This window comes from Felis catus, chromosome A2, assembly GCF_018350175.1.
Source record: "Felis catus isolate Fca126 chromosome A2, F.catus_Fca126_mat1.0, whole genome shotgun sequence".
Classification (NCBI taxonomy): domain Eukaryota; kingdom Metazoa; phylum Chordata; class Mammalia; order Carnivora; family Felidae; genus Felis; species Felis catus.
This window is the reverse complement of record NC_058369.1, coordinates 112,219,821-112,508,178: the sequence shown is the minus strand read 5'-3', so window position 1 is coordinate 112,508,178 and position 288,358 is coordinate 112,219,821. Positions and strand designations below refer to the sequence as shown.

General features: G+C 36.3%; 2 protein-coding genes and 1 long non-coding RNA gene across 8 annotated transcripts; 2 read left to right on the top strand and 1 right to left on the bottom strand.

Annotated features, from left to right (window-relative positions):
- Positions 1–117,065: 117,065 nt before the first annotated feature.
- On the top strand, positions 117,066–170,057 carry TMEM196 (transmembrane protein 196). Of its 5 annotated transcripts, none has more exons than XM_019825584.3 (5): positions 117,079–118,350; positions 158,528–158,584; positions 162,646–162,900; positions 164,082–164,155; positions 167,306–170,057. In XM_019825584.3, the coding sequence occupies exons 1-5, from the start codon at positions 118,204–118,206 to the stop codon at positions 167,310–167,312; spliced, it is 540 nt and encodes a 179-aa protein (XP_019681143.1). In that variant the 5' UTR covers positions 117,079–118,203; the 3' UTR covers positions 167,313–170,057. The 5 variants fall into 5 exon arrangements, with proteins under 5 accessions (XP_003982881.1, XP_019681144.1, XP_019681143.1 ...); XM_019825583.3 differs by having other exon boundaries at positions 117,079–118,368; XM_045052458.1 differs by having other exon boundaries at positions 117,093–118,125.
- Positions 170,058–181,527: 11,470 nt separating this feature from the next.
- On the top strand, positions 181,528–213,459 carry POLR1F (RNA polymerase I subunit F). Its single transcript, XM_003982831.5, has 4 exons — positions 181,528–181,825; positions 207,187–207,328; positions 210,494–210,702; positions 211,588–213,459. The coding sequence occupies exons 1-4, from the start codon at positions 181,572–181,574 to the stop codon at positions 211,982–211,984; spliced, it is 1,002 nt and encodes a 333-aa protein (XP_003982880.1). The 5' UTR covers positions 181,528–181,571; the 3' UTR covers positions 211,985–213,459.
- On the bottom strand, positions 184,068–285,522 carry LOC109497479. 2 transcript variants are annotated; one of them, XR_006594261.1, is made up of 4 exons: positions 284,059–285,522; positions 283,020–283,086; positions 186,170–186,247; positions 184,068–185,243 (listed from the first exon to the last, which is right to left on the bottom strand). It is a non-coding gene; the product is annotated as an uncharacterized LOC109497479 (long non-coding RNA). The 2 variants fall into 2 exon arrangements; XR_006594260.1 differs by having other exon boundaries at positions 184,068–184,958; positions 284,059–285,503.
- Positions 285,523–288,358: the final 2,836 nt, after the last annotated feature.

The window sequence follows — 288,358 nt, the reverse complement described above, 5'->3', positions numbered from 1 at the left end:
AACACCCTTAGGATGACATTAGATGTCAGACCTCATGTCATACCATCTGCATCCCCTAAAACAAGCAAGCCCAGATCTGCATCCTACAGTTGGAAGTTGGAACATTAGAAATTCACTAGGAGACCCTATGTGGAGGGAAGTAGTAAACCATGCTTTGGCAAATGAACAAGCTTTCATTTTTGTTATCTCATTTAAAACCTCTTATTGAAACATACTGACTGACAGTCTTCCAACCAAACTGAAATAAGATAGAATTTGCAAAAAACATTGAGTGGTGTGTGAGCTCTCTGAGATTTCTCCAAGGACCCCAGTCTAAGAAACCCTGCTGTCTCTAATAGTTATAACAAGTTGCTAAATTCCCTCACCTGGGACTTTATAGATACCAGCATTAATTTGTAAAATCATTGCTGTTATTGGGCTTGAAAATGAATTATTAAGTACAAAATCAGTTTATTTACTGCTCAACATGTCTTGCAAATAGCAGGTGCTCAGTTTATATTTGTTGACTCTATGAACAGCCAAAAATATTGCTGCTACAGAGGACATCAATAATCAGCTAATGAGGAAGGGACAGTCTAAAACACAGGCAGAGAATTCTGGTGAATAACTTCATTTTTGAACAAAAGGAAGTATTGTCATATGAAGCTGTAAAGATACAAAACATTTGGACATTATGTTTTGTGACTTGATTTCTTCATTTAACTTGGGGGGAAGCAATGGCAGTAGTCATTTAATTCTTTGTCATCGTCCCATTTTCTGCTTGCACAAAGTAAAGTGTCATTTCAAAATCATCAATCCATTGTCACTGTCCTTTGGGCTTTGTAAGTGTGAGCAAAGCTAATTTAGGAAAGAAACCACTATTCTCCTGAGGGGTTGATTTTAACAAATGATAGATAAGTTTCTTTAATCATCGTCTCCTGCCCAGACTTTTGGCTTCAGACCTGTGTGGTTGTTCACCTTCAAACCTCCATTTCAGCACTGCTGACTTGGCATTGGACTGTGCTGAGAAATAAGCTGCTTTGACATTTAGCAGCCTAAGGCTTCTTTTCTCTTTGAAATAATTAGGTAAGTTAGCTACATGTGGTTTTGTCTGCTCATAGGGCTTTAAAGCAGATGGAGAATTCTCACCTCAGCTGGATGAAAGGGCCCTCAAAACATTTAGCAGTATTTACCAGTTGAATTTTAACTGTTTGTGCTCTGGCGCCCTGGGAATATGTGATTTACAATCACAGATCCCCAAATCTAGGTAGTGGACGGTATTGATTTGAAAACTAAAGCAAACTAAGAACTCACTGTTCTGTTCTTGGTGTAAATCAAAGCCAGGCTATTTATCCTAAAGAGATAAAAGAAAAGCTCATTTACTTGAAATTTATCAACCAGGAGATCCCTAGGATCCCCTTTCTCTGAGATCGTTTTGTATCTGACACTTTGGCAAGCTGTGGTAATGTGATTTCGCTCTGCTTGTATTCACCAAGGTTATCCCAACTTTGGCTTTTTTATTGCTTATATTCTATTAGAAATTAGTTTAGTGTGGAGGTAATAGCTGCCATGTACTTTTTAGGTCCTTCCATTCGTAAGATTTGTATTTTTTTATCCATGTCCTGACAATACCATTTTACAACTCCTAGGGCACAATGATGGCTTTTCTGTGCTATAATGCAATCTGGGGTGTGTGAGCATTTCTATAGTAAATGTGCACCTGAACACCACCGCTGCTTGTACCATCACTCTTCTTAGTGAGCAAAGAATATGTTGCAACCCTGCCACTTCTTCCCTCTATTCTTAATGTAATAGGCACTAATGAGATGTGTTATACATTTAATGAGTCTCCAGTGAAGTCACCAATGAGATTTTTATTGAGGTTTTGTTTTAGTATCTTGACACTTACCTTGAAGTGAATGAGAAACACGTGGTGCCTACCTTGGTCTGCAGTCACACCTGTGTTCCTTTTTTTCTTTTCTTTTTTAATGATGATATGAATCAGTTTTAAATGAGAGTATGTTCATGGCTGGAATTAGTGAAGTCTATTTTTGTGTCTTTAGAGTGTCACAGATTTATGTGCTCAAAGATTATCTTCTAAGGGTAACAGCGAAGTGGATATAGAAGGAATAGGCTGAGAGTTCAGGAAGTGAACTGTGACCACTCTCAAAAAACATCTGCCTTAGTATGCCTTAGGTCTTCCACACAAAGTTTTGTAGGTAGGCTCTTGTAGAATTATTTTTTTAAATAAGATTTAATATTTTAAAAACTTATCCCCATTAAAGGCAAAGATTAAGGAGGGAAATAGGATTTGTTTCACAAATGGAAAGTTTTTTTTATTTCTCATCTCAACCGTCTTATTATAATTATTCGACACAATTGGCCATTCTCATTTTCAACATAACTTCTTCAGTTTTCTGATATATCACTATGCTCGTTTTCTCCTATGTTAATGGTTACTTCCTAGTCTTCTTTACCTCTCCTTTCCTTCCTAATTTCTGTAAATTGAAACATCCAAGGATTCAATCCTTGGGTATTTCTTTCCCATCTATACTTACTCGTTTTGTGATCACCATTAACAAGTTTTGAGTATTATATGTGCACTGGTAGCATTCACACTGGTATCATAAACTCCAACCTCTTTTCTGACCTTCAGGCTTTTATATTCAATTACTTACTGCAAATTTCGTGTTCAGTGTTCAATGAATATTTCATATTAAACATAGACCACACTCATTGATTACCATACTCATCTCCAATCTGCTTGTTTCCCAGACTCCTTAATCTCAATAATGTCACATTGCCATTTACTCAGTAGTTGAAACAAAATTTTGGAATCCCTCTTGACTCCTCCTTTTATTTTACAGCATACATTCAAATAAGCAGTTAACTATGTCAGTTCTGTGGCTTCCGTATATCTTTTCTTTTTTTTTTTTAATTTTTTAAAGTTGATTTGTTTTGAGACAGAGAAAGAGAGAGAGGAGAGAGAGAGACAAAAGAGAGCCAGTGGGCTAGGGGCAGAGAAAGGGGAGAGAGAATACCAAGCAGGCTCCTCACTGCCAGTGCAGAGCCCAATATAGGACTCCAACTCCAGAACTGTGAGATCATGACCAGAGCCAAAACCAAGAGTTAGATGCTTAACTGACTGAGCCACCCAGCACCCCCCACCCCGCCTTTTTTATTTTTTAAGTTCATTTATTTTGAGAGAGAGAGAGAGAGAAGAGTGTATTTTTCAAGTTGAATAACTTATCCCCTTCAGTGCTAATGCTCTGGTCTAAGCCACCATCATTTCCTAACCAATTTACAACACTGGATTATTAAATGGTCATACTGCTTCCACTTGCACACTGGTTCTACATACATCGGCAAGAGGAACTCTTAAATAATGTCAATTGGGGGCAGCTGGGTGGCTCAGTCAGTTAAGCAACCAACTTCTGTTTAGGTCATGATCTCAAAGTGTGTGAGTTCGAGCCCTACATCAGGCTCACTGCTCTCAGTGCGGAGCTCTGCACTGAGAGCAGTCAGCCTGATTCAGGTCCTCTGTCTCCCTCTCTCTCTGCCCCTCCCCCTCTTGTGCTCGCTCTCTCTCTCTCTCTCTCTCTCTCTCTCTCTGTCAAAAACAAATAAATATTTTAAAAAATAAGTTATTTCAATTGGATCATGTTGTTTCACTGCTCAAACCCTAAAAGAGGCTTCCAGTCTTTTTTAGAACAAAATTCAAATCTTTCCCATGGCTTTTAATACACATGTGATCTGGCCATTGCCTATAACCAACCTCATTTCATACTGTTCTTCATTACCCTCCAGCCATGCTGGCCTCCTTGGGCTTTCTTGACGCTATGAAGAAGGCTCCCACCTGAGAGCCTTTGCTTTCCTATTTCGTATGCATTGCCCCTGGTTATTATCATGGGTCACTCCTCACTGCTTTCAGGTCTCTGTTCAAGTTACACTTCCTCAGAGGAGTCTTTCTTGCCAGCTCTACTTGAAATAGCACCTACCGCCCCTCACTTTATCCCCTTACATTCCCTTACATTTTTTTTCTTTTTTTTTAATTTTTTTTCAACGTTTATTTATTTTTGGGACAGAGAGAGACAGAGCATGAACGGGCGAGGGGCAGAGAGAGAGGGAGACACAGAATCGGAAACAGGCTCCAGGCTCCGAGCCATCAGCCCAGAGCCCGACGCGGGGCTCGAACTCACGGACCGCGAGATCGTGACCTGGCTGAAGTCGGACGCTTAACCGACTGCGCCACCCAGGCGCCCCATCCCTTACATTTTTTTCTTAACGGTGGTCATTTACTGACTGTATATTTTCTGTATGGGTATATATGTCTTTATGTAGGTACGTTATTTATGGACTTTCACGTTAGACTTTAATCTCCATGAAGACCTGGACATTATCAGTTTTGTTCATTTTTATTCCTAATGCAAATATTATGCCTAACCTATACTAGATATTAAATAAGTAATTATTGGGTGAATTAAATGAAAATGAAGTGAGACTTCTACAATTATTGCGCCCCTAGGTGGAGCATTCAAGTGACCATGCAGGGGCACTGTACATGCTCAGAAAGGTGCTCTCTGGCCTTTCACAGTGTCCTCACATCGTTAACAGTTGAATCCACTTAACTGGAGGAGTGTTGTCTAGTGGAACTTCCTTTGGTAATGGAAATGTTCTTTATCTTCACTACCCAGTATAGTAGCCACTGCCACTATTTTAATGCCTCAAATGTGGCTAATGCACCTAAAAAATTGAATTTTTAATTAATTTTAATTTTAATTTAAAAAATTGGGGGCGCCTGGGTGGCGCAGTCGTTTGAGCGTCCGACTTCAGCCAGGTCACGATCTCGCGGTCCGGGAGTTCGAGCCCCGCGTCAGGCTCTGGGCTGATGGCTTGGAGCCTGGAGCCTGTTTCCAATTCTGTGTCTCCCTCTCTCTCTGCCCCTCCCCCGTTCATTCTCTGTCTCTCTCTGTCCCAAAAATAAATAAAAAACGTTGAAAAAAAATTAAAAAAAAAATTGAATAGCCACCTTTGACTACCAAATTAGGTAGCATAGGTCTAGATTATGGAAGCCAAGCAAATGCCTTCTTTAAACAACCTTGAGCCGGATCTTTTCTAGTAAATATTAAATGAGCCTAAATTTCCTGGTTACATTGTCTTATTTTTTTCACCTTATCTGTGTTTAGCTCATGCCAGCAATACAAAATGAAAAAATATAAAACATCTCTTTTTAAATGTGTTCAATGCAGATGGCCAAATCCCCAGCGCGAGAAAGATGGTACTGGCAAAACACTGCCTTGCCAATGGGGATTCAGCAAGAAACACAGGGTGCAATTGCTTTCAGTAAAGCCAGTCAGCAAAGCCATGGGTGTTTGTAGATTCCCACTTAATTATACATTGTTTTCTTTCCCTACAGCCAGTGCTGATTTGAATCTGTGGATATGCATACATTTACTGAGCAACCAGAAAAAGGATACACAAAAATGACTTTAACATCTCTCTTACAATGGTACACAATTTCTGAAATTTGACACAATGTAATTTAAAATATACAACCCTTGCCACTAAAGGGACTGATGATTATATCACAAATAGCTGCACTCCATTCTCTGATAAGAAGTAAATTAAAAAAAAAAAAACAGTATTTTTTAAGCCTATACAATGGGAAAGGAGAAGCCAATATCTATATAACTTATTTTCATACAGCATAAACACAGGGTAGAAAACAGAATTGACACATGCTTCTCTTTAAGTCCTTTCTCCATGCAAGCTACTCTAGCCTTATCTACCATCTGAGAAAACAAACCAGAAGGTATCCCAGAAAGGTGGAAGGAATGTTCAACATCATACTTTTCTCCCTTGAAATCAAGCTGATCTACAACTTACCACATGACTACCCTAAGTAAACTAGGGTTTCTCAACCTCAGCCCTATTGACAGGTTGGGCCAAATAATTCTTTGTTGAGGGAGGCTGTCCTGTGCACTGAAGGACATCTAGCGGTATCCCTGGCCTCTCTACTTAAGAGATGCCAATAAGAGCCTCCCTCTCACTCCCAGTTGCAATAAGCAAAAATACTTCTGGCTACTGCCAGTTGTCCCAAAGGGGTCAAAATCATGCCAGGTTGAGAACCAATGAAGAAGATAGTCAAGGGAAGCACAGCCTACTCTTTTCCTGCATTTATGTGGATTTTGACCTTTTAAATTTCATCTGTTTTTTAACTCTATGTTACTCTCTTGGATGTGAAAACATCTTTTCCTTTAATTATTTGACCTTGGCATTCTCTTAGACTCATTTTTGGACTTGTTTGCTGATGTGTCTGATTGAACACTTTTGCCTCAATATTTAACCAGTCCGTAGATTCAGGACCTATCCTCAGGGTGGACTTTGCTGATTTGATTCTCCATCAGATCTGCTTGAGTTATCAAAGGCAGATTATATAGCCCTCGGGGAAGGAAACTGTCTAATTTCTGGTGACCTCCGTTCTAGTTTCATGAAGGCTTGATTGTTACCTTGCCTTTTTCTATATCACCTTCTATCAGTTAAATAGATTCGTTGGGCCTCAACTTGCTTATCTTCAATATGGAAGTACTGATTTCTGTCCTAATTGCTTTAAAGGTTTGCAAAGGTTAAGTAAGATAATTGATACTAAAGTGCTTTGAAAAGATAAGAAGAAAACTTTGTTTCTACAGATATAAGTGGTATAATAGTGAGTGTTCCTTATTCCATGGATACCTACAGCAAGTTACAGATAGGCTGGTAGCTCTCAAACATCCTGCCCTAGCAATATACATTTAAAGTGGACATGAAGCATGCTCTTACTTTTTCTCACATATTGAAAGTGTGCTGGAATTTTATAGAATGGGCATGGCGGGGAGCATCTCTTTTATTGCTCTGGCAGCACCAAACCGGTCTGCCAACATTCAATTTATCAACCAACATACTAATGTCAAATGGGGTTTGTGCATTGCTTCAGGAGGAAAAATATTTTGGGTACTCACATAGTTCTCCAAAAGAACTATGAGCTCCATACTCAGTGCTGAACTTTAAATAACTGCAAACCTCTGTCTTCTATCATCAACACTCTCAGCCCCTAAACATGAAGGGACACTCCTATTTCCTCTCCTAGCGGTGGAATAAAAAATGACGAATGTTCAGTAAAGGTACCACGGGGCATACTCCAATGTATAATTCTATAATGGTTTTCTAGGCAGGTAATATGTTTTCCTCTTGAGGTAGCTGCCATGTTCTCATCCCTCACATTTAAAGCAGCTCCACTAGACCCTTGTGCATGGTGTATGTGTGCTTGTGTGTGTATTGATACATGTGGACACTCACAATCAAGCATTTGGGAAATGCACAAAGCAGAACAACAAACATCCCTAGAATGCATTTGTGATTTTATGAAGAACAAAGAGGAGGAGATGACTTTTCTTTAACAGTCTCTTTCCTTGTGAATATTTGAGAAGCATCACCTAGAAACACTGCACATATAAAACAGGACTAGGGGTGCCTGGGTGGCTCAGTTGGTTAAGTGTGCAATTTTTTATCTCAGCTCAGGTCATGATATCACAGTTCGTGAGTTTCAGCCCCATGTCGGACTCTGTGCTGACAGCACAGAGACTGCTTGAGAGTTTCTCTCTCCCTCTCTCTGCCCCTTCCCTCTTGCATTCTCTCTCTCAAAATAAATAAGCTTAAAAAATCCAAAATCCTTTAAAAAAATAAAAATAAATAAAATAGGACTAGACTTGTCCAGTCAAGAGGCTGAATAGATACCACTAGCAAAGTGGAAAAGTGAACTTGATAGGCCATGTCAGCTTGTCAAAAGCCAGCCTCTATTTCAAGGTCAGAACCCCACCTTCTTTTGTCGAACCTGGAAATGAGGAATATATGTGCATAGTATTCAGATGTGTCATCCTTCAGAATGTGAACTTTGGAGATAGCCAAGCAAGGGGAAATAGGTCAAAAGATACTGCACAAAGTTAAAAATAGCCACCACAGAAAATGTGTTTCTATTTGGCATCCTGCCTTTTCACATTCACTTTAATTGGCCATTTGGCTCACTGTATAAAGCAGACAGCTTTTCACACCTCAGGGACATGGGGGTTATGATACTCTGCTGACTGTCCCAAACCACACAAATTAGAGACTAAGGCAGTTATTTCTACAATTAAAGCTAAAATTGCTTTCCTTTTTAGGAAGACTCCAATGAAGAGTCTATTTCCGATGCAAAAACATCCCCCCCTCCCCCCGCCTCTCACTGTCTGCAGAGGAGCTCTTCTATGTTGAGTGCCCCACCACCACTGCCCTGACCCTTATTGTATGATGCCAGATGATGTCACATGCCTAACCTTGCATTACACTCTGGCTGAGCCGACACAGCTGGATTCTCAGCCAACTATGAAGTTTAAATTGGTAACTCCAAAACTGTTCTATAAATTCCAGCAACCGCTGATTTGGCCAGAATTTTAATGTTATCTTCATGCCTGAGTTCAAAAAAAAGGAAGAAAGAGAACTAACCAGTCTCTAATGATTTACCTAAGGGAATGTATGAACCATCACATTGAACTCTTTTTTCTTAAAAAAAGAAAAAAAGGTTGCCATATTTTTTTGGTCCCTCTCACATACTTTGCAATTTATTATGACTATGGAGCCACGAACGTTGTCAGTGGCTTTGGAAACTGCAACCGTATATGACTAGACAATGAACACACTGCTTTTAAAAATGGGTGGTAGATGGGCTAAATGGGTGATGGGCGATAAAGAGGGCATTTTTGGGGATGAGCATTGGGTGTTATATGTAAGGGATGAATCACTAAATTCTACTCCTGAAACCATTGTTACACTATATGTTAACTAATGTGGATTTAAATGCAGTTTAAAAAATGATTTTATATAGAAGTATTAGAGCTCAAGGAATAAAATACTGTATTTTGCTTGTAATAAAGCTTCAAATCAGCATCTGAGTAATCTGCAGGAAACAGCACTGTTTGCAGGGAATGATCTATCTACAATAACTAGTAAACAGAACTTAGTAGGAACTAGGAGTTTGGGGGCTTTATAAAAAACACTTTAGAGAGCATTCTGCCATTTGTCCAAAAGGATATGACTGTTCTAAGGAGAACTATGGGGTGTCAGATGTTTTAAATTACTGAGCTTTGCCTCTGGACTGCTTCTCTACTTTTCTGGAGAAAAGCATTAGGCTATACCCCATATCTTTGAAATCCCATTTCATAGTTATAACGGGGTTGCTAATGAACCCTGCCAGGTTACCTGAATATTAAGGGATCCATGGAATCAGGTGGTGTGATCCAGTCATAAGCAATTACTAAAGGATTCTGAAAAGCAATAATTTCAAAAACTATAGAGTTGAGGATTATCTGAGGAGAGCTATTGTAAAATTGGGAATCAAAGAGCAAAATAAGAGAAACAAGTCAGTTGCTGGTCCTGTTAATTTCCTTGCTTGGAAACAAGGAATACCTTGAGGATTTGTTTAAAACTAGAACTTTTATTTTTAAGGAACAAAGATAATGTATGAAGATAATATTTTGTTCCTCATGATTGAAACAGATATCTTGTAAAAATGAAGTCTAAGTCACTAGACATCCTGAAAATGGATGGCTTTTTTTTTTCCACTTTTCTCAGTCATTTCACACATTCTCAGATGATAAGTACTTAAATTTACTTAGTTGTTCTTGAGTACCCTAAAAACACTTTTGACCTATTTTTCTATCATAGTGACTGAGTTTTCCAGCATTAAATTAAAACTGACATTTTATTCATATAGTAAGCATAAAGTGAAATAAGTCAGAACAGATTAAGGAAATATAAAACAGAAGGTTACCCAGAGCGTTAAAGGAGGCCAAACTTTCGAGTAGAAGGTAATGGAGCTAATTTTTCAAAGAGAAGAGATTGAAAAGTTTCTATAGATAATGCATCTTTGTATAAGTTTTGAGTCATAAACTAATTGTATAAAAGCAGTCACCTCAGGATAATCCATTAGTAGTTTGGGAAGACTGTTCTGTCAGAGATGCTGTTTAGGATTGACTGTATCATATTGGATTAGAATATAACAGATTTTGGCTTGATTGGACACTGCTTAAGCTGGAGGATTGAAAGCAAGGAGAAAGAATTGCTCTGGATGAGAAAATAGGGTATCACAGATGAAGTAGGAGTCGGAATCAAAAAGCAACTAGGAATAATAGTGTTGATATCAATAATAACAATATAACTAACTGCTTTATCTCTGCTGGGCACTGTGCTAGGTTATGTTATCTTCCCTCTACTTTCTATGAAATAGGAACTTTTAATATCTCAATTTTACAGATAAAGGAACTAAGTTATAGAATGTATTTAGTTTTGAACTTGTGGGGCTTGAGCTTCTCTAAGGCATCCAAATGGAAGTGTCCAGTAGGCATTTGAAATATGACACACAACTTCAGGAGAAAAAAATCTGGTCTGGAGCTTAAAATAGTGGGAACTATGTTTCAGATTCTATGTCTTCCTCTCTCTCTGCCCCTCCCCTGCTCATACTCTTTCTCAAAAATAAATAAACATTAAAAAATAAAATAAAAAAACAGTGGGAGCTATTGGATTATAATGATAATTTAGGTCACAGAAATATATGAGGTAAAGTTTCATGCAACTAGAGGATAAAATAAAACAGAATGGGAAATTATCTTTTGATTTGGTTATTGGTGATCATAATAAAAACTATTTTTAGAGTGAAGGAGTCAAAGGCCATATTGTACTGGACTAAAGCATGAAGTGTACTCTTCTAAGGTGTTTACCTATTAATAAAAGGAGAGAAATAGGTTAATGATTCTTTTGTTTTAGTAACGTATTTGGCAGTGGAAAAGAGATTTCAAATAGACACTTATAATGATACTGTGAATTTCAAGTGCCAACATCTCAAGTTTTATTAACCAAAGGTCTTCATTAACTTCTGAAAGCAGTGGAAATACAGCATTAAAGAACAGTTAATTAAAATTTTAGTTCCTTCTTACACCTCTCTCAATGTTGGTTTAAGAAATGTGTATTGAAAAATACCATGATAAAATGAATTATTAACAGACTTTAGGATATATTCTCTTGGATTCTAGCCAACACAGTTATAAATTCCCCAAATCAGATGGTAACAATGAGTAGTGACAGATGGGAATTTGAGGAACTATGTTTATTGGATGAAGATCATCACTAGAAAATCTCATTACTTATGAGAAATAACTTTTTTGTTAGCTTTTGTTGAGTCTTACAGCATTCTCAATTTTAGTTATTTTGAGATTCAAGTAACTAAGCCATACTGTAATCATATTAGAAAACAGTAATTCTCTGTCATCTAAAAGACAATAGCAATGAAAAAAAATAAATAGCAATTCAAAAAACCAATAAGCATTCTTGTATCTCTCACAGAATAAAAATAGAGACTTCTAAAATTACATTTTTGTCATCACTGGTAATAGAACTGTAAAGATATGGAATTGCATGGAAGTGTTATGGTCCAAGCATACTTTGTAATGGGCACTGTCATCTGTTTAGCACAATCAGTTCTTTTATGGTTCTCTCTCGTAAAGGAAAGTAGTACAAATTACTCTTCAAAGAATATACAGGGAACAATATGATGTCCTGAATGGGGAAAATAAAAAATAATGAGATCATATTAAATCCAGTAACCCAAGATTATTTCCTTGTATATTTAAAATTCTTAGTCCTATAACTTTTCTTAAGAAAGCTTCATAAAATTTGTTGAAAATCCCATAAAAAATAGTTTCCATCATCAAACCTGTATCTGATACCCATTTAAAATTGTAGGAATAGCTTTTCTTTGTAATCCTTTGATCTTTTTATACCCACTACTTCTATAAGAAAACCATTTGAAAGAAATAAAACTGTATGTTGTTTTGACCAGTACCCTTCACATTTAAAAAAAAAAAAAGCTGTTTCATTCCTATCTAGCAATGCCAACTCATTTGATGCACTGCACATAAAGACCATCAATTGGAGCTGTTAGCTGTGTGCAGAATGTAATATGTCAGCCAGGTTAAGTCTGATTTTAGAAATGAACCATAGACCAGAGATGAATGGCTATTTTTCCTTTCCTTAAATGTCAATCCACAATTTCAATCATATCACTACTCACAGATTCTACTTTTCGCCTTAGTTTTGGGTACGAGTAGAAACCCCAGACCCTACCCTACCGCATGGAGTCTTCTTTCCTGACCACTTAATGTCATCTGTTTCCTTCTGAAAATGCCAATGGCACTTTGAAATTTTTTTACCCTGCTTCAAAAGTTTACGATATATCATTCTTATTCATGTAACACATATTTACTGGGTTTCTTCTAATTTGGAAGCGATAGTAGTGAATAAAACAAACAAGGCCATGCCTTCGCACTGCTTACGGTCTAGTGGAGAAGGCAGACAAAAAGCAACAAATTGAAGTAAAAGCAATGGTGAAAAGGAAAGCGCAGGATGCTGTTGACTGGCTGGCTACTCCAAGGTGGTCTCTGGGATCGGGAAAAATTCTTGGAAGAAATTGAAGTTTAAGTAGAATCTGAAAGGAAAGGAGTCAGCTAGAAAGAGGCAGGTGGAGGAATATGGACAGTATTGGAGAAAGGCAGATGGAGAAAATAGCATGTACAAAATACCAAAAGTTGAACTTTTTTTTCTCTTCTCAAATTAAGGTTTTGTGGGCAAGAGGGGAAGGACTCTTTCATGCTTCTTGTGTCTCCCGCACATTTTAAAATAATACCTCACACTTGGTAAACCTCATATTTATAATGTAATTTATAGAGCTGTTCCAGATACAGTTTCCCAAAATTCCATAATAAAATATAAACTTTGAAAATAAATTTGAAATATTAGAACATCAAAGATATGAACTATATAGGTTACTCTAATGGCATAATCTGATATAGAAGTATTCTCACTATAACACTGATTGAGATCATTTGAAATATCAATCAGTATCTTGTGTAACTAAAGATGCAAAATAAGCCAACAAAACTAGAAATAAGGAGATGTCTATGACATATTCTACTTTTTTATCCTTCCTCAGAGAATCATTTTTACTTGGAATTTTAGCTTGCATTCAGATAAACCTGATGTATCAGATATTATCATTACTTAAAAAATAAAGTTGTTTTCTACAGGTAAATAAAAAAAAACATTTGGTAAAATTAATAGTTGATTACTAATTGATGCAGAATAAGAAAACACACAATTGCAAAGGTATATGACAGTCATGACTATTTATTTAAAAAAAATTTAATGTTTTATTACTTATTTTTGAGATAGAGACGGAGAGCAAGTGGGGGAGGGGTAGAGAGAGGGAGGGAAACACAGAATTCAAAGCAGGCTCCAGCCTCTGAGCTGTGAGCAAAGAGCCTGACCTGATGCTCAACTCACAAGCTGTGAGATCATGACCTGAATCGAAGTCTAACGTTAACTGACTGACCCACCTAGGCACCCGGACAGTCGTAACTATTTAAAGAATGTATGGGGCGCCTGGGTGGCTCAGTCTGTTAGGCATCTGACTTCGGTTCAGGTCATGATCTCGCAGTCCGTGAGTTCAAGCCCCGCGTCAGGCTCTGTGCTGACAGCTCAGAGCCTGGAGCCTGTTTCAGATTCTGTGTCTCCCTCTCTCTCTGACCCTCCCCCGTTCATGCTGTCTCTCCCTGTCTCAAATAAATAAATAAATAAATAAACAAACAAACAAACAAACAAACAAACAAACGTTAAAAAAAAAGAATGCAGATTGAGCTAATGTGTCAACATTAGATTTAGTGCTCTTGGGAGCATAGAACACAGGGTTATAAGAAGGAAAAACATTAACTATTGTGTCAGATTTGATGTAAGATTATTCGGAGGGCCTAATCTTTTGGCCCATTCAAATTCTTTATTTCTGAAATGATTGACTCTATGGTCATCCTAGGTAGGGCAGGAGAATGAAGGGAAAGTGACAAAAAAAGGCCACTAGGAACAGGTAACCAGGTACCCACTTAAAAAAACTAGAGGAGATTGTATGTGTATATTTATTTAAACGTTTAAAGGTGCCTGGGTGGCTCAGTTGGTTGAGCATCTGACTTCGGCTCAGGTCATGATATCACAGTTTGTGGGTTCGAGCCCCTCATCTGGCTCTTTGCTGACAGCTTAGAGCCCAGAGCCTGCTTCAGATTCTGTGTCTCCCTCTTTATCTGCCCCTCCCCCACTCACGCTCTACCTCTCAAAAATAAATAAACATTAAAAAGAAATCTCTAAAATAATATTTCAGCGATTGCCAATACATAGACATTCTAATTGCAAATGTATATAAAACTAATCTTCATGGATATAAAAACAGCAAAACAACCTTATCTCTTCTAGTTCATGGTGGGAATACATCTATATTTTTTTAAAAGTCCAGGAAATACTGAAAATCTAGTATCATAAAGAAAAATAAGCAAGTTGATAGAAAACAAAAATCATTATTGAAGAGATGTAGTATATGCTAACAAATAGAGATATAGCCTGAGCTATTGTAAGTAAGGCAGAATTTAAGGTACTAAAACAGCTTCCACAACTTTTTCCTGGCATCTCAGTACAGATCTATTGACAGAGCCTCTTGTACATGTAGCTGCTCATAAGGGACCAACTTGTTGGCAATGCTTAGCAACAGGTCTTTACAAATACCTTCTGCTTGACAATGCCATCTGGCCCAGAATGTGTTGCCAGCAAAACCTGTTAATCAGTGTTCATTGATTCTCTGTCTCCTTTGATCCTTTCACTCAAATTTTAACTAAAGTTAGAGTTCAGAGGAAAAATTAATTGATATACATCAACACACTGCATATCAGAAATAAGTCTTTCTTAAATTATTTTATTTTCTCAATGTTAAGTAAACCTTTGAGTTTTTTCTATTTTTGACTCTGTATTAGTTGTTCAACGATCTGTATATTTTAAAAGCAGATATGCCCACATAAAATATTTCATTTTGGGTTAACTCCATGAAAATAGGGACCATTGAACTGGCATAGTAATGGACAAATTCTTAATAAAAGTAATAGTAAAATACAGTGTTTCAGTTCACTTATCATTGGTTACTTTTGTTAATATATCCATCTAAAATTAAGGAACCATATTTAATCCATCCAAAATTCTATTACATATTCACTGTTATACATATTGTAAGGATATGAAATTAAGGTCTCAGAGAAATAGTGAACATCATGCCCAACATCATACAGACATAAATAAAGGATTAGGACTCAATCTATGGACTTTCTGACTCTTTTTGGCTTATTTAGTAGTTGTTATGACCTTGTAGGACAAGAACAGAATTCTTTTATTTGGGTCTAATAAAAACTGGAATGCATTTGAAGCAATATGTGTTCCTTCAAAAACAATTTGTCTTACCACAAAGGTTTTGGTAGAAAGTTGTATTATCAACACTAACTACTGTAGTAAACAATCCCTCAAAATCTAAATGGTGTAACACATAAAAGTCTTATTTCTCCTTCATTTTACAGTATAGTATGGATTTTTGTCAGCAAGTGCTTGTTTCACACAGACGTTAAGGTAACCTGGCTTATTTGACCTAGAAACTCCACTCAGACCTTTCTCCAACCTTCAAGACTGCAAGTGGATTCTCTAAACCCAGAAGGAATGTTTTGAAATTCACACTCCCCCCAACTGTATTTTTATCCACTTAAAAAATAAAAATAAGAGAATACTGTAGGAATATATCCAAATATAGTCATAATTACAAAATAGTGTTGGCTTAAATTAATTATGTGTACTTTATGAGAAACATATATAAAAAATATGAGGCCATGGAAAGTTTGAAACCATAAGGATGAAAAAATAGGAAGCTGATATAGTTATAATAATATCAAAGTACTTTTCAGTATACAAAGCATTATTAGAAATAGGATATTTTACAAAGAAGAGAGTTTAATTCAATAGGAAGGTAGCATAATTCTAAATTTGTTGAGAGATAGAAATATGTCCTTACAATATATAAAGCAAAAGTTTTCAGGGATATAAGGATAGACATACCCCATCATAGTGAAATATTTTCATATGCCCTTTTTAGTAACAAACAAGACAAAATATTTAGAAGGATATAGAAGATTTGAACAAGATTAACAAACCATATGGTTTATTTAGGACAGAGCAAACAAAAATCAACTGAAGAATATGCATACTTATTCAAGTATGCAAACATGCTTCACAATAACACTGAGCATATTCTAGCTCATAATACAAATTTCAGTAATTTTAAAGGATTGTTGTCATAGAAAAATTTTTCTCTAATCAAGCAAGGAAATCTCCAGGGGGCAGGCAACAAATTCTAGTTGGAAATAAAGACAGTTATAAGTAATGCATGGGTCAGAAATGAAATATTTGAAATGAGGAAAGATTCTAAACTGAGAAATAATGAAAATAATACATGCCAAAAAATGTTAATACAATGAAAGCATTTCTTTGATGAAAGTGTTTAAGTGTAAATGCTTTTAATAAGAACATTTGATTATTAGTAATCTCAGTATCTATCTTAAGAAGTTAAAAAAACAGCACCAAAACCTAAGAAAAAAAGAAGAAAATAACAGATTGAGTTATCATCGAAATTTGTTTAAACACTAAAATAATTAGGACAAAACAATATATTGAAGAGAAAAATCATATGATCATCTTATGATGGAAAAAACATTTGCTGTAATTCAGCAGCAATACATCATAAAAGCTTTATAAAACATATTTGCAAACTCTGTATAATGAACATCAAAGTAAATGGCAAAATTACAGTTTTTTCCCTTAAGATCAGGATCAAATCAATGATACTATTGATCATCACTTCTATTCAAAATTTTACTGGAGACTATAGCTAACAAAGTACGACAAAGAGTCTAAACTATGGAAAGAAATAGATAAAACTATTATTAACAATAACATAATTATGTTTATAGAAATTGTTATATTTAACAAAAGGGTTTAGCAATTTTCTAGATAAAATTAATATATAAAATTAGTTTGTACATGAGTATATTTATACAAAATATTTTATTAAAAATTTAAAAATATTTCAAAAGATATAACATTTACAAAAAAGCATAAAAATAGAAGGTGCAATTTATGACCAAGACCTTTAGGAACAAAATTAAAGAACTTTATTGAAGACATTAGAGAAGATGTAAATAAATGGAGAGAAAAAGTGTTTATGTATTGACACCTCAGTAATATAAAGGTGCCAGTTTTCCTCAATAATATTTTATGTATGTGTGTGTGAGTGTTCAAACTGAGAAGAGATACCATTTAAGTCTTCTAAGGTTGTTTACTGTACAAACATTCTTGAAAAGATAGTGTATATCAAAAGCTTCAGAACAGATGCAGAAACATAAGAGGCCTATTAAGGAATGTCTCCCAACAAAGGGTAATGAATGGTTCTTGAACAACTCACTACATATGTAGAGAAATAGGATTGGACTTCAACTCACAAAAAAATATAATTATAAGAACTTAAATCCCTAAATATGACAAGTAAAATTATAAAACTTTAGACAAAATGTAGTATCATTATGAAAATGTCAAGGATATCTTAAACAAGACACAAGATTTTCAAATTATTATGTTGAACTATAGGAAATTACAGACATGCAACAGTTTTTATAAAACAGAAATGAAAATCTGTGATGCCTAAAAACAAAAAAATATATAATTTTGAATTTAAACTAATATAAATAAAAAGATTGAGGGGCACCTGGGTGGCTCAGTCTGTTAAGCATACAACTCTTAATTTCGGCTCAGGTCATGATCTCGTGGTTTGTGCGATCAAGCCCCACATCAGGCTCTATGCTGACAGCAGAACCTGTTTGGGATTCTCTCTCTCTCCATCTCTGCCCCTTCCCGGCTCTCTCTCTTACTCTCTCAAACTAAACATTAAAAAAAGAAAAAGATTGCTAAATTTGACTACAGTAAAATGAATAATTTTTGTTCCTCAATATTTACCATATAAAGAAAAAAACAAACTACAAACTGTGAATAAATACTTGTATATATATGAACAAAACTTATAGGTATCCAGAATGTATAAAGAATTGCTACAAATAATTAAAGGATAAATTTTTAGTAGAAAAATGAGCAATGACAAAAAGAAAAGGGAAACCTGGTGGTTAATCCCATATGAAAAGATACTCAACCCATTAATAACCATGGGATTGTGTGTTTAAATAATGCTGTTTTACACCTACTAGATTGATTAAAATGAAAAAGTCTGACTATATGGAAGATTGGCCAATATGTGAAATAATAGGAGTTCCCATATATTGGTTAGTAGAAGTCTAAGTCAATGCAACTACCCTAATTATCACTATTAGAATAGAAAAAAATATTATATTGATACAATGAAATACTATATAGTTAAGAAAAAACTTTTACTTTCATGCCCTCAAAATGGATGGAACTCAAAAACTCATGTTGTGCCAAAGAAATAAGTCTCAGTGAAATAATAAAGTCTCATTTCACTTACATAAAACTGGAAAGCAATCAAGATAATACATTGTCTAAGGGAACAGCTTCAGTAGTGAAGCTATTCACTTTTCTAAAAAGCAGGGAAATGATTAACACAAACTTCTGGAAGTCCTTGGTTGTTAGGGAGAGAGGAAGGTGTATATAATGAAGGAATTACTCTTGGGGACCCCTCACCTTATAGGGCATCTCAAGTTCATCACTTGGCTATCGGATGCACAGATGTATGTTTTTATTCGGTCAGTTTTTGTATGTTTTACATGTTCTTCGGAGTATGTATTTCATTGAAAAAAATTTTAAAGTTGAACTACTAGTTTAAATGTTCATCATTGAAGATCTCATGAAAGCCTAAGTAATCCCATCATTGACCTATGAACATTTCAGAATATGATGAGGTAGTAAACATTTATTTTTGTAAATCTTGACTATGAAGGCTCTTGAAGATAAATTAAGAACTAAGAAGCAGCACAGTAACAGAAATTACGAAGACCTCTGCAAACATTTCCATGTTTCAGTAACTCAGTTTCTGCTCATCCCAGGACTCCCTGACTCAGGATATCCGTGACTTTCTCCTCTATTTTTCTTTTTTATTTCTACTGTTTGTCTCAAATAGAATCTATGTTTTAGTGAACTAAGTGGTCAAGTTAGTGTCTCAGGCCATGGTTGCCATGGCAGTGGTTCCTGTGTTTTGGACTGAGGACAAGTAAATGGTCAGTACTCCAAACTAACCATCCACCCCCTCTTCCTCTCATGAGACTATTAAGGTAGGCCTACTCCTACTCCTCTGGATTCTTGAGAAGTTACCAGAAGCAAAAGAAGGAGAGCAAAAATAAAAGTCCACAGACTTGGTCTTCATTCAAGAATTACTCATGACTTGGTTTGAGAAGCCATTCACATTATCTGGCTTTCAATGTCCTTATCAGTTAAAAAAGAAGTATATATTACGTAAATGGTCTCTTTCAATGCCTCTAGGATTTTGAAATCATTTTCTGAAGTTTTAGCCAATCTCATAGGGCTTCTGGAGTGGGTGTGGAAGGATTTAACATCATGTAGGTAAAACTCCCTTGAGACATCCTTGAAACCATTGGATCCAAAAGTGTTCAGGCATCTTGCTTAATACAAAGGCTTAAAGCCATAGTTATGTTTTGACTAAATCCCTCCTTGTGTGTTCTATCCCATTTGAAAATTTAAAACCATGTTTATTTATTGCTTTCCCCTTCTGGGAGGGGCAGGCTTTATGAGAGCATAAGACCTACTGTTCTATTGCTGTGTGGCTAATCCTTACACTATTTGCTGTTTCTGAGTAAATCTTTACTGTTCCAAATAAGGGGATCTGAAGGACAGTATACATTGTGTAGCCTTGCATTTTATACTTCACACATGCCCCTAAGGATGTATTCAGACCCAAAGATTCAACATATACCCCCTTGGTGAAAGACATAGCAAGATCTTTTGACTTACTCTCTTGAGAGAAGGAGGCTTACTGGAACAATATTGGTATATGATTATAAGGAAATGAGGAGCTTTAAAAAAAATAATAATATCCTCAAACTGAAATCAGTGATTTACTTTAAAACGTAACTGAAAGTTTTGTTAGTAAGGTTTGTTCCCTTATTAACACCACATCATTGAGTCAGAGGTTTGTCAAATTTCCATCAAGACATTCTTTTCTTGAGAAAGACCCAGAAACTGGGGATGCAGGAAAACAGCTGACAGTCATGAACTACAAGTGTGCAAGTCTCTGCAACCCTAAATTATAGAACAAACTGGAGTTTATATAATGGATCAGGACCAATTTCCATTTTATCCCTGACTTGCTTTCTCAAAGCACGATTTGACTTACATAAGCATTCTATGATTTGTAATCAAACTCACATAAGTTTGGAATAAAAGCCAAATCTAATTATTGAGAGACAGAAAATAAATAATCTGTTACCCAACTTTTCCCCATATCATTACAGCACAGGATACATTTCCCAGCCAATGAGCAATGATCTGTACCTCTTGTCACCCTGTTAGTAATTTCTGTTTCCACAATGCAGTAAGGACCATAGCAAAGGGGGATACTCTGTGCCTTTAAAATGCCCTGCTCCATAACAGTCAAGAAAGAAAAAAAAAAAAAAAACTCACGTCTTCATACACGTGATATGCAACAGAGGCCAAGATATTTTTGGTATGATCAATTAAGTTAAAATAGGTAGCAGGACATACAAGAAAATTTAAGATAGGAAATCTAATAGCAATACGATCAGACCTTAAGTTCAGACTAGTGTCTCTTAAGACACTAGAAAAGAAGATTTCACATTTTTTCCCTCTTTGGGGAAAATTTTGACATAGAATTTTATTTTAATGAAAGCACCGGAAGTCATATATGTTGTATATGACTTAAAGTAAAACATTTTAAATATATTTTCAGAAGTATGTCTCAGGGGTCAAAGTTGCCTTATATTTAAGTCCTTTTGAAGTCATCTACATTATGCAGTGCACTTTCACTGAATTTAGTTTGAGCACCAAAATTCTATACGGATTCTGTACTAATTTCAATCCTGAGCCTGATTGGATTCAATGCTAATGTAAAAACAAAACAAAACAACAACAACAACAACAACAACAACAAAAACAAAAAAAAACCAAACCAGTGGGTGGGGAGGGGAAGGCATTTTAACAAAGATTGAGTAATGATTCCTTATTCCTGAAGGTTAACCTTACAATTGCATGTGTTGAATGTCCCTGTAAACCAACCTTTTAGAAGATCATTTTCAAAAACAATAAAAGAAATACTTTGGTTAATAAGAGCATAGATAATGTAGGTACAAACCCAGCTGATATTCCATCTTCTTTTTTTTTTTAATTTTTTTTTTCAACATTTATTTATTTTTGGGACAGAGAGAGACAGAGCATGAACGGGGGAGGGGCAGAGAGAGAGGGAGACACAGAATCGGAAACAGGCTCCAGGCTCTGAGCCATCAGCCCAGAGCCCGACGCGGGGCTCGAACTCACGGACCGTGAGATCGTGACCTGGCTGAAGTCAGACGCTTAACCGACTGCGCCACCCAGGTGCCCCTATATCCCATCTTCTTGTACCACTATAGCTGAAGCAGTGTCCAGAATATGGAAATACTATAATCCATAAATACCTATTCCTCAAGAGTCCGGCTCCTGCTCTGGCTCCTCCGCTAGAACCCTTGTACCACCACAAGATTCAGAAACAAAGGAAAGGATAATGCTGGGCCAGAGGGGGGACCACAGAACTCTTCAGCACTGTGGTCATTTCTGTCCTGAGGGACCATGAAATACCAGTTGCTAAATATTTTGAATACAGTTTTTAACCATAGACAGATGAAATAAACAAAAAGGATGATGATGATGATGATAATGATGATGGTAATGGTGTATTTTGGCACTTAAAATATGCAGGGAGAGCATCAAGTGTGAATTTAAAAGCTTCTGAATCTTAAACAACTTAGAACAAGCACAATAGCTTTAAAAAGGTGTTAGACGAACCACAAACAGCTCCATGGATTACTAATATTCCAAAGTTAAAGATGCCTAAAATAGCTTGGAGGGAGGTTGACTTATAAATGTAAGCATAAAATATTGATATTTTAAAAATTAATATGTCTCTTATCCCTTATCCCAAATCTTTGAGATGAGTGCTATTTCGGAATTCAGACTTTAGGAAGTGTATATACTTTTTATTATTTAACACCCTGAATCTAATAATCAAACTTAATGGAAGTATATTGATGAATAGTCATATCAAATGAGTTGTAAAAAATCTTAGTTCTCATATCCTTGGAGAATTTGGATAGACATATAAGTTTTTGTGAAGTTATGTGCTATATAATTAATATGTTTTTTTAAAAATGTTTGTTTATTTATTTTGAGAGAGACAGAATACAAGAGAGAGAAGAAAGAGAGAGAATCCCAAGCAGGCTCCACACCATCAGTGCAGAGTCCAACATGGGGCTCTATCCCACAAACCATGAGAATATGACCAGAGTTGAAATCAAAAGTCGGACTCTTAGCCGACTAAGCCACCAAGGTGCCCCTAATTAATGTTGTAAAATATGTATATATAGGTGTATAAACTAATTAAATATTATAAATAAACATTTGAGTATGTCATTTTAATTTCTAATAATTTTTATATTTTTTGGCCATCATTATTTGGTAGTTTTTTTTTTTTCATCAGGAAATTAGGATGTTGCCTTACATTCTTAGATACATTTATTGCATATATTATTGAAGAAACTTCTATGTGCAGTGTTACAAAGTGCGATACTAGACATGCGTAAGGAATGGTGATATGTTAATAAGTTACTGAGGCAGGGAGCCAGTGCAATGCCATGTGATAAGACTGTAAGAACCGAGCCCCCAACTACATTAGTGCATATGTTTCTAGCATTTTATATATTTTCATTCACACAATGGGAATACAAATATTCAATGATTTCATTTAAATACAAGGGACATATGCAAAATACTGGGAGGACTCCAGAAATAGGAATTACTCATTCTACTATGGAGGAGGTAATATTTGAACTGCATCTAAAAACACTGAATAGGAGCCCATTTCAGAAAAAATAAAATGACATTCTAGGAAGGGGAACAGCATGTACAAAGACAGGATATTTATGGTCAGCTGTACTTTGCTAATTTGCAATAAGTGTGCCTGGAATACTTGGGAAGACAGAGCTGGAGGACTATAAGAAGAGTTAGGGAGACAAAGAAGAACTTTTTTTTTTTTCTGAATCTTCAGACCTTATTCATCTTACAGGTGAAAGTATGTACCCTTTTACCAATCTCTCACTATTTCCCACACCCTCTAGCCCCTGGGAACCACTTTTCTCCTCTATTCCTGTGAGTTTGACAGTTTTTGTTTTTGTTTTTGTTTATAGATTGACATATAAGTGATACTTGCACAGCATTTGTCTTTTTCTGTCAGGCTAATGTGACTTAGGATAATGCTCTAAAGGTCCATCCATGTGGTAGTTCTATTTTTAATTCTTTGAGTAACATTGATTTTCCATAGCAGCTACACCAATTTACATTCCCACTAACAGTGCACAAGGGTTCCCTTTTCTCTGCATCCTCACCAGTATTTGCTATCTCTTATCTTTTTGATGACTGTCATTCTAGTAGGTGTGAGGTGATATGTTATTGCAGTTTGGATTTTCATTTGTCTGATTAGTGATGTTGCACACCTTTGCATGAATCTGTTTGTCATTTGTATGTCTTTGGAAACGTCTTTTCAGTTTTTCTGCCCATTTTTTTAATCAAAAATTTTTTGCTTGTTTGCTATTGAATTATATGAATTACCTATATGTTTTGTATTATTAACCCCTTTATCAGCCATATGATTTGGAAATATTTTCTTCTATTTGGTACATCGACTTTTCATTTTTTTGGTGGTTCCTTTGCTGTACAAAAGCTTTTTAGTTTGATGTAGACTCACTTACTTATTTTTGCCTTTGTTGCCTTCGCTGTTGGTGACAAATCCAAAAAGAAGTTACCAAGACCAATGTTAAGGGCTTTTCCCCTATGTTTTACTCTAGGAGTTTAATGATTTCCAGTCTTAAATTCAAGTCTTTAATATACTTTGAGTTGATTTTTGTGTATGGTATAAGGTCCAGTTTCATTCTTTTGCATGTGGTTGTCCCGTTTCCCCAACACCATTTATTGAACAGACCATCTTTCCTCATTACATATTCTTGGCTCCTGGACAAAATTAATTGACTTTGAGCCTCCTGGTTTTAGACTTTACCCTTTAAGATCTTTATATACATAGGTTGGGGGGAGTAATGACTTACCATTCAACATATTTTTGCTATCATATATTTCAAAGAAAGAATTAATGGTATTGTAAATAAATCCAGTACAGTTTCATGTTATTTTTATCAATTGAAATTCTCATGGGCTATATAAGGACGATTTCTCCAAATAACTCTCCAAGTACTTTTGGCATGATGTTATATCCTATTTTAGTCTCTGACATACATACACACACACACACACACACACACATATATATACATATATATATGTATATATATATATATACACTACACACACATATACACACACACACATACACACACACACACACACACACACATATATATATATATATATATATATATATATATATATATATATATGGTTTGGCAAGCAGTCCCTAATTGCTTTTGTCACATATGTTAACTCAATTCCTAATTGCCTAAAAGGTTTCAATGATGGAAAAACACATTTTAAAGGGAAGCATTATGGATAAGCAGATTGTTTATAGTTCCTAGTTTGTGCTTGGCAGAAACAAAAATAAATCACACACACACAACCCAAACAATTTTTTTGCAGTACATTTGAATGCTGAAACTGTTTTATAAATCAAAATAGTAAAATTACAATTTGGCTGAAGTGTAGCAATTTAAATACATTGTTATTTAAATGCGTGTATCCATAAATTACCCCCCAAATAATTTAGGGCTGTCTTCATAGATATTTTTTCTGAGTGCTGTACAATGTGAACACTAAAGAGGTTATTACTAGGAAGCCATATGGACATGAAACACTACATTTGATCATTGTCAATAGCAACTATCAGCTGTTACTGTGTTCTCTACAGTGCCAAACGCTGGTATTGGTGGCAATTTAATTGTGGGATTAGAAACCAAAATAATTACTGAAGCTAAGTTTTGGGAAATCAGAACACCAAAAATCAAGGAAAATACCACAGCAAAAGGGAAATTTCTATCCTTGCTTTTCTTAATGTACCTTCACTGGAGAAGAGAATTTGTTAAAAGGCCTGATAACAAAAAAAAAAACTCATTTATGTTTGTGAAAACATTGTGCTTTCATGATATTTGCTTTTTTTCTCTAATTCAAAGATAATAGTATACAAAAGAAGCTTGGGATTAATTTATAACAGTAGTCCTTTGTGTTATTTCATTTAAAATTTTAATTGAAGAGATGTTATCAGCAATAATGGAGTTGTTGATAACCAGAGAGAGAGAGAGAGAGAGAGAGAAAGAAAGAGAGAGAGAGTGAGAAGATTTTTGTATCACACAAAGAGAAAATACAAGAGATAGCCATATCTAGTATTTTTTTTAATGAGCCAGCTTCAGTATAGAAAATGTAAGGGAGAATAAAGTGGGTAGACTAATATAAAAACTGAATAATTGTATCAAATAGATCCTTAAGGCAATAAGAAAGCTTTGACTTAAGTTATCAGCGTCCAACTTTGTGTATTTCACAATATATAATATCATATTTTTAGAATACACTGGCCATGAAGAACATTCAGTAAAATAGCTATTGGCTGGTAACCAGAAGATGGCTCTGTGGTGGTGATCTCCAATATTATATCTATAAAAGATGTGTGTCTAAGAAAATCCTAATGCCTATAGATCTATAAAGCAAACTCCTAGGTATCCATAGTGTCTTTCTTCTCTCTCTCTCTCTCTCTGTGTCTCCCTCCCTCTCTCTCTCTCTCTCTTTCATCTGCTTTTAGTTTATATGGAACAAACACTGTTGCTCATTTACCACTGAGACTTTTGCCAGATCACCTTCCAGAGCTCAGTTCCAAAAGATTACAATGTAGAATGGCTGACAGTTTCCATGGTAACCTTTCTGTTTCCATGTGACTACACCATGGCCACAGACCCTCAATCATCTGTCAGCTGATTCACAAGACCCATAGCTTCCAAGAAGTTCTACTTCCTTGGAACCGAAGTACTAGATAAAAGTATGCAAAAGACAAGTGCTAGAACAGAAACTATAAAGACAGCACTTAAACTCCCAAGAAAAGTGACTTTTTCATTTGTGGATAACTATTTGCTGTGTACCATGAAGAACCCTTGAAGACAGATGCTGTATCAGGTTCTTATCCAGGGAGTGGCCAGCAGCATAGAGTTTGGTGCCTATGGTGTTCAGAGTAGATGTATCTCTCTTGTAGCCAGCACAGGGCTGCCACATCGTTATGCACTGAGGGGCTTTATTTAAACCTTAAAAGAATTATGGGTAGAGCAAAGTGACTCTAAGACTCATAAAAATATTAGAGATCATTTTAGACCATTACTTGATTATTAGTTGCCTAAACATGTTAGTGAAGCTTCTTAACTTCTGAAAATATGCTGGATGGAAATATAAGCATCAGTATATAACATATGTATACATAAGAGCAGAGGAGTTTATTGTAATTTTATAGTTGGAGGGAGAAAAAACAAAGTACCTTGAATATCCATCAATACAGAAATAGTTGAAAAAATATGGTACATCAAAATATGGAATATCATGCCCTTATAAGAAATAATAAGCTATACCTGTATCTGTTGAATTAGGGCACTATTAGCTTTGTTAATGAAGAAAAGCACACTGCAGAATATATTGGGATAAGCATGGAGAAAGATATAGATGATTGGCATGAGGCAATTAATATTTATTTCCTCCCTGAATGGTGAGAATAGGAAACCAGGGAATTAGGGTGGTAAAAAAATTAAGAGCACATTGGAAAAATATGCATGGTACAATATTAAGTTCAAATATAGAAGAGAATGGCATTTAACATTACTATAACTATGTTAAAAAGTGAATTTAGACAAATAATTAAAAATAACACAGACATAAAAACACTGATTTGAGTTAATGATGGTATTTGGGGCACATTTTTGCTTAAATTTCTCTTGTTATGTTAGTACAATCTTTAAAATAAAGAAAGTATTTTGATCCCTGGATCTAGTGTTACAGTCTGGGAATCTATATATTGTAGAGCCCCCTGGTTTGGGAAACACTTTCCAATACAAATTAACCAAATATTGGAATTGTTAGAATCCTTAGCGATAAGTGAACCAAGAGACTTCAATATAACTTGAAGACATGGCCTTGCTTGAAATGGTACCCGAGTACACAGGACTCATATATATAATCAATATTTCCATATTTCCTTCTTATGGTTATTATAAGCCCAAAGCCTTAGTTTTAGATTTGTTCCATTAGTCAGCAAAACCTTTATTGAGTTTAGCAGAATTATATGAATTCAATAGATGGACAAAAAGAGCTTGGCCCACTAAACACAATGATTACTTTGCTTGAATTGTATGCTGAAGACTGTCATAGGAAAACCATGAAGGGGAAAACCCCCCATTCTTCTCTCCCCACTTCTTGTGATCTTTTTTAGAGCCTTGCTTATTCCCAAGAAAGACTAATATCTTAACAGTTACTCCTTTCTCCTTTTCATAAAATCCAGTTCCCTAAAACAATATGCACCTATTACACCAAAAAGTAAATGACTTATAGCCTTATTTCTTTCTTCTCCCTAACTTTCAAGAATTTATAACTCGGTAGTCTTTTCTGAATGCCTAATTTATTGCCCTCCTTATTAGCTGGTTGTGAAATATTCGTAAGAAACATTCTAAGCTTCTGTACTTCAGTAACTTCCAAGACAAGTGACTCCCTGCTGTGGAAAGAGGTTGTTCCTTTTGAGTGCAAAGTTAGCTTAGAAATTCCCAACATTTGAAGCCATAAAACTTTACTTACCATTTTTATATGTGGTAGAAAAAAAGAGGCAGGTGAGAATATTAAAAAGGAACATAGGACTGAGTGTTGGACCAAGAAATCCTTCCCCAGAAATTCTTTTGGAATCTTTTGCTTTTACAAAATCCCAACTTGTAGAAACTTTCAGGTACTGTTCCCCATAGTCCTATGTTGTTTTGCTTTTTGCTTTTGTCACTGTTTTTCAGTTGGCTATGTCTTGGTTTACTTATGCCATCAAAATTCTGGTGTCCAGAATGGGCAGCCAAGGCAAACATCCCACCTAGCAAAATGTTGCCTTATACCTTTTAGCTCTCAGTGAGTTCCTCACTACAGATACATAAAGCAACAGAAGTTTAATTTTGGAGTATCAAGGAGCAGTGAGGAAGCAAGGAGCTACAGGGTTTCCTGGGAGAACCGTTCACTCCTCTGCCACAGAATAAAAAAATTATCAATCTGTATGCTCCAATTTCAACACTCTTAGTTAATTAAATAGAGTACTTATTTCCCCTCATGAGAAACATAAAAAAGACATAAAAACAAATAGACAAATTCAACCTTAGGTTTACAGAATATACTTTTAGTCAGGACTTTGGTTGCAATTGAAAGTTAACTCAAACTAAATCAGAGAAATAGGCAAATGTACTGGTTCTTACAATGAAACTGCAGAAATTGCTGGTTAGACTATCTCCAAAGTCAGTAGAAATCGGGGCCTAGTATCCAAAAGGACTCCCTCTGTAGCCCTGCTTCTTTATGTGTGTTGTTTTTACTTTCTTCAACTTTTCCCACACAGTTGGAACAGGCACCAACACCTCCAGATTCATATATTCTCCACAGAGAAAAAATGAACTCACTCTGCATGTTCCCAGGTTTTAAAATACCTTGGAAAGGTAGATTAATCTAACTTCAGACAGTTGTCCCATCCTGGATCAATCAACTGTGGCCATAGCCACAGTGTGTGACAACACACACTTGAACCATATTGTCAGCACATTTTTCAGAAGGAGGGTCAGAAAGCTATAATGTCCACTACAGGTTATGATGTTCTATACATGGACAATGTCTCATACATTAAAAAGTACTTTTTAAAAAGTTATAAAAAAAACTAACAAACCAAGAATTGAAAATGAAAAATTCTGTCTAGATGGATGGTAAGTGTGTGTGTGTGTGTGTGTGTGTGTGTGTGTGTGTGTGTGTGACAGAGAGAGAGAGAGAGAGAGAGAGAGAGAGAGAGAGAAGACAAGGGAAAGGAAGAGAAGAGAAGAGAAGAGAAGAGAAGAGAAGAGAAGAGAAGAGAAGAGAAGAGAAGGAAATGGAAGGGGGTAGGAGAGGAGAGGAGAGACAAATTCACTAATGGCCTTGGAGACAGTTCATACTCAGCACAGCCTAGCATCACAAATGTTTAGGAATCATATGTATGAGATTTACTCACTGAGAAACAAGATCATTAAGTAGATGGAGTTGAAGCAAATTACTCTAGTAAATGCAATAAGTTCCATTATGAGATAATGAAATATAAGAAATGCAGACTTCAGTTTCTCTCTTGTAGAAATAAGGCACAGTTGAAAATGAAAATATTTTAACATGAATGCATTCATGTTTGCTTTTGCTTTTGACTTTTTATTTCTCAAGTAGCATGTCAGAGTGACAGATCATGGCTTAGAGGGCACTGTTTTATATTTGTAGAAGAAATGGATTCTGAATCTTGCTATCTCAGTTAAAAAATTGTACATTTCTGATCGTATGGCTACTGCTCCTCTACACCCCTACCAAAGCACAAAGGAGTTAAAATATAGTTTTCTGCCAGGTAGTCATTGTCTAATTATCCTCAGTATGCAAAACATTGTATCAGGTATTGTGTATATTTCCTGCCCTGGAGATTTATAAACTACCTGGGTAAAAAGGACAAGCATAATATTCTCCTTTATTTCCATTCCTATTGTCAAGTCTAGATGTAGAGATTTGATATCTATGAGCAGTTGGTATCAGTAAAGAGATATCAAAGGAGATTTTGTAGAGTGGGAAGAGAAGAGCAAAAACAGAAATCGGAAAAGTTAACCCACCTAGAGAACTCTCTTCCCCTGAGAAGAGGAAGCCATAGAGATGGAAGGGACTCCACAAGAGAGGTAAGTCAGAAAATACAGTGAGGGAAGTTTCTTATAGCCAAGAGTGGTGCATTATGCACAATGCTACAGAGAAGGCTAATGAGGACAAAACTGTGTCTGTTAGATTTAGCAAACCAGAGGCAAGTGATATCTTAGAAGAGAAGGACAGTGACAGTGGAAGAATAAGGAGAGGTGGGATGGCATTTCAATTTCAGAGGGTTGAACAAAGCTAAAGCAGTGAATGTAAACTATGCTTTTTCCAGCGTCTTGATTATGAAGAGAAGAGAAATAAGAAGGCAGACATAAGACTGCCTTCTGTGAGCATGAAAGGGGTGCATCTTAAAACATGAGGACGTATGGGAGAATACAGAGGATGATGACATTGCAGATGACCCTGAGGAGGTGGAAAGGGTGACTCAGAGAGGACAGTGGAGAGAACCTAGACATGAAAAGGAGAAGGGAAACTTCTTTTCCAGAGAAGGAATAAAAGAAAGTAGGAACGAAGGCAGAGTATAAATCTTGAGTACTTGACAGGAAGTTAAATAATATCATATATAGGTTTCTCAAATTTTAGGGAAGAAAAAAATAAAGTCACCTGATTAGCTCATAGAGAAGAGAGGAATTGAGTATCAAATTGGAGTTGTGTACATTTCAGATCATTATGGACAATTACAGAAGAATCTATTTATCTGGCTTCCTGTATGTCTTTCTACAGATCTATGAATTTCCCTGAGTACTCAGCTGACATTGTTTGGGAATAGAGGATCAAAAGTATTAGTTATGATTAAGTGGTACTCTTACCCTATAAACACTAGGTTTGAAATGGAAGAAAGTGAATAATAGTAATGAAGGAAGAAAGGGGAAACAAACTGGAGGGTTTGTTAATTTTGAAAAGCTATAAGACAGGAACTAAATAGTCATCATTAAAATATAAAACATTAGAAATAGCCCAGTTCATAATGACATCAAGGTTGAAGATGTTGCTATTATGAGAATGGTTGAAATTCAGCAAAGGTAAAAATAGTTGGAGTCAAGGATGTTAAGAAGCTTTGAGGCTAAGGCTTCAGATGGGTCAAGCACATGGATATTGAGGTGACCTAAGACAACCTACAGAAGAATGTGCAAAATGGATGTAAGTCAGATATAAAAGTCCTCAAGGATTAGGGAGAGAGTGAGATACTGATGGATGGCAATGATGAGGAAGAGCAGAGAGAGAGATGGTGGTACTGCTTAGGAGGTTGGTTTCTCAAAGAGGAAAGGTTTTTGCGCGAAGGATAAATAGTATTGAGCTAGAAGTGGTATCGAAATGGAGTGGGAGCTGAAAGACTAATGACACGACATCTGGGCTCTGTAGGAAATGTATAGGCTCTGAGAGGGGCCGTAGGGGCCCAAGGATGGGCCAGGTTTCAACAAGGCAAGGAAATGGAAAGTGCAAAGAGATTGAGAATAAAGTTATTAGTTTGATTTTTTTGGTTTCTTTTTCCCAGTTTTTGTAGTGGTATGAGACTACCCAAGGTGTAAAGGGTTGGAAGAGAAATTAGCACACACATACACTCTCACCTTTTTTTTTCTTTTGGTGAGAATGGAATTTCTCCCATGCATATTTTATCTAATAGCTCTACCAATTACTATCTTTTCTTACCTAGTTATATCATAACATTTTGTTGGAGCCTCTTTTATCAATTAAACATGACTAGAGCTCAGGCAGATATTACCAATCATGAGGTAATACATATAAACTATGAGAAGCCAAGTAGAAGCAACATTTTGTGGAATTATCACACTATTCCACTCTCAGGACTTTTCTTACATGATAAAAAAAAATGTATGTTGTTAAGCCATTTTACTTGATTTGAATTTTATGGTATTTGCAGCCAAATGCTGTCCTGATTGATATTATGGATATCTTTGAGTTTATCTACCTTAAGTGTAGTTTTAATTTAAAAAATCAAATTGTAGGGGAACCTGTACAACTTTTCACCAAATTTCAATACACAACTTTGTTTCTTTTGTAACATCTATGGAAAATTGTTCCCCTCTTCCTGATGTTAAAAAGTACCTTGAATTTTTTTCTCCAATAGGTTTCCAAGTTAAACTCTTCTATTAGAAATTATTTGTAGCAAAGTTAAAATTAAGAATCAACTGCAAAGTCTTATTCCAATTTAAGCTCTGGGAAGCTAATTAAAAAGAAAAAAAGCAATAGAAAGGAGAATTTTTTTTTTAAGGAAAGAAATCCCTGTGAGTATTGTGCCCCTGATGATGAAACTTACTTCTTTCATGTTGAATTTGCTCTTTAAATATCAACATTGGTTTTACAAAATCTTTACCTATTTCTCTCTAACATTTGTACACTTTTTTAATATTTTCAAACATATTAAACAAGCAATTTTTTTTAACTCTCGTGATATGCCTTTGGAGTAGGTAAACGTTTTTCTCTGATTTTCAAAAGGTCTGTCTGGAGAGGTCACACTAATTCCTTGGGGGAGTTCAAGTGATCACTAAGAGTCAGGCCTGAGGCCTGTATATCTTAGTCGTCAATTGTTGCAGAACAACCGCTTTGAAACTTGGCACTTAAAACTGCAGTCTTCTTATTACTTCTCATTATTTGTGGGTCAGGGATCAGAGAGGGTACTGCAGGCATAAATCTCTGCACACTATGTCTACTGGGACTATAACACCCAAGATGGCTTCTTGACTCACAAGTCTGATGCCTCTGTTTGAATGGTTCAAATGTTTGGGGGCAGGGCGGAGTGATTCATCTGGGGTCATACCCCTGAGGCCTCAGTTCCTGGTGTAAGACTACTTCCATGTAGTCTTACCAGGGTAGCTGGGCTTCTTAAATGATGGCTTAACATCCACAAAACATAAAAGCAGAAGCTTTCGGGTCTCTATAAGGATTAGAGCTGAAACTAACAATATATCACTTCTTCTAACACATTCTTTTAGTTTCTACAATCCATAGAACCGGCCCAGATATTAAGGATGAGGGCTATACAAGTTATGAGTATGAGAAGATGTGTTACATTAGGCAGCAATGCTGGGGTTCCCAAGTGAAAAATAAGGTATACAGTGAACTCTGAAACTCAGATAAACAATGAAAGTTGTTTTAGTATAAATATGTTCCATGTAATATATGGGGCATGCTTGTACTGAACATTATTCCTTGTTAATCCACAATTTCAAATTTAACTGATTACCCTGCATTTTTATTGGCCAGCTCTCACAATCCTAGAATCTACCAGTGTAACAGACTACCAATAAGTAGAAACTGATATTCTCCTTCAACTCTGTAGCAACACATCAGTAACATACAGTTTAATGAAAATATTCATCGGCACTTGCTTTATCTCCTAGTTCATGCAGTGTACATTTATATTCTTAGCTACATCTCTGAGTTGAGTAAAAGTGACCACAGTAGTCAGATGAATTAATCAGTGAAATGGGATTGAGTTACTGGGAAGAAAGGCTTTGCACTTGTAAAAATGTAAGGAAACTGGAGAGATGATTTAATATAGTCTTCACACCTAGATTCTTCTGAAAACCCTGCTTATGTGTACAAGTTATTTTTCTGGAAGTTTTTGTGTAGGTATTAGGTAGTATTTCAAGACAATAGTTGTTGCTCTTCCATTTAAAATGAATGATTTATGTAGGAAAGTAGTAGCATCTACTGCGTGAAGCTGTTAGAATCCTTTCGATATATTTATATAAACAGTTTAGTGCCTTTGTTGCTATTATTCAGGAATAATCCTGAGAGCTTATTTTTTATCATACTTTTAATAAATCCTGACATAGAAATCCTGCTGTTACAGGTCTCCAGAAAAGAATAATGTGCCAGTAATTTGATCTAACCAACACTATTTAAATCACCAGTGATCGTTAGAAATCCATCTCCCTCTGCCAGGAGCCTCTTCTCCATGTGATGTTACAAGGTCAGATGCCCTAAAAATTATGTAGGAGATGGCATACAACTTTATGGACCTGCATACATCTCATTAGCTATCTGACTTTTTTCTATTTAAAATATAATTGCCACGTATTAGGTTAACACTTGTTTATCTAATACTTTTCAGGCATCCACCAAATTGGACCTAAATTTTAGAACTACATTTTTCAAAAGAAAGTTATAGTTTTATATAAAAATAAATAAATACAGAGGGAATTTGAGCCAGCCTAAAACCTTTCCTAGGCCAAAACTGCCCTCTCTAAATCTTTTCTTCTTCCCACATCTTCCGTCCTTCCTTCTGTAAGTTGCTAATTTGAGGCTTGGTATTTACGAATACTGAAGATTGGCCATAGGGCCTATGTACAGGGAATGACCCACTATTCAGAGTGTGCAGTAGAATTTCACTAATAAACATGGAGGCTACCCGTTGCTCAGAGGATTTGGGAGGAAGAACATACTGTTGTATAGTATTTGATTCTGCAGGAATTCTTTCTACATTTTTCTCAGCTTGTTAAAGACATGATCTCTTGAAGATAGTAATGAAACAGATTAGGTTACAATGCCATAAAAGGTTGTAGAATGCTTGATAGGTTCAGAGATTATCTGATACAGTGGCAGGATTTGGAAAATGAGGAAAATGTCACTCAAAAAACTTCAAGGATTTGTCCACAATCATGGCAACACTGAAACCAGAATGCAGGCCGCCTTCAGCCCAGTGCTTTTCTCACTAATGCGTGTCCCACCATCATAATACTGTATCCACACACAGAAGTCAATGACTTCTAAAAGTCCTTTTGGCTTAATGTCTACATGCCTTGTGCCTTCAAGGAAAATAAATATCTGAGAAATATTCCCAAAACTCTTGTGTCAACAACTTTCCATTCCTTTAATGTACTTTGTCACAAGGCTGAGGTTTGAAGCTTGTGGCTTTAGTTAAAATTTCTGACCAAAGAATTTAATAATATGAGCATACAGTGATCTGTTTCCACAGCGGTGTTTCATTATAAACAAGTGCTAATTATTTAACTAAGCTCCTATTGATGGTCATTTAGATTTTTCCAACCTTTTGCTATTAAATATATGGTTTAACATATGAGGAAGTCTATCTAATGGATACATTCTGAGAAAGGAGTTTACTCTAAGTTAATTAATAATGAATTTAACCTGCTGAGCTTGATTTTTTGGAATATTATCATCAATTAATAACTTTAAGTTATGATGATGATCATTAATTACCAATTTGAAAAGTGAAATGATCAATTATCTTCATTTTTTCTCCCTGGAGAGACGGTTAATATTTAAACTTATTTCTTGTTTGAATTACCATCTCCATTTGGTTCTAATTGTTCAACTGGTAAGCCATTTTTATATGGAAACAGAACTGTGAATTTTCATAGCTCATGAAATATGGAAAAAGGACCATCAGTGACTATACAAAGACACATTGGTTTCAGAACTGATTTTAGATAGAAACTCATTCAGTTCTCAGCTCAAATTAATGGACTTTTATGTGACATAGCAGTAAAAATCAATTTAAGAGCTTCCTGGAATACCATTTACAGCAAATATGCAGATGTCTTCTTATTTAAAACCTGGAACACTGACAAACTGTAGCAGATTGGGTCTCATAGGCATTCAAACTGTGGGAACATGCACAGTAGCAGTAGGTCTGCTTTTCATTTTCTAGATTCTCAATGACTTAACCATGAATACGAAGCAGCTATGTGCTTAGTTGAATCTATTGGTTAGGATAAAGCTTTGAATTAACTGGGGATTTCAGTTAACTGTTCTGTTCCTACTTCTTTAATTAAAAATCTAATTTGTCTTGATTATAACCATATCTGCCAAATATTTTTCAAAATGAGGAATATAATAAAAGGGGACAAGTCAGCATATATTGTTGGTATATTTTAGGAATTTAAAGTTATTTAACCACGAGATAAAATTTTTTGAAAAACCAGATTTCAACATTAGTTACTTTAAAGAATTAATCCATCCATTCAGTATAAGTGTATTTATTTTTGAAAGAAAGAGACAGCCTTGTCCCTTCATGTGCTTTTTAATTGTATGCATTTTGTTTGATGACAGAAAAGGAAATATCATGAGGCATTATTTTGAACTGCATCCCACTTCAAGCAGCATGCTCTAAAGCTGTGTTTTATTAAGAGTATTTCATAGAATATTAGCCTGAAGAGATGCTTATATGAAAAAAGTTTTTGTGACTAAATATGCTTAGGAATCTGCTCATATTGTGATCTTAGAAATTCACCCTGAACTTTTAACAATTTCCCAGGTGATGCTTATGTTGCTCATCAATGGACCATAATTTGAGGACCACTATCTATAGGCTGCCCTCCCAAAAAGGTACTAGACTCCTAGAAACTCCATGGAAACAGTCACCAATTAAGTACACAAGATGAGTAATCCTGGTAGAGTGCAGAGGTGGTACATCAGCAAAATGGCTCCTGGTACCCTGTGCCATACAGTTGCTATCTGTAGCGTCAGACCTCGTTACTTCCATACTGCTAAAGGAAAGTCTGTTTTTCTCTATTCATAAATACCAAGTGACAAAACTGAAGGCAAAGTTTTCATTATGTCAGGCAGCCGTATTCCCAAGGCTTGGGTCCTAGTCTCTGATATATTAGAGGAGGGGCAAGTTGTTTTCAAACCAAGAAATTCCGAGGTGGAAAAAGGTTAGAGGCCATGCTTTCTTTACTTCATGCTTTCATCAGCTCCTGGGTGATGTCCCATAGCCATAGTCCAAGTCTCTTGCTCAGCCTGATACCCAGTCCTGCTAAATGATGCCTCTCATGGTACTTCAACCCTGTTTCTTAGAAAAAAGAGGACATAGGAATTTTCACCCTATAACCACCAAAGAGATGCATATAATCAGATTGTACCTAAAATAAAGAGAATATTAAAGGACATATTATCAAAAGTTGAAGGCAAGGACAGGTCTAAAATGTTATGCCTTCACTGTGAAATTAGATAGTTAGCAAGTCAGGTGGGGTGGCTGCCAGAGTACTTGAAAGTCCAGAGCCATTTGATAATTCAGATTATAAATTTAAGATATCATTTTTCCAAAGGCAGATATCTCTCACATAATTCAAACATAAAATACATGACTTCATTTACTCTTGGCATATATTATCCAAATAGAAGATTGAATTTACTATGCAATTCTGTGTTAATGTAAGCAGATGTGTTTCACATAACCAATGTATCCTATAGAATATGAGTTAACCAAAGTGGCTGAGTAATTGTTTCTTGCATGAAATACAGGCAATATAGTTTTCCAAGGCTGTAGGTCTTGTTTTTGCTCTCTTTATCCTACTTAGTTATAGTAACTACCCTTTAGCATTACTGATGTAATATTAGCAGCTATAATCTCAGCTCCTATATGCTGAAATGGTACAAGTTGCTCAAGAAGTAAGATACAGTGGGTTTATACTGAGAGGGAAGAGTTAATTTGACTGATTCATTGCAAATAGGGCTCTCAGAATGAGTAACTTTTGCATTAAAATCCATAGAGCTATATACAAATAAATGTTCGTTTTAGTTTATGATAATTTATTAGGGAGAGTTTTACCTTTTTCCTCCTGATTTGTATGTGTTTTATTTCTTTTTCTTTCCTTAATACAATGGCTAGAACCTCCAATATAATGTTGAATAGAAGTAGTAGAAGTGGACATAATTGCATTTTTCTTGAACCCAGGGGGAAAGAATTCAGTCTTTCATCACTAAGTTCAGTATTAGCTTTGGGTTTTTTTGTTAGAGGTGACTTATCACATTGAGAATGTTTTCTACTATTCTTAGTTTATTATATATTGGTGTTGTACTTTACCAAACATTTTAATCCATCCATTAAAATTACCCAATGGTATTACTCCTTTTATTTTTTTCCAGTTAGTTTTCTGAATTACACTTATTGATTTTCAAATAATCAGCCAACCTTAAATTTCTGGAATAAATGCAACGTGGGTTCATGATTCCTTTTATATATTATTAGGTTTGATACACTAATATTGTGCCAAATATATATTTATAAAGTAATATTATGTGTTTTATATTAATGAGGGATATTTGTTCATATTCCTAATGTCTTCTTGTGGTTTTCTTGCAGTAAACTTTACATATGGTAAAATGAACAGATTTTAAGGCCTTAATTAAATGAGTATTGAAAAATGATTATATCCATGTAGCCTATATGGCAGTAAAGATTTAGAACAATTCTATAGCCTCATAAAATTTCCTTATGCTCTTATACAATTAATCTCTACTCCCCATAGTCAAAAACTCTCAAAATCTATTTCTATTAAGCTAGATTTGTTGGCTTTTCTTGATGTTCATATAAATAATATAGCATTCTTATGGACCTGGCTTCTTTTGCCCAACATATGATACTTATCCATGTTGTTACATACATCAGGAGTTCACTTATTTTTATGGTTGAGAGTATTTTATTGAATCAATATGTCACATGTTTTTTTTAAATTAAGTTTATTTTATTTATTTTTTAAAAATTTATTTATTGTTTAATTTACATCAAAGCATATGTTGGAACAATAATTTCAGGAGTGGATTCCTTAATGCCCCTTACCCTTTTAGACCATCCCCCCTCTCACAGCCCCACCAGAAATCCTCTGTTTGTTCTCTGTATTTGAGTCTTTTATGTTTTGTCCCCTCCTCCATTTTTATATTATATTTGCTTCCTTTCCCTTATGTTCCTCTGTTTTGTATCTTAAATTGCTCATCTGAGTGAAGTCATATGATATTTGTTTTTGTCTGATTAATTTCACTTAGCATAGTAACCTCCAATTCCATCCACATAGTTGCAAACGGCAAGATTTCATTCTTTCTGATTGCCGATGAATATGTATACCACATCTTCTTTATCCATTCATCTGTTGATGACATTTGGGCTCATTCCATACTTTGCCTATTGTCGATAGTGCTGCTATAAACATTGGGATGCATGTGCCCCTTCAAAACAGCACACCTGTACCCCTTTGGTAAATACCTAGTAGTGCAATTGCTGGGTTGTAGGGTAGTTCTATTTTTGATTTTTTGAAGAACCTCCATACTGTTTTCCAGAGTGGCTGCACCAGTTTGCATTCCCACCAGCAGTGCAAAAGAGATCCTCTTTCCCTACCTCCTTGCCAACATCTGTTGTTGCCTGAGTTGTTAATGTTAGCCATTCTGAAAGGTGTGAGGTGGTATCTCATTGTGGTTTTGATTTGTATTTCCCTGATGATGAGTGATGTTGAGCATTTTTTTATGTGTCAGTTGGCCATCTGGATGTCTTCTTTAGAAAATGTCTAGGGGCGCCTGGGTGGCTCAGTCGGTTGAGCGGCCGACTTGGGCTCAGGTCATGATCTCGCAGTCCGTGAGTTCAAGCCCCGCGTTGGGCTCTGTGCTGACAGCTCGGAGCCTGGAGCCCGTTTCGGATTCTGTGTCTCCCTCTCTCTGACCCTCCCCCGTTCATGCTCTGTCTCTCTCTGTCTCAAAAATAAATAAACGTTAAAAAAAAATTTAAAAAAAAGAAAGTGTCTATTCATGTCTTTTGCCCATTTCTTCACTGGATTATTTGTTTTTGGGTGTTGAGTTTGATAAGTTCTTTATAGATTTTGGATACTAACCCTTTATCTGATATGTCATTTGCAAATATCTTCTCCCATTCCATCAGTTGCCTTTAGTTTTGTTGATTTTTTTCCTTCACTGTGCAGAATCTTTTTATTTTGATGAGGTCCCAATAGTTCATTTTTGCTTTTGTTTCCCTTGCCTCTGGAGACGTGTTGAATAAGAAGTTGCTGTGGCCAAGGTCAAAGAGGTTTTTGCCTGCTTTCTCCTCGAGGATTTTGATGGCTTCCTGTCTTACATTTAGGTCTTTCATCCATTTTGAGTTTATTTTTGTGTAGGGTATAAGAAAGTGGTCCAGGTTCATTTTTTTGCCTATCGCTGTCCAGTTTTCCCACCACCACTTGCTGAAGAGACTGTCTTTATTCCATTGGATATTCTTTCCTGCTTTGTCAATGACCAGTTGGCCATATGTTTGTGGGTCCATTTCTGGGTTCTCTATTTTGTTACATTGATCTGAGTGTCTGTTTTTGTGTCAGTACCATACTGCCTTGATGATTACAGCTTTGTAATATAACTTGAGGTCTAGGAGTGTGATGTCTCCTGCTTTGGTTTTCTTTTTCAAGATTGCTTTGGCTATTCAGGGTCTTTTCTGGTTCCATACAAATTTTAGGATTGTTTGCTCTAGCTTTGTGAACAATGCTGGTGTTGTTTTGATAGGCACTGCATTGAATATGTAGATTGCTTTGGATAGTAGCATGGACATTAACATTAACATTAACAATGTTTGTTCTTCCAGTCCAGAAGCATGGAATATTTTTCCACTTTTTGTGTGTCACAATGCTTTCTAAATCTTATATCTCAGTGGACATTTGTATCATTTTTAGTTTGATGCTATTGTCAATAAATGTGACATACATTTTTATGTTAAATCTTCTTTGGATAAATTGTTTCATTCTAAATACTTATGTTTTTTTTAATTATTTTAATGTTTATTTATTTTTGAGACAGAGAAAGAGACAGAGTGTGAGTTGGGGAGGTGCAGAGAAAGAGGGAGACACAGAATCCAAAGCAGGCTCCAGGCTCTGAGCTATCAGCACAGAGCCTGACATGGGGCTTGAACCCATGGAGCCCAAAATCATGACCTGAGCTGAAGTCAGCTGCTTAACCAACTGAGCCACCCAGGCACCCCTCATTCTAAAAATTAGAAGAGAATTTCTGAATTATAGGTTAGGCTTATGTTTAACTTCATAAGGAAATATCAAAAGGGACTAACAGAGATCAAGTCTGCTGAACAAAATTAAAAGATTCCAATGAAAGTTAACCCATCATCTGATAGAGGTGTGTTAAAGTGGAAAGTTTGGACAAATACAGCCCATGTACTAAATCTGATGATGTACCTATTTTTGGATGGCATGTGAGTTGAGAATGTTTTCTACCTGTTAAAATATAAAATGTAAAAGGACTATTAGGCTTTTGGCAAGAACAATGGCTTAATTTTGCTCATTGGATTCCATGAGGCTTTTACCATGTGAAAGGACATAAACATTTACCATGTGGCTCTTAGAGAAAAAATTTGCTGACCCTTAGGCATAGTTGCAGTAGTAATACAATTGAGTATATAAAGAACGTTCTAATAATGATGATATAGATTGTCCAAGATAAACAATACAATTCTGAAGCAAAGAAAAATATTATTAGAATTAGATTACTAATACAGAAATAATAAATGCGAAAATTGTTTCCAAAGGTCTTTCTGAAATACCTATTAGATAGAAATACCCCAAAGACAAATAGATGGACTACCATCACCAAGTATCCCATAATTATTAACCATTATGGAAAGTTAAACATAGGAAATGGTAAATAAAAATAATTGGAAAGAAGACAGTGAAACAGGGAAACTATACCCAATAAAAAATATTATATTCAAGGTAACACTGGAAAAGCAAATAAAGAAGCATTTAGACAAATAATAATGATGATAATGAAGAAGAGAGGTGGAAAATGAGGATTCCTTAGAATAAAAATAATCAGGATCTCAAATGAAAACCACTCAAACCATAGGAATAAGGCAGGCCCCCGATGGTAGCCATGTCAGGGGACATTTGTAACTACCATAGTGACCATTTGTATCTAAACACTTAACTATAGTAACTAAATCCTCAAATGTATTGAATCAATAGATACAAGATGTCAAGTGATCATAATCATAGGTGAATTTAGTCATTGGGAAAAATTTCATGAATACAAGAGAAGAAGTTTGGGAGAATCTTTAACAAAAAAGAGCATCTAAAATATTTATTAGATTTAACCAAGATCATTAACAGCCTAATAATAGTATATTATCTATGTAAATAAAATGTTAATAATTTTAATTAGGGTTTACTATAATATATGATACATATGTATATGATTTCATGATTATGAGAAAAATAATTTTGCAAATTAAAGAATGGTTATTATCTCAAGAAAAAGTATAATAGGCTGAAATCTCAACTCATTTCTTACAAATAATAATGGAAATAGCCAGCCCAAAGGTAAAAACCAAGTTTGAAACTGTGCCTTCTGTTTGTTATTGTAAGAATCATTTCTTGCTTGGGGTTCTTATATAAGACAGCAAGAAAATCCCAAGGTTTTAAATGGATACAAAGAGATAAAAGAATAATTCTCAAAGTCAAATATATTTTATAATATCCTATGCCTGTGATCCCTACACCAAAGTATTCTGACTTTAAAGTAGAGTAAGTTACCTTAAATAACTATGGCTCCTGGTCTTTGCAGTTGAGACCATAAGGATACAGATTTGAACCATATCAGCCAATTAGGTTTGGAATCAGAAAGGTTGCTAACTCAAGAGCTTGATACTCTTTGTTAGGAAACATAGGATAGGCCATTCATAATGCCTAAAAAGGCCCTGAGTTCTTAAGTAGCTCTACCTCTGTTAACATTAGAATTCAGGTACCAGTCATATAGTAGTTCAAATTAGCCCCATAACAAATATAAAAACTGGCTTAGTAGAGTACTCATGGAAAATGAAATGGGTACATCTTAGAATGAGACGAATCCAACACGTTGCATGTCACCTTTGCATCATGAAATTGCTACTGTTGAGATGCCTTTGTCAAATTCAGATTAGATCTAAAAGCTTCACCCTGCTCTGAGCTCACAAAGGACCAAGATAAAAAATCTAGTTCTTGGATAGAGAAGCTTTGCTTATAGCAGAAAGCACAATGGCAAAGCCAATTCCTTAACCAATGGGTAAAAAAAAAAAGAATTCTGATAGATAATCAGATTAAAAATGTATTACAAATCATTATTTTTTTCAATGAGGCCAAAATTCCAAAACACAGTAGAAGCAGATACTTCTTATAGAAATTATAACCCAGTACCAAAAATTCAAGGTGATTGCCTTGAACTTACATCATATGTGTGAGGAAACTTGCAGATACTTCTTCAGAAGTAGTGATAGTTTACCACTCCTATAGGATTCATGCTGATCATAGTAAGTGAAAAAATAAACAAATTAAAGACTTACTCTGTAGAAAAAAATTTATTGATGGCAGGTCAAAAAACCCATTTTAATTCCAAGAGAAATGTGGTAACCCAAATGAGAAAATATGAAAATTTCACCTCTTACGTATTTCCACTGAAGTAAGTGTCACTGAGAGATGGACTGGGTTCATAAAATGCAGACAAAGAAAAGCTAAATATAAAGAAAATACTAGAAATTTCATGGTGTATTAATCAAGTCAATGAGACAACAGAATAGAAGCAAAAAATAATGCAAATGGACATTTTGTAACCATGCTCTATGATAAAAATCTCTGAGGTAACTTCAAAACAAGAACCACCCCCTACAAGAAAGGTAAACTCTGGGTTAAGACAAAAGAGAATACCTAATTTCAGGAGAGATTATAGATAACGGTAATCCTAACATTCATTGCATCAAAATAGAAGAAAGCAATCTGATACAAATAAAAATATTGTTACTTTTGTTTTGAAAAGTTCATGAAGATGTATGAAAATATCAATTATTGTCCTCCCCTTAGTAGTATTTTCTAGTCTAAGGTATGTGTTTTTTCACTACCTGTAGTACTTTTATGACTGTTGCTAGCACTTTTACTCTTACTGTTATTTCTACTCTCTGGTTACCAAATCAGTTTTCAAAATACACATTATAGAAATTCAGAAGAAAAATGTGTATTTCTGGAGAAAAATGCCAATTTTAAGATGATCTGATGGCATTCTTTTTGGATGATTTACCCAATTTATCAGGAGATAGAAAGACAGAAAGTACTACTGATTCACCCCAAGGACAAGTAGATTGCTGATTATTGGTAGTTAGACTATTGTATTGTTCTAAGGATGGCCATTTGTAAGACAATGCCCCCCTCCAACCCCAGCTGATGGATCCAAACATAAGAATCCCTAAGAATGACTTCCATTATAATATGCAATTATACTAAAGGAGCCATACTCACAGCCTTAAAAGAACTCTAGAGAAGCATCCACTGTCACTACTTTGATAAAAATCTGTGACTTAATATGTAGAGAAGATAAGGGTATTTTTAAAATGAGTATGAATCATAACATAAGAGACAGATAAAAAACCTGGAAATAAATAGAAGGGTGAGACAGCCTTAGCATGGATTGTGTTTTATAGTCTTGAAAAGAATGTTTCAAAGAATAATTCTTTGTGTGTATAATTACATTGTCATATAAGACTCCAACTTAGCTGTCTGGAGAGAGACTGACCTTAAAGTAATGGGCAAAATGGCAGAGAACTGTGGGTGACTTCTATGAGCTGACGGTCTCAGTCATACAATTGCTAAGAAGGTTTTGTCCATAATCTCAATGAGTTTGGGAGTGGATCCTTTCCTGTTTGAGCTGTGAGATGGCCCAGCCAACAACTTGATCAGAATCTGTGAGAAGACCTGAAACAGAAGATCCAGCTAGGTCATGCCTAGACTCCTGCCCATGGAAACAGTGATATAATAAATGTATTGTTTTAAATTGCTAAGTTTGTGGCAATTTGTTATATAGCAGTAGAAAAATGCAACTATCTTCATGAACTAGCTCATCTGAAAAGAAAGGAATCTGCCTGCCATGTGCTTAAGATTTAAACAACCTGATAGATAAGAAATAGGTTAAAGGCACTGATTAAAAACAATAACCTTAAACAAATAGAATATTAGGCATGCTGAAAACATCCAGGGTCCCAAAGAGCATAAATCTCAGAGCGCCACTGCCACAGGAACAACCAGCTAACAAGTTCCAAGTATGTCTGGTGGGATAATTCAAGTAGGCTGTGAAGTTTTTTATACAAGCCATAAGGTAATTCCAATCTCTTTGTGTGTTGAGCAAAGGGATCCAAGAGCAAGTAGATAATCCAACTGATAACTGATGGTGGCTAAAGCAGAGAGATGAAGACTGACCAAATTTTGAGAATAAAGTAATGTGTGTGTTCCTGCTTTGCTAGGTCTCACTGCCATTAAATTGCTTAACTGAATGATTGCTTATCAATTTATTGAATGAGTATAAATGTATATGTGATGGGCTGTAAGTGATTCACTTTTCTTGATCACCACTTCTTATTAGCATATTCCAACACATTCTTTGTAGTAAAGCAAGCCAAAATCTAAATTCAAAGCACATTCTCAAATAATTGGGATCTGGCTCAAATGCAATATACATATCTTCCTAATTTTATTTCCAAGTATTTTATTTGTTTTGATGCTATTGTAAACAGAAATTTTGAATTTTGTCTTCTAATTTTTTTTAAATTCTTGTTTATTTTGGGGGAGGGAGACAGAGAGCGTGCAAGCATGAGCAGGGGAGGGGCAGAGAGAGGGAGGGAGAGAGAGAGAGAGAGAGAGAAAGAATCCCAGAGAATCCATGCTGTCAGTGCAGAGCCTGACGTGGGGCTTCATCTCATGACCATGAGATCATGACCTGAGACAAAGTGAAGAGTAAGATGCTTAACTGACTGAGCCACCCAGCCTCCCCTATTTTTTAATTTTTTGATGATAGTATAGAGTATAAGTAAATTTTGTATCTTGACCCTGTATCAAGCAATGCTCCTGTGTTTACTTTTTAATTCTTAAAGTAGATTTCTTAGGATTTTTAAAGAAACAATCATGCCATATATGAATAAAGAGAACTTTACTTTCTCCTATCTAATTTGTATGGATTTTTAACATTTTTTTCTGTTTCCTTTTATTATTTTTGTTTTATTGTGGTAACTAGAGCCATCAGAACAATGTTGAACAAAGACACCAAAATGAGTAATATTTTCATGTTCCCAAGTTCATTCTTGTTCCCAAGTTTCACTATGAAATAAGGTACTGGTCACAGTTTTTTTTTCATAAAGATGCTCTTCATAATAGGGAAGTTCTTTCCTGTTACTAGTTGGCTGAGAGTTCTGAAATTTGTTCCATGCTTTCTTCGTATTCATTGAAAGGATTGTGGTTTTTCTCTTTATTCCATTAATTTATTTATTCCATTAATATGGTAAATTGTCCAATGTTAAGTCAAACTTGCACTGCTGTAATAAAACTCATTTGCATATAGTATATTATCTTCTTTATAAACTGCTGGATCCAATTTTTTGGTATTTTGTTTCTCAAATGTTTTTATTCTATTATCCTTTCTTTCCTTTTTTTGCTTTATCAAATATTTTTGGAATTTTATTTTAATTCCTATAATAACTTGTTTAGCCAAACGTCCTTACAGTTTGGGTGTTTTTCTCTAAGAATTGTGTTTTAACTTACCAAAGTCCAATACTTCCAAAATGCCATATGTATATATGTATACATATACATATTGCTTTAAGTGATTATACTCTTTAAAAATTAATGGAAAAAAGCATTGTGTTTTGTGCTTACCAAAGCTTATTGTTCCATTCCTTTCCATTTCGCCCTGCAAATCTGTGTTGTCATTTGGTTTTAGTTCACTTGATCTGAAGAACTTCCTTTAGCAATTCTTGTGGCTTAGTTTTCCTCAGACAAATTTTCTAGCTTTTGTTTATCTGAAAAGTTCCTTAAATTTGTTTTCATTTTTAACGAATATATTTGCTGGATATGGAATTCTGGGTTGATAGTTGTTTTTCTCCTCTGTTTCCCCCTCCTCCTCTTCTTCCTCCCCCTGCCCCCCCTCCTCTTCCTCCTCCTACTTCTTCTTCTTCTCTTTCTCATTCTTGGTTATTGTTGGTCTTCCATTATTTTTGACAAAGGGGCAGCATGATTTTTATTCTTGCAAATAAGATGTCATTTTTCTTTGGCTGCTTTCAGACTTTCACTTTATATTTGACTTTGAGTTGTCTGACAACAGTGTGTCTTTAGATTTCTCTGTATGTATGTGGCTTGTGATTTGCTGAGCTTCTTAGATCTGTTAATGTCTTCCATAGCTTTTGAATGTTCTCAGTCATTATACCTCCAAAGTTTTCTTGTACCTCATTATCTTTTCCTCACCTCTGGGACCTCAAATGAGCAAACAATAGGCTATTGGTATTTCCCCACAAATCAATGAGGCTTCACTGATTCTTTTTATGTTCATTATATTCCCTTTATCATTCACATGGATAATTTATAGTAATCTGTCTCTGAATTTACTGACCCTTTAATTTGTCATTGTCAATCTGCTCTTAAGTCCATCCACTGAATTTTTCATTTAAGATATTGTATATTTCAGGGTTTTTTTAATAGTTTTACTTCTTGCTGAGCCTTTACACATGATTAATCATTTTGACCATGATCATGGTCTTTATATCCTCAAACGTATTTGTGGTAATTGCTTTAGAACGGCTGCCAATTAAGCGCCTGGATCATCTGCATATTTCCTTCTGTACATTGCTTTTCTCTAACTACAAGTAACAAGTTCCTATTTCTTTGCAAGTCTAGTCATATTTTTATTGAATGTTAGACTACTAATGTTAGACTACTGGTTTGATGCTAGAAAGCAAAAAAAAAATTATTACTGACTAATATTACTTTGATCATGCAGAACTTTAAGTTTTACATTTTTTTAAACATAGGTCTTTTTTCATTTTGTCCTTAATCTAAAAATGGGTTTTTAGTTTTGTTTATGGTTTTTAATGTGAAGTTACGGCTTTCTGTAATTTCTGTGGAAATCCCAAAGTGTATAAAACAAGACTCAGATGCTGTATTATATCTCTTCTGCAGTTGACAGTAGCTAAGATATCTGCTCAGCTTTTTCAAATTTCCAGCTGTTGTTTTCCACTAGACTTCTTGGGGTTTTCTTGTGCATTCAAAGGTCAGCCAAGAACTGGAGGAAAATTTATATGCTGATTTGGGGACTCTTTCCCTGTGGTTCTTTCCTTCTCAGGAATTTCCCTTTCAATTTACAGCTCATCTGGTAGTCTAAACTCTGTTCTCTGACACCCCAACCTGATAAAACAGCAGATTTCTGCTTGAATTATAGCAGCCCTCTGCCATATGAATTGAAAAATGCCTATGGGGAAAAGTCAAACCAATGTGGATCTGACACAATGCCATTTAATTCTTTCAAGGGTTGAAATCTACCATAATTGCTGCCTGCCTTTGGTTGTTCTAAAGTGCTCCAAATTGGTTTATACATTATTTTGTTATCATAATTACTTGCAGGAGACTTAGCCTTATTTGAGCTACTCTGCCTTTACTAAAATCTGAACTCATATTTATATGCATCTGTCTTTTACCTTCCAGCATTAAAAGTTCCTTTGAATTTGAGTCCATGTTGACTTCATCCCCCCTCCTAGTTAACTTGATCTTTTTGCCTGACTTCAAAAGGATTCTGTCTTTATTCTCCAGGAAATTGACTAGGATATCTCTTGGCACATACTGCCACATATCAGTTCATTCATTCTACCCTATTTGTCACCTAGCAAATTAAAAAAATGTTGGGAATACAGTGGTAAATAAAACAACAAAATTATATTCTAGTAGGAGATCTATATTTATAGTGAGGAGAGATACATATAAACAAAAAGATGTAAATGATCTTAGAAATAATAAAATATAAGGAGATAAGTGCCATGGAGAAAAATAAAGTGGAGAAGGTTATCTTGGAATTATACTGTTGCCATATATATGAAATTATATCACCTTTTCTCTAATTATCACTATTACTTCATAAGTACATCATAATTGATATTAATTCACAATAGCATGCCATTTTCTTTCCTATGTTTGTCCAAAAGTGTCTTAATTTACCAATAACATAAATACATCTGTCATTTACCCTGTGATGTTAGAAGTATTTTTGTTTTTGTTTTTTGAAGGTTATTGTTGTTGTGTTTTTTGTTTTGTTTTGTTTTGGAGTGCCTTCCAAAGATATTTTTATTCCCTAACTTTTAGGAAAGATTCAAAATATTTCATATTTTATATTCTTCAACCCATGTGTGAATATTCATCAATATTTCTTGAGTAAAATTCCCATACTTTAATCTATAATTTTCACTGTGTTAAAAAAAAAAGGTATGCCTTTCAGGAAGAGAAATACAATGTTTTTGTTCCATGCTTACAATAAAGCAAGGTGGAATTTCTGACTAAGTAGAAATAACTACTTCTAATGTTACCAGGACTGATGAATGAATATAAATAGTGACGTATCAGTGGTAAAAGAATGCTATAAAGAAATTTTCCTTGGCTTTGGAACAGATTGTGTGTTTGTGTGTGTTTGTGTGTGTTTGTGTGTGTGTGTGTGTGTGTGTGTGTGTGTGTGTGTGTGTATGTGTGTGAGAGAGAGAGATAGGGACACATTTCCCAACAACTCAGCTTTCTTTTTGCTTTATGTTAAAAGTTAGTATTGATGTTATAACACACAAAACTTAACAGGATCAAAATGAATTTTCATAGTAACAACTAAGATTATCTTACTCTGAGTGAAGAATAGTGTATTAATTGCTGCAGTTTTCACTCTTTAGTCTTAAATTACCCTTTCCCGCCATCTGCCTCATATCATCTCTGTTCAACATTTCTTTATTCTAAAATAACTTTTAAAGTAGAAGGGAGTTTCCTTGAAATCAAGTATTGTGCCTACTCATGAGTAGGCTATTGATTGCTCCCCTACTGATTGTTCTACTCATCATATTCTTGCATTATACCTGTCTATTGCTTCTTTTGCTTTTTCTCTAGAGTAGGAAGAGTCAAAGTCCTCTCAAGCTTTCTCTAACTCTCAGGCTATATCCACATTACTAGAAACAGTTCAGTCAATTCAGCCAAACAGTTGGTCAGTTCAGTCACACCATGCACTTACAAGATGTCTGTTCTAACTCATTCATTGGTAGCTTAAGATGAAGCTGTCAGTGTGATAACATGGAATAAATAAATACAAACTCAGTCTGACTCAGTCTGGGCTCCGGTTCTGTCCTCTTGCTCATTGTTCTGTTTCAGTTTTACCTGGTTTACCTCTACCACAATGTCCTGAAACTAACAGGGAATCTTTAATCCTATTCTTTTCATTTAGTTGTCTCAGTTTTTAAAAAGCAATGGGTGGAAATAGAATATAGGGTTTTGTAAACCTTAATATTATAATTTTATGGAACATTAAATCTGGAGTAGAACCCAGGGATCATCTTTTCCATTTTCAAAATTGGGATCAGTGGATCTCTAGCATTCTCTCAGAGTTGGCTAATAGGTTTATGTGCATGGTCAAAGTGGGTGGGGGTAGGAGGTAAGCAGTGTGACTCAAATGATGCTTGATGGACTGTATTTTCTGCCTCTCTGGAGGGGCACAGCCCCCCACTCCCATACAGAGACATGTAGACACATTTCCTATACCAGTTCTAGTTATATCAGTTCTATATAATGGAGCTCCATCAGTGGTTACTTTTGAGAAAAAGTCTCTTCTAAGAAAATATTTTAACACAATAATTTTGTCTAATTCTGTAATTTTACAGACTAGGATATTTAAAACCACAGAGAATGAGACTCTCCTAGGGTCATGCCGCCATTTGGTATTCACAGTACACCTTCCAACACTGAAGAAAAACTCAGTCTCTGAGCAAAAGCACAACATTGTGGGGGCATAGATCTCTTTGTTGAAGGAACATGCTGGGGCACCTGGGTGGCTCAGTCGGTTGGGCGTCTGACTTGGGCTCAGGTCATGATCTCGTGGTTTGTGAGTTCGAGCCCCACACCGGGCTCTATGCTGACAGGTCAGAGCCTGGAGCCTGTTTCAGATTCTGTGTCTCCCTCTCTCTCTGACCCTCCCCCGTTCATGGTCTGTCTCTGTCTTAAAAATAAATAAACGTTAAAAAAGATTTTTTTTATATAAAAAAAAAAAGAGCCACGTGCTGACTGCAGTCAGAAATTGCTCTTGTGAGCTGTTCAACTTCCCTTAAATACTCACTTCATAGGTCTAAATATCCATTCATCCATTTTTTTATAAAAAGGTTGATGATGTAAAAACCATTGAGGAAATAAATATGGGTGAAAAAATTGACATACTCTCACTGTTAAAGAACTTACATTTTATTGGTAAATTGATAAGTAAAAATACACGTATATGTACATTACAGCCTAAAAATTTTGTATTGTAATTTGAACGGTAATAAAAATAGCTACTATTTATTGAAATCTAGGGACTGTATCATATATATGATATAATATGTATTTATCATATATATGATATATATATGTATATATATATATATTATCATGCTATATACTTATTATTATTTCCATTTTACAGGCAGATACGTTGAGGCACTTCGAGGGTTAAGTAACGTTTCTAAGACCATAGAGCTAATTAAATGCTACATCTAGGAGTGAAATTCAGATGGGTCCAGTTCTAAAAGCTCAGCTTGGTATAAGGAGTTTTCTGTCTTTAGGAATCCCTAATAAATTCCCTACAAGGGGGACACTTTGTTCTTTAATTAATAAACTGGAGAACTGAAGGAGAAGGCATATTGGTTGCAGTGTTATGTCTGGATTTGAACATTTAAAAAGATGACACAAATGTTCGAGATGCCTGGGTGGCTTAGTCAGTTAGGCGTTACAACTTTGGCTCAGGTCATGATCTCATCGTTCATGGGTTTGAGCCCCACATCGGGCTCTGTGCTGACAGCTCAAAGCCTGGAGCTTCTTCAGGTTCTGTGTCTCCTTCTCTCTCTGCCCCTCCCCTGCTCGTGCTTGCTCTCTCTCTCTCTCTCAAAAATTAATGTTAAAAAAATTTTTAATAACTAAATTAATTAAAAGATAACAGAAATGTCAGAAACATATAATATTTTACCTAATTCATATTTCTACCAGAAAATTGTGTCTTAAAAAAGAAAGGTCTGATTAATAATTAAATTATATATCCTGAATATGATAAAATATATAAATTTGTTAAACTGTAATGAACCAAGCCCCTGATTTTGACTTTCGGAAATTCTTTTTTTTTTAATGTTTATTTATTTTTGAGAGAGAGACAGACAGTGTGAACGGGGGAAGGGTAGAGAGAGAAGGAGACACAGGGTCTGAAACAGGCTCCAGGCTCTGAACTATTGGCACAGAGCCCGATGTGGGGCTCGAACTCACAAACAGTGAGATCATGACCTGAGCCAAAGTCAGACGCTTAACCGACTGAGCCACCCAGGCACCCCTGGAAATTAATTCTTAATACAAAATCTTTGTTGCACAAGTGCATTAAATCCTCTGGTAATGGTGCACACATTTGAAAGCTGTAGTTTAATCATGGCCCTTTGAACACACACTTGTATTTTCCTTTGGCATCAATTCTTGGTGTTCAATAATTTTAACAGGAAATAATTATGGATGAATTTAGTTAAACATATATCCTCAGGCCCCTAGAATAACCCCATGGTGATAAAGACAAAGACTCTAGCAGGCTGCTAGAAAAAAAATATATATGTATTTTAAGGACCGTTGAAAAATTTTCTAGCTTTTTTTTTTCTTAACCTTGATGTGAGAACAGTTTAATGTTAAGATGCCACTAATCTAGTCCCTACATTTTCTTACTAACTTTGCTTTTATAAGGGCTAATAGTCTATATAACCTTAATTTCTTTACTATGATGACTAGCAATTTGTATTTTATAATTATACAGTTTTGCTCATATTTTCATTAGAATTGACATATTATTTAAATGAAGACCTCAATTATAACATTTGCAATGCTTTGTTTCATCAGATCTAAGATAGTATTGACTGTAAGGCAAACTTTTTTATATACCACTAAAAAAAGAAAAACACTGCTGCTTCAAATATCATTCAGTTTTATCTTTTACAAGTTTTTTTTTTCAACGTTTTTAATTTATTTTTGGGACAGAGAGAGAGAGAAAGCATGAACGGGAGAGGGGCAGAGAGAGAGGGAGACACAGAATCGGAAACAGGCTCCCGGCTCCGAGCCATCAGCCCAGAGCCCGACGCGGGGCTCGAACTCACGGACCGCGAGATCGTGACCTGGCTGAAGTCGGACGCTTAACCGACTGCGCCACCCAGGCGCCCCCAGTTTTATCTTTTAGTATCTTATCCTTAAAAAAAGAACTATGTTGGATAGACATGATTTTTAAATGATACATTACTGTTATGCCTACAGGAAGAGATAAATAAGTATGAGCAAAATATGTTTAAAGTATTTCTAAAATTTCTTCCCAATAAATATTGATTCTTCTGAGTCACTTTTTAACTCAGTCATTAGTGTCCAATTTTTTCTCCAAATGTCATCTTGTCTGCAATGAGAAGCAATAGTGATGTAGCATTTCTTAAAATAATGACATTTATTCCAAGCCAAGAATCATACATTCTACCAATTTCTTAATTGGTAGAATTAATTTCTTAATAATTTCTCAATTATTTAACCCACATATTAAATAATTTCACTGACTTTTTTTTTTCTTTAATGTTTATTTGTTTTAAGAGAGGCGGAGCATGTGCAAGGGAGGGGCAGAGAGAGCTGGAGAGAGAGAATAGCAAGCAGGCTCCACTCTCAGCACAGGCCTGACACAGGGCTCAATCTCATGAGCTATGAGTTCATGACCTGAGCTGAAATCAGGGGTCAGACACTTAACCAACTGAGACACCCAGGCGCCCCTTCACTGACATTGACTTATTCAATTACATTTTAGCATGATGGCAAGAAAAGGGTAAATGGAAAAATAAATTAATAATGATTCCCTTGGCTTAGCATTCCTGAATGGGAAACTAGATTTTGAAGTATTTTGCAAAGACATGTGCAACATGACATGAGCTCAGCCATCCAGTCCTGTAACCTAAAGTGTGGTTGTCACAGCAGGGTAATAATTTGACACTTTTTCAGAACTATCATGAGGGAAACTGCTGATGATTCACCAAATTCCATTCTTCCTTTTCCCACACAACAGAGCTGTGGTCACACAGTTGACCAACTAACTACATTTCCCTGCCTCTGTCGAAGTTAGGGGTGGTCTAGTGATGAAAGCTTCATCAGTGGAATGTAAATAGAAGTCTTGGACCTCCAGGATTTAAAACATTAGATGCACCTCATCCACACCCTCTCCTTCCTCACTCCCTATTGGAAACTGGACACAGCAGCAAGACAGCAGCCACCATACCAACGATGACCATGTTGCCCAGGCTGCAGGTGTTGGAAAACTACAGCCCACAGGCAATCTAGCCCATGGCCTTTTTTGTGTGTGGTTACCAGCTAAGTTTTATTTTATATTTTTAAAGCATTTATAACAAAAGAGAAAATGAGACAATATATGCCACAAAGACGTATGTGGCTTATAAAGCCTAAGTATTTATAATGTGGCATTTTACAAAAAGTTTGCAGACATATGCCCTAGGGTATAACAGACCAACAGTTTAGAAGAAATCTAAATCTCTAAATGACAACAAAAGCAAAGCTCTCCAGGGCATCTAGTTTGTAATAGTCTGCAACATAAAGTAGAAATAAACTGAGAGAGTGGTGACATTACATAAGAAAGAACAATGAGTGATAGCTGACTTCTGACAAGAAACAGGACAAACAACTGGGTGTCCTGTGTAAGTGATGAGTCACTTAACTTCTATTCCTGAAACCAATATTGCGCTGTATGTTAACTGAGTAGAATTTAAATAAAAATCTGAAAAGAAAAAAAAAGAAACAGTGCAAACAAGAAGACAGTGAGACATCTTTAACTTTAATGTGATGAAAGAGAAATGTTAACCTAGATTTATCTATCCAGTGAAAATACCTTTCACAAATGAAGGTTAAATACATATTCAGAAAAACAATAGCTGAGAGAATTTATCTCCAGCAAAACTGTATTAAGTGGTCTTAAAGCAAGGGAAGTGATACCAGATAAAACACTGAATGGGCAGGAAAACATGAAGATTCTTAGTCATGAAGTTTTGGGGTGATGGTGGGGTGGTTTGGAGCCGATGACCAAGAAAAAATTCTTGGAGACATCTTTGGTACAAAAAGTTGATTTTATTAATGCATGGGGACAAGACCCATGGGCAGGAAGAGCTGCCCCAGGACTATGATCATGGAGAGACTGGGTATATACTATGGAGTTGGGGGAGGTGAAGTCCAGGGGAAGTTTCCAATGAGATTTCATATGCTAAAGAAGACTCACAGGATACTGGAGGCCTAGCTCTTGTCAAGCTAAGCTTGTTTTTGCCTCTAGCAAATCACTAGCATTAAGATAGTGGGGAGTTTCTTGAGAAACATGTTGTTCTGCCTGCCTCAAATATTTGTCAATGGGCTGCAGGTTATAAGGAAATTTAATTTTATCTGCCTTTTCCTTCTGCTTTTGTTTCCCACATCACTTAGGAAGGACAATATTTAGATAAACATAAAATATATTTTTGTTATAATTGTGTGTGTGTGGTTTTAAATCTCTTTACAAAAATTATGGGCTGCTAAAAGAAAAACAGTAATGTAGGGTTAATGGCATACATTGAAGAAAAACATACTAAGAATAAAAAAAAAAACGACAGGTGATGAATGGAGTTGGTTGCAAGACTTTAAAAATGTTTGTGAATATATGAATTGAGACTGAAATTATGTGAAGATTCATATTGTATTCATATTTTCTAGAGAGAGAAGCTACTAAAAATAACACATAAGGTTGTAGGTTAAAAAACAACACAAAATAAAGCACACTATATTAAAAAAATACAGTATTTATTCAAAAGGAGAAAAGGTTGTAACAAAGATAAATGAAATGAATGAAAACCAAACTTCTAAATGGAAGACTTAAATCTTTCAATAGCAACATTATATTAAATAGTAATTAATATACATTCTAGCTCAGTTAAAAGACTGATTATGCGACTAAGTAAACAAGAAAGATTTGTGTACATATGGTTTACATGAAATACACTTTAACGGGAAATAAACAAATAGGTTGAAAGTGAGAGTTAAAATAGGGTATATCTTGGAAGCACTAAACATAAGGTTAATATGGATCTATTTCTACCAAAATAGAATGCGAAATAAAAAGTTTTATTAATGAATGAAAACAAGATATTTCATAATGATAAAAATACCAATTAATATATAACAAACTCAAATTATATGTGCGTTTAATAACAGAGCCTCAAAATATAAGATGCAAAGGAGGAAATGGACAAGTTCACAATTATAGTTGATAGAAGAGTAGACAAAGAAATAAGGGAAAATATGAAAGACTAAACGATACAAACAGCCAGCGTATGGGTATCTTCATAGAACATAAAAAGGAAAAACAAAAACAAACAAACAATGAACTCGGAGACGAGGGAGAATTGCTTAAAATTTTTTTCTTGAGTTGAGTAAGCTGGACTGTCATATATAAGCTTTTCCATAACCTTACAGGCGCCTTCGTGCATATTACTCACTGTAGTGTTGTAGGAAGCAGAGGCCGTATGTAATGCTTTCCTATAATTCTGGTATTTCCTGATTTCTTATATATTAACAGAAGTTTCTTAAACTTCACTCTGCCTGTCTTTTCAAATCCCTGTACTGAATTCTTTTCTTCTTGAAATACCTAAAGCAATTTTTGTTTCTGTGACTGTATATCATCATGTGTGGTTACAGAGACTGTAAATGGTTGAATTTATCATTTTGAATTGTTGAATTTGTGAGTCTGTGGAGGTTCTTTTCTAATTGTTTATATCTTCTCAGTGAAGGAGAAAGTAAGGTCACCAGCTGAGAGTAGGTGGAAGGAAGGAAGTGAAAGAGGAAAAGATTTGAAAAAGTTCCTTAGGAATCTGGTTAAAGCATGGACTCTGATGGCTGGGCCACATAAAGGGTGCTTCTTTATGGTTCTGGTAAATGTGAATTTGTGGATTTCCTCAACCACATTTATAGGCTATAGGTAAAAATTTTAAGATAATTGACTGGAAGTTCCAAACATTGAGAAGTTCTCAGCCTTGTCTGGACATTAGACTTCCTTGAGGAACTTTTAAAGAATACAAATAAATGTCTGCTCCTTTCCCCAGCAATTCTGATTTAATTGTCTTAGGGTAGAGTCTGATCATCAAAATAATTTACCTATCTGGTAAATTTGCCCACCTCCTACCTGGAGGATCCCAATGTGAGAACAAACTTGAGTCCCTTTTTTAGACTATGAAAATTCCTGAGTTTGTGATCTGTGTCCTTTTAATATTTTTTATTATCATTGCTTACACAAAGTAGGTAAGCAAAAACTGTTAATGGAACTGAAGAATAAATCTATGAAAAGTCAGGCTTTGGCAACTGATTTAACCTCCTATCCCCTCCTTTTAATGATTTCTCACAACATTACCCTGTAGTAGTTTAGGGTCTGTGTTTAGATTGGATTTAAAGGTAGCCATGCAATTCCTATACCTCTTTTAGAGAATGAGCTATTAAAATGCTAAGAATGAATATTTCTTCTTGGCACCGGATCTCACAGATTGGTGTCAGAGATAATCTACTGCTTCAAACATAAATGCCTGAGATAGAGTTGGTTTGTTGGACAGCAAACCTATTTCCTCTTCTTTATCACACAGCTAGACCACACCTCCTGATCTCACTCCTAGGAAGATATGGCCAAGAGACAGAATTCTAACCAATGAAATGGGAGTTGAGGTGATACTGATACGTATCTCCCTAAACTATAAAATTGCCCCCATTGCTCTTGCCCTGTCCACTGTCCCAGAGAAGATGATCAGCATGAACTTGGAAGTCACACGATGAAAGTGGTAGAGCCCAAAATGGAAGGATCCTGGATCTCTGAATTGTCACTGAAAGGAAAGTTGCTCTGAGATCAGGAGCATCTGTTTTGAACTTTGAGTGAGAGGTAAACTTCTATGGTAAGCCACTATACATTTGATTACATTTATGCAGGGTTGAAAGTGATATTTGTTATGCCATCTTGGTAAAGTATCTTCCTATAATTAAATATTTTATCTACTTGCTAGCCTGACAAAAACATTATTTTATTTCAAGTGTATTTTGTAGCTAGAAAAGACAGGAAAAATCATAAATGACGTCCTTGTGGCATCAGCCAATAGAATTATGTATCTAATAAAGTTCTGGACTGTGGGCCCTACAACATGATTCTCAAACTAAATGTGTACATTTGAATCACAGACAAATTTTGTTGCTGTCAAATTTTGATCCAGTAGGTTTGGGATAAAACCTGAAATTCTGCATTGCTAAGTTCTTAGGTGTTGCCCACATTACTGGTCTGCAAACCACACTATATATAAAGAGCAAGGCCATACACTTAAGGCATTAACTTTCCCTCACTAGATCTGAAATCTCTAGTCTTCTATACATGTTTAACTCTTCTTATCAATTCTTCCCTTTTGTTATGGTTCAGTTATGCCCCCCCCCAAACATATGTTGCTGCCCTAACTCCTGATACCTGTAAACGTGACCATATATGGAGATAGGGTCCTTGCAGATATAATCAAGTTAAGATAATCAAGTTAAGATTAGGGTACACCCTAATCCCTATCACTAGTATCCTTATAAGAAGAGATAAATTTAAACATAGAAACCCACAGCAAACATCATGTGAAGACAGAGGCAGAGATTAGAGTGATGCATCTACAAACCAAGGAATACCAGGATTGTAGTTGCTCCCAGAAGCTGAGAGAGAGGCATGGGACAGATTGTCTCTCAGAGCACTCAAATGGAGCCAACTCTGCTGACACACTGATTTAGGACTTCTAGCTTTCACAACTGTGAGAAAATAAATTTCTGTGGTTTTAAACCATCTAATTCTGAAATATTTTGTTATGATGGCCCTAGGAAACTAATACACCCTTGTATGCCATAATGTCAAGTTGCTATGTGGTTTTTTTTTTTGAATATTATTTATCAATGAGAGAATAAAAGCAAATCTTTTCCCCCTTTTCTTTGCAAACAGTAAGAAATAAGAAATTAGTTGTATCTTATCAGCACTCACACCAAAACGGTTTTCTCATCATTGAATCATTGATTACCTAGGATGTCAAGAATGTTTAACTTCTTTATGAAGGTGAGGATGAGAAGTCTTTGATTGTTTTATTTTTTCTCTGAAGCACAGTTTACTTAAGTGCATTTTTTTTTCAACGTTTTTTATTTATTTTTGGGACAGAGAGAGACAGAGCATGAACGGGGGAGGGGCAGAGAGAGAGGGAGACACAGAATCGGAAACAGGCTCCAGGCTCTGAGCCATCAGCCCAGAGCCTGACGCGGGGCTCGAACTCACAGACCGCGAGATCGTGACCTGGCTGAAGTCTGATGCTCAACCGACTGCGCCACCCAGGCTCCCCTTAAGTGCATTTTCTACCTGATTACCTCCTTTGCGTGGAAGAGAGAAAAATGACCTAAAACTGCCCCCAGGGGCTTCAGAACTGCTGACACAGTTTTGCTTCCAAGAAACTGGGCCCTCAAACTAATTTTTCTCAGGTTCCCAAAGGATAAAAATATTAAGTATGAGCCACAATGAATGTTAATTTCCTGACCCTTTTTATTCCTATTCTACTCCTGCTCTTTTCTAGAGCTCTCCACACAGATAAAGCTAAGTAAAGAAGGGTGTAGACCATTTTCCCTCTGTCAATTGTATGATAGAAAATTACTGTTCACTTCTTTAGAGAAGTGGAATTAAATAATAATAATCATAAGAATATTTTCCATTTATTATCCAAAATCCATCCTGGAAGGAAGATGATAACACTTTTTCATAACTTAAATACAGATGAGTAATTGCAACATTGAAAGTGATATTTGTTCTTTTCTTAGTAAAGTATCTGTCATTATCTAATTAAACACATTAGCACTAGTAAGAGACATCAGTTTATTTCAAGTGTCACTTTACAGCTAGGAAAAAAAAAGGAAAAACCACAAATGGTGTGCCTGTGGGGATAGATTATGCCAAGGAAGAACAAGAAACTAAGCTCAACTAAATTTATGCATATCGGGTCCTATTGCTCTTTGATGAATATATTTAACTCAGAGTGGTTTCTCCTGGATTTTCCTACAATGAAGAATAAAGACATAAAGTATGGCATAAAATATTGTTCCAGAATTGGCTTAGTTTGTATTGTGGATGCTTTTCAGAATCCTTTCAGAATGGAGACACTCATACCCCCAGGTAATAGGAATGTTGCTTACTGAAGGCTCTCAGCTGAATCCCTTTGCCATGCCAACTCTGGAGAGGGGAGGAGAAGCAACCAGTTTCCAGGGACTGGTTGATGCAGAGACATCAAGGTCTAAGGTCCCTGCCTCAAGGTGATACAACTCTGAAGGACCATACCAACTTCTCAGCTTTCCATGGGATTGTCTAAGACCTTTGAGTGATTTCATTACAGTTCAACTTCTATCCTGTGTTATTCACTCACTGACTAGTGTGATCCTAGGAATACTCTCTCCAAAATCTCAGAATCTAAATCTGTTTTTCAGGTAACCAATTTTTAACAGTTTATAAAATCAAGAAACACAAGACAAATAGCAAAGGATAAGGAACAGTAATAGTAAATACTGGTACTGGTAGTGAATACTGATGGTGCTACTGAATACTAATAGTGAAGGGCACCGATACCTGACCTAGTATATGTGTTAGATAAAATAACAACTCCCCAAAAATATCTATGCCCTAATCCCTGGAACCTGTGTCAAAAGAGACTTTAGAGATGTGATTGTTATTAGGATCTTGAGAATCAGAAATTATACTGGATTATTTAAATGGGCTCAATGTAATCATAAGGTTCTTTGAAAGTAGACAAAGGAGGAAGAAGAGATCAGGGAAAGGTATGTGACAATGGAAACAAGGTCAGACTGATATGATATGAAAAGCCCACTGCTGCTGGCTTTGAAGATGCAGAAAGGAGTCTACAAGCCAGGGGATGCCACTAGCCTCTAGAACCATACGATCCTTTCAATAGATGCAGAAAAGGCGTTTGGCAAAGTAGAACATCCATTCGTGATTAAAAACAAAAACAAAAACAGCTCAACAAATTGCAGAGGCAGAAAAACTAATTCTCCCCTAGAACCACCAGAAAGAAAGGCAGCCCTGCCAACACTTGGATTTTGGGACTTGAAGAACAGTAAGATAATAAATTTGGGTTGTTTTAAGCCATGAAGTTTGTGGTATTTGTTACCACAAGCAATAGAAAAACAATACAGCATATTTCTTGTGCATGTTCAATTATGTGAGCTATATAGTAAAATCAGTGTCATCATTTCATGATCTTTAACATTGGATAAATGGTCTTCCTGAGTACTGAATTTGCTCTGAGTCAGTTCTTCACTGCCTATACCATTTTGGTGACCAAATTGCATTCTCAACCACATATGCTTCATCATGAGCTACAGTTATCTGGACCATACCTGGATGTGTTTTGACATGCAATCACAGGTTCAGAACACCGTGGTGTTAGGACAATGTCAGGTGTCTTCATAGGATAGTCTTTGTAGTTCTTTGGACCTAGATCCAAATCCCACACCATAATTTACTACCTATGTAGCCCTAAGTCTATTACCCAACTTGTCTCCAACTCCTTTCCTCATATCAAATTGGGATAATATATAACTTGTGCAAAAAACCAAACCTCAACAAATTCAAGAAGATCCAAATAATTCCATGCATATTTTCTGACCACAATACTATGGAACTAGAAGTCAGCCACTAGAAAAAAATCTGGAAAGACCACAAATACATGGAAGTTAAATAAGATGCCACTAAACAATGGATGGGTCAACCAGGAAATCAAAGAAGAAATTTAAAAGAACAGGGAAGCAAATTATAATTAAAGCTCCAAAATATATGGGATGCAGCAACAATCCCATTTACAGTTGCACCAAAAACAATTAGATACTTAGGAATAAACCTAACCAAAGAGGTGAAAGATCTGTACTCCCAAAACTATAAAATACTGATGAAAGAAATTCAAGATGACACAAAGAAGTGGAAAGACACTTCATGCTCATGGATTGGAAGAAAAATATTGTTAAAATGTGTATACTACCCAAAGCAATTTACACATTTAATACAATCTGTATCAAAATGCCAACAGCATTTTTCACGTAATGAAAACAAATAATCCCCAAATTTTTATGAAGCCACAGAAGACCCTAAGTAGCTAAAACAGTCGTGAAAAGGCAAAGTAAAGCTGAAGGTATCACAATTCTGGACTTCAAAGCTACAGTAATCAAAACAGTATGGTACTTGCACAAAATTTTACACATAAATCAATGGAACAGAATAGAAAACCCAGAAATAAACCCAAAATTATATGGTCAATTAATCTTTGACAAAGCAGGAAAAAATATGCAATGAAGATATGAAGATAGTCTCTTCAACAAATGGTGTTGGAAAAATTGGACAACATGCAAAAGAATGAAACTGAACCACATTCTTACACCATACAGAATAATATATTCATAAAGGATTAAAGACCTAAATGTGAGTCCTGAAACCACCAAAATCCTAGAGGTCAACACAGGCAGTAACCTCTTTGACATCAGTGGTAGCAATTTCTTTCAAGATATGTCTCCTGAGGCAAGCAAAACAAAAAAAAAAACTTTTGGGACTACATCAAAATAAAATGCTTCTGCACAGCAAAGGTAACAATCAACAAAACTAAAAGTCAATCTATGGGATGGGAGAAGATATTTGCAAGTGACATATCCAATATATGGCTAATATACAAAATATATAAAGAACTTGTATAACTCAACACCCCAAAAACAACCCACTTAAAAAATAGGCAGAAGAGATGAACATACATTTCTCCAAAGAAAGACATCCAGGTGACCAACAGACACACATGAAAAATGCTCATCATCACTTATCAGAGAAATGCAAATCAAAATTACAATCATGTCACACCTGTCAGAATGGCTAACATCAATAACACAAGAAACAACAGGTGTTGGTGAGGATTCAGAGAAAGGGGAACCCTCTTGCATGGTTGGTGTGAATTCCAACTGGTGCTGCCACTCTTGAAAACAGTTTGGAGGTTCCTCAGAAAGTTAGAAGTACCTTATGATCTAGCAATTGCACTAAAGGGTATTTACCCAAAGAATACAAGAACACTAATCCAAAGGGATATATGCACCCTATGTTCATAGCAGCATGAATAGCCAAGATATAGAAGCAGCCCACGTGTCCATCAATTGATGAATGGATAAAGAAAATGTGGTATATACATACAATGGAATACTATTCACCCATTAAAAAGAATGAATTCTTGCCATTTGCGATGACATAGATGGAGCTAGAGAGTATAATGCTAAGTGAAATAAGTCAGAGAATGACAAATACTATATGATTTGGGCCAAATGTGGAATTTAAGAAACAAAACAAACAAGCAAAGGAGAGAAATGGGAGAGAAAGAGACAAAGGAAAAAAACAGGCTCTTAACTGTAGAGAATGAAGTGATGGTTACCAGAAGGGAGAGGAGGGGGAAATGGGTGAAATAGTTGTTGGGGATTAAGGAGTGCACTTTTGATGAGAACAGGGTGATGTACAGAAGTGCTGAACCACTAAATTGTAGACCTGAAACTAATATGACACTATATCTTAACTAGAGTTAAATAAAAACTTTAAAAAATATATAATTCATGCAAACTTGTTATACATATCAAATTATATCATGTTATTATAGGGTCTGGCATAGGACAGGCACTTAATAAACATTAGTTGTTTCTATTATTACAACATAGTTCAATGGTTCATTTATTCAACAAATATTTTGTGAGATCCTACTCTGTTCTAAGAATTGTTTTTCCAACTTGCTTAATTATCACTTTGAGATAGAACTGACGTTTATTTTTAAGATTGGAGAATCTTAAATCATAGGTAAAATGCCTGTTACTATGCCCAGAATCAATGCTTATTTAATGTTTAATAAATAAATTTATTCATTAACAAATGGCTTTAATCATTTTTATTCAGTGTGGACAGGCTTTGTGTTATCCATTAGAGGCCATATGAAAATACTTTGCACCAGCCAAAAACACATACACCATATACAGAGTATCTGAAGAATACAGCATTTTTCCTAGAGTCCTTGAAAAAAAAAAAACATGATGGTAGGAGAGTTCATTGAAAATGGAAGGGAAAACTTCAGAGCATTTGAGGTTATGACTGAATATGTATTTTCACCCTTAGGTTATTTGACTAAAACAGCATATGCACACTCAGTGTTTTATTAAAAAGCACATTCCTGCTCAGAGACATAACAGATACATTTGCAGTGGAAGAATTTTATTTATTTTCCTATTGCAAACTCTGCCAGAACCACATGGAAAAAGACCAAAAGATTTATTACCTTTATAAATCTATTCACTAGCTTTGAAAGATTTTCTCTAAATACCAATTAAAACAATTTTATTATTTTTCAGTTCTTATTGAAGTGTTTGTAGTTAATGTCATTGGATGAACACTTATCAAAATGTAAGAAAATAGTATAACTAGGCTCACTAAATCAAATGCAAAGAAATATCTTTTATTAATCAAAATAGTTGAAAAAAACAAAAGGGAAAGTGAAGGAACTGTTTCATGAAATCAAAAGGGTCTTCATAGGGATGAATAAGTATAGTGTGGGAGTATGTAAACTTTTATTTTATTTACAAAGAGAGGGCCCAGTGATACCACACAAAAAGGAAAGAAAAAACAGGAAATGTGCCTTAGTGGGCTTGTCTTATGATGGTTAAAGTCTCTATTCCTAGTGTGAATAGTACCATCAATGGATTCGAACATGGCTAAAATATAATTCTTTAGGTATTTCTGCAGATTCCAAAACCAATTCCACAATCTTATAACATTAAGGGTAAAGGGCAGTTATTTACAATTATAAGAGGGCTTAAGAAGTCTTCAAAATAGGTTAGTAAGAACTTCTAATTTTATAGAAAAAGAAATTTTCTAACGAGATGTACTAAAATCCAATTTATGAGTCACACAAAATTAGAAGATTCAATATTTAGTTGCTAAACTTTGTTTTTGATTCCTCATGTGTTATCCACTTTTATCACCACCTCATTTAACAGGCTTACTTCAAAATGACTTTTGACTGTTTTCCAAGATCTGGTCCACATTCAAGTGAAATTTGCTTCTAAAGTTTTCCCAGGAATGTGCCCCAGGGCTTTGAAAGTAATTCTAAATAAGAGCAATAAAATGTTTCCAAGGCAAGTTAGTATTGTCTAGAGCAGTACTGTCCAATAAAAATATTTTTGGACAGATATATTAAAAAAGTAAAAAGAAACAAGAATAAATTTTAGTAATATATGTTAACTCTGCATATCAAACATATGATCATTTCATCATGTAAAAAATGTTAAAAATTTTAATTAGATATTTCATATTATTTTCATACTCAGTCTACAAAATCAATATAAACTTTACATTTACAGTACATCTCAGTTTGCTTTTTAAATTTTTTTTAATGTTTATTAATTTCTAAGAGAGACAGAGCATGAGCAGGGGAGGGGCAGAGACAGAGGGAGACACAGAATCCAAAGCAGGCTCCAGACTCTGAGCTGTCAGTACAGAGCCTGACATGGGCTCGAACTGGTGAACTGTGAGATCATGACCTGAGCCTAAGTCAGAGGCCAAACTGACTGAGCTACCTACACGTCCCAGTACATCTCAGTTTGTATTAGATGTATTTCAAGTGCTCAATACTTGTACGTGGCTACCATGTTGGATAATACAGATCTAGAATGACAGTCACTATTCAAATTCTGTATTAAAATTAAACTTCTTGAGTTTAATTATAAGCATAAATAACTTGGATAAATATTCAGTTGGCAATTTTGGATTGCCTAAATAGTAGAAACTACTCTGTTTTCATGTTCTGCATTTCATATTACATGTATTTTGAGTCCCTCAAGTTTTTTATTTCTTTTTTCTTTAATTTATCTCTTTCCCCTTTTCTGCTGTGTTCTGGGAGAATTCTTTTAACTGTCCTTCTAATTCATTGGCTTAATTTTCATAGTATCTTATCAGTTTTTCCAGGTCTCCATTGCACATTTAAATTCAATAATTTTATTTTTTTAGTTAGGCACTGTTTCTTGATCTCAAGGTATGCACTCTGATAGATTTAATGTACCCTTGAGTATCCCTGATATTGTATGTTGCAAATTATTAATTTCTCCCTTCTTTTGATTTATTTCATTTGATTACTCAGAATAAGTTTCCTTTCTTCTGTACTGTAAAAATTTTTGCATAAATATTACATTGGTAACTTATTTTAAAGACCTGTGGCAAAAAAGTAGAATAATGTGTGGATTAACTAACTTTAGTTCACGCTTAAGGCATGGGTAGTGTTTGAAGCAGCTAAGCCCATGACTTCACCATCAAGGGGTTTTAAATAACTGTTTGTACACCAGAGGGAACATTAACGTAAAGATGGTTGGAAATTAGTTTGGTGAATTTTATTTATTTATTTATTTATTTATTTATTTATTTATTTATTTTTAAATTTTTGTTAATGTTTTTATTTATTTTTGAAGGAGAGAGAGAGAGACAGAGCATGAGCAGGGGAGGGGCAGAGAGAGAGGGAGAAACAGAATTGGAAGCAGGCTCCAGGCTCTAAGCTTTCAGCACAGAGCCCAATGTAGGGCTCCAACCCACAAACTGTGAGATCATGACCTGAGCCAAAGTCGGACGCTCAACCGAATGAGCCACCCAGGTGCCCCAGTTTGATGAATTTTAGTGACACTCAAGATATGCGGTTCACCAGAATGGTAGCACATCTCTGGCATGGACAACATGTAAATATCCAGTATGCCCAGGTGCTGAACACCTTTGGAGTAACACACAATATCCCAAACTCTACATGGTCCGTGGTCTATGTTACAAAGAGGACTGTGTGGTCAAATTCAACTACAAACCAGACTGATTTTGCTGTCAGGTGTGTTTGCATTTACCTTTGAGTGAATTTCTCAGGCAAGGTCCTCATCGATGTGCTTGAGGACAGAGAATACATTCACCTCCAAGTTTACAAGAACATGTCATATGACTATTTTTGTATCTTTCTGATAGGACATGTGGTTCATTTGGCAAATTTTGTGTAAACTTACTTTCATTTTAGCAGACCACCTGATAACCAGATATCATACAGTATACTCAACTCCAATCTCCAGAGGCTATCAACTGTTGAATGGCCAGCTGGATCAGGTCCATTTAAATTTGTTTTTAATGTTTATTTATTTTTGAAGAAGAGAGAGAGACAGAGTATGAGTGGGGGAGGCGCAGAGAGAGAGGGAGACAGAATCTGAAGTGGGCTCCAGGCTCTGAGTTGTCAGCACAGAGCCTGAGGCAGGGCTCTCTAACCCATGAACTGTGAGATCATGTCCTGAGCCGAAGTCAGATGCTTAACTGACTGAGCCACCCAGGCACCCCAGATCCATTTAAAATGATGAGTTTAATCTTTTTTTCCCATTCCTTTTGTAATTTTCACAAAGAAAATTCTGCAATCCTGTTACTGTCATGTAAGTACCCATTAAATATTATGTGGGTTTCTGTGGAAGGGTTGTTCTTGCCAAAAGGGATAAAGGAAAGTTTATCCTTTCTCTAGTTTCACTTGGTGGTTTGTATTGCTTGTGAGGTGCAGAGACAGAGTAGCTAGTTGGGGAAACTAAGAAGTAGGAGGATACTTGTTATGGTAGACTGAAGAATCCTGCCTTCTCTGACTAGCATTCCTGACTATCCAGTTAATGTAGATGGGCATTCCTCTTCTAGGACCTAGACAATCCCCATGATATTAGGTGGGGTTAAGATCATCTCCATGAAACCTTGGCAATAATTGCTCACAATTTCTGTCTCTCATTTTTTTTTCTCTTGTCTGTCTCAAGGTCATCTCCCATGTAGCCATGACTGCTTGGAGTTGAATGACATTGTACACCAGAAAAGGTCAAGGAGGTTTGAAGACTCGTAAGAGTTTTCATTGACTACATGGTAATTTCTATTCCATGAAGGAAAGGCAGGAAAACATTTTTAAAGCCTTGATATTACAAAATCTCTCCAGTGTCATTTCACTATTGCCTCTTCCTATCACACTTCAGCCCAGTCAATTCCATTAAATAATGGAGTCAAAGATAAAACTCTCTTCTGTTATCTTTGTAATCCTTAGCCTACAAGCACAGCATTATATTTGAGGTGATCCAGAATTATATCAATTCTATGGATCCTAGAGCATGGGTCTCTACAGATACCCACAAAAAATTAAAAAATAAAATTAAAAAGCCATATTAAAAAACTAAAATCTGTAACTCTACTCCTATTATTTTCTGAGAGAGCAGAAGTATTCTAAAATGTTTACTAGTGTCCAGTAAAAGAAAATCATTACACCAATATAGGGCCATTAAGAGCAAATCTTAAAAACATAATGCCAGACTAGATAAATCCTTTGCAAGAAAAGAGATTCATATTTTGTATCTATATTCACAATTTTCTAGTTCATTGCAATTATATTTTAATATTAATCATCCTTATAACTAATATTTTATCTTATTCCAGGCATTCAAAATTTAAATTAATAGTCTTTTACATTTTCAAATATAATAGTTATTCTTTTATTTCATATTTATATAATCAGCCATTGAAGATTTAGGAAGGAGGAAAGTTGAGTGTGAAATAAAATTAAAATCTCAGCTTGAAAACCACACCAGAGACCACTTAAAATTCTTGACATTTTCATCAACTCTAACTTCAAACATTTGTTGGTTAATGACTTGACTTTTTTCTTTCTGTGCCCTGGGTGAAAAGTTGGAAATGATTTAGTACTATAAAGTCTTAGATTCATTCTTCTGATGAACTCTCAGAAAATGTATGCACAGTCTTGCTGTATACCCAACGCACAGTATTCTTTCGAGGTGTTGTTTTCTTTCAAGCATGAATTAACACTATGAAAACTGCTTGATTACATGATTACTGACTAGGCTCAGAAAGGAAACTGATTTCATCTTCTCATGTCTATGGTTTCATTCACAAAAGGCTTGCAATATGTACTTCTTATGCAGGAAAAATCGCCTTTACTCAGGATGGGCTTCCCTATTTTCAATATGTAGATTTTAACAGGATCAGATTGTTTCCCCCTTGTGATGATCTTGTAATAAGGAGACTGCATAATTGGAAAAATAATTGATTGAAAAGAACTGGAAGTCTCTGAAAACATATATTAAAAAACCTAAAACCCAACAAACAAACAAGCAAAACCTGGAACTATTTACCCTAAATGACTTCAAAAAATATATTTTATATTCTAGTGAAAATAAAAGCAAAACATGATGCCCTTTTTGCTCAAAATATTTTGAAGAATCATATTTGAGGCCTGGTGAAAGATGGATTGTTTTAAAGCTATTTGTGAGGATTGCAGCAACAGAAGCAAAAGCATGTAGTTCAGGTGAAATGAACGTGGATGTCAAAAAGGCATCTGTCAGGAGGAAAATTCTAAACCCTGTTAGTTCTCACTTCCAATTATAGCAGCAGGCACAGTATAAAAAATGTTGCAATGAAACCAAGGGCTATACTCAGCTGACAGTTTTTCTTGGGCTGCTTTCTCTTTCAGCAAATTAGTCCTTCTAGGAGCTATCTTTTGTGTAAAAGTTTTGCATTTATGCACATGGATTTTCCCTTATCTACAGCATAGTATGTTATTATATGTGACCAGCTAGTTTCTCCTTGAGTCTTTTCAATATGACAAGGCAAAACTCTGGACATTCAAAATCAAGTAGGCAACATTTCTGATAACTTCAGAAAAGGCTTGAAATACAGAAACTACTGGTAACACTACCTGAAGGGTGATGAACCTTGATAATGGATGGTAAAAATAACACAGAAATAGGTCAACAAATCTCCTTAATATTCCATCATAGTAAAGCAAAGAAACAGTCATTAAGATAAAACTCAGTAGAAGAAGAGCAGACATTTTCCCATTAATCCAAGTATGTAATCTCTCTGGAACTATAGACATACAAAGTATATACTATTATTTCATTTGCAGACATACATGCAATGTCTTCAAACTCAATGACCAAAGAATTTTATCACAATGTTTTGTTTTTTTTTTTTTACTTTTAATTTTAGGTCAAAGGGACAAAAGTAAAAGGACAAGAGTTTCAGAAAAGAAATGCAGGTTTATATAGATGGAATGACAGTTTACCTGTCCCTTTCTTGCGTCATCTTCATTTACACATATGGAGAGCTATACTATGAAAGTAACTACATAAAGCTATAACATAGTGACACTATGAAGTCCTTAATTAGTTAAGAAACTTACTTATGTTTAATATTTTCTCTTTCTTACTATGACAAGAAAGCAATATATCTGCTGGTAACTTAAATCACAAGGTTTGAGACCAAAGGGTGGCACGGGATTAATCAGCAAAATTAAACTAAACACTCTATTCAAGTGAAGTTTAAAATCATACTGAATTTTGAGACTTATTTTATTATCACACAGGTTTATTTTTAATAAACTATGTGAAGATAACTATATATATTTGAGAATGTGAAAAAATGTTCCACCGAAATTTTCTGAAGGAAAAACACATGGGCTCATAGCTGATAAGTACAATAATATTTTTTTCTCTTAACCTTTTCTATTTTATCGAACCTGATCATCTATTTGAGGAAAAGCTCTTGAAAAGCTTTTTAATAAGAAATAAAGTATTCCTTTCTAAAAGGCACAGTCCTGAGGATTTAGAAATATGGTCCTGAGGATTAGAAAGAATTTACTTAGGAAATTATATAGTGATTAGAGCACACTACTGTTACAAATTGTATCAGGGATTTTATGGTGGGTTTCCATTTAATTCCTTAAATACTGCATCTTTAAAGCTTAGAGTATGATGTTACCAAAGAGATTATATTATTAAAAAGATTGGTGAAACCCAGTTACCAGTATGAGAGGATTACACTGATGTTTTAAAGGATAGCCAGTTTGTTCAGTATTATTAAAGTCCAAGGTAAATGGAATAGAAAGTAAGCAAAGGAATATGTTTACCTTGTAAAACTGGAAAAATGTAATTATGTTTTGAATTCCCAAGTTATGGAATTTGCACAGACACAGACACACACACACCCTTTTATTAACTCATCCACAGAGAGTTAAATAATGACTGAAAACTAACACTAGGTCCAGTGTCAATAACTGAGCACTTCTGAATTTTAATCCTAGAACAGAGAGGTATCATTTCCAGAGAAATAAAATATTTAAAATTAACATTCCTTGTAGTTCCAAAATGTGATAAGCCAATAAGGCCAAATTTAGCTTGCAGATAAATCCAAACCTTTTTAAGAAACTGATTTTAATCTAAGAACCAGCCTAAACAAGTTTTGACCTTTATATCTGAGACTCATTACACCAGTCTTATTTATAGAAAATAAGCAAAGTATAAAAAAAAGTACTTGAAAATAGGACATTATTATAAAAAGAACAAAACTGTAGTTAGCCTAATGGAGTTGCTTATCAAAACAATTAACATGTAATACATGAAATCATTTTTATTATAAAATTTTCAAATAATACAAAGCTTAATATTCCATAAAGAGCACACTCTACCAAACCTGTTTTTAGGCTTATGTCTTACAGTTTCCACATTGGAAAAATCATCTCTATAATTATAGGCTTGGCCTTTCATAAGATATAAAAGTAAATGTACAATATATTCATCTATGCAACTTAGAGAAAAGAGTGCTTTGACTCTGAAATAGTGAGATAATCAAAAAATCAGGAATTCTGCACATGCCAGAGACATAACTCTGCTTTCTTGTTAGATGCCATAGATTTGAAAAAGTTTCTGACAAGAATGTGGATGTCAAGGTAATAGGCTACTTATTTTCATTTCCATGCTAATTGATAACAAGGTGTGAGATGAGTCATATTTACCAAGTAACATAGACTCCTTTTTGACCTTCCTTTTCTTCAGTCCAGTGCCTAGAGCTTGGCTGCAGGCACTTTAGGAATCTTTATTTAGATAAGAAAAGGTAGAAAGAGTATCTGTCTCTCATTAATCTAGAGTAATAATGCAACTTAAAAAAAGCTGCCTCTGGAGGCATCTTGTTTCACCCAAGATCATGATGATGATGCCTTCCTAAGATCAGAAGCCATTACTTACCTTGGCCTGGTTTATATTTGAGAATATTCTACATGTTCCTTATGACACTACAAACACACACACACACACACACACACACACACACACACACACACAAAATCTTCCAAGGAGGTGTAAAAATGTACTTGAATGTGATTATTATACCTGACTCCATCATCACAATTTCTATCTGTCTTCAGCTTTAATACTGTTGATGAGAGCAGGAATTCTGGCTTATCTTTTGAATTTTCATACCATAGATGACTCTCAAGTCAATATAGCTAACTCTACTTTTCCTTTTAAACCAATAGTTGGATTTTCTGTTGGACATTTTTACACCTGACTGATATTGATTGTATATTCCTTAAGATCAACAGTATACCATATTCAATATATTCAAAAGTAAACACATTAACTCCCCTTCCCTATCTCTATCTCACACCTCATTTTCTGTTAGTATACATTTCTTGTTGGTTACAAGGTACTCATAAAAAAGTAATTGTTTATCTAATATCTACTTTTTGGTTAGTAACCCAACATTAAGTATTCAGAGTGGCAAAGTGTTCAGATAAAATACAACACTTCCCAATCACCCTTCCTGTGAGATGTGACCATGTTCCTAAGTTTTGGCTAAAGAGAAATATGTAGAAGTTGTTAGGTGGAGATTCTATAGACTTTTTAAAAAGGAGAGAAAAGGCTGAGTTGTGCTCATTTTGGTTCTTTCACTTCCTGCTCCTGCCTGGATATGATAACAGTGTTCACCTGAAGCAACTATCTTGGACAGCGTAAATTCTAATGAAGAAGAAAAACAGATGGTGCAGCAGCAGATCAAAGGAGCCTAGGTCTCCATTAACCTGTGTTGCTATCATCTTGTCCTACAGTGCTCACCTTCACACTTGCCTCACTGAAGAGAGAAAGTGATACTTATTTTAACCACTGTTAATTCTGGTATTTGTTAATAGCAGTTGAAGGCAATTCCTTACAGTACACAAAGTCCCTGAGAGTCCTTTCTCCTTCGTTTGTAATCCACCCCAATAGCCGATTAATCACCAAGTCCTGTCACTTTAATTTCATAAATTGTTTCAAATTTTCTACTCTCTCCATCTGCACTTTCCTTGCTTTAGTCCAAATACTCGTCGTCTGTCACTTCCCATTGCAGCAGCCACTAACTCATCTGCTTTCAGTCTCACTTGCATAAGGTGTATCATGGACACTGCTGCCAGAGTGTGCTCTCTGAAATGATTATCTGATCCCAATCTGCTCTTCTCCCCCTCAAGTTCACATGCCTTCGGTGACTAATTTCCAGCCAGATAATGTTTTTGTAGTGTGCCAAAAAATATGAATCTTGACATTGACCGTATCTCTGGCCTTGAGTTCTAGAAATATCAAAACACTTGGTAGGTCCCTGAATATCCCTCCTATGCCTTGTCGATGCTGTTTATTCTCTCGCATGCCTATGCTCAGATTGATGGCTATAAAACTCTTATTGTCAAAAACATAGTTAAGTTTTTCTTTGAAGATTTCATGACTTTCTGACTGGCTAAACACAATCTCCACTCTGTAAAATTGATTGCACATAATCTTATTGGTATATATCACCTTGAATTGTTATTATTTATTTTTTTTTACTAGACTGTGGACAGTTTGTTTCCTTTACAGGACTGCAGACAACCTAAGGGAGATAGAACGTAGCACTCATTTTTGTACTTCCAGATCCTGTCTTACCATCTGGGGAATAATTATACAGATCACTCAGTAAATTTGAGGAATTTGGATTGTAGTGTGGCTCCTCTTTGGCATACTGTTAGTTAACAAACCCCCAAGAAACGATGGCATCATGGGTCATTCTAATGAAGCCAAAATCATTCAGGATTATTATTTGCATTAAATGGCCATTGGAATTATCTTGTGCTAAGCTACTGTTATGGTTGGGCTGGTCAGAGAGGGCAAGGGTTTTGGAAAGTTAGAAGAAAAACGTGTGGTTGCAAATGATGTCAAGACCATTTTGGTACTATTAATGATAGCAACACTGAGTCACCTGTGAAAGGGAACAACAATTTGATTATGAATTGATATTTTACTGAAATTCTTCTCTTTCTGTCAAGTTTTGTTACGGAGATTTATCATATGGTCCTGTATTCATACATAGGCTTATTTATTCTCTGTATCATTTGGTTGGGTTATTTTATTATTCAGGCTCAGGCAATAGATAACATTATTTCTATTGTTTAAACTCAGAAATTTAGCTACTGTTCGTACTTAATATGCTTAAATGTCCTAGGTGTTTGAAAAATACTTAATGCTATTCTACTCCTTTGAACTAGTTTTAGTCCCTTTCTTAGACATATATTTTTTATTATCATTTAGAGAGAAAGAAGGTATTTTAAGTACATTTGATAAAACCTTTGTCATTCAATTTCAGAACTTAGTGGTTAATAGAGGATCAATCATTTTCTCCTACCACTTTACTCATTAGAATTTGGTATTTTATTTCCCTTATTCTAATTGATGATAATCACTACCCGATTGGCCCAAGTGTTAGAATAACCTGTTATTTCCACAATATTATTGGTGCTCTGTATCTATGCTGAATCAGAAAACCAAAAATTTCAGTTTGAAAACTTACTCAACAAATAACCTTGCCAATTGATCTACTCATTGTACTGTTCCTGTAGAAACACTACAAGACTACTGTGACTAAGCTCTAATGTAGACAAAGTCAACTAAAATATTATTTCTTTCACATTAAAGGACTTCAGGCTGTCTATGTACTTTTTATTATAAATAAAATCAATTTTTGAAAATTCTTTAGAGATATACATCTTTAAACTCTATGATAAAAGGTTTTTTTTCTCCCTATCTGCTTCAATATGGGCTTTAATAGCACTAAAATTACGGGTAGAGAAGAAAATGAAATTTAAGTAAATACGTGGGAGGATTAAGAGATGTGTGATCCTGCTTTTTAACCGTCTGCCATGACAGTTGCCCTAGCTGAATTTTAAGTAGCTTTCCCAGGGTCATAGAGCAAGTTTGTGTTGGAGATAGGATTCATCTCTAGGTGAGCTGGCACAGAAGTCATCACATTAAACATTTTTTTGTGGTGCTGTCTCCATTAAAAATGATTCAACAAAATTTATTGAGAATCTTCTGTGATCTAGACCTTAGATGCCCAATTCTGTAGAGCTCACATTCAAATGGGGGAAACAATGGACAATTAGCATAATAAATAAATAAATAAATAAATAAATAAATAATCAACCCAGTGTTCTAGAAAATTGTGTAACAGGGAAAAAAAACAAAACCAAACAAAAAGAATAGCAGCTATAAGGGAAACTGGAATATATGGGTTGTTTCTGAATTGTTTCATATTCACTAACCTGTACCCTCCATGGGAAACAACTTTTATATACTTGAGAACAGTGCTTGTACACAGTATATATGGATGATACAAAATGAAGTCTTATAGTCTTCATTCATTTCCAAAGTTGCTTAAGTCATCAACTTTTCTCCTACCCCTTCATTGAGGTTATGTTATATACTGTATAGAATTAGATTTTAAAAATCACATCTGTATGCCATCCTGAGATCCCTTGATATCCTAAATATTATTTAAAACAAATTTTTTTTGCACCAAGGTACACTTTTTTTTTGCCATAAAGTTCTATGAGTTTGACAAATGCACGATGTCATGTAGCCACCACTACAATATTAGACACAGTACATTTTTTTCCAGCAGCTTACTGGCAGTCATCCTGCTGGAATCCACAGTGCAGTCATCTGGAACCACATCCCTTTATTGCATGGGCTCTTCTTGGATCTTGAGCCTACCAACTCTCAGACAGAAACTTATACCAGTGGTTCCCCCAGTTCTTAGGCGTTTGGCTTCAGAATTAAACTTTTACTGTCTTGAGTGTCTAACTTGCCTACTGCAGATCTTGGGACTTCTCAGACTTTATGATCATATGTACCATAATACCTTACAATAAATTATGTAATATATGACTATGTGTCTATGAATTACATATAATAAATCACATATAATTTATTATAAGGAAATATGCTTATATATATACACTATATATGTATGTATACACATATATTTATATTTATGTACCCATACATATTTATCTCCTTTGGTGAGATATTTGTTCATATCTTTAATTGGGTTATTTGTTTTTGGGTTTTAAGAGTTCTTTGTATACTTGGGATACATGTCCTTTATCAGATGTATGATTTACAAATATTTTTGATAAGATATCTATAATGTTATTAACCCACAAAGTGCCTACGGGAGAGTGATTCCAGGTCAAGCAAAGTCAGGTACCTTAGTAGGGGAAGAGGTTATGGTCCAATGGCCCTGAAGGAGAAGAAAATGGCATTTTCTCTTGATTCATGATCTTGTTGTATTCAGATATTGCTAATGATACATAAAGAAGTCATTTGGATGTTATATTAGTGAAATTATGGTAATGGATTATATATGTATCATCTTAAAAACTTCAGGGAGAAAAACGTACAGCTTTGGAGTCTCACTTCAAGCCTTAAATAAATTTTAATTTTTTCCTACTTTCAAGAAATAACGCAGTAAGAATAATTTAGGGAGCTTCAAAACCACTATGAAGAAATACATCTCCAATGAAACAAAGCCTTCTTTACAATCTCCATTCCCTGCTCGTGCAAAAAATAAGAGCCATAACTCACCCCCAGACACACTCACACACAAATCAGTTAGATATATAATAGTCTCAGGGTATGGGGTTTTGCAGTAACCCTGCAGAGAGAGGGCCTAAACCCCTTACTGTCCTAAATGATGTAAGTCATTCTTCCCCCCTCAATACCCTTAAAGCTTGTACATTTTAGCTTATGAGATATAAGATAGAATGGAAAGTGTCTTTGCTCAGTATCTACCCAGAGTTCCAATCCTCTAGAAGTAATGAGGTGATAGTTTGCATACTTAAACTGCCCCATTAGAGAAAACAAGAACATTATTGCTAAGGTATTAAGGAAATGGTAATATAGTTAGAAACTAGAGAGCTGACTTTTCCCTATGAAATGCAAACCAATTGAATGACACCAGTCACTGTCTTATTTAGAAATACGTTTCTGACTTGAAGCTGAAAACTCATGGATAGCAATGACACCTTCGTTTGTGGCTTTCATTTCTCTTTTTTATGGGGTGAGTAGGGTAGAGGCTTTCTATTTTATAACAACAACCGAAAAAAAGGACTTGATGCATTACTTGCATGCTTTCTGTTATAATATACAATTTAATTATTAAGCCCACCAAAACAAACAAAAAAATAACTTAGGAGAAAGTATTGCTTCAACTAAACTACTGTAAGAAACTCAGTATTATGGAAAACAGGTCAGAGATGGCGGCATAGGAGGACACTGGGCTCACCGCGCGTCCTGCTAATCACTTAGATTCCACCTACACCTGCCTAAATAACCCAGAAAACCACCAGAAGACTAGCAGAATGGAGTCTCCAGAGCCAAGCGCAGACGAGAGGCCCACGGAAGAGGGTAGGAAGGACGGCTAGGCGGTGCGCGCTCCACAGACTGGCGGGAGGGAGCCGGGGCGGAGGGGCGGCCCGCTGGCCAAGCTGAGCCCCGAGTCTGGCTTGCAAAAGCGGAGGGGCCGGACAGAGTGTGTTCCGACAGCAAGCAGGACTTAGCATCTGGGAGGTCATAAGTTAACAGCTCTGCTCGGAAAGCAGGAAGGCTGGAGGACAAAGGGAGGGAGAGTTGCTGAGCCCCGGGACAACAGAGCTCAGTTTGGTGGGGAACAAAGGCTCTCACCAGCGCCATCTCCCTGGCCCATCCCCCAGCCAAAATCCCAAAGGGAACCAGTTCCTGCCAGGGAACTTGCTTGCTCCGCGCAAACACCTGACTCTGTGCTTCTGCGGAGCCACCCCTCGGTGGGCAGCGGGTCTGACTCCCTCCCGCCACCACAGGGCCCCTCCTGAAGTGGATCACCCAAGGAGAAGCAAGCTAAGTCTGCCCCTCCTGCCCCTGTGCACCTTGCCTACCCACCCCAGCTAATACGCCAGATCCCCAGCATCACAAGCCTGGCAGTGTGCAAGTAGCCCAGACGGGCCTCGCCACCCCACAGTGAATCCCGCCCCTAGGAGAGGGGAAGAGAAGGCACACACCAGTCTGACTGTGGCCCCAGTCGTGGGCTGGGGGCAGACATCAGATCTGACTGCGGCCCTGCCCACCAACGCAAGTTATTCAAGACAGCACAGGGGAAGTGCCCTGCAGTCCCGCACCACTCCAGGGACTATCCAAAATGAGCAAACGGAAGAATTCCTCTCAAAAGAATCTCCAGGAAATAACGACAGCTAATGAACCAATCAAAAACGATTTAAACAATATAACAGAAAGTGAATTTAGAATAATAGTCATAAAATTAATCGCTGGGCTTGAAAACAGTATAAAGGACAGAAGAGAATCTATTGCTACAGAGATCAAGGGACTAAGGAACAGACAGGAGGAGCTAAAAAATGCTATCAATGAGCTGCAAAATAAAATGGAGACAAACACGGCTCGGATTGAAGAGGCAGAGGAGAGAATAGGTGATCTAGAAGATAAAATTATGGAAAAAGAAGAGGCTGAGAAAAAGAGATAAAAAAAATCCAGGAGTATCAGGGGAAAATTAGAGAACTAAGTGATGCACTAAAGAGAAATAATATACACATAATTGGTATTCCAGATGAGGAAGAGAGAGGGAAAGGTGCTGAAGGTGTACTTGAAGAAATAATAGCTGAGAACTTCCCGGATCTGGGGAAGGAAAAAGGCATTGAAATCCAAGAGGCACAGAAAACTCCCTTCAGACGTAACTTGAATCGATCTTCTGCACGACATATCATAGTAAAACTGGCAAAATACAAGGATAAACAGAAAATTCTGAAAGCAGCTAGAGATTAACGTGCTCTAACATATAAAGGGAGACCTATAAGACTCATGACGGATCTCTCTACTGAAACTTGGCAGGCCAGAAATGAATGGCAGGAGATCTTCAATGTGATGAACAGAAAAAATATGCAGCCGAGAATCCTTTACCCAGCAAGTTTGTCACTTACAATAGAAGGAGAGATAAAGGTCTTCCCAAACAAACAAAAACTGAAGGAATTAGTCACCACTAAACCAGCCCTACAAGAGATCCTAAGGGGGATCCTGTGAGACAAAGTCCCAGAGACATCACTACAAGCATGAAACCTACGGACATCACAATGACTCTAAACCCATATCTTTCTATAATAACACTGAATGTAAATGGACTAAATGTGCCAACCAAAAGACATAGGGTATCAGAATGGATAAAAAAACAAGACCCATCTATTTGCTGTCTACAAGAGACTCATTTTAGACCTGAGGACACCTTCAGATTGAGAGTGAGGGGATGGAGAACTATTTATCATGTCACTGGAAGTCAAAAGAAAGCTGGAGTAGCCATACCTATATCAGACAAACTAGACTTTAAATTAAAGGATGTAACAAGAGATGAAGAAGGGCATTATATAATAATCACAGGGTCTATCCATCAGGAAGAGCTAACAATTATAAATGTCTATGCGTCGAATACGGGAGCCCCCAAATATATAAAACAATTACTCACAAACATAAGCAACCTTATTGATAAGAATGTGGTAATTGCAGGGGACTTTAACACTCTACTTACATAAATGGATAGATCATCTAGACACACGGTCAATAAAGAAACAAGAGCCCTGAATGAGACATTGGATCAGATGGACTTGACAGATATATTTAGAACTCTGCATCCCAAAGCAACAGAATATACTTTCTTCTCGAGTGCACATGGAACATTCTCCAAGATAGACCATATACTGGGTCACAAAACAGCCCTTCATAAGTATACAAGAATTGAAATCATACCATGAATACTTTCAGACCACAATGCTATGAATCTTGAAATCAACCACAGGAAAAAGTCTGGAAAACCTCCAAAAGCATGGAGGTTAAAGAACACCCTATTAACGAATGAGTGGGTCAACCAGGCAATTAGAGAAGAAGTTAAAAAATATATGGAAACAAACGAAAATGAAAATACAACAATCCAAATGCTTTGGGATGCATCGAAGGCAGTCCTGAGAGGAAAATGCATCGCAATACAGGCCTATCTCAAGAAACAAGAAAAATCCCAAATACAAAATCTAACAGCACACCTAAAGGAAATAGAAGCAGAACAGCAAAGACAGCCTAAACCCAGGAGAAGAAGAGAAATAATAAAGATCGGAGCAGAAATAAACAATATAGAATCTAAAAAAACTGTAGAGAAGATCAATGAAACCAAGAGTTGGTTTTTTGAAAAAATAAACAATTGACAAACCTCTAGCCAGGCTTCTCAAAAAGAAAAGGGAGATGACCCAAATAGATAAAACCATGAATGAAAATGGAATTATTACAACCAACCCCTCAGAGAGACAAGCGATTATTAGGGAATACTATGAAAAATTATATGCCAACAAACTGGACAACCTGGAGGAAATGGACAAATTTCTAAACACCCACACACTTCCAAAACTCAATCAGGAGGAAATAGAAAGCTTGAACAGACCCACAACCAGCTACGAAATTGAGTCAGTCATCAAAAATCTCCCAACAAATAAGAGTCCAGGACCAGATGGCTTCCCAGGGGAGTTCTACCAGACGTTTAAAGCAGAGATAATACCTATCCTTCTCAAGTTATTCCAAAAAATAGAAAGGGGAGGAAAACTTCCAGACTCATTCTATGAAGCCAGTATTACTTTGATTCCTGAACCAGAGACCCAGTAAAAAAAGAGAACTACAGGCCAATATCCCTGATGAATATGGATGCAAAAATTCTCAATAAGATACTAGCAAATCGAATTCAACAGCATATAAAAAGAATTATTCACCATGATCAAGTAGGATTCATCCTGGGATGCAGGGCTGGTTCAACATTCGCAAATCAATCAACGTGATACATCACATTAATAAAAGAAAAGATAAGAACCATATGATCCTGTCAATCGATGTAGAAAAGGCCTTTGACAAAATCCAGCACCCTTTCTTAATAAAAACCCTGAGAAAGTCGGGATAGAAGCAACATACTTAAAGATCATAAAAGCCATTTATGAAAAGCCCACAGCTAACATCATCCTCAATGGGGAAAAACTGAGAGCTTTTTCCCTGAGATCAGGAACACGACAGGGATGCCCACTCTCACTGCTGTTGTTTAACATAGTGCTGGAAGTTCTAGCATCAGCAATCAGACAACAAAAGGAAATCAAAGGCATCAAAATTAGCAAATGAAGTCAAGCTTTCACTTTTTGCAGATGACATGATACTATACATGGAAAATCCGATAGACTCCACCAAAAGTCTGGTAGAACTGATACATGAATTCAGCAAAGTTGCAGGATACAAAATCAATGTACAGAAATCAGTTGCATTCTTATACACTAACAATGAAGCAACAGAAAGACAAATAAAGAAACTGATCCCATTCACAATTGCACCAAGAGGCATAAAATACCTAGGAATAAATCTAACCAAAGATGTAAAATATCTGTATGCTGAAAACTATGGAAAGCTTATGAAGGAAATTGAAGCAGATATAAAGAAATAGACAGACATTCCCTGCTCATGGATTGGAAGAATAAATATTGTCAAAATGTCAATACTACCCAAAGCTATCTACACATTCAATGCAATCCCAATCAAAATAGCACCAACATTCTTTTCGCAACTAGAACAAGCAATCCTAAAATTCATATGGAACCACAAAAGTCCCCAAATAGCCAAAGTAATTTTGAAGAAGAAGACCAAAGCAGGAGGCATCACAATCCCAGACTTTAGCCTCTACTACAAAGCTGTCATCATCAAGACAGCATGGTATTGGCACAAAAACAGACACATAGACCAGTGGAATATAATAGAAACCCCAGAACTAGACCCACAAATGTATGGCCAACTCATCTTTGACAAAGCAGGAAAGAACATCCAATGGAAAAAAGACAGTCTCTTTAACAAATGGTGCTGGGAGAACTGGACAGCAACATGCAGAAGGTTGAAACTAGACCACTTGCTCACACCATTCACAAAAATAAACTCAAAATGGATAAAGGACCTGAATGGGAGATAGGAAACCATCAAAACCCTAGAGGAGAAAGCAGGAAAAGACCTCTCTGACCTCAGCCGTAGCAATCTCTTACTCGACACATCCCCAAAGACAAGGGAATTAAAAGCAAAAATGAACTACTGGGACCTTATGAAGATAAAAGTTTCTGCACAGCAAAGGAAACATCCAACAAAACTAAAAGGCAACCAACGGAATGGGAAAAGATATTTGCAAATGACATATCGGACAAAGGGCTAGTATCCAAAATCTATAAAGAGCTCACCAAACTCCACACCCGAAAAACAAATAACCCAGTGAAGAAATGGGCAGAAAACATGAATAGACACTTCTCTAAAGAAGACATCCGGATGGCCAACAGGCACATGAAAAGATGCTCAACGTCGCTCCTCATCAGGGAAATACAAATCAAAACCACACTCAGATATCACCTCACGCCAGTCAGAGTGGCCAAAATGAACAAATCAGGAGACCATAGATGCTGCAGAGGATGTGGGAAACAGGAACCCTCTTGTACTGTTTGTGGGAATGCAAATTGGTGCAGCCACTCTGGAAAACAGTGTGGAGGTTCCTCAGAAAATTAAAAATAGACCTACCCTATGACCCAGCAATAGCACTGCTAGGCATTTACCCAAGGGATACAGGAGTACTGATGCATAGGGGCACTCGTACCCCAATGTTTATAGCAGCACTCTCAACAATACTCAAATATGGAAAGAGCCTAAATGTCCATCAACTGATGAATGGATAAAGAAATTGTGGTTTATATACACAATGGAGTACTACAGGGCAATGAGAAAGAATGAAATATGGCCCTTTGTAGCAACGTGAATGGAACTGGAGAGTGTGATGCTAAGTGAAGTAAGCCATACAGAGAAAGACAGATACCATATGTTTTCACTCTTATGTGGATCCTGAGAAACTTAACAGAAACCCATGGGGGAGGGGAAGAAAAAAAAAAGAGGTTAGAGTGGGAGAGAGCCAAAGCATAAGAGACTGTTAAAAACTGAGAACAAACTGAGGGTTGATGGGGGGTGGGAGAGAGGGGAGGGTGAGTGATGAGTATTGAGGAGGACCCCTTTTGGGATGAGCACTGGGTGTTGTATGGAAACCAATCTGACAATAAATTTTATATATTGAAAAAAAAAGAAACTCAGTATTATGAAGTATGTCTAGAGAAGATTGAAGATCAGTCAATACAAATAGCGATAATACCAAAGACTAAATTGACAACTCTAACTTCTCATTATTAACATGCCCCAAGTTCAGCTAAGTTGGCCAGACCTTGATGAGACACAGGTGATTTCATCCATACTCAGCACACCCAGGGGTGAGAGTTTTCCCCAAGTGTCCAAGTCTAAGCATCTAAGTCCCACTGAGGGAACTTGGAGTCTTCAGCAGACTTGCTCTCTGAGATCTGCTGCCATCTCATTAAGATTTCCATTTATATTGTCCATTCCGTGAATACCATTTACCAACTCTTCTTAAATTAGATGTTAGCAAAGTTTCCTTAGCACAGCATAACTATTTATTGTGCTGAAGAGAAAGGAGTAAATGCAAATATATGGAATTCTGAAACTGATTTTCAGACTGGCTAAGAACATCTCCAATTCCCAGGTAGTAGCAACCATCTCCACACCTGGATGTCATTAAATTTCTTCACTGCTTATGCCAAGATGGAACCTGAGCTGAACTTGGATATTTAAGATTTAGCAGCCACCTGGGAAAATACTGCTATAAAGGTAGTTTTTGAAAATTGTGTTCACTGACTTTTTGCCACTATCTTTTCACATAAGGGGGAGAAACACCTGCCTGTGGCTACTGCTTACGTGACAACACCTTTAATTTAGTAGGAGGAGGTAGATTGTATCATTGTCTTTAATGTCTGAATTCTTTAATAAAATGAAAATTAAATAATCATCTTATAAATTTGATCATAGTAGACATGAAAAATTCTGACTAAACAGCACCTCCCAGGGGCTGGGCAGGAAGAGTGAACCTAATGGGTATTTAAGTTTACTAACAACACTTGCCTGGAAAAAAAAAGTGTATATAAAAATAAGTATTTACTTTCCAGTTTCCCTCCTACATTCTCTGTATGATAATGTTCTCGATTGGGAAAAAATTACTCTCTTCAAGGAAGCATCAGAACATTGAAGGGCAGCATGGGTAGCCTGTTCAGTAAAGTACATTTTAATTAAATTATTATAATTTTGGAAAAAGTAATTCTTGCTCTTTTGAATGCAAACAGTAATGCTCAACAAAACATGTTCTATCACCTTCATAAGGGGATACTTCAAAATCTCTTGGGCGAGAAGCATGGTATTTTTATATTATAATAATATACAGGCAAGGGTTTAAAAAGCCTTAAAATAATTTACTGCAAGGTATGACTATTTTTAAATGGCACCTTTTTAGGGAATGAAAACTGGTGCAACTACTCTGGAAAACAGCATGGAGGTTCCTCAAAAAGTTAAAAGTAGAACTACCCTATGATCCAGCAATTGTACTACTAAGTATTTGCCCAAAGGATATAAAAATACTCATTTGAAGGGGCACATGCACCCACTGTTTATAGTAGCATTATCAACAATAGCCAAGTTATGGGAGGAGACCAAATTTCTATCAGCTGATGAAGGATAAAGAAGATGTGGTATATATACATACATATATACATATACATATATATACATACATATGGCACATCTGAGAAAGACAGATACCATAGGATTTCACTCATATGTGGAATTTAAGAAACAAAACAGAGGAACATAGGAGAAGGAAGGAAAAAAAAGAGAGGGAGACAAAGTGTCAGAGTCTCTTAGCGATAGAGAAAAAAATGAGGGTTGCTGGATGGGAGGTAGGCAGGGTATGGGTTAAATGGGTGATGGGTATAAGGAGCACACTTGTTGTGATGAGCACTGAGCATTATATGTGAATGATGAATCACTAAATTCCACTCCTGAAACCAATACTACACTACATGTTAACTAACTAGAATTTAAATAAAAATTTGAAAGAATAAAATAAATGGCCCATTTTAAAATAGACATATCACATATTATATACTTTCAAAGGTCTTCAAAGTTTTCAATGTCACCATTACAGTGTTTCTCAAAACATTTGGAAATTTTCTTCTGGAAAAGTCTAACGTAGTTGACAAGTAACATGAGAAAATCCATTTCTTTCCTTTATAATCCTATGTATCCCTGGTCCGCATTTGTATAACTGTGCACAGTCACCAGATTTGGCCCCACAGAATTCTGTATGTTTACCAAATCATCTTTTAATACAATGGTTTAATGAAAACATTAAAAACCTGCAAAAATGCAAACCGTGGGCCCTAACCCAAGAAATCCTATTTAACTAGCTATATTAGGTGATTCTGAGGTAGTTTATGGGAAACTATATACTTTAGTAAATATTCCATTAATGGCTGGAAATCTTCTTACATTAGGGAGAGCTAGATGAGTATACCAAAGGTTCTGAAGGCTTTTCCAAAAAAATTCCAAAATAGTCTTGGACAGTCACACCAACATTCCAATAAGTGTATGGTCTCACTCGTTAAGAACCTTCAAAGGCAAAATTTGCTTGCATCTATGAACTGTTACAAGTTTATCTTTCTAAGAAATCCATAGTGTTGTCACTTATGTTATATTCTAGGGTATGCTATTTCTGGCTAGCTTCTGGTTGCCTTTTCCTTCTCTGCCAAAAAACTTCCGCACTTGGCTTGTCATCCCTACATGGACTCTTGTGGTCTGTGATTTTTGCTATCTGCTCTCTGTCCAGCCTTCTTCCTCAGCTCTCCCACCCCTGAATTGGAGTTTCTGAGCTGGTATGAGTTAGATTACTATGAGCATCCATTGAATAACAAGCAGGGGAGCAGCTAAATAATAACCTCTAAGTATGTGTCATCCTCCTGAGGATAGCACATTGCCTGGAGGTAGAAAAAAAAGAAGCAGCTCTAAGGATTTTGTCAGTTAAGCAGTTGCATTAGATGTAGAAAAAAAAATCTTGATACGGAGGATTATAAAACACTGAATGTGTAATAGCTTTCTCTGGAAGTTTCTAGGATGGTTAATATGGAATTCTGTTGGAAGTCAGATAATTTGGGTTGTGAGAGTAATGTTTTCTTCTACTTAATTCCCTTTACTCATCAAGACTGATTCTTTACACCTACTCTCCTCTTGCTTATTCCCAAGGGCTAAACATTTATAGGTTCCTTAGTATGACAGTTAAAGAACAGAGACAGAGAAGGATGAAGGATCTTGGGTTTTTAAATCCAAAATTTTATCAGATATCCCTGTTGATCTTCAAGATTAAAAACCATGTGGTGAACACTCTAAAATGAAAACAGTCCTTCTTTCAAATTGGAAAGTTTATACTTTTTAATGTATTTTTGGGACATGTACTTGTAAAAATGGATAAATTCAATTATCATTTTAAATTATACTATCACTGAAATCAACAAAGTCATAATCTGAAATTGATTTTTAATTATTCCCTCTAAAGAATATTAAGTCAGTGACCTCTAAAAATATTTGTGTGCTTTGTTTACACAGAAAATAAGCATGTTTGTTTATGTCTAGAGGTGTTTTAGAATATCAACTTTGAACATTAAAAAGTTACATCAGCTTATTCCATTCCTTAGTTAAAAAATAAAGCTTTTATATTTCATAGAATTTTATGGCTAACAACAAATCTTGAATTTTTTCCAGCATCCTTTATGCTAATTAACATACTCCTGGTAACAGTTTTGATCTTGATGTTAATAAAGTTTGAAGAGTCACCTCCAGGGTGACTTAGTCAGTTAAGCATCCGACTTCAACTCAGTTCTGATCTCACCATTTGTGAGTTTGAGCCCCACATTGGGCTCTGTCTTGACAGCTCAGAGCCTTGAGCCTGCTTCAGATTCTGTGTCTCCGTCTCTCTGACCCTCCCCCACTCTCACTCTGTGTCTCTCTCAAATATAAATAAACATTAAAAAAAAAAGTTTAAAGAGCCACCTCCAGAGTATTGACTCCTAATTGGTATAATTTAGTCACTAAAAATTACTCCTTGGGTTTGGATTCAAGTAAATCAGTCAGCATACTGTTTATTTAGAAGCATTTTAAAATAAATCATGACATAGACAATATAACACATTCTAAGAACATCTGCTAGCTAAATTTAAATTATGTAACAGTAACTATTTGATTTAAAAATTTAAGGGGCACCTGGGGGGCTCAGTTGGTTAAGCGTCTGACTTCTGCTGAAGTCATGATCTCACAGTTCATGGGTTCAAGCCCTGAGTTGGACTCTGTGCTGACAGCTCAGAGTCTGGAGCCTGCTTTGGATTCTGTGTCTGCCCCTCCCCCACTCAGGCGCGAGCGTGCCGTGCTCTGTCTCAAAAAATGGATAAACATTAAAAAATGTTTTTAATTAAAAAAACTTTAAGTGTCACCATAGTCATCTTCAGATAATTATTAGTTAATAACTGAATATTACTACTTGGATTTTGAAGTGTGCATGATTATCAGTTTTAGTTCACTTATAAAGAGTGTTCATTCTACCTCAAGGGGATAAATGAACGAAAATATGTTTATAAAATTGAAATTATAAAACTTAGTTAAAAATAAAATATCTCTAATCAGACTTAATAATAATATAATGGTATTGATAATAAAAATAATGATAGTAATGTACCATTGTTATAATTACCTATGTTCTTACTGGTAGTAGATTTTAATAAATAAGGTACCACATATAATGTATACCTTGAAGAATGTATTTTATTTAAACTTCAATAATTAACTGATGCCCACTCCATTCTTCTTGAAGTACTTTTTTATCTTTTCTACAATCCCATCATATCCTCTTGGTTTTCCTTTCCTTAAATTCCTGGCTACTATTGCTCAATATTCACCATAGTCCCTGATTTCTCTGCCAGCTCACTGTATATTGCCGCTTCTCTAGATTCTTTTCAGCTAGGGCCTTCTTCTCTCATTGGACATTTCTCCTATTATTAGTCTTCAGTTACCATTGATCTAACTCCCAAACCAAAAGCCCCACACCTTCCCCACCCAGATGTAGGTCTGACTACCTAGCTCTCCATTAATCGAGTTGCTTGAATGTTCCATAGCAACGCAAACTCTGTATGTCCCAAACCAGCCAATCCTGTACTTAAATTTACAGTTATCAAGACACTGACATAGGCATTGTATTTAATTCTTTCTTCTCCTTCATTCCACACTTCAACAGTTTCCAAAATACATTGAGTCTAACTCCTAACCATAAACACCCATTCCCCCCTTCCATTCCCAACAATATTCTCCTCATCCAGGAAACCAATTTCTCTCCCCAGGGTTTCCATAGTATCCTTCTAAATGACCCACTGGCACCCAATATAATCTTTCAAAATTAACTACAATCCCAGCAAATTCTCTAAATGGAAATCTCATCTTGTCACTCTTGCTCTTGAACCACTTTAACCAACTAGAGAGAGTAAGTACTGAGGTCTAAGGGCCTTCATGATCTCACCTCTGTTTACTTCTCTAGTCTTGAGTATCTTTACTTCCTACTTCATTTTTCTTGTATTTAAAAATGTTACCAGGGGCACCTGGGTGGCTCAGTGGGTTAAGCATCCGACTTTGGCTCAGGTCGTGATCTCGCGGTTTGTGAGTTCAAGCCCCGCGTGGGGCTCTGTGCTGACAGCTCAGAGCCTGGAGCCTGCTTCAGATTCTGTGTCTCCCTCTCTCTCTACCCCTCCCCTGCTCATGCTCTGTCTCTCTCCGTCTCAAAAATAAATAAAACATTAAAAAAATAAAAAAGAAAAATGTTTCCAGTCTTATTGATATATAATCGATATATAACATTCTGTTTAAGGTGTACAACATAACGATTTGATATATGTGTATATTGCAAAACGATTAAATAATTTTACATTACATTACATTAATTACATTACATTACATTAATTACATTACATTAAATTACATTACAGCAATAAATTTAGTGAACAATCCATCACCTCACATAATTACAACTTTTTCGTGATGAGAATATCTAAGATGGACCCTCTTAGCAACTTTAAAGTATATAATATTGTTAACTAGGACTACCATACTGTACACTAGATCCCCAGAAATTATTCATCTTGTAGCTGGAAGTTTGTACCCTTTGATCCCTTTCCTCCCCCCACCGCCAGCTCCCAGTAATCACCATTCCGCTCTCTGTTTCTATAAGTGTAGCTTTTTTTTTTTTTTTTTTTTTTTTAGATTCCACATGTAAGTGGGATCATAGAGTGTCTTTCTCTGTCTGACTTACTTCACTTAGCATAATAGCTTCAAGGTTCGTTTATGGCTTGATTGCTCATTTCTTTTCATTGCTGAATAATATCTCATTGTTTGCATATGCTGAAGTTTATGTATCCATTCACCTACTGAAGGACATTTTGGCTGATTTCAAGTGTTGGCAATTATGAATAAAGCTGATATAGGCATCCATATGCAGACTTTTGTGTAGACATAAGTTTTCATCACCGTTGGGTAAATACCAAGAAGCACGATTGCTGGATCATATGGCAAGAGTATATATAATCTTGTAGGCAACCACTAAAGTGCCTTCCGAAGTGCCGGTACCTTTTTCCATTCCTACCAGCAATGAATGGGAGTTCCTGATGCTCCACATTCTTGCCAACATTTGGTATTGTTAGTGTTCTCAATTTGGGCCATTCTGATAGGTGTGTAGTGAAATAGCTCATTTTAAGCATCAGTTTAAATTTTATAAAAGGTGCCTCTTCTCATTTAGTAATAGTGTATAAGTTATGCACCCACCATAAAAATAGCAACAAATACAATTCTGTCTTAAATAAAACAAACTACTATATAAATGAAAATATGTAATATGTAATGTTATTCAATATAAAATATGTGCTAGTATGATTATTTTTATAATCTTCATACATTTTCAGATCAACATATTAAATGTAAAAATGTAAGTTACTTGTATGCGTGTAATTACTAGTCTACTTGAAATATACAAGGATTGGTCTTTAAACAAATTTATAACATATTCAAACATCTTATTTTTATCAAAGAACCCTGAAATATGTGTGAAGAAGAGAAAGCAGTACAGGAAATTTTAACACTTGGATGAAAACAGTCTAAAAGAACTTAGAATTTGCAAAATTATTTGTAAGTTACTTCTTATAATACTGAGAAAAAACTTGCTCCTAACGTTATAAAACAGGAAACCAAATTTGAGAGAACATACGGCAATAGCAAAGTATCAAGGGCTTGAAAATCCCTCAATATCTATTTAACTCAGGTGATAGTTGCAAAGTCAAGATGTCTCTTTAAGATTCTATGGCATAGAAATTGAATAGACTCTCCAAAAGGAGAGTCCACATTTCTTGTATGTCCTGAGGGACACAGGTGACCTCAGAATCCTAAAAATAAAGTTAAAATGGTAATGGATACAGTATATACAATGAAACCTAGATAAATTATTTCTTCCATTTTTTATTTCCTGTATTACATCCAGGCACTGTGTCAGGCATTGTAAGAGTACAAAACTGAATAAGGTACATTTCTTGTCTAGGTACTAATAATGTCTTACAGAGAAGCTAAACATACCTAAATATAATCTAATGAAGAAGGTGACAAATGTCATCAGAGGGATTAAAGGCAAAGTATTAAAATAACTTAGAGCAGGAAGGATTAGTTCTGCTTGCAGGAAGACTTTCCAGATCAGGGTTCTTGAGCAGCGCCTGTCAGTATGGGTAGATACAGACAGAGATTATGAGGAAGTTATGGTAAGGAAAAGCAACAACTTCAAGCAAAAGAATTAAAGTGGGAAAGCATGGGATGTAGATAGAAAAGAGAAAGTAATTCAGTTGATTTAGAGCATAGAATGACTGAAATGCAATAGTAGACAATGTTTGGAAATACAGATTGGGTTCAGTCTTTAGAGGACTTTGAAAAGCATAAGTGCAGTTCTTCTATTCTGGAACATTGACTAAAATTTAAATCATATAATGAATTTGATTGAGAGCTACCTTTAAGAGTGTGCAAGAATACACTAGCTCAAATCAGGAAAAAATTCAGTTCTTGGTTAAAGATGTACCAGTCCTCTTTAAAAGGACTCAAAAGATTAATACTTTGCAAGCCAGCTTTGGAATGGACCTGGGGTATTTGCATAACCCTTTGCTTTCATTTCCTATCTCTTAGTTTACTAAAACAAGAATGTATCACCTTCGATTATTTGACATTTCTTCTCCTGTAAGAGGAATTTGTTTATATGTCCATGCCAAAATTTCTGTCTTTCAAAAAAATAATTTCAACTAGTAATAATATAATAAAAGTATGATTCATTGAGTGTCTGTAATATCCCAGACATTATACAAGCCTATTAAAATATATCATTTAATTCTCATAACAAGTCTACATGTGTAGTATTACTACACTAATTTTACACATGATGAAACTGAGGATCTGAGAGACAAAATCACTCTTTGTCTTATAACTAGCATGTTAAGAGAGATAAGGTTTGAACACAGGATACTTTGACTCCAATATGAGCATAGTCTACTAACGATAATAATTGAAAATGCAGTAAATTCTATCTCTGGTGTTTCTTGCATAAAAGGCCTATAAACTATATTAGTCTATATTATATCTTCCAATCAATTCTTTCATTTGAATTCCCATAAAAGAGATCTCAGACAAAATTTCTCTTTTCTTCTTTTTTTTTCTCTGTATATAACATGACTCTTTTATACATTTACCATGATTAATTGCTCCAGATTCAGTACCTTACATGATATTAATGGTTCCTAGAGGAAACATTCAAAATGCTTAGTAACTATGACATAGCAGCAACCAATAAGAAGAGACCACCAAACATCAATGCTTATGGCATTCTCTTTGCCATAAACAAAGAGAATGGCGGCTCTGATACAAACTGAAATATACCTCTTGTCAGTACCTCACTGGAATTGGTAAACAGTACCTTTATCCAAACAAATTTCCTGGTTGACTGCATCTCTCATCTTTTATGTACTTAATTCTCATAACAGATTCTGACTCTTGAAAGATTCATTCAAGGAATAGTGGGCAGAATTCAAAGAGATCTGTTTCATGCTCCCTGCTTAGAACCACACACCCTCAAGTAATCCCTTACATCTCAGAGTCTGTTTTCTCCTGTGGAAACAGTGATCACAACATCTATTTTTTAGACATTTATCAGGACTAAATTAATATGTGTCTAGGACCTCATAGCTGCTGACACAAAGCAGGTATGATCCTGGATACTATCCATTCCTCATGGCCTCTGCATTGGTTTTCTTCCTTCTGTTTCTTCAGCCTCTTCTTCTCAAATGTACTGATCTAAAGAAATGGTCCAAAGTAAAAAGAAAATCTCAGTTCCAAGATGAATAGAAGAGCAATATATTTTTCTTTGTAATTCTTTTTTATTAACCTATTCTAAATCCTGTTTTCTGCTCCCCTTGTCTAAACGTTGCATTTGTGGCTGATTTTCATCATGCTTATATATCTGAAACTTTGAGGAAAAGTCAGATCAAAATGTCTTTGTATGAGAATCAGGACCCTATGTCTTATAAAATTAAATCTGCAGTGGAATTGCATTGAAAAACCTGCTATTCTCATAATTCCCAGCCTTTATAGTATCATTCTCAAAGGATTTATTCTTAAGTATATTATTTGCTTGCTTCATACTTTTAATTCACACCTGTGACTTTTCCCAAATCTACATCTGTACCATACTATCTTTTGAGATCCATACCTGTGTTTCTCTTTATTGTTTATCTAATCCTGAATGTCTCGATGGCATTATTTCCTCTTCCCTTCCACATTTCCAAAACTGTATATCACCCCTCCCCTAAAGCCTACTGTTAATACCCATCTAGTTGCCAAAATTAGAAATCTGGGAAACCAGGTGAGAAACCACATGAGCTTCCTCTACTTCTCATCACCTCTACCCCCAGATAAATCTGTCATTTTTATCCTTTATTGAATTATTTTATACACATTTATTCATTCAATTATTTGATATGTATACACGGAATAGCCAATATATTCCAAATACATTGAGGGGAACAAGAGAACGATAGACTTTGTTCTTGTTCTTATGAAGGAAAGGAGAGAGAGAGATATCAAGGTAGACACCTGGATTTTGAGGTTCTCTACTGAAATGATTTTTGTAAGGCTCAAACTGGACAGATAAATAAAAATTGTGCAGCACTCTATTCTACCTTATGTTATAATTAATTGTATATATGTCTTTTTTATTCTCCACATTATAAGTGAAAGAACCATGTGTCATTTATCTCAGTAGAGTGCCTTCTGCTTGGTCCATGATTAGTAACTGTTCACTGAATTAAAAGGATGTGATTGAGTGAATGCTGAGGTTAAAGTGACTGGATATGATAAATAATCTCCCTTAGGAAGCATAGACACAAACTTTCCACTTCAGGTGTTTAAAAATAATTTTTAAATTATTAATAATCCATTTTGCTGCATTTTAAAGCATCCATAAATGGAGTGAAACAAAGACTTAATGGCTCATGTTTCATTGAGGAAGAATCAAGAATAGTGAGCTGAAATATACCTTGAACCATCACCTGATTTGAGAAATAGTGAAATACTTCATTTCAATATCCAAATGCTTCCTTAAATGGGTGATTTTTAACGTCTGCTGTCCCCTATGATATGTCCTGGATCTATTCCTGAAATTCATCATAGTCAACAAGTAGCTGAGAGCAAGGCCATGGCCTCTGTAGACCCCAAAATAATAGCCTCCTAGAAATATGGCTTTCCAGACGATGGAAAGAAGTTATATTGTTAATAGTGACAACAGAATAGGATTGTTATCTATCCAAGCATAAGGCTCAAGCCTGTATCCAGGAAAATATCTGAAGAGTGAAAAGAATCATTTTTCCATTCTTTGCACCTGTCAGGATACATTATTATTATGTTTCTAAATATGAAATATCAGTATGGACAAAGAGTTGAAATAATGCCAAGGGAACAAATAATGTGTGTGTTCCATTTCAGATCACTGCTGATTTGTAAACTGTTCAGTAACCTGCTTATTACTTTGTGGACTGTTATAAAAATAGCATGTTCAATGTGTTCTCCCTCCTCAGGATACTGGAGGAGCACAATGAGAGTGAAGGGAATAAAATAAGTGATGAAATGTTTACCATGCAAAGTTCAGCTCAACAAATAATGTGATATTTCTTTGCTTGACTAATTCACATTTTATGAGAGCTATTTTTAAATGTGTGCCTCCTTCTCTGTTGACTTTGCCTATGCTCCAGGGATTCTGCCACACACAGAAAACATTTGTATTGATATTTCTAAAATGAACTTGTTCATTCATTTGGTATAGTATTTATAATTCATCCAAATCTGCTATCTTAATATGTAGTAACATTACTTTGATTAGATATTAATTAACTACTCTTTCTCCTACTACACATAGGAACTCTATGATCACTTATGAAGGAGAAATCATTCTCACCCATGCTTCCTCTAAAAGAATAGCTTAAGCAAAGTTTGTTTTAAAAAATATGTGTAGTAAAATAAGTAAGACAGAGAAAGACAAATACTGCGTGATCTCTCTTATATGTAGACTCTAAAAAAATGAAGCAAAACAAAAACAAAAACCTCACAGATACAGAGAACAGATTGGTGGTTACAAGAGGTGGAGGCTGGAGGGTTGGGGATGGGAAATATGGTGAAGGTGATCAGAAGATACAAATGTCTAGTTATAACGGAAATAAGTCCTGGGATGTAACATACAGTATGATGACTATAGTTAATTAACAATAGTGTATTGTATATTTGAAAGTTGCCAACAAAGTAGATGTTAGAAGTCCTCATCACAGTACAAAAAAGCATTGTTACTATGTGTAGAGATGGATGTTAACTAAACTTATTGTGAAAATCATTTTACAATACATACAAATATCAAATCGCTATGTTGTACAATGTTATATACCAATTATATCACAACTATAAAAAACTCTCTGACCCCATCTACTCTACAAGAATAATAATTATGTATTACATACATATGTATACATAATAATTCATTATGTATAATGAATGTAAATGTGGATGTTTACAATGAAATCCAGATCTAAACCATATTTTTTGGTAGTTTCAGGTTTTTATTTAAATTCCAGTTAGGAGCACCTGGGTGGCTCATTTGGTTGAGCATCTGACTCTGGGCTTTGGCTCAGATCATGATCTCATTTGGGGGTTTGAACCCCACATTGGGCTCAGTGCTGCTGGTGCAGAGCCTTCTTGGTATTTTCTTTCTCTCCTTCTCTCTCTGCCCTTCCCTGCTCTCTCTCTCTCTCAAAAATAAAAAATAAAATAAACTTCTAAAATATTCCAGTTATTTAACATACAGTGTAATATTAGTTTCAGGTGTAGAATTTAGTGATTCATCTCTTACATACAAAACCCAGTGCTCATCACAAGTGCCCTCCTTAACACTCCTCACCCATTAAACCCATCCCTTTCTTATATCCCTTCCAGCAACTCTGTTTGTTCCCCAAAGTTAAGAGTCTGCTTTATGGTTTGCCTCTCTCTTTGTCATCATATGTTCATCTGTTTTGTGTCTTAAATTCAACATATGAGGGAAATCCTATATTTGTATTTATCTGAGTTATTTTGCTTAGCATTGTACACTCTAGCTCCTTCCATGTCATTGCAAGTGGCAAGATTTCATTCTTTTTTATAGCTGAATAACATTCCATTGGTTGTGTGTGTGTGTGTGTGTGTGTGTGTGTGTGTGTGTGTGTGTACACCACATCTGCTTTATCCATTCATTAGTTGATGGACATTTGGGCTTTTTTCATAATTTTTCTATTGTTGATAATGATGCTATAAACATTGGGGTGCAGGTATCACTTTGAATCAGTATTTTTTTTGTGCTTCAGGTAAATACCTAACAGCACAATTGCTAGATCATAGGGTAGTTCTATCTTGAACTTTTTGAGGAAACTCCATACTGTTCTCCAGAGTGACTGCACCAGTTAGCATTCCCACCAGTAGTGTAAGAGGGTTCCCTTTCTCTACATCTTTGCCAACATCTGATGTTTCCTGTGTTGTTGATTTTAGACATACTGACAGGTGTGAGGTGATACTACATTGAAGTTTTGAATTATATTTCCCTGATTATGAGTGATGTTGAGCATCTTCTCATGTGTCTGTTAGCCATCTGTATGTCTTTTTTGGAAAAATGCTATTCATGTCTTCTACCCATTTCTTAACTGGATTATTTGCTTTTTGGGTGTTGAGTTTGATAAGTTCTTTATAGATTTTGGATACTAACCCTTTATCAGATGTGTCATTTACAAGATCTGTACTATGAAAACTATAAAACATTGATGAAAGAAATTGAAGATGACACACAAAAAATGGAAAACATTCCATGCTCATGGATTAGAAGTACAAATATTATTAAAATGTCCATACTACCCAAAGCAATCTACACATTTCATGCAATCTCTATCAAAATACCACCAGCAGTTTTCAGAGAGCTAGAGCAAATAATCCTACAATTTGTATGGAACCACAAAAGAGTCTGAATAGCCAAAGCAATCCTGAAAAAGAAAAGAAAAGCTGGAGGTATCATAGTTCCAGACTTCAAGTTATATTTTAAAGCAGTAGTGATCAAGAAAGTACAGTATTGGCAAAAAACCAGACACATAGATCAATGGAACAGAAGAGAAACCCCAGAAATGGACCCACAACCATATGGTCAACTAATCTTCAACAAAGCAGGAAAGAATATCCAATAGAAAAAATACAGTGTCTTCAACAAATGAGGTTGGGAAAATTGGACAGCAACATGCAAAAGAATAAAACTGGATCAGTTTCTTAAGCTATACACAAAAATAAATTCATAATGTATGAAAGATCTATGTGAGATAGGAAACTATCAAAACCCTAGAGGAGAGCACAGGCAGCAACCTCTTTAACATCAGCCAGAGCTTCTTCTTGATACGTCTCAGGAGGCAAAGGAGACAAAAGCAAAAATAAACTATTGAGACTTAATCAAGGTTAAAATCTTCTGCACAGTGAAGGTAACAATCAACAAATTTAAAGGCAACCTTCAAAATGGGAGAAGATATTTGCCAATGATATATATAAATCATATTCTTAACAATTCAAGAGCCCAAATTTTGTGTAGTCTTTTATAGTTGAATAAGTTAGATCCTCATTATATAAATTGGCTATACTTCCTTCATCTAGACTTCATGCTTTTCAGATTAGCTAATGCTGATTTCTCAAGATTTCTATTGGGAAATTTCTAAAGGCAAATTGTTAGGAAAGGCTGGGTTATGAAATAGAATTAATGATGAGCAGGTAGAAATCTAAGACCATATTTTATAATGATAATTGAACCAAGAATAGAAATCTGCCAAACTAGTTGTTTATTGTCAACCAGCATAGTAACTGCTTTCAGCATTAATTTCTGCTTTATATGGCATCATCAAAATCTCTTTACTATCAAAATGATGCATGATTACATCGTGACTGGATGTCACACTTCATCACTGTAGCAGAGTCTTGCTTGGACCAGTATTAAAAATACCTACTCCATTTCTGGTAACTTCAATTTTCCTTTGGAGAACCAGTCTCCTCTCACTCTCAGTCTGTGTGGTTGTGATGAGACTGACCTCATCCCCTAAGTTCATTGACCAGTTAGAGTAACTGTGACTGGTTCAGAATGGGCACCGGATACAGAAGGGGCTCAAGAGTCCCACCCTAAACTTTCACCACTTGGAAAAGGCTTCAGTTTCTCCTGATATTGCTAAACCCATAGAAAATAAGTGAATTTTCTAAGGTTATTGTTTAGAGAGAGCCAAGATGAGAATAGAGCCAATACAGAAGAACACAGAAGTCAAATGCAGAGAGCCATTTTCCTGAAATCACTGTTGAGTTCATAGATCTACCTGTGATCAGAGTTGCAGAAAACTCTAATAAAAAAAATAATGGATAGGACCGCCTGGGTGGCCCAGTCGGTTCAGCGTCCGACTTCAGCTCAGGTCATGATCTCGCGGTCCGTGAGTTCAAGCCCTGCGTCGGGCTCTGTGCTGACCGCTCAGAGCCTGGAGCCTGTTTCAGATTCTGTGTCTCCCTCTCTCTCTGACCCTCCCCTGTTCATGCTCTGTCTCTCTCTGTCTCAAAAATAAATAAACGTTAAAAAAATAAAAAATAAAAAAAATGGATATAAATAAATGAAAAGATAGTCCATGAACATGGCCTGAAAGCCTCAACTGATTTGAAGATTCAAGTAATTCAGAATCTTATGTCTACACAAAAGCCTGCACATATATGTTTATAACTGTGTTGTTTATGAGTGGCAAAAGATAGATGCAACCTCCAATAGGTGAATAGATAAACAAGCTGGAATATTCATATAACGGAATGTTATTTGGTGATAAAAGAAATCAGCTGTCAAGCCATGAAAAGACATAGTTTAATTTTAAATGCAGACCATGAAATGAAAGAAGCCAGTCTGAGAGGCTTTATCATTATATCATTAAATGATTATAATTATATGATATTCTGGAAAAGGCAAATTATAGAGGCAGTGACTAGATCAGTGTTAGCTATAGGTTTGGGGGGACTAATGAATAAATGAAACGCACAGGTTTGTTGGGAGCAGTAAAGCTATTCTGTATGATACTCTGATGGTAGATACATGATATTGTGAATTGATCAAAACCCACAGAACCTTATTGCAAAGAGAGCTAACTATGTTTGTAAACATTATAAAAATCATTTAGGGTATTGGGGATCCCAGAAAGAAATGCAGTTTGTGACAAGAAAATCTAACTGTGTTACAAATATAGGAAACAACCCCACTTAAGGTAGGGTAGGAGAAGGTGCTGACTTACGTAATTTCAAAGTGAGTGGATTCTCTAAGAATAGGGGGAAAAGGAACTGCACATAAAGTTTGCTTTGATAAAGTTAATTCCCACAGGAGTACTGGTTAATATTTCTGATATTGCTATAGGTATATACTCGAACTGAACAATTAAGTAAATAGATGGTGGATGGTGAGAGTCATGTTTTTCACTGTTGTTATAAGAATTTATGAACGAGGATCGGGAGAATCCTAAAATGATCTACGTGGGAATAGATTAGAATTAAATATCAGTATGCACTGATATTTAGATTAACATAAACATTGAAGGCTATGTACAGAAATATTTATAAATGTGTATATATGCTAGTTTGTATAAATACCATACTTTTTTTGCTGTCAGCCAAAAGGGCCTACAAGTAACAACATCCCAGTAACAACTAAACATCAAGTATCCAGAACTTGGTTTCTAATACCATACCATACTTCATACGTCCCTGGATAAATGGCTGATTTTACGACTAAGGCTGGAATCAGTGAAAGAGTTCTTAATAGCCAAAGGGAGAACAATTTGAGCAAATTAAGTCATATTGTATTATAACTCAAAGTATAAAATAAATATCAATAACTTTAGACTGATATAAACGAATGATTGAATAATGGATAAATAGGGAGAAAAGACAAATTTCTTATGCAGAATAATTTCAAAGAATTTTTGAAGGTATACCACTTTCAAAGAAGAAGACATACTCCAACCTCAAGGAGTATACTGTATTATTGTTGCTATTTATATATAGTGCTTATATATTGCATATGTTTATATTTATATTACATACATTATAAATTATGTATTCTATATATCACATGAATATACATATACATACACACACACACTCACACACACACACATATGTAGTACTTAACACAGTGCCTGGCTCATAATCATAATTCAAGGAATAATAATGGTGATAGTAGGAGTCATAACTGAAGAAATAATCAGTAATAGTGATTATTAAGTAATAATAATAAATGATTGGCACTGGTAGAATCATTTTGGAAGCCTATTGGACAGTATTTACCAAAGTTGAATATTTGTACAACCTGTGTCTCAGCAGTTCTGTTCCCAGGAAGAGTGTGTGTGTATGTATCTGAAATATGTACATATTTCACCAAATGGCATATACTAGAATGCTCATAATAGTACTGTTTATAATACCTAAATGCCTGTGAAAAGTAGAATGGATAAATAAATTGTGGTATACTTATGATTTTTGGAATAGCAAACAGCAATTAGAATAATAATATGGAGCTACATGTGACAATACAGATGGATTTTACAGGCATAATGTTAAGTTAAACCAAATATAAAAGACTATGATATATAATTTCACTGATATAAAATACAAAAGCAGGTAAAAATATGTGTTGTTAGAACTCACGATCCTGGTTAATCTTGGAGTGTGGTAGGGTGGATAGTTACTAAAAGTGGGCATGGAGAGTGTCTAAGGCTCTTGGTCTGGGTGCTGGCTACATGAATGTGTTTGATTTGCAAAACCCCATCAATCTGAACACTTACATGCACTTTTCTGTTTGTATATTACACTTCTCGAAAGGAAAAACCCTGAAGGAGCATTATGTAAACCTGTGTGTGCAGACACTACATGTGGGGTTTTTTGTTTGTTGGTTTGTTTTTCATTTCCTTTTTGCAGCTCTTACCAGTTTATCCACATTCTGTTCTTTTTTTCTACTCAAAAATAAATCCAGGCTGCAATGCAGCTGATCTGTTCACATTCAAAACAAAAACAAAAACAAAATACCCAAACATCATGTAAAGGTCATTGTGTGTAGGGAAGCTGTCAGTAATTAGCTCTAAGAGCCTGAGCTACTTAACTTCTGAAACTGAGTTTACCCAACTACAATATATCACAGAGTTATTGTAAGGATTAAATAAAATCAAAGTATGTAAAACCATCACAAAAGAACTTAATCACCACTGACTGTACTTGTGTAATGGGTTTCGGACCACTGAATTGTCAGTATCACGGATGTGGAGAAATGAGTGATGTGTTACTCATTTTCAATTACTTTGTATATTTTCTAGCTAGAGTAGGATTACCTCAAACTCAGTCATCGGGGGGGGGGGGTCTTCTATCTCTGAACTTGTGTCACATGGCATGACTGCCAAGTAGATGTAAAGTGAAATAAGTTAATATAAAATTTGCTTCCTCACAGTGTCAAAGGATGCCAATAGCTATTTTGGGCAGTGTGCCATGGTGAGAGGATTATTATCACTTTCCATGTGACTGTGTTAAGATTGCACCTGGAAAACTATTTTTTTTTAATGTTTGGCAGCTCAAGAGCCTCCAGCAATAGACCAAGTGGTGGAAGCCTAGGAAGTGGTAAAAGAGCCCATGAAGTTCCATGCCTTTGAGAGAAAGAAAAAAAGAAAGATGATAGGTTAAAAATGCTCATTTTGCTTTGTCAGTGAGAATGAAAATAATAGCTCATAGATATGGGAAATGTATAAATTCTAAAATAAGGACAAATGATCATAGTCTAGTGTAAGAAGGTATATCTATTTTTTAAAATAACAATTTAGGTTAAACACCAGAAAGAAAGGTCTCCTGAGAGTAACAACTATTTGACTATGGGATACTCATTTAAGAGAGGCAATGTGAGCTCCATAACTCAAGACGGTGCAAACAAACGCAGTCTAAGCAGCCAGAGGGTGAGTTATAGGGAGTAATGCTTTGCTGACAAGATGTTGGTTTGGTTTAGCATCCAAAACACAGAAATTAATCTCATTTTAAAATATACTAAGAAGTAACTAACTTCAGGTATATATTTTTCTTTATTTTTAGCTTGTCTTGTTACCAATTATTTGTCTCTTAGTGGGTGGATAAGAAAGATAAAAGGTCTGTTTCATAAAATACATTAATGTGTCTCTGTAATGTCATTAAAACAAATGATACTTTAAAAATTTTGACTGAAAAAAAGAGGTTTTCTGTTCATAAAACAGTGTTTTGCAGGCAGGCAGTAAAGATTTTTTTTGAACAAATGATGAAAAGATTGAACTTAGAGGAAAATGGCCATACCTAAATTAGGCTTAGTATTTAAACATAAAGTGAACAAATCATTATGTCATGCCAAATCCAATTATTGGCACTATAGTGAATTGAGACTCTGATAGAGTATTTAAGTGCTACCGAATAAGTTCAATCCTTGTATATTTGGAAATCAATCATTTTATCTTCCCTGATCCCTTAAAGTTCTTTGAAGTTCAAAACATAGTACAGTGTTAGATTTCCTATGTAGAAATGAAATTACAATGAGAATATCTGATTCTACCAACTCTATTTACCAAATATTTTGTTAGTATCACTGATGATATAGAACAATAAACAAAACCATACTTGATGAAATGGACAAGTTACTATTTTGCTGAGATACCACTTTTCCTCACAGAAGAAATCTGTTTTTCCAGGTTCCTCTCAATTCTCTTCTATAAGTGATAAGAATCTTCGACTAAGTTGTACCTTACAGGATGATTACATTCTCATGAAATTAGCATTTGTTCTCTCTTTTGCTGTCTTCTGGTTTATAATTGTCTATTACATAAAATTGGCATAAACATTCTCCTCAAAAAATATATGTAATAAGAAACATCACATTGTTTTTTTTAAATTCAAATTCTTTAACTTAAATTACTGTTTTCAGAGTTTCTAATAAAAGTCAATATGATGGAGGGTCAGGGAGATATTTTTCCCACCCAAGAATTGTTGTATAAGAGTTCAAGAGATCATACACAATCCAAAAAGTTGGAAAATGATTTTGTCCTTGATCCATCATGGTCTTTCCTGAGAAAGTTATTGTCCAGATCATCCCTTCTCAACCAGGGGTTCCATAAGAGTTAAGCCCTACTGCCCTAAGACATTCATTATATATAATGAATTATCTTTTCTCCTATGTTCCTAAAATGGTACTACCTATAAACCATCCTTGGTAAAATTGGCAAAATATTCATTTCCTGTTAAGCTTAATTGTTGGGGCGCCTGGGTGGCTCAGTCGGTTAAGCGTCCGACTTCAGCTCAAGTCACGATCTCAGGGTCCCTGAGTTTGAGCCCCGCATCGGGCTCTGGGCTGATGGCTCAGAGCCTGGCGCCTGCTTCTCATTCTGTGTCTCCCTCTCTCTCTGCCCCGCCCCCGTTCATGCTCTGTATCTCTCTGTCTCAAAAATAAATAAACGTTTTAAAAAAATTAAAATAAACTCATTTCTTAAAAAAAAATAAGCTTAATTGTTTTGCAGAACCTTGGTTGGGAAAGTGTGGCATAAATCCATGTGATCCATTTTAAGACTATTCTTTGACTACTTAGAGTATCCATTCATCTCCTCTCAGCAACTAGGACTTTTTGATATTTCCAAGGGTTCTTCCTGTACCAGCAATCACATATAACAACTCTACATGTAACAGCTCCACCTCCCAAGGCCCTGCATTAGCATACGGACCAGATTTTATCACTCACAGAGATATTACCTCCTCCACTGTCCCTGAATCCTGGGAAATGCGGTCCTCCCTAACCTTTCCTTCAACTCTACCAAAGGCCTTCCAATTCTTTTCTTCTACTAAAACAAAGCTTTTGGCTTTCTCCTGGAGCAGAGGAAGTCTCAAGATGAATTTGTTCTACTGAAAGAAGAGATATTATCCCTTATGCTTCCTGAAAGATCCTAAAAGCAACAGGACAAGATAAGCTCTTAGTTTATTTAGACATGAGCATCTGAAGTATCTCCATGTTCTTAACTGTTCCTTCCTAGGGTACAGTATTTTCTGAGCTTCCTGACCTTTCTTAAATCATGGCACACAGAGAAGATAATGGAAGATGTATGATCCACTGGGGAAAAAAGGGAGGAAATTTGGGGACATCCCAATGGGGTTTGATTTAAAAAATCATTACATTTTCTTTAGATGGCCTGATTATGATTAAAACCATATAAAATATTAGATAAAATAATACCTTTTTAATTTATATTTTTTCCAAATATATTCTAACAAAAGACTATATTAAAATTTTTCCCATTAATGGGATACATCATCCCTAATCAAAACTTTGCTAAAATGGTCTTTTCAAATTCTTGACAAAAAACTATTTTTGGATCAGTAGTTGATAATAATTTTCAGTCATTACTATAAATTATCATAAATAATATTTAAAACACATTTTAACATTATTTCTTCTGAAATTTCTTATAGTAATGTGAATGTTCCTCAAGTTCAGTAGATGTTTTTATATCAAGTGTTTCCTGATAACCATCTGTAATTGCAAAACTGCTTGCAAGTGGCCTACGTGGCACTAAAAGGGCATAGGTGTCACCAAAAAAAATGTTTCAAATAAGCGTAAAGATACTACTACCTAAGGCTACACTCTCTGGAAGCTTCCATCTGGCCATCTATCCCCCATTCCACTAACTCTGTCACATTGTGCTGCTTCAGTAATCCTTGACACCAGTAATCCTTAGGGTTATTTCATTAGCCACTTTATTCATGGAGTATGTTTGCACCTGACTACTGAAGTAGATGCCCAAAAGATAGAGTACCTCCTTGGCAATACTCAGTATCACATACCATACCCGCAAATACTGGAGGATACTGAGTACTATGCTGCCTGCAGTGATTGCAGATTTCATCCAGCGGTGACACATATCCATTGGTGGGTATGGGAGGTGATGAAGGTAAGGAGCAACAGCACTAAAAGATTACAGTTGAATGCTCTATTTTTTTAAAATTTGATTTTTTAAAGTAATATCTACACCCAACATGGGGCTTGAACTCCCAACCCCGAGATCAAGGGTTGCATATCCCACTGACTGAAACAGCTAAGCACCCCCTTGAATGATCTAGCTTTTTAAATTCAGATTTCTCCTTTGCACAATATTGTCAAAATGTCCATCTCACCAGCTACAGCACTACCTCTCTGGTTCCAGCCTTCATTTTTAGAGCTGTAATAGACTTCTACTTCTTTCATTCCTGCCCCATCCCTCAGTGGATTGCATCTGGAGTTAGCAGATTCAGAAATAGATTTTATTAAAATATAAGTCATTTCATGTCACTTCCCTTCTCAAAAGCTTCTAATCTATCAACTTAGAATTAAATACAAAATATTACCATGGTCAAGCAGCTTTAAATAATCTAGTGACTGGCCACCTCTTCATTCTCATTTCCAATTACTTTCCACCTAACTCACTGGGCTTTAGCCATTCCAGAAACATTCTGCCCTTTGCCTACTGTGCTTTTTTCCCCAGTTCTTCCTCAGGTTCACACACTCCTTCATCCAGGTTTCTCTGATCATGTGTCCCATACTGGACACTGCCTAAAATACCCATTCAGCACTTCATTCCCATACCTTAACAATTTATTTCACTCTCTGAAATTATATAATCATTTGTTGACTTGTTTGTTGTGTGAATCCCCCACAGAGTGTAAACTGGTTAGGGCAGATATTCTGTCTTATTTATGGGCTATTCCCAGCAGCTAAAAGAGTGTCTGATGCACAGTAAGCACTCCATAGATACTAGCTATTATTCCTCTTTAGTATTATCTCATGAATTAGTATTACCCTGCCCTGCTCAGAAAATGTTTTCAGGGTCTGAGCCCACACATAGTCAAGTTCTGGTGTATGGGTGAGAGTAAACTAATTACAGTAATCGAGAAGAATAATTAATATTTTCTAACTTATTTTTGATATTATGTAATAGTTCTCTTCCTAACTCACGCTCTTCAGAATAAAGTTTGACCTACTTCTTTAAATATTCTACTTTTATGGCAATGCAACTGTCCGATCAGTAAACCTAAAATTTTTAACTGCTGTTGGCTGTGTACAGAGTTCCAAACAAAGAACATTCCTAAGTTACCAATAAAATGTAAAAGCTGCTTTTATTCTTCACGATTTACTGATTGAAGATGCAGGAAGTGAAATAAAGTACTAATTTTATTTGTGTCTCAGTGGCCTGAAAAAGTGAACAGAACTTCTGATGTTTCTTATTTATTCCCAACAATTGGCATACAAGTTGAGAGAATATAGAGTTAGCTGAACAAAAAGAGTTTCCCTTGGAATCTCAGAAACCTTATACTTATTCAGCTCCTGTGGCATATAATCTACTACAGTTATGGCCTCTGATCTACTACAGTTATGACCTATCACTGGAGGAATGAGCTCTTCTCATTGGATTTTCCATATTCCCTTATGATTTAAAGGCATAAGAATGTATTTTTTTTAAAGCTTAAAGATTTCTGATTAAAAAATTATTTTTAAATTTATGATTTATTCCCCTGGCTTCTTAAGCTGGGAATATTTAACACAACTTTAATTTCCAAGCATTATCATAACTTAAAATTTTAAATTAAATTTAAATATAATAATACTCTATGGAGGTATTGAGATTCATAGGTGTTTTCCCACCCACATTAAGCAACCTCACACTGCTGTGCTTTTTAGTTTCTGTTTCTCATTGTATAACTTTTTCTGATTAAAAATTAATACAAGATTTTGTTCACAAATTGAAAAGTACAGAAAGTATAAAGGAGAGAATAAAAAACATAATCACCACTTAGAGCACTAATAAAATGTATAATTCCTTACAGTGTTTTTTACATTCATACTTTTAAAGAAAATTAGGATTTTTTTCTTTGCTTATATGATTTTTAAAGTATAATTTCAAGTCATATTTATTGCTAAATAGTATATAATTTTAAAATATAATTTTAATGACTACAGATTATTCTGTTTTATAACTTTACAATTCTTTCTTATAATTTTAGCTTTTAATTGGAGAATTAGGCTGATTTTAACTTTTTTCCTAAAAATTATACTGTTACGAACATTTTTATATGTCATCCTTTTGATCATCAATGAATATTTTATTAGAATAAAAATGCATAAGTTAAATTACTGAGTCAAAATATATTAGCATTTTTAATACTCCTGATAAATATTGCTGGATATCGCTTTAAAATATTGTACCCATAATGCAAATTGGTGCAGCCACTCTGGAAAACAGTGTGGAGGTTCCTCAGAAAATTAAAAATAGACCTACCCTATGACCCAGCAATAGCACTGCTAGGAATTTACCCAAGGGATACAGGAGTGGTGATGCATAGGGGCACTTGTACCCCAATGTTTATAGCAGCACTCTCAACAATAGCCAAATTATGGAAAGAGCCTAAATGTCCATCAACTGATGAATGGATAAAGAAATTGTGGTTTATATACACAATGGAGTACTACAGGGCAATGAGAAAGAATGAAATATGGGCCTTTGTAGCAACGTGGATGGAACTGGAGAGTGTGATGCTAAGTGAAATAAACCATACAGAGAAAGACAGATACCATATGTTTTCACTCTTATGTGGATCCTGAGAAACTTAACAGAAACCCATGGGGGAGGGGAAGGAAAAAAAAAAAAAAGGTTAGAGTGGGAGAGAGCCAAAGCATAAGAGACTGTTAAAAACTGAGAACAAACTGAGGGTTGATGGGGGGTGGGAGGGAGGGGAGGGTGGGTGATGGGTATTGAGGAGGGCCCCTTTTGGGATGAGCACTGGGTGTTGTATGGAAACCAATTTGACAATAAATTTCATATATTGAAAAAAATTAAAAAAATAAAATAAAATAAAATAAAATAAAATAAAATAAAATAAAATAAAATAAAATAAAATAAAATAAAATATTGTACCCATGGAGATTTCCACAGTATTTATGAAAATAAATATTTAACTTCACCCCAATATGAATTATCATTTTTTAAAATAATAACTAGTCATTTGTTATATTTGTTTACATATGAAAATTTCCTGTTAATACATTGTGATCTTTACAATCAAGTTGTTTTCTTTTTAGTTTGAAATAGCTTTGTATATGTTAAGAATAAAACTGTTATTGTTTCACATTTTTCCAGGTTATTATTTGCCTTTTTCATTTTATTTTTAAATAGGTCAGTGAAGGAAACAAGGAGAGGAATCACTATGCTGATTTGATTTTTTTTGTAAATATCAGTTGAAGAAGTTGTGGATAAAGGCTTGGAAAAATAACATCTCTCCATCTTTCATCAGCTCTTTATTTTAATTGCTCATATATTTGTTCAACAGATAATTTCTAAGTGTTTGTTCTGTGAGTTTATAAGTTAGTGTCAATTCAAAATAGGGGAAACAAACATCGACATAGTGAGATATACACCCAAATTTCTACTAAGCCCCTAGCCAAATACTGTAGTTGTAAGATAGCTGAACTGGACAGGAATCTCTTAAAACTAAAATTATTATTATAACAAAAAATCCCCCATTTGAGGGAAAATAAAATGGTAAAAATAATTGAATCTTGTACCTGTCCAAGAATTAATCAGATAAGCATGTATTTTGAGGGAAATAGAAAAAGCTGAAAGTTGGGACATGTACATGATGATAAAACCTTAGAGTAGCAGGAATCTGGAAATACAGAGACAGAAAAGTAAGAAGCATAAATGAGCAGAAGCTTGTTAAAAATGTCAAAGACAATAAAAATGACTTTTTTAGAAATGTTAAGAAGAAGAATGAGGCCAGAATAGGCCCACTGCTTGGGGGCAAATGATGCATAATTCTTTAAGGAATAGATAGTGCAGAGGATGACAGAAAGAACATCCAAAAAGATCTCAGCAGGAAACAATGAGGGGCAAAAGCCAACAAGATGAAATTAGATAGAGATAAATGAATCAACCAGCCCTTAGGTAAAAAAAAAAAAAAAAAAACCTCTATGAGTACAAGACTGGAGACAGAGGACAATCCATAGGACAAGTACTATGCAGTTTTCATTGGTTGAAAACTCAGCCTTGTATCAGGGTTCAGAGTGTGATCAAAAATGGCCAAAATTGGGGCGCCTGGGTGGCGCAGTCGGTTAAGCGTCCGACTTCAACCAGGTCACGATCTCGCGGTCCGTGAGTTCGAGCCCCGCGTCAGGCTCTGGGCTGATGGCTCAGAGCCTGGAGCCTGTTTCCGATTCTGTGTCTCCCTCTCTCTCTGCCCCTCCCCCGTTCATGCTCTCTCTCTCTCTGTCCCAAAAATAAACGTTGAAAAAAAAAATGGCCAAAATTGTTACAGGGTACATTTACAAAAAAATATAGAACCACAGAGAAAATTATCCTCTAGTACATGGTTCTCATTGGAACACACCTGTTGTACTTTACACAGTGTAAGTATTTTTATATTAGAGAAGCAGGGACAAGTTAAGACTCCCTAGTATCAGTGACCTGTACCTGATCTTGAAGGGACTTGGAAATTTCTCCCGTAAATTTTCGATGTGACACAAGGCATGAAAATTGTAAAATATTTGCATGATCATGACAATAAAAATAGTCTTTACTTGTTTTTTGTTAGTCCAGAAGACAGATGTTGATTTATTATGCAGACTTTTTAAAATGCAGTCTGTTCTGGGTCACTGGATGAGTTGAAGAGGTCAGGAATATAGTAGAAAGGATCTAAACATAAGATGAAATCTAACAAGTATTCTCATGGCCCTGCCAATTCTACCATTATGTGCTAATCTACTTTTCATATTTGGTAATGTAACCTAAGAGCTTGTTCTTAACAATTTCTTTGGTTCTGAAGTAATGATGTGAATGATTGTTCAGTTGAGAAATACATAACATTATATCTTAGCACTAATTTTTTAAGTGTACGAGAGGGTCAGAAATTACAAATGCATGTAGTTTGAGAAGAAATAGGTATTAACTCTTCTTTAAATGTTTGGTAGAATTCACCTGTGAGGCCATCTGGCCTTGGATGCTTGTTTCTTGGAGTTTTTTGATTACTGATTCGAATTATTTGCTGGTTATCAGTCTGTTCAGGTTTTGTATTTCTTCCTATTTCAGTTTTGGTAGTTTATATGTTTCTAGGAATTTACGCATTTCTTCCATGTTGTCCAATTTGTTGGCATATAGTTTTTCATATTGTTTTCTTATAACTATTTTTATTTCTCTGGTGCTGGTTGTGATTTCTCCTCTTTCATTTGTGATTTTATTTGGTCCTTTCTCTTTTGATAAGTCTGGCTAGAGGTTTATCAATTTTATTAATTTTTCCAAAGAACTAGCTCCAGGTTTCATTGATCTGTTCTACTGTTTTTTAGTTTCTGTGTCATTTATTTCTGCTCTAATCTTTATTATTTCCTTTCTTCTAGTGGCTTTAGGTTTTGTTCTTCTTTTTCTATCTCCTTTAGGTGTATGGTTAGGTTATTTATTTATAAAGGACTTACAAGACTCAACACCCCAAAAACAAATAATCCAATTTAAAAATGGGCAGAATATATGAACACATATTTCTCCAAAGAAGATTTAAAGATGGGCAGTAGAGGCATGAAAAGATAATCAACATCACTCATCATCAGGGGAATGCAAATCACAGCTACAATGAGATATCACCTCACACCTATCAGAATGGCTAAAATCAACAACACAAGAAACAACAGGTGTTGGTGAGGATGTGGAAAAAAGGGACTCTCTTGCACTATTGATAGAAAGGCCAATTGGCACAGCCACCCTGGAAAATAGTATGGAGTGTCTATAAGAAGTTAAAAATATAAATACCCTACAGTCCAGCAATTGCACTAGTAGGTATTTACCCAGAGGATACAAGAATACTAATTCAAAGGGATACATGCACCCCAATGTTTATAGCGACATTGTCTACAACAGCCAAACTATGGAAACAGCCCAAGTGCCCATTGATAGATGAATGGATAATGAAGAAGTGGTGTTATATACAATGAAATATTACTCAGCCATAAAAAAGGTTTCAAGAATGAAATCTTGCCATTTGCAATAACATGGATGGAGCTAAAGGGCATTATGCTAAGTGAAATAAGTCAGTCAGAGGAAGACAAATACCATATGATTTCAGTCATTTGTGGAATTTAAGAAACAAAACAATTGAGCAAAGAGGAAAAAAAAGAGACAAACCAAGAAACAGACTATTAACTATAGAGAGCAAACTGAGGGTTATCAGAGGGGAAATGAGTTTGGGGGATGGATGAAATTTGGAAGTAAGGGTACATTTGTGATGAGCACCAGGTGTTGTATGGAGGTACTGAATCACTATATTGTACACCTGAAACTAATATTAAACTGTGTTAACTAACTGGACTTTAAATAAAATCTTAACAAAATAAAAATAAAAAAGAAATGGGTATGAAACCTGTGTCTTTCTGGTTGCAAGAATTTTGGCCTTCTCTTTTGTTTTAGCTATTCATCTTCTTGGCTTTGCTAGAATTGCAAACTTTTTACCTTGCATGGCATCTCTGGTCTCAATTGCAGAATCTTTGGCCTCCAAGTCCAAAAACATTGTTTCCAGTTACCAATATATTATGGTCAGTGTTCCTTTTATAGGCCCATATTTTAATTCTGCTTGAAGAATATTTCTTTTCTTTTCTTTTTTTTAAGTTTATTTATTTTGAGAGAGAGAGCACGTGAATGTGCACACACACACATATAGGCACAGTGGGGGAGGGACAGAGACAGGAAGAGTGAGAATCCCAAGCAGGCCCGATTCTAGCAGGGCAGAATGCTACTTAAGACTTGATCTCATGAACTCTGAGATCCTGACATGAGCTGAAACGAAGAACGAGATGCTTAACACACTGAGTCACACAGGCACCCTAAGAATATTTCTTTTAATATTCATTTTGATGAAGATCTTATGTCTAAGTAAATTCTCTTAGTTTTTTGTCTGAAAGAAATCTTTTTCTGTTTGATTTTTAAGGCATTTTTCTGTGCATATGATCCTAGATTAATAGAGTTTTTTGTTTGTTTTTACATTTCATTGCTTCAAAATGTCATTCATTTGTCCTCTGGATTCAGTAATTTTAGGTGAGAAGTCTGAAATTCCTTCTTCTTCTCTTCTGTACGTAATGTGTCATTTTTCCTCTGGCTGCTTTTAATGTTTAATTCTTATCACGGGTTTCCAGCAGTTTGATTGTGATGTACCTTGTGTGTTTATCCTGTTTGCAGTTTATTGAGCTTCTTGGGTATGTGCGTTTGTAGTTTTCACCACATTTGGAAAACAATATGCCATTATTACTTCAAATTTTTTATCTTCCTCTTTTATAATTTATATTATATCCATGCCTCACTTCTTCACTTGTCCTGTAGGTCAGTGAGTCTCTATTTATTTTTCTCTCAGTCTTTTTTTCTCTCTGTGATTTAATTTGTATTGTGGGTTTGGGGTGGGGTTTTTTGTTTTTTGTGTGTGTGGGCTTTTTCTTTTTTCTTTTTTTTTTTTTGCTGTAATTCTAATTTCTATTGTTGCATCTTTTTTTTAACGTTTTTTTTACATTTATTTTTGAGACAGACAGAGACAGAGCATGAACAGGGGAGGGTCAGAGAGAGGGAGACACAGAATCTGAAACAGGCTCCAGGCTCTGAGCTGTCAGCACAGAGCCCGACGCGGGGCTCGAACTCACGGACCGTGAGATCATGACCTGAGCCAAAGTCGGGCGCTTAACCAACTGAGCCACCCAGGCGTCCCTCTATTGTTGCATCTTAATGTTCACTGATCTTTTCTTCTTTAGTGTCTAATCTGCTATTATTCTCAAATTACTGTTTTTGATTTCAGATATACTATTTTCCATCTACAGAAATTATATTTTATTGCCTGTTATGTCTATAATTCATAGAGTTTCACATTGTTTTCCTCTTCACCTTTGAATATATTTCTAATATGTGTAACAGAGGTTTTAAAGTATTATCTAATTCCATCATCTCTGATATCCCAGTTATAGATCACATTTTCCAGTTTTTTTCATATTTAAGATATTAATTGGTTAGTGTATACTGTGATTTTTACACTGTTGAGTAATGGTTGGTAATTTTCATTAAGATGTGTTAGACTTTCTTTTTTAATTTTTTTTAATGTTTATTCATTTTTGAGAGACAGACAGAGCATGAGCAGGGGAGGGGCAGAGAGACAGAGGGAGACACAGAATGTGGAACAGGCTCCAGGCTCTGAGCTGTCAGCACAGAGCCCAATGCAGGGTTTGAACTCCAGAACTGTGAGATCATGACCTGAGCCGAAGTCAGATGCTTAACTGACTGAGCCACCCAGGTGCCCCAAGATGTGTTAGACTTTGTTAAGTTACTTACTGAAGAGACTGATAATTGAGAGGCCTGTTTTGAAGTATTTCAGTATTTCATTCAGATGTAGTTGCCTTTACTCCAGGCATAGGTTAGCCCTCCTACCTATGAGTGCCCCACCTCAGTTTTCCACTGAAGGCTGTGTTCAACAAGGACTCTTTTTTGCTGCTTTTGAACCTTAACCTTCCCAGACATCTTGTAAGCCTCAGATTTTAGTTCTCTCATCATTCTGTTTCTAGTCTTGTGAAGTTGCACCTCATGATTGTGGGGCTAAGAATTTAAGCACACACTCAAGGGATCCCTGTAGAGATCTCTTTCTCCTGAAAAGACCCTCCTCTCTAATATTCTGCCCTGAAAATGTTGTTACCTCAACCTCCCAAAACTCTGTTCTTTGTCCCAGAAACTCAGTAAGACTACCATGCTCTGTTTAGTATTTCTTTTCTTGTAACACAATCTGTTAAGTGCCTATAGTCAAAAGACCAGGAGAGAAAACCTTGCTTTTATTTCTCCTCACCCAGAGATTACAATGGTGCCCTGTCTGTCACACAGTATTGAACAGTTTATTTGAATACATTGTATATAGTAAGAGAGTAAATCCAGTCCCATTTACTCCATAATGGCCAGGAGTAGAAATACCCATACTTTATTAAAGGTAGAAATCACTATAAATGCATCATTTGGGGTTATTTTTATACATGTTTAAAAGTCATTAATAGTCAAGGGATATTTCAGATATAAATGAGAAATTGTGATAAATACAGTACTAAGTACCATACTTTCTCTAATTTTCATAAGCACTAACAATATTATTAGGTAATGACTTCTAAGATCTATCACCAGAAAACAAAACAAACAAACAAAAAAAAAGATAAATTTAGTTTTAATTATCTTCACTTCTTGATATTTAAATTAAAAAATATTCAAAATATTGTTTTCTTTTTTCCCTTTTTACCAGAATCACATTATCAAATCCTCCCTAAGTCTTTAGGTATAATCATTTCTAACCACACTGACATGAGTATTAAGATATTAATTGTACTTGTAACATTTAAAAACTGCCAAATGGTTGGTAATGATTTTGTGATTTTTCTTTTCTTTAATTTTTATACTAAATTAGTCATTCAGTCACCATACAAATTTAGCTTATAGTAGCTTGAACACTTGAAATCAGATTTCAGAATTAATGTTTAAAATTTTGACCTTTTCAATTACTAACCAGTATTGGTGACTGACTTGCTTGTTTCATCAGCTTACTTCATTATACTAAGACAGGTGGTATTTGTTTAACAACTTTTGGATTTTCCTTTGTCCATATTTTAAAATTTCTATGAGTCTTATTTGGGAAGATGGGTGCATGAGTATCTCAGAATTCTTAAATGCTTATTGGCAGAACTTAGGTCCTTAAATAAATCAGTTATGAAGGATTTTTTTCTGATTAGCTGATAAGTTTAATATGAATTATTTCAGGTTACCTATACACTCATATTCATTGTGTCATTTATAAACCAGCAGGTGGCAAACTTGAGATTTTTTTATACTATGACTCTTGTTAAAGATGTACAAGTATTGAGCCATGTATCACTGGATCTCATGAATAGCTCCTTTGTTGTCCATGATTTAAAAATTAAACCCTCTAACTGTAGAGCCACTGGTATTTGGATAGCAATGCACTTTATTTATTTATGTATGTGTTTAGTTTTAATTTGATTTGCAGTTTCATCCTATAATTCTTTCTCTAAAAACAAGTTTTGAAGCATAAAAGATGCCAATTTGAATCCATTTTTGTTATGATTTCTATGATTAAGAATAAATTTTAGTGGTCCTTTTGTTTACTTTGGGGGAACTTTACTTCATTTAAAGGGGCATGTAAAATTACTTTGCTCCCAGAACAGGCAGTATTCTTTTGAAAGTTCTAACAGCATTGATTCTCATGTTTTTAAACATAAAACATAATTTCCTCTATGTATAATTATTGGTTTTATTTTATTCCTCTAAATATTTCTGTATAAGTAAGTGTAATTCATTGGTAGTCACTGATAAGTGAAGATAGATTTAATTTCTTCTGTATACATTTGATTTTTAAAAGTTATGAGTTATGCACCAGTTATCTAGGATCAATCAAGATTGATTATATTCAGGCATATGATTAAGCTGTGGGGGCATTTAAGTGAACATATTTCTAGGCATCGCATTCAGAAATAATACAACCATAATATATGATTTACTTATTTCTTTCTCTTTCTGAAATCTGTCTATTGTTAACACTACTTGTATGTCCTCTACAAAATTAATTTCCCTTCCTTAAGTCACACTCCTTCCTGTATGTCTGCATTGACCAATCTATTTGAACAGTTACTCTAGTTTGTTATTCTCTTTCAAATGGGGGAAGAATTTAAAAAAAAAGAAAAGACAAGAAAAGGAGTGACTAAAGACAAACCAAAGCTAGGCAACCTAGATACTTCATTATTTCTACATATAAATTGGATCATTTAGATGATTTCTACAAGATTTAAATAAAATAAACTGTGCCTCATTAAAACCAAAAAATACTTGAAGGATTCTAACAACTGGCTGTTTGGTGGACTGAGTTTTCAAGACGTGGAAAATGAGTTCACTAATTAATCAACATAAATGTTTGAGTTGTTTTCCAAATATCACAATAACTGAGGACTATTAAAGGCCTAATAACTTATAATTCTTCCTTCCTTCCTGCTTTTATATTTTTTAAGGTGAGAGGACTCAATTCTTTTTAAATGTAGAATATAAACACATCATAAAGAAAGTAAATTATAATCATTTGATAATTTAATAGTTTAGTTTAAACGATTAAATAAGCCCCAAATCAAATTTAAGAGAAAACTGAAATTGACACTTAGGCTATACAATATGTATCACTCAGCTTTAGTGATCTCAGCATTAGAGCTTTAAAAAAAGAAACTTCTAATCAGAGAGATGCCTACATTGCATTAGTCTGCATGTATGCAGAGGACAAGATGCCCTGGTTTGGTCTAGTATATCCTCACTCAATCCTCCTCTTTTTTTTTTTTAATTTTTTAATGCTTATTTATTTTTGAGAGACAGAGAGACAGAATGCAAGTGGGAGAGAGGCAAAGAGAGAGGGAGACACAGATTTTGAAGCAGGCTCCAGGCTCTGACCTGTCAGCACAGAGCATGACATGGAGTTTGGGCCCAGGAACTCTGAGATCATGACCTGAGCCAAAGTCTGATGCTTAACAGACTCAGTCACCCAGAAGCCCCTCTCCTTTCTTTTATTTTCCTCCAATCTATCTCCAACTGTGAAACTCAGTTTTTGAGAAAGATGGCCCACACCCCAAAAACACCTTCTCATCTCCCTGTTTCCTGGGTCTCCCTGATGAGATGCCTTGTGATTTTTCGTGAAGTAAAATCAGAGATATGAAAATGGGAAACAGACACAGTGATTTCCATACTTCTAGAACACCATGTGCATCAGATTATAACACAAAAACACCTAAGCTAGGGTTGGCTCCTGCCCTGATGACTCTGACAACTGTCAGTTGTTCAAAGAGCCAGATTTTTGTTTTTAATAATGCCCTTTCCAACGTAATACTTAAATGTACACATGTCTTGAATTTCAGTGTGAACACAGGGTCCTAGTCATGCTCAAATCTGGCGATGCATCCCAAACGGATAGCAGTGCTACTGGATAAGAGCAAGGGTCTGCTGAAGAAGAAGGACCACCAACATCCCCACTAAAGTGTGTTTGGCCCATTGAGTCTCCACACCTCCACCACCAACACGCAAGGGACTTGTGGAAACAAAGGAGAGTTGACGCTCCCTATGAGCAGGCTTGAGTCTAGCTCTTTAGAGTGTGGAATTCCTGGGTGAAAGTCCATAGGGGTCCTAGTGAATTTAGGAGTCTGGCCTTTCTCCATCCCTTCGGCTCTCTCTGCCTTTCTATTTCTTTGCCCACTGTGCCCCCACCCTACCCCGTGTATACGCAAAAGAAAGTTTTACACAGAATGAGCTCCGCGTTGACGTAGGCATCCCTCCCCTTCCATCTGGATACAAACCCAGAAGGGAGCAAGCAGGGGAGATGCGAAGGCAGGGATCGCGAGGATCATTGTGGTTAGGGTCCCCAGGGGGGGCCGATCAGGAGCCAGCCAAGAGTATTGGTTCTAGACCCACAAATAGATCAGGCTTTTCCCTCCTCCATCAACCTCTCAAATACCAATGAGGTCACTGAAATGAAAGAGAATCAGAGCAAGAGGCAGGGGGAGGAAGAGGACGACGAGGAGGGAGAAGAAACCCAGACGGAAAAAGGCCATCAGACAAGGTCGCTTTTTCTGGCGACACAGCAACTACGAGGAGCGTGGTGCTGAATATATCCGCCCGCTCAGCCTGGAGACCGAGGGACTCGCAGAAGCACTTTGTGTTACCACGAAAACAAAGGAGAGGAGACGAGAGCGAGAGAGAGAGAGAAGCTCTGAACAGTTCCGCTTTGGATCTCTGGGAAGCAAGGCTCATCTCCTTGGCAAGGAAAGAAAGGGAAGCCTGAAGGGTCTGGGAGGCTACGAAGGAAGCAGGTTTCCTGCGGAGACTTGGGACGCGGCAGAACTCTGGACAGCGCCTCTCGAGCAGGGCTCCTTTACTCCTGGCTCCGCCAGGTTTCTGGCTCCTTCCTGAAAGCCCTTCTGCGGGTACACTCTCCTCTCCTGACCCCGACCACCGAACCCGGGAAAATCCGACGATCGCTGTCAGAACGTGCCAGGGGGCGGAGCGACTCTTGCCTCTGGCCCGGTCAGGGAAGAGGGTCTCCGGTTCTGGAAATCTAGTCCCTGTGGAGAATGCTTCGCTGGTGAAGAAAGAAAAGTTTTGGGGTCTGGTAGGGGGCGGAAGGGGTAAGGAGGATAGTGGAAGAAAGAAGGTGGATGGTTGGTTTCCCTCTCTGATCTGGAAGGAATGATGACCGAGGAAGGATGTGCACCAGCGGCCAGATTATTGGGAGCCTCTTGGTGCTCTCTGTGCTGGAGATAGGGCTGGGGGTGTCCAGCGTGGCCGTGGGGGCGGTCAGCTTCAGCCTGGCCCTCCGAGAGCACAAGCCGCAGCTCGGAGACTCGTCCCCGGTATGGAGCGGGGTGTGTGTACGTTGAGCCATTTCACTCTCTCTTTACCTCTTTACGGTGATGGTCAGTGTGCGTGCGTTAGTCACTCCCTCCCTGGGGAAGAAAATCATAAATCTCTGGCTTGCATGTAGGTTCTTGTTGGCAGATTATTCCTCTTTATGTTTGTCCCTTTATTTACTAATTGGCTTTTTCCCCCTCACCTTGCTTAAGACCAAATTAAATGGCTTTGTTTAAAGTGGTGGTGGTGGTTAGGGGGGTTCAGCAGTTTCCCCTGGCTGAATCTGCAAAAGGCTGCCTAATAGTGCTGATTAGGGAGTCACACCTGTCAAGGGCAGACTCACTTAGCCTGTTTCTTTTACAAGGAATATCAAAATGAAAGTGTTACATCATTTCTTGTATCAGGAACAAGCAAGGGTAGATTGATGCATGTATTTCTGGGCAATAGTGTCCGACTAAAGACAACACTGATAAAACAGAAAGAGAAATGTGGTATGCGTGTAAAAGGAATATTTTATCCCAGAAAACACTGCTCTTAATTTTTCTTTGCTAGCTTTCTGATACTTCACATCTAAAAACTCTTCTGTAAGTTCTAGGCAATAAGTTAAACAATAAATGGTAGGATATGTAACTACATTCTAATTGGAGAATAACTCGGCTTAAAGAGTACCTAATGCTCAGAGAGAATGTCATAATTTCCTCTAGGTCAGATGTCAGACCCAATGACCTTCTTGTTTACTGTGGGTGGAATCTCCAGGAAAGCTTTAGAGACTCTTTCCTTCCACCAAAGACTAATAAAATAACTCAGCACTATTCCTAGTGTGGCCCTGATTGTGAAAAATCATTTTTTTTCTTCTCCTTTGAGTATATAGACGCTATATCCTTCTTGGTTTCTAGCTTGATTCCAGTTTTCAAGATAATTTAATAAGATGTTGTTCTGTCACTGATGATCGGTAGGTGTAATTAACAATCATGGCTTGAGTATTTTTGTTTTAAGTCAATGAAGAAGAAAAAGGACTATTTGTTTAAGAAAAATCGTTTCAAAGTAATTCAGATTTGAGAGACCTTCCAGCATTCCTAAAACTAGTACAATTGTGCTGTGGAAAATGAGTTTTTATATTTTAATTTTTCAAAGTGAAGCAAATGTTTTTAAACTGCAGAAGTTAAAAGGAAAAGTAAAAATGGTACTCAATTCTACCACTGAATGTTTCCAAAAATCCTTGTTCTGAATTCAGTAAGTTACTATCATCTCCAAATAATTACTTTTTTCTTTATTATGTAAATTTTATCAATATACATTTTAAATTTAAGTATGAAAGGCTAAAAGGCAAATCTTAAATTTGAGAACTTTACATCTTATATGTAATAGTGATTATTTTGAGAGTTGTAGTTATCACTATTTAAACAGAATTAGTCAGACTTTAAAACTTCTATCAGACAACTATCAAAATTGAATATAATATCAACATTTAAAACAAATGGGGCAAAATGTGACCTTTTGATGACTTATGAAGGAGAATCCTCAAATACTCTTCAAATCACTTCCCGTCTTAATTTTGAGAAATTGGATGAATAAACATAGGTTGTCTCTAAGTAGAATTAAAGTATCTACTTTATCTTTAAGAATTAAAAGAATGGTTACATTTGCTTGGCATCACATAAGGAAAATAGATTATTTTTTTCTCTTCCCAGACAACGTACCATTATCTAAATGAGCCAACCTATGTATTTGTTACCAAAAATTAAAGTTTTGAATCTGCCCAGTAAAAAGCAAATAAAATAATTATTTATATATAATATACATATAGTCATCATAAAGAATTATTTCCATCTTTAACTGGCTCTTTAGAGTAACCAAAATTCACCTAGGGTGCTCAAACAACAGTTCTAAATTCTATTGTCTGATTCAATAAAATTTTTAAAAATTACATGTGATTGAATGAATGGATTGAAACAAGGATGCCCCAACAAGTCCCTTTGGGGATCACTTTTATAAACTCAAGTTAAAAAATCAAATTTATGAAGAAATACTCAGTTTTGATCATTATTTATTAAATTATAGACTTCTTAAATTGATTTTTTAAATTGTTTTTCAGAGGTCATTTGTGATATAATCTCAATTATCTCTTATTTCTGTCAATGATGAATTCATATAACCAGTATTTATAGAGGGCTAACCATGTGCATTTTACTATTTAATACAAAGATTATTCAGATAAGTCAGAATAACTAGTAAATCAGACAAGATGAGTATATCACTAACTTTATCAGTGGTGAGAAATTAAAGTTTGACCTCAGAGAGATATAGGGGCAGATATAAGGGTGAGAGTCTGGGGTGGTCAGTGAAATATCCATGGGATAACAATTACTTTTCTCTTGATCTTGGAAGTTTATTGGGACTTGTGATTTATGTATCACAGTGTTAAGTAATGCATCACAGAGTGGACTCCAAAGTCTGCCTGGGTGCGGATCTGTCATTTATTATCGAGATAACATCCACAGTTCTCATATTCTGTAAAACAGGCCTGTTAAAAGGCATACATGAAATAATGCTCTTAGTAAATACATAGTGTGTAGTGAGCACTGAATAAATGCAAGCCACTAATACTGGGTGCACAAACTGGCAGAAGGGCATAAGAAAGGAAAACCTTTCAGACAGCATGCATGAAGGCACAAACTGGGATGGGATGTGTTATGTTCCAGAAAGAATAGGCTCTTCTACTTTTCTGGGGCTTATGTGTGAAATGAAGATAAGGATGGAAAGAGTGGTTGGGGCCAGACCATGATGCGAGGCTGTGTGCCAGTCTAAGGCAATAGACTTATTGCCTCATATTTTTAATAATAATACTAATAATAATAATACCAATTCATACTTCCCAAAGAGATTCAAGGAGAAGCAGAGAAAAACTAGATTAAAAAAATTATTAATCTCTTTGGTATTTTATGAATTAAAAATATGTGTTAGTTATAAACACTAGCTGGGATTTTACAAAAATTAACCTGTCACAATAACCACAGTCTATAATCAGAGTGTGCTTTGATTGGTGCCATGAAGTTTTTTTCAATACATTATTGTCATTATTACATGATGTCTGAATTAAATTTTAGAAATCAATAGAAATAAAACTGTACTGTGAAGGCATTATTTTTTTATATATGGACTCTGACATAAACTTTTTATCTAGTCAAGTACACTAAGAATTCAGGCAACTATTTTGATCTTTGAACCCAAATATGCAAATTTTGCAAAATGTGATTTAAAAATTAAATAGTAAAATAAAAGTCTTAGAAACCCAGGGGATGGATGCTTATATTTCTAGTCACTGTTTTATAATGAATCATCGGTTTAAAGATGTGGCCAATAAGCAGGAAAAAAATTTATTTCGCTATACAGAAAGAAAGTTATAAATCCCTTATAGGATTTTTGCTTCTTCCTGTTCATTTGTTATAGCTGATATAGTAACCTTGTTGAAAGAAGACATTACTGCTAGATAACAATGAATGAACTCTTGAGTAAACTGCTTTGGAAAAGAAAGTCATGTGAAATATAATTGACGTGTACAATTTATTGACAGAGTTCAATAGACAGAGCTATGTTTCCAAGTTGCTGTATGATAGTTACATTTCCCCATCAATAATGAATCTGTAATGGAAATGGACTGTATTTAGTACTACACAGATTCATGGTTCCAAGAGAATTTTATTTTGCTGCTCTAGGTTGGCACTTGAAAATGTAGGGATTCAGATGGTTGTGTCCAGAACAACATCTAGTGCTAAGTTGTATTTGAGATATAGCATGCTAAATTCTATCCATCTATATCTAATACTCATTCTATAAATCAAAAGTATTAAAAGAAACTTTTCTAAGCCTTGTTTAGCCCACAGTCTTTTAAATATTCAAAAAAATATTTACCTTAAAATAATTAAAAGTTTGAATGACTTTGCTTATTTTTCTGGACAATACTTGATTTGTATATTATAACTTTCTCCAGATAATAAATCTGATACTTTAGGTGGGTGAAATTTATAGCATAATCAAGGCCACCTGTTATGTGGACTCCTGATTTACCATTGCAAAAACTCAGCCAATTGGAAGTTTGTGTTGAAATTAATCCTACATTAGCAATGTAAGGGAGGTGCTATATATAAAATGATATCTGCCTCAAAGTGTTATTTTTAATTTTTAAATCTATCCAATTCATTTAAGGAAAAATAAAACAATAAGGAGAAATAAATCTGAAACATTTGAAGTTACTTCAAATGCACAAAATTTGAAGCTAATGTGTCTCTAATCAGATAATATATCAATTTTCTCCAGCTTCAAAATATATAACATAAGAGATTTGTATATCTGAGCATGAGATGAAAGCTCTGCCCCACCTTCATAAAAATTACAAATATACATTTAAAACCAACTTTGGAATAAATTTTAATTACACAAGTAATTCATACATATTTTCATATCAAAGGGTTAAAAAAAGAATCAAAGCTGATATTGTCTTTCAACTCATCAAAATTAGCCACCATTATAAATTTAGTGTGTAATCTCACAGGCATTGCTCCACATATAAATAGTATTGTTTGAACATGTAGATCAATTTTGATTAAGCTTTGGATGTAGTGAAGCCCATTCATGGACTCTGTAAAACCCAGGCAAAGAATATCTTCCTTATTTGATGTATACGATTATTGTCAAGTGCCACTTTTATCTACTGGGGTTAGGGCCGTTAGATATTGGCAATTAAAGAAGTTGGATAAGTCAAACTACTAGGAAGTGTAGTTATTATTCAAGGAACCATACTATGTGTCAAATGAAACATAAATAAAATTCTATTTCTGGTATTGATTGATAATGGTATAATAGAAGAAAAAGGGTGACTTTTGTCATTATCTGATGAAGTATTTTGCTTTAGTCTATATTTCATCCTCATAAAGTGACATGTGCTTAAATTTTTATCTAGGGCCTGTGACAAATTGTGTCTCAGGATTTTGGCCCTGATCTGAGAGTATAACTATCTTGAAGACTTTGGCATAGGAATATTAGGGGATAATTGATAATAATTGCATCAGTCACCTTTTTGTGGACAGTTTCCTTGATACAAACATGATTTGAATAAAGTCAAACCTTTTCATTTGGATGATTTTGCCTAAAGTGTTCAAGTTGGTTTTCTTGTATTGACATGGTTATTAACCAGATCATCCAATACATGCTTCAAATGTGGCCAAGAGATTTAACTTTCTATATTAGCCCTCAGATAATATTTAATTTTATTGGTTGGTGGCATAACCCACCCATCCAAACTGAAATGCTTGTCTTTAAAATTCTATAAGAACTAGAATAGATTTTGGTGAAAGTGTGTGTACACAACTACTGAAGGGGGAAAAACCCCAAAAATTTTGTTCAAATAATGTTGGGTCATTTACTTATGAAGTAAACAGAGTTTCATTTTACTACTACACTATATATATATATATATATATATATATATATATATATATATATATAAACTTATTCATTCAAATGACATTCTATAAATAAATAAGCTCAGAGTCTTAAATAATATTTGACTTTACTGTCTTAGTAATTTAGTAAAATTACCAGGTGGTCACTCTGCAGGTAGATGTTTATTTCAACATGCTAAATGGACAATTCCAGAATAAGTGGGTGGCAGTATATATTTTCATTGAGTATATTTCTAGGAGACAGAAGAAATTGTATGAGTACTTTTTTCTATTATATCGAAAACCATGCAACTTTTCTTGTGAATGCAGATCCAAGCTATATATACTATAGTCAAATTGAATGACAGGTTGGATTCATATATCCTACTCACTATAACTGTGGCACTGGATAACTTCTGTTTCTTTATGAAGTCAAGGAGAGGAATGCCAGTACCAGTTTCATGGATTACCATCAATACCAACATTGGCATAGAATAAGTGCTCAGTGAGCATAAATTGCTTCTTTCTTCAACTGCCCTTATACTATCCTAGGACTGCCTGGGACCTAGATAACACCAGTACTACACTGGGTCTCAACATTTCTTCAACACCGTTGATCAATTTTAGTTTGACTCACCTTTTGTTTTTTTTCGTATATGGTATGTGTCTAGTTACCTTTTGATTTAATTCACAAGGTACATTATCAACTACAAAAATGTACCAAAATATCTGCATTAGACAGGTCATGTAAAATATTCAGCTTAAAACTGAATGGGGAAACATCAGTAAGGCACTTCTCTCTCCCTCTCTCTCTCTCTCTCTCTCTCTCTCTCTCTCTCTCTCTCTCTCCCTGTTTTTCTTTTGGGGGTAAAGAGAATGGTAAAAATTCTATCATAAAAATATTCAGTAAAAAGATAAATTAGACAATTATCTAAGTCAGACAAGTCAAACAGTGAGGATGTAGGAACCATTATTTATGCCATAAATCAAAGTCCTTGACAACATATAAAACTATATATGTTCTTATCGTTAGTCAAAATAAAAGTACAAATTAATACTTCTAATAAAGACACATAGTATTGGGACACCTGAGTGGCTCAGGTTAAGCATCTGATTTTGGCTCAAGTCATGATCTCATATTTCATGAGTCCGCATCGGCCTCTGCGCTGTCAGAGCAGACCTTGCTTCAGATTCTCTGTCCCCCCTCTTTCTGCCCCTCCCTTGCTTGCACTCTGCCTCTCTCAAAATAAATAAACTTAAAAAAAGATATATAGTATCTTGGAGGTTTTTATGGTTTTGCTTTTGAAGCAATATTTATTACATGTTGTAGTATTAATAGATGCATCAATGAAATACCTAGATTTCAACAATGATTCTTATTAATTAGGGCTCATGGTTTTTAGCACCAGTATCAAGATTCCTGAGAAGAAATTCTAAGCTCCATTAGTTCATGATTTATTATTAAATATTGGACAAAATTATGTGGTCAAGACAGAAAAAGAAAATATTAGTGGCTAAGAAGACCATTTTGGGAGACAGGGTGCCTTGAGCTATTTGTCTTGTAGAAGTAATACAAGATATGATTTATTAATAGTTAACTGTGTTCCAGATGTTTTTATATACATTATTATTTCTAATCTTAACAACGTTGTGAAGAATGTAGTATTATATAAAATTTATGTAGGGAAAAGGACCTAGAATCCACTCTTACTTAATCAGCTGAGTTAGTATTTAAAGATGGAAAGTCTCATTTTAAAATCTGCACTTTTTCTATTGCATTGTGTGGAACATGGGAAATTGTCATGAAAAAGTCATTCACTGAGGTCTGATCTCATTATTTGCTCCCATCCCTGAATATATGAGTCAGGCAGAATGGCATAAAGATCAAGTCCCCATCACTGTTTGTACCTGTTTCCCAGAAGAGACTGACATAGTCAACTGATGAACAAGCACAACTTCCATATTCCCAGAAGAATGTGAAATATTAGACCAAATCATTCTTACCTTTAGAGCTTAGGCTTTAGCCTTAAAAAGTAAACTGAAATTATGCATCTCAAATGATCATTACATATTATGAAAGCAAGTCAGGAATATACAAACCATATTTAAATGTAGTTCAAAATGTGAGTTATCAGTGAGGGATCAGGGTTGACTCACTTGTGGGGGGAGCTCTTTATCCAGGCCTTGGAGATTGGGCAGGTTTCCAGTGGGCAGAGGAGAAAAAGAAGATGTGCTAAGCAGAACTATTAACGTGTAAAGTCACATGTTAAGTCACGTGTAAAGTCACAAGGGACAATAAAATGGAGAGTTTGTGGAGGATTGAGGAGACTAGACTTGTTAAACCAAAGAGATGTTCACATAATAACTGGCAAGTGAAGATAGCTCATCTAGATACGAGGAGACCAGCTTTAAAAGGGTCCTGAAAGAATGGTAAGACTAATCTGCCTTTGATTCCTAACTAAATTTGGTGAGCTTTGCTGGTTAGAACTTGAAGATCATGAGGCCAAAGCAGTTGGACCGGGCATTGGTGCTCATTTCAAGGCAAAACACCAGCTCTTGATTCCAAGACATGTATCCTGTATCAGAAGAAAGATGTGAGGGAACTCTTGAGACTTGAGGGAAGTGTAAATCTACCATCACAAATGTAAACCCACTTCAAGTGGCTTTCCTGTTGATGGTACATTTGTAAGATGTTCAATAATTCTTACAGCTGCCTGACATATAAGAGTTCACTTATTTAATTGGAAACATCAGCATCACATTAAGAAATGAAAATAGATTTGGAGGTAGTAAGACTTGGGTTCACATTCTAGCTCTAACATTTGTTAGCTTAAGTTTGAGTAAGTCACATTATCTCCCTGAGCTATCAGCTAAGTTATCTGTAAAATAGCAATACTAATACCTATCTTATGGAGTTCAAAAAATTAAAATGAATACTTATATAAAGGGCTTGATACATGTTAAGTATTTAATAACTATGATGAGCCCACAACAATGACTGCATGCTATTGCTGTGTGTCTGGAAAATCAATTTTCTGTACGTGGTTTCTATTTTTGTGTTAATAGAAATTTTATTTTTATACATTTCTGAAGGGTAGCTTTTTGTAAGGCCATTGATGAAATTGATCTTGGACTCAATGCTTGGTAACATTTAGGTCATCTACCCTCTCTTAGAAAATATGTGCTTTTCATAACCAATTTCAAACATTAATAGTTGTGATTTAGAGTTCATTTTCCAGGGTCCCAGGAATATTATCTAGGTCAACATTGGGATAATTTTTGTGTGTTCTCCCAAATAGAGATCATGTATTTGAGTTTATCATTATTTTTGGCTAGGCTGTTGGAATTCTTATCTCTTTCTCCACTTGTTTCCTGCTGACTATTTTCCTACATTGTTTGCTCTGAAGAATTAATAATAATAACAGTCACATTAATAATAGTAACACTGACAGCTTATATTTCGAATATGCTGCATTGCCTAAGAATTCCAACTGCTGTGTTAGACCGTTTATCTCAGCAGGATGAGTTTCTTCACCTAAGGAATGAGTACCTAGCAGATTTAGGATTTAGTGATCTAAATCACCTGAAGAGATAATGTGTACATGTGTGTGTGTGTGTGTGCATGTGTGTGTGTGAACACATGCATGTGCTCATATGCGTATGCAGGGGAGATTAAAAGATAAGAAATTCATACAAGGAAGTTGATAATTGTCACTGATATGCACTATATGCTGCGTTTAGGCTGCTAGTAACCCGACTTGGGTACAAGTTCACAATGCTGTGATCCTCTATGAGCTGCAACTTATTTCCATAACTGGCTGGGTTTCAGAAACTGCCAGGCATGTTGGGTGGACATTCTTCTATGGTGTTGACAATTCTTGGGAAGAACATAACTTCTACCCTCTAGTCCCCTGGAGTCCCTGGCTATTTTCAATTCTGTGAGAACAGGTCACAAATCACAGACTCAAAACTGGCACGTACCCAAGGAAGTATTTTTTGTTGTTGTTGTTTCATCTTCACCAAATGTATCTTCTACATTTTAAATTTTGTTGTGTTTTCCACGTGTATCAAGTTATGGACATTATATTTGAGTGTTGTCCAAATACATTACAGCATCTATTTTAATCTTACTCGAAAATGACATGAAGAAATCTTAAACATAAAAATATAAACAAAAATTATGCAAACTAGGATAGCCCACATTAATGTAAAATTACCTTAAGCTATATACAAATACTTACTAAATTGTCATCACGACATAGGTCATAGAGAGGCCCTATATAATATATATATATATATATATATATATATATATATATATAAAGTTTAAAGTTTAAGCTGCTTTAATAAACAGAATGTTGTTGACAATGTTTCCATACCTGGGTGTTCAATGTTGATGACAACTTCTTGTACTTCCCTCCAGAAATAATTATCTTAAATTTTTATGTGTTTGAATTTTGAAATTCATTTATTTGTTGTAATGGCTAAAATAACAAAAATTTGGACTCAGAAGATAAACTCTTCGATTTTGTTACTGCTATATATGAGATAGTTTTATTTTGTTCCATTTTAAGGATTAACATGAGTAATGACTATACCTAACAATTATTTGGGTGATTGACACCTAAATGTGTAGTACTGCAAATTCAGTCCCTGCTACCAAAATTTATAATTTTCTTGCTACTTTTGGAGAAGAAACAGCTCTAACATCAAAAGCCTTATTTACTCAGCATATTCAAAACAGTCAACAGATTATTTTTTAAAAAGAAAAACTATCACAAAGCAGAATTGGAATAGAACACAATGCATAATGCATTAAATACAAGAAAGACTGAGTTCCATGAACACTGAAAGGGAGATGTGAGGGAATGGTGTTGTGAGAATCAAGGCTGATTCTTTCTATACATTGAGGGATTTGGGTCCAGGGGCAGTCAGAAGTTTCTGAGGTTTTTGGACTTGGATTCATCTAGAAAAGTTTGACATGCCAATCAGCTACGTGCTATGTTTGATGATTTCTTCTGAAATTCATTCTTGTGATTGTTGGTTTCATTCAGTTACCTTACAGTCTCTGAAAAAGGTTTACCTCAATGCCTGCTGTGCATCCCTTTTTATCACTGTGGGGGTTTTCTTTCAATGTCTCCCTTGAGTGCTTTTGGTTCAATTTATTTTTTCACTATAGTTGCCTCTTGCCCCATGCTACCTGCTAAGCCACCAAGATGGCCTGATGCTAATGGAGAACTGTTTAGCACAACAACATATCTGTTGTGCATTTTATTCCTTTGGTATTTTATTTTTTGTAAAGGTGATCATATTTGTGAGAGGTCATGACTTTCTTGATAAAAATGTACACTTACCCTTTTCCAGTTGAATTTTTGAAATATTGAAAACTTCATAATTTTCTGGAGTGAAAGAAACATGGTATATGGATCTATGTGCTTTGCTTTTTTTCAGTGCTCTGTTTTGGGGTGGGAAATAAGAAATTAGTTCTAGCTTAAGGGAAAAAATAACACTGCATAATTAGCAGGGTTTTCCATGGACTAAGAAAAGAAAGAAATATAAATAGGAAAGTGGAAAAGTGACTTATTTTAAAGATGAACATTATGCTAAAAATGCAAAAGAATTGGGAGAGGGGAAAGCAGAGGTCATTAAGGGGATTTGTAAATCTAATAAAGGCAGACAAATCCCAGGCAGCTGGGTTGTGGGATAGCATAGCTCAGGGGCAAGGACCCCTAGGGGTTAGGGATATGGAGATGGGGACCATTCCATGTTGAGATCAATGGTAAAGACATTTAATGGGCCTGAGCTCATCCCACTGGGTTGGGATGAGTCAAGAAGAGGAATGACAATGTAGCATGGAGAAAGAGCTAAAACAAATCAGAAGAGTCAGGTTCCCATTCCAATTCTCATGCCAGATGCTTATTCTCCTTAGTTCTCTTTCCTATAAGATTTTGTCAACAAATATTGATTCTACAGCTACAGCATGAGCTGACTGTAGCTCAGCTACAGTCTGAGTTAGGTTCTGAGGATCTAGCAGTGAATACAATAATCATGATTCCTGATCTTCTGAAGCTGATAGATAGATAGATAGATAGATAGATAGAGACATATAGAGATATATTATATATATATATATATATATATATATATATATATATACACACACAATGAACAAATAATGCACAAACATCTAAAACATCTCAAGGAAGCAGTATTTTCTGAAGGATGATGAGGCATTACCCAGATGAAACAGGGGAAGAACACTGTTCCAACTAGAGGGAACAGAATGGATAAAGACCCTCAAATAGGAAAGGTTTGATGTATTTGAAAAACTGAAAGAAGGCCAGGGTGGCTGGATTTATGGCAAATGAGCAGGAGATAGAATGCACTCAGTGAGGTAAAGAGGCAAAAAGGAAAAAATCACTTAAGGCTTTATACACAATTTGCAATGTCTTGATTTTTCCTTAATTATAATAGGAGACTGTTAAAAATAATGGAAAGGTTTTAAACATAAAAGTGACAAGATTATATTTGCATTTAAAGAAGCTTATTTGGGGCTTCAGTTTATAAAATATATTTGAGTCAGACAAGAAGTTACAAGTCTAGTTAGGACGCTACTGACATTTATGATATTATGGTTACATGGATGACAGTGAAATATTGAAATGAAATGGAGGAAGCACAGATATTTGAGATACAGAGTTGACAAGACTTAGTGTTTGATTAGATGTCATTGTTGAATAAAGCATTGAAAATGATGGGGCGCCTGGGTGGCTTAGCCGGTTGAGTGTCTGACTCTTGATTTCAGTTCAGGTCATGATCCCAGGGTTATGAGATCAAGCCCTGTGTGGGGCTCCATGCTGAGCATTGAGCCTGCCTGAGCTCCAATCTCTCTCTTTCTCTCTCTTTGTCTCTCTCCCTCTCCCTCTGCCCGTCTCCCCTGCTTTCACTTTCTCTCTCTTTCTCTATCTAAAATAAAAGAAATAATAGTAATAATTAAAAACAAAAGAACAAGTCTCAGATTTGGGGACTGAGCAACTGGTAGGATCCCATTTACTCTTTTGAGAATTAGATGATTAGAAAAGGGAAAACTGTGTGTGTGTGTGTGTGTGTGTGTGTGTGTGTGTGTCTAGGATATAATTGCATAGGATGTGGACAGATCAAGAATTTATTTGTGATCTGTTAGAGGTACCTGTGAGACAGAGACATGCTGTGGACTATTAGATGGGTCTAGAGTTCATAACATAGGACTGTGGTGAAATCTAAACATGGGAACAGTCTATAAATACATTAAATACATTTAAAGGTATTTAAAGCCATGTTACTGGTTGAAATTACCCAAAACAAAGCCTTTAGTTCCTCTGAAATTCAGAAGCTGGATATTAATATGAAGGTAAGAAAGAGAGACTGAGAAGTTGTGACCAGAGAAATGTATGGAAAACCAAGAAAGTGTGGTGTTAGAGAAGCCCAAAGGAGAGAGCTTCCTTGTAAGATGCGGACTGTAACATGGAAGTCATTGGTGACCTTAGCAAAAGCAGTTGAAGTAAAGGACACATACTCCAGTGTGAAGTATGCTAAAGAAATAATGGGAAGCAAGAATACAGAAATAGTAAGTGTAGTGGTGGTGAAGGGGTCTGTGTAGAGAGAGTGAGCATTTAATGTGAAAGGATTTGGAGTCAAGGAAGGTTTTTGATTTTAAGGGAGATTTTGGAACACTTCTGTGTGCTGAGGTAAATAATGGAGTAGGTAGAAAGGGAGAGAAAGTCTGAGTAGACAAAGGGTGATTTAATATAGAGATGAAGTGCAGGTCTTGTGTTGATACATTGTATTTTTGTGTATTTAAAAAAAAAAGAAGAGCAAGATGAATATGACTGAAGATGCAGTTTATCACACTGAGTGGCAAATGTTGAGAGGAGACTTGATGGCTTCTGTGTTCTCTGTCTCATCTGAGGTCTGTCATGGCTATAGGGATAAAGAAGAGAATGCCATTAAAATATTTCCTCTCCCTATCAGTTGAGAATTATAATTAAGTCACACAACATAAACTGTATAGAGACATAGAAGTAATTTATTCCAAATTCATCCTTTTATAGATAAGTAAACTAAAGCCCTGAGAGTTAACACTGCTGGCTAACTATAGAACCAGGACAAGAGGGCAGTTCATCTAATACTTAGTCTAACCCAGTTTTCATAGATGCCTCAAAATATTGAGTAATCCTTAAGATAAATGCTGAACCGAAAAGAAAATGCAGTTGTTTATTGTCTCAAACTGAACACGAATGATCTCAAATTATTGGCACTGCTAAACTATCACGAAGATGTAAGTATTTTAACACATTTTAGAGGTCTCCCCCCAGTTGGGGGTTTCAAGAAAACAGCTTTTTACAGAAATTATGGCATGTTCTCTGTGGTGCTTTTCCAAAGCAACAGGGAAATTGTAGTGAATTTTTAGAGGTTAGCAAATTTTCCAAACCCACAAGAGCTAGTGATCAATTTAGGTAAGTGAGTGAATTGCTTTCAAGAAGCCTCTAAAAAAGAGATTCCAAAGCTCATTTATCAATCTATACACATTCAAAGAGCTTGGATAGGGAATGTCAAAGTCATATAATTCTGAATATTTTCTGTCTGAGGGTTTTCTTCTTAATTCAAACATAAAGAAATCAAAATTAACAGATTTAGTATACAATTGGCCTAAAGTAGCTAGGAACAAATATGTGTATACGCATTGTGCCTTTATCCAATACTGTCTTAAAAATTGTCAAAATATTTTATAAAGATAGATGACTTTAAAAGGGCCACATTTAAAAAAGGTGCACTTTTTCACAAATGTATCCTTGGCTATAGATACAGCAGAGTGTATTTACTAGTGTTAGGGTAAGCTGAGTTTTCCACTGCAATGTTAATAAATTAAAATATCATTATAAAAGATAATAAGTATTCTTATTTATACCCCAGTCACTTATAAAGTAAATGATTTCCTCAAAGGAATAGGTTTTGTTTTGTATTTGTTTTTGTTTTTGTTTTGGAGAAAGAGGTATAACTTTAACTCATGATTTTGCTGTAGCCAAGGGGTATCACCAAACATCTTACATCTTCAGACCTTCAAAATAGTCTTAGAGGAGTACATAAGGAGTTTAGGAAATATCAAGGGGAAAGTATCTGATAAGTTAAAAAATACAAATTTGGCAGACATCACCCATTGAATTATCAGGGAAACCAGGCCAATAGAAATTAAATTGTCTCTAGAGCTCACACATAACTGAAATGAACTCGTTTTGGAAAGCATCGTATCTCCTGGGTGATATTTGTGGGGGGAACTTTTTTCTTTGGCTTGTGACTGTAATTAAAATCAGGTGTCATCTAGATTTGTACAACTAGAGTAGTCATTAGCCACATATGGCTATTGAACACTTTAAATGTAGCTGATCTGAATTGAGATGTGCTAAAAGTATAAAATACACATTTGGATTTCAAGGACTGAGTATGGCAAAAAGGACTGCAACATATTTCAAACTTTTCAATGTTGACTTCATGTAGAAATGATAGCAGCGTGAATATATTGAGTTGAATAAAACATATTCAACTTTTCATCTTTTTCTTTTTTAATGTGACTATCAGAAAATGCGACATTGTGTATATGACTCAAATCTGTGCCTTATGTTGGATTTCTAATTTCTCTAATCCAGAAACATTTTTCTTATCAAAAGAAGTAATTAGCTCATCAGGAAAATCTTCATACTTTGTTTACCTAAGACGTGAACTATAGATGAGGAAAACCTTTAAGACTATTTGAGCTATTAGTGGACTAGAAGGCTAAATTGACTTAGTTGGCTGGTAGAAACAGTATGCTAAGTGTTCTGGTACAGTATTTCCCAAAATGGACACCCAAGTTACCTTCCCCCATGACATAAGCCTTTCAGCCTTTCTTTTTAAAATGGTGAAATCCAAATCTTTGTCTGACTTTTCATTAAGGGGATTTCAGGTATCATTTGGCAAATACCAAAAGTGTTTTGAGAGAGGAGAGGCTTTTCCCCACCTCTCCTACTAACTGGAAATTCAGTCATTCATTTATCCATTCGCCAATGAGTTTTCATTGAACTTTTTGTAAGTGTGAGGTCCTGTGTTAGTGCCAAAGTTTGAAAGGTAAAAAATATGTAATACCTGACTAGGAGTTCAGAGCCTTTGGGAGTGACAGATATGTAGTGAATAATTACCATAAAATATTATCAGCGCATCAGTGTTATAATAGACTTGAATATAATATATTTTGTTAGGTTCTGACTAGGAGTACATGCAGGGATCGAAAAGACTTCACAAATAAATAATATTTATACTGGATCCTGATGTGTAAGAAAAAAATTTTCCAATTAGAAGGAGAATATAAACATTTATTGGCACCTGCCACATACCATAACAAGGCAAGCACTTTCACTGGATTGTTTCTTTTAATTCCATAATCATGTGATATTAGTATTAGTCTCCTCATTTATATAAAATGAATGAAGAATAACATTTATTATAAATGATATATTCAGTGTCAGAGAGCTGTGATAGTGCCATGGTAGATACTCAAGAAATACCTCATAAATACTGGAGAAATGTCTGCTAAAAATGAGTGGGGTAAAAACAGGGCCACTAAGATTAGGGATCAGAGAATATCAGTGCAGGGAGGAACTCATGAATCCCATACAGTCCAACTCTCTCCTTTTAAAGATCAAGCCCCAGAGAATTCAGTTGACTTGTCTAATATAGTCAAATGACAAAGGAAGACTGAATGGGAGCCTAGGGGTTCTGTTATAAAGTACAGAACATTTTTCTCAATAGTGCATGGTGATAGCCTTTTAGCCCATGACTACAGAAAACAATTCCATCAAAAGTTGCACTTTGGTAACAACACATATCAAACCCTACTGTCATTTCTCATAAGTCTTCAGCTTGTTTGTACAAGATTCCTTTGTGTATTCTCCTGTTTAGAGTTGCAATTACAATATTAATGATAATGTTTTCACATAATTTCCTCCCTTTTAAAAATTCTAATAATTTTCCCTCCCTTTTCCTTGCTTTCCTGAATATTTGCTCCTTCAATAGGACCTTTAACAGGATCTTATTAAAGCAGTTATAGTAATACAAAGCCTTAAGGTATACAGGACCCTAGAACTTTGCAATTAATCAATTTGACAGATAATTACTGGTCTTAGTTTAAATGAAGCACTTTGCTGAGAATTTGGAGAGAGATAATTATCTGTGCTTTGGATCCAAGAGCTTTATAGCTGGTGACACATATGTATGCAAACAATAACAGATATCGAGCACTTGAATTCTTCTAAGTGCTTTGCACCAATTATTTTATCTAATTATTTACAATTAAAGAGAAAGCTGTGGCAAATCATTTAAGTAACTTTCCCAAAGTTGCACAAATTGAAAATGATGAAACCATGATTCAAATTCAGCCATTTGACTCTGGAGAAGACATTCTATCACTAAATTATAGTGCCTCCTCCTAAATCAAATAAACATAGTTAAATACAGAATGTAGTGTATGAACATCCTGTGGATGCAAAAAGGAAAGTAAAGAGGGAGACAGATGACTTCATGGAGGATGTGACTTTGGTGGCAAGTCTGGAAAAATAAAGTAGAGAGGGCTTGATGGGAAGTGAGGAAAGAAGGGCATTTCAAGTTGGCGGAGACATGATGCATGGAAAGCTTGAGAATGGAAAAGAGAACATTGGTTTCAGAACACACAGTGTGCAGAAAAAGAGAGTGTAAAGCGGTAGGTCTGACCTAACTGTGAGGAACTTGAGTAGTATGCTATGGAATTTGAACTATATGTCTTTAAAGAAATGAACAGGTACTGGGCATCTGTGTGGCTCGGTCAGTTAAGTCTCCGACTCAGTCTCAGCTCAGGTCATGGTCTCAAGGTTTCCTAAATTCAAGCCCCACGTCGGCCTCTGTTCTAACTGTGCAGAGCCTGCTTGGGATTCTCTCTCTCCCTCTCTCTCTGCTCCTCCCCCAGGCATGCTGTCTCTGTCTCTCTCAAAATTAAAAAAAAAAAACAAAAAAAAAAACAAAAAAAAAACTTTAAAAAAAATGGACAGGTACTAAGAATGTTTTAAAGGTTTTGAAAGACAGGAGTAACATGAGCCATTGTATTTTAGGAATAATCACCTAGGCAGCGGTGTGAAGAATTAGAGCCATGGGGATTATGTACATCTTTCAGGTTAAAATTTAGAATCAGAAGAAAGCTAACTTGAATGCAAATGGATATTAAAGGGCATATGTGAGAAACTTTATGGAGTCAGATTCAACAAGAATCTGGTGAGAAACAGGCTATGAAAAATGACAGTGGAAGAGATTTGAAATTAAGGCTGACTTTCTGCCCAGGTTAAAGAGAGTAAAAGTATACTGAGCTCAGAAAAGCAAAAACAGAGGCATGTTTGTAGGGCAAGAAAACAAATTAAGTTTAGACAAGTTGTGCCTCTTTGATGCATTTATTCATGAAATATTCATCCATCAACTTATGATACACTCTGTATTATATTCTGGTGATACTATAAAGAACAAGAAGATAATGTTCCTGCCTTCAAGACACAATCTATGGTAGGGATACAAACATTAAACAAATAAATATACAACTAAGCATTTAATTATAACGCTATAAAGGGAAAAGTCAGGATGCTATAAGAGTTTAAAATGGGAACTTAGTCCAGAAAGTTAAGGGGTGGGGTGGGGGGCTTTCATGAGGAAGTAATATTTACGCAATAATATTTAGGTAATATTTAATTCGGGAATAATAGTTAGCCAGTCAGAGAAGAATAGGACTATTTCAGGCTATGGAAATATCAGATGTCAAGTCCCTGAGGGGGAAGGAATTTGATGAGTTCCAAGAAGTTAAGAGAGAAATCAGTGAAGGCTGAGACTGTAGAAGAAGGCAGATTATGAAACACTTTATTGACCATGTCAAGATTTTGATTTTTTTCTTAAAGGCAATGGGATAAAATTGAAAGAGTTAAAATGTGGAGGTAGCAAGTTCAGAGAAGAGTGGGTTTGATGAAGGTAAGGATGGAAAGAACAATTTGGAAGCTTTTGCTCTTACACTGATGAGGTTTGGAATAGAGTGGAAACAATGAGAGTGAACAGAGCAGATATATTTCTGAGGACAAACCGAATACTGTGTGGTTCACTGACATACCTGAGGGTATGAAACAGGTGTCAATAAGGAGTCCCAGATGTCAAGAATGAGAACTCAGTGGATGGCTGTGTTATTTCCAGAAGTGAGAAATTTTGGAGAAGGATATCTCCAGGGGGATGATGACAGGATTCTCAAGAGAATATTTTCACAATATTTTCAGGGAATGATTTGGGCACTCTGAAGGGTAAAGTATTTTTATGAAGCATCTTAGTGTCTATTCTTCTGGTTGAATTCATTCTTTTTTTTTTTTTTTTGAAAGAGAGAGTGAGAGCAAGAGCGAGAGCAAGAGCGAGAGAGAGAGATGAGTGGGGGTGGGGAAGAGAAAGAGGGAGAGAGAGAATCCCAAGCAGACTCCATGCTCAGTGTGGCCTGACACAGGGCTCGATCTCATGACCCTCAGATCATGACTTGAGCCAAAACTAAGAGTTGGAAGCTTAACTGACTGAGGCATACAGGCACCCCTGGTTGATGTCATTCTTAGTTTTTACAGTGTAGCCCCTACTATTTCTCAGGTCATATCATCACCATACATAGGGCAGTGGAAAAGACAGTCTGTTTCTCTGAATGATGAAATAAAATTTCTAGAATTCATTCTTTTCCCTCTGATTGGCCTTACTTGTATCTTGTGGTCATTTCTGAAGCAATCACTATGACAAAGGAGACAGAACATCCTAATTCATTAAAGTTGGTTTACAGAGCTTTGTGGAGTGAGAAACCCATGACTGAGAGTGAGGGATAGATGCCTTCCTCAGCAGAAAAATGAGGTATAATTGCTAGAAGATGGGTAAATAAATTCTGAAGACCAAATAATGGCATTCAACCACCACATAAGATCATTGATACTGTAGAAGTGAATACAGAAAGATAAAAATGTGTAGTTTGAAATTTTGGGAGGGCATCTTTGTAAAAAATATAGTTGGAACTGTTTCAGATAGAGGGCATTCTCAATCTATACATGTGAGAAGTTGTTGGCAGAGAAGTAATAGTTAAAGCTGCAAAGAGTTTAGATGAGAAGAGACTGACACTTCAGGAATACCAGCCTATAGTAAGATAGAGAAAAAAGAACCCAGTAACAGAGACCGAGGACTGATAGAAAAGAATGGGAAAATAAGGAGAGTTGAGTGCCGGCGTGCCTGGGTGGCTCAGTCACTCGAGTGTCTGACTTCTGTTCAGGGCATGTTCTCACAGTTGGGTTTGTGAATTCAAGCTCTCAGCTGGGCCTGCTGCTGTCAGTGAAGAGCCCACTTCGGAATCTCTGTCTCCATCTCTCTCTCTCTATCTGCCCCTCCCAAGTTCATGCCCTCTTTCTCTCTCTCTCAAAAATGAATAAACATTTAAAAAAAGAGAGAGATAGGAGCACCTGAGTGGCTCAGTTAGTTAAGCATCTGACTCTTGATTTTGGCTCAGGCGATGATTCTCACGGTTCCTAAGTTCAGGCCCACACAGGGCTCCGCACTGACAGTGTGGAGCCTGCTTGGGATTCTGGCTCCCTCTCTCTCTGCCTGTCTGCTGCTCACTCTCTATCTCACTCTCAAAAATAAATAAATACCATTTTTAAAAAATAGGGGAGAGCTGAGTCCCGTGGAATCCTGTTAGGAGACTATTTCAAAATAAAGAAATAATCAGTAGGGTGTCATTGATAATCGTTGAGCAATTTTATGAACTATGGGAATAAAAACTGCATGTATTACTTTATACAACAAGTAATTATTGAGAACCTATTGACTGATAAGTACCATGACCAAAGACCTTCCTGTTCCATTCCAACAATTTAATAAGTATGTACTATACATATACCAGGGAGCATTCTAAATATTCTGGTTGGGAGTAGGGTACTGGTGGTAGTTATAAATATGAAAAAATAGTCTCTTCCTTAAAAAGCTTCATGTCTAGTGATACAGGTAATAAACATAAAAATGACTAGAGTCAAAATAAAAAGATGTACATTTGGTACTATGAGAAATCAGAAAAAAAGATGAAATCACATCTGGTCAGAAAACTTAAGATGGACTCTGACGAATAGGTAAGAATAAGAACAAAGTTTTGCAAATAGAGAAGTGGATTTAGGGAAAGATGATAAGCTGAGTGTGTGCAATGATTACTAAGTCCCTTTGGCTGTAGGATATCAGCAGGAGACTAGTTTGCAAATTGGATTGAAACCATCCATTTAGGGTCTGATGGCAGGCCAAGATATTTGTTGAGTCATTAAAAAAAAGGGTATGAAGAAGTGAGGTATTAAAAATCATGCTTAGGATGAATTTCAAATGACATTAGAAAAACAGAAGGCAGAGAGAGACCCTCTCTAGAAAGCTCATAGATAATCCAGGGGAGGGCTGTTGAGGGCTTGGATGAAATAAGAGATTCACTGTGGATGTAGAATTAATGGCTCACAGTAATTGGATTGATAGGAGTGATACAGAAAGGGGAGGGGAATCAAAAGTGCCTCTGAGTTTTAAGAAAATAGTAGTAAGAGTGATAGAAACAGGAAAGTGATGAATGGAAGCAGACTTGAAATTCACTTGTGAGTATAGTACCCTGCTGGATCTCTTTTGTTGACTTCCATGCATCCGGCTGTGAACACACTGAATTGTAAAATGATTGTAGGCTAAGCTAAAAACAGACAAAGCTTTCATGATGACCAACATCCTGTGTTATTCTCTGATCTCTTAGAACATGGACCCACTTTGGAAATGACATTTTGTTTTGAAATATCACATTCAGGGCAAGTATTATTGGCAACACTTAGAAGACTTCATTGGTATCAAGTAGAAATTAATACATTTGATAATTACTTTCTAAAAGGTAATCCACTTATAAGCCTTAAAATCTTGTTAATTGCTGCTCAGCATATCACAGCTGGAAGTTGGAGAGAATAATAGTGTCCACATTCCTGAGTAAATATTGATTTCATATGGGACAATCCACCTCCATGAAGGAGGAAACATGAGCAAATATACACAGTTTTGCCATAATGCAAGATTCTGTGAATGAGGAAAATAAACAATCAATATCTGAAATATTTTGTATAATTCCTCTCAGGAATTCAGACGCTAGTCTGTACTCATCAGATACTAAAAAATATTATATAATTTTGTTAATAACTCCACTTACTTATGGTTTATTGGGTCATAAAAATTATACCAAATACATCATAAATATTGTCTCATCAATCCTTTTAATAGCACGGTAAGATAAGTTTGAGGATATTTGTAGTAGTATGCCCATTTTATAGATGGGGAAGTTCAGATTCGGAGAATTTAAATAGTTGCTATGAGTCCCACTACTTTGTGGCATAGCCAGATTTAAAGCCCATGTTTTCTTTACTCCAAAGTCTGTACTCTTAGTCATTATGCTCTATTCCATCCATTTGTCTTAAGCTCTGGCTGTAAAGAATAGTGCTGATTCTATATTCCAGGCCCTAGTGGACAATACCCATCAACCAAGCTTTTCCCAGAGCAAGAAATGTCCTGACACATACATATAGCTCCTCTAATGATTCAGAGGACCCAGCAGTACAATATGGAAAGCTGTTGCAGATACCTTCTTCCTGTTTATAATCTCATTTGTACGACCATCATGCTATATCTTGTAAGGGCAAAGGGATTATTTTCTCTCCCAATATATGTGTTTCCTCTTCATGTCATTTAATGGTAGAAAAATCATGCCAACCTACTTTCTATTTCTGCATCAAAAAACAATATATCCATGATATCTTCTTCATCTAAGCAGATGCTTTCCTTATTGTTTCCCAAGAAATCAGGGTAAAACTTAAAATTGTATTACAGTTTTGACTATTGTCCTCAGCATGTTCTGACTGTTATAGCTACTCCTCACAGATAACTTTGGAAACAAAACACTATTCGAGGAAATGCACATTGGGAAATTGTAATCTTCAAAAAATTATTTATTTATTTTATTTATTTATTTAATATTAATTAATTAATTAATTAATTTATAGAGTGAGAGCACCCTTGAACGGGGAAGAGGGGCAGAGAGAGAGGCAGAGAGAGAGAGAGAGAGAGAGAGAGAGAGAGAGAGAATCCTAAGCAGGCTCCATGCTCAGTGTAGAGCACCACTTGGGGCTCCATTCTGCACCCTTGAGATCATGACCTGAGCCAAAATCAAGAGTCAGAGTCAGATGCTCAACTCATTGAGCCACTGAGGCACGCCTAAAAAACATATTTTAAAAAGACATAATACAAGGCACCTGGGTCACTCATTCGGTTAAGCATCTGACTCTTGATTTTGGCTCAGATCATGATGTCATGGTTCCTGAGTTCAAGCCCCATGTTGGGCTTTGGGCTGAGAGAGCAGAGCCTGCTTGGGATTCTCTGCCTCCTCCCTTTTCCCCTCTCCTGTTCATGTGTGCTCTCTCTCTCTCTCAAAACAAATAAATAAATATTAAAATCAATTAATTAATTAATTAATTAATTAATTAAAATTAGTAAATAAAAAACAAAAAGATATAAAACATGATTGTTTCTCATTCACAGATTCTAAAGCTGCATTTTGGTTACAAATTGTGCAAGCCTCACTTTATTTCTGAGGGAATGATGTCATTTCTATTGAGTTCCATAAATTATAGAACTATTTGTAAAGGAAAGGAATTGGATAATGTATGGTGTTTGTTTATAGACTTCTAAACATTGTAGAGCCAATATATTTTACTGGCTGTTGTACTTTTTGAGAGTAGAAAATGGCCTGGAATTGACAAAGAACAGCAGGGGGCCACTGCTTAAAACTACCTCCCACCAGACAGAAAATCTCCATAGGTAAAGATAGATATGTGTTAATTCTTGTGAGATACAAATACCTCTAGGGAGGGCAAGTGTTATAAGCCAGACGTAATAATGATTAGGAACATCAATGAACTGGAAATTTACTAGAAAGAAATCTCCTGACTAAAAGAAGAAGGTCTGCCAATTTATTGATTTGCTTACCAGGCAATTCCATGGCTGACTTTTTTTTTTTTTTCCTTAAAGAGACAGAGAGAGAAAGACAACAGAACATTTACGAGAGAGCAATCACGAAGATGACTGAGAAACCAGGGCATGTTTGCCTAGAGAACACACAGGGTTGACGGTGTATTTGTCATAAAATGTGGGCAATGGGTGTATATCACAGGGACAATGGCTTCAGGCTTACTGAAAGAAAGAAATTTGTGGCAATCAGAATTATTTAAAGGTGAAAAAGCCTGCCTCTCTTAATGGAAGAGACTGATCCTAAACTGTAAAGATTATTATCAAGTAAGAAATGCAAATAATATATTGATGTTGGGCACATTATGAATCACTAACATTCTAGTTTCCACAGACTGAGCTTAGCCCCAGTAAGCAGAAGTGTTTGTGAATGTTGTGTATTTGGAAGAAAGACGATTAATGGTAGAGAGGAATCTGGAGGAGCTGTTAATGAATATAAGACTAACTCACAAAAAGCCTTGACCTTCCCTTTCACTGAAACAGTAATTTCCAAGACGTTTAGCATTGCATTGGATTATTATCAAAGGTTCTCACATACACATAAAATAGGAAAATCGTGTTTTTCCCACATAGATATCAATTTTTGTGTGTGTGTAAAAGCCACCCAAGTTAAAGGATGGATTTTAAATGGATGCCTTTTGGGGATTCTGTGACTTAATTCAAATAAAGCATTCACATGGTGGGAATTTAAAAGCCAGCAAGGAAAATATTTTGATGAGCTCTTTCCATAGCATATTTTATGAGTAGGTCTTCCTTCACTTTTAAGAAGGTTGCCTCGGCTGACTTATTTTCCATCTTGTTATATTCATTAACTCTTCTAAATGCTAAAGCCATAGACCAATATGATATGATGTGATGTGATCAGAACAGAGTTATGGAAAGATTAAATGAAACATCCTGTTATTTTATATAAGTTTACCTCAGAGAACTGGGAAAATACAAAATTGCAAAAATGATGTTAAAATGACCAGTGATCCCACCACTCAGAGGTAATCACTATTTACATGGTGATATTATTGCCTTAGCTTTACATGTATGAAAATAGTAATTTTTACAATATAAGAAAAAAATATGCATAGTGCTGTATTCTGCTGATTTGTTAAAATAGTGTTATAAGGATTTCATCATGGCCTAACATATCCTAAAACAAAATGTACATTTAAGTCCTAAATTTTAGTACCTTAATCCTGTCTTTTGCTTTTAGATATTTCCATAGAATTATTTAAGACTGATATTGTCTAAACCTCCCCAAAAAAGATTTGCCTTAGCTCATTTAGTAGATGATTCCAACTTTCTACCTGACTTTAAAACTGAACAAAATGCATTCTGTATCACCATAAACTCATTTCTTCTTTTCTCTACGTTGGAGAGTGGAACATCCTTAGAATTTTGATACTCCCTTTTGAGCCCCAAAATTAGAAGTCTTTTGTGACGGCTTTCTCCTGTAGAATAATAATACCATTGTCAGAAAGGCAACATGAGACAGTGGAGAATGTACATGCTTTTGTGTCAGACTGATCTGGATTTGAATTCTGATTCTGCCATTTGTTAGCTGTGTACTCCATTCAAGTGTAGGCTGGATAAGATCACTTACACTTCTCTGAATCTCACTTTATTCTTCTGTAAAGTGAACTGTACATTAGGACTGAGAAAATATGCTTGAAGTTTCTTTATTATTATGAACACATACTAAGTTAATACTGATTGATTATATGTTCCCTTCTATTTATGGTTTGATAAGACATCCTGTCTGTTATTTCTGAGCTCTGTCATTAGCCTATTTTGGTCAGCTACACAGTGAACACCTCTGAAGCTATAAGGTTGAATGGAGGAAACTGGAAATTTTCTATTTTCATTATGTATGATCTTCATTCTAAAGGGAAATCCAAGGAACTGAATGATGTCCAAGACAATAATTAATAATAATAATAACAATAAATATATTTATTGGAAAATAAATGATTACATGAAAAGGTTAATGAACTGAAAGGAGAAAACTACTCCCAAATAGGAATTAAAGACCACTACTTAAGTTCAATTGAAAAACAACACTGTGAATTAATTGGTAGCTACTGCCACCAAGTGGTAGGAAAATACCTCTTTAGAGACTAGAAACCAGTAGCCTTTGGGGGAAAAGCTCCCTTATCACAATTTAGTAATTACCTGTGGATCTGAATTTATTTCATCCCTTCCCATTTGCATCATAACCATCCAAGATCTGATCGTCATTATGGCAAATTACCTTGGATTTCTATTACCACACTACCAAAATATCCACCTGTCAAAGAGAAAACTTAGGTCTTATTTGGATCTTTGTCCTGGAGCATCCTTTAAAACACAGCACTGGAAATATACAGCACTGAATACTGAAAAAGTTGGGGTAAAATTATTATTGGAAAATACGAAGTTAGTTCATCCTCTAAAGTTTGAAAGGCCAGTGTTTGAATACCAGTTCTGCCAAATGCCAGCTGTGTGGTATGAAAAAATTGTGTGAGGATCAGTTTTCTCAGCTGAAGATGTGAATTAAATTAGGTGATGTATGTAAAATGTTTAGCCCAGAGCCTGGCAAGTGCTCAATAAATGTTATCTCTTATCTTTTTGATAATGGGCTATTCTAACAGGCATGAGGTGATATCTGATTACGGTTTTAATTTGCATTTCCCTCATGACGTGGAGCTTGATCTCAGAAACCAGGGATCATGACCTGAGCCAAAATCAAGGGTCAGTCACTTAGGGGATTGAGCCACCTGGATGCCCCTGGGGTCTTTTTAGATATCAGTTGTAATGTCTCTTCTTTTCATTTATAATTTGTTGGTTTGGGTCCTTTCTCTTTTTTCCTTGGTTAGCCTAGCTAAGGGTTTGTCTATTTTGTTTATCTTTTCAAAGAACCGACACTTAGTTTGGTTCATCTTTTCTATTGCTTTTCTGTTCTCGACTGCATGCACTTCTGTTCTAATCTCTATTACCTCCTTTCTTCCACTAACTTTGGGCTCCATACCTGGTACTGGCTTTGCTCTGGGGTGGTCAGCTCTGCCTGCCCACTCTCTGCTTCAGGGCCCCCGAGCTTTACCAGTGCTCTGTTGTTACCAGCCCTTCTGGTCAGATGGGGCCAGAAGACACTCTCCACAGCAGGCAGTGCTCTGATTCAACTCTTTGCCTGGGCCTGCGCAAACTAGGCTCTCAGGCCAGGAAAACTTCTCGACTGAATGTCTGAATCAGGCATATATGCCCCCTGCTGAGTTCCCCGATCAGAGTGTACCCCTCACTCAGTTCTAGAGACATACAGAGCTGCTGGTTGGGATTACTCCTTGGGCACTGAGGGTGTGAACTCGGTCTGCTGAGATCTATCTGTGTGCTGGTGGTTGCAAGTCCCTACCCTGCCTTCTCTGTCATAGTCGCTTCCCCAGTGTTTGAGTTTTGTAGATTCCCCTGCAGTCACCATGGTGTGAGGCCAGAGTAGGGGCTCCCACAGAATGACCCACAATGCTGGTGGGGGTGGTTGTCCCTCTCGGGTTCTCTTTTCTCATTGGAGGGTCAAGAGGCTCAGGGGAGACCTCACTGCACGATAAGGTGCTGGCCTGGGGGAGGGGCAAGGTGGTCAATGAGTAGCTGCTTCTCTTACTCTTCGAGGGCCGTGTGCCTTGGTCTTTGTGGTACAGGGGGTGCTTCAGTCCCAACCCCACGTTCCAGGGTTTTTTCCAGTGGTGTCCTTGAACAGTTGTTAGTTGTTCTTCTCGTGAGGGCGAACAAAGTAAGGAACAACCTATGGCACCATCTTGATTATGTCACTCCTGAGTTCTAAATCTAGTTCTGGCCATAGTTCCTTCCTGCTGAGGTTCTAGGCGGAGTGATAAAGTCCCCTAACTCCCGCAGTCTCTAAAGAACATAAATTAACTGATGTTTTGGAAAGTCGCCTAAACCAGAAAATCTGTATGTGGATGCCAGTTATAATTTTATACACTAGGAACCATAAAGAGTCATCTATTATTAACCTTAAATAAAAAGAAAGGTAAAAATAGCATGGCTGTTTCTGCAGTTACAGTAAACCGTTAACCAGCATTCTATATTCAGTGGTGTCAATTAACCATACTTTTATACATTGTCTTGGCTAATTTATGGTCACTACGATAAATAGCCCAGGACACAGAGGAGCCTGAAATGTCTTCTGTTTCATCAGAGAGAGAGACTGCATAGAGCCACTTTTGTCCCTGGGTGCCAATTTTTTTTTAAAGTGATCTTGTAGTCATGTGGTAAATTAATCTCATTCAGAATGTCAGTATATTTCATAGAATCCTACTTCAGTCCCTCATCAGACTTGTATCAACTTGTTCTCTGCACCCTAAGAGGTGGTCACTCAGCCACTGTCCATACATTTCCAAAGGGACCTCATTAATGTTGTGAGGAAGTCCAAGCTACTTTGTGGACATGAGAAAAATGTACTTGGTCATGAGTGAAAATCTCACTCCATATAACTCCTATCCTTTATTCTTCATTATAACATTTAAATCCAGAAATAATCAGCAACATTTTAAACTGCCCCCGTTTCCCAGATACATCAATGAAGAGAATTTTGGCTAGTCCTCATTTCACCCTATGAGTACACACGTCCTGCAGACCCAGAAGCACTTATCTTTGAATCAGGTAATCTCATAGACAGGCATTTTTATGGTCTTAGCACTTTAAAATAAATAAAAATAAAGGTTCTCTGAGTTATTTCATCAAAAAAAATCTGGATAGAAAAGAGAATGAAATGCAAAAGAATCACCATTTTTATCAAATCAACTCACATAATACTCAAAAAAGTAATTTTAACTGGGAGCAGAACCCGGAGTGGCCCCTTACACATTGTTTCTTAGGTTTGGCATCCTCTTAGAATCCGCAATCCTGGGTCCTTCAGACGGGATGTGGGATGGCACAGGCATGCATATTAGATGAGATATGCATCAGGAGGGGACCATTGCCCTGCATCTTACAATTTCTCTGTCAGTTTTGCTCTTGTACCTCTTGGTTTTTTATCAAGTCCTTTTGTAAATGTCAGCTTGTTTTAGTTGTCTTGAGGAGATAGAGGTTTACCTTACTTTAGGTTTTATCCACACTGGGCTCGAGATACAGCTGGGAACCTGAGGCCAAATATGATAGTGACTATAGGAAAAAGAGAAAACGGGTACCTGGGTGGCTTAGTTGATTAAGCGTGTGACTTCCGCTCAGGTCATGATTTCGCGGTTTGTGAGTTCGAACCCCGCGTGGGGCTCTGTGCTGACATTTCGAAGCCTGGAGCCTGCTTCAGATTCTGTGTCTCCTTCTCACTCTGCCCCTCCCCACTTGTGCTCTGACTCTATCAAAAATAAATAAATGTAAAAAAAATTTTTTTTAATAAAAACAAGAAAACAGATTCCAGAGGAAAGTTAAAACTAAGGTGATAGTCATTCTTGTATACCTGTCCTTCCCACCAGGGAGATTTCTCTCACAGGCTTTTCATTAGGAACATTTTATGACTTGTGTATTAAAAAGGCTATCTTTGGGGGTGCCTGGGTGGTTCAGTCTGTTAAGCCTCCGACTGGAGTTCAGCTCAGGTCATGATCTCCCAGTTTGTGAGTTTGAGCCCCACATCAGGCGCTGCGCTGGCAGTGTGGAGCCTGCTTGGAACTCTCTCTCTCTGCCACTCCCAGCTCGCTCGCTCTCTCACTCTCTCTCTTTCAAAGTAAATAAACGTAAATAAACTTAAAAAAAGAATATTTTTGACAAGTGTTTCTAATATACTTAGAGCTAACATGAAATGGGGTATAATGCACAATAAGCAATGAATTGGAAACCCCAATGTTCAGCTCTGGTTGAACTCCTGCCACTGACTTGCTGTATGATTTTTTTTGGCTTCTTAATTCTTCTACCCACAGAGTGGAAATATTAAAGACTGTTTTTTTAGACTTCCCAGAAATATTGGAAGAGAGAACCCAAATAGTAAGTGTTGTGAACTCTTGAAAAAGTAAACTTTGGAAATTTGAGAATTTATCCCAACAGAATACTTGAGAAAGTGTTGCCATGTGGGGTCCTTTAACAGGAACCAAACTAAAAGGACTGGAAGATGAGGGTAAAGGTCCATCTGCTAAGATATCTTGTAAACTTTCTTCCAGTAAAGCAAATAATCTTTGTGCTGAAGGATATTGATGGAGAGTGCAGTGTTTAATATTTTCTCCAAAACCCATTACCCAAGTGTGTCTTTTGATGTTCCAAAATTATTTCTTTTTGCTACATTATTATTTCTTCCTGTAATCTTTGTGGGTTTTTCAGTAAAAGCACACCTTAACTCCAGGAAATAGAAAATCTGTCATGCTTCATCTTTTTGCTTAAGAGCCAGCACCTCTTGTCTGGCTCTACCGAATGTTTAACTTATTTTCTATTCACTGTAGTATCACGTTATAATACTACAAAGACAGGTAAGTGTCTATACAACTTCATCAGGATAATATAGTTGCTGAGCAATGAAGAAATGAATCAGTGGGAGGCTGGAAGGAGGGCTCAAAATTATCTTAGGCTAATCTTCTTTATCCAAAGAAAGCTGAAAGCCATCACATTAATAACATAAATCATTGAGACTCAGAAACCACCATTCAGAGCTATTCTGAAACAATTCAGAAACTCGGCATCTTCCCTGGGTCCTTTGTTAACTTAAGTTTATAAATCTTCTACACCGTTATTGCACTTCAATTACAATGATTTCTTCCAGACTTTAGTCCTCAAAAACCTCACTCTCCAGATTCACTTCCCAGAATCTGATAGTCTTAACAGCCTAATTCAAGTTCTTTAAAGACCTTATTTTAGATGTTTTAAGGCAATGAGAAATTTTTGATCAGTTCTCAATTTTGTACATTTGTTAATGATCTCTTTTGAGGATTGACTTACAAGTCTTTTTACCTTGTCAAGGTTTTAGGGCTCTCTGGCAATAAAACTAAACCAAGTTATAGGAAAGATATAATGCACATTTGCCATCATTTGAAACCAGTTTGAAGTTAACTAAATTGGTAAATGGAGACAAAGGATACTTCACCCTTAGTAAATTTCAGGTGTGTTATAAATAGTGCTCCGCAACTTTGATTACCCATGGAGTTTGGAAACATCTTATTCTAGTTTACTCTTTCCAACCTAATGGTTTTCACAGTCCAATTATGTATACTGACAGGCTCTGGCATAAATATATTTAGGAAGAAAACTATAATTTCCTACCTGATCCAAAATATTCATTATGAGAACTGTAGCAGACACAGAAACCTGGCTAAATAATATAAACTGTAATGCTGAACCACAGAGTGGGAGTAAAATTCTTCTCTGTACTTATTTTGCAAGACCCTAATCAGGATTCCAGATTCTCTTAAAAGAGAGTAGACAGAGGGGGCACCTGGGTGGCTCGGTTGGCTGAGCTACCGACTTCAGCTCGGTCATGATCTCGTTGTTTCCGAGTTCGAGCCCCATGTCAGGCTCTCTGCCGACAGCTCCGAGCCTGGAGCCGGTTTCGGATTCTGTGCCTCCCTCTCTCTCTCTGCCCCTTCCCCACTCATGCTCTGTCTTTATCTCTCAAAAATAAACATTAAAATTTTTTTTTAAAAAAGAGAGTAGACAGAAAACAATGAACAGAAAAAGTTGGGCAAGAAAACTTTCCTTTTGTTAATGCCCTTTAAAGGAACAGTTCTGCCATTTCTTAGAGGCTCTATATGGATCACTGATAGCCCCACCTTTGCTTCAGTCTAGGTGTTCTGATCACCAGAAGTGATTTATCATCAAGGGAAAATGGGGGGGGGGGCGCTTGAAGACCTTAACAGCCTCCCTTCTTTGATGGGGGAAATGTACCTGGCAAAGATAAGCCACTTAAAACTTGCCTTGCAAAGGCACAGAATGTCTAAGATAAGATCCCAAGAAAACAACATCAATTTCCTTCCCCACCCCACCCACCATGGTTGATGGAGATATGCCTGAACAAAACCCCTTTACTTCTGCTGTAAGGCTTCTGATAACTGTCTTAATACCTGGGAGTTAAGAGACAAATACTCTCTATTAAATCCTTCAGGAAAGAGAATAAGCTTGGTTCATCATATAAGCCTAGGGAGTCTTTGAAGTCTGATATTAGACATCTGTTGCTGCTCCCTTCAGGGCTACTACTCCCATGCTAAGGTCCCACATCCAGCCAGTTCCTGGCAGGGCCAGCTCACCTAAGTCAAACCAGAGAATTAAATCAGTCCTCGGTTCTATAGCTAAGGTTCTCAAACTATAAGGAGCAAAGCGGTTACCCTGGAATTTATCCAAGATGCAGAGTCTTGGATCCCATGCCACCAAAAATTGATTCAATGGGGGCCCATAACTCTGCATTTATGACAAGTATCCCCATGTCACTCTGTTAAAAATGGTTTACAGATGCCATTGTTTAAAAAATTCTTGTCAGTGTTTATATCTAAGATCATTTGAGCCAAAGTAGGTCAAATCATTAAAGCAGCCAAAAGTGTATTGTCAAAGATTATCCTGGCAGAACAAAAAGGGAGATAGCATGGGTAGCTTTTATTCTCTGCCTAAATCTTAACAGTGTTAGGGCAAATCTTATGACATGAAACTGGATGGATACATATTCAGATGGAATTATCATGTGAAACATATGTCCTCAAATGGGAAGAGATCCCTTCACTTTGAGATCCTACAAAAGATTTCAAGGAGGATCCCTAAGGTCAGGATTGCTATAATTGTGACCTAAGGTCTAAAGTTGGATGAAGTTGTTTTTAGGGATCCTTCTCTGCCTACCATAGTATTCTCTAAGGGAACACACGAAGATGGTATTTACCTACCTCTGATCATAGTCCTTCCAGGACAGGCCATTTCTTCTAATCATAAAATGAGGAACTACTCTCCTTCCTTTAGAATCTCTGTTTTCAGACAGAAAGGCTTGCCAGCTATAGTACCCTGAGGGCCTGAAAGAACTCCAAAGTAACAAACCACCTGATCCCATGGTTAAAAAAATTATATTCTGATTTTTTAATGTCCTGAAGCTTTTCTGTGATACCTGCTGACTGTTTTTTACATTATTTGATCTTGTCTAAATGAAAAGTATCTGATTTCTTCCAGGAGTAAATTTGAGAATCTTACTGGAATAGTGTGTGCATCAAGAGATGCTGTCTGCATAAAGAGTATTTAAAGGTGGCGGGTGAGGGTGGGTGGGAGGATGCCTTGGTGGTTCAGTCACTGGGTGAGGGTGGGTGAGAGGATGCCTTGGTGGTTCAGTCATTTAGCCTCCAACTCTTGGTTTCAGCTCAGGTCATGATCCCACAGTTCCTGAGTTAGAGTCCCACATCAGGCTCACTGCTATCAGTGCAGAGCCTATTTTGGATCCTCAGTCTCCCTCTCTCTGTGACCCTCCCCCATTCTCTCTCTCTCTTTCTCTCTCTCTCTCTCAAAAATAAATTTAAAAAAAAAAACATTAAAAAAAAGGATATTTAAAGGGGAGGTTGCCCTATAATCACTCAGAGTCATTTACAGAACAGACTAGCCAATAGTAGGTAATAACATTCAGCTGCGAGTGTTGACACACTGCTCAATTTCTAGTTTCACCAAGGAGAAATACCTACACTGTGTCTATTGAGAGAAAATAAGTCAACAGCTGGAATATATACTCCTAGGGCCCTTTCCCAAATCGTGTTCTGTCCAACATAATTAAGAGCACAAACTAATATAATGTTATGTGTCAATTATACATCAATACACAATTTAAAAAGAATACAACCCTTTCTAGTTTGGGAAGTTACTTCTCACATTTAAAAAGGATCTACTGGCAATTACCACTCAGTGTCAAGGTAATATCTTTTTCAGTGACTTTTGTGTAGAAAAAAGTCCGCTGATGCTGACATCTCAAGGACATCTGAGGTTTGAGAAGGAAACTTTTGAAACCCACAAAGCTATGATTGTGACATTTAAAAGGTCAACGCCATCCCAATTATTTTCAAATGCCACCATTGAGAAGAGAATTACCCTAATCTGACCAATCATGAGTGTTCCAGAAAAACAAAAAAGAAGTTAATTGGATTTGATTCAGTGAAAAGACTAATTGCACCCAGTTATGTGTCTTGGAATTCGCTAAATTTGATTAATACTGTGATACATTCATCCATCCATCTACTAATTCATTCATTCAGTTTGAAATTCCATCATATTATCCAGAAACTTGATTGCAACAGCAGAGCTTTGTCTGAGGAGTTATGGCAAGGTTGGAAATAAAAATAGACGATTCCCTCACCCCAACAGTACCAGTAATGGCAAATGAAACAGCACATTCAATTCCATTTTTATGTAGCATGCAGTTCAAAACTGTTTCTTTGCTTCATAATTTCTTTTCTTCATTGACTTGCCGATCATGAAGCAAAATTCCCTTTTTCAATACATTTTTTGCTAGAGAATTGAGAGAGTATCAAAATGCTTTGCAGCACAAAAGCTTTATTTCAGCCACTATTATGAATATGTACAAGTAAAAATTTTTTTCTGAGTAAAAATGAAATACGGTGGTCATTGAAGCTGCGTCTATTTTAATATGTGGTGGTTTATGATTCATTATATTTAACTGAGAATAAAACCACTCATCCTGATGGGTCTAGCCAGAGTATCATGTAAGAAAATCACAATCATAGCGTCACAGTATCAGGAAAAATATGCACTCTGTTGGCACACTAGCATTTTGTGTGCTAAATTACAAAATAATCCTTGAAGAACTCCAGTTATCATGCTTTAATAGGTGATTGAAGTAGAATAAAAATATTCAAGAACTGGTGGTAGAAAAGTAAATTATCAAACTTTTGATCCATGTACAAGGAGAAATACACTATTTAACCAGAAATAGATTTCTTTTAAATCCATCCCCCCAACATTTAACATCTGTTTTCCTGGCAATTTTTCTATATATTTTAAAGAAATGTCAATTTTGGCAAAACTGCATAAATCACTAATGGTATCAAAGTATTAAGTTCAATTTTTGGTTCAGCTCATTACCCTAAGGGGGAAAAAGTAGTGTCATTTCTACTTTATAGTATGTATATCTTCTGTAATGGCTAATGAATTTCAGTGAAAATTGTTTCATCTGAGGTGGTTAAGTGTTACGCTGCAAAAACTATAATAAGCTGTCTTAGAACAAGATTGGCCATCTTTCATAATCTCATCACCCAATACTTGCTTGTTCTGGCCATTGTTTTTGTCTGCTTCCATTACAACCATGGTTTCAACATTTTCCATTATGTAGTTTAAAATTGAGAAATTCTACAGTAGACTTTTTTACTCTTAAAAGTAAAATAAACTTTCTTGGACAGAAAGAAATACTAATAAGGAATTCATCAACCAGCATTTAGGTCAATGCTGAGAGAGAAACAGAGACAGAGAAAAGCAGAAGGAATAAAGAAGTTTTCAGTCATTTATTCATTTTAGGGATCTTTGAACAACCCCTTTCCTTCTTTACCTCGTAGACTGTTTTTTCCCTTCTATTTTCCCTCTTATTAGGAAAATTGGACACATTCACATTTAGTCTGATTGCTTACACTATTGAAATTATTTATACCAACTTATTTTATAGTTTCACTTTATTTCCTTTCACTTTTAAAAAAATTTCCCTGACATCTACTGGTTCAATCTTTATTGTCAAATTGTATTTTTCTCTTTATTTTTATTTTCTCAGTCGCTATACTGTAATGCACAAATTTAAAGTTGTACTTATCTGTCAATATCTAAAACTCGTTAGTTCCTCTGTTATTCTGATAAGTGATAAAAGAGTTTTAGAGCCACTACTTACATCTTTACCTCCACCTCACCATCTCTTACACCCAAATCACCTGGGATACTCATTGTAAACAGATATTAATTTTTCCAACCAATACTTTTCAACCTAAAAGATTTAGTGGGTGTTTTTTTGTGTGTGTGTGCTTTTTCTACTACATTCCTTTCTTATCTCATGTCTTTCCCTGTTTGTTTTCCTAAACAACGGCTAGTAATTCTTATAGGATGTCTCACGTGGAATAATGTTTTGGAGCCTGTATTAGTTTCCTAGTGCTGCTGAAAAAATTGCCACAAACTTAGGGGCTTAAAGCAACTGAAATCTATTCTCTTTCAGTTCTGGAGGTCAGAAATCTAAAATAGGTCTATGGGACTAGATTCCTTCTGGAGGCCACTGGGAGAATCGGTTTCCAGCTCACAGAGGCTGCCTACATCCTGGCCTCAGGGCCCTCTTCCTCACCTTTCAAAGCCAGCAGTATGGCCTCTTCAGATCTCTTTCTCTGTGTCTCTTTGTGTCTTCTTCAAGCCTTCTTTCTCTTTTGACCTTCTTGTCTTCCTCCTAAATAACTCTTGGGATTACATTTAGGGCCCACCTGGACAATCCGCAATAATCTCCTCATCTTCAGATTCTTCATTTAATCACATCTGCAAAGGCTTTTTTTTTTTTTTTTTTTTTTTTTTTTTTTTTTTTTTTTTTACCATACAAGGTAACATTCGTGGATTCTGGGGGGTAGGACACACATATCTTTTGAGAGCCATAATTCAGTCCACCACAGTACTTTTGCCCAAATACTCCTGTCTTTTTTCTAATCTCTTGGGGGAATGGAGTTTGACTATACATACAGCTCAAAGTTCAAATGTTCTTTTTTTCAAAATCTTGTATTTTTATCTTAATAGTCTTTTAGGCTGTTAGTTATCTTTGGTGCAGGTATCTTTTTCTACTTTTCCTGTAGTTACAGTTGCCATCCACATTTGCATATACCCTGGAAATGATAGGCTTTGCTACCCCTTTGCCAGGGGCTTAAAGCATTTGCTTCATAAGAAAGAAGGCCTAAGGACAGAACAGAACTTGGCGCCACCAACCTCCCTCTCCCCACACCTACTTACGTGACAATCCATGTCCCCTCCTCCTATCTCTGTAACAAATGGCACAGTTTGTGTATCCAGAGTTTTCTTCGAGGGCCTTCTTCCTCTTTAATTGCAGTTATTCCACTGTCCTGGACCTCGACATTCTGATGGGCTTTCAAAGTTATCAATCTATAGTTTTTCTGCTTTCTCTTATTGTTTAAGTGGAAATGGCATCGTTGTTCTTTCCACATCTTAAGCAAAAGCACAAGCCTCCATGGGCATTCCATTAAGAAAGTCCACTCAAAATATAGGATGCTATTTCCATAATTGCTCCATTTTATCCTACAGTGAGTCACAACTCTAGTTATCTATTAAATGTAATCTAAATTGGAATCAAATGAATTCCCTTTGGAGGGCTAACTGGTTTCATTACATAGTGGCACTTCCTATCAGTAGATCACTTCATTTATGTAACTTCATAGTAAGAGCAAAGCAAATGATTCTCTCTGGATTTAAACAGCCCATCTTCTCAGAAATAAAATTATATTTTCTCATGTAAAATTTCATATCTAATTTAGATATGTTTCCAGCCATCATTTTTACTTTTTTTAATAAAACTGTTTTTTCACTTGTTTCATGTCGGGCAAGTGCTTTGCATTCTTAATAAAGTTCTATTGAGCACAAACAGTATTTTGAAAAATAACAAATTCTCTGTATAATAAGGTACACTTAACTTTGGACTGTAATACAATTGATTCATCTTGCGATCATTTTTATTACACCAAAAATTAACCATGGCAGGGGGAAACAAGCATTATAGATGACCAGATGTTCATTGAACACTTCTGGTTGGACATAATGTACACTGTACTAGCACTGAAAAATCCTTTTGAAAAGCATTCCATTCCATTTTTAGAAATTAACTTAAAGAAGTAAGAATATTACATGTGTGATTTGTGACCTTGATGAGTGACATTGAGCAAGTTGCTAAGCCCGTCTAGACCTCTACTTCCCCGACATGCAAACTGCAAGGGCTGAATTAAGTCATCTTCTAAGATCCTTTCCAGTGCTCTGACTTGGGGTTTAGATAGCCAGTGAAATAAAAGATCATATACTGCTTTTTTTGTGCTTCCTTTATACTTCTTTATAAACTGTGATGGCTAAATTTCAGCTAAAATCCTTTAAATCCTCCTCAGAAATTCCATGATTTTTATATACTGCCCATTACATGGGTTAGTTTTTTTCCTCAGATTCCAGGTTTCCTCCAGGGAATGTGAATTTTGGATACCCTGACAGATGTGACTATTGAGAAGTATTTACACTCCACCCCTGATTGAGAGTGGAAAATATTGTTTGGCTCACCTCATAACTCTACCTTTCCCCTCCCCAGCCCTGAACTTCCTTTTCTTAGTGGATGATAGAAGGAAGCGATTTTATTGCCACCTGGATCCTCTTTAAAAAAATTTTTTTAATGTTTTATTTTTGAGATAGAAAGAGATAGACCAATTGTGAATGTGGGAGGGGCAGAGAGAAAGGGAGACACAGAATCCAAAGCAGGCTCCAGGCTCTGAGCTGTCAGCACAGACCTTGATGCGGGGCTCAAACTCAGGAACTGTGAGATCAGGACCGGAGCCGAAGTCTGACACTTAACCCACTGAACCACCCAGGCACTCGTGCCACCCAGATCTTCTAACCAAGTTGCTGGGATGGAGAGCTCTGCCTAAGCTCCTGAGGTCCCCTCAGGCTTGGCTGTGAATAAATAATGGCAATGTTTACAGATTTCAGAAGAGATCCAAGGAACACAAAACTCCACTGCTTTCAAATTATTTCAAGAATGAGTTCTGGGTGAATGGACTTTCAGGGTGAGTAATGGGTTAGTCAGGCAAGCAAGGAAAAGGGCATGTTGAGGCTTTGACCTGAAGCTTGGAAGCACTGAGAGGTACAGAACTAGTCCAAATCTGGAATGGCTTGAGCCAGCCTTGATAGACGTGAGATGGGGTCATCACTTAGAAAGAGTCCACATGAGGACAAGTTCATCTAGACCCAGGACACAAAGGGGGGTGACAAATGGTTACTCAAAAGTAGCTTTTTAAAATTTCTGAAAAGTATACAAGTATTTAAGTTTTATGAAGTTCTGAGCTTTTATCTTCTCATGATTTGATGGTATTAAAATTATTTTATTAGCTCAATTTATATAGTATATTAACCCTTTGTCTTTCATATGCTTTCTAAATATAATCCCAATCTGTTTTATGCCTTTGAGAGATATGTTATTTTTTTACTATCAAAAATATAATTTTATGTATTAATATTTATAAGTATTTTCCCTTTTTGTCTGTGACTTTGCTGTTATGTTTAGTGAATCATTCCCTCTCCTCCAAAATTATATAAATACTTAACTTTGTTAAATGTTACTATACTTTTTTTATACACTTAAATATTCAAACCATTTCCTAGAAATTTTGGTGTATGATGTTAAGGACAGTTAATGAACTATCCCAATCCCATTGGATCTTGATCTTTTTCCCATTAATTTGAAAGATAATCTATATAAGAAGCAAATTATAGCATATCCTTGTGTTCCCTGATCTGTCTTGCTGCATCATTGCCTGCTTTATAATCATTTTGTTCCCCTATATAGAAAGTTCCCTGAAAAGGGAAACTTCCCTTACTCATTATTTCTTTATCAAATTTTGTTGGTGTTTCTCACAAGCATATGATTGATTTCAGATAATTAGTAGAATACTTTATGTGTACATTTAATAATCTACCCCTGTGTGAAACACTCATTTAAAACCACTTAGGTTATTAGTTCAGGCTTGAGATAGAAAAATGTAAAAGAAAATCAGAAGGAAAACCTTAACAGCATTCAAAGCTTTCTTTGCTAGTCTGAAAGCCCTTAGCAGGCTTATTATTTATTAATGAATGTATTATTTTATTTATATGGTTTTCTTCTAGCCAGATGTATGCATAAATGTACCTTGAAATGGCTCTAAATATTTTTAAACAATTTAAACGATTTGCTGGTTTCCAATAACCAAAATATCTAATAGTGTGTCGCTGGTAGACGATTTCATGCAGCTGCTTTTGCAAAGCAATTATGTCACCAATATGCTCATTTACAAGAAATTACATGCCACCAATATTCTCCTTGAGTTCTTCCAACATACCCACAAGGACAGTGTTTCTGATAGAATGAGGAAGGAAGTTACCATTTTACTGACATAGTTTGAGAGATACAAAGAATGTCTCTAAAGAAAAACATCTCCCTGTCTGATGCCTTATTTTTTGTTTGTGTGAGATTCACTACCTGTAGTAAAGCTCATTGATTTCTAATTGCTTAGAAATCTATTATGAATGAATGTATCATACCACTTCTCTCCCTGAGAAAATAGAAAGGGATAAGAAGGCAGTGAAAGAAAACAGGAATAACAAAACCCTCAATTTATTTACTTCCTAATTTTGCCTAGTGTAAAACTGATTCTGGTTTGCTCAAGTCCCACAATTACTTATATCAACCTTACAAAGAACAAATTTTCATTAAAGTTTGCATTTTTATCTCTTACTATTCTAGAACGAGGCATTTTTCTTTCCAGCTTTTGATGGGAATATAACATTTTCAAGCTTCCCTGGGACAAGTGTCATGAGTGAGCTATAAGCTAAAAACTAGAGGTCTTCTTATCTTTGAATGTGGAATAATTGTTATTCTTTTCCTTTTCAGTTTCTTCTTTGTGGCATATGTGGAATATTGTGCGCCAAAAAAAAATCTGGACTTGTCGTAAGTTTCTGCCTTGTTTGTATTGTGCATTGACGTATTTGAAATGTTGGAACCCAAAAATGGAAATGATGAGAAGCCAACTTTCACATAGTGAATGTTACTCATTTAGGATGAAAAGAAGACTGACAAATAAATACTGGCTTTTTCATTTGCAAAAAAAAAAAAAAAAAAAAACAAAAAAACCCGACAACAAAAAACAAAACAAAACCCATCAAGATTATTACAGACTATGACAAAAGAAAAAGAAAGAAAAGCTTTGATATACTCTTTAAATGCATGAATATGCAACCCATAATGACTGCTGTGGTTGACAATCTCCACTTTTCCAGTTTATAGACTCCCAGACACACATGAATTCTTCAGTAAGCTAAAAAAGACATGGCTTGAGTTCATGGGAAATTTAACTGTTTAAATGTGGAACTGGGCCTACAGATTACTGGCTTTGACTGTGAAGTTAATTTTGCAATGCAGCAAAACAGCTGTGTTGTTATAGTTACAGTTAATTCCCAATGATTTTTTTATTTAATTTTATTTTATTACTGTGAATGTAATTGTAAGTGTTTTCAGATGTTTTACGGTACTATCACGACTTTCCGGGTTGTAAGACATTCACCCAGTTAACTCTGATAATGGCTGGAGTACAATTTCTATAGCTGAAGTGTGGATTCCCCACATCCCTCCATGATGTTTTTTGAGAGTTCAAAAGAAAGAAACAGTGTTGTTTATTTTATCATGTGCAATAGGAAAGATCATAGACCTTTCTAAGTTGGAAAAATTAATACTATGCTTGGACCTTACAAAGCAGGCTTTGAGTCTAAAAAGAGTTTTCCAGGGGGAGGCCAGTTATCTGAGGAGGACAGGGATAGGAGTATTACAGCTATTTTTGTTTAACTACTTTTTCAATCATATCTTTTTTTGTGAAAATATCTACTGTGACAAAAAAAAAACGAAGCACCCATTGCTTTAGACATACGAGGTATAATTTTTTTAAATCATATAAAGGGAAACCTTTACATACAAATTTTTGGAGGCTCTTAATTTTCATCTATGATTCTTCCATCACTTTTTAGACTTGGCCTTCATTCTTTGTATGCTTTTATTTTACTACTGTCTTTATAGCCATATAAGAACAATTTCTTAGAACTTAGAAGGAAGAGAGAGGGAGAGAGAGGGAAAGAGAGGAAGGAAGGAAGGAAGGAAGGGAGGGAGGGAGGGAGGGAGGGAGGGAGGGAGGGAGGGAGGAAAGGCAAGGAAAGAATGAGAGGGAGGGGAAAACAGGGAGAGGCAGAGAAGGAGAAAAGGAAGAGGGGTAAGGGAAGGCAGGGGAGATGTCTTCATCCATTTGGGCTATTAACAAAGAAGGATATACTGGGTGGCTTATCAACAAGAGAAATTCATTTCGCACAGTGCTGGAGGCTGGACCTCGATTAGGGTCCCTGTGTAGTTGGGTTCTGGTAGGGTTCTCTTCCAGGTTGCAAATTTTTGACTGTGATCTCATGTGGCAGAAGGAAAAAGAGAGCTCTCTAAAAGTCTCTCTTATAAAGGCACTGACCCCATTTATGAGGGCTCTATTCTCCTGACCTAACTGTCTTCCAAAAATCCCATCTGCAAATACCATAGTATTGGGGTTTAGGCTTCAACATTTGTATTTAGAGGGACACAAATATTCAGTCATAGGAGAAGGGGAGGGAAGAAATTTTTTTAAAGGCACTAGTGTCTTTTTTCTGTCTTTCTACTTCTCTTAAGAGTTATAAAAGAAACAAATCATAAGTGCTAAACTTTTTAGAAACTACCATTCACTTTAACTTCTTTTACCCTATGATATTCCCATTGATGACATTTAGCTATCAAGGATTCTCACCCTTCAAAGTGCATGGTAATTTCTCCACTCCAAGTATCTCTAGAGTCTAAATTCTGTAGTCTGGTGAAATTCAAACCTCGTATATGGTTTTAAATGTGGGTATAGATTTTAACATTTTAATACCTAGGTGAGAATGTTCTGTTTGCGTATGTTAAATGAAGTAGCAAGACTTTAAAGAATGAATAAGAATAATATTAGGAGAGATACATTGTGTTCTTATGATAGCCAAATAATTTGTCATTAACTTTCTTAATTAATAGTAGTTCATCATTTGAAGGCTAGAATGTCACATCTTTCCATGTTTTCTGAGAATATGTAAACACCAAAGTATTTCCCAAGAAACTGCATGCCATCTGAATATCCTTTAAAAGGTAGTATATTGATTCTATGTGAAACTAGGAGCTACAGGTTCCCACTTTGGATGATTCAGTTATTTGGTAATTGATATTCAGTATTATATTTAATTAACTATAAAAAGATACAGTCACCCATCATTGGATTTTTAGGCTTGGTAATAAATACTGTGAGACGGACACAATTAGGATGCTGAATTAAGTGAGAGAAACAAAACGAACTACTTGGTATTCTTTCTGCCCACCATCCTATTTCATTATGCTATTTCATACATCCATGGTCTTACCCTTTTCCGGGAGTGGCATGCACTTAGTTTAGATGACATGTTATCAGGAAGCCTTGTCTGAAACCCTTGGTTATGCTAAATTCTCCTCCACCCTACTCTAAGGGCAACCAATTCATCCCTCTTTCTTAATATCTGCTATGCCATGTTGAAATGTTGGATCTTCTCTCACACAAGACTGCTGTGTACTCAAGGACAACAACTATGAGCTATTATTTTTTGTAATGCCAACAGCTGCCTCACTCAGGGCCTAACAGATGCCAGGTACTCAATAAATGCTCGCTAAAGTCAACTAATTGTCAACAGCAAACGATTCCTAATAATGTAAAATTAAATGCTAAATTAAGTTAAATAATTGTTTGTCCTATGGAATTATGCCAAAGGAAGTCAGTAAATCCAGGAAGGCTTTCTGAAGAAAGTAAGGCTAGATTTGATTCTTCCATCTAGCAATCCAAGAAAAAAGCAAACTAATTTCCAGGAAATGGGAAATACCACTGAGGCGGGAATGAACAAGCTATATGATTGGCAAGAGAGGCAACTGGAGTAGAGACCGTGTTCTGGACAAAAATGGAAATAAGTTTAGATAATTATATTAGTATCACACGCTAAAGTATAAAGGAAGCCCATAGGGGAACTTAGAGAATACAAATACAAAAAAAAAAAAAAAAAAAAAAACCCACGTTGAAGCTTTTGGAATATTCAATATTCAGTTACATATTTATGTAACATTTAGGTTGAATACCATCCACCCCCACCAGCTCTCTTTATAGAGACCCAAATCAAACCAATAATGAGATCAAAAGTAAAGCCACATCCTGTGTTTCCCCAAAACAACCAGATAGTATTTTTGGAATGTATATTGTGTATTCTTCATTGTGGTGCCACAGATTTAAAAAAGATTTGTAGTATAAAGGACCAGTTCACAGGGAGTCCCTAACCTATCCTATGGGGGAAACAGATACATGATAAAACTCGTATAAATGAAGAAAACAGGTTAACTGTATTCTCTAAGCTCACTTAGCTAGAGCAGTATAAACATTTGAAGTTTGTTGGAACTAATGACAATTCAATGAGAAGATATTTGGATATTTTAGGGGGATTAACATAGTGAAACTGGATTTAGAGTCAGAAAATCTGGATTCAGTCCCTACCTAACCTTGAGTTTTGCCTGTTCACCATTTTCCTAAGTATATATCACGATTTCGCTCAGAGGTTTGCTGGGTGGGTTAATTGAGATGATATCTGCTCAAGTTCCTAGCACATGATAGATAGTAAATATTTAAATCCGAATCTACCTTGAAGACAAATTTTGCTTACTTCAGGGTTTTCAAAAAGATGTATCCCCGGCCTTTACACAGTCAGCTATTAATTCTGAAACACTGGTCTGCACTCTCTTCCCTGAGTTGGGTTGCATGGGAACTTGGTGAAACTATGGCTCTCGTCCTCTAAGACCCAAAGCACTTTATTGTAGCTCAGTCTTCCGGGAGGTGCGGCAGGATGGGGCGCTGTGTTAGGTTGGCTTTGCTTCCTCATCTTTGACACTCTCTTCCTTCTTCCTATCAGATGATCCTTTTTTCTGCCTGCTGCATCTGTGGACTCATTGGGGGCATCCTGAACTTTCAGTTCCTGCGGGCAGTGACGAAGAAGACCTCTTCCCTCTATCCTCTGCATCTCGCCTCCATGTCTCTCGCGTGCATTGGGATTGGTGGCTGCACCCTGTCTTCCTGGCTCACGTGTCGACTAGCCAGCTACGAGCAGAGGAGGATGTTCTCTGAAAGGGAGCATTCGCTGCACCACTCTCATGAAATGGCCGAGAAAGTGAGTTTTGTACCTTTTCTGCTCACTGCGAGCGTGGGATGAAGACTGTCGTCAAACCTTGGTGAACCAATTTGCAGCTTAGATGAGAATTTGAGGAATTGGGATTTTATAAAAGTTTGGCCCTATTGGACTAGGAGTAGAAAATTTTTATTATTTTTTTCTCTGCTATTTTGGGTACACCTATTTTCAATCTCATAGCTATCTATATAAAAACACCATTCCTAAAATAGCATTTCATAAAATATTGAATGCCTTATAAATATGGATTTGTATGTATTGTACTGAGGAAAAGCACATAAACTAAATACACTTGCAACTCAATAATGCCAGTTTCAGAAATCTGATGAATTCCCCTTTCTAGCTCACCTCTTGTGCTTGTAAGTAGATGCATTTAATTATGTAAATTAGATTTTCGAGCATAAAAGGACCTTTTAATAAGGCCACAAAAAGCCTTGCCTATCAGTGCCCATATTACAATCCACATAAAGCTTCACTAAATTCTCATCTAAACTTCATGCATATTTGGGTAGCTTTGCCTGTATTTTAAGTAATATTCTTGCATAATTGTTTCATGAAACCCATTTATACCGGAAACAACACTTACTGCTTAAAGCACAAATAGTGAGCTGTCTGTGTTTCTGTTACATTTTGCACATATTTCTTAATTCAGTTCCTGTTACTCGACCTCTGAAGGAAAAGATAAAAGATCTATAAAATAAACTTGCTAAGATAATGGCCACATCATATTTCACTTGGTATCATGGAAATAAAACTGCATGATCACAGGATAGAAGAAAGAGTAGCAAGAGTTACTACTGCATATTCCTTTATAATGTTATCTTGAAGAAAAAAAAATATTTGTTCTATAGTTTTATGCATTTCCATTTTGTATGCAGTCGATACATTCAAATAAGGGGAGTAGATATTGGATATTCATTCTTAAATTAAATTCTTAAATTCCGTGGAAAAAGCAATTTTAAACAGATGTACACATGTTCTTGAAAAGAATTTTATAGTACAAATAGCAGGACTGGTAATTTAAAGAAATGGGTTGTTAAAAATAGATTATCATTATATATTTGCATAGTGGCTCTTTTGTTCTCTATTTGTATACTAGTGTGCTTTAGTTTGTTTTGTGTATATGTGCAATATTTATTATATGATTGTTATATTTATATTAGAGATTGAGGGCTATTGAAATAACCGACTTGCCCAGCTGCCCGGTGGTGCCCCCGACACCAGAGTTACCTACAAGGTACGCTGATTTTTAGGGAGTTACCATGTTGTAATGTCACTGCAGGAAGCAACGCCTCTTCTAGGAAGCCATGATGTCAGCAGATCAGTCTGCTGTAATGTCTGTTGTTCCTCAAAGTATTGCTTTCATGAGAACTACTTTGAGGACGCAACATGAACCTACATGGCAGAGTCTTGCAGCTTGAAACTTGGTTGAATATTTAAAATATTCAGCCTCCTATAAGCATCCAAACACATTTCTGTTTGGATGATTCATGACTTCTTTATTTTCTGCTACATCATGATTCTGACTCAATACCATCATTCACAGACCAGAGTTTTGTTTTTAATAATAGGTGACTCTGATAAAGACAAACTATATCTCCCTTGTGCCAAAACTACATGAGCAGGTAACCTAAGTTTGACACTAATATAGTAAAAATGCTATATGAAAGCCATCTTTTCATAAAATTATCTGATGTGATACATTTCAAATTTATTTCCTGTATTTTTGGTTGCTAAAAATAACTTAGTCACCCACCATTCTTGCCTTGATTAAGCAATATAATTGGAAATGTAGAAAGCTACACAGATACTTTGGCCCCATTGCAGAAAGTTTATCCATTTGCAAATAGTCCCATTTGATCCTGCCCAAATTTAGAGTATATTCTTTGTGTTAAGTTGGACATGCCTATTTGCAAATAAACTGAAGATGCTAATACATTTAAAACCTAATTTATGCTGTATTCTCTTATCAGTGATTTTACTTTGTCCATACTAGTATGAATTTAGTTAGAAAAAACTCCTTTCTTTTGTAAGATTTTTAAACACTGGATTTTTTCTTCACCCTGAAATAAAATATTATACATTAGATTAATTTTTATGGGTTTTAAGCCAATTTTTTTTAAATTTGATTTATTTTTAGAGAGAGAATGTGCATACCTGAGCAGGGGAGGGGCAGAGAGAGTGGGAGAGAGAGAATTTCAAGCAGGCTCTGTGCTGTCAGCATGGAGTCTGACACAGCACTTGATCTCACAAACCATGAGATCATGACCTGAACCAAAACCAGGATTTGGCCCTTTAACTGACTTAGGCGCCCCTGAAGCAACTTTTTGAATGCAAATTCACTTTAAGAGAACAAGTACCTAAGAATCTTACTTCTATAAATTCATTAGGAAATTGTTTTTGTACTAATAGAAGGAATAGAGAAAGCTGAATGAGTAAATTCTGTTACAGATCATTTTTGAAGAATCATTTCTATCTTATCTCGCCACCCACAGTGAGTTCATGAATGAAGCCTCAAATCAGGCTTCTTATCTATAAACTTAACCTCAGGGCAACAATTCCACCGCATTTCCACACTTACTTGTACCATGTACACATCTAGCAAAGCCAACCACTCAGATAGACTGAACCATCGCCAGGCCACCAAAGCAGGTTGCTGGCACCAAAGGACCTTCACTTTCCCTCAGTCTTTACCTCCAAAGAGTTTGAGTTTCTAGGCTTATTACCTTGTAATTCCCTGACACCTTACTGAGGAGGCATATTGGATACCCAGGTATAAGACAACTCCCTAGGGCCTGGAAGGAGCCAGGCACTTTGCAAAGAGACACAAATCTTGATGTAAGAAGAGGTTAAGTCTCCAATGCATATTGTCTCCTTTCTCAGAATTTTCTTGGAAGGAACTCTACCAAATCTTTAAAAGACAACAAAATTTTCAAAAGCAAAGTTCTAAAAACCAGGTCAATTCCTACCTTCCGGTCCTTCCTGGATCCTCCTAAGTAACTTTCCAAACCACCCAATACAAGAAGCATGAATCTTTATTCTATTTCATCTCCTATATTGAATTTTCAAAGAGAAGAGATTCAGAATAAGGCATGGATACCTTTTTACTTTTCAAATAAATATTTGGAAGAATTTCTTTTTTTTTTTTTTTTTTTTTTTTTTATTTATTTTTGGGACAGAGAGAGACAGAGCATGAACGGGGGAGGGGCAGAGAGAGAGGGAGACACAGAATCAGAAACAGGCTCCAGGCTCCGAGCTATCAGCCCAGAGCCTGACGCGGGGCTCGAACTCACGGACCGCGAGATCGTGACCTGGCTGAAGTCGGACGCTTAACCGACTGCGCCACCCAGGCGCCCCTGGAAGAATTTCTAAAGTTTACAAAAGCAAGTATATTAACTTTTAATGTACTTAAAAGGTGAATTTAAATGGTGAATTTCAATTCGCCCAAATAGCAATTAGATATAAACTGATGGGCTTGAGATAAATGAGCAAATAATTTTGATTTGAATTTTATTTACTATATATTTTGCAAATAGGCTTGTTCAAGTGTAAAATTCTTTTAGATATTTTTTGCCTAAATATTCTTTATAATATGGTGTACTTATATTATAAATGGGAATGGCTTCATATCTCCTCATATTTCTTTAATGTTTAGGGAAGGTTTTTCTGTTCAAGAAACATGAATTCAAAACATCTAAATTTTTTTTAAATTAACATTTTCTAAAATTGCAAATGGAACTTATGTTAGTTCATCCTTTATATCTAAATTTCATTTGCCTTCCATGTAGTTTTCCTTATTAACATCTTAGTAATTGATCCCTTAAAAAACATGTTGAGGTTTTACTGTTTGGTTGGTTGTTTTTTTTTCACTGTAGCATTGATAGTGTCATGAAAACCAGTTATTGTGATTTATTAGTAACCCACCATTACATATAAGCAATGATCGCCTTGTGGGCCTAAAAGGCCACCCATTTTTCTATAGAATAAGGTAACCCCTAGAATATGTTGGCACTTTGTTGATATGCTCAGCAGAGAAGCCTATGCAATATGCAATGTGCATAGGCTTAATCATCTAGTTTCTAGGTGAGGTATTTCCAAAATAAAGTTGAGGAACAAAAGGAGAGACTCAGGGCACTGGGGACAGATTAAACTGTTTTTGTGTGTAGAAGACTTTGGTCTAACAGACTATCATTTCAGCATTTTCATGCGCTCCAAGATGCCATGAAATTTCATTTTCTCAAATGCAAAAACAATATCAATCCTTGTCCTTCCCCAAAACTCAACAAGTTGTTCAGTGGCTTGAAATTTGTTTTGGAAATTCATTAACCAAATCAGTACCTTACTCTGGAAGTAAACTTTAACTAATTCATCTTATTTTTTCTAACAGGAAATGACAGACAACATGAGCAATGGAGGACCACAACTGATATTTAATGGAAGAGTATAATCAATGTTTTAAAGAACTGAACATTTTTTAGGATTTTCATGAGGGAAGGAAATACCAAAGGACTAGGAGATAAAATTAAAACAGTTCTTGCATTTGCTGTTATCTCTCTTGAGCACCCACTGTAATTATTCTCCCACAGTTTTGCCTCATTTATTTCTTCAGCTTTTTTATTGGGTGAAGCCTTCAGTAATGCAGTAATTTTAGCAGAATTCCCAGATTGTTCTAAAGACTTTTCAGGAAAAAAAAAAAAAGAGGAATAAGCAGATTCATATTCTACAAAACCACTATTTGACTAGCATGAGTGTTAGATTTGTAATGATATATTTCATAAAAATAATCGAAAGTACAAATATCAAGAAGTAACAATAACCTACTGATGTCTTTGTTTTGAAAGACAATGGCTTCAAAGAATACCACAATTCAAAACCTCAGCAATGCCTTGTTGTAAAAACATAATTATTTCCAATTTGTGAATGAACTATATTTCATAATTTATTTGTAAATGATAAAAAAACAAAAACATAAACAAGAATTTTTTTAGAGAGAGACAATGCTAATCTGTATGATATTTTTGCATTTTTGCACAAGAGTGAAAAATTATAAATGAACATCATTTAAGGAAAATAAATATGCTTTCATTATACTGTGCAGATTGATCTGCATGTTCATGAATGAGCCTAAGAATAAAATAAAGTGTGTGTGTGTGTACATATACTGTAAATATAGAAAATATATACAGCATATATTTATAGCACTCATGAATGTAAATAGGTAGTCAAAAAGAAATTATAATACTGTTGGGATATTATCAAGATTCTATCCCCAAAGATATGGGAAAGCAATTTTTCAAGGCTTTTATATGCCCACAAAATCACACATTTGATTTCTACTAAATTTGTTCATTTTTATTCTTTTTATTATGTCTGCTGTGTGTAAATTTCATTGTGACTGACATTTATGGAGTTGAGATATCTGAATAGGGTAGTATAAAGATAGATTACTTATTTGGCTATTTTACTTTTAGGGTATTTATGTAATAACAATGATCAATACTGATTTATAAACATAACAACTTTAAATCACATACTTCCACCTTATAAATATAAACATAATGACTTGTGATTATTCATGATACTTCTATTTCAACACTTTACAGCCCTGATGATGTATGCCCAAATGGTAAAGTTATAATTAGCTTTGGTAGAACTTAATTTAGTTTTTTTTAACTTTATAATTTACATGAAACAATACAAACCATTTTTAAAAATACATTTATTCAAAGAACCTGAAAGAGTTCTTTGTAAAAGGAAATAGGCCTACATTTATATAGCTAGATTTAAATCTTCCATAATGGAATGTTAAAATAGAAATCTATGATAAAATGAATAGGCAAGAAAATAGCATAGTCTTTGACATATTTATGAGAATAAAACCTCTGGTAATAGATTTTAAAAATGTAATATTTTAAAATATGTAATTCTCACTGTATTGTATACTTTTATTTTTTCCCCAAAGCTAGTCAGTTTTCAAGTCATTTTTATGAGTTACTTATTGAGCCATAGGTAAATTCAACCTTTAATGTTCAGGATGAGAACATGTTATAATTTAGAAACAAAATATGGGTTTTAATTATAACAAAATAATAATTCCAGTTAATGGAAATCTGAAGGTATTTTAGTTTTAGAGCAACATGATCATCACCTGCCCCATTTAAGTCAACTCATAAGAAAATTCTGGCTGTATATAATCAAAAGAAATAACTGAACTATGGTTGGTGTAGTGTTTGAAGTCTTCTAACTCATATGAATAACTTCTTTATCCAGCACATTACAAAAGTTGCCCATAAATGCAACCTCAATAGTAAATCAACATTATCACTGTTCTATTGATGCCACAAACAGGCATAATCATTGTCACTGAAAATATAAACTATACAATGCAGATATTTTGTATATATCTGGCTCTACTGAATTTACACAAGGATGTAGTTTTGTACTGAGGGAATAACCACTGACTCTAATTTTAGGTGGCATTTCTTTGTAGACGTGTTTGTATAATACAGAGTTATAATACATCAGTAAGATGTTTTAATGCCTTTTGAAATAATCTATGAAATCACCCATCAAAGGACAAAAGTAAGCATCTCATTGCTTTGATATAGAGTTACGAAGAGATGCTATCATTACAATTATCCACATAGTCTACAGTGTATATAACCAAGTATAGATATGTCTTTAAATGTAGTTATTTTAACCCAGTATTTTCAGGGCTCAGTTATTTAGAGGGATTTATTTGTGATTTATAGCGATTCTTTCTGAATTAAACAGGGGAAGTTAGGAAGACATTGTTCAAGTAGCTGAAAATTTAATTTTCACAATAAATTGAGCTATGAACTAGAACATTTTAAGTGACTGCATTACAGTTTTAGTATGAGCCTACCCTTGGGAGAAAGTAAGTTAGGAAAAAAATATGTGAAACTAGTGTGGTGGTGTGCTATAGAGACTAGCTACAAAAAGATGCAGTTATTAGAAGCGTAAAAGAATAAAAGTGGACTCTGGAAAATTTTAAACATATATGTGCATATATGTATAAACACACATACACACATATATATACAATCGTTTAGAAGTGGAACATGGTATGATGACTCTATGGATATGTCTATGTAATAAAATGGTGTGCTTTGAAACTACATATGGTGTGAACTTTCTTTTCATCATGAAAAAGTAGTTTCTCCCAATAGGTTCTGAGATTGGCAGGGGACAGGGTGCTGTGCACGAAGAGGCAGCAAGAGTCCCAGTAGTGGATACGGTATTCAGAAAAGCTATTTTATGAGATAGGAGACACTGAAGTCTGTTGAAGTATAGAGAGGGAGTGGTTGAAGATACAGGACAAGATGCACATAGAAAGTGAGGTCTGGAGGAGGCAGGAGTTAATAAGATACACATTGTAAGAGACAGATTTAGCTATAAATAGGACTGAAGTTGTAGGGGATCTCACAAATGAAACCACAATATTCAGAGAACTCTGCTGACCTGTGTCTGTCAAAAGGTTGCTACTGGCATTTGGGGTAGACAGTAATTCATTGTACAGACTGTCCTTTGCATTTCAGGTCATTAAGCATCTCTGGTCCCCATCCACTAAATGTCAAGAGGATACCCCAGCTGTAATAACCAAAAATGTCCTAACAAATTTTCGCCTCTTTGGCAGGTAATATTGCCCCCTAATTTAGAACCAGTGAGGAAAACCCTTTAATACAATCCAGAGCAGCCAATGTTAATGCTACTTACAAATGTAGACTTGAATTGCTCAGAATCATAAGTTCACTGTTCTAAGGTCTACCTATATTATCTAATAGAGTAGCCACTAATCTAAGCACGTGTGATTAAATATATGTATAAATTAATCAAAACAAAATTAAATGTTCAGTTTCTCAGTTGAAGTAACCACATTCAAAGTGCTTGAATAGCCACATATGAACAACAATTGTAGAATATTTCTCAGAAAGTTCTATTGGACAATGCTAATCAAAAGCACACAGAGGGGAACTGTCCCCAACCCTCGGTCAGCCAATTATCATTACAATAAAATGTGTGAAAAGAATCAGTAAAGTCTCCATGGAATTTGAAGTTGATGGACCAGTTAAATCCATGGACTGAAAAAAACTGCCATATATATACACTATATATGTATGTACGTATGTGTGTGTATATATATATATATATATATACAGTATATATACAGTATACACACACACACACACACACACACACACATATATAGTAGGCCAAACCCATTATAAAGTCTAAAAGTTGCTATAGAGATTTCATGTTTAAATCTGTTCATGAAAGATTCCACTAAATAACTAAATATTTTATGTTTAACAGGTAAAATGAGATGTGTAACTCCCATTTTTGAAGAAATTTATTCAGCCTATTACCATGCGTCAATGAAAAATTCTGCATTTCTTATGCTTGGGAAGGTGAGAAAAATATGCTGCCCTCCACTTTTTTACTGACTTAGCTCAAAAGTGGCATGTTCAGAAACCGTATGTCCAAGGCTACATTTTCAAAGATGATTTAGCAAACACATTCTAGAAATTCAGAGAGAGCATCTTAAGTACCATTTGGTTAGAACACAGTTTCCAAATAAAGTTTCAGAACTTGGCATCACTTCACTCTTGTCTCCCTTAAATCATTTTCTGGAAACATATGTGATATTTTTTAATTCAAAGTATATGACAGCCAAGAAATTCAGTTATTCCAAAACCATAAATCACAGGTTGTGAGTTACTCAGAGCAGAGGAAACCAATTCAGAAATTTCTGGAAATGTGGATGCCTAGTAAAATTATACAAAAGGGTTTTTTTCCCTCTTTTTTCCAGGAAAATTATTTACTGAATACAAAAGGTTTTTTTACCAGGAATGTAAATATACAGGAACATATTGTAAAAAGTCAAACCATAGATCTGAACAAATGTGTTTAAAATTTTAATAGTTTGATATTTTCTACATTAACTAGTTATAGGCATATAGCCTTCATTTAACTGGAAATCTTTAAGAACTAGGATCCATCTTTACTTTCCTTCACATCAACTAGGGACTTTTGATTTCAGAGTTTTTTCTTCATTAACACCCAAGGGCTCTACTCTCTTAGCCACACAATACATTACAAGCCCCACCCCAAAAGCCATTATGTATTTGTTACTGAAAATTGCCAGAGAGACTCTAGAAGTTGTCTGAAGCCCCACAGAAAATCCTAAGATCTTGTCAAATGTGCAAGTGTTTGATTAGCCTCAAGGAATCAGGACTCATGACTTCTCCTTGTATTAATTAATCAAGATATTTGTCCTCACCTACTCACTAAGATAGAGGTCCTCATATGCCATTTCACGGCATCCCGATGGAGGACTGGAAGATGTCCCTTGGGCTCTCCAAGATCATTGCTCTGGAAAGAAAAGCGGCAGATTCCTTTGTGGGGGGTTCTATCATCCCTTGCTCTGTCCCTAATTGTAAACCAGCCAAGGAAGGTTTTATTCATATAAATACACCCTAAGGGCCCTATGCTGTCTAGATGTTCACTCCCCCTCAATACTATCTAAAAAGTCTTTTGAGATCTGGACTTCTGTGTCTTTTCTATTTATTTTATTAACAACTTCTGCATCAGGGGTGCCTGGGTGGCTCAGTCGGTTAAGCGTCCGACTTCAGCTCAGGTCACGATCTCGCGGTCCGCGGGTTCGAGCCCCGCGTCGGGCTCTGGGCTGATGGCTCAGAGCCTGGAGCCTGCTTCCGATTCTGTGTCTCCCTCTCTCTCTGCCCCTTCCCCGTTCATGCTCTGTCTCTCTCTGTCTCAAAAGTGAATAAACGTTAAAAAAAAAATTAAAAAAAAAATAACTTCTGCATCAAATCTGAGACAAAATACATTTTTAAATTTAATTTAATTTTAAAAGGCTCTAGTTCTTTTATAATAAAAAAAAACTGTTGGGGAGGATATTTTTTAAGTCATCGTAAATCATTGTGATATTAGCCTATTGCTATCAAAAGAAAGGATGGTAGGCAGCAGGTGAAAGGTAGCCTTTGGTCAAGTGCTATATAATGTACATTGTCTCTAAATGTGAATATTCCTCTATCGTATTAATATAACTTATTTAATATGAAATATGGATAAAGCGGTAAGACATTTATATTTCACCTGAAAGATAAGGTCATTTCTGGTTGTACCCATGAATCTTAAAGCTATTCAACCAACTAATGCAATTTGTACACCCTTAAGTCCATAAAACAAACCACAACTCCAATCCCTGGGATCCACTGCCCTTTATTTGTTCTGCTTCTTTTGATTTCAGATCCAAATTTCTGGTTTTGTGACAGTGCTTTGATTTCAGTTTTTAGTTCCTGCACTCGGACCTGAAACCTTATCTCTGTAGTTGTCAAGTTTGACTACGAAAGCTACTCGCTTTACTCAAGGCACCCAGGTTTGTTTAACAGGACTCCCTACTTCTGAATCAGCTAGTGAAATCCAGCCAGCAGCAGCTAGTGGTGACAGAAGCGGCTTCAACAAAAATGCTAGTCACCTGGTAAACAGACATGTGCTCCAGTAGGAAACGGAATTCAGAAGAAGGATCCCAGATAAGTAAACAGAAAACGTGAGCTCTCCATACCTTGAATATACAAAGGTTGGAAAATGCATGAGATCGTTGGAGACAGGCAGGGAGCTAGAAGTGAGAAACTGAGGCAAGATTATTCCTTTCCTGAGTTTCATCGGGGGATTAAGTCAGTAAGCTCCAGAGAAAATTAATTTTGTCCTGAACAAAATTTTGCCGTCCCTATATAAGATATGTTCTTTTCTTGCAGTATCTTTTTCTTCTTTTAAATCTCTAGCTTAACCTATTCCCTTGTGCCAAAGAATTGGAAAAAGAGGTTTCATTCAAGGAACACTGTAGGTGTGACTCTAGCGCTGATATGGTGCATGACAGCAGGAATCAAGGGCAAGTGAGACACAAGGGGTTGCTTTCATTAGTCACTGGTCCTTCTCAGCCAGAAATGCCCCTTTCAGTGTGAATCTTGGAGTTAATTTAATTGTGCTATTGGGTATTTACCCAAAAAATACAAAAACACTAATTCAAAGGGATACATGAATCCCATGTTTATAGAAGTATTATTTACAATAGCCAAATGATGGAAGCAACCCAAGTATGCATCAATAGATGAATGGATAAGGGTGCCTTGGTGGCTCAGGCAGCTAAGCCTCAGATTTCACTCAGGTCATGATCACACGGTTCCCGAGTATGAGCCCCACTTCAGGCTCTGTGCTGACAGCTCAGAGCCTAAAGCCTGCTTCACATACAGTGTCTCCCTCTCTCTCTGCCCCTGCCCTGCTTGTGATCTCTCTCTCAAGAATAAATAAATATCTAAAAAAATATCTAAAAATAAATATCTGTAAAAAATAGATGATTGGATAAAGAAGATATGAAATATATATATATATATATATACACACACATACACCATATATATACATATATATATAGTGGGATATTATTCAGCCATAAAAAAGAACGAAGTCTTGTTATTTGCAACAACATGGATGGAGCTAGAAAGTATAATCCTCATTTTACTGTTTAAACCAATCATTTTTAACTAGAATCTTTCATCCAAATGGTATGTAGTTGCCTTCCTGTTAATAATTGATACCTAGATAGATACTTGCAACCTCAGGTAAGTAGAGCTGAAAATTAGTATGATTTTTATCAAAGTCCATATTTTAAATTATATATGTATATATCTAGATCTGTCTATTGAATTATAATACACAAATATAATACATATTCTTAGGTAATAATCAGAGAATCTCAACTACAGCCAAGAGGTAAAATCCAAGCATAAAGATCAGGGAGGATGTTTGAACATTATTGTATGTGGTTACCACACAAGTGAGAAAGACACAAATAATTCCATTGTTAGAGAATGAGAATCTAATGTGATTTACAAATAATCCATTTATTAAAACTGTAAAAATTGTGTTTATGCCTTATGGACAAGAAGACAGGTTGCGTTTAGACTGCAGAAGTTGAATAAACACTGCCTCTTCATGGGAACCAGAAGTTTATGTGTTCGTTGAGAAATTCTGAATTAATGCAAAAATTAATAAAAACATTTTCAGGTAGGAAGGTAATTGAGGCAAAACAGTATTTATAATAAAATTATCACAGTGATAAACAATTTTTGCATAACTTCTCTTATTTACAAATGAAAACGTGGCCTGTGTATGTTTGTAACTAATTAATTAATTTAATTTTGAGAGAGAGAAAGAGAGAGGGAGACAGAGTGGGAGCAGGGGAGGGCAGAGAGAGACGGAAACACAAGATCTGAAGCAGGCTCCAGGCTCTGCACTGTCAGCACATAGCTCCATGCTGGGTTCAAACTCGTGAACCACGAGATCATGACCTGAGCCAAAGTGGGCTGCTTAACCGACCGAACCACCCAGGCAATCCTGTTTGTTTTTAAACTAAATAGTTGCGACTCTTATTGCAGTAACAAAATTGCAGGAAATTAACTATGCTTGAGAGAGCACGGAACATGCACACGTGTTAATACAAATTCCCTTTATAGGTAATTATTTTCCTTCCTTCCTGAAGATTGTTCTCTACTCCTTGGAAATAATCATATTTTGACTTAATTTTGTTAGTTTAGGTAAGTTCCAACACACAATTTACCATAATTTATCCCTTTTAGTACAGTCTAGTAGGGAACATAAATTTTCATTCAGTATAGGAAATGTGTGACAATTAAGCAGCAGCATTCTATGTCTCTGAGTCTATGCAAATTGTGTACTATTTTATGTTCCTTATTTTGCAAACTTTACTGTGTGTGAACACTAAATCACATGGAAGAAATAATCAACTACATTGTTAATTATTACTGCATTTATGTCAATTATATCTGAATAAAAATGATCAGTCCAGAGTCTCTCCCATAATTCAAATTTTGTTCAAGGCACTGATTCTTAAACTTCAGCAGGTATTACAATCACCTGTAGGGCCTGGTAAACAGATTACTGAGCTACATCCCCAGAGCTCTAATTCAGTAACCCTAAGGTGAGGCCTAAGAATTTGTATTTCCAACCACATATCAGGTGATGCTGATGACAGGCAGGGCCACTGGAACCAAACCCAAATCCACCTTCCTGATAGATGCACAGCAATGCACAGCAATGTCACTGAGACATCAGGTGTGTAGCAAGGAAAGGGTTTATTCAAGAGGCAGCCAAACCAGGAGACCAGAGGACAAGTCTCAAATCCACCCCCCTGAAGGGGAAAAGAGCGAGGTTTTTATAATCACGGGGATTGAGATTACATACATATTGATGAAAAGGGCAGGAAAACTTCTGACTATTCATGAAGAAAGATGGGGTATGTGCACTGAGCAGACATATATGTAACATATATCCCATGTTCACTTTTGGGTGGAGACTTGACAGCAAGGAGGCAGGATTCAGCCCCTGATGTCAGGAGATTGTTTTAGGACAAGGAGAAAGGACTATGGGCATGCTCCAAGAGCCAAGAGCCGCTATCAACTGGATGAGGACTTGGACTCCTTACATCAAGGTAAGGAGCCATATCAGTTGACCTTGGGTCCAGGTTTCTGCAGAGACAGCTAATGAATTTGTTAGTAGGGTCTGAAAAAACACAATAGCTTGTTAGGGGAAATTAGTTCTCTGAAAAAACAAGCTTTAAACTGCTAGTTTCAACCTCATTAATCCTCTGGGGTATGGTTTCACTACCAATAAAACAAAACGTTGTTAAAGCAGTTGTGTCTTAACTTACAGACAGACACATCTGAATTACTTCATTTTTATGTATTTTCAGCAATAGCTATAGTTTGCGAAATATAAAATCTAGCAAATTCAATAAAATACAATGTCTTCTTTTTTTCCCTCAGTGTAAGCACAGCGCACAATCCGCCAGTTAAGCAATCTAATAAGCAAATAGGAAGAACTTTCAGAGTTAAAAATTTATGCCAGTTCCTTTTTTAAGGATTGTAGGTTAAAAACAAGCCACCAATAAATATTTGCCTTGATTCTTGCCATTCCTGCAGTACTTTAGGCTAACGCGAAACTTTACAAATTTAAAGCTCACATATGCCATCTGCTGACACATTTTGTGAATTACAAGAATAGCTAATTGGACATCAACCAACAGCTAATTGATCTATTAGTATAGGTTCAGACTTAGGCTTGTTTCATTTCCAAAACCCATTAGGCAAATTTTAAACATGCATTTTCCCCCAAAGTACAGTAGTTTTCAATTTATTTAACTACTAAAAACTTATTTCCCAAAACACATTTTTATTTCAAACAGTGTGTTTGTACTGAAGCTATTTTATTCTTCCTACTGACAAAGGAAATTGCAAATTGGTATCTCAGTAAACATAGTTTGTATCTACAGTGAATTTTATCAGTAAAATATTTTAAGAGGATATTATCTTGAACTCTGTTTTAAGCTGAATCAAATGTTTATGTATATAAATTGTTTAAAGGGGTAAGTACATTGATGAGGAGCTGAAACTAATCATGCCAGTAACACCAAAGCAAAACAAACAAAATTCATTCATGGAGATGGGGCCAAGTTATTCTCCAGTTTATTCATACTGTTACATGAACTTTCCTCTTAGATCCAGGGCTCTGCCTCACTCTTCATCCAAAGAAGTCATAGCTCCTGTTCACAAAGTCAGCTTTACAGCCTTAATCAGGCTGCACCAGGCATATTATACCTGAAGTGTCGCTCATGGACTCCAACATGCCTATATTATTAAGCACTTACTATAGGCCAGTCACCATGTTCAGTATCACACTGTCAGTATCTCATTTACTCCTTGCAGCTTCTCCCTATCATTATACTCCTACACTGCAGACTGGGAAGTTGAAGTTTAAAAAGAGTAGACATGTTGCCCAGGGTGAATGAGGCAGGACTGAGACCCAAACCAGCAGACTCTTGCACCCGGTTCCTACCCTTCCTACCCGCTGTGCCACATTGTCTGAATTACTGTCTGCGAGACGGCTAGCACTCACACTTTGGCCCAAAGTGGTGCTTCTTTGACATCTTGCCAAGCCTGTTAAAAAGGTATTATTTACCAGTTTGATCTGATTCCCACTTTACCGTTTGTTTTTAGGCAGAGGCTAACTAAAATCAGCCACCATTTTCTTGACTCTTAAGATTTCTTCCTTTATCATCTTTGGCCCTGTGTGTAGGAAAAGTGAGGATTTTTAGGATTCAAAGGGTGAGCTTTGCCTGGAATGAGTCATGCCTGGATTAGCTTCCTTGATTAACAGCTGTGTATCCTTGGAAAACTCATTCATTTGCTCACTCAAGAAATATGTGCTAGGCAGTAGGCCTTCAGCTTTTAACAATACAGACAGGATTGCAACCTTCATGGGGCCAACATTTTAAAATCTTCCCTAGATTGTAGTCTCCTCATCTGTAAAAATAGTTAATAATGGTAATAAGTGCATAAAGATCCTGTGTTGGTGATTAGTTTAAGGCACTTACCACAGTGCCTGGCAGTTTTATCATAAAGTTTAGCTGTGGTGATGATGATCATGGTGATGTTGATGAAATCATCATTCATGCTAATAATTTCATAAAATTAATGCATAAGGGAGATGAAACTCTTCTTGTCAGGACTGTTATTACTGTATGACAAGCAGGGGCACTTTTAGGGACTTCCCGTGCACACCTCGTGTATGATAGAAGTTGCCCTGGATCCTTTCTTAGGCAAAGGACAAAGTACTTGAGATCATAAGTATTTCATGCATTGGACTGCATTGTGCAAGAGGCCATATTTTCTCTGGTGCACTCCTTCACTCTCTCTTGCTCCAAAAAGAACACAGCTGCCAGGCAAACAAGGCTACTCTAGCCTGTTGGAGGATGAGACACATGGACCACCCACCGCTGACTACAGACGCTTGAGTGAGTCCAGCTGAGCCCAGCCCAAATTTGTACTCACAGAATGTTGAAGTGAATTAGTGATTGTTATTAAAGCCACCCAATTTGAGGATGGTTTGTTATGCAGCAAAAGCCAACTGATGCAAAGGCATTTTTATCTGAATTGCCCTTTATATGAAACTACCTTATGTAAACCTTTACACATAGTTCAAACTTACTAATTCCATTTCTTCAGTAAAGTCTACTCTAACAATTTCAGATTTTTTATTAAAAAAAACAAACAAAACAAAAAAAACTTGCCCAATGCCACACATCTAGTAAGCGGCAGAGCCAGGACTCAGACTCAGTATAACTTTATCACCCAAGGCTCCTTGCGTTGCATTATATTAAACTGTTTAAAAATTGAGTATATCTTGTAACAACCAAAATCGCCAACAATGGGAACCCTTTCTTGATTTTCTACTTTTTAAAGATATAAAACAATGCACACTCATTACAATAATATGTGAAAATTCACACAATTTTAAAAAGCAATTCACCCTCCAGATAACTAACACAGAATTTATACATCCAGATTCTTTTCTAATCATATAAATGTGCATATTTTCTATAAAAATCAGAGCATATGCCACAAATTACACTGTAATTTATTTCAGTAAACTACCAATTATTGCACATTTATATTGCTCCAGGGATTCACTGATTTTGAGGAATAGAAACTAACATAATATAGAGTGTGTGCGCGTGTTAGAGAAGAAGAGGTCAATGGTAAAAAAGATAGTTGCAGGGACATTTTTCTCTTTTTCTTTGGGGTCAGTGGACATAGAGTCAAAGTCACATCTAACCTTCTCTCTTCTCCTTATAGAAAAGGGGTTTTCTTAGCACATGTTTGATGACTTTGACTTGACAGGGCTTTTCATGAAACAGGGAACACCAATGCCTGACTTCCCATGTCACTTTGATCAAATTTTAGACCAAAGACAAAGGTACAGTCTGTCTATAGGCCCTTGATCAAACGAAGTTTGTGGATTTGTGTGAGATGGGAGATAGGTGGGGGGAATCTCATTGTACTTGTTTCCTTCCTCCCTGCATGGTAGGTGAAACAGGTGGATTTGCTAAAGTAACTCCATAATGGTGAACATTTTTGTGTAGGCTAGATCACCTTCTCCCTCTTTCAAATCATGCAGATTGTGGATAGCAACCAACAATCAAGATAGGGCTTAAAAAAAAAAAAACTAAAAACTAGAAAACAATTTTTTTTATTTTTTTAAATATTTATTTATTTTTGAGAGAGACAGAGACAGAATGCGAGTGGGTTGGGGCAGAGAGAGAGGGAGACGCAGAATCAGAAGCAGGCTCCAGGCTCTGAGCTGTCAGCACAGAGCGCGATGCGGGGCTCGAACCCATGAGCCTCGAGATCATGGCCTGAGCTGAAGTCGGACGCTCAATGGACTGAGCCACACAGGCGCCCCTAGAAAACAATTTTCAAAATCAAACAAGCAAATGTCTTACGAGCATGCAAAGGGCTATAAAACTACCCCATATTTATTTCCTATGCTTTGGCTATTTTGAGTCATAGGGGAGTTGCAGTGGTGAAGAAGACAGTTATCATGGTTCGTGCCTTAGTGAGCTTGGAGTCTTTGAAGGAAGGCCAACAGGCAACTGACATAAAATTAACATAAAAACAAGTGCTTGAAGGTAGTAATTTACAAAGATGGGGGACCTAACTAATCCTTATGTGGGGGGCAGGGAGAGGTAGGGTGGTAGTAAACTGCAGAGGAACAGAATGCAGAATCTAAGCTAGAGTTTTCCCATATGAGAGAAACTACTGTATTCCCACCAGGTAGCAGAAACCGAGAAAAAGAGAGGGAGCAAGCTAAAAGTGAATGAATATGGGTGGTGACTAGCAGATAATGTAAAATGGGAAGTGTGATAAATCTAACTCCTGGGCTGACAGCAGATCCTAATATGGTCTTGTAAGTAACTTGAGAGCCATATTAAGGAATCTGTATTATCCTTAGAAAAATGGGGCATGCATGGGGACAAGTCATGGTTACATTTTCGTTTCGGAGAAGGTGCTCTGAGTGTCCTCTTGACCATCCACAGGCACTTCTGTAGTTTTGGAAGCGAGAGCGGAGAGAAGTATCCCAATAGACTGACGTTTCCACTTTGGACCCCACAAGCCTTGGGGCTGATTTGATATTTGAGGGTACAAGAGAGGCTCCAAGGTTGACAGTTGGACTGAGCCATTTGGAAAATGGTGGTAAGATTTCCTGAGTTAGTTATTACAGAATGAAGAGAGAAGCGGGATGAGAGAGATGATGGTTTTATTTTCAGATGTATTGTATTTGAGGCATCTGGGCTGCTTTTTAGGATTGAGTTTCCTGCAGAAAATATACTCCCTAAATATACTAAAATTTATTACTGTACTGTCCACGCTTGTAAAATTTACCAAACCACGTTACTACGGGAAATTATCAAAGCGTGAATCCCTGTTATACCTACGTACTAACTCTACCCAGGACGTTCGCGAAAACGTAGGTTTGCCAGCCCTGCCTTGGAGCACGTTCCAATTCGCTCAGGCTCCTAGCTACCCAGTCGAAAGAGCGGTTGCCCTCTGCTGGTCAGAAGTGCGTAATGCATCTGAAGGAGAGAAATTTCCTAGGGGCGTGCCAGCTGGCGGATGACGGAGAAACCCGGCGTCCGGAGATAGGCGGTTTTGCCTGCGTCAGCGGCGCGCGCCGCGGGAAACCTGACAGGCCGCATGGCTGCGGGTTGTTCAGAGGCTCCGCCGCCGAAGGCGGCCTCTGAGGGACCAGTGGCGGGACCGGCCGGCGTCCTGCCCTGCCTAGAGCTGCCAACCTACGCTGCCGCGTGTGCGCTGGTGAATAGCCGCTACTCCTGCCTGGTGGCGGGGCCGCACCGAAGACACATCGCGCTTTCGCCGCGCTACCTTAACAGGAAACGCACCGGTATCCGAGAACAGCTCGATGCGGAACTCCTGCGCTACTCCGAGAGGTATCAGTCTCTCCGTCTTTTCCTCCGCGGAGCGGATAACGCCATAACGTAGCTTGCCCCCCTTTCTTTTAGGCGCGGGGAGGGGGGGGGTTGCTGGTGGACGTGCTGATGGCGTCGCAGAAAAGGGGTGAACGGGAGAGAACGCGCCGGCCACCTGGAGCTTATACTCGAGACGTTATGGAGTTTCCAACTAGCCGAAATTTCCAGTGTGTCCCTAGTCGGGATCTGTTCTTACCGTTTCATGGACAAGAAGGGAAGCGTGAAGGTGACGTGAATTGTGCGGGCGGAGCCGGTGGGGAAGCTTGTTTTAGAACTGGCGTGTATGGGTAAGAATAGATCAGGGGTCTGGAGACCCGGTAAGCCAGTTCTGTGTTTTCCCATTTGACAGTGGGAGTTTCGAATGCATTACTTCAACGTATTGTCTCTCATTCTGTAGAAAATTGTACATATTAGTACAGTCTTTTGTTTGTAAACTGTGACGAAGTTTCTGGTTTTTATTTTGGCCCTCGTATTTTCCTTGGGTTCTCTTCTCGTGGGCCTGATCACGGATGAGAGAAGCAATATTTCTGTTTTGTTTTTAAGAGCAGTTTATTAAGTCTTAATTGGAGTGAAAAAAAACTGTGGTGCATTTAAGTTAATATATTCAATAGAAACTTGGAGACTCTTGGAGTTGCGAGAGTGGAGGGTCAGAGGGAGGGGGCATATGTACGTTAATACTACTAAAGACTACTTGGTCTCGAAAGCAAGGGTTGTAAAACTAGGGTGAGTGGAATCCCTAGGGATTCCTTGTTGCTCTTAAGGAATTTCATGACCCTCCCTCCTCCCCTCTGGGAAATTTCCTTTCAGTTTTCTTGGGCAAAGTACCCAAAGTGTTCACTTTCTCAAGGGATCCTGAACAGGTTAAGGAATCAAGCAGGTCTAGAATGTACAGCTTACTCCAAACACCTACACCCACTTTTGTGCCTATTTTGTACGTAAGGGACTTGGGATTAAAAAAAAACAAAAACAAAAAACCAAGATCCCTGTTTGAAGAAACTGTAATCTCTAGTAAAGATACAAATGTAAGCCAGGTAAATCCAATGAAGTGTTAAAATTTGCCAGAAACAAAGTAAGTTATACTGAAAGAGTAGTGAATTTGATATTAGGACCTTTTTGGAGAACAACTTAATAGGAGAAAGGTTCTTTGTGATGGTAGTATTCAAGGGAAAAGGTGTGGCATAAACAAATGGATAGTAGATATAAAATAGACTGGTTCGGTCAGAGATTTATAAGTACTATATAATTGGAGTAAGGTTTATTTTAGGGGAAGGACATTGTGTGCACTTGGAGAGAGGAGGGCAAAGACAGCTTGGGGGACAACTCAGGATGACCATTTTGCTTTTTTCCTCCTGTCTACTAGGTTTTTGTTTTTTAACCTTTTTCTGTTTGCTTAAGCAGACTTAGCACTTCATCCTTTCAGTGTGCCCTCCAACTCTGAAACTTGGTGCAGTCCGGAGAGAGTAGTACGAATCTGTGATCTCCGGGACATAATCAGACACACAGTTCAAGAAACCACACTTGGTAGCATTAGCTGATGGCTTAAGGAAGGTGAGACTGTAGACATGGAGACCAACTAAGAGACTGTTACAGTTGTCCAAGAGAAAAATGATAAGAGAGTATGGGTTTGAGAGACTTAAGGATATAAATATGGTCATAAAATCTGGGAAGAGGCAACTGTTTGATGTATTTTACCACTTACTGTAACCAATCAGTGCCTCCACTTGACAGGCTAGGGGGAAGCCACCTGAAGTGTCTCCTGTCAGAGCCCTTATACCAGAGATACAAGGAACCAGTTGAACGATAATTTTTGTAACCAAGCGATACAGTGTGACTATGTGGAGCAGGTTGCACTCTGAGCAGATCAAGACTGCGCACTCTACACCCTCCTCCCCCACCCCCACCATTACTTGTGGGCTGTGGTTAAGACTCTGGCTTACTCAGTGCTGATAAAGCAGCACACATTAACTGTGTATTTCTAAGTAGGGACAGAACATGGAACATACCAACAATTGTAATGTCAGTCAACCACTTATGTATAGTTAGATTTACAGATTTCGGGGCCATCCTATAGAATCAGGAGGACTTGCTTCTCTTTTTGTAAGAAACAAGGAAAAGAGAGTGTTGGAAGGTGGAGGATGCACAATAAAGTATCCCCTAAACTGAGAAGGCACTTTGAGATTAGAAAACGAAGCAGGTGACTCCATACAGTTTACACAGAGTTTTATTCAGGGTAACTTACTGACCCGGGGGGTTGGGCAGGTGATGATCCAAGTAGCTGCACAGCTGTTCTTCACAAAGTCTAGACCTCAGTCCACAGATTTTATAGGGTGTGAAGGGATGTGCAGAGGGCACTGTGGTGAGGTCACAGGGTTTAACACTTAACAGACCCTGTGGCACCACATGTACTCCAAATGATGGGGGAGGAAAGTACATTACCTCTACTAGTTATCTAAACAACTTTAGGGAAGATCACAACAAGCCTTCCCATATTCTGGTCAGGGCATACCTAGCCTCCAGGGGGCCCGGGACATGTAGCCCTGAGGGAGGTGATGGCCTGGACGTGAACAGGATGGAGGGTGCAACATGGAATCAGTATTGTCAGCATTGGTATGCTTTACCCGCAACATGTTTATGGCCCGTGCAGCCTTTACGTGACATTCTTCCATCATGGCCCAAGAGCAAGATGTTGAGAGTTAGTTGGCTTGCATACCTATGTCACAGCAGTAATATAAATGGCCACATGAGGTTAATATACCTATAAAAGAAAACATTTAGTAGTTCCCCAGTGACTTGGTAAAGAGGTGAGTCATCAAGTGAAGGTATCAGCAGAAGAGATCCTCTCCAAAGACCCAGCCTCAAAGTGATTGTGAATTTGACCTTAAGTTATGGCTCACAAGAGGGAGATGCTTCCTGAGGCAACAGGGACAGAGGGACATCAGCAGTGCCAGGCTGGGGCAGTAGGACAGATGTTTCAAAGTGAGTAGACATGGCAAATCTTCATTTAGCAACAACACAGTAGCTGTTTGGTCTCCATAGCAACCTGACTTTTCATCATTCCTCACTCTTGAGTGACAGGGACGACTCCAGCTACTTCCTGCTGAAAAGGGGCATAGATCAGGATTCAAGGAGTGAAACTGTCTTTCATCCAGTTACAGGTAGCCCCTGGTATTACGTTGAGCCCTCTATCCTTCATAGAGCCATTTTTTTTGGAACTCTAATGTGTAGTCTTCGCTTCTTATTACACATTTCATAATGAAGTAAATCAGGTCAGTTCAGTTAAACAGTTGTCTCATGGCTTTCAGTCAGGCCTATAGTGTGTAAGTAGTCAGGCAGAAAATTATCCAAATAATCAAGGAAATCATTAGAAGTCAGGATCCAGCTAGTATGGTAAACAAGAAACATGCAAGGACAATTACAACTAGAATCTTACACCCATAGAGGTATGTTACTGAAACATAGTTTTTTCTCTCCAAAATCACCCTCATTTCCATCAACAATAGCCAAAATAAGACTAATATGTTTGTAAAACAAGTCCATTTTTCACAAATTTGGCCCAAATATTTTTGTAAGTACAGCAAGAATAGTAACTGGCCTTACATGTTCTCTCAGATCTGCTTTGCTGGAACTTTTTTTTCATAAGGAATTTCAGATCGGGCTTTTCAAAGCCTTTCAAGGCAAAGAGCCAAACCAAATACTTGCCATCAGACTCGCTTGTAATAACTAAAGAAATGAAATACTCCCTCGCTTTTCAGGGTCCCCCAAATATCCTGAGGTTCCTGAGCCTGCCAGGAAGTGACCTTCCTTACTTAACCTCGTAAGGCTCCAGGAACCTTGTAAGCATGGTACCAGCCAGGCCAGTTATTCTAGGGGGCTTCCTTGGCACCATAAAGTCAACCCTAGTTCCTTAGCTTTCTGGTCATATCTGAGTCTATGCATGTCTTTCTCAAATGTGACATTCTAGTCAAAGCCATGGTAATAGAATCAATTTCTCTAATGGTGACCTGTTACAATAAATTCTTACTGAATTTATGCAAATAACTTAAGTGCCATGAGGGTAAGAATACTCACCAAGAGTTTGTGAATTCAGGAGGGATCAGGTAGGGGGGAAAAGATAAAATGTTTTTTAAAATCCCGAAGAGCAAACATCAGATAATCAGTGATGTTTCAAACGAGTCATAAAAACTGTAATAATCTTCCTTGATTCCTTTAGTCATGTTATTAATTCTTGTTCAGTTTGAGTATGGTTGTCCCGTTCCCAGAAATTCTTATTTGGCTTAGTTTTATTATCTTAAGGGTATCACAAACCTGTGTTTGTCGAGAGTCCTCTCTATGAATGTCCTTGAAGATGAAACACATTTGTAGGAGTACAAATCAGAACGGTAACTGTAAATAACAAAGGACTCAAAAATGAGCATGGTTAAAGATGTGATGAGAGTTCATTATAGTGTAATGAACATTATAGTTGATAAGGAAATTTGGTTACTTCTGGGATAGACAAAACTTCAATACTTAGAATTACAAGTAACGATTATTGGGATTTTGGGATTTCATGGCGTTCATTTATGCAGTAGAACCTTAAAAGGTTTCTGACAATGCTTCCCATGTAGTTTAACATACCATAATAAATAAGCCTGATTAGTTAAAAAGACTTAATTTAGAATTTGAATTTTGGGAAATTTGTTAAAAATATCAAAGTTTTAAAGCACATGCTGAATGGTGCGCCTGGGTGGCTCAGTTGGTTAAGTGTCTGACTTTGGCTCAGGTTATGATCTCCGTCAGGTTCCTGAGTTCAAGCCCTGCATCAGGCTCTGTGCTGACAGCTAAGAGCCTGGAGCGTGCTTTGGATTCCGTGTCTCCCTCTCTCTCTACCCCTCCCTTGCCCATGCTCTGTCTCTCTCTCAAAAATAAACAAACAGGGGTGCCGGGTGGCTCAGTTGGTTAAGCGTCCAACTTTGGCTCAGGTCACGGTCTCACGGTTCATGAGGTCTAGCCCTGTGTTGGGCTCTGTTCACAGCTCAGAGCCTGGAGCCTGCTTTGGATTCTGTGTCTCCCTCTCTCTCTGCCCCTCCCCCTCTCATTCTCTCTCTCTCTCTCTCTCTCTCTCTCTCTCTCTCTCAAAAATGAATAAATGATTAAAAATATTTTTTTAAAGCACACTCTTAAGAAGAAACACAAATCATTAAAAACTTAAAACTTATTTAACCTAGGTGGCAATAAGAGATTCTAAAGACATATACAGAAGGTTACATAGTTGTTAGCAAAACTTAGCTCTTTTAGTATTGATGAGATTTAAATTTATTAAGTAAAGACCTGATAGCAAACTTTGTATTTTCAGGGCAGATAAAGGAAAAACCTTGTACTTTTTTCTGTCAAAAACAGACCAATATTCCAGGATAATCCTCATTTCAACAGAGAGAAAAACCAAACTCCAATCATGAACCAGTATATTTTTAAAACTCATTAACTCCAGTCTTTGTCCTGACCACACATTCTTCAGCAAAGATTCCTTTTTCACAGACTTTCTACAACTTTTTTTTTTTTTAACATTCATATTTTCTCCAGTTTTCCCTTTCTAAACCAGTCTCATTTTAGGTCAAATTCCTTTCTTTTCCCTCAACAAAAATGTATTCCCATTTCTCAGAATTTTCTTAACAAAAACACATATCTTATTTTCCTTGCGCACAGGGTGCTTCCTTCATTATTTCCAGTAGTCTTAATGACATTTGTTAGAATTCTTAATGCTTAGAAACTACTTTCTAGTGAAAACTAAATAGTAAGCAGTATTAGTTTCAGATTTACCATAGTGATTTGAGAGGTCTACATATTACTAAATACTCATCCTGATAAGTTCACTCTTAATTCCCTTTATCTATTTCACCCGTCCCCTTCATCTACCTCCCCTGTGGTAACCGTCAGTTCTGAGTAGTTGAGTCTGTTTTTTGGTCTGAATCTTTTCCTCTCTGTTCATTTGTTTCTCAAATTCTGCATATGAGTGAAATCATATGGTATTTGTCTCTCTCTAACTTATTTCACTTACCATTATCCTCTCTAGATCTGTCCATGTTGTTGCAAGTGGCAAGATTTCATTCTTTTTCATGGCTGAATAATACTCCATTGAGTACATATACCACTTCTTTAACAGTTCACCTATTGGTGAACACTCAGACTACTTGCGTAATTTGGCTGTCATCAGTCATGATGCAGTAAACACATGAGTGCATATATCTTTTCACATTACTGTTTTTGTATTCTTTGGGTAAACACCCATTGGTAGAAATACTAAATCATGTGGTAATTCTGTTTTTAAATTTTTAAGCAACTTCCATACTGTTTTCCACAGTGGCTGCACCAGTTTGATTTCCAACAAAGGTGTGTGAGGGTTCCTTTTCTTCCACAACCTTCCCAACACTTGTTTCCTATATTTTTTATTATGGCCGTTGGGATGACAAGTGTGAAGTGATATGCTACTGTTGGTTTGATTTGCATTTCCTTGATGATGAGTGATGTTGAGCATATTTTTATGTGTCTGTTGGCCATCTCTGTATCTTCTTTGGAAAAATGTCTCTTCATACCTTCTTCCCATTTTTTAATTGGATTATTTGTCTTTTTTATGTAAAGTTATATAAATTCTTTATGTATTTTGGATATGAACCCTTCATCTGGTATGCCATTACCAAATAACTTTTCCCATTCCATAGATTGTCTTTTGTTTTGTTGATTGTTTCCCTTGCTCTGCAGAAGCTTTTTTTTTTTTTAATGTATGAAATTTATTGTCAAATTGGTTTCCATACAACACCCAGTGTTCATCCCAAAAGATGCCCTCTTCAATACCCATCACCCACCCACCCCTCCCTCCCACCCCCCATCAGCCCTCAGTTTATTCTCAGTTTTTAAGAGTCTATTATGCTTTGGCTCTCTCCCACTCTAACCTCCTTTTTTTTTTTTTTTTTTCCTTCCCCTCCCCCATGGGTTTCTGTTAACTTTCTCAGGATCCACATAAGAGTGAACACATATGGTATCTGTCTTTCTCTGTATGGCTTATTTCACTTAGCATAACACTCTCCAATTCCATCTATGTTGTACAAAGGGCCATATTTCATTCTTTCTCATTGCCACATAGTATTCATTGTGTATATAAACCACAATTTCTTTATCCATTCATCAGTTGATGGACACTTAAGCTCTTTCCATAATTTGACTATTGTTGAGAGTGCTGCTATAAACATTGGGGTACAAGTGCCCCTATGCATCAGTACTCCTGTATCCCTTGGGTAAATTCTTAGCAGTGCTATTGCTGGGTCATAGGGTAGGTCTATTTTTAAATTTTTGAGGAACCTCCACACTGTTTTCCAGAGTGGCTGCACCAATTTGCATTCCCACCAACAGTGCAAAAGGGTTCCCATTTCTCTACATCCTCTCCAGCATCTATAGTCTCCTGATTTGTTCATTTTGGCCACTCTGACTGGCGTGAGGTGATATCTGAGTGTGGTTTTGATTTGTATTTCCCTGATGAGGAGCGACGTTGAGCATCTTTTCATGTGCCTGTTGGCCATCCGGATGTCTTCTTTAGAGAAGTGTCTATTCATGTTTTCTGCCCATTTCTTTACTGTATTATTTGTTTTTCGGGTGTGAGCTCTTTATCGATTTTGGATACTAGCCCTTTGTCTGATATGTCATTTGCAAATATTTTCCGATTCCGTTGGTTGCCTTTTAGTTTTGTTGATTCTTTCCTTTGCTGTGCAGAAGCTTTTTATCTTCATGAGGTCCCAATAGTTCATTTTTGCTTTTAATTCCCTTGCCTTTGGGGATGTGTCAAGTAAGAAATTGCTATGGCTGAGGTCAGAGAGGTCTTTTCCTGCTTTCTCCTCTAGGGTTTTGATGGTTTCCTGTCTCACATTCAGGTCCTTTATCCATTTTGAGTTTATTTTTGTGAATGGTGTAAGAAAGTGGTCTAGTTTCATTCTTCTGCATGTTGCTGTCCATTTCTCCCAGCACCATTTGTTAAAGAGACTGTCTTTTTTCCATTGGATATTCTTTCCTGCTTTGTCAAAGATTAGTTGGTCATACATTTGTGGGTCTAGTTCTGGGGTTTCTATTCTATTCCCTTGGTCTGTTTGTCTGTTTTTGTGCCAATATCATGCTGTCTTGATGATGACAGCTTTGTAGTAGAGGCTAAAGTCTGGGATTGTGATGCCTTCTGCTTTGGTCTTCTTTTACTTTGGCTATTCGGGGCCTTTTGTGGTTCCATATGAATTTTAAGATTGCTTGTTCTAGTTTCAAGAAGAATGCTGGTGCAATTTTGATTGGGATTGCATTGAATGTGTAGATAGCTTTGGGTAGTATTGACATTTTGACAATATTTATTTTTCCAACCCATGAGCACGGAATGTTTTTCCATTTCTTTATAACTTCTTCAATTTCTTTCATAAGCTTTCTATAGTTTTGAGCATACAGATCTTTTACATCTTTGGTTAGATTTATTCCTAGGTATTTTATGCTTCTTGGTGCAATTGTGAATGGGATCAGTTTCTTTATTTGTCTTTCTGTTGCTTCATTGTTAGTGTATAAGAATGCAACTGATTTCTGTACATTGATTTTGTATCCTGCAACTTTGCTGAATTCATGTATCAGTTCTAGCAGACTTTTGGTGGAGTCTGTCGGGTTTTCCATGTATAATACCATGTCATCTGCAAAAAGTGAAAGCTTGACTTCATCTTTGCCAATTTTGATGCCTTTGATTTCCTTTTGTTGTCTGACTGCTGATGCTAGAACTTGCAACACTATGTTAAACAACAGCGGTGAGAGTGGACATCCCTGTCGTGTTCCTGATCTCAGGGAAAAAGCTCTCAGTTTTTCCCCATTGAGGATGATGTTAGCTGTGGGCTTTTCATAAATGGCTTTTATGATCTTTAAGTATGTTCCTTCTATCCCGACTTTCTTGAGGGTTTTTGTTAAGAAAGTTGCTGAATTTTGTCAAAGGCCTTTTCTGCATCGATTGACAGGATCATATGGTTCTTATCTTTTCTTTTATTAATGTGATGTATCACGTTGATTGATTTGCGAATGTTGAACCAGCCCTGCATCCCAGGAATGAATCCCACTTGATCATGGTGAATAATTCTTTTTATATGCTGTTGAATTCGATTTGCTAGTATCTTATTGAGAATTTTTGCATCCATATTCATCAGGGATATTGGCCTGTAGTTCTCTTTTTTTTTTACTGGGTCTCTGTCTGGTTTAGGAATCAAAGTAATACTGGCTTCATAGAATGAGTCTGGAAGTTTTCCTTCCCTTTCTATTTTTTGGAATAGCTTGAGAAGGATAGGTATTATCTCTGCTTTAAACGTCTGGTAGAACTCCCCTGGGAAGCCATCTGGTCCTGGACTCTTATTTGTTGGGAGATTTTTGATGACTGATTCAATTTCTTCGTTGGTTATGGGTCTGTTCAAGCTTTCTATTTCCTCCTGGTTGAGTTTTGGAAGCGTGTGGGTGTTTAGGAATTTGTCCATTTCTTCCAGGTTGTCCAGTTTGTTAGCATATAATTTTTCATAGTATTCCCTAATAATTGCTTGTATCTCTGAGGGGTTGGTTGTAATAATTCCATTTTCATTCATGATTTTATCTATTTGGGTCATCTTTCTTTTCTTTTTGAGAAGCCTGGCTAGAGGTTTATCAATTCTGTTTATTTTTTCAAAAAACCAACTCTGGTTTCATTGATCTGCTCTACAGTTTTTTAGAGAGGACAGCAGAGAATCTATTGCTACAGAGATCAAGGGACTAAGGAACAGACAGGAGGAGCTAAAAAATGCTATAAGTGAGCTGCAAAATAAAATGGAGACAACCACAGCTCAGATTGAAGAGGCAGAGGAGAGAATAGGTGAACTAGAAGATAAAATTATGGAAAGAGGAAGCTGAGAAAAAGAGAGGTAAAAAAATCCAGTAGTATGAAGGGAAAATTAGAGAACTAAGTGATGCACTAAAGAGAAATAATCTACGCATAATTGGTATTCCAGAGGAGGAAGACAGGGGGAAAGGTGCTGACGGTGTACTTGAAGAAATAATAGCTGAGAACTTCCCTGATCTGGGGGAGGAAAAAGGCACTGAAATCCAAGAGGCACAGAGAACTCCCTTCAGACGTAACTTGAATCGATCTTCTGCATGACATATCATAATGAAACTGGCAAAATGCAAGGATAAAGAGAAAATTCTGAAAGCAGCTAGGGATAAACATGCTCTAACATGTAAGGGGAGACCAATAAGACTCCTGACAGATCTCTCTACTGAAACTTCTTGGCAGGCCAGAAAGGAATGGCAGGAAATCTTCATTGTGATGAACAGAAAAAATATGCAGGGGAGAATCCTTTGTCCAGCAAATGTCATTTAGAATAGAAGGAGAGATAAAGGTCTTCCCAAACAAACAAAAACTAAAGGAATTCTTCACCACTAAACCACCCCTACAAGAGATCCTAAGGGGGATCCTGTGAGACAAAGTACCAGAGACATAACCACAAGTACAAAACCTACAGACATCACAATGACTCTAAACTCATCTCTCTCTATAATAACACTGAATGTAAATGGACTAAATGCACCAACCAAAAGACATAGGGTATCGGAATGGATAAAAAAAACAAGACCCATCTGTTTGCTATCTACAGGAGACTCATTTTAGACCTGAGGACACCTTCAGATTGAGAGTGAGGGGATGGAAAACTATTTATCATGCTACTGGAAGTCAAAAGAGAGCTGGAGTAGCCATACTTATATCAGACAAACTAGACTTTAAATTAAAGGCTGTAACAAGAGATGAAGAAGGTCATTATGTAATAATTACAGGGTCTATCCATCAGGAAGAGCTAACAATTATAAATGTCTATATGCCGAATACGGGAGCCTCCAAATATATAAAACAATTACAAACATAAGCAACCTTATTGATAAGAATGTGGTCATTGCAGGGGACTTTAACACCCCACTTACAACAATGGATAGATCATCTAGACACGCGGTCAATAAAGAAACAAGGGCCCTGAATGATACATTGGAGCAGATGGACTTGACAGATATATTTAGAACTCTGCATCCCAAAGCAACAGACTATACTTTCCTCTCGAGTGCACATGGAACATTCTCCAAGATAGATCGCATACTGGGTCACAAAACAGCCCTTCATAATTATACAAGAATTGAGATCATACCATGCATACTTTAAGACCACAATGCTATGAAGCTTGAAATCAACCAGAGGAAAAAGTCTGGAAAACCTCCAAAAGCATGGAGGTTAAAGAATACCCTACTAAAGAATGAGTGGGTCAACCAGGCAATTAGAGAAGAAATTAAAAAATATATGGAAACAAATGAAAATGAAAATACAACAATCCAAACGCTTTGGGATGCAGCGAAGGCAGTCCTGAGAGGAAAATACATTGCAATCCAGGCCTATCTCAAGAAACAAGAAAAATCCCAAATACTAAATCTAACAGCACACCTAAAGGAAATAGAAGCAGAACAGCAAAGGCAGCCTAAACCCAGCAGAAGAAGAGAAATAATAAAGATCAGAGCAGAAATAAACAATATAGAATGCAGAAGCTTTTGAGTTTGATGTAGTCTCAGTAGTTTATTTTTGCTTTTGTTTGCCTTGCCTTGGGAGACATATTGAGAAAAATGTTGCTAGGGTTGATGCTACAAAAATGACTCCCTGTGCACTTCTCTAGGATTTTTATGGTTTCAAGTCTCACATTTTGGTCCTTAATCCATTTTGAGTTTGTGTGTATGGTTTAAGAAAGTGGACCAATTTCATTGTTTCACATGTAGTTGTCTGGTTTTCCCAACACCATTTGTTGAAGAGACTGTTTTTTTCCCCTATTGTATATTTTTGCCTCCTTTATTTAAGATTAATTGACCATATTATCATGGGTTTGTTTCTAGGGTATCTATTCTGTTCCTTTGATCTTACGGGTGTGTGTTTTTTTGTGCCACTACCATACTGTTTTGATTACTGTAGTTTTGTAGTATAACTTGAAATCTAGGATTGTGGTACCTCCAGTTGTGTTTTTCTTTTTCAAGATTGCTTTGGCTGTTTGGGGTCATTTGTGATTCCATAGAAATTTTAGAATTGTTTGTTATAGTTCTGTAAAAAAATTCTGTTGGGATTTTGATAGGGATTGCATTAAATTTATAGATTGCTTTGGATACTATGGACATTTTAACAATATTGATTCTTTCAGTCTGTGAGCGTGGAATGTCTTTCCACTTGTGTTGGCTTCAATTTCTTTCATCAATGTTTTTATTAAAAAAAAATTTTTTTTTTAATTTTTTTTTTCAACATTTATTTATTTTTAGGACACAGAGAGACAGAGCTTGAACGGGGGAGGGGCAGAGAGAGAGGGGGACACAGAATCGGAAACAGGCTCCAGGCTCCGAGCCATCAGCCCAGAGCCCGACGCGGGGCTCGAACTCACGGACCGCGAGATCGTGACCTGGCTGAAGTCGGACGCTTAACCGACTGCGCCACCCAGGCGCCCCCAAAAAAAAAAAAAAAATTTTTTTTTTAATGTTTATTTTTGATAGAAACAAAGTGCAAGCAGGAGTGGGGCAGAGAGAGAGGGAGACAGAATCCGAAGCAAGGTCCAGGCTCTGAGCTGTCAGCACAGAGCCCAATGCAGGGCTCAAACTCACAAACTGTGAGATTATGACCTGAGCCAAAGTTGGACACTTAACCAATTGAACCACCCAGGCTCCCCTTTCATCAATGTTTTATAGTCTTCAGAGTACAGGTATTTCATCTCCTTGGTTAAGTTTATTCCTAGTTTACTCATTATTTATGGTGCAATCATAAGTGGGATTGTTTTCTTAATGTCTTTATGTTACTTCATTATTAGTGTATGGAAACAAAACATTCTATATATTGATTTTGTATACTGTGACCTTACTGAATTCATTTATCAGTTCTAGTAGGTTTTTGGTGGAGTGTTTCAGGTTTTCTGTATATAGTATCATGTACAAATGGTGAAATTTTTGCCTCTTCCTTACCAATTTGGATGTGTTTTATTTCTTTTCATTGTCTGATTGCTATGGCTAGCACTTCCAGAACAAAGTAGTGATAGCAGACATCTTTGTCTTGTTCCTGATCTTAGTGGGAAAGTTCTTGGTTTTTCACCATTAAGTATGATGTTAGCTGTGGGTTTTTCTTATATGGCCTTTGTTATGTTAAGGTATGTTCCCTCTGACCTACTTTGTTCGGGTTTTTCCTCATGCATGGATGTAGCACTTTGTTAAATGCCTTTTCTGCATTATTTGAAATGATAGCATTTTTATCCTTCCTCTTTTTGATGGGGTTATCACACTGACTTGTAAATACTGAATCTTTTGATCATGGTGAATAAATTTTTTAAAAGTATTGATGTATTCACTTTGCTAATATTTTGTTGAGGGATTTTGCATTTTTGTCTTCTTTAAATGTTTGATAGAATTCACCTGTGAAGCCATTTGGTCCTGGACTTTCATTTGTTGGGAATTTTTTAGATTATTCATTCAGTTTCATTGCTGGTAATCAATCTGTTCAAATTTTCTACTTCTTTGTTGAGTTTTGGGCAGTTATATGTTTCTAGGAGGTTACCTATTTCTTCTAGGTTGTCTAATTTGTTGGCATACAGTTTTAAGTAATCTCTTAAAATCTTTTGTATTTCTGTGATGTTGGTATTTCCCTTTCAATTCTGATTTTGAGTTCTCTTTTTGTCTCTCTGGATGAGTGTGGCTAAAGGTTTATCAATTTTGTTGATTCTGTTAATGAACCAGGTCTCGGTTTCATCTGTTCCATTTTTTTTTTTTTAATTTCTCTTTTGTTTGTTTATGCTCTAAACTTTATTATTTCCTTCCTGCTACCAGTTTGGGGTTTTGTTTGTTTTTTTTTCTAGCTCCTCTGGGTTTAAGATTAGGTTGTTTGAGATTTTTTTCTTGTTTCTTGAGGTAGGCCTGTATTTCTATAAACTTCTCTCTTAGAATACCTTTTACAGCATCCAAAAACATTTTGGACCGTTGTATTTTCATTTTAATTGATCTCCATGTATTTTTTGATTTCTTTGATTTCTTGGCTGACCCATTCACAGTATAGTAGCCTCTTATGTAGTTTCCATGCATTTGTGTTCTTTTTAGGTTTTTTCTTGTGGTTGATTTCTACTTTGCATTAAGGTTGGAAAAGATTCATAATATGACTTCAGTCTTTTTTAATTTGTTGAGTCTTGTGGGCTAACATATCTCTTTTGGAGAACTCTCCGTGTGCATTTGAAAAGAATGTGTATTCCCTGTTACAGGATTGAATGTTCTGAATAGATCCAAAAGATATATCTGTTCTAATGTGTCATTCAGAGCCACTGTTTTCTTGTTGATTTTCTGTTTGGATAATGGAGGTGGGGTGTTAAAGACCTCTACTATTATCGTATTATTATATTACTATTGATTACTTCCTTTATGTTTGTTATTATGTTTAGTGGTGATAAATTTCTTTCACTTAGGTTGGGAAAGTCTCTATCTCTCCTTTTATTCTGAATGATAGCCTTGCTGGATAGAGTATCCTTGTTGCAGGTTTTCTCTTAACAGCACTTTTAATGTATCAAGCCACTCCCTTCTGGTCTAAAGGGTTTCTGCTGAAAAACCCTCTGTTAGCCTTATGAAGTTCCTTGTGTATAACTTTTCTTTTCTCTTGCTGCTTTTTAAATTCTCTCTGTATCATTACTTTTTGCCATTTTAATTACTGCATGTCTTGGTATGGATATCTTTGGTTTGCTTTTGTTACGGGCTCTCTCTGCCTCCTGGATCTGATTGTCTTTTTCCTTCCCCAGATTCAGAAAGTTTTCAGCTATTACTTCCTCTTTTTGCTTCCTGTGTCTCACTTCTCCTTCTGGGATCCTTATAATGCAAATGTTATTATGCTTGATAGTGTCCTGAGTTCCTTTAATCTATTTTCAGTTTTTATTATCCATTTCACTCCTGTTCCATCTTGATGGCTTTCCATCATGCTTTCCTGTAGATCACTGACCCATTCTATTTTCTCTAGCTGTTATTTATTCCCTGTAGTGTATTTTTAATTTTAGTTACTGAGTTCTTCATGTCTAATTGTTTTTTCATGTTTTTTTTGAAATATAATTTATTGTCAAATTGGCTTACATACAACACCCAGTGCTCATCCCAACAAGTGCCCTCCTCAATGCCCATCACCTACTTTCCCCTCTCCCCACCCCCCATCAACCCTCAGTTTATTCTCTGTAATTAAGAGTTTCTTATGGTTTGCCTCCCTCCCTCTCTCTTTGTAACGATTTTTTTCCCCTTCCCTTCCCCATGGTCTTCTGTTGAGTTTCTCAAGATCCACATTTGAATGAAAACATATGGTATCTGTCTTTCTCTGACTTATTTCACTTAGCATAATACTTCCAGTTCCATCCATGTTGCTGCAAATGGCATGATTTCATTCCTTGTCATTGCTAAGTAGTATTCCATTGTGTATATAAACCACATCTTCTTTATCCATTCATCAGTTGATGGACATTTGGGTTCTTTCCATAATTTGGCTATTGTTGAAAGTGCTTCTATAAACATTGGGGTACATGTGCCCTGATACATCAGCACTCCTGTATCCCTTGGGTAAATTCTTAGCAGTGCTATTGCTGGGTCATAGGGTAGTGCTATTTTTATTTTTTTTGAGGAACCTCCACACTGTTTTCCAGAGTGGCTGCACCAGTTTGCATTCCTGCCAACAGTGTAAGAGGGTTCCCATTTCTTCACATCCTCAGCAGCATCTGTAGTTTCCTGATTTGTTGATTTTAGCCACTCTGACCAGTGTGAGGTGGTATCTCAGTGTGGCTTTGATTTGTATTTTCCTGGTGATGAGTGACATTGAGCATCGTTTCATGTGTCTGTTGGCCTTCTGGATGTCTTCTTTGGAAAAGTGTCTATTCATGTCTTCTGCCCACTTCTTCACTGGATTATTTGTTTTTCAGGTGTGGAGTTTGGTGACTTCTTTATAGATTTTGGATACTAGCCCTTTATCCAATATGTCATTTGCAAATATCTTTTCCCATTCTGCCAACTGCCTTTTAGTTTTGTTGTTTTCTTTGCAGTGCAGAAGCTTTTTATCTTGATGAGGTCCCAATAGTTCATTTTTGCTTTTAATTCCCTTGCCTTTGGAGATGTCTTGAGTAAGAAACTGCTGTGACTGAGGTCAGAGAGGTTGTTAGCTGCCTTCTCCTCCAGGGTTTTGATGATTTCCTGTCACATATTTAGGTCTTTGATCCATTTTGAGTTTATTTTTGTGTATGGTGTAAGCAGGTAGTCTAGTTTCATTCTTCTGCATGTTGCTTTCCAGTTCTCCCAGCACTATGTGCTAAAGAGACCGTCTTTTTTCCATTGGATCCTCTTGGCTGCTTTGTCAAAGATTAGTTGGCCATACTTCTGTGGGTCCAATCTGGGTTCTGTATTCTATTCCATTGGTCTCTGTATCTTTTTTTTGTGCCAATACCATACTGTCTTGATGATTACAGCTTCATAGTAGAGGCTAAAGTCTGGGATTATGATGCCTCCTGCTTTGGTTGTCTTCAGGTTTACTTTGGCTATTCGGGGTCTTTTTTGGTTCCATACAAATTTTAGGATTGTTTGTTCTAGCTTTGAGAAGAATACCAGTGCAATTTTTATTGGGATTGCATTGAATGTGTGAATTGCTTTGGGTATTATTGACCTTTTAACAATATTTATTCTTTCAGTCCGTGAGCATGGAATGTTTTTCCATTTCTTTGTGTCTTATTCAGTTTCCTTCATAAGCTTTCTATAGTTTTCAACATACAGATCTTTTACATCTTTGGTTAGGTTTATTCCTAGGTATTTTATGGTTCTTAGTGCAATTGTAAATGGGATCAGTTTCTTGATTTCTCTTTCTGTTGCTTCTTATTGGTGTATAAAAATGCAGCCAATTTCCATATGTTGATTTTGTACCCTGTGACTTTGTTGAATTCCTGTATCAGTTCTAGCAGTCTTTTGGTGGAGTCTTTCGGGTTTTCCATGTAGAGTATCATGTCATCTGTGAAAAGTAAAAGTTTGACTTCTTTGCCAGTTTTGATCCCTTTTATTTCATTTTGTTGTCCGATTGCTGATGCTAGGACTTACAACACTATGTTAAACAACAGCGGTGAGAGTGGACATCCCTGTCGTGTTCCTGATCTCTGGGGGAAAGCTCTTAGTTTTTCACCATTGAGGATGATATTAGCTGTGGGCTTTTCATAAATGGCTTTTATGATGTTTAAGTGTGTTCCTTCTATCCCAACTTTCTTGAAGGTTTTTATTAAGAAAGGATGCTGTGTTTTGTCAAAATGGTTTTTCTGCATCCATTGACATGATCATATGGTTCTTATCCTTTCTTTTATGAATGTGATGTATCACACTGATTTGTGAATATTGAACCAGCCCTGCATCCCAGGAATGAATCCCACTTCATAGTGGTGAATAATCCTTTTTATATGTTGTTGAATTCTATTTGCTAGTATCTTGTTGAGAATTTTTGCATCTGTGTTCATCAGGGATATTGGCCTCTAATTCTCCTTTTTTGTCGTGTCTCTGTCTGGTTTGGGAATCAAGGTAATACTGGCTTCGTAGAATAGGTCCAGAAGTTTTCCTTCCGTTTCTATTTTTTGGAATTCCTTGAGATGGATAGGTATTAACTCTGCTTTAAATGTGGTAGAATTCCCCATGGGAAGCCATCTGGCCCAGGACTCTTCTTTGCTGGGAGATTTTTGATAACTGATTCAATTTCATTACTAGTTATGGGTCTGTTCCAATTTTCTATTTCTTCCCATTTTAGTTTTGGTAGTGTATGAGTATGTAGGAATTTGTCCATTTCTTCCAGGTTGTCCAGTTTGTTGGCATGTAATATTTCATAGTATTCTCTGATAATTTCTTGTATTTCTGAGGGATTGGTTATAATAAATATACTTTCATTCATGATTTTTTCTATTTGGGTCCTCTTTTTTTTTTTTTTTTTTGAGAAGCCTGTCTAGAGGTTTATCAATTTTATTTTTTCAAAAAAAAAAACAAAAAAACTCTTAGTTTCATTGATCTGTTCTGTTTTGTTTTGTTTTATTTTGGGGTTTTTTTTTTTTTGGATTCTATATTTGTTTCTCCTCTGATCTTTATTATTTCTCTTCTTCTGCTGAGTTTGGAGTGTCTTTGCTGTTCTGCTTCTAGTTCCTTAGGTGTGCTGTTAGATTTTGTATTTGGGATATTTCTTGTTTCTCGAAATAGGCCTGGATTGCAATGTGTTTTCCTCTTAGGACTGCCTTTGCTGCATCCCAAAGGGTTTGGATTGTTGTGTTTTCATTTTCATTTGTTTCCACGTATTTTTAAATTTCTTCTTTAATTGCCTGGTTGACCCTTTCATTCCTTAGTAGGATATTCTTTAACCTCCATGCATTTGGAGGTTTTCCAAACTTTTTCCTATGGTTGATTTCAGGTTTCATAGCATTGTGATCTGAAAGTGTGCATGATATGATCTCAGTTCTTTTATATTTATTGAGGGCTGTTTTGTGATTCAAATGTGATCTGTCTTGGAGAATGTTCGATGTGCACTTGAGAAGAATGTATATTCTGCTCCTTTAGGATGAAAATTTCTAAATATATGTCAAGTCCATCTGGTCCAGTGTATTGTTCAGGGCCATTGTTTCTTTATTGATTATCTGCCTAGATGAACTGTCCATTGTTGTAAGTGGAGTATTGAAGTCCCCTGCAGTTACCACATTCTTACCAATAAGATTGTTTATGTTTGTGATCAATTGTTTCATATATTTGGGTGTTTCCAAATCCGGTGCATAGACATTTATAATTGTTAGCTCTTCTTGATGGATAGACCCCATAATTATTACATAATGCCCTTCTTCATCTCTTGTTACAGCCTTTAGTTTAAAATCTAGTTTGTCTAAGTATGGCTACTCCAGCTTTCTTTTGACTTCTAGTAGCATGATAGATGGTTCTCCATCTCCTCACTTTTAATCTGAAGGTGTCCTTGGGTCTTAAATGGGTCTCTAGTAGACAGCAAATAGATGGGTCTTGTTTTTTTAATCTATTCTGATACCTTATGTCTTTTGATTGGACTGTTTAGTCCATTTACATGCAGTGTTATTATTGAAAGATACGGGTTTACAGTCCTTGTGTAGGTTATCTGTAGGTTTCATACTTGTAGTGATGTCTCTTGTCCTTTGTGGTCTTTGCAACATTTCACTCACAGAATCCCCCTTAGGATCTCTTATAGGGCTGGTTTATTGGTGATGAATTCTTTCAGTTTTTATTTGGGAAAATCTTTATCTCTCCTTCTATTCTGAATGACAAGCTTGCTGGATAAAGGATTCTTGGCTGCATATTTTTCCTGTTCATTACATTGAAAATTTCCTGCCACTCCTTTCTGGTCTGCCACGTTTCAGTAGATAGAGCTGCTACTACCTGTATGTGTCTATCCTTGTATGTTGAGGCCCGTGTATCCCTAGCTGCTTTCAGAATTCTCTCTTTATCCTTGTATTTTTCCAGTTTCACTATGATATGTCATTCAGAAGACCAATTCAGGTTACCTCTGAAGGGAGTTCTCTGTGCCTTCCCCAGACTGGGGAGGTTCTTAGCTATGATTTGTTCAAGTATACCTTCGGCCCCTTTCTTTCTCCTTCTTCTGGAACTACTATGATATGGATATTGTTCCGTTTCATGGAATCATTTAGTTCTCTAATTCTCCCCTCGTGATCCAGAATTTTTTAAATCATTTTCTCAGCTTCCTCTTTTTCCATAATTTTATCTTATATTTCACCCATTCTCCCCTCTGCCTCTTCAATCCTCGCTATGACTGCCTCTATTTTATTTTGCACCTCATCTACAGCATTTTTTAATGCATCATTACTAATTTTTAGTTCCTTGATCTCTTGGGCAGTATATTCTCTGCTGTCCTCTATGCTTTTTTCACACCCAGCGATTAATCTTACAACTATTATTCTAAATTCTTGTTCCATTATATTGTTTACAACTCTTTTGATCACTTCTTTAGCTCTTACCTTTCCTGGAATTTCTTTTGTGAATTCTTCTGTTTCATCATTTTGCCTAGTTTTCTGTCTCTTCCGTGTTTTAAAAGCTTGTTATGTGCCCTGCACCTGTGAGCACTACTATATTAAAGAGAGGTCATACACTGTCCAGGACCTGGCCCTTCAGGAAATGTTTTTTGGAGAGTGTTACTTGCTCTCTGTTGTTGTGACTCTGGTTACTTTATCTCCCTACTCATAGTGATGTTTTGGACCCTCCACCAGGTGTGCTTTGATTTGTTTGTTCAAGTAGCCCTGGAAAGGAAAACAAATAAGCAAAAAAATAGAAAACAAAAACAGGCAAACAACCAAAAAAACCCAGAAACACCAGCTACAAGTAAACAGGGTGGGTGCAGTACTGATGGAAGAGGCCTTATCCTGTACAAAGAGAGAAATGACAGGGGCAGGGACAAAGAAAGAATAAAAATTGACCAGAGAAACTATACGGCTTAATCCAGAGAGAAAGAAAGGGAAATAGAGAAGGGGATGGGGAAAAAGAAAAAAGAAAAGAAAGGTATGCAGACAGAGAAACTATAAGGCTTAATGCAGAGAGAATGGAGAATAAAGGAGGTGTGGAACACATATTAAGAGAATGGATTAAATATGTCTGCTTAAACAAACTAACAACCAGAGATAAGAATGAGAAAAGTAAGGAAGAATATCTATAATAAGAATTATCTGAGAATTAATCAGGCAATGCAGCAGTGCCTGTCTGGAGGTAGGGCGTCTGTTTCCTCACTGTCAATCCTTCTCCTGTAGCTATGCAGTAACCAGGTGCAGAGGGACGTGGTTTGGTATAGGCGGATCCTGCCTCCACCGTGGGCCCTGCTGGGCCCTACTGTCCGGTCCTTGAGGCCCCACCTTGGTGGTGGTGGGGAGAAAAATGGCGACCCCCAGTCTCTCGCGGACCTGGTGTCCCAGACCACTCTGTTCGAGCCATCCTCATTGTGCCACGGGTGCAAATGAGGCAGTTTGTCCACTCCACTGACTCTTGTGCCTAGCTCCGCATGCCCCGTACTGGGGAAGAGCGGCTCCACGCCTCCCGATATGTGGTCCCTGGCTGGCAGGCACAGGCATGCTTTGTCCTGTCCCTCAGCACTCCAGGGAGGGAATCGCTTTCTCCTTCTGTGGACTGCACCCCTGACCTAGCCACCGAACCTGGGGCTGGCTCCCCTCCTCCCCAGGTACGTGATCCAGGGGCAGCGGTCCCCAGACCAGAGAAAGTCCACAGTTAGATTGATCTTTATCTCTCCTGGACTGAAGTTTTTCTCTTGTCCAGATACAGGCCTATGCTTCCTTTTCTCGTTTTCTCTTCCTTTTGTCTCCACAAAAGGGGATCCCTCCTCTCTGTTCCTTTTCTCTCTCCCAGTTTGCAGTCACACACCTACGGCCCCTCAGGTTGTCCCAGTGGGTCCCTGGAAGCCGGCTGTCTCTTTTCCTCCCAGACTCTTGGGGTTCAGAGTCCTTCAGCTTCAACACTTCTCTTTTTTATGTTTTTTACCTTTGTTTCTAGCTCCTTTGAGTGTAAGATAAGGACTACGATTAGGACTGATGTTCTCCACTCATTTCAAATCCAGTGATTATCTTTATGATCATTACTTTCTTTATTAGGTATATTACTTATCTCCCTTTTGTTTAGCTCTCTTCTTTTGAATTTGTCCTTTTTTTTTTTTTTTTTTTTCATTTGGGACATATTCCTTCTCATTTTGTCTTTTTCTGAGTGTTAGGGAAGTCACGTGCTCTTGAAAGCAGTGCCTTTATGAACAAGAGGTCTTGTAATGCCCTGCAGTGCAGTGTCTCCTATTTACCATAACCTGGCGCTTCAGGGGTGTCTCCTTTGTGTTTTCCATGTGCCCCAATTTTGTGGCTGAGCCATGTTTTCCTTCATTCCAGTTATCTGCAATGGGTCTCTTTGCTGTTGTGGGCAAGGTTTGGTCCTTGTGTTTTTAGTGGACCGGTCTGGGGCTATCTTGGGTTTAAAGTGAACCAGAACAGGCATTTGCCAGAGCTATGGTAGCTCCAAACTCAAGGGTGCTTTCTGCATGTTGTCACTAGAGAAACTTGTTGGTGGGCTAGGCCTGCAGTTCAGCCAGGTGTCTGACCAGCCTACTGCTGGGGCTGTAGTTGGACTGAGGTGTGCTGTTACTTTCCCTCTCTCAGGGGTAAGAGTCAGTTTGGAGTGGTGCTCGCCCCTATTGGGGCTGCTTGCACACCACAAGGCTTGCCGCACTGCTTGGGATAGGCTCATCCAAGATCTACAGGAGAACATGGGGGCTGGGTGTGCTGCACATCGTGCCCGCAGGGTCTGCACTGGGCTGCTGTGGAATGGAGCTGAAGCAGCCTGGGAAAACTTCTGCCCAGGCAGAGGGTTGAAGGGAGTGTATTCACGGAAGTATGTGGCTGGGGTCCACTTTTCGCAGGTTAGGTGATCATGCAGTGTGCTTGTTCCCACAGGTGTCCGTGTATTTAGGCTGGGGATGGGGAGTGGGGGAGGGAAATAGCACCCATCAGTTCTTTTGTTCTTGGAGAAATCTCTCAGATTTCCCTGCCTCTCCAGCACATGCTCTGAGACCATTAAATCTCTTTCCTGTACACCCGCGGCATTTTTCAAACTGTTGCTTCTGCGCTGTATCTAAGTGGAGCTGTTTGTTGTGCTGTACTTTAAGGCAGAGACTCAGTTTTCTGTTACCCTCCTGCCTCTTAATCTATTGAGCCTGTTGATTTTCAGAGTTCAAGGTGTGAAGCCCTTCTGATTGTGGAGGTGGGGAGGGGACAAAACTGGAGAAGCTTCTGGACCTCTGGTTTTCAAAGCCAAATGTTACAGGGATTTGTCTTCTCAGGGCAACCTCTCAACCTGGAGTGCCTGGGGCAGGGTCCTCTCCTTTCCCCTCTCTGTGCCCGTGGAGGCACTCCCTCTTAAGGTCAGTCCCACTTGATGGTACAGTCTTTCAATAAGCATAAAACATCTTTATGAACAATTCCAAATTTACTTTCTCAAGACAAAAGTAGATAAAACCTGTATTTAGTAATCACTGTTTTAGTATTTTATTTGGAAAACAATTTGATGTCAATAAAGGGTTTCTCGGGTTTGATGGATTTACACAAATCTATGGGTTTAGGGCTCTATGGTTACATTCCCTAGTTACCAATTTTGAACCCTACATAACCCAATACCTCTTTCTTATGGGAAATATTTTGCAGTACTACCTTTACTATCATGAAAACACATCTTTATTGTGAATTGAAACTTAAAGGTAATACAAGCTACTTACACATTTGGAAAAAAACCAAAAATCCGTAAGTGCTGTAATACAGTACAATACAATATACTTCCGTGTGAGAATACTCAAGCATGACTACCTGGGAAGACTGAAATAGTTGGATGACGTATGCACTGATACCTAGAATCATGAATGTGTCTAGAAAGGTAGATTGATGCAGGGGTTTTGAATTGACAACTCAAGAGAACACATACAGTGTCTCCAATGGCAAAATGCTTTTCTGAAGTAAGGAGTACTTCTCAGTAATACTTAATACTTCCATACTTAATAATCTACCCTTGAATTTTAATTTTATTTATTTTGAGTGAGAGAGTGAGCGAGCAGGAAGGAGCAGAGAGAGAATCCCAGGTAGGGTCTACAGCAGTGTAGAGCCCGACTCGTGGCTTGAACTCAAGAACCATAAGATCATGACCTGAGTGAAAACCAAGAGTTGGACGCTTAACCAACAGATTGACCCAGGTGTCCTTCCTGGAAATTTTTATGTATATTGAAACCATGCAAACATGATTTTATGCTGATATGTATGTATTTATGTATGTGTATATGTATACATACATATATTTAGAATGAGATTTTGTGTCCAGCTATTTATAAATAGGTTTGTTCCCTCATTGACAAGTCTGGTGGACTTCTGGGTTTCTGTGATGGTGTAGTTCTTGCTTGGGAAAACACATTTGAGAAATTAACAGTTCAAAAAGGGCTTCCTGGAGTAAATCTCTAAATTTAGGATCTTCTTGATTTGATAGTTACTAAAGTTCCTTTCCAGTGGCTCCTGGCTGTTTTATTAAGCAATAGCTATTGGGGTAAATTCTTTCTCTTATACTATGTGAATACTTTTAGGAATTTAGTAGAGTTCTGCAAAGTGTTCTGTCTTCTCAAGGGTTTTTGAGTAGTGTGTGGAATGCAAACATACACAGAGCTAGAGTCAGTAAACCGAGATCAAGCACACTTAGGATGCGATGCTGTGCCATGGAGTCTTCTAGGAGTGGAGGAGGAGTGATTTAAGCCTTTCCTGGGGAGTCAGTGAAGTTTTCGTGAGTAAGTAGTGGGTGTGCTAGTGAAATCACCAGGTTTGCCTCTTTAGTAGTTAAAATTCCTTAAGTACTTGGAAATGACCTTTTGAAATAGTAGTTGTCCCCTAATCCTTTCATACTATGTAGACTAAGTTGGCAAAATCAGTTTTGTTTTTGAGAGAGAGAGAATGAGTGTGTGCATGCATGCATATACACAAGTGCACAAGCAGAATAGGGACAGAGGGATTGGGAAAGAGAATCTTAAGCAGGCTTCATGCCCAGTGTGAGCCTGATGTGGAGCTTGATTTCTTCACTTTGAGATCATGACCTGAGCCAAAGTCAGGAGTCAGAGCTTTACTGCTTGAGCCACTCAGTTCCTAATAAATGAAATATGTAGTTGTATTTAATAACATTTCTATTTACTATTAACAGTTATAATTTGAGGATTTTTCTCCCATAAGTCATTGGCTTTAATATTCAGGGCCTTCACCTTTAATACTGATCTTGCTATGGGCCGTCTAGTACAGAAATCTGGTAATGGTGGGTAATACCAAAATTGCCTTCATTCAGTTATGCTCAGAAATTAGAGACATTTTTCTCTCATTTTTTTTTTTCTTTCTCTCATTGGAGAATGACTATAATTCCAGTGCATAGCTATTAGAGAAGAAAGGTCAACATGCTCATGCATAATTGGACATTTTGTTTCTGGGTACTTATGTTGAATAATCCTTTTAAATTTAGTATATTGGAAGCTTTTGGTCAAGTTGAATTACTCAAGTCATTATGGACTAATGATAATGCTATTGTATTTTGGCATGTGTGCTTATGTTTAAGAGATAGATATATAATTTTTGGACTCGGCCAGTTTAATCAGGACATTGGACTATTTTGAAAGAGGATAAAACATTTTTTTTTCTTTTTTTTTTTAACAGCCTTTTAGGTGTCCCCATTGCATATGATAACATCAAAGTGGTAGGTGAACTGGGAGATATTTATGATGATCAAGGACACATTCATCTTAACATTGAAGCAGATTTTGTTATTTTCTGCCCTGAACCAGGGCAAAAGCTTATGGTATGTATATATATTTAAAGCTTTCTTTGTATAGTTGTATAATGATATAATTTGTAAGATTTTTAAGACTGTACACCTGGAGAAGTAAATGGCTTGCTATTGTGGGTAGCTAAAAGTTATTTTTTTAAAATGTTTATTTTTGAAAGAGAAAGCAGGGGGCGGGCAGAGGATCTAAAGTAGGCTCTGCGCTGACAGCAGAGAGCCCAACATGGACCTCTAACTGATGAACTGTGAGATCATGCCGTGAGCCCAAGTCAGATACTTAACTGACTAAGCCACCTAGACACCCCTAAAAATTATTTTCAAAGAAAAAAAGTCAATTCAACCTTGGTAAGTTTTTAAACTCCATTCTTCTAGAACTCACCTGTATATGCAGAGTATGTGTGTCATACAATTTATTCTCTTCTTTGTATAGCACCAGAACGATCTTAAGTGATAAAAAAAAAAATCACTAGTTTCTTCTCAATTATATACCAATAGTTTCTTTATAAAGGATTTAAACTGGGGCTAGGGGCTCCTGGATGGCTCTGTCAGTTGAGCTTCCTAATGCAGCTCAGGTCATGATCTCACAGTTTGTGAGTTCGAGTCCCATGTCAGACTGTGCTGACAGGTCAGAGCCTGGGGCCTGCTTCAGATTCTGCTTCTCTCTCTTTCTGCCCCTCCCCCGCTCATGCGCACGCACCCTCTCTCCCTCTCTCTCTCTGTCTCAAATAAACATTAAAAAAATATTTAAAAGATTCAAACCGTGTAGTAGTGTTTCAAATAGGAGTTGAAAATTCAAATAGTTGTGGGACCAGGCAGGTAATGAAAGTGAATGAACAATGAGGTTAGGGCACCCATCAGGTGCCATGGTAATGAAGGCCCTGTTGGGAAGGTTTTTTAAGACAATCTAGATATACAGATGGATGTGAAATTGACTGTCTTCTACCAGCAGTTTTGAGTGTATTTGTTGATGTGTGTGTGTGTGTGTGTATTCATATGTATGTTTTTTTCTTTAAGCACTTCCTATAAAATTTTTTATTAATGGTTCTTATAAGATTAACCTTTATTGTTAATGAATATACTGATCAAATTTCACTGACAAATTCTACAAGGCATTTCTAATTTAAAAAAAATTTTACAGTGTCGGTTAAACTGGTAGAAATAGTATCCTGGGCCTGCCAAAGTTGGGTTATACAGCTAGCCTCCATACTATTAAAGTTGGCAGATTTGTACTTAAAAAAATTCTGACACTTAACTCATCTGCTTTGTGTAAGTTACCATAGATATAAACATGGAAATAATATACTGTACAGAAAGTATGAAACTAAGAATAAAATTATTCCTTTTACTCTATTACCCACAATGAGATCCAGTCTTCAAATACATCTGGGCAGTTTTTTCCAATTTAATTTTAAACATGGTATAATTTACATACAATAAAGAGATCTAAATTATATACAACAAAATGCATAGATGATAGTGTTCAGTTCAATGAATTCTGACAAGTGCATATATACCATTTTATTTGAGAATGACCGTCATGCCCTTTCCTGGTCAATCCTCTCTTCTAGATCCAACCACTATTCTGCTTCTGTTTATCATACATTAGTTTTGCTTAAGCTTCTCATTTTATATTAGTGGAAATTTTCATTATACACTCTTTGATGAAAATCTGACCTCTTTTGTTCAACATGTTTTTACACTTCATCCATGCTGTTTGATGGTGTATTGGTAGTTTTATTCCTTTTTGTTCATAGAATTCGGTTATATGAGTGTATTACAATTTGATCATCTTCATTGATGGACATTTTGGTTTCCAGTCTGGAGCTATTATGAATGAAGCTGTGTGAATGTTTATTTTCATTTCTCCTAGGTAGGAACTGGAAGCTGTATTGCTAAGTCAGAGGGTAGGTGTTTGAGGAATTAGCCTGTTTTTCATAAAAGTAAACATTCAACACTATTAGTTGCTCTGTGTCCTTGCCAGCATCTGGTTTTGTTAGTCTTTTAATTAAACTGATGGATAATACTAGGTTCTCCTTAATTTGCGTTTTCCTTCGTGAGATTCTTCTTGTGTTTCAATAAGAAAGGCCTCTTTAAGTGCTTTGCCCATTTTTAGGTGGACTTTTGTGTTACGGAGGTTTAGTAGTTCTGTTTATAAACTTCATACTTTTTAGCTTTAAAACTTCTTTTTTTTTTAAATTTTTTTTTTTCAGCGTTTATTTATTTTTGGGACAGAGAGAGACAGAGCATGAACGGGGGAGGGGCAGAGAGAGAGGGAGACACAGAATCGGAAACAGGCTCCAGGCTCTGAGCCATCAGCCCAGAGCCTGACGCGGGGCTCGAACTCACGGACCGCGAGATCGTGACCTGGCTGAAGTCAGACGCTTAACCGACTGTGCCACCCAGGCACCCCAGCTTTAAAACTTCTAAAAATGTTCTTGTGATTCAGAGTAGCCATGTTCAAGATCTGATGAAGGATAAGTTGTCTTCAAATACAGTGCTTATTATATCCTACTAAAGTTAATTGTTAAATAATTTTTTTTATGTTTATTTCTGAGAGAGACAGAATGTGAATGGGGGAAGGGTAGAGAGAGATGGAGACACAGAATCCAAAGCAGGCTCCAGACTCCTAGTTATCAGCACAGAGCCTGATGCGGGGCTGGAACCCACAAACCTTGAAAAAGTGACCATGCCTTCCAACAATGCCTTTTAAGCTTTGAAATTCAGACTGTTTATGGAAATATAATGTGGCTCCTAGTTATAAAAAAACATATGCTTCCTGCCTTGAGGTCTTTTCACATTTAGGTAATATCAAACAGTATTTTCTGCTTGGTTTCAATATGGTTATAATCTACTCCGCAGGGAGTCCTGTAGCAGGAGCTGAGATAGGTGGTTGTTTTTGTTTTTTTTTTTTTTTAGAGGTGGGAAGAGTTAGTTGTTTATCCAGTTAGGCAATTGATATGCATGCAGTTTACCAAAGTTCCAGCCTTCTAAAAACTCTACAGTGTTTTAAAATGGTTTAGTATAACATGTAAATTTTAATTGAAAATCTTTTTCCATATGAAATTATTCCATTATTTCAATGTTTTCTAAGATCATTTTGAAGCTTATAAAGTTTTATTTACCTTTTAAAGTCTTTAGATGGCTTGATGCTTTTTCTCTTTTTTTTTTCTTTCTTCCCAGGGTACAGTTAATAAAGTGTCTTCTAGCCACATTGGCTGTTTAGTACATGGGTGTTTCAATGCCTCCATCCCTAAACCTGAGCAGATGCCAGCTGAGCAGTGGCAGATCCTAGAGATAAATGTGGGTGATGAACTAGAATTTGAAGTATTTCGTTTGGACTCAGATGCTGCTGGAGTATTCTGCATTCGGGGAAAATTAAATACCTCTAGGTAAGTTCCTAATCACATTTATTTTAATTTTGGTAGTCATTTCTGTTTAATTCTGAATTTAGAGAACATAAGCCCCTCTTTCGGAAAGTAATTTTTTTAGAATATGCCATAAAATCAATGTAAATTGGAATCTTAAGTGCTTTGACAGTGTATTGAATATTCCAAAGGTCTGCACTTCTAGCTAATGGGTCTGTAGTTTACTAACTCAATCTTCCTATTTTCTAGTTTGGTTAATTTTTTAAAAAGTTGATCCTTGAGCTTGAAACTGCTGAAAGCTTAATCATCTTTGATTAATGTCACTATGCCAGGTAGATAATTTCTGTATTTTTCTGTTAGCTCATTGAAATTAATTAGATGTAGCTAGTGCTACTGGATGGGACTCTGCATCCAGTAGAGAGGGCTACTTCACTGATCCTTGGTTTTTGTTTTTGTTTTTTTAGTGTTAACTCACAACTTTGAAAAAAATGAATAATTTGAAACAAGGATTCATAGATGGGAAACTCCATTAATTTTGGTAGACAGTACACGTGTATTTTTTTATCACTCGTCAGTTGTTTGGCTACTAAGCCTGAGTATTGTGATGTTTCATGCACAGTGAGCAAATTTTTTTGAATCAAAAAATTTATAAGATACATTTTGATAAAAATTTTTTATGTCATTTTTATGTATGAAAACAGTCTGGAAGGACTTTGGAAAAATTTTAACTTTTCCAAGACATTTTAATGAGCTCAGGGATAACAGAATAGAATATTTGATATTTATGCCATACTTCTGTATCTTGTACTGCTGTCATTATTTAGAAGAAAGATTAACATTTGGTATATTCTTGATCTCATTTTATTATTTTTGTTTATTGCTCTAATTTTTTTTTAACTGTTATTTTAGTTTACAAACCAAGTGCTCTACAGTTTCTGAAGAAGTAACAGAAACTGGCACTGAAGAAATTGTAGAAAAACCTCTGAAGAAGAAAAAGAAAAAGAAGACAGACCCAGAGCCATATGAAGTGGAGAGTGATAACAGAGAACTAGCAGATTTTGCAGATGTCACTGTGAAAGAAGAGACAAACCTGCAGATAAATAATACGAATGGCTTCCAGAACGAAGAGCCAAAGAAGAAGAAGAAGAAAAAGCACCGGGAAGACCAGGATCCTGTTTTCCAAGGTAGTGACTCCAGTGGTTACCAGAGTGACCATAAAAAGAGAAAAAAGAAAAGAAAACACAGTGAGGAAGCTGAATTTACCCCACTTTTGCAACAGTCATCTAAAAAGAAAAGGGAAAAGTAATTCCTTTAGTGCATTTTACTCAGTTTTTTGAAGATTGATTTACATACAGTAGACGAATAAATGTGGGAATCATATGAAATGCTTGTGTATTCCAGTAGTCTGCAAAACAGGAAACATTTCATTAGTAGGAATTTTTGGTGCTAAAATTATTAAAGTGGTAATTACTTTGGGAAATACCAATATTATCAAACTGCCATTTTATTGTATACAGAATAAGAGGATAAGACCTCTCTCAAGTCTTGCATTTTTCCAGTTTTTACATGCTACATAAAATTATTTCTGTCATCTGAAGACTGGTAAAGGACTTTGTAATAGAGTTATTTGTATCATTACCAAATGGTTTTGAGCTTGTGTATTTTTTAGTAGGTTTGGCCTTCAGTCATAATATTATATGAGATTTTTAGATTTTCTTTTCTCTGGCTACTACGAGATTTCTATGGTTCAATTTAGAATGGTTTGCCAAAGGAGCTCTGAAGTCTCCAGAGCTCATTAGAACCATGCCACTATTGACAGTGGTAGGAAACATTGTTCACTATTCTTCCCTTCCAGATGTATGTTGGTTTTTGTTTCTGTTTGATGTAGAGGGCTCTTCTCTTGTACTCGTTTATGTGTACCTCAGCTGTAAATGCCATTCTTACTAGTAGGAAATTTCTCAACTACTTTATAATATTTGGGTTAAGGTATTAAAAATGATTCTTAAGAGAAAATTGCACTGCGAAATGTGGACTGTGTCTTAACTACTGGAAAACACTGATGAAATGACAAGCTGGTTCAGACTGATAATCAATGCATGGCCACATTCATTGATTGAACAGTACCTGACCACTTTGCTGTGTGTAAAACATTCTACTAAGGAACAGATGTATAATGACTGTAGTTCCTTCCCTTATGTAGTGTCATAGGAGAAACAGATGTACACATGCACAATATATATAAGTAAAATACAGAAAGGCAGTAATTCTGGGAAGTACTAAAAACAAGAGTGTCTACTGAATGTTAATTGTGTTAATATCAGTAAATGGATGAATGGTTGAAACGAATTTCAAGTGGCAACCATTTTGTTGCCGTTTATTTAATATCAGATATAGTACTGGTCTCACACTATTAAATTTTACTAATATATAAATTCTGCAGAAAGTGTATCTTGATCCAAATCTATAGTAATAGAATACAGAGTTTGGAGAGTAGCATACGTTCACACGCTTGTTCTTAATTAAATTAAGAAGACCAGACAATGGACCAGGCCAATTTCTTTTTCTACAGTTTAGTGTGGGTATTGAGCCCTTAAAATATGGCTAATGCAAATTGACCTGCTATCAGTATAAAATACAAGATTTTGAAGATGTACAAAGAATGTAAATTATCTCAGTTTTGTATTGGTGAAATTCTATTTTTGGTATAGTGTGTTAAATAAATGTTATATCTAGCTTTTTTTCATTTTCTGGCTAGAAGATTAAAAATTGTAGGTGAAGCTATTTTGTTTAGGATTTTTGCATTTAGGGTCATCAGAGATACTGGTCTATAGTTCTTTTTGTTGTTTTTGGTAGTGTCTTTATATGATTTTGGTGTCAGGGTAATTCTTAACAAAATATTGTCAAAAAAATCTAATACATTAAAACAAATCATTCACCACAATCAAGGGATTTATTCCAGGGATGTAAGTGTGTTCCAATATATGCAAGTCAGTCACATTATACATCACATTAAGAGAAAGGATAAAAACCATATGATCTTCTCAGTGGAGGCAGAAATATCACTTCATAATAAAAACTCTTTTAACATTGTAGGTTTAGAGGCTGCATACCTCAACATAATAAAGACCATCTATGAAAAACACACAGCTAACATCATACTCATTGGTGAAAGATTGAGGTTTTTTTCCCCTCTAAGGTCAGGAACAAGGATGTCCCCTTTCACCACTTCTATTCAACATAGTACTGAAGTCCTCACTGTCTTATACCATACAACAATTCAAGATGGTTTAGTCAAGACCTAAATTTGGGACCTAAAACCATAAAATTTCTGGAAGAAAACACAGGCACTAATTTTTGATAATTGTTCATAGCAACAGTTTTCTAGGGATGCCTCCTCAGGCAAGGGAAATAAGCAAAATAAAACCAGTCAGACTACAGGAAAATGAAAGGCTTTTGTAAAGCAAAGGAAACCATCAATAAAACAAGGCAAGCTACTGCATGGGAGAAGGTATTTGCAAGTGATACATCTAATTAGGAGTTAATATCCAAAATATATAAATAAAAAATGGGCAGAAGACCTGAATAGACATTTTTCCAAAGGAGACATATAGATGGCCAACAGACACATGAAAAGATGCTCAACATCAGTAATCATCAGGGAAATGCAAATCAAAACTATGAGACATCACCTTACACTGGTTAGAAAAAAAAGACAAGAAACAAAAAAAGACACCAACAAGTGTTGGTGAGGATGTGGAGAAAAGGGAACCCTGGTGCACTATTTTGGGAATGCAAACTGGTGTAGCCATTGTGGAAATTTTATGAAGGTTTCTCAAAATTAAAAATAGACACGGGGCAGAGCGCCTGGGTGGCTCAGTCAGTTGAGCGTCCAACTTCGGCTCAGGTCATGATGTTGCGGTTTGTCAGTTCGAGCCCTGCGTTGGGCTCTGTGCTGACAGCTTAGAGCCTGGAGCCTGCTTCCGATTCTGTGTCTCCCTCTCTCTCTGCCCCTCCCCTGCTCATGCTGTGTCTCTTAATAATAAACGTGGAAGAAAAAAATAGACACAGACTTCTAGGAAGACGGTGGAAGATCATAAGCTCAACTTTCCCAACACACACACCAAGATAACCACATCAGTGCAGCTAATTCAGAAAATGACCGGAAATCTAGCAGAATAGACTTCCTGCTGTTAATCATAGAGAAGAGGCCACATCTAAAAGGGTAGAAGAGGTGGAAACATGGTTGGGAATCAAGCCCTTAGTGAGACTTAACCAGTAATGGGAGAGACCCCTACAAGCATGGAGAATCAAGAGTATCAGACCTGACATGAGGCACCAGGGACCTGCACAAGGAAGACGAGTCCCCTTAACATGTGTCTTTGAAAGCCAGTGGCACTTTGTGAGTTTTACAATCATCAGGGCATAACATGGAGTACTTTAAAAATCAGCATACTTAACTCCAGGAGAGCCTGAGGGCCATAGGAAACTGAGTCCCTGCCCATAAAGGCCCCTAACATGGCTGAGATACAGCACAGAAACAGCAGTGTAAAAAGTGCGTAGGATATACGTGAAGATTTATTTGCTAATCTCAAGGTGTGCTGGAGAGGCAGAGACCTTTAGAAGACTCCTCCAAGAACAAAATATTTGACAGGTACCATTTCTCCCCACCCCCAGGTCAGATAGCAAACACTTGTTAGAACCCACACACACTCTATCTTGCTAAGATCTCATGCTCCATCTGCATGTTCTGCATATTTTCCCCATCCAACTCACCCCATTTGGCAGGTGTCTCCAAAGTAGCTCCTGTCCCAATACACCCTCCAAGCAGCCCCAGTAGGAACTGGCACCACTCCAAAGTGACTCCTGCCCTGGGGATAGGAGGAAATAACCACACACACCAGTGTGCCCACATACCCAGCAGCTCTTGCAGCTGGCAGCACAGAGAATGCCCTGCTTATCAGTGGAATTGCAGCCTCAGCAGAAGGACTGGGAGCAGGCATTGGGCCTCACCACAAGCCTCGACCTATCAACAGAAGCCTCCAAGGGAATAAGCAAGTGAGAATGCTTTGCCTGTGCATGGACTACAGCCCTGGTAGATGAGCTGAGGGTAGGCATCTGGTCTGACCACTGATACGACCCAACTCTAGGACCATGGTGACCCCCACACCAGCCCCTTAACAGTACAGGGTCCAAACCCTGCCCATTATACCCCCAAAGTAGCCTCTTGCAGCTGACTAGACTGAAGGCGAACATGTGTCACCAACAACAGTACAGCAAAAACAGCCCACATAGGAAATAGCTCTGAAGCACCTGGTCCTGGTGAATGGGAGGTATTGCACTATAGGGCATACCTGGAACTCTTCTTCCTAAGGCCACTACTTTCAAGAGCAGGAGATGTAGCTCACTTCCCTAATTCTTAAAACCAGACAAAAGGAGACTATGAGCCAAATGAAAGAACAGTGCAAAAATCACAGCCAAAGGGCTAAATTAATTGAAGACAGTAATTCCCAATAGAGAATTTGACCTAATAGTCAAAAAGCCACTCAGTGGACTTGATGTGAGAGTGGAGGATCTCATTGAGAGCTTTGACAAAGAGATAGAAAACACAAAAAGGAACCAGAGATGATAAACTCAATAACTGAAATTAAAAATAGACCAGGGGTGCCAGGGTGGCTCAGTCACTTAAACATCCAACTCTTGATACCGGTTCAGGTCATTGTCTCACAGTTCATGAGTGTGAGCCCTGCCTTGGGCTCTGTGCTGACAGCATTGGGATTCTCTTTCTCCCTCTCTCTTTGCCCCTCCTCCACTTGCTTTTTCTGTCTCTCAGAAGTGAATAGATAGATGGATAGATGGGTGGATGGATAGATGGATGTGTATACACACACACACACACTAGAAAGAATAAATCAATAGTAGACTACAGGAATCAGAATGGATCAGTGATACGGAAGAGACAGTAATGGAAAACAACCACGCTAAACAAAAAGAAAAAAAAAATGAGATGAAGGGATCTTGGCAACATCATCAAGCCTAATACATTTGCATTATAGAGATCTCAGAAAAAGAGAGAGAGAGATAGGCAGTAAAATTTGAAGAAATAATAGCTGAAAACTTCCCTAATCTGGAGACAAAAGCAAGACATCTGGATCCAGGAGTCACAGAGAACCCCAATCAGAGGTACACACCAAGACAGTAATTAAAATGGCAAAAAGTACTGATAAAAGAGAATTTTAAAGCAGTATGAGAAAGTTACATACAAAGGGAAGCCCATAAAGTTAGCAGTAAGTTTTCAGCAGAAACTCTAGACGCTAGGGAGTGCCATGAAATATTCCAAGTACTGAAAAGAAAAAAATCTGCAACCAAAAACACACTACTCAGCAAGGTTATATATTGGAATAGACAGAGAGATAGTTTCCCAGACCAACAAAAATTAAAGGAATTTATCAATAAGCCAGCCTTATAAGAAATGTTAAAGGGAATTCTTTGGAAAGAAAAAGCCATAATCAAAGAAAATTATGAAAGCAAAAATTTCACAGATAAATGCAAACAAGAGTATATTAATCTCTTATAAAACTAGAATGGAGGTCAAAGCACTTAGGAAAATCATCTATGAAAATCAGTCAAGTGTTTCACAAAATAAGAGGATGAAAAGTATGATATCATGTACTAAAATGTGAGAGATCAAAGTAAAAATGCTTTTAGAATGGGTTAAAACTTAAGCTAGCCATTAACTTAATATAGACTGCTATACACCTAACATATCTATGAACCTAATGGTAACCAAAATTGAAAACCTGTAACACATGCGCAAAGAAAAGGAATCCAGGAGAGCAGATGGCAGTAGAGAAAGGACCCCAGGCTCACCTCTTGCCAAGAATACAACTAGGTAACTATCACATCATCATAAATACCCCAGAAACTGACCTGAAGACTGGTAAAACAAGCTCCATAACTAAAGGTAGACAAGAGGCCTCACCGAAGAAGGTAGCAAATAAGGACATACAGAGATGTGGTTTGGAAGAGAAATGGATCGTGGCCACTGCAGTGGAGAGGGAGTTACAGTCACAGGGAAGGGGTTGGGGGAGACAGACTAGCATACAGGGGAGTACACCAAGAAGAGGAAGCCCCATAGCAATTCGTTTGGAAAGCCTCTAAGGGGCTGAATTTCCTGACTTCTTGCAATAGGCAGGGCTTAAAGCCTGGAGTTTTAAAGGTCAGTGGCTTTACTTGGACAGAGCCCAGAGGGCAGTGTACTGCTCTTGGAAAGAAGGCAGGACAGACAGTCCACAGACCTACAGTGTGGAAACCGTGATCCAAAGAGTACCTGGGGCACACAGTAGGGAGTTTATTTGCTTATATCACAGTGTGTCCCAGAGAGGCATTAATAGAGAGATCCCTCTGAGAATAAACTGGCAGGTGCCATTTCCCTCTCCTACCTACCACTCAGTATAAGTGCAGGCCACTTACGGGAACCAGCACAGCACCAACACTTGCTACCAAACTTGATTACACCAAGCCCCGCCTTCCCATGGTCTGGTTGAACTGCCCTTCCCAATCACACATGCCTCAGTCTCAGCAGGGCAGGCCCCCTCCCCCAGAGGACTGGCCCAAACCTCTGCCAACACCACATTTCCAGACCCAAGAGTTTTGCAGGACCTCAGTTCTGTTGGCAGACCAGAGTCCACCTAGTTAAGATGTACCACATTCAGGCCAGAAACCAAACACTGCCCACAACAGGCAAAGACAGCCTCTGCAGACTGGCATGACAAATAAAGCAGCCAAGAAAAAAACAGCAGAGCACACACAGCACACGTTGGAGACACTCAGAAGCACCAGGCCCTGGGGAACAGGAGACACTACACAGCAGGACACTGTAGGACCTCTTCTTCACAAGGCCATTACCCTCAAGAACAGGAGACATAGCTGACTTTCTTAACACACAAAAACAGGCACAGAGACTTAGGCAAAGTGAGAAGACCGAGAAATGTGTCCCAAGTGAAAGAACGGGATAAAGCCACAGCCAGCGATCAAAGTGAAACAGATAGAAGTAACGTGCCTGAGGGAGTATTTAAGCAATGATCCTAAGGATACTCACTGGACTGAGTTACATACAACAGACACCCCATAAGGCTATCAGTGGATGTTTCAGCAGACACTTCAAGCTATAAAGGACTAGCACGATATATTCAGAGTGCTGAAAGGAAGAAATCTGGAGCCAAGAATACGCTAGCCAGCAAGGCTATCATTCAGAATACAAGGAGACATAAAGAGTTTCTCAGACAAAAACTAACGGCATTCAAGACCACTAAACCAGCCCTCCAAGAAATACTAAAGGGGACTGTGAGTGGAAAGCAAAGACCAAAAATGACAGCATGAAGGCAGGAACAAGGGCAGTAAAAATTCTTATTTCTATAAAAAATCAGTTAAGGAAGTCTCAAAATAAAAGAATGTGGAATATGACAACATGTATCTACTAGGTGGGGAGTAAAGAATGGGTTTAAACTTAAATGACCATCAACTTAATATAGATTGCTATATACAGAAAAGGTTATATACACATATAATGGTAACCATATATCAAAACCACTAACACACATGCAAAGAATAAAGAAATCCAAATATATCACTAGAGCAAACCAGCAAACCATGAAAGAAAGATAAAGTTTCAGAGAAAATCTTCAGAAACCACCACAAAACAGGTAATAAAATGACACAATGTATTAAAAAGTAAGACCCATCTACTTGCTGCCTACAGCAAACTCATTTTATACCTAAATACACCTGCAGATTCAAAGAGGGAATGGAAAAGCATCTATCATACAAATGGATGTCAAAAGAAAGCCAGAGTGGCAATACTTAGACAAAATAGACTTTAAAACAAAGACTGTAATAAGAGACAACGGACACAATATAATAAAGAGGACAACACAACAGGAAGGTATAATAATTGTAAATATGCACTTAATATGGGATGACCCAAGCAAATAAAATAGTAACAAACATAAAGGAACTAATCATTAATACAATAATAATAGGGGACTTTAACACCACACTTAAATCAACAAACATATGATCTAAACAGAAAATCAACAGGGTAACAGCAGCTTTGAATGCCGACTGGACCAGATGAATTTAACAGATATATTCAGAACATTACATTCTTAAAACAGTACAGGGGTACTCAATCTATTAAGAGTCCAACTCTTAATTTTGGTTCAGGTCATGATCTCACAGTTTGTGGGATGCCCCATGCTGGGCTCCTTGCTGTCAGCACGGAGCCTACTTGGGATTCTCTCTCCTCTCTCTTTGCCCATCCTCTACTCATCATCTCTCTCTCTCAGGATGAATAAACATTAAAAAATAAAACAATACACATTTTTTTTCAAGGGCACATGAAACATTCTCCAGAATAGGTTCCATGTTAGATCACAAATATCAGCAAATTTTTAAAAGATTCAAATGATAACATGCACCTTTTCTGACCACAGTGGCATGAAACTAGAGTTCAATCACAAGAAAATAATCTGCAAAGAACACAAATAGCATGGAATTTAAATAACATGCTACTAAATAATGAATGAGTCAACTGCAAAATCAAAGAGGAAATGAAAAAAAAAATACATGAAGACAAATGAAAACACAGCTGTTTAAAACCTTTGGTATGCAGCAAAAGTGGTTCTAAGAGGCAAGTTTAGAACATAGGCCTACCTCAAGAAAAAGACCCAACAACCTAACTTTATACCTATGAGAGAGAGAGGTAAAGAATAAACAAAGCCCAAAGCCAATAGAAGGAAGGAAATAATAAAGATTAAAGCAGAAATAAATGGCACAGAAACTTAAAAAAAAAACAGTAGAAAGATCAATGACAGCAGGAGCTCCTTCTCTGAAAAGATCAACAAAATTAACAAACCTTTGGCCAGACTTATCCAAAAAGAGGAGAGAGGACTCAAATTCAGAAGTGAAGGAGAAGAAATAGTAACTGACACCAAAGAAATGCAAAGGATTATAAGAGACTATTATGAAAAATTATATGCCAAGAAATTGGACAACCTAGAAGAAATGGATACATTCTTAGAAACATTTAACTTTCCAAAACAATGAGGAATAAAAAAATTTGAATAGACGGACTACTAGCAATGAAAGTGAATCAGTAATCAAAAAACTCCCAAAAAAAGCAAAAGTCCAGGACCATATGGCTTCTCAGGTGAAATGTATCAAACATTTAAAGAAGAGTTAATACCTATTCTAAATCCACCCCAAAAAATAAAGGAGGAAGGAAAGCTTCCAAATTCATTCTATGAGGCCAATAATAAATACCATGATACCAAAACTAGATAAAAGACACCTCAAAAAATAAAATAAAGGCTAATATTTCTGATAACCAAAATCAAAAGTACTCAACAAAGTATTAGCAAACCAAATCCAACAGTACATTAAAAAAAAAAAAATCATTCACCACAATCAAGAGGGATTTATTCCAGGATTGCAAATCAGTCAATGTGATACATCACATTAGGAAAGGATAGGGGCACCTGGGTGGTTCAGTCAGTTAAGCATCTGACTTCAGCTCAAGTCATGATCTTGTGGTTTTCCAAGTTCGAGCTCCACATTAGGCTCTGTGCTGACAGTGCAGAGCCTGCTTGGGAATCTCTCTCTTCTACCCTCTGTCCCTCCCTCCCTCCCCCTCCCCCTTTCAAAATAAAAACTTAAAAAAAAAAAAGAAAGGAAGGATAAATATGATATTATTTCAATAGATGCAGAAAAATCATTTGACAAATGCAACATCCATTAATAAGAACTCTCAACAGTGTAAGTTTAGAGAGAACAAACCTCAATGTAATAAAGGCCATATATGAAAAACATATAGCTACCCTCATACTGAATGGTGAAAACCTGAGAGCTTTTCCTCTAAGATCAAGAACAAGATAAGAATGTACACTTAAACCATTTCTGTTCAACACAGTACTGGAAATCCTAGCCACAGCTTCAGATAAGAAGAAAAGGCATCCAAACTGGCAAGGAAGAAGTAAAACTTTCACTACTTGCAGATTATATGATACATTATATAGAAAATTCTAAATAGTGAAAAACTACCAGAATTGATAAATTCATTCCGTAAAGTCACAGGATACAAAATTAATATACAGAAATCTGTTGCATGTCTATACACCACTAGTGAAGTAGCAGAAAGAGGAATTAAAATCTCATTTACAATTGCACCAAAATAATACAATATCTAGGAATAAGCTTAACCCAGGAGGTGAAAGAGTTGTACTCCAAAAACTATAAAATTTTCATAAAAGCAACTGAAGATGACACAAGCTATTCCATGCTCGTGGATTGGAAGGACCAGTGTTGTTAAAATGTCCATAATACTCTGGTTTCTCTTCAGATCGTATAAATCTTTCGCCTTTTAAAATGTCCATACTACTCAGAACAATCTACAGATTTAATGCAATCCCTAACAAAATGCAACATTTTTCAGAGAGCTACAACAAATAATTCTAAGATTTGTATAAAACAACAAAAGACTCTGTACAGCCAAAGAAATCTTGAGAAAGAAGAACCTGGAGTTGTCAAAATCCCAGATTTCAAGATATACAAAGGTGTATTAAAACAGTATAGTGCTGGCATAAAAATACACATTTAGATCAACAGAGCAGAACAGGGAGCCCAGTAATAACCTCATGCTTACATGGTCAAGTAATATGTGTCAAAGAAGCCAAGAGTATACAATGAGGAAAAGACAGTCTCTTCAACAAACAGTGCTGAGAAAACTGGAGAGCTACATACGAACAAATGAAACTGAACCACTTTCTTAAACCATACACAAAAATGACTCAAATATGAGACCTAAAGCCGTAAAACTCCTGTAAGAAAACACAGTCAGTGATTTTTGATGTTGGGCATATCAACATTTTTCTAGGGATGTCTCTTCAGGCAAGGGAAACAGCAAAATTGAACTAGTGGGACTACGTGAAAATGAAAGGCTTTTGCACAGTGAAAGAAGCCATCAATGAAACAAAAAGGCAAGCTAATGCATGGGAGGAGCTATTTGCAAATAATATAACAGATACGGAGTTAATATCCAAAATATTTAAAGAACTCACTCAATGCTAAGAAAAAAAAATCTGATTAAAAAATGGGCAGAGGACCTGAATAGACATTTTTCCAAACACATAGATGGCTGGCCAACAGACTCATGGAAAGATGCTCAACATCACTAGTCATCTGGGAAATGGAAATCAAAACCACAGTGAGGTATTACACTGGTCATAATGGTGAAAATAAAAAAAACAAGGAACAAATGTTGGTGAGAATGTGGAGACAAAGAAAGCCTGGTGCACTATTGTGGGAATGCAAACTGGTGCAGCCACTGTGGAAACTGTATGGAAATTTCTCAAATAATTAAAAATAGAATTGCCATATGATCCAGTAATTCTACTATTATGTATTTATCCAAAGAAAACACTAATATGAAAAGATCTATGCACCCCTATGTTTATTACACTATTATTTACAGTAACCAAAATATGGAAGCAACCCAAGTGTCCAATAATATATGAATGGATAAAGAAGTGGTATGTACATACATTAGAATTATACTCATCCTTAAAAAACAATGCGATCTTGCCATTTCCAACAACATAAAGGGTATGACGCTAAGTGAAATAAAACACTAGGGAAAACACCATATGATTTCACTCGTGTGGAATTTAGGAAACAAAACAACAAACAGAAAAAAAAGGGACAAACAAAAAAATTAGACTCTTAAATACAGAGAACTGGTGGCTGTCAGAGAGTTAGTGGGTGAGGGGATAAGTGAAATACATAAATGGGATTAAGAATACTCTTATCATGATGAGCACTGAGTAATGTATAGAATTGTTAAACCATTATATTGTATACCTGAAACTAATATAGCACTGTATGTTAATTATACTTCAATTAAAAAAAAAATCCACAGGATACCAAAACTTCACCACACTTTCAGAAAAATAAAATTCTTGATGGAAGATTTAAAAAATAAAATAATTTTATACACTAGCCTTCTGTGAGGCAAGATATGCCAAAGTCTTGTGTATGTTATTCGCCTTCTTAAATTACCACTGGTTTTATTTACCAAATTTGCCAGTTTCTGTTTTGTCTTTTCTAAATCCTGAGTTTCAGTCTACTTTTTGTTTTCTTGGGTCCTTAGATTCTTAGTTCCTATTTAATTTCAAACTTTATCCTTTTTTAATGGAAGCATCTGACCCTAAAATCTTCCTGTGATTTCACTCTCGTTATGTATCCGAGATGATACATATGTACTGTTCTTACTGTTCGTTAACACCTACATATCTCTGAATTATTTGATCCAAGATTTATGTAGACGGGTATTGTTAAAATTTCTAAGAGTTTCTGTGTTGATGATGTTTATTGTTAGTTCCCCCCCCCCCCCCCCCCCCCCCGCTAAGTTTCTAGCTGTTTTTTGCACTGTGGCCTTCAAAGTTAAGCTCTGATTTCTACTTTTGGAAATTGAGATTTTCTTTGGAGCCTAATGGTCAGTTTTTTAAAAATATTCTTTAGGCACTGAAAAGAAAATATATCTTTTTGCAAGTACACAAATCACTTTAAAAATGGTCTTAATATAACGTTCAGTGAGAACAAAACTAAAATGTAATGGATACCTCTGTACATGATCTGACGTTTTTTGGCATTTCTTTCGAGTAATTCATGGAAAATGTAATAAATGTTGAACTCAGTGTGTTATTGGCTCTCCTTACTAAAAACAAAGATGTTCAAATATTTGGTGTAAACTGTTTTCTCTCTCAAACCTCTGTCCTGGCAGCAGTAAATAACTTCATATTATGTTTTGTCTTCTTTCATATAAATATTTAGTACACTGGATCATCTTAAAGCCCAGTTGCCTTTCCTCGGGCATTAGACTGATAAACCTGTTCCCACTTACTTACATTATTTTGGTAACTTGAATTTTAAAATTTTATAGTAGGGTAAATATTTAGTAAGTTATAAAATTCGAATAATTAAGAATAGAAGCAGAATCAGCAAATACCAATTTGCAGCCAAGAGTTCAATAGCAAATAAGCTGCAGTGTGTATAGTTGTAGGTAACTAGTTCCACATTCACTTGACATAAATAGAAAATGCTCTGGTACATACTGACCCAAAGGAAAACCAGGACGAATGAAATACCTTACCCATTTTTGTCTTGTAAACAGTTGAAAATACAAGGTAATAGATCCATGAAAGAGGACCATGATCCATAATTTAAAATTAGTGTGTTAGTAAATAAAATTACCTAGAGATTTATGAGATTAGGAAGGAAAGAAATCTAAACACAGTGTGTCTAATACATGAAAGAAATTCCTGCTAATTCTGCATCCCACTGTATTTTGTTAATTCTAATGTCTTTCTGACAGACTGTAGGCCAGATCACCAGTTAAAGAAGATTCTTATAGGCATCACAAGATATATTTTGTCTGTTACTATTCATGCATATGAATCCTCAAAGAATACAGTCCTCAGTGCCTAGTGTTCTCAGATATTTATACCCAATTTTTTATTTATTACTTTTAATACTGGCATGTTAAATGACAGTGGCTAACCCATGGGGGGGGGGGTGGAATAAAGCCAACGTGATTGTGAATTTAACGGATTCTTATCAATTTGTTACTTTGAACAATTTTGCTTACCTCTCCAGTGTGTGTTCTTTTTGGTGCACAATGATAACATTCTGTTGGGGGCTGGATGATCTAAAGATTTCTTTCAGTTTAAAACCCTAAATGTCATGTGTACTGCTGTATATCTCAAATAGTTTATTACATACCTGGAATCTCATTCCTTTACTTGAATCTGTTAAGAACAGTGAGGAGTGACATTTCAACCTACTTGCAAGCTAGCAAGTTGATTTGCCATAGTTTCATGGAATGCTGGCATAACATGAAACTCTCAGGTGAGGAACACGGGACTTTTATTATTCATGGCACACCAAGAAGCTTGAGCTTCTTGTTTTGTCAGTTCCTTTTGCCCTGCCAGTCCCCTGAGGACAATGCTGAGGGCCTGTGATAGATGTTGTGCCTGAAGCAAGCTTGTGTTACAGCTAAGAAACCCTATGCTTAGGGACTCTAAACATTTATAATGGCTGCAGGCACACTTGCCCAACCTTTGCCCCAGAGGGAGATGTTATTATTACAGTGGACAGCAAACCAACATGGCCTCTGACATGAAGGAAGATGCTTTTTACTTTCCATGGCTTTAGCTATATCTAACTTTGAAAAGTTAGTCTGGACCAGAAGCTGAGTGACTCTTGGTCACAAGACGTGCAAAAATGCAAGAGACCTGTGGAAAACTGTCTCTTGACATCACTTCTTCTCAAAAGATAAGGCAAATTTATATCCTTTATATATTTTATACATATACTATATATCACTACAGTTTGATATAATATATACAGATGTATACAGGGATATTTTCATATTATAGCACCCATGATCTCAACTTTAGTATCAAACTTAACTAATATTTTTTATTTTATGGATTCACCTTTAGAAAACTTTTCTTCAAGTTGCTTACTGTTTATGTCATTTGTCTTATTTTAAAACTAAATGTCAAATAAAGTGCTAACGTCTTGGTCATTATATGCACACATATATACATTCACAGATACTAGTGGAGATCTACTAATTTTTCTGTATCATATCCCTTTTAGAAAACACCTCTCCTCTACTCCATGGATTAACATGGGGTTATGAAATCATGGGACCCAATATTGGGGCTCCATGTGACCCCATCCCAGCAATTATGGTTTACAAAATAACCAACTGATGGAGCAAATGACCAGTGAGCTTTGGGAGTACTAATTTTGAAACTGTAGGAGAGAAGCTTGTTTTCTTATCTTGGAAATCATTCAACCTCCTTGGGAATAGACATCTCACAGACCTCCCAAACAGGGAGCTTTATTAGCTAACTGCCCTAGCTGCTGCACTCTGAAATCCATACAACATTGACACAAGGCCATGCTCTCTACTACCGGCACTGATGACATGGTAGCATGAATGTAAGACAGTCATTCCTGGGAGGCACAGGACTTCCCTAACAACTGGCTTTGACTTGAGGACTCCCTAATTGCCCTTCTATGAGCCACCTTTCGAATACACAGCAACCTAGAACACCTCTACCTAACTTTCCTTACCTCTCTATTTCCTTCTCTGTCAGACTTGCATTGCGGTTTGACAGCTTACCCTGTCTTCCCCAGTTCCCTCCAATTCTCTCTTTCTCTCAGGCATTTTCCCTAACAAAATCCTTGCATGTTTAACCGTGCTTAAGTGCCTGTTTGTGGTGGAGCTGAGTAATACAGATTCCTAGCTATTAGGTTCTAAAGGTGATGGTAACTATTTTGACGATCATGTGGAATTAACCTATTTTCAGGAAAACAGGACAACAGAGCCAAAGAGATGGAGAGAAGTTATAATAATCTGAATGCCTACAACCAGTCAACCTAAAGTCAGAAACATCTTCTTGAACGTCTGCAGCCCACAAACCAAGAAATCTCTCTCTCTTCTCCCTCTCCCTTTCCAGGAGAGCAGAAACATTGCCCCTGAATTTCAGATAGTACACTGCTGATCACACAGGAGGCACTAAATACAGATTTGTCGAATGAGTGAAAAAATTACACTCTAATTCCATTCCTTGTAACCTCTAACTACTGAAGCTGAATTATTACAGAGATATAAAAGACAGCCATGGAGCCAAGTGTATTCTTTCAGTCCAGGAGATCCAATGGGCAGAATTTTTGTTTGTTCTTTTTTAATGTTCTTTTTAAGGGTCCAAGTAATCTACCCTTAGGAGAGAAAAGCACTTAAGTCTACTTTAATATGATACAATTCAGCTTTGCTCTTCTCTGTAGAGCTTTATGCCAATAACAACATGATTTCTCTTGCTTTGTTTTTCAGACCCACATTGTCTTGTTCCATCAAATTAACATTTTCCACCTTGACAGGCTCTGTTGCAGCAAAAAATTCACAAGAATTCACAAGAACTTCACAAGCAATATATAGATTTCTCTCCCCATAAGCCCATCATTTATAATTATTCCCAAGTAAATGAAGCCTACTATAATTTACTTAAGCTTAAAGAAAAGTGAGAGTTGTTATATGAATTCAGCATTGCTGTAGGAATTCCAAGACAAGTATGAAGCTGGACCTCAAGAAAGATTCGAAGTTACTGCACAGTACCAAGAGTTTTGATCACTCACAGACCTTCTCTACAAACATTTTACAGCCCCAACCATACAGAGAGTGATTCTTGGCCCTCAGTCCCAATAGCAAATTCTCAGGGGAAAGAATCTGGCCCAGGTGGGAGCTGGTGTCCACTGCTGGGAGTACTAACATGGCTGCCTGCCATCCTGACTTGTGAGAATTTATTACAACTTGTGAAGACTTGTACAAACAAGTCCTCCCAAAAGGGGATCACTGTTATCTGGCAGATATCCCAAAAGGTGACTTCTATATCTGGTACCCAATAGACATAATATTTTTATCTTAATAAGCATTTTGAAATGGTAAAATTTTCTTTTTGTATTGTTTCTTTCCCCACAGAGTTCCTGACTGAATGACATCTTTTGTTCAGTGAAAAAGGCATGGGATAGAAATAGCAACATTCAAGAGTCATAGAATGATCCTAACCCATGTATTATTAGTATCTGAATCTACCAACAGATGGCTCAGGCTATTGCTAAATGAATCAGTCAAGTTGGGAACATTTAGCTTTGAGACGATGTAGGTTCTGTTTTTATAACTCAAAAGTAACATCCTAGTCATCACAAGGGGTCATAAGTGGTGGAAGGATTAGCAGAGACATTTACAAGTTTATTTACAAATTTATTACGATACAGTACTGGAAGTTTGTATTTTATCTATGAAATACATGGCCCATTCATTTCCTCCTTTCAAAAAAAATTCTTTTAAAAGAGAAAGAAACCATTTATTTTTAAAATCACTCATTAATTATAGCCATCCCTGGGACAGTGCTTTTATTCTATTCTTCCCATTCATTTGTTTGATTCTGTGTTCATTGCCCTTGAGGCTGTGGCTTGTGGTGCTGGCACACCACAAGAAAAACAAATGAAAAAATAAAGGGGGCTGCCAAAGTGCCTTTGTGGGTGTAGTCAGATTAAAGACAAGTCCAGAGAGGTATTGTTTTCATCCAGCTGAATGTTGGAGATTCTGTATATTTTACCAACACACATGTGATGGGGGAAGAAAGAATAAGTACACACACCTAGATCTGGGTTCATTTGTTAACTGTCTCTACATTTGAGTTCAAATTATTTCAAAATATGGAAAACCCGTACTGCTGACACATTCAAAAAACAAATGAAGTCATTGCTGGGAAGATGATGGAGTAGGAGGACCCTAAGCTCACCTTGTCCCAGGGATACAACTAGATAACATTCACATCAGTATAAATAATGCAGCAAATGCCCCAAGACTGGTAGAATAAACTCCACAAGTAAATGTAGACAAAAGGCCACATGGAAGAGGGTAGGAAGGGCAGAGACACAGTGGGGAGCAAAAAGGACCTTGGGACTGTCTAAGGGAGGGAGGGACCCTGAGGCACAGAGAAGGGAGAGAAAGAAACTTTATCATACCAGGAAGCCCACAGAAGGAAGCTAGATCCCTTTAACATTTGGCTTTGAAAACCAGAGAGGCCGAATTTCATGTGTTTTTTTTGTTTTGTTTTGTTTTGTTTTTTTTTTACAACTAGCAGGACTTAAAGCTTGGAATTTTAAAAATCAGTGGGCTTGGCTCTGGAAAGCCCAGAGGGCCAGAGAAAGCTGAGACCCTGCTCTTAAAGAGACAGCAGAAAAAATAGCCCATGGAGATATAGCATGGAAGCAGCAGTTTGAAAAACAGTTGGGGCACAATTGAGAATGATTTACTCATGTCAGAGTGTGCCCCGGAAGGACAGAGATCCTGGGAGACTCCTCCAAAAACAAAGGAGCTAGAAGGTGCCATTTTACTCCCAGCTCCCTCATATAAACACAGGGCCACCTGGAGGAAGCAGCACTGTGGACATTCACTGTCTAACTTGCTTACATTCTGCCCTGTCCTCTGGGGCTTGGGGATCCACCCCTTTCACCCAGGCCTGCCTCAGCCTCAGCACCACGTGTGCCCTCTCCCAGAGGACAACTCAAATCCTACCACAACCCTGACTGCTGACCTGTATTTGTGGGCCCTGGGTCCTGGCAGCAGTGGGTCTCCTCTCACTGAGGACCGGCTTGCAAATGGATATACAAATCCATGTGTTGCATACCCACACACTTTGCAGATCTGCCCCCATCCGATACTGTTCTTGGCCAGAGTCCACTCAAGCCAGGTACACGAGCCTGTCAGTGTGCAAACAGCCCCAAGTAGCTTCCACTACTCCAACATGACTCCTGCCCTGGAGGAGGCACATGAAGGAAAGGTAACCACACAAACCAGTCAGAATGTGTTTCCAGCAGTGGGCTGATCTGATTGCAGGTCCTGCCCACCAATGAAGCTTCTCAGGGGACAACACATGGAAAGCACCATGCAGTTCTGTGCTACTCCATCTCTGGGAAATTCTTGGTCTATCTCACCTCAAGCCTAAGCTGGCCCCAGACTGGCCCACCAACACAACAGGGACAAAACCCTCCCCACAAAGGCAAAGTGAGCCACTGCGGACAACTGGACTGAAGGAAAACATGGCTCAGACACAACAGGGCACCCACAATACACCTAGGAGACACTCCCGAAGCCCCAGTTTCTGGTAAACAGTTGGACATTGCATTTCAGGGTACTATATGACCTTTTTTTCGTAAGGCCACTACTTTTGAGAGCAAGAGATATAGTATAGTTTCATAACACACAGAAGCACAAAGAATTAGACAAAATGAAGAGACAAATAAATATGTCCCAAATGAAAGAACAGGACAAAACCATATCAAGAGACCTAAGTGAAACTGAGATAAGTAATATGCCTGATAGAAAATTTAAAGTAATGGTCATAATATACTCACTGGACTTGAGCAAAGAGTAGAGGGCACTAGTGAGACACTTAACAAAGAGATAAAGAACCAACTAGAGATGAGGAAAACAATCAATGAAATTTAAAAAACAATTATAATTGCAATTTTAAATAGGATAGTGAATTAAAGTATCATTAGAAGGTGAAATTAGAATCTAAAGATGAGGGAATCCAGAAGTAGAGAATTTCAGAGTTGGGGCATAGTCACTGAAGAGGCCTAAAGATAGGAAAAGTATCCTGGGTTTCATATTTCTGAAAGTTTTCCAGCCCCAGGATACCTATGTGGCTATAGCAGAGTGAGCAAGTTGAAGATGACACATGATGAGTTCAGAGACAGTCAATTTTTCCTTTTACATCTTTGCATCTTTGACATCACTTAATCTTGGCCAATAATCTAAAGAAATTACTTTGAAGCAGTTAATGGTGTTTGCTTAATAATTATTTGAATATCAATGATATCAAGGATAAATGAAGACCTGTAATTGGAAAGTATATTTAAAATATTAAGTGTCACATTAAATATGCCTTATCTGTTTTAGTTTCAAATTAAAAAAGAAATATTCATAGGTTTTTAACTTGTATATCATAATAAGATCAAATAGCATTCCTTCTGTTTAATATTGATGTAGTAGCTTCCAGATGTTTTTTGTTTTTTTTTTTTGTTTTGTTTTTTGTTTTGGTATTTTATCTTCCAGTGTATTTTTTTTTAATTTTTTTTTCAACGTTTATTTATTTTTGGGACAGAGAGAGACAGAGCATGAACGGGGGAGGGGCAGAGAGAGAGGGAGACACAGAATCGGAAACAGGCTCCAGGCTCTGAGCCATCAGCCCAGAGCCCGACGCAGGGCTTGAACTCACAGACCGCGAGATTGTGACCTGGCTGAAGTCGGACGCTTAACCGACTGCGCCACCCAGGCGCCCCTCCAGTGAATTTAAATGATTGCCTATGCTTTCTTTGAAAGCACAGACATTTATAATACTTAAAAGTCTGTGAAAATACCTAGTCTGATAGTTTGCATTGAAACTAGATGACTTAACAGAATAAGGAGGTGAATATGCAACTTAATATCCTATTGCAAATAAGTGATAAGAGAAATGCACCTTAAGTATAACTAGAAAGGGAGGCACCTGAGTGACTCAGTGGGTAAGTGTCCAACTCTTGATTTCAGCTCAGGTCATGATCTCACAGTCGTGAGATCGGGCCCCATATGGGGATCCATGCTAGGCGTGGAGCCTGCTTAAGATTATCTCTACCTCTGCCCTTCCCCACGTTCTTGCACACACACGCACATGCTCTCTCTCCCTCTCTCTCTCTCTCTCTCTCTCTCTCAAAAAAAAAAAAAGTATAACTAGAAATGAAGTTTCTCTCTTCCCATGTGCACCCTCTTTAACCCAGTCAGGTCTGGCCCACAATTCCAATAAGGGCAAGCCTTTGTTTTCTACCCATGTTGATTCGATCAGGGATGGACAATGATCCAAACTGAAATCAATGTATCTTTCGGAAGACTGTGGAATATAGAAATAGAGACTAAATCAGAATATTCAGTGGAGACTGGAGCTGTAAATTCATGGAGAGTAGAAATAATGTCAGAAAAATAATCAGGTGGATTCTGGTGCAAGATACAATTACTGAAAAGCAAAAATTAGGACATTACAAAGAGCTGGTTTTCTGTGAGAAGACAGATTACTCCCAGAAGGGTAGCGTTTGAGAGATTGGCTGCCAGCCAAGTTTCTACTTCATGTAAGGCCTACCTACATTTCCTGCTGTTGGTTGCCATGAGAATATTCTCCTCTTTATGATAAACATCCTTTTAATTTGCACCCTTATGAGGTTCAAATTTGGTTCTTGCAACCAAAGAGCCCTTTACTATTGTTAAAGACTGGTTATTGTAAGGATTTGACTTAGGTTAAGTAAGTAAACTTGTTGCATTGTTTAAGCAGTCTTTAAAATATTGTTTATAGTAAAAAGTTGCTCAGATTTCTAATAGGTATCCACAACTGATATGACTGTCAGCTTTTCCTCCTTCTTCCTCATTTGAGTCAAGTTTAGTGACTATCCTGCCATATTTGGGCACTGTGAAGTCATATTTGTGAGTGTGTAACATACTTACTATTTGGGGGAAACATGTAGGCTTATAAATACTCTCATCTAGATGTGAATGGGTCTTAATTTCTTCAGTAATTTGAAAATATAACAACTTCCCTTGTAAATATCTTTTTCCCCTTTCTTTCCCCATTTTGTAACAGACTAACTAAAGTAGATGGAAAACTCCAATGAGAGAAAAGATTTTGTAATTTTTATTTTTAACACGTTAAAAATAGTGTATTAAAGGTACTAATTGCAAGTTTTATGTTTAGTATACAGAGGGCTACAAATATGATTAACAGGTGGTATCCATATTCTTCCATTCCCTAGAGAGGAATTTTTGAGGTAAAGAAAATCTTTTGAAAAGCAATGGCATGCTCTGGACTGTGTGACTACAATCAAATTTTGTTCACTGTGACGGCCAAATAATGCAGATCAGTTAACGTTCTCTTAGGGTGGAGACTCACCTTTAGGAAGTTACTATGTTAACTTTCTCACAAAATGCCTAAGATTTCTGGGGTAAATCTTAAAGTTACTATAACATTTTTATAAACATTTAATAAGTTTCTCAAAGATCCTAAGAAACTCTTCAGCCAGTAGCAAGATTTAGGTTAGTGTTTTAAAAACCAAAACCAAAAAACAGATAAAACACATGTATGGGAGGGCCAAGGGGAGGTCTAATAATAGTTTTAATCATCAACTGGTCATCTATTAGATTAGTAAATGATATCGGAGAAATACTGTATGATGTCTGAAGTAAAAATGAAGGAATTATTTTGTAAGATGAAACAGTGTTTACAGTAAACATTATCCTCACTTTTTATTACTACATTGTAATATAGTCAGTAACATTATTAAATATTAGTCCTAAATTTTTGTTTTTCAGGTAGCAAATCTATGATATGATGAATGTGGGAGAGGAAGATATTTTGACCTACATTTTGGCAATAATATATACATATATTTTTTTTTCTAATGCAAACTATGCCCAACTCTAAAAGTCAATACGAAAAGACCTTAAAAGCTTTCAAGGAGTTACCACATTAAAATTACTTTATTAAATTATAATTATTATAAGCAAAAGCCATGCTATTATGGTAAAAGTTATAATGCTATATATCAAAGATACAGATATAGTTAACAAATTGAAGGTTATTCAGAGAAGAACAGAAATAACCAAGGACCAGATAGATTTATGCAAGATTAAAATAATCTAATAAGTCAATAATAGTACTTAATTACTGTTAAGTGGATGACAGTAATCACTAAAATAACTTGGACATGTAAAAATTAGGATAGAAATAAAACTGATTATAACAGCATAAGATGGACAAAACCACATGAAACACTGGGCAAAAACCCAATGATAAATATAACTGAACTGATAATCATCTAGAAGTGATTTTATTCATTCAAAGTCAACTGTGTTTTTTTTAATCATTTTTTAAGATCTGAAACAAAATGAATAGGACATCATATAATTTTTCTCAAAGGTAATGAGGTCAGCAGTTTTATGAACAGCATGAGGCCAAGGAAAGAGAAGTCTGCTTGGGACCTCCCAACACTATGAGCGAGGGAAGATGAAGGAACATGAGTAGGGATCTTTAATTTCTCCTATTTGGGCTAGAAAGAATATATTCCATTACTTTTTTAATTTTTTGCTTCTGTAGAGAATTTAAATTAACATTCTGATTCCACAATTCCCAGGATACAAAAATAACACCTTTCTTACTGTTCTTGTCTCTTAACTCCTCTCATTTTCTCTTATCTTTCCATTGATACTCTTTTTCATCATATCAACTTCTCTGACCCTCCTATTTTCCTTCACTTCTCCATACTTGAATCTTTTAGTATATTGGAAATAATCATTCATATGGCAGATGGTCCCTTGAAATCCACTCCAGTTCATAGATATACAATATAATTACTTTTTCATAATATCCTTCTAATTAATTGACTCCTCATAAATGTACTTAAATTATGTGAATTTTAAATAATCAAAAGAATCTTAAAAATCAATAAACATATGGGAGGACTTCCAATTCCAGGTTCTACATATAAGGGGCCACTCCATCCTAACAATAAGTAAAAAGCTGAAAAGACTAAAAACTCACCAATTCTTCTTGATCCATATGAGAGGAGAGGACACAGGGCAAACTCCTGCCCCCAAATCATAGAGGCTGACAAGTGAATACAGTGAGCCACAGCTTTCCAGAGCAGAGACGCCTAAGTGGAAACCACCCCGAAGAACCAGTGCTCAGGGAGGAAAACCTAAACTCTAATTGACGAACTGCTGGAGGCTCAGGGTGGGCAAATCTAAAAGTTAAAAACTCCAGGGGGAGGTAGTCATAGGGAGGATTCCACAATATTGTAAGATCTCCAGAAGCTTGACCATGTTCCCATAGTAAACATCCATGAAAAACCCACTGTTGTTTTGGCATCAGAAAGGGAAAGAAACCATTTTGAAAGAGGCCAGAGCACATTGTTCTTCTTAATAAGGCCTGCCTTCAGGGGCAACTAGTTAAGGAGACCCTAACCTGCTGGGATATAATCAGAGCCTAACTGACTCATAGGAAGGAAACTAACCAACAATTAGCTCTAGTCTTCCATGTAAGAGAAGGAATATACCTAACTCCAGCCCACTCTAGTCATCCTGTCCCACCTAGGGAGAGAAAAGAAAAACCCTGAAAACATTATAAGGTTTACAGTTCAGAGGCCCAGGCTCACTAAAACAGAGAGCTGATCATAAGACTACAGAATGCTTCCCTTCCTCCCCATATCTATCACCACATTACTAAAGACATATTTACAGTAGTTCCTTTTACCTGGTACGTCATGCCTAGATATCAAGAAAAAATTACATGGCCTGCTAAAAGGTAAAACATACAGTTTAAGAGACAAAGCATCAGAATCAGATATACCAGGGCTGTTAGAGATACCCAACTGGGAATTAAAAAAAAAAAACAACTATGTTAATATGCTCAGACTTTTCAATGGATAAAGTAGACAGCATATGAAAACAGATGGGCAATGTGAGCACAGAGACAGAACTCCAAACAAACAACCAAAAAGAAAAGCTGAGATCAAAAATACTATAATAGAAATGAAGGTTGCCTTTGATGGGCTCATTAGAGGCTAGGCACCGCTAAGGAAAGAATCTCAACCTGAGGATATCTCAGTAGAAACCTCCAAAACTGAGAGGCAAAAAGTACAAAGACTGAAAAAACGAGAACTTAGTATCCAAGGACTATGGGACAACTACAAAAGGTAGTGTATGCGTAATGGAAATCACAGAAGAAAGAAACAAAAGACATATTTGAAACAGTAATGATTGAGAATTTATGCAAATTAATACCAGACACCAAGCCAAAGATCCAGGATGGTAACAGAACAGAAAACAGGATAATTGCCAAAATCAACACCTAGGCATATCATTCTCAAATGACAGAAAATTAAAGGAATCCAGAGGGTGTGAAAAAAAAAAAAAAAACAACCTTACCTATAGAGGACCAAATATAAGAATATCATTAATTTCTCCTCAGAAACCATGCAAATAGGAAGAGTGGAGGGTAATATTTGAAACGTTGAGAGAATAAAACCACCAAATTAGAATTCTATACTCTGTGAAATTACCTTTCAAAGGTGAAGGAGAGAGACAAAAAGACTTTCTCAGACAAACAAAAATTGGGGGAATTTATTTCCAGTTGACCTGCCTTGCAAGAAATGTTAAAAGAAGTTCTTCAGAGGAGAAGGAAAGTAATATAGGCCAAACACTCACATATACATAAAGAGCACTTACTTATTCTTACTCGATCTGACAAGAGTTTGTTCAAAATAATAATGGCAACAATGTATTTGATTATTACAGTAAGCAAAATAAGTCAATCAGAGAAAGAGAAATACCATACGATTTTAACCAAATATGGAATTTAAGAAACAAAACAAATGATCAAGTGGAAAAAGAGAAGCAAACCAAAAAGCAGACTCTTAACTACAGACAACAAAATGAGGGGGATAGTGGGTGGGTGGGGAATGGGTGAAATAGCTGACTGGGACTAAGAAATGTGCTTGTGGTGAGCACCGGGTGATGTATGGAAGTATCTAATCACTATATTGTATACTATTATATACCTGAAACTAACATTACACTGTATGTTAACTAGAATTTAAATAAAAAGTTTTTTAAAAACCACAGAATAATAGTAGCAACAATGTACTTGATTAGGAATGCTTATGTTATACACACACACACACACACACACACACACACACACACTTGTGTGTGTGTGTGTGTATGTATGTGTGTGTGTGTGTATATATATATATATATATATAAAACTTGTAAGTATATATAAGTATTTTATACATATGTAATACATGAGCATACCTAATCAAATACATTGTTGCTAATATTTTGTTATTGTTTATGTATATATACACACTTAAGTATGCTTCATATAGGTAAAATGAATAAAAACAGTGATACGAGGAATAAAAAGTAGAATTCAGAATTATTTTGTTATAAGGTATTCATACTATTCATGAAATAGTATATACTGTTTCTTGAAGTGTACTATATTTAGTTGTAAATGTATATTGCAAACTCTAGAGTAACCACTAAAAAAAGAAGGAAAGAATTTTAACTGATAGGCTAAGAAAGGAGAAAAAATGGAATCATATAAAAATCTCAGTTATGAGCACCAAAGGAAGAAATAGAAGATAAAAATAGGGACAAAGAACAAGGGCAAACAAATAGAAACCAGTAACAAATATGGTCAATATAAATCCAACTATATCACTAATCACTTTGAACTTCAATTGTCTAAATGTAAAAAAGAGGTGGTCCAACTGGATGAAAACACAAGACCCAACTAACTGTAAGAAACCCACCTTAGATATAAAGACACATATTAATTAAATATAAATGGATGCCTGGGGGTGTGGAGGATAGGCAAAATGGGTGGAAGCAAGTGGGCGATACAGCCTTCTAGTTATGGAATACATAAGTCACGGAAATAAGACACAGCATAGGGAATATAGTCAGTGATATTATAATACCTTGGATGGTGACAGATAACAGTTACACTTACCATGAGCATGGCATAATGTACAAACTTGTTGAATCACTATGTCATACATCTGAAACCAATGTAACATTGTCTGTCAGCTACACTTCAATTAAAAAAAAAAAGCAGAAGTAGCTAAATCAATTTTAGGCAAAGCAGACTCTAAACAAGGAATATTATCAGGGATAAAGTAGGACATTACATGAAAAAGGGGTCACTCCTCCAAGAAGATATAACTTAATGCATATGTGCCTAACCACAGTGCACAAAATATGTGAAGCAAAAACTGATCGAACTGCAAAGAGAAATAGATGAATTCACTATCATAGTTGGAGACTTCAACATACCTTATTAGAAAGGGACAGACCCAACAGTCAGAAAATCAACAAGGACATAGTTGAACTCAACAACACTATCAATCAGCTGTATACAATGGACATCTACAGACTATTTCATCCAACATCAAAATACACATTTTTACCAGGGTTACACAGGAAAATTCACCAAGCTAGACCACAATCTGGGCCATAAAATACACCATAACAATTTAAAAGAATAGAAATCATATAATGTCTGCTCTCAGACCACTATGGAATTAAACTATTAATCAGTAACAGAAAGATAACTGAAAAATCCCAAAATATATGGAAACATATATTAAACAACACACTTATAAATAACCCATGGGCCATAGAAATTTCAGGAGACATTGAAAAATATCTTGAACCAAATGAAAACAAAAACAGCTTGTCAAAATTTGTGGGATGCAGTAAAACGAATTCTTAAAGGGAAACTTAAAGCATGGAATACATGTATTAGAAAAGAAAATTTCTTATTAAACTAAACATACTTTTACAATACAGTACAGTATTCATGCTCTTTGGTATTTACCCAAAGGAAGTGAAAATTATATCCACATGAAAACCCGCACGTGGATATTTATAGTAGCTTTATTCATAATTGCCAAAACTTGCAAGAAACCAAGATGTCTTTATTTTCAGTGCTAAAAAGAGATGAGCTATCAAGACATGAGAAGACATGGTGGGGGGGGGGGCTTAAATGCCTATCACTAAATGAAAGTATCCAATCTGAAAAGCTAAATATTATGTGATTCAAACTATATGACACTTTGGAAAAGGAAAACCTATGGAGATGGTAATAAGATCAGTAGGTGCAAAGGGGTGGGAACACACAGGGAGGAAGGAATAGGCAGAGCACAAAGGACTTTTAGGCCAGTGAAAATACTCTGTATGATACTATAATGATGGATACATGTTATTATGCATTTGTCTCAATCCACAGAATGCACAATACCAGGACTACTCCTTAAGGTAAACTCTGCACTTTGGATGATAATGATGTGTTAACGTATGTTCATCAATTTTAACAAATGTACCACTTTAGCAGGGATGTTGATAATGTGGGAGGCTACTCATGTGAAGAGGCAGGCAATAAATGGGAAATCTCTGTAACTTCCCTCTGATTTTTCTGTGGACTTAAAATTGCTCTAGGAAGATAAAATTAAATAAAAAATTAAAAAGAAAAATATTTATAAAGGACAAAAGAAACACAAACACTAATATATTTGATGAGAGCTCTCTATTCTCATTCTCACTTGGAGACTTGAAGTATTTATTTCTTAATTTCTTCATTTGTTTAATTTAATTTTGTTTGGATTAGTCTTTCCACCCGCAAATCATAGGTCAATGAACTTATCACTATTCTATTTAGTAATGTTTCACTACCAAGTCCTTAATACATGAGAAAATTTAACGTAATTTAATATCCTTAACACATGAGAAATTAATTATCACTTGCATTTTCTCTATTTCATTCTCTTCTATCCTTAAGATTATCATATGGGGTGGGGGTAAGGCAGGAAACTAGCTCATAAAGTACACCTCAACCCTTTAGGAACATATTCTAACTAAAATGCTGTTAAATTAAAAATAATTATATTTTAAGTTTTTAGAGGTGATTCTGGTTATGGTCAAGACTGAATATGCAAGATCCACCCTATTTGAATTTAATTGAAAACCCTGGATGAATACATAGAATAACTATTTGAGGACTCTGGAGTGTAGTAGCAGCGGGTAGATTAGGGAAGGGAAGCAGAAAGTAATGTACCATTGAACCAATAATGAATTTGGTCATTCCTTTTTCCCTGGTTATCTTCTGGTCTACACTTGAAAGAGTCCTGAAACCAAGCATTGTGCATTGCAAGCAGACAGAGTTGCAAGAGAAAATTTCTATTTCTCGTCAATCCAAAAAGTAGGATTGACTTCCTACAGCTGACAATCCAAAAAGCTGACTTCCAAGCACCTCTTCCAAGGTGGTGGCAGAGGAATTTTTTTCCTTTGACCAGAACTGTGGTCTCAAAGAGCATGGGGAGAATGTCCATTGCTTTATTTTTACTCTTTACCTTCTCACCATTTGGTTCTGGTGGAAGACACTTTCAGGAATGCTTGGCAGAGTAGGGAAACTAAAGCCACAGTTTTTTTATGAGGACCAGTAAGAGGGACCTCTAAAAATCCCAAACATATGGCAGTGTACAGAGAGGAAGAAACTTAAGAAGGCAATACCCTCAAGTTGTGTGTTAGCTTTTTCTCTTACTCTCCAGCTACACAAGCATGGATCCAACCCTAAAATATATACCAAAGTCTTTAAAACCTAAACACTCAGTTTAGACTACCACTCAGGTCTCCTATTGGCTATTGGGTAGCACTCTGAAACTGGAGTCACATTGAAACTACAGGGCATGGAAAGCAGGTAGGAACTCAATGCTTCAAACTAACAAATGCTACCAAACATTTAAAGAACAAATAATACTATTTTACACAATCTCTTCCAGAGAAAAGAAGAGGGAGCACTTTCTGATTCATTTCATGAAACTAGATTTACTCCAAACTAGAGAAAATACAAGAAAATGAAACTACCCATTAATATTTATTGTGAACAGACACAAAACCCTCAACAAAATGTAAACAAATTAAATTAATATATAAAAAGTCTAATCACCATGATCAAGTGGGCTTAGTACTAGAAATGCAAGGCAATTTCAATATTCCTAAAACAAACAATGTAATTCATCATATTAACAAACTAAGAAAAGCTACAAGATCATATTGTTGCAGAAAATTCATTTGGCAAGATTCAACATCCATTGATTATTAAAAAAAAAATTCTCAGCAAACAAACAAGAACTTCTTTTTTTCTGATTAATGGAATCCAGAAAACATCCACAGCTAACATCCTATGTAACAATGAAAGAATGGTTTCCTCCTAGGTTTGTGGAAAGTCAAAGATGTTCATTCCGACCACTCCTAATCAATATAGTACTAGAAGTCCTTATCAGTGCAGTGATATGCAAGAAAGAGAAATAAAAGGAATCCAAATTAGAAAGCAAGAAATAAAATGGTCCCTATTTGAAATATCATGATTGACACCAAAATTCCCTAAATTGATTGATTGATTGATTTTATATTTTAAGAGAGAGAGAGATAGGGAGAGAGACAAAGGGCAGGCATGGGAGGGGCACAGGGAGAGAGAAGAGAGAAGAGAGAAGAGAGAAGAGAGAAGAGAGAAGAGAGAAGAGAGAGAAGAGAGAGAAGAGAGAGAGAGAGAGAGAGAGAGAGAGAGAGAGAGAGAGAGAGAGAGAGAGAATCTTAAGCAGGTTTCATGCTCAGCACAGAGCCTGACTTGGGGCTTGATCCATGACTCTGGGATCACAACCTGAGTCAAAATCAAGAGTTGGACTCAACCAACTGAGCCACCCAGGCACCCTGAAAATCCCTAGATATTTATCCCAAAAAGCAAATGAGTAATATTTTAGTTTACTATGTTAAAGGATATAAGGCTAACACAAAAATATTCAATCATACTTCTATACACTAGTAATGAAGAATTAAAAATTAAACTCTTGGGGCACCTGGGTAGCTCAGTTGCTTAGGCATCTGACTTCAGCTCAGGCCATGATCTTGTTGTTCATGGGTTCAAGCCCCGCGATGGGCTCTGTGCTGACAACTCAGAGCCTGGAGCCTGCTTTGGATTCTGTGTCTCCCTCTCTCTCTGCCCCTCCCCTGCTTGTGCTGTCTCTCAAAAATAAATAAACATTAAAAAAATAAAATTCTTACGTTTCCAAATTGACTTATAGTTTGATGTAAACCCAATCAAAATCCTAGTATAATAGTTTTGAAACTATAGACAGATTCTAAACTCTGTATGATAAGATAAAGTAAATAGAAAAAAAAAATAGAAAAGGAAAAAAATTGTTAGAGAACTGACACTACCCCATTTAAATATTTAATATATCACAACAATAATCAGACTATGGTATTAAAGGGGTAGATGCAAAATCAGTGGAAAATAAGAGACCAGAAATAGACTCACATAAATATGGCCAGTTGATTTTAAAAGTTTTTTTTAAATTTTTTTAAAGTTTATTTATTTTGGGGGAGAGACAGATATAGATAGATAGATAGATAGATAGATAGATATAGATATAGATATAGATATAGATATAGATATAGATATAGATGGGGGGGCAGGGGGAGAAAGTGCATGTGTGCGTGGAGGAAGGGGCAGAGAAAGGAGAAAGAGAATTCCAAGCAGGCTCTGTGTACTGTCAGAGACATACCTGATGTGGGGTTTGAACCCATAAACCAGGAGATCATGACCTGAGTTGAAATCAAGAGCTGGATGCTTTACTGACTAAGTCATCCAGGTGTCCCCATTTTCTTTAAATTAATGAACATTTTATTTTAGAACAGATTCAGACTTACAGCAAAGTTGTAAAGATAATAGAGCCTTCCAGTGTACCCAAATCCACTCTCTACTACAATTAACACTTGACATTAGTATGGCACATTTGTCACAATTAATGAACCAGTAGTGACATATTATTAACTAAAAATCCATACTTTATTCAGATTTTCTTAGTTTTTACCTAACACCCTTTCTCTGTTCCAGTATTCCATTCGGGATAATCATCATGTCCATTAGTCTCCTCTTGATTGTGAAGTATTTTTACAGTTTCCTTATTTTTAATGACATTGACAGTTTTGAGCAGTACTAGTCAGGTATTTTCTAAAATATCCCTCAGGACTTTTCCAATATGTTTCTCATGATTAGACCAGAATTATGGATTTTTTGTGAAGAAGGGGTAAAGTACTGTTCTTATCATGTCAAGGGGACATACTATCAACACCACTTACCACTGTTGATATTGACCTTCATCACCTGACTGACATGGTGTTTTTCAAGGTTCTCCACTGTAAAGGGACTTCGCTCGCTCTCTCTCTCTCTCTCTCTCTCTCTCTCTCTCTCTCTCTCTCTCTCCCCAGCCTGCTCCTGCTTTTCAACTTTTCTCTTAAGACGGAAGTCTAAATTACATACAGCTCACATTTAAATAGGGAGTTATACTCCACCTCTTTTTTTAAATCTTTTATTTAAATTCCAATTAGTTAGCATAGTATAATATTAGTTTCAGGTGTACAGTATAGCGATTCAACACTTCCATACAACAAATGGAGCACATCACAAGTGCACTCAGTAATCCCCATCACCTATTTAACGCATCCCCTCACCCACTTCTCCTTTGGAAACCATCAGTTTGTTCTTTCTAGTTAAGAGTCTGTTTCTCACTGTGTCTCTCTCCTTTTTGTTCCTTTGCTCATTTGTTTTGTTTCCTAAATTCCACCTGAGGGGCGCCTGCATGGCTCAGTCAGTTAAGTGTCAGACTTCAGCTCAGGTCATGATGTTGCAGTTCGTGAGTTCAAGCCCCATGTCAGGCTCTGTGCTGCCAGCTCGGAACCTGGAGCCTGCTTCAGATTCTGTCTCCTCTTTCTGCCCTCCCACCACTCTTCCTCTGTCTCTCTCTCCCTCAAAAATAAATATTTTTTTTTCAAAAATTCCACTAGTGAAATCATACGGTATTTGTCTTTCTCTGACTCATTTCATTTAGCATAATACTTTCCAGCTTCATTCATGTTGTTGCAAATGGCAAGATTTCATTCTTCTTTAGGGCTGAGTAAAATTCTGTTGTATATATATATACCACATCTTCTTTATCCATTCATCCATCCATGCACATGGGCTGTTTCCATAATGTGGTCATTGTAGATAATGCTGCTATAAACATCAGGGTGCATGTGTCCCTTTCGATTAGTACTTTTCTAATTGCTCCACATCTTTAAGGGTGTAATTCTTGGGGTGCCTGGGTGGCTCAGTCGGTTAAGCGTCCGACTTCAGCTCAGGTCATGATCTCGCGGTCCATGAGTTGAGCCCCGCGTCGGGCTCTGTGCTGACAGCTCAGAGCCTGGAGCCTGTTTCAGATTCTGTCTCCCTCTCTCTCTGACCCTCCCCCATTCATGCTCTGTCTCTCCCTGCCTCAAAAATAAATAAACATTAAAATTTTTTTTTAAAAAAGGGTGTAATTCTTATTTGGAATTCTTCTGCAGAGGAAATCTATTCTCTATTTATTTACTTACTCAATCATTAATTATGACAATATGGACTTACGGAGATTGATTTAATACTTCGGTTTGTAATTCTATATTCCTTTAATTATTTTGTTGTTAAATTATTCTAGCTTTGGCCATTGGGAGTGCTTTCATTTCTTTTACTCATTACAGAATGGTATTAGAAACCAGGACCTGGGTGCCAGGTGTGCTCACTGCTGCTGGGCTGTTGTTCCATTTAGGCCTTCTCAGGTGACACATCCAGGAAACACATGTGTGTATAGTAACCCACAGAGGTGTATGTGTCTACAAATACTTGCGTCTGTACTATATTAGGGTAAACATGGGTTCTTACTCATGTCTCCAACTCTAACCTATCACCATGATTCTAACCCTCTCCCTTGCTTTATACCCTCCCTCTCCAACAAGAAACCTGAATCACTGTACATTTAATCGTTCAATTTCTGCATACATATATAGCATATATAGTATTTTCAGAGTTATTAACTGACATTCCTATGGAAAACAACTTTATCGACCAGAGTATTGTGCTTATGTGTAGCTTCATCTGTATGTAATGTTACAGGCTCATCTCACTGTCAAAGTCACATAGGTCAGCACTTTTCCCTCCATTCCCTTCCATGAAGTTGTTTCATGTATTTGTAATACTTAGATCGTTTTGTCACATTCTGCATTCTACCTTAGGACCCCTCTGAACTCCCAAATGAATTTTTAAACAAATATGCATGAAGTTCTCCATTTTTGCCATAAAGTTCTTTGAGTTTCCACAAATACATAGTTTCATGTATTCACCATTATGGTATCATATAAAATAGATACACTCCCCAGTGAGTGTTGTATTCAACCCTCCCCCTACCACTAAACCTCAGATCTTTATGCCATCTCTATAATTTTGCCTTTTCTTGAAAGCCACATAACTGGAATTAGATAATACATACCCTGGTTTCTTTCATTTAGCAACATACATTTAATATTCACCCCTGTATGGATACATCAGTTTGTTTATCCTTTCACCCTTTAAAGGACACCTTGGTTGCTTCCATTTTTGGCAATTATGCTGCTACAACATTTCAAACCAGCTGAGTAAATACCCAGGAAAGCAATTGCTGGGTTTTATGATAAGACTATTTTTAATTTTGCAAGAAACTTCCAAACTGTCTTCCCAAATAGCTATATGAATTTACATTCACATCAGCAGTGAATAAGAGTTCCTGTTGCTTTGCATCCTCTCCAGCAGTTAGTGACGTCGGGTTTTTGTTTTGTTTTGTTTTGTTTTAGTCATTCTAATAGTTATGTAGTGGTATCTCATCTTGTTTTAATTTGTAATTTCCCTACTGACAAATGATGTTGAGCATCATTTTTTACTGAGATAGAACTGACACATTGTATTAGATTTAGATGTACAACTTAATGGTTGATATTTAGATATATTCCAAAATAATTACCACAATAAGGCTGGTTAACATCTAACATCACACATAGAATTCTTTCTTCTTGTGATGAGAACTTTTAAGATTTACTCTCTTAACAACTTTCAAATATATAACACAGTATTATTCAGTGTAGTTACCATGGTGGTTGAAGGGTACAAACTTCCAGTCGTATGATAAATAAATTTAGCATTTTTTCATGCGCTTAGGTGCAATTTGTATATATATATTTGGAGAGGTGTCTGCTTTTATTTTGGCCAATTTGTTAATTGAGAGGTTTTATTTCCTTATTGTTGAGTTTTAAGGTTTTGGAATTTTGTTGTTTGCCTTTGCATACAGATAAAATTCCTTGATTACACATATGTCTTGCAAATATTTTTTTTTCTCAATCTGTGGCTTTTATTTTCATTCTCAAGTGTTTATCAAAAAGTAGAAATTTTAGCTTTAAAAAATCCAACACTTTCTCTTTCATGATGTTTTTGGTAATACATCCGAAATTTCATCACCAAATTGAAACTCAAATAGTTTTTCCTTTAATTTCTCCTATAGGAATCATAATTTTGTATTTGATGCTTCTATGTTCTATTTTGAGTTAATTTTATGTAAGGTGTAAAGTCTGTGATTAGGTATGTATTTTTTTTACTTATGAACATCTAATTACTTCAGCACCATTTGTTGAAAAAATTATTTTTCCCCCTTTGAATTGCCTTACACCTTGGCCAAAAATCAGGTGACTCAATAGGCATGCATCTCTTTGGGGCTCTCTGTTATGTTCCATTATCTTCCATCTATGTATCTATTCTTTCAATGATACCTTGTTGTCTTAATTTCTGGAACTTTGCTATATGTCACAAAATTGAGTAGTGTGAGTTTGCAAACTTTGTTCTTGTTTTTCAATACTGTATTCACTATTCTAGGTCATTTGCCTTTCCACAAAGACTTTAGTAAAAGATTGTCCACATCTTCAAAATAATGTGCTGAGAATTTTGTTGGGATTCCATTAATTCTAAAGATCAAGTTGAGAAGATTCACATCCTAGTTACATTGCATTTTCAAATCTGTAAACATAAGATATCTCTCAATTTATTTAGATCTTCAGTTTCTTCCTTCAGTGGTTTGTGGTTTCTGCATGCAGATACTATTCATAATTTGATAGATTTATACCTAAGTGTTTCATTTTTGGTGCTGTATAAATATAATATTTAATTTTAACTTCCATTTGTTCATTGATGGTATATAGATAAGAAATTGACTTTTGTATATTGACTCTGTATTCTGTATTCACTCATTTGTCATAGGAATTATTGTGTAAGTTCATTGGTTTTCCTACACAGACCATGATTTCATGTGCAATTAAAAACATTTTTTCTTTGTTCCTTTTAATATGCATACTTTGTATTTCCATTTAATATGCATTTTAATATGCATATTTGTATTTCCCTTTCTTCCCTTATTGCATTAAATAGGGATTCTAGTGTGATGTTGAATATAAATGGTATGAAATGACATCCTTGTCTTTTTCCAACTCTTAGGGCAAAAGCATCCAGTCTTTTACCAATAACTATGGTGTTAGATTTTTATAGAATAAACCTCTTTCAAGCCTGTTTCAAAAAGGTATTAGATATTTTTACTAACTTAGGAAAATTCCTCTACTCTTAGTTTGTTGAAAGTTTTTATCATGAATCAGCAGATGTTTTCAAATGCTTTGCCCTCCATCAATTAATATGCTATGGTTTTTATTCAGCCTTTCGATAAGGCAGACTACATTAATTGAATTTTGAATGTTGAGACAATCTTGCGTATGTTTAATAAATCCCATTTGGTCATGGTGTATAATTTTTTTATATTGCTGAATTCAATTTGATAATGTTTGGTTGAATATTTTTATTTCTATGTTAATGAGATACATCAGTCTGTAGTTTTTCTATCATTTAATGTCTTTATGTGGTTTTTGAAATAGGGTAATATTGGCCTCATAGAATAAATTAAGAAGTTTGTCCTCGGCTTTTTTTTTTCTGAAAATATTATGGAAAATTAGTACTTTTTGCTCCTTAAATGTTTGATAAAATCTACCAGTGAAGCAAAGTGGCTTTGGTGTTTTCCTTTTGAAGGTTATTAATTATTAATTTTCAGAAATATGTTTAGGGCTATTACAGTTATCTCTCCTTGAGTGAGTTTCCTTAGTTTGTGTTTTTCAAGTAATTTGTTCATTTAAACTATTCACTTAAACTACAAATTTGTCGACAAATTTGTAGAGTTGTTCATAGTATTTCTTTATTATAATTTTAATACCCATGAGATCAATAGTAATGACCATTCTTTTATTTCTAATATTGATAATTTGGGTCTTTTTTTTTTCTTCATTAGAAGTTTACTAATTTTATTGATTATATTAAGGAATCAGCTTTTGTTTTCATTGATTTTTCTCTTTTTATTTGTCAATTTCATTGATTTCTGCTCTAATTTTTGTTCTTTATTTTCTATTGTTTAATTTAGTCTTAAATCATTCTTCTTTCTTTACTTCTCTGAGGTGGATGCTTAGATTGATTTTAGATCTTTCTTCTTTTGGGGTATAAGTGATTAATGCTATAAATTTCCCTCCAAGCACTGTGTTCACTGCATCCCACCCATTTAAAAAATTTTTTTTCAACGTTTATTTATTTTTTTGGGGACAGAGAGAGACAGAGCATGAATGGGGGAGGGGCAGAGAGAGAGGGAGACACAGAATCGGAAACAGGCTCCAGGCTCTGAGCCATCAGCCCAGAGCCCGACGCGGGGCTCGAACTCACAGACCACAAGATCGTGACCTGGCTGAAGTCGGACGCTTAACTGACTGCGCCACCCAGGCGCCCCACATCCCACCCATTTTAAAAGGTCATATTTTCTACTTCAGTAATTCAAAGTATTCTTTTTTTGAATTTAAATTCAAGTTAGTTAACATATAGTGTAGTATTGGTTTCAGGAATAGAGTTTAGTGATTCATCATTTACATATAACACCAAGTGCTCATCCCAACAAGTGCCCTCTTTAATGCCCATCACCCATTTAGGCCATCCCCCACCACCTTCCCTCCAGCAACCCTCAGTTTGTTCTCAGTATTTAACAGTTCTTATGGTTTGCCTCCCTCTCTCTCTTTATCTTATTCCATTTTATTTCCTTTCCCCTGTGTTCATCTGTTTTGTTTCTTAAATTCTACATATTAGTGAAATCATAAGATATTTGTCTTTCTCTGATTGACTTATTTCTTAGCATAACACATTCTAGTTCCACCCACATTGTTGCAAATGGCAATATTTCATTCTTTTTGATTACTTATTAATATTCCATTGTATATGGTGTATTATATATATACACACATCTTCTTTATCCATTCATTACTAGATGTCAAATATTTTTTCTATTTTTGACTTTTCTTGAGGCTTCCTTTTGAACTGTTATCCGTAGTTGTTTAATGGTCCATCATGTGGTCTATCTTTGTGAAGGTTCATGTAGGTTTGAGAAGAATGTGTATTCTGTTGTTGTTTGATGGAATATTTTATAAATGTCAATTAGATCAAGTTGATCGATAGTGTTGTTTAGGACATCTAAATTTATATTGATTTTCTGCCTTTGATTTATCTGTTGATGATGGAGGGATATTGAAACTTCCAACTACAACAGTGGATTTATTTATTTCTCCTTTCAGTTTCCTTCATTTATACTGAAGATCTTTTGTTTGGTGCACATGTTTAGGATTGTTATCTCTTTTTAGGGCATTGACTCCTTTATTTAATATCCTTCTTTATTCCTGATGACTGACCTTGTTCTGAAGTCTCTCTGTGCTGTCTAAAATTAGCACAGCTACTTTCATTTTCTTCTGATTAGTAGTAGCATGATGTACCTTTCTCCTTTCCTTTTCTTTAAACCTATCTGCATTTTTTTCTATCTCATGCTATTGTTTATCTTGATACATGTGCCATGGCCACTTTAAAAAAAATGTATTGTCTCGTTGGGGAGAGTGTTCTATAAATGTTATTAATCTCTGTTGGTTGAGGATATTGTTGAGTGCCTCTAATCTTGCTGATGTCTGTCTAGTTGTGCTATTAATTATTGAGGGAGGGGTGTTGAAGACTCCAGTTATAAGTAGGGATTTGTCTGTTTTCCTTTTTAGTTCTATCAATTTTGACTTCACATGTTTTGTAGCTCTATTGTTTGTTACATACATATTTAGGCTTGCTATACTTTCTTGGTGAATTGATGCTTTGGTCAATATATGAACTCCCTTTTTGGCTCTGATAATTTTCTTTGCTCCGAAGTTTTTTTGATATTAATATATCCACTCTCAGTTTCTTCTGATTGGTATTTCCACTGCATATAGAGAAGAAAATATATCTTTATCATTGTTTCTTATAGATAGCATTTGGTTCTTGTTGTTTATTCACTCTGACAATATGACTCTTTTAGTTGGCATACTTAGATCATCTGTTTATTCACTGCATTTGTTCCTTTTTTAAATTTATATCTTCTGCCTTGTCCAGTTTTAATTATTTCATATGAAACCTCTATATCTTATCTTAAAGTATCAATTATACCTTTTAAATAAAATTAGTTATTTCTGTAGTATTTGCAATATAAAATGTTAACTAATCTATGTCTGCTGTCAAGTAACTATACTTCTTGTGTCATGCAGGTAGTCCTAGTTTGCTCATTCCTTTAGATGTTTTGTTAATCTTCTGACTTAGGCTATAACCAGCCAGTATATTATTAATATTCTTATTTAAGAGGGGCCCTTGGGTGGCTCAGTCAGATGAGCAGCAGACTTCAGCTTAGGTCATGATCTCATGGTTCAGGAGTCTGAGCCCTGCATCAGGCTGCTGTTGGCACAGAGCCCACTTTGGATACTCTGTCCCTCCTCCACTCTTGCGCTCTCTCTCTCTGTCTCAAAAATAAACATCAAAAAATATTCTTATTTAAGAAAGTAGTTACTGCTCCAATCAAATATAAAACATTTTATATTACTCATTTATTTCTTCTTCAATGTTCTTTCTTATGCAAATTCAGTGTTTGTCCTATATAATTTTTCTATTTCCTGAACGACTCCTTACAACTTGTCTTACAGAATGGGTCTGTTTTTGATGAATCCTCTCAATTTTTGTTTGAGAAATTCTTTATATCTTCTGCACTTTTGAAGACAACCTTGCTGGATACAGAGTCCTAGGTTGGTGGTGTTTTTTCTCTTAACACTTAATTTCACACCAATTTCTTCCTGCTTGCATGGTTTTTGATGAGAAGACCATTGTAATTATTGTCATTATCTACAGGTGAAATTTTGTTTTTTTAAATTTCTCTTCAGTTACTTTTAAGATTTTGTCTTTGTCTTTGGTTTTAAACTTTAAATATATGTATAAATATGATCCATAAAGAAACCAATGTAAATTAAATTTTATAAAAATTTAAAACTTTTGCTTCGTGAAAGATACTAATGACAAAATGACAAGACAAACTACAAACTGGAAGAAAGTACAGGTGATTATCATTATTCACAGTAGTTTTCTCTATAAAGTACTATGAACACTGAATTAGTGAATACTAAACAAATTATTCCTAGAGGAAATACAGAGTTAGTTTGCTATGAGTCTCTGGTCACAATATTTTCATTGACCGATTAATATATACCCTTATTCTATGTATGTTTCTCTTCAAAGACATCTTATTCAATAAATATTTTTGAGTCATTAACACTAAACTCATGGCCAACGGCACTATAACTCATTCTAGAGTGAATTTTATCTAACATACATATTTTCTCCATAACACACATCACAACTTTCTTTTGCTAAGGAACATTAGATAGACTTCATCATAATGAATGGGGGCTATTCTAAACAGTGAAATTACCAACAAAAGAGACAAAATGTTAAAACGTGGCACTAAATAAACCAAGAAAGAAACCCTTTTTTTATAGCTGAAATAAGAAAGAAGGATCTGGCCATATTCGAATTCAGCTGGGAACATGCATATCAGGCAATTAAAAATTTTGACCATTCTGTGCATGTCTGTGAATGACCATAGCAAGATGGTATGTAGTGATATGAGAGATACAAATAAATTTTGGCAAGTAATCAAATGTGCAGACATAGAATCTGCAAATAATGAAGATTGGTTCTATTTTCAAATTATATAACCACCAAAGGATTTATATCCTAAATATATAAGGAACTCTCAAACTCAACAGAAAATTTTTAAAAAATCCATTAAAAAGGGAAAGGGGCAAATATTTTGAACAGATATTTCACCAAAGGAGATATAGGAATGGCAAATTAGCATGTGAAAAAGATATTCAACATTGTATTAGTGTGGGGAAACGCCAATTTTTGTGCACAATGAGCTGCTAAGACACACCTATTAGAATAGCTAAAATACACAAACAATGTAAAATAAAACAAATTGACAATGCTAGGAAGGATTCAGAACAACTAAATATCTCATAGATTGCTGGTAAAAATAAAAAATGTATAGCTACTCTAGAAAACAGATGGTCAATTTCCTCTAAACGTAAAAATGAATTCAAAATATGACTCAGTAATCCAATTCCTAGTTTTTTATCCTAGAAATATTAAAACTTTTGTGTTAGAGACTTCTTGGGAAAATGGCAGAGTGGGAGGACCCTAAGCTTACTTTGTCCCATTGATACACTTAGATAACACTCATATCTGTATAAATAAACCCAGCAAATGACCTAAAGACTGGTAGAACAGACTCCACAGCTAAGAAATGTAGAGATGTAGAGAAAAGGCTGCATGGAAAGGGTAAATTGGACAGAGATACTGTCAGGAACTAAACTGACCTATGAGATTGTCCGTGGGAGGGAGGAAAACCACAGGCAGAGAGAAGGGAAAGGAGCAAACCCCACACCAGTCACCCCAGGCACAGGTGACCCACACTGGGAAGATAAGTCCTCATATTTGCCTTTGAAAACCAGAGGGGCTCAATTTAGTGAGTTCTTATAATTAGAGGTGTTTAACACCAGGAACTTTAAAAATCAGTGGGCTTGGCTCTGGGAGAGCTGTAGAGCAATGAAAACTGAGTCTCCACCCATAAAGGGAGAGACAGTATTAACAACATCCCTACTGAGATACAGCACAGAAGCAGGAGTCTGAAAACTCAGGCGTATATGGGAGGGAGATTTGTTCACTAATCTTAGAGCATGGACAGGAGGGGCAGGGATCTTTGGGACACTTCTCCAAGAACCAAAGAACTGGAAAGTGCCATTTCCCTACCCTGCCCTCCAGCCTAGATACACAGACACCTATAGGAACCAGCATAGTGTGTCCACTCTCCACCTAGTTGGCTAACACCATGCCCCTGCCCACTACTTTTCTGTGGAACCACCTCCTCCCACCTGTCCTCAGAAGTTCACTAAAGCTGCTCCAGGTCCCTTTCACAAAGAGCCCAGAGCAATCCTTGCTAACACTGCTTGGTTTGCCCCCATGTTCTGTGAACCCACGCCCTCCAACATGCCTTCTGCAGGTGTTTATCCAAAGCAACACCATAAGCATGGCAGTGTACAAGCAGCATCCAAAGGAGTCAGAACCACTCCAAAGTAACTCCTGCCCCAAGAAAAGGGGAAGATAACCACACACACACCAGTTCCACTGAACTTCAGCAGTGCAGTGGGGGCAGATATCTGGTTTATTGTAGGCAATGTCCACCATTGAAGGTTTCTCAAGGACAACAGAGGGAGAGTACCTCTGCTTTCTCTAGTCTACTATTTATTACTACTGCAATTCTGTGAAACCACATCTCTAGCAAATTCTTGGTCTCACCCAACTCAAGCCCAAGGCAGCCAAGACTGGCCCAATAACAACACAGGGACAAAACTCTGCCTACAATAGGCAAAAAGAGCCATTGCAGACAACTGGACTGAAGGAAAGCATGGCTAAGCAACAACACTAGTGTGTACACAACACATAAAGGAGATGTGCCCCTTAAGTGCCAGATTATGGTGAACAGGGGACATTGCTCTGCAGGTTACTCCAGGACCTCTTTTTCATAAGGCCACTGCTTTCAAGAGAAGACATAGCTGACTTTCCTAACACAGAGAAACAGACACAGAGAGACAAAATGAGGAGACAGAGGAATATGTCCCAAATGAAAACACAGGACAAAATCACAGCAGCAGAGCTAAATGAAACAAAGATAAGTAATATAACCGATAGAGAATTTAAAGTAATGGTCATAAAGAAACTCACTGAACTTGATAAAAGTTGAAGATCTCAGCTAGACCCTGAAAAGAGATAGAAAACATAAAAAATAGAGATGAAGAACTCAATAAATGAAGTTAAAAATAAATGAGAATAAATAGTAGACTAGAGAAAGCAGAAGAATTGATCAGAGACCTGGAGAACAGTAATGGAAAACAAGCTGAAGAGGAGAAAGAAGAAACATTAATAAAAATGAGAATAGATTAAGGGATCTCAGTGCCACCATCAAACATAGTAATATTTGCATTATAAGGATCCCAGAAGGAGAAGAGAGGGAAAAGGAGGCATAGTATTTATCTAAAAACATAATAGCTGAAAACTTCCTGAATCTAGGGAAGGATACAGGAATCCAGATTCAGGAGGCTCAAGATTCCCCAAACAAAATCAACTCAAGGATAAACTGCAGGCCAAAATGGAGTGAATGATATATTAAAAGTGCTGAAAGAAAAAAAAAAACCTGCAAACGAAAATACTCTATGCAGCAAGGCTGTCATTCAGAATAGAAGAATAAATAAAGAGTTTATCATACATACAAAAATTAAAGGAATTCATGGCCACCAGACAAGCCTTACAAGTAATGTTAAAAGGGATTCTGTGCGTGGAAAGGAAAGACTATGGCTGGAGTAAGAAAAATAGGCAACACAAAAGCAGTAAGAATAAGTCCATCTATAAAAATCAGTCAAGGGATTCACAAAATAAAAGAATGTGTTACCTAAAACATGGGGGAAGAAGAATAAAAATTTAGTACTTCTACAATAGGTTCAAATTTAAGCAACCATCTACTTAATACAGACCACTATATGCATAAGACATATAAACCTAATAGCAACCATAAATCAAAAACCAATAATAGATACGCAAAAAATAAAGAGAAAGTGTACAAGTATACCTCTAAAGAAAACTAGCAACTGTGAGAGAAGAGACCAGGAGAAATAAGGAACAGAAACAAGTATAAAACAATCATAAAACAAGCAAAATAATGGCTATAAGTATATACCTGTCAATAACTACTTTGAGTGAAAATAGTCTAAATGCTCCAATCAAAAGACAAAGGGTGATGGAATGTTTAAAAAAGCAAGACCCATCCATATATTGACTCCATGAGACTCATTTCAGACCAAAAAACACAATCAGACTAAAAGTAAAGGGATGGAAAACATTTATTACGCAAATGAAGTGAAAAGAAAGCATGGGTAGCATTCATATGGGACAAAATAGACTTTAATACAAAGATAGTAACAAGAGACAAAGGACACTGTATAATCATTGAGGGAAGAATCCAAAAAGATGTATGACTTATAAATCTTTTTAAATAATTTTTAATGTTTATTTTTGAGAGATAGAGACAGAGCACAAGTGGGAGAGGGGCAGAGAGAGAGAGGGAGACACAGAATGTGAAGCAAGCTCCAGATTCTAAGCTGTCAGCACAGAGCCCAATGCGGGGCTTGAACCCAGGGACTGTGAGATCATGACCTAAGCTGAAGTCGAACACTTAACCAACTGAGCCAACCAGGCGCCCCAAGAATTATAAATGTTTATGCGCCCAACATGGAAGCATCTGAATACATAAAGCAACTAATAACAAACATAAAGGAAGTAGTCAATAGTAATACAATAATAGTAGGGGACTTTAACACTTCACTAACATCAATGGATAGATCATCCAAACAGAAAATCAACAAGGGAACAGTGGTTTTGCATGAAAATTGGACCAAATGGATCTAACAGATAAAGTCAAAACATTCCACCCTAAAATGTCAGAATGCACATTATTTTCAAGTCCGCAGGGCACATTCTGCAGAACAGATCACATGTTAGGCCACAAAAGAAGTCTCAAAAAATTAAAAAATATAATCACACCATGCATCTTTTCCAACCACAGCACTATGAACTAGAAATCCACCACAAAAAAAAATCTGGAAAGAACACAAATACATGGAGGTTAAATAACATGTTACCAAACTAGGACTGGGTCATCTAAGACATCAAGAGGAAATTAAAAGTACAAATATAGATGAAAGACACAAATGAAAATGAAAGCCGAATGGTCCAAAATTTTTGGGATGCAGCAAAAGCAGTTTTAAAAGGGAAGTTTATAGCAATACAGGCCTACATCAAGAAGCAAAAAAATCTCAAATAAACAACCTAACATTACACCTAAAGGAGATAAATAAGAAGAACAAACAAAACCAAAACCAAAACTGTAGCATGAAGAAAATGATAAAGATTAGAGCAGAAACAAATGAAATAGAAGCCAAAAAAAAAAAAAAATCATCAATAGAATGCATCAATGAAACCGGGAACTGGTCCTTTGAAAGGATCAACAAAATTGATAAACAACCAGCCAAACTCATCCAAAAAAAATGACTGAAATAAATACAATCAGAAATGGAAGAGGAGAAATAACAACATTACAGAAATACAAAGGATAATAGAGAATATTATGAAAAATTACATGCCAACAAATTAGAAAATCTAGCAGAAATGGATAAATTCCTAGAAACATATAACCTCCCAAAAGTAATTCAGGAATAAATAGAAATAGAAATAGAATAGACTGATTATTGGCAATGAAATTGAGTCAAAATTTTAAAATTCCCAATAAACAAAAGTCCAGGACCAGACAGCTTTACAAGTGAATTGTACCAAACATTTAAAGAAGAGTTAACCCATTTTTCTCAAATTATTCCAAAATGTAGAAGAGGAAAGAAAGCTTCCAAATCATTCTATGAGAGCTGCATTTATCTGATACAAAACTAGATAAATGCACTACAAAAAAAAGAGAACTGAAGTCCAATATCGCTAAAAACATAAATGCAAAAATCCTCAACAAAATATTAGCAAACTGAATTCACAATACATTAAAAAATCATTCACCATGATTAAGTAGGATTTATTCCTGAGATGGTTCAATATTCACAAATCAATCAATGTGATAGGTCACGTCAAAGAGAGAGAGAATAAAAACCCTATCATCATTTCAATATATGCAAGAAAACATGTGACAACACACGTCATCAATTCATGGTAAAAACGCTCAGCAAAGTAGGTTTACAGGCAACACACCTCAACATAATAAGGGTCATATATGAAAAACCCACAGTTAACTTCATACTCAATGGTGAAAAGCAAGAGCTTTTCCCTTAAGATCAGGAAGAAAACAAAGATGTCTACTTTCACCACTTTTATTCAGTGTAGTAAGTACCTTAAGTCCTAGCCACAGATTTCAGACAACAGAAAGAAATAAAAGACACCACAATTGGTAAGGAAGATATAAAACTTTCACTATTTGCAGATGACCTTATACTATATATGGTCAACCAAACAATTACTAGAACTGATAAATGAATACAGTAAGGTTGCAGGACACAAAATCCATGCACATAAATTTGTTGCTTTTCTATACACTAATAATGAAGTAGCAGAAAAAGAAATTAAGAAAACAATCCCATTTAAAGTTGCACCAAAAATGCCTAAGTATGAACTTAAGCAAGGAATTGAAAGGACTACACTCTGAAAACTATGAAACATTTATGAAAGAATTTGAAGATGACACAAACAAATGGCACTCCCATGGAGTGGGAGAAACATTTATGAAAGAATTTGAAGATGACACAAACAAATGACACTCCCATGGAGTGGGAGAATATTGTTAAAATGTTCATGCTACCCAAAGTAATCCATAGACTTAATGCAGTCGCTATCAAAATACCAACAGTCTTGGGGCACCTGGGTGGCTCAGTTGATTAAGTGCCCGACTTTTGATTTAGGCTCGAGTCATGATATCATGGTCTGTGGGATCAAGCCCTGCATCAGGCCCTGCACTGACCATGTGGAGCCTGGTTGGGACTCTCTCTCTCCTCTCACTCTCTCTCCTTCCTTCCGCATGTACTCTCTCTCAAAATAAACAAACACTTAAAAAATTACCAACAGTCTTTTCCACAGAAGTAGAAAAAATAATCTTAAAATTTGTATGGAACCACAAAAGACCCTGAACAGCCAAAGCAATCTTGAAAAAGAAGAACAAAGTTGGAAGTATCTCAATCTCAGTTTTTAAGATCTATTACAAAGCTGTAGTAATTATAATAGTATGGTACTGGAATAAAAATAGACTTATACGTCATTAGAATACAATCGAGATCCCATACATAAACCCACACTTATATGGTCAACTAATCTACTACAAAGAGCTAAGAAGATGCAATAGGGAAGGCAGTCTCTTCAACAAATAATGCTGGAAAAACTGGACAACTATATGCAAAGCAATGAAACTATATCACTTTCTTACACCATATACAAAAGTAAACTTAAAATGGATTAAAACCCAAATGTGAGACCTGAAACCATAAAAATCATAGAAAAGAGATCAGCAATTTCTCTGGCATCAGCCATATAGACATCTTTCTTGATATGTCTCCTGAGGCAAGGGAAACAAAAGCAAAAATAAACTACTGGGACTACATCAAAATTAACAGCTTGTGCACAGCAAATGAAACAACCAGCAAAATAAAAAGACAACCTATCAAATAGGAGATGATATTTGCAAATGATGAATATGGTAAGGGGTTAATATCCAAAATTAAAGAAAAAAAACTTATACAACTCAACACCAAAAAAGAAAATAATCCAAATAAAAATGGGCAGAATACATGAACAGATATTTCTCCAAAGTACATATACAGATGGCCCACAGACACATGAAAAAGATGTTCAACATAACTCATCATCAAACCAAACCATAGCGAAATATTACTTCATACCTGTCAGAATGGCTATGTAAAAAAACACAACAAATGCTGGCAAGGATGTGTTAAAAAAAAAAAAAAGGAACTCTTGTGCACTGTTGGTAGGAATGCAAACTGGTGTAACCACTGTGGAAAACAGTATGGAGGTTCCTCAAAAAATTAAAAATATAATTATTATATGATCTAGTAATTTTACTACCGGGTATTTACCCAAAGAATAAGAAAACAATAATTTAAAAATATATATGCTCCCCTATGTTTATTATAGCATTGTTTACAATACCCAAATTATGGAAGAAGCCCAAGTATCCACTGATACATGAATTGATAATATAATATTACTCAGCCATTATAAAGAATTAAATCTTGCCATTTTCAACAACATGGGTGGATCTAGGGGGTTTAACACTAAGTGAAGTAAGTCAATTAGTCACTCAGAAAGAAATACCATATGGCTTCACTCACATGTGGAATTTAAGAAACAAAAGAACAAAGAAAAAAAGAGAAACAAAAAAACAGACTCTTAAACATGGAGAACAAACTAGTGGTTACCAAAAGGGAGGTGGGGTGGGATGGGTGAAGTAAAGGGGATGAAGATTACTGTTACTATGATATTTCTATACGCTGAGTAATGCATAGAATTGTTGAATTGCTGTATTGTACACTTGAAACAAATAAAACACTATATTAATTATACTGGAATTTAAAAATTAAGAAGAAAACTTTTATGTTAAAAAAATAGTACATGAGTATTTATAGCAGGTCTACCATAAGTACGAAGAACTGAAAATAGTCCAACTGTACCTCAGAGGCAAGTGAATCAAACCAACTGCAGTCCATTTCTACAGTGGTAACTACTCAGCCATAAAAAGGAATGAATCATCAATACATGCAACAATACAGAGAAACGTCAATGGCAGTGTGTTGAGTAAATGAGAGCAGTATGAAATAGTTACATATTGTGTGATTTTATTTATATGACATTTTGAAAAAGGTGAAACTATAGAAAAAAGGACAGGGTCAGTGGTTGCCAGATTGAGCCATGAGGAGATAGCTTGACTACAAATAGCAAGAAATGTTTTGGGCGGGGGGTTATGGAACTGTTCTGTGTTTGGATTGTAGAGTTAGTTACATAAATCTTTCTATGTATTAAAACTCAAGGCTGTGTACTAAAAAAAGTCCATTTCAAATTACTTAATAAAAACATTAGTGTTATAAAAATGCTATGGTTGGAAACAGAATTCAATATCCTCTCCTTAAAAGTTTTATTGTTTCTCTTTTCATATCACTATGTTAAATAAGAAATAAAGACAATACACACAGTGTTTTAACACATAGAAATTCTCTCAGTGAGAGAAGGAATACATGTTTGTGTTTGTGTATAAAATATATAAAATTGTGTAGTTTCTCCCCCTTTTTGTAAACCTTTTCTCCACCATGTGTGCTCAAAGATATGTTGTTAAAGTCTACTACTTAATTTTATGGGTCCAAGCTCTGAAATCACTTCTAAAATAGTGCAATGTAGTTGTAAATTTATCTAGATTTTGGAGAATATTCACTCTTGAGTTAAAAAAACATCTTTCAGTGGGTGATGGGTATTGAGGAGGGCACCTTTTGGGATGAGCACTGGGTGTTGTATGGAAACCAATTTGTCAATAAATTTCATATATAAAATAAATAAATAAATAAATAAATAAATAATAATAAAATAAAAAAAAACATCTTTCAAAACAATTCAATCAACTTCTTATATTTAATTTGAACTCTTACAAAATGACATTTACATTTTCCTTTAGTATGAATTTTAAGGGTTGATTTTGATGTTATAAATCCAAGTGGCTTGTGGGTATGGATAGTTTTCCTAATAAAATATCATTCCTATTGTATTTTATATTAATGAATTGTTAATTAAAAGAGGGTTTGGTCACCAGTTCTTTAAAGACTGAGAAGGCTCCAAGATTGCTGATTGTAGCTTCCTCATTTCTAAGTAGACTCTTCCTGCCTGGAAAGCCATTTTAAAACAGAGATGACAAGTAAATTTGGATTTTTTTTCTTACTAACTGTTTAGAACATCTTCAAAGCACAATTCTTTCAGTTTTCCAAAAATAACCACGTTGGGGGAAATCAAGGAATCATGATGCTTTCCCCAAAGGAGAGCTATCCTTCACTCCATATGATAATTTTGATAGGCTTGAAAATTCTGATAAATATGTTGTTAGCTTATTCCCTAAGTAAAATTATGTCTCCACCCTTAAGCTTTTCCTCTTAAGTGCTTTCAGGATATTCCATTTGGATTAGCTGAGCGACCGACTGCTAACTCAGACTATAGTAATCAAGGATTTTCAGCCCATGAATACCTCCTGTTGGACTTCCTCAATTTGTTCACCTTTGTTTTCATAAGGATACTTAAAGACAGACTTTCCATTTTAATAGAAGACTAATTTACCCTAACCTAAAGTGATATTTTGTCTTCTAACTCTTGCATTGTGAACTTATATATACAGGCACATACAGACTCGCACATTGTCTTTAAAGCTTTTAAAAATTTCTTTTACAATAGCAGTATGTTATTACTCATTTATTTTATATAAACTTAATCCTGTATCTCATGATTTGTAAGAAAAAAATGGGCCCTTTTCACATAATTTGTGAAATCTGTTTTGTTTTATAAATGAACCACTTTACCCTGGCCTTGCCAAACAGAAAAGTTATTCAAGGAGGGTAGGGGCTTGAAATGTGGCAGAATTAGGCCCAAATCTTTGGGCAGATTACTTAATTCTGAACCTGTTTCTTCATCTCTCAAATGGGGACAATAAGATTTATGTTTTAGGAAAACTATAGGTTTAGGGATAGTGTCAGAAAAGGACTTGGTCAATTGGCTGGCAATGGTTGGCCCACAATTAATGCCGGCTCTTTGAAACATCAATTTCTTTACAATTAGAGATTTTTTCCCTTAAAAAGCAAAGACAGAAAAATTTGCTGTATTAAAGAAGTGTGCCCTTAAAAATATCAATACTTTTACTCAAATACCTCTATTAAACTTCAAAATGATTAAGATCACCTGATTTTAAGTTAAAAACTGTATTGGCTATTGAGATTTCAGGATAATATTTTGCCAATTTTTTTTAAACACCGGGTTTCTTTTTACCATAAACAATGCTCCTATTAAATGTGCTTTTTCTTATGGTGTAACTATAATTTATAAATCATTTATATATGCATTTGCATACATATATTAATTTTAGTTTTTAATTTTTGACTTTTCTGAGATTCTAAAAAGTCTGTCTTGTTTTTTTATTAGAGATAACCAACCTAGCACTTCTATTTTATATTTCAAATATATGTTTAGCAACATATGCATATTAAAATAGGTCAATATGGTGTTTTTTTCTTTTCAAAGGTCTGTTTGCTCCAAATTAAATGGAAATTTTGCTTTTGTGTAATTATTACTTGAGAAATAATTATTTAAAATATGTATAAATCTTCCAGCATTTTCTCAAACAGAAAAAGTCAAAAGAAAGAAAAAAGGCCTACTTCTGAGTCAACAATTTTGTAATCATTTCTTAGTTCTTGAAAAAATTTCTATGCATTTTTCATATTCTACCACAGGGTGGAGTATTGTTTTAAATATGAGACCTTTTTACCCGATACACTTCTAACTAGATTAATTCTATTACATACATTGATCAATAGTGAGGTAGGGCTTTGGTGAATGCTGAAATTTTGGGGTACTAACATTTTGAATACTATAGGAATAATCTGAATTACTATTCAGGTATAATGAAAAACAAACATTAAACAAATATTTCATTCAATGACCCCCATAGAAAAGCAAAACAATCTATTCCAATCCTGTGGAGACTTTATGACATAGTGTCTTGAGATGGTATTTAATTTTCATGCAACTGTGTGTTTTTTCTTCAAAAGCAGAAGTCATGACATAGTCTACTGCTTTATTTGTATTTTGTATACATGTATTAATTTTTTTCACTTTATTTTATGCACATATTGTGATAACATAATTTGTATTGAAAAATATTTATTGAATTATAGTCCATTATTTTGTAAATATGGTTGTGCTACTAAATTGCTTCAGGATTATCATGTGAGAGATTTGACTTACTGAAACAAAGTCTGTTTACTGACATTAAATAATTCCTAGCTGGGATACAGCAGTCTCCTTTCAATTACTCAATGCTGCTTTTAACTCAGAGCAAACACAGACAATATCCCTCGAAGCTAAGGCTACTTGGACCTTATGGATTTTTACATATTTGGCAGTCATGAAATTATATCTCTATGACATCTGCCTTATTTCTCTTGTTTGTTACCGAAAAGATTAATGACAGGAGCTATGATTGGGCAGCAACACAGATCAAATGGCAATTATGCATGAAAATAAAGCATGTTTAAGTAGTACCAAGTGGTTCACATCTCACATCTCCCGAAGACCTCTTGAGTGCTGCTCATGACTCACACCAAAATGCTTCAGAACCCCAATCCAGACTTATCTATCTCTTCAAAATATTCCAACTTTTGAGCATTGGATAAAGCAAATAAACAAGAAAAAGGATACTTTCTGTAGCCCCCACATCATCCTCAGCCCATACACAGAGCCAAGGTTAAGGCAGAAATGGAAGACAAATACAAATTTGGAAAGAGAAAGATGACATTTAAAGTGATTATTTCAGAACTCAAAAGTTGTTTTTCTTGTAATTGTTGCATGGTAACAAACCAACCATTTATATGTTTAGCCTAACAACTTATTTTTTTATTGAAGTAAACTAAACTAAAATACAATTACCCATTTTAAAGTGTACAATTCATTGTCATTTAGTGCATTCAGAATGTGCAACTACCATCTTTCCCAGTTTCAAAACTTTTTATCACCTCAGAACACCCTGCACCCATCAAGTAGTCATTCTCCATTCTCTGCTCTTTCTGCCCCTGGGCAATCACTAATGTGCTGTCTCTATGGATTTGCCTATTATGGATACTTCATGTAAAATGCATCATATAATACGTGACATTTTGCGTCTGGCTTCTTTTACTTAGCATAATGTTTTCAAGACTCATGTACATTATGGCATGTATCAGAATATCATTCTTTTTTATGGCTGAATAAGATTCCATTGCATGTATATACCGTATTTTATTTATTCGTCCATCGATGGGCACTTGAGTTGTTCCTGCCTTTTGGCTACTGTGAAAAATGCTGCAATGAACACTGGTATCAAAGAATCAGTGTGAATTCCTGTTTTCCATTCTTTTATGTATATATTTAGAAGCGGAATTGCTGAGTTACATGATAATGCTATGTTGAGCTTTTTGAGGAACTGCCAAACTGACCATTTTACATTTCCACCAACAATGTATGAGGGTTCCAATCTCCTCACATCCTTGTCAATATTTGTTGTCTTCCTTAAGAAAAAAAATTACAGCCATCTTAGTAGTTGTGAAGTGCTAACTCATTGTGGCTTTGATTTGCATTTTCCTAATAACTAATCACGTTGAGACTATTTTTTTATGTGCTATTGACCATCTGTATATCTTCCTTGGGGGAATATCTATTCAAGTACTTTGTTCATTTATTAGACTTAGTGTTGTAGAAGTTTAGTGGTTCTTTATATATTCTGGATATTAAACTTTTAGCGGATATATGATTGGCAAATATCTTCTCCCATTCTGTAGGTTTCCTTTCATTTTCCTAATATCACTTGATGCACAGATTTTTAATGTTTATGAAGTCCAACTTGTCTTTTTTTTTCTTTTGTTGCTTGTGTTTTCTGTGTCAAATCTGCGGATCCATTGCCAATCATGAGGTCATCAAGAATTAGCTGGTTTTTTCTTCTAATAGTTTTATAGTTTTAGTTCTTAGATTTATTGATCCATTTGCAGTTATTTTTTATTTATTTATTTTTTGAGAGAGAGAGAATCTCAAGCAGGCTCCACACCCAGCACAGAGCCTGACACAGGGCATGATTCCATGACCTTGGGATCATGACTTGAGCCAAAGTCAAGAGTGGGACACTCAACCCACTGACTCACCCAGGCACCCTGGAGTTGTTTTTGTGTGTGTGTGAAGTGAGGTAGGAACCTGTGGGAAAACAATAGCTATGTCCTGATGAAGGAGATTATAGCAAACACATTACACTGCTTTCTGGCTATGTTCAAAACAGCTAACCAGTATCTAGTTAATGTGTGTTTAGGAGTTAGGTCCTGCCTGTGCTCAGGAATTCCTTAGACCAGGTATTTATGGAATATCTTATTTTGTTCTCCACCTTGTTTTCAGCAACTACTCTTTTGTAGTCTTGGGAACACCTTGGTTTTTTTTCCATGCTTTCTATATGTTTTTACTGCCATGTAGCCATGGACATATGGCACAATGTTTTCCCTAGAATATATGTCTAATAAATACGGGAGCTTGAGAGCACCCTGGGGAGACTTCTTTTAGCCTCCCTCTCATCTCTCTTGACTTGTGGAGTCTTGAGTAATCCTTTCTGTTGAACCTATGGGAATCCAACTTAGTTCTTTTGCATATGGCTACCCAGTTGTCTTAGCATGTTATGTTACATATGTTAAAGAACTATTCTTGGGGCACCTGCGTGGCTCAGTCAATTGAGTGTCTGACTTTGGCTCAGGTCATGATCTCATAGTTCTGGTGTTCAAGCCCCACATCAGGCTCTCTGCTGTCAGTGCAGAGTCAACTTCAGAGTCTCTGTCTTCCTTCCCCTCTGCCCCTCCCCCATGCACACGCATGCTTGCATGCACAGGCTCTCTCTCTCTCACTCAAAAATAAACATTAAAACAAATAAAGAACTATTCTTTCCCCATTGAATGGTCTTGGCACCCTTGTCAAAAATCAATTGTCCATAAATGTTTGGGTTTATTTCTGGGTTCTAATTCTATTCCATTTGTCAAAATTTGTATCCTTATGCAAATACCACACTGTTTTGAACACTCTTTGTAATAAATTTTGAAACCAGGAAATGTGAATCCTTCAACTTTGTTTCTCTCTTTTGATGTTGTTTGGGCTACCTGCAGCTTCTTAAAATTCCGTGTGAATTTTTGGACCAGGTTCTCCATTTCTGCAAAAAAGGGAAATGGAATTTTGATAGGAACTGTTTCAAGTCTGTAGATTACTTTGCCATCTTTAAAATATTAAGTCTTCCAATCCATGTGCACAGAATATTTTTCCATTTATTTAGGTCTTTTAATTTTTTTTCAGCTGTGTTCTGTAGTTCTTAGCATGCGAGTCTTTTAATTTCTTGGTTAAATTTATTCCTAGATATTTTATTCTTTTGAATGCTACTGTAAATAGAATTGTTTTATTTCATTTCAGGTTGTTTATTACTGGTGTAAGAAACACAACATCTTTTCTTCATGTTGACTCTGTAACCTGTAATTTTGCTGATTTTGTTTATTAGTCCCAGTAGGGTTTTGGTTTTTGGTTTTGATACTTTAGGATTTTCTATATGTTGAATCTCATCATCTGCAAATAGAGATAGTTTTATTTCTTCTTTTCTATTTGGATACTTTCTATTTTTTTTCTTTTTTTTTTTCTTTGCCTAATTACTCTTGCTAGGACTTTCAATACAATGTTCAATAGTATTGGTGAAAGAAGGCATCCTTGTCTTACTCCTGATCTTAGGGAGAAAGCTTTCAGTCATTCACCATTGTGTGTAAGAATAGTTGTGGATTTTTTTTTGTGGGTGTCACTTACTATGTTGTGAAATTTCCTTTCTATTCCTAGTTTTCTGAGTGTTTTTATTATGAAAGGTTGTTGGATCTGGTCAACAACTTTTTGAGATGACCATTTTTGTTGTTATTCCTTTGTTCTATTAATGTGCTGCATTTCATTGACTGATTTTCTTGTGGCAAACCACTGCTGCATTCCTGGGGTAAATCGCAGATGACCATGGTGTATAAATATTTTAATGTGGTGTTGGATTTGGTTTGCTAGTATTTTGTTGAGGACTTTTGCATTTATTTTAATAAGGGTTATCAATCTATTGTTTTTCCTTTGTTTTTGTAGTGTTGTTGTCTGGCTTTGGTATCAGCATAATGCTAGCCTGATAGAACATGTTAGGAAGTGTTCCTTTTTTCTTTTTTTTTTTTTTTGAACATTTTCGTTAGAATTGGTGTTAAGTTTTCTCCACGTTTGGTAGCTTTAATCAGTGAGGTCATCTGATTATGTTCGTTTCTTTGTTTTAAGGTTTTTGATTACTTACTGATTCATTTTTGTTGTAAGTCTGTTTAGATTTTCTATTTCTTCCTGATTCAGTTTTGATGATATGATATTATACTTGTTTTCTTTGTGTCGTATATCTTTTTGTTCCTCATCTCCTCCAATACTGCCTTCGTTCTGTTTGCTGGTTATTTCCCTAGTAAACCATTTTGACTCCCTCTTCATTTCCATATATGGAATATATGTATATATGTATATATTCCATATATATGTCTATATATATATACATATATATACATACACACACACACACACACGTGTGTGTGTGGGTGTATTGTTTACTGAGATAGAATTTTTATACAATGAAAATCACCCTTCATGGAATACAATTCTATGAGTTTTGTTAAATGTATACAATAATATTAACTACCACCATAATCAAGATATAAAACAGTTCTCTCCCCACCAAATAATCACTTGTGCTCCTTGTAGTCAACCCTCTTCACAATGCCAGCCTTTTATAACTAGTGACCTGTTCTGTCTTTACAGATTATCCTTAAACTCAGTTGGTTAAGTGTTTGGCTTTGGTTCTGGTCATGATCTCAAGGTTTGTGGGTTCAAGTACCGCATTGGGCTCTGTGCTGACAGCTCAGAGACTGGAGCCTGCTTCAGATTTTGGGTCTCCCTTTCTCTCTGCCCCTTCCCCACTCGTACTCTGTCTCTCAGAAATAAATAAATAAAACATTAGAAAAATCATGTATCATGTAGACTTTTTTTGTGGTAAGAATACATAAAATACGCTTTCTTGGCAAATGTTAAAGTATATAATACAGTATCATTAACTACAGGCAATATGCTGTACAATAGATCTCTAGGACTTTTCTTGTATAACTAAAATTTTCCACACTTGGGCTAATACTTCTTTGTTCCCCCTCCCCACAGACATAGGCATCTATTATTCTATTCTGTGTCTAGGAGTCTATTTTAGATTCCTTATATAAGTGGTATCATGTATTATTTAACCTTCTGTGACTGGCTTACTTCACTTAGTATAGCATCCTCCAGGTTTATCCATGTTGTCACAAATGGCAAATTTTCCTTTTTTAAAGACTAAATAATATTGCATTGTAAGCATCTACCACATTTTTTTTATCCATTCTTTTGTTAATGGACATTTAGGTTGCTTTCATGTCTTAGCTATTGTGAATAATGCTGCAATGAACATAGGCATGCAGAGAAGTCCTGAAGACCCTGATTTCATATCTTTTTGGAATATACCCAGATGTGAGATTGCTGGTATAGAGATATGGAAGTTTTGCTTTAAAAAAATTCAAGGAACCTCCATGCTTTTTAACATGGTGGCTACATCAACCCATCAATAGTGCACATGGATTCCCTTTCCTCCATATCCTCACCAACACTTGTTACACTGGTTATCTCTCTCTTTTTTTGGTGATAGCCATTCTGATAGGTGTGAGGTAATTTCTCTTTGTGGTTTTAATTTGCATTTCCCTAATCATTAATGATGCTGAGCACCTTTCATAGCTCTGTTGAGCATTTTTATGTCTTCTTTTGAAAAATGTATATTCAGGTTCTTCTATTTTTAAACTGGGTTATTTGTGTTTTGTGCTTCTTTTCTTACAATTGACTTGTAGGAGGTCCTTTTATATTTTGGGTGATAACCTCTTATCACATATAAGGTTTGAAATTATTTTATACCATTCAGTAAGTTGCCTTTTCATTTTGTTGATGATTTTCATTTTTGTAGAGAGCTTTTTAGTTTGTTGTTGTTCTATTTGTCTATTCCTGCTTTTGTTTCTTGGGCTTTTAGTGTCATAGCCAATAAATTATTGCCAAGACCAATGTCAATAACTTTTCCCCTGTTTTCTTTTAGGAATTTCTTGGTTTCAGGTGTTACATTAAAGTCCTTAATAAACTTTGGGTTATTTTATGTGTAAGGTTTCAGTTTCATTCTTTTGAATGAAAGGGTCCAGTTTCATTCTTTTGCATGTGGATATTCAATTTTCCCAATACTTGATCAGTCATAGATAAAACTAATAAGTAACAGCAAACAGGAAAAACACAGTAGACAAGATGGAGCTATCAGACACATACAGAACATGCCATCCTAACACAGCAAAATACATGTTCTTCTCATATACACAAAGAACATTCTCCAGAACAGATCATATGTTCCACCACAAAACAGGTCTTAAAAAATAGAATATTGAAATCACATCAAGCATGTTTTCTTTGAAAAATGTTTTTTAACATTTATTCATTTTAGAGAAAGCTTGAGCAGGGGGAGGGCAGAGAGAGAGGGAGACACAGAATCTGAAGCAGGCTCTAAGCTCTGAGCTGTTAGCACAGAGCTTGATGCAGGACTTGAACTCAAGAGCTTGAGATCAGGACCTGAGCCAAAGTCGGACACTTAACCAACTGAGCCACTCAGGCACTCCATGTCAAGCATACTTTCTGATCACAATGACATGAAACTAGAAATCAATAAAGGAGGAAACCTGAAAAATTCAACAAAAATGTAGAAATCAAACAACACATTCCTGAACCAATGGGTCAAAGAAGAAATCAAAAGAGCTATCAGAAAATATGTTGAAACAAAACCAAAAACACAGCATACCAAATCCTATGGGATGCAGCAAAAACTGCATCCTTACAAAAGGAAAGTTTATGGCAATAAATGATTACATTAAGAAAAAAGAAAAATCTCAAATATACAAACTAACTTTATACCTCAAGCAAATGAAACAGAACAAACTAAACCCAAACTTAAGAGGACATAATAAAAAGCTGAAATAAATGAAGTAGAGAGTAGAAAGACAACAGAAAAAAAAAAAAGGAAACCAGTGATGTTTTTTTAAGATAAACAAAATTGACATACTTTTAGCTATACTCATGAAAAAAAAAGAGGACAGAAATAAACAAAATGATAAATTAAAAGAAGACATTACAACTGACACCAATATGAAAGATAAGAGGCTACTATGGACAAGTTTAAGAAAAAAAATGGACAGTCTAGAAGAAAGGAATAAATTCCAAGAAGCATATAACCTACCAAGACTAAATAAGGAACAAACAGAAAATCTCTATAGCCAAGTTATTGTTAAGGAGATTTAATTCATAATTTAATACCTCTCATCATACAAAGCATGGGACCAGATGGCTTCACAAGAAATTCTACCAAATGCTTAAAAATAGATACTAATGCTTCTCAAACCCTTCAAAAAAAATGAAGAGGAGGAAACACTTCCAAACTCACTTTGTGAGACTAGCATTACCCTGATACTAAAGCCACACAAGGACACTACAAGAAATCAAAATTACAGGTGAATATCCTTGATGAACATAGATGCAATAATATTCAAAAAAATTTTTAGCAAATTAAATTCAATGGCAAATTAAAAGGATCAATACACCATGATCAAGAGGAATTTATTCTTGGTCCTAAAAAATGATTCAACATATGCAAATCGATAAATGTGATATACCACCTTAATAAACAATAAAAACCTCATGATCACCTAAATAGGTATATAAAAAGCATTTACAAAAATTCAACATCCTTTCACGATTAAAAACTCTTAACTGGGTAAGAGGAAATGTACCTCAACATAATAAAGCCCATATATGATACGCACACAGCTAACATCATACTCAATGTTTAAGTGCTGACAGCTTTTTCTCTAAGATCAGTAACAACACAAGAGTACCTACTCTCACCACTTTTAAACAAGAAAAAAAAGTAAAGATAAATAAAAGTCATGCAAATCAGAAAGGAAGAAGCAAAATCATTTTCGTTTCCATACAACGTGGTATCTTGTTTTTTTATAAAAAATCCTCAAGACTCCACCAAAAAACTGCTAGAACCAATAAATTTATTTGTACTGCAAGACACAAAATCAGTATAAAAATTAATCAGCATTTCTATATACTATCAATGAACTATCTGAAATTAAGAAAACAATTTCATTTATAATAACACCAACAAGCATACTTATGAATGAATTTAACCAGCCGGCAAAAGACCAGTACACTAAAATAATAAGACACTGATGAAAGAGTTTGAAGAAGACAACAATAAATGCAATGATATCCCACGTTTGTTCCTCATTCAAGCCACAGATAAGTTTTAGAAAGCTCATAGCAGTTATCCTATATTCAGGTCACAGATCATTTTCTGTTCATGCCAATCATTAGGTCCTCTGTTCACGGATATGTATTTCTATGGGTGTAAGCTTCCATTACTATTAAAAATGGTGACAAATTTTTGTAGTGAATTTTAATTTGTAGTCATACATACTATCTTCTCACCTAGAGTATAAATGCACTAAGGTGCCGATTTTCATTTTATACTCCCACCCCTCTTCTTTTAAAAGCCTTAACTAACAAGGACCTAATATTTGATAGTTTCATTGATTTTCTTCTGAAAAGTTTCCATTAAATTTGCCTAAAAAAGTGGTAGGATTTATGTCAATGTTCCAACTGCAGGTGGCACTGACTGACTTAATTTGTCAGCTCTGTTCTTAGTTATTCATTCTTAACCTGGAAGTGAACAGAATACTACACATCATGAATCATGTTGAAGGAAAAGCCTGAAGAATGGTTCCTTTGAGGGAGCAGTTTCATGTGGGAAACCATTTTCCCTTTTTATCTATTGTGCTCCTAGGAGTCCAGCCAGGACCGCATCTGTTTAGTTTATTTGGAATATCTTAGAGTCTAGTATGGTGACGTGAGCATGTAGACATTTGATAAATGTTGTATCATGATATTACTGGCTATCATTATTAGAATGACTATGAAACCCATTCAAAGTGATTTGATGCTGTGAATATCATGTAATAGATGTTTTGTCTCCCGATTTCTTTTTAATAGAAGCCTTGAATGAACTATGTTTGTTTAAATATTCAGTGAATCACAGGAGAGAATCGTAGAGGCTACCTAGTCCATATACCTTATTTTACACGGGAAGAATTTGTGGAATGGGAAGGTTTGACTTGTTCAGCATCAAGGGTGTAGTTGGTTCCAGATATAGGAGAAAAAAATTGGTTTTCTGATCTTAAGCACAATGATATTTCTACTATAATAAAAGAAGTTGCTTTCACTATTATAAAATGGTAACTTATTGTCCTATTAAAAATTGTGTTTTAGAGTTATGTTTTAGAATTCACAACAGAATACAAAGAATACTGAAAATGACTTGATGTAATCCTTTCCAAGTTTAAGATTTTGATAGAGGGAGTGGGCCCATCCCATTTTATCAGGCATTTATTGAATAGTAATAAAATCCAGAGCTAAGAGAATACAACCTAATTAAGTCTAGCTGTGTAGCCAATTTCAACCTCAGCTGACAGAGGAACATGAAAGATTTAAGCGAACAGAACTTCAGAGTGTGTATTAATATTGGCTTTGGGGAATTAAAAAAATTTTAGAGACTTACCTACCTGGCGAGATGACCAGTGTTGAAAGCAAATCTCCTTTACAGTGACCCACATATCGATTTCTCTTGTAGTTCAGGGAAAAGACTGAGGATTTCATAATACACAATATTGTATATATTCTGACATTAATGATTTTTATTGGCTGAGGCAAATTGATGTAGTAGAAGAGGAAAATCCTATACATCCCAAAGTAGGCCTGATGCAAAATGCAGCTACCACAACAAACCTCAAAAGACATTTGTTCATTTTGTTAATTTTGTGGCCAAATGTTTTATTTCATAATTCTGGAAGTCAACCAACTTGCTGTTCCCTCACTACATTTCAGCTCTGAATAAATACAGGGCTGGACTTGGCCCACTGAAAACGACCTGCTATCACTCATGCAGGCAAAGCCACAGATTCTGAATTGATTTGGTCCTCCTTCTGGATTGTGGTAGGGAAAATAAACGCACACAGTGACTTATGTCTGTTTCTTCAGGTGACTTTCACCTGGCTGACTTGATTTGTGCTGGGGGGACCACAGAGACACCTTCCTCTGCTTCCCAGCAACCAAAGGTCAAGATATTTTCATCGCTTCTCTCTCATTTTCCTTCCGTCTGAGATTGATCCTGTTCTTTCAGGTTTTATATTATTGTCACACCCTTTTTTTAAACCATTTTTTCACTTTGTGATTAATTGCAGGACCCTTTTAAGTATAATGTAAACCTATTTATTATTTTACAAAAGTAGAATTCTTATGTAGAGTCTTCTCTTTGTCTCTGGTCCCAGCCAAGCTGAACCATTTACTATTCTCCAAAGGGGTGAGGCATCTTCATTTCTTTTTGCTTTTGTGTATGCTGCTTCACTTGCCTAAAATGTCCTTTCTTTCCTTCTGTGTCTGACTGGCTTCTATACTCTGTAAACCTTAGCTTCATCATTACCTAAAAGAACTTTTCTTGTCCCATTTGGTCTGGATTAAATGCTTCTAATTGTATTTCCTACATTATATCCTCGCTCATCATTTTACTCCTCAAACTAGATTGTTAATGTTATTTTGTTGCCCTCATGTACCCTAGCACAGCCTCATAAGCCAGCTTAGAGCAATCACTGGCTTCTTTTTTTATATCGCATATGCCCAGCATAGGGCCTAACACACAGTATGTACACAACACGATAGGTGAATAAATGGATAGGCATTTGGAAGAACAATCAGCTCACGGGACTGTTCGTTTCTTTTTTTTTAATTTTTAAAAATATTTATTTCTTTTTGAGAGAGCAAGAGAGAGAGAGAGAGAGAGAACGAGCAAGGAGGGGAGAGGCAGAGAGAGAAGGAAACACAGAATCCAAAGCAGGCTCCAGGCTCTGAGCTGTCAGCACAGAGTCCCATGCGGGGCTCAAACTCAAGAGCTGCGAAATCATGACCTGAGCCGAAGTCAGATGCTCAACTGACTGAGGCATCCAGGTGCCCCTGGACTGCTAACTTCAAGCATGCATTTTATAGAAAATAGTTATGTTATATAGATGGAAGAAAATTAGATTTAGAATCAGAGGATTCTAGACAAGAATCCCAGCTAACCTTCATTCCAATGTACTCCTCTGTAAAACTGTACTAATGGATTTCTAATGATAAAAACCATTCTTAGAGACAGATTTTTCTCCTCTGCAAGAGTCAAGTGGCTTGGCAGCTTCTAGTCAATTAAACAACCATATACAGAGGCTTTAATACATATTTGTCACAGTATACAATGTTCATGGCACTTAAATAATTCAGAACTGGGCTGACATGAATGTTAACGTAAGTAAATGTTTTAACCATAATAAAACTTATTTACCAGAGATCACAAGATCACATGCTATTATGTTAGGAAAAGGAAGTACCAACTCAGGATGGTTGTGGGGAGAAGTGCTAAAGGAAAGGAATTTTACAACTTAAGGAATGAGGACCACGGAAGAGTAACAGCATTTGAGAACTGAATGGGTCCTACAGTCACCTACTCTTTTTTTTTTTTCAACATTTATTTATTTTTTTGGTACAGAGAGAGAGCGTGAACAGGGGAGGGGCAGAGAGAGAGGGAGACACAGAATCGGAAACAGGCTCCAGGCTCTGAGCCATCAGCCCAGAGCCCGACATGGGGCTCGAACTCACGGACCGCGAGATCGTGACCTGGCTGAAGTCGGACGCTTAACCGACTGCACCACCCAGGCACCCCTCCTACTCTTGATTTAGAACAAATTCAGTTGATATTTGAGGAGTTAGCCAAGTCAAAGAAAAGGAATCCTGCCTGGAACGGATGATTCCCAGTCTGGTACCATGACACCTGACCTCTTATATGAAGGCTGAGTCTACAGCCAGCAGTGACAAGGCACATGCAAAGTCAAGGGAATAAAGAAAAAAGTAGTGGAGTCAAGGCCCTTGAGGAGCACACGTCAAGTTGAAATTCCAGCTATATACTGTAGACAAAATTCAGACATCTGTAATTCCAAATGCTACATGAATTAATTATCTGCTCTTAGTTTTCCTGCCCAGTATCACTGTCTTTGATAAGAAACTCTAATTTTCCTCAATGAACTATCTCTTCCAGACTTCCAGTCCTTAGAGCTTAAATGGAGTCTCTGTGTCTAGGAGAAACCTTGTTGCTAGTCTGTAGATTTCTAATTTATTTATCTTAGACATTTGTAAATATTTCAAAGTGGATAAAAATATTTTTAATCTAACCTTTGAAAACTCTGCAATGACTTGATGAAGATCATCATCCATTCTATAATAGTGTATTTATGCCATACTTTAGTTAAATATTGAAGACTTGTCCACTTCTGACATTGTGAGCCTTTGCCTTTAACTACTACAACCTTCCCTAATATACTTAAACTCCATTCTCAACTCTCCTAAATGCAGATCTCCATCACTAGGTTTCTACACTCTGTTCCACACAGCTTCTTAGGATCCGTATTATCAATGCTAACAGTGTGATTTTTCTTTGTCATGTATATTTTTGAACATTGCCTCTTGGTTTTATAAAAGAATCCTGGCTCTCCAGATCAACACCTTTGGCCTTGAATGTCGGCTGTACCACATGTTAGTGATAGTATCTTGGGAAAGCTAATTATCAACTTTTAGCATAATTTTCTTTATTTCCAAAATAGACAATAACTTATCTACCTCATGTGACTATCGTAGATCTAAAGTAATATAGATATGATATGTAATACATTTATCAGAGTTCATGGCATGCAGTAAGCTCTACAAACATTAGACATTATTATCATTATTCTCATTCCAGAGCATTTACTCTAGGTATTCTTTTCCACATTAAGATGTTTAATTTTTATACCATCTTTCAATATTTTGACGGCTGAAAACTTAGTCAAGTTTTACCGTAAGTCACAAACTCACTATTGCTATTGGAACCTTTGGTCATTTGATGATAAAATAATATTTATCTCTAATAACTCTAAGCATGTTAGAGGATAGGTAGTTTTCAGTGTGAATATCTCTACTCTCTACCACTAGACTCCAGCATCTGTCTTAAGGAAGTACTGAATGTTTGTAGATCTTACTATCTACAGCACCTATATAATATGATCTGGTACTAAGAAAGGGAGGGAGAAAGATAGGGAAGAGACACCAAAGAATTACCTCAGAGTATTTCCAATTTTTTTAACTCTAAAATGTAGAAAACATTTTGAGGTGATGCATGGAAATCATATGTATTTACATCATACACACATGTATATATATTTTTTTCCATATAAACAAAATGTCAAAAAACTGTCCATACTCCTCATAAAACTATAATGTGTACCTTTCTTTGAATGAATGTGCCGGTTGATCTTTGTAAAACAGTGTGTCAAGACAGAGATATTGCTTTGTTATCTACTTTGTGTAAATACATTTCATTCATTCAGTGTAAAATTACTCATCACCTACTGTGGGGCAAGCAATATGCTGAATATTGGAAATGTGCAGGTAAAATATGATCTGTGATTTGTTAGAGATTATAGATTAGTGAAGTATAATGGCTAGTCAGTAGAAAATACGTGATATAACATGGCAAGCATGTGATTTGATGGAGTTATTAAGTTAGCATCGACAGTTATTGAGTAACTACCACAATGGGAAAGTGAATGGCTGTGCTAACACTAGCTTTTGGTTTGGTTATTTTTGCCAGAACAGAATGCATTTATTTATAAACTTAAAAAAATCTTGGGGCACTCAGGTGGTTCAGTCAATTAAGCCTCCAGCTCTTGGTATTGATTGGCTCAGGTCATGATCTCGCAGTTTGTGAGATTGAGCCCCATGTTGGGCTCTGAGCTGATGGTGTGAAGCCTGCGTGGGATTCATTCTCTCCTTCTCTCTCTGCGCCTCCCATGCTCATGCTCTCTCTCTCAAAATAAATAAAATAAACATTTTAAGAAATCTATAAAATATATAAAAATCTATAAAAACATTAATCTTAATTTTGTTCTCTCATAGCTTGGTCTTTGAAGACCACTCAGGAATACTCTTCCTGCTTCTATTTACTGGTGTCCATAGTTTCTTTTCTAACTCAACTCTATCATTTCTCTCTTCCCCAAAATTGGGGAGAGCATAGCCAAAGGTGAAGGCAGGAGTGAGGGCATGACAAAATTATTAGGATATAAGCAGATAGATCTTTTGGCGCAATGACAGAAACTCAATCCACACTTGCTCAGACAAGAAAGGTGATGTGTCGTCCTTCACAACCAAACTGCATATGAGGAATATGCCATCTTCAGCTAGGCAGCTGGGGTATTTGAAAACTGACAAGATCCTGTCACCATTCCATGTGTCTACTATTTCCATACACATTTCTTTCTCCCAGATGAACATCATACTAGTGAAACAACAGTTCCTGGTGGCTTCCAATCTATTATAATACAGTAAGAGACCCTTCTGTCAGTTTCCACTTGAAAAACTCTAGAAAAATTTTGATTAGATGTGATATGAACAATGAACAAGGAATAATGAAATGTGACTCTAATATTGTGGTTCTTATTCAACCACACAGTGATCGAACAGGAGGAAAGAACACACTTGAGAAGAAGGGGAAGGAGTGGTCAAACAGAAGCAGTCATACATACAGGCCAGCTTTCAAGAAATATTTACTGTGTTCTTACTATGCACCAATCACTAGACTTGATGCCACAGTCTAATGGGCAAGAATAATGTTATTCAAAGAATCTATAAATAAGCCCTCTCAAAGGAGTACAGGGGCAGTGGTCCTGATTCAGATGAGTCCCACTTCCCACCATCTCCCTGAACCTGACCAGAGCCAGCTCCATCAGCTTGGGATCAATCAGGAAAACAGACCCACTGGTATAACTCTTCCAAAAACAAAAGGTTTACTTAGAAATTACATTTTGTATAAATGATGGAAGATCAGGGAAGGGAAGATCAGAGAGTTGCCATGGAAAATCAAGGGCACTGAAGCTGCAAAGTCCGGGAAATTGGTAAAGACCTCTGCCATCTGAAATAATGATATGGGTAGCTCTTATGTGCTCACTGAAAAGCTGCCGTGATTCTCATGCCTGCCTACAAGTCTGGCCGCCACCACATCCATACAGTAATATATTTAACTTCTCTTCTGCTGTCTAAACATCATGCAACTTCCTCTCAAAGGGAAAAGGGAAATCTTACCCAGTTTGCAATAAGGAAGGAGAGTTTGGGGAATTCAATTTCCCAGACATTAGAAAGGTGTAGTTATGATGCTGAGTTGGTAGCAGACAATTCATCCCGGCATCCTTACCCGATTCAGATGTTAACATGTTGGCCAACACTTATTGATGACCAGGCTCTTGCCAAGCACTGTGGTCAGCATTTCAGTTTTTCTCATTGAAGCCTTATAGCAACCCTAGTGGTGGTGTGAGACAGGGAGAGGGAGCTTTCTATAGAGAAGAAAACTAAAGCTTTCCACCTTTTACAGGTAAAAAAACTAAAGCTAAGAGAAGGAACTGACCCTAGTTCCACAGCTGAAGTCACAGTGGAACTGTAGTTCAAATCCAAATCTCTGCCAAGAGAACCCAACTTTCTGTTTTTTTTTTTTTTTTTTCAACGTTTATTTATTTTTGGGACAGAGAGAGACAGAGCATGAACGGGGGAGGGGCAGAGAGAGAGGGAGACACAGAATCGGAAACAGGCTCCAGGCTCTGAGCCATCAGCCCAGAGCCTGACGCGGGGCTCGAACTCACGGACCGGACCGCGAGATCGTGACCTGGCTGAAGTCGGACGCTTAACCGACTGCGCCACCCAGGCGCCCCGAGAACCCAACTTTCTGAACGGCACACTACACTGTCCCTCTAATCTAATCCTTCTTTGATATAATTGTTGATCATGGCTCAGGAAGCCAAAGGCAGTTTATTCTCCCATGTGGTTTCATTGACTCTTCTAATTTCAATGACTCTTGTGAAAGAGTCATTTGGGGAGATATGTTTAGACGTATAAGGTTAAAATCCTAAAAGACAGATGGATTCCCAAAGAAAATTTCAGCAATTTTGAGAAAAGCTAAATAGAATGTGTACACCATGAATGGACAGGACTCCTTGTTCAAAATTCTTTAAGGCAAAAAAAAAAAAATCTAGTTTTATCAATAGTATTAATCTTTTTAAAAAAGCTATACTCCTGTAAGTTGTTGCATAGTATTAAAGTATGTTGAGATGAAGAAAGGTGTTATTGCAATGAAAAGGAAAAGCAGTTATAATGGAAAAGGAGACAAAGAGAGATTGCCCGAGGGGGGAAAAAAATCATACGAGTGGCTTTAAGAACAATTTTAGAAATGAAGAAAAAAAAGACAAAGAACAAGAGAGTCAGAGAATAAGTTAGTGTGTGAGGGCAAATGAATCTGTATGGAATATTCAAGTAGCATATTCTGTCCTCAGAAGGAAGTAATCTGGAGATCAACAGTGCTCAAAGGGCTTAATGAAGAAGCCTTCAATTCCACTCTAGCCCTTTTGTATGATCTCACATTGCTTGATTTCTGCTTGCTCATTTGACTTCTAAATGCTTTGATATTAGAAGTGGGGTATCTTGTATGGTAGAAATGATCTTTTTTATTATTGGAAAGATGTTCCAAGATAAATACATATACATGAAATTTACTTATAAATGTATTTCTGGTACATATATAATCACTTCCAACTTTCTCAAGATCTCTCCGTAGAATGGGTATCCTGAAATTCTGGACACAAAAACCTGAGAGCCAAATACTAGAACCCTGTGACAACTCCATCAATACTCAGAAACCTTCCAGATGTCATCTTGAGATAGTCTGCAGCCTTAGCTTCCTGTATCCACAAGAAAAAATGCAGAGTATATTTTGGTCCAGATGAAGATGAGAAAATTGTGTCAAATGTGTACCACTGACAGTAGTGTCCTATAATTCTGATTTCTTACCTTGTAAGGGGAGGATGTTTCAAGGCTAATTCCATTTGGTATCTGTGATGATTTAAACACCTGTTAAATAGGCAGCAAAACTACCCTCTACGTGAATGGTAACAGTTTTAACAATAGGTTTCCCATTTTAGAGGGATGGAGTCAAGAAATTAATTATTATTATTATTATTATTATTTTACTATTTATTTTGAGAGAGAGAGGGAGGGAGGGAGAGAGAGAGAGAGAGAAAGTGCATGCATGCATGTGAGCAGAGGAGGGGCAGAGATAGAGACAGACTCCGGAGCAGAATCTGTGAGGTCAGTGCACAGCCGGATGTGGGGCTCTATCCCTTGAACCAGGAGATCATGACGTGAGCCGAAACGAAGACTTAAACTCTCAACCAACTGAGCCACTCAGGCGCTCCTGTTATTTTAATTTTTTTTAACGTTTATTTATTTTTGAGACAGAGAGAGACAGAGCATGAACAGGGGAGGGGCAGAGAGAGAGGGAGACACAGAATCTGAAACAGGCTCCAGGCTCTGAGCAGTCAGCACAGAGCCCGATGCAGGGCTTGAACTCATGGACCGTGAGATCATGACCTGAGCCGAAGTCAGACGCTTAACTGACCGAGCCACCCAGGCACCCCAGGCGCTCCTGTTATTAATTCACGAGGCACAAGAGACAAATTATCAATGATCAAGTGTTATTTTTAAAAAATATTTTTGGTCAAATTGACTGGTATTTTCATATCCCATCAATAAGCATCATCAAAAGTGAGGTAATGAAACTCAGTAATCTGCTAATTCCAAAGACTTTTCACTCCAAACTTTGAGAAGAAAAAAAGAATGCCACTGTGAGAAGCAAACAGGCTACCTTCAGTAGTTCATAGTCATTCAACTGAACTACTCAGATTTCCCAAAGGAAGTGATGTCTGGCTATTCCTAGATAATTTCTCCAAAGTCCTTAAGCTTTTTATTCAACTGGCAAAGGCTACTTCATGCCAACCTGTCATCATTCTATCATCTCGACCACTGAAATTCTAAAGCTCTTCTTAAGAGGGCTTAGAAACGAATGCAAAATTGTGAAATTTTCAGTAAATAAGGCCCCTAACCAGCAGTCAGGCAGCACAAATTTATTGTGAAACTCAATGCACCCCCAAGGATATTTTGCTACCTCCCCTTAGGTTGGCTGCTACACTGTGGCTGGGAAAATGCAAAAGAGAAGTTGAAAGAGCCAGGTGGCAAGGGGATTTGGTAAAGCAACTCTTCATTTCTGGAAGTCTGTGTGAAAAATAATGCCGGAATCAAAATCCAAAAGTGTTGGGTGGAGTGAGCCCAGTCTCTGGATATATAGCTGTACAAACTCAAAAGGCCCAAGACTTATGGCCAAATGCATGGTGATTGGCAGCTCACAGAGATGGCTGGGATGGAAATAGCAGGCATGTGGATCAGAGCTGAGGTGAGGCAACAACTGTGTGGATCCCCGGAGAAAGAGATGGAGGCAGACAAACAGTATTTTGGCATTCAGGGAAGTTTCTGGATTCAGTACATCATACTGAATAAAAGATAACGTGTACTTGGCAAAAGATATGAAACTTAATGACTCATTAGCTGAGATACATCTGATTCCTCTTGAAAGAAATTCCTTCTCAGGTTGCAGTCTGAGTAATTACATATGTCAAGAAGCAACCCATTTTATTTATAATCAGAACAGGGATGAATCTGAATAGTAGCAAAAAGGAAAATGGAGAAATAGTTAATAAAAGCACTCAAAAGAGTATAATAGTACTTGGGCAGGGGCAAGAAATTGCCAAAGTGTTAACATTCAGTCTCCAAACATGTGATATATGGCCCCCTGGGTTGATTTTTATTTTATCTAAGTTGGTGTTCTCACCAGTAAATCTTCTACCAGCCAATTCCAAAATGAAAAGAAAAACACACACACAGATCCTCGTTGCCATAAAAATTCAGTCTTGAACCTTGAACCTCTAAACATGTGGTAACAAAGAATGCAGATATGAAGGAGAGTCTAACACAATCAGCAGCACCTGATTATCAAGTTTTAGACACTTTTGTTTACTCTGTAATCTGAAGTGTAGTCTACAGATTCATGCTGAGATATCTTTGAAATGAGGAAGTTATGATGGAGAAAGGTTTTACATGGTATAAACTTGGGTCCAAGAAGACATATGAACATGTCACAGAAAAGAAAGAAGGAATAAAGGAAAGAAGACAGGAAAAAGGGAGGAAGGATGAAAAGGAGGGAGAGTGAGGAAGGAAAGAGGGAAGGTGAGGGGGGAGAGGAATGAGGGAAGGAAGCAAGTTGGCTGATGTTATTAACATAACATGGGGCGCCTGGTGGCTCAGTCGGTTAAGCGTCCGACTTCGGCTCAGGTCATGATCTCACGGTTCCTGAGTTCAAGCCCCACATCAGGCTCTGTGCTGACAGCTCGGGGCCTGGATTCTGTGTCTCTGCCTCTCTCTGCCCCTCCCCCACTTATGTTCTGTCTCACTCTGTCTCTCAAAAATAAATGTTAAAAAAAAAACACATAATATACATGTTACTAATAATACGTAAAAACATATACTCAGGGAATCCAAATGTTATGATCCAGATAATTAGGAGTTAGAATAATAGGCTTGTAATGATAAAGATAACCAAAGTATTACATGAAGTGGGAAAATGAGAGGGGCATGCTCTGAGGAATGCTATAAAGACAATTTGTACTGTAACAAGGTACCACAGAAAGTTTCTATGAAGGCAGTGTTCTGGTCAGCGGACACAGAGGATTGTTTTGACGATAATAATCAGTTTATACGTAATAATATGCAGAGAACTGTAATCTATATAAACCAAATAAGAATGGACAAATTTATAAATTTCATAAGGATTATTTTGCAAATTGTTTTAAGGTTTTACTTATTTTTTGAGAGAGAGAGAGAGAGAGAGAGAGAGAGAGACAGAGCATGAACAAGGGAAGGGCAGAGAAAGAGGGAGACACAGATTAAGAAGCAGGCTCCAGGCTCTGAGCTGTTAGCACAGAGACTTAGGCAGGGCTCAAAATCACAAACCATGACATCATGACCTGATCCGAAGTCAGGCACTTAACCGACTGAGCCACCCAGGCACCCCATATGGATTACTTTGAAAAGAACTGTTTGACTGAATGTTTCTCATCATACGAGAAACATGGCATTCAAACATATAACATGTTCTAGTTGGCTTACCTGAGTTAGGTACAGTTCTCTGAAGTCTGCTGAATTCTTGCTTTTCTCTTCTACACCACAAGCTAGACTGGAAAGCAATGAATTGAGAGTATTATTATTATAGGGATGGCCTGATATTTGCTTTTCTTCTTTAAAATAAGGAAATCATCTGCAAATCTCAAGGGGTGGTCTTTGCTCCTTGACATGTTAGAGGCAATGTTTAAGGGTTTAAGCATTTCTATAGCTAATAATATGGTTCACAGTTCTGAATATTGGGTAGAGCCCAGTCTAGTGTAAAATATATTTTCCCAGTTTTCCAAAGGCAAGAAGCCATGTGAGTTTTCCCCGAGGGGTCTGTAAACATCGTGAGGGCATTCTTTTTGCTGTTGTTGTTGTTTTTTTTAAGATTTTTGAGAAAGAGAGGAAGAAGACAGAATCCCAAGCAAGCTCCGGGCTCCCAGCTGTCAGCAGAGTCCCACACAGGGTTCAAACCCATAAGCTGTAAGATCATGGCCTGAGGTTAAGTCAGATACTTAACTGACTGAGCCACCCAGGCACCCTGCATAAGGGCATTCTTAATAGGTTGTAGCATGGGGGTAAGGAAATCTTCAGAGAGAAACTTGTTGCTTTAAAGACAAAGGGGGGAGTTGGCCTTCTCTGGAAGGAGGTGTGCTAAAGGGGTTGGCTGGTAATAAGGAGGCTTGGGTTCCTTGAAAACTTTTTTATTTACTTTGCATGGGCCTGTATCTTCATAAACATCATCCTCACTCAGGGAGAGAATGGTCGTAGGGACAGTAGGCCATATAAAAATAACCTCAGGCGGTACATTGGTGCCTTCTGTCTGGCGTGCCCTTAGTGTTTTACCTATTTGTTCCCAAATGTGTAGGTCGAAGGTTCCTTGCTTGGGAAACCAAGGGCAGTGTTGCTGGATATTCATTAATAATTTAAGGAGTGCTTTACCAATGTATTGTTTCTGTTCTGGGGACAAGGAATATCCCATAATGATTCTCTCAAAAGCTCTGTGGCAGCAAATCCTAAGAGAGTTTCGCTTTTCTCTTACCTCGTCAGAAGAGATTGTGCACCTTTTCTTCTTTAGAGCTCCAGTCATTCCATGGCATTCTGCCGTCCCTGAGTTACCTCTGCTTTTTAGCCACGTTGGCTTTTCTTCCAATCACTTCGCCTTCACGTTGCCTTCTATCACGTTCGGATCGCCACCTGTCACAGATTATGAGTCTGGGGTTCTCTCCAGCAAAAGAGTGGACACAAACTTAAAACGAAAAAGACTAATGTCTGGGAGGAGACAAGAGCCTCGAACAGGGGTTTCGTCTCCGTTTTTATTGAGCTCACAAGATATTACCCTTGTGGTGAACGTGAAGAAAACAGTCAGACAGTAATCATTAACTTTTGAGTGTAAGCAAAGGGTCTGGGACGCAAGTGGAGTTTGTGATCAAGGTACATTGGCGCCAGATGGTAGGTAATTTCCTGCAGGTGATACAAGTTACTCTTGATCTCATTACAAGATCGCGCTAGCTAACCTCGGGTACTTTCGCCCCCTGGTGGCGGCTTTCCTCCCTAAGCTTTTTTCTAACCCATTTATGTAAGTAGAACCTATTTCCCTATGTCTTTGAGCCTTTTAATTTTGGTCATTGTATTTTTCAGTCATAAAATTTCCATTTGGTTCTTCTTTACATCATCGATTACTTGCTAAGACTTTCTAATTTTTCACTTGTTTCAAGCATGTTTTTAGTTGCTCACTGAGGCATTTTTATGATGGCTCTTTTAAGGTACTTGTCCTATAATACTAACATCTAGGTCACCGTGGTGTTATCTTTTGATTATTTCTTTGCATCTTCCTGGTTCTTGATTTGATGAATGAATTTCTATTATAACCAGGCAATTTTTGCATTATGTTTTGAGACTCTGGATCTTATTTAAATCTTCCGTTTTAGCTAGCTTTCTCTGACACCGTTCTGGTAGGGATAGGGGTAGCAGTTCAGCAATATTGTTAGGTGGTGGTTAAATCCAATTTCCCACCTGTCCTCCACTGACACAAGAAACAAAGCTCCTCATTACTGCTGCATGGGCTTAGCTATTGTGAAAGTCCTGACTTTACACTAGGGCTCTTCTGACACTACCCAAGAAAGAGGGGAAGGGATTCTTTCTGGGCATCCCACCTTCTGGGTAGGGGTGGAAGTCCAGGTTAAATAGTTGGTCTCCACTGACACTGAGGGTTAGAATGAAGGCTTTTTACGGGCTAGCATGGATGAAAGTCCAGCTCTCTACTTGGCTTTCCCTGGCATTACTAGTTGGGGGAGTATTGGGATGCCTCGTTACAACCTCATAAAGGTGAATTTTAGGTTCCTCACTCAGCTTTTACAGGTGAGGGTTGGAGTGACACGACAGAGTTTTATATGACATTTGGCTTGGGTAGATTATTATCTAAATGTTTTCTATATTGGATCATATGATTTCAGTATTTGAAGGAACTTTAAAAATCATATAGTCCACTCCTTTAATTTTACATATGAGTACCAGAGAAATTAAATATATTGTCTATGATCATATTATCTAGTTAGTACCAGATATTGAATTAAAACATGTCTTTGGATTCCCACTTCAAGGCTTCTTCTCTTTTGCGAGGCACTTTACACAGCCACAGTTAATTCAGGGTTAAAAGTACCATCGTAAATATTTAAAAATTATTTTTATTTTTTGGATAACTATGTGTTTGTAAATGTCCAAACATAAATGTTCCACTTTATCAATGTAAATATGACATTACAGCAAAATCTTCAAGTTTCTTGAGCTATAATTTCAATAAAAATTGGCATATTCACATGATCTTAGATATTTCTTTTCTTTCCTCTCTACAGATTTCCCCAACGCTGCCTTGACATTTCCTTCTACAATATTTCACTCTTTGAAGTTCAATAGCATAGATGCTTTTATAAGAAATGCTATCTTTTCAGAACTGTGTCTTAAAATTAGCTCATTTTTCATAATTTTCAGTGGCATATGTAATAGAAGAAGATGAGGCATATTTAGAATTTATGGTGTGCTCTCTGGAAGAGATCTTTGCCTTAGAAAGAAACATGTATTTAGTCCTGGATAAGAGTAACATGATTGAGATGTTACCCTTAACACTAGGATTAGAGAATTAGTAACTATCCAAAATGGATAAAAAGACTAAGTCTACCAAATTCCAAAACACTTTTTATAGTAAGATCTCACTTAAAAGTGTTTCTTCAGGCCATGCCTACTTTTCAGTGTTGGGAATTAGAATGTGAATTTATCTTACTGATAGTAATGAATGAGAATTCTGTCTGTGTTTTCAAGAGTGACTCACTGACAGCCAATCAGCAACTTGAAATAAAAAATAATATTTAGCTATAGAAAAAAATGAACAGCACAAATGTTTTAAGATTTAACCATCTACTTTAATCTCTTGTAAATAATGTGTTATTTATATTAAAAACCTAGACAGTGTGCATGATAGAAAGTGTGGGGTGAGTAGAAGCAAAAAGCTACTACATTGTGTGAAAGACAAAAGAGTACATTAGACAAATAGCAGGAAAATATGAAGTATTGTAGGAACAGAGTATAAGAGAGAGGTAATGTTTTCTAGGAGCTGTATGAATCAGATCATTACATGATATTTCTATATATGTGTAATAATTTTAGTATTCTATTATTTAAGACTTTACATCATTTAGGTGATTTACTATTTCCATTTTAACATGCAAATCGACATTTTAATATAATATTTACTGATTATGTAATAACATAATAATTTATTGTAATATTAATATAATAATTTACTGAGTACTTACTATGAACTAGTCACTGAACCAAATACTAAAAACTGTTAAAAACTAATCATGTCTTTTTGATGTTTATAGTTTTGTGACATGGTGTAGACTTGCTAATGTGCAAAATTATAATCAAGATCATGTGATATGTGTTGTAAGAGCAATATATATCATTCTATTACAGAAGATGAAAGATAACAAAACACTGACTTCCTTTGAACTTCTAAATTCAAGCACAAGGCAACATGTAAAAATACTCCATGGTTAGAAAAGCCCAGGAATCTTGTTTCTACGTTTAAAGTCTAACATGGAAGAGAGGATGATTTTCTTAAATTTGCACATAAGAAAGAAATACAGGCACACAGAGCCAGAAAAAAAAGTTACTTAATGTTAATCTACTTTGATAAAGATTTATATTCCTCTATGAAACCAGATGGTAAAGATTATATATTTTGATATAAAATAGGTAAATATGCTATGATGGAAAGAAAGGATTATGGAGAGAACTTTGATCTATGGAGGTGCTAGAAACAATTAAAGATATGAAAGAAGTAAGTATCACCAGTCCCAGATGGAGTTCCTGTGAATTCGACTAAGTGTTCCAAGACTGTTTGACAAGCCCTCTAGCAGATGTTTTTAATCTTGGATTGAGAGCCCAAGCATTACCTGGATGCATGAAAAAGGCTACTTTGGAAGTGATGGCAGGAAAGGAATAAGGATCTTGACTCTGGTCTTCATTTTGATTGGTCTTCCTGGCATCAGTGTCTATCAGCCAAAATTGACTCTTTGTTGATTATCTCCGTAGGAGGCATAACAAAGGATGTGGGTCATTTGAGATCATTTGAAGGATATAATAAGAATTATATCTATTCCCTAAAAGTATCCAACAGTGAAGTTTTACATAAGAACAAGCTAATTAAAAGAAATATAGGTTAGTTTCTTTTGGTAAAGGTAGACTTACAGGTAGTATGTCATCCATCTGGATGGCAGAACAGAGGACATCTCATCTTGACGTGGCTCAGTTATTCTGGACACCTTAGACTTTAATTTGGGTGTTCCTTTGGAAAATTACTATTTAAAAAAAAGAATCTTGGCAGGATCAAAATGGTGAGTTGTCTCTTATCGCAGCCTGGAGTTTAGATGCAACCGAAAAGTTTGAGAAAAAAAGATGATTTTAGGTTCAATGATGCCCACTTATTAGATAACAAACAGCAAAAAAAAAAAAAAGCCATTTACTTCCTTATTATTGGGTAATTTGAAAATAAGTATATTTCCAAAGATAGGGAAAGTGATCAGTAGACGTTTCAATCACACTTCTGAAGTTTTTTGTTAGCATCTTCCAAATCTCACTTGGCAAAAGTCAAATATATTCTCAACTGAATGCAAATGTGCAAAAATCCAAGAATTATCTGCCAAGAATCCCTTTCTCTCTCCTTCCTTCCTCCACTCCCCGTCTTTCTCCTGCTCTCTTGCTCTCTCATTCTCAATCTCTTTTATTCCAGACACTTCCATTTGGAGTCCTAGAGAAATAAATATTTTGGAGAGGAATTC

Excerpts from the sequence above, each read along its gene's own strand:
- TMEM196 (XM_019825583.3), top strand. The coding sequence starts at position 118,204 with ATGTGCACCAGCGGCCAGATTATTGGGAGCCTCTTGGTGCTCTCTGTG. Across the intron at positions 118,369-158,527 it reads CGGTATGGAGCGGGGTGTGT|TTTCTTCTTTGTGGCATATG; the intron begins GTACGTTGAGCC and ends TTTCCTTTTCAG. Across the intron at positions 158,585-162,645 it reads AAAAAAAATCTGGACTTGTC|ATGATCCTTTTTTCTGCCTG; the intron begins GTAAGTTTCTGC and ends TCTTCCTATCAG.
- POLR1F (XM_003982831.5), top strand. The coding sequence starts at position 181,572 with ATGGCTGCGGGTTGTTCAGAGGCTCCGCCGCCGAAGGCGGCCTCTGAG. Across the intron at positions 181,826-207,186 it reads CTCCTGCGCTACTCCGAGAG|CCTTTTAGGTGTCCCCATTG; the intron begins GTATCAGTCTCT and ends TTTTTTTAACAG. Across the intron at positions 207,329-210,493 it reads AACCAGGGCAAAAGCTTATG|GGTACAGTTAATAAAGTGTC; the intron begins GTATGTATATAT and ends CTTTCTTCCCAG.